General features: G+C 40.9%; 3 protein-coding genes, 2 long non-coding RNA genes and 2 other non-coding genes across 44 annotated transcripts; 2 read left to right on the top strand and 5 right to left on the bottom strand.

Moving 5' to 3' along the window:
• Positions 1 to 57,333: 57,333 nt before the first annotated feature.
• On the top strand, positions 57,334 to 253,652 carry SH3D19 (SH3 domain containing 19). Of its 38 annotated transcripts, none has more exons than XM_074040582.1 (23): positions 151,712 to 151,823; positions 152,046 to 152,085; positions 188,515 to 188,555; positions 193,986 to 194,026; positions 196,928 to 196,970; positions 199,393 to 199,531; positions 199,661 to 199,811; positions 200,981 to 201,985; positions 210,486 to 210,593; positions 216,464 to 216,576; positions 224,236 to 224,297; positions 225,625 to 225,889; positions 229,527 to 229,595; positions 229,757 to 229,897; positions 234,594 to 234,666; positions 236,247 to 236,377; positions 239,006 to 239,064; positions 240,875 to 241,077; positions 241,740 to 241,792; positions 245,782 to 245,968; positions 246,456 to 246,553; positions 248,037 to 248,148; positions 251,734 to 253,652. In XM_074040582.1, the coding sequence occupies exons 4-22, from the start codon at positions 194,011 to 194,013 to the stop codon at positions 248,106 to 248,108; spliced, it is 2,988 nt and encodes a 995-aa protein (XP_073896683.1). In that variant the 5' UTR covers positions 151,712 to 151,823; positions 152,046 to 152,085; positions 188,515 to 188,555; positions 193,986 to 194,010; the 3' UTR covers positions 248,109 to 248,148; positions 251,734 to 253,652. The 38 variants fall into 38 exon arrangements, with proteins under 38 accessions (XP_073896679.1, XP_065401640.1, XP_065401645.1 ...); XM_074040581.1 differs by having other exon boundaries at positions 151,712 to 151,964; XM_074040578.1 differs by lacking the exons at positions 151,712 to 151,823; positions 193,986 to 194,026 and adding an exon at positions 57,334 to 57,706.
• On the bottom strand, positions 88,586 to 104,574 carry PRSS48 (serine protease 48). The gene is made up of 5 exons (XM_045392942.3): positions 104,523 to 104,574; positions 101,705 to 101,867; positions 99,252 to 99,517; positions 98,355 to 98,524; positions 88,586 to 90,027 (listed from the first exon to the last, which is right to left on the bottom strand). The coding sequence occupies exons 1-5, from the start codon at positions 104,572 to 104,574 to the stop codon at positions 89,638 to 89,640; spliced, it is 1,041 nt and encodes a 346-aa protein (XP_045248877.2). The 3' UTR covers positions 88,586 to 89,637.
• Positions 233,701 to 238,710, bottom strand: LOC135971019 (uncharacterized). The gene is made up of 2 exons (XR_010587039.2): positions 238,565 to 238,710; positions 233,701 to 234,885 (listed from the first exon to the last, which is right to left on the bottom strand). It is a non-coding gene; the product is annotated as an uncharacterized lncRNA (long non-coding RNA).
• Positions 253,653 to 271,079: 17,427 nt separating the features above from the next.
• Positions 271,080 to 276,057, bottom strand: RPS3A (40S ribosomal protein S3a). The gene is made up of 6 exons (XM_045392937.2): positions 275,972 to 276,057; positions 275,076 to 275,179; positions 274,508 to 274,695; positions 272,586 to 272,794; positions 271,418 to 271,527; positions 271,080 to 271,245 (listed from the first exon to the last, which is right to left on the bottom strand). The coding sequence occupies exons 1-6, from the start codon at positions 276,031 to 276,033 to the stop codon at positions 271,124 to 271,126; spliced, it is 795 nt and encodes a 264-aa protein (XP_045248872.1). The 5' UTR covers positions 276,034 to 276,057; the 3' UTR covers positions 271,080 to 271,123.
• Positions 271,809 to 271,874, bottom strand: LOC123573776 (small nucleolar RNA SNORD73). Its single transcript, XR_006698510.1, has one exon. It is a non-coding gene; the product is annotated as a small nucleolar RNA SNORD73 (small nucleolar RNA).
• On the bottom strand, positions 273,540 to 273,607 carry LOC123573774 (small nucleolar RNA SNORD73). Its single transcript, XR_006698508.1, has one exon. It is a non-coding gene; the product is annotated as a small nucleolar RNA SNORD73 (small nucleolar RNA).
• A 6,579-nt stretch (positions 276,058 to 282,636) lies between the features above and the next one.
• LOC135971018 (uncharacterized) lies at positions 282,637 to 285,814 on the top strand. The gene is made up of 2 exons (XR_010587037.2): positions 282,637 to 282,716; positions 285,719 to 285,814. It is a non-coding gene; the product is annotated as an uncharacterized lncRNA (long non-coding RNA).
• Positions 285,815 to 288,358: the final 2,544 nt, after the last annotated feature.

Here is a 288,358-nt window from a genome sequence, read left to right as displayed (position 1 = left end):
TTGATTTTTGTATATGGTGAAAGATAGGGATCCAGTTTCATTCTTCTGCATATGGCAATCCAATTTTCCCAGCATCATATATTGAAAAAGGTGTCTTTTGCCAGTGTATCTTCTTGTCAACTTTGTCAAAGATCAATTGTAGATATGTAGCTTGATTTCTGGGTTCTCTATTCTCTTCTATTGATCTATTTTTGTACCAATGCCATGCTGTTTGAGTTACTATACCCTTGTAGTATAATTTGAAGTCAGGTAATGTGATACCTCCAGCTTTTTTTTTTTTTTTTTTTTTTTTTTGCTCTTCAGAGTTTTGTTCTTCTTGCCCAGGCTGGAGTGCAATGGCATGATCTCTGCTCACTGCAACCTCCGCCTCTTGGATGCAAGCGATTCTCCTGCCTCAGTCTCCCGAGTAGCTGGGATTACAGGCACCTGCCACCACATCAGGATAATTTTTTGTGTATTTAGCAGAGATGGGGTTTCACCATGTTGGCCAGGCTGATATCGAACTCCTGACCTCAGGTGATCCACCCGCCTTGGCCTCCCAAAGTGCTAGGATTACAGGTGTGAGCCACCATGCCTGGCCTACCTCCAGCTTTGTTCTTTTTACTTAGGATTGCTTCAGTTATTTGGGCTCTTTTTTGGTGCCATGTGAATTTTAGGATTTTTTTTTTTTTCTAATTCTGTGAAAAAAATGACATTGGTTTTTTATGGAGACTGCACAGAATCTGTAGATTGTTCTGGGCAGTGGGTCATTTTAATGATATTAATTCTTCTGATCCATGAGCATGGGATGTTTTTTCATTTGTTTGTGTCACCTACAATTTTACCAGTGTTTTATAGTTTTCTTTGTGGAGGTATTTCGCCTCCTTAAATATATTTCTAGGTACTTTTTGTAGTTATTGTAAATGGGATTGCCTTTTGGATTTGGCTCTCGGCTTGAACATTATTGGTGTATAGAAATGCTATTGATTTTGGTGCACTGATTTTGTATCTTGAAACTTTATTGAATCCATTTATCAAATCTACCAGTTTTTTGGTGATGTCTTCAGGGTTTTCTCGATCATATCATCAGTGAACAGAGATAATTCAACTTCCTCTTTTCCAATCTTTATACCTCTTATTTATTTCTTTTGACTGATTGCTGTGGCTGGGACTTCCAGTACTGTGTTGAGTAGGAGTGGTAAAAGCAGGCATCCTTGTCTTGTTCCAGTCTTAGAGATAATGCTTTCAACTTTTCTTTGTTGAGCATGTTGTTGGCTGTGCGTTCATTGTACATAGCCTTTTCTATTTTGAGGTATGTTTCTTCCATGCCTAGTTGGTTGACTGTTTTTATCATGAAGGAATGTTGGCTTTTATAAAATTATTTTTCTGCATATACTGAGGTGATCATATGCGTTTAGCCATTCATTCCATTTATATGATAAATCAAAATTGTTTATTTGTGTATGTTGACCCATCCTTGCATCCCAGGTATAAAACCCACTTGATCATGGTGTATTACCTTCTTGTTGTGCTATTGGATTTGGTTTTCTAGTATTTTGTTGAGGATTTTTGTATCTATGTACATCAGGGTAATTGAGCTGTAGTATTTTGTGTTGTGTCCTTGTCTGGTTTTGGTATCAGGGTGATACTGGCTTTGTAGAATGAATTGGGGATAATTCCCTCCTCCTCAGATTTTGGAACAGTTTCAGAAAGATTGGTACCAGTTCTTCTTTGTACATTTGGTAGAATTTGACTATGAATTCATTTGGTCCTGGATTTTTTTTTCTTGGGAGATTTTTTATTACTGATTCAATTTTTCTACTCATCATTAGTCTGTTAGGATTACTGTTTCTTCCTGGTTCAATCTTGGTAGGTTGTTTCCAGGAATTTATCAATTTCCTCTAGGTTTTCTAGGGCATGAGTGTATGGTTCTTAATAGTCTCTGATGATCTTTTGTATTTCTGTGGTGTCAGTCGTAATATCTCCTTTTTCATTTCTGATTTTGTTTATTTGAATCTTCTCTCTTCTTTTTCTGGTTAGTCTAGCTAGTGGTTTATCAATTTTGCTTATCTTTTCAAAAAGCCAACTTTTTGTTTTATTGATACTTTGTATTGTTTGGGGGTCTCTATTTCACTTAGTTCTACTCTGATCTTTGTTATTTCTTTTCTTCTGCTAACTTTGGGTTTGATTTGTTCTTATTTTTTCTAGTTCTTGAGGTGTAATGTTAGATTGTTAATTTGTGATCTGTGGATGGTTTGATATAGGTATTTAATTCTACAAACTACTCTCTTAGCACTGCTCTTGCTGTTTCTCAAAGGTTTTGGTATGTTGTTTCATTTTCATTCATTTCAAAAACTTAAAAAATTTCTGTCTTAATTTATTTCTTTTTTTCCATCTTAATTTCTTCACTGACTCAGTGATTGTTCAGAAGCATGTGGTTTAATTTCCACATATTTTTATAGTTGCTGAAGTTCCTCTTGGTATGGATTTCTAGTTTTATTCACCTGTGATCTGAAAAGATACATGATATTATTTCAATTTTTTAAAATTTGTTGAGACTTGTATTGTGGCCTAATATATGGTTTATCTTGGAGAATATCCCATGTGCTGATGACGAGAATGTATATTCTGTAGTTGTTGGATAAAATGTTCTGTAAATGTCACTTAGGTCCATTTGGTGTAGAGTATAATTTAAGTTAAATGTTTCTTTGTTGATTTCCTGTCTCATGATCTGTCTTTTGCTGTGAGTGGGGTGTTGATGTCTCCAACTTTTATTGTATTGCTGCCTGTCTCTTTTTTAGATCTAGTAATATTTGTTTTATAAATCTGGGTACTCTGATTTTGCATGCATATATATTTAAGATTGTTATATCCTCTTGTTGAATTGATCCCTTTATCTTTGTATAATGACCTTTTTTTTTTTAACTGTTTTTGATTTAACATCTGTTTTATCTGATATAAGTATAGCTACTCCTGCTTGCTTTTGGTTTCCATTTGTATAAGATATCTTTTTCCGCTCTTTTACTTTCATTCTAAATGTGTCTTTAGAGGGAAGGCGAGTGTTTTGTAAGCAGCATATAGTTCAATCATGCTTTCTAAGCCATTCTACCAGTCTGTGTCTTTTAAATGGAGCACATTTCTGCAAAATGAAGCTGACATTCAATGAGATGAAGAATCAAATGGGAGAATCAAATGTGATTTTAATCACAATTGGAACTGCATTACAAAATGCTTAGCATCTCTAGTCTGATCATTATTGTGCATGCCTTATGATGTATATATGGAAGAGTTTCCCTAGGGAAATAGTTTTCAACCAAGTGGCCCCACCCTGCTTCTCAAACTTTAATATGTTTTCAAATCACCTGAGATTTTGTTAAAATGCAGTTTCTGATTCTCTAGGTCTGGGGTGGGGACCTACCTTTTATATTTCCTTTTATTTCCCCTTTGAGACAGGGTCTCATCCTGTTGTGCAGTGGAGCGATCACAACTCACTGCAGCCTCAGCCTTCCAGGCTCAAGTGATCCTCCCACCTCAGCTCCCCCAGTAGCTGGGCCTATAGGTCACCACCATGACTGGCTAATTTTTTTTTTCATTTTTTGTAGAGATAAGGTTTTGCCATGTTTCCCAGGCTGCTCTCCAACTCCTGAGCTCAAGTGACCCACAAGCCTGAGCCTCCCTAAGTGCTGGGATTCCAGGTGTGAGCCACCACACCCAGCCTACCTTTTACATTTCTAACAAGCTCCCAGGTGACACTGATGCTGCTGGTCCAAGGACCACATTTTGAATATCAAGACATTAGGGCACCGTAAGACTGGGGGCGATGGCTCATGCCTGTCATCCCAGCACTTTGAGAGGCCAAAGGGGGTGGGTAACTGGAGGCCAGAAGTTTGGGACCAGCCAACATGGTTGGCCAACATGGTGAAACCTTGTCTCTACTAAAAATAACAAAATTAGCTAGGTGTGGTGGTGTGCACCTGTAATCCCTTCTACTCCAGAGGCTGAAGCATGAGAATCGCTTGAACCCAGGAGGCAGAGGTTGCACTGAGCCGAGACCATGCCACTGCACTCCAGCCTGGGTGACAGAGTGAGACCATCTTACAAAAAAAAAAAAAAAGAAAGAAAGAAAGAAAAGAAAAGAAAGTAGCGCATGTTAAAATTTGTGGGAGGATTTTTTCATTGTTACAATGTCAGGGAACACTCCTGGCAACCAGTGGTAAAGAGCCTAGCTGTTAAACTTCCCACAGTGTGCTGGAAAGTTCTACATAATGAAGAATTGTACCACCCAAAAATACCAATAGCTTATTTCTTAAGAGATACTACCATTATTCCTAGTGGCATCCAAAAATGTGAGGGCACTGAGAAGTAAAAAGGAAGTAGCTATCCAGAGGCACATCAGCAAGAACACAAGAGACTGGAGAAGCAGAGAGCGGAGTTGGCGGGCAGAGAGGACAGCCAGTGTGTTGGTGATTGGTTATATTGAGCAAATGAGTAAATCAATTAAGTGAATAAGTAAATACATTGAAAAAGTTGGAGAAAGTACTTAAAAACATGGAAAGAGGGAACCCTAGAAAGAAGCCTATTAGATTAAAACTGCAGGGATCATATAAACTCATGTTTTTACATGTATATAGAAAGATTTAGAAATAGTTATAGGTGTGTGTGTATATGTGTGTTTGTGTGTGCGTACACATACATATATTTACTAGCTTTGTCCACTAAGAAGGCCTAAAAGCAAGGCCCCTCTCCATCTCCCAGTGGCAATGAGCACACCAAGACCCAGTTCTTGGTTTCCAAATACCATCTTTCACTGAAAGAAACTTAGGGCTTCCTGGAGAAATGGATGATTCTAGGCTGGGGCAGGAAAGGCACAGGATGAGCCTAGAATATCTTGTGCTCAAAAAATAATTGGAATATATCAAGAAGACACAGGAGCCAGCTTGAAGGTGTTCCCACTCAGTAAATTTGGTACAGTTTGAATATCAAAGACAAAAACAAGATAAGGAACAAATACATTTTTAAAAATGGAAACAAGTGAGTCCATACATATCATAAATAAATAGGTGGAAAGCTCTTCCTTACAATAGAATGCTAAATGATAAATATACAAGGAATGGTGGAGATGTAAAATCACTATTTGGCAACCATCACAGTGGTAGTTGATTCAGGTAAGAGTTGTTGAAAGATGCTAATGCTGGTGGGTAGAGGTTTGATAAAGAATAAGGTATTGACATAATCTCAGAATATCTACCCATAAAATACTAATCAATTAGAAAGGAGAAAATGATGATGTTACAGGTGAGAAACCTAGCAGACACCAACATGAGTAGGTCATCAAGGTTAACACAATGGGTTGACATTATGTGCCTCCTGAGGTGATACACTGTAAAGAGAACAGCATCAGTTTTACGGTATTTCTGCCAAGAAAACATGACCTGATACTCATCATGCATGAGGAAACACTGGACACAGGTTGAGGATCATCTATGGAATGTGAGGTCTGTACTTTTTAAAACTGTCGAGGACATGAAAGGGAGGGAAAGACTGAAGAACTATTGCAGATTATAGGAGACAAAAGAGACATGACTAAATGCAATGCATGTTTTTGGATGAGATTCTGGACCAGAAAGTAAAATGAGATATTTTATGGATAGTTGGTGAAATTTGAATGCGGTTTGGAGAATGGATGGTAGTATAAAATCAATATTGATATCCTGACCTGGAGAATTAGAGAATGGTTATGTTTTAAAGAAACATATACTGGAGAGTTTAGAAATGATGGGGTTTTATGTCCATGCTTTGCTCTCAAATGGTTCATAAAAATATAAACTAATGATAATGGGTATATATACCTAAACACACACACATACATACATACATATATAATGGAGAAAATGGGTGATAGAGCAAAGAGAGCATCTGGGTGAAGATAATATGGAGGTTCTTTTAATATAGGGCTACAGGAATGTAGAGAAGCAAGAGAAGGAAGTATCAGGACTGGATGGAAATTCCTCAAGAAGGAGATTGACTTAAACTTGAGTAATGGATAATATTTAGAAAAAAGGAAAGGAAAAGAAATAATATCCTAGTGGAGACAGACAACATGAGCAAAGGCTTAGTCTTGAAGTCTGGGACAAACATGGCATGATCAGGAAACAATGAAGAGACTGACTTGGGCAAGATATTCATGGAGGGCTTCATATTAGGGAGAAGTCGGAGACTGATAGGGTTTGGAAATTTGACCCTCCAAATCTCATGTTGAAATGTGATCCCCAATGTTTGGAGCTAGGCCTAGTGGGAAGTGTTTGGGTCTTGGATGGGCAGATCCCTTGTAAATGACTTAGTGCTGTCCTGGTGGAAATGAGTGAGTTATCGCTCTCTTAGTTCACACAAGAGCTGATTGTTAAAAAGGAACCTGGCACCTGTTCCCCTATTTCTTGCTTCCTCTCTCACCATGTGACATACCTGCCCTCCCTTCACCTTCCCCCATGAGTGAAAGCTTCCTGAGACCTCACCAGAAGCCAAACAGATGCTGTGCCATACTTGTACAGCCCACAGAACCGTGAGCCAAATAAACCTCTTTTCTTTATAAATTACTCAGTCTCGGGTATTCCTTTATAGCAGTGCAAAATGGAGTAACTCAGAAATAACATTGATATTAAGGTAAAGTAGATTGCTGTCATTTTTGAGTGTCTATGACCCCTATTTTCCTTGAGGAACTGCATGTTCTCTATTCCATGTGGTCACTGAAGTAAGTACAAGATCTATACCTGGCCTATCATAGCAGCTTATCTTTTTGGTAAAAGTGATTAGGCCAGGGACAGTCACATGTCCTGAACAGGAAAAATCAGAATACGTCCCTGGATTGCCATAAGGATGCTAGAAGCAGACATGAATCTTTCTCCTGGGACTACTAGGTTGGAAGAATGAAAATCTGAAGCTGCCAATTGTTTTGCCCATCACTGAGAGTACTGTTAGTTTTTAAAACTTCAGTGTTACTTGTCCAGGAGCGGTGGCTCATGCCTGTAATCCCAGCAATTTGGGAGGCTGAGGCGGGTGGATCACCTGAGGTCAGGAGTTTGAGAACAGCCTGGCCAACATGGCAAAACCCCATCTTTACTAAAAATACAAAAAAAAATTAGCCCGGCTTGTGGTACGCACCTGTATTCCCAGCTTACTCTGGAGGCTGAGGCATGAGAATCACTTGAACCCAGGTGGCAGAGGTTGGCAGTGAGCCAAGATCGCATCATTGCACTCCAGCCTGGGCGACAGAGTGAGATTCCATCTCCAAAAAAAAAAAAAAAAATTCAAACTTACATAAAGTACCTTCCTTCTTTCATAGTACTATCCATTCTTCTCACTTAATGCAAATTGACCTCTTTCACAAAAATTTCCAGTCAATTTGGATATTTTCTCTCTCCTCTGAGTTTCTATAGCCTTTGCTCTCTTTGTATCTGCTACATTTTAAGCTTAACCCCTTAAGGTTAAGCTTGGTATCTGCTACATTTTAACTTGACCTCTTAAGGTTACCTGGACTTGTATTGCTATTTAACTGCTTTGCATGTGTATGCTTTATCCTCCTAACAACGTTGTAGATTTCTAGAAAGTGATCAGAAAATATCTCTGGATGGAAGTCACTAAAGCTTTCATACCACATGAAAATATAAAGTGACACTCAAGAAAAATTAAAACCACAGTAAATGTTTAAAGGCCATTAAGTTTTTTTATTTTTTGTTTTTTTAATACCATTAAAGTTTTAGCATCTATTTTTCATGTGCTTAAATGAAAACTTAACCTGATTCCAAATCCTGTATTTAATCTTTTTAAAAATATATATAGTGTTGAGTAGCCAGATTCTTTCTCCAAATTTCATGTAAAGTTTCATGTCTTGGTGATATAAATATAAGTGCCTGTGTATATGACTGGAACAGGTGCTTTGAGGCGTTTTAGAGAAAATGTGAATTCTGCGCTTGGTAGAAGCATGCCAAATTTAGATTGGACTCCAACTTCTGCACCCTTTCTCTCTTTCTCTCATTTCCACTTTTTTTTTTTTTTTGAGACAGAGTCTTAGGCTCTGTCACCTAGGCTGGAGTGCAGTGGCGCAATCTTGGCTCGCTGCAACCTCTGCCTCCTGGGTTCAAGTGATTCTCCTGCCTCAGCCTCCTGAGTAGCTGGGATTACAGGCACACACCACCACACCTGGCTAATTTTTGTATTTTTAGAGGTAGGGTTTCACCATGTTGGCCAGGCTGGTCTTGAACTCCTGACCTCAAGTGATCCACCTGTCTCAGCCTCCCAAAGTGCTGGGATTACAGGCGTGAGCCACCATGCCCAGCCTCCACATCATTTTTTTGTTAGACATTTGGATGCATAATCCATTATACTAGGTTCTGAACATTAAGCCTATAATATGGTACGGTCTGTGTTTCTGGGAGTTTGTGTAATGTTAAAGAAACAGGCTCTAGTCCCAAACAGTCTGGGTTCAGATCTTGGCTCAGTCAGACACTTATTAGTTGTGTAACATTGAACAAATTACTTTACTACTTAGTTTCTCATCTGTGAAATTGGATAGTACTGGCATCTACTTCCTGGGGTTGTTACGGGTAATTAATAGATGAAAAACCTAGAATAATGCCAGGGAAATAGTAAGCATTCCAACAGATGTTTATTATTGCTAAAACGTCCATTTTAATGTTTTAAGGGGTATGTTGTACGGTGTAGTGTAGGAGGACAAAGGAGCGTCATAGCATAAAGAACATCTTCTTACATGATACATGTGAAATCGTCAATAAGACAAATGCAGTGCAGTGTTTCCATACAATTGAAAACAATTCCATAGTTTAGCTCAGTGGTTCTCACTTTAGTGTGCACCAGAATCACCTGGAGGGTTTGTAGACCTTAGATTTCTGTGCTCTCCCCCGTAAACTCTGATTCATTGGGTGAGGGACAGAGCCAAAGAATTTGCATTCTAACAAGTTCTGAGGGGATGCTGATGCTGCTGGCCAGGACCACATTTTGAGAATCACTTGTTTAGATCAGGGTTTCTCAACTTTGGCGTTACTGACATTTTGGACCAGACCATTCTTTGTTGCAGGGAGCTATCCTCTGCATTGTAGGATGTTATCACTGGCCTCTCTACCCACTAGATGCCAATAGCACCTCCCTCCCCACCACCCATTGTGACAACCAAAAATATCTCCAGATATTGCCAGAGGTCCACTGAGGAGGCAAAACTGTTGGCCAGCACGGTGGCTCATGCCTATAATCCAGCACTTTGGGAGGTTGAGGCAGGTGGATCACCTGAGGTCAGGAGTTCAAGACAAGCCTGGCTAACATGGTGAAATCTGTCTCTCTCTACTAAAAATACAAAATTAGCCAGGCATAGTGACAGGTGCTATAATCCCAGCTACTCAGGAGGCTGAGGCAGGAGAATCACTTGAACCTAGGAGGTGGAGGTTGCAGTGAGCCAAGATTGTGCCACTGCACTCCAGCCTGGGTGACAGAGCAAGACTCCGTTTCAAAAAAAAAGAAAAAAACTGTCAAGAGACACTGGCTTAGAGGAATGAACTAGTAACATGAATCAATCTTTAAAAGTATAGTTTTAGGCCAGGTGCAGTGGCTCATGCATGTAATCCCCAAATTTGGGAAGATGAGGCAGGAGGATTGCTTGAGCTCAGGAGTTCTAGACTAGTCTGGGCAATATAGCAAGATATCATCTCTAGTAAACATTTTAAAAATCAGCTGGGCATAGTAGTGTGTGCCTGTAGTCCCAGCTACTAGGAAGGCTGAGGTGGGAGGATTGCTTGAGCCCAGGAGATCAAGGCTGCAGAGAGCCGTGATTGTGCCACTGCACTCCAGCCTGGGTGATAGAGTAAGACCCTATCTTACACACAGACACACACACACACACACACAGACACACACACACACACAATATAGCTTTTTTAAAAAGCAAGCTACAAAAAAAGAGATACAGACAGCATACATCCGTTAATGTAAATTTTAGAAACACACAAAACAATGTACTTTTTATGAATAATATGTATGTATTAAAATTATCAAAAATGTGGACTGAAAGGACACACAGCACAATCATGAATGTGAAAGAGGTTGGAAAAGAAGAAGGGCAATGGGCCTGGGGCAGGGCACTCTTATCTGTCATGTTTCAGTGTAGTGTTTTATTACTTAAATATTTGGGCTCATTGACTACATGATAATCTTTGTTAATTCTGAGTGATGGGTATGTGGATGTTTATTATACTATCCTCTGTATTTTTCCATATTCAGAGTATTTTTTCCAAAGTAAAAAAAACCACACATACAAATATTTAATGAGTAAAGGAACTACCCACATTACTATTTATGTTATTCATGTTTCTGTTGAAAGTGTTTTCTTTAGAACTTTGTCTTGAATATTGTCTTTATTTTGGTTTTGTATGTATGCTTCTGCCTAAACCTTATTGTCCAATTCCCACAGGCAACATTCTGAAATTTCTAGGTCAAGCCACTGGCCACTAACTACTCTGACCAGATAATTTGGGCACCATTGCCCTCTTGGCTCAAGTGAAAAATATAGCTTTCTTAATACATTCTGATAATCTTTTCTAATATAGCCTGCAGTTTCTTTCTAAGGGCAATTACTTTCTCCTCTTAAATAAAGTAGCATAAGAAATGTCAAACTAGGCCACACACGGTGGCTCATGCCTGTAATCCCGATACTTTGGGAGGCCAAGGCAGGTGGATCACTTGAGGCCAGGAGTTCAAGACCAGCCTCGCCAACATAGCAAAACCCCATTTCAACTAAAAATACAAAAACTAGCCAGGTGTAGTGGCACACGCTTGTAATCCCAGCCACTTGGGAGGCTGAGGCACAAAAATCACTTGCGCCCAGGAGGCAGAGGCTACAGTGAGCTGAGATTACACCACTGCACTGCACTCCAGCATGGGTGACAGAGTGAGACTCTGTCTCAAAAAAAAAAAAAAGAAAGAAAAAGAAATGTCAAACTAATCACCAACATTCTCTCTCCAGCTTCACAGTCGCAAAAAGAGGCCATGTTATAAAATAAATTATCTCTCACACACACAAACATACATTTGTATGCAACAAAATAACTTTGAAAATTATAAAGTAAAACTAGCAATGGCTAACTATGTAGAATTTTTATTTCTTTTTTATTATCTGTACTGTATTTTCTATAATGGACATGTACTTTATAATTTTATAATAAGAAATTTTATAATTTTATAATTAAAGGAATAATAAGTGCTATTATAAGTTTTTGTTTTTTGTTCTTTAAGGTGCTAAAGTATATATAAGATAAAATTTACAATTTTAACGATTTCTTATTGTACAGTTCTGTGGTATTAAGTACATTCACATTGTTGTACAACTATCACCACCTCCATCTCTAGAACTTCTTCAACTTCCCCAGTGGAAATTTTATACCAGTGAAGCCCCAACTCCCTTTTCCTCTTTCCCCTCAGGCCCTGGCAAACACCATGCAATTTTCTGTCTCTATGAATATGACTATTCTAGGAACCTCGTATAAATGGAATATACAATTTTTGTCCTTTTGTGGCTCGTTTACTTCATTTAGCATAGTGTCTTCAAGGTTCACCTATGAAGATGCTATGTTGTAGCATGTGGCAGAGCTATTATGATTGTTTTTTAATAAGGAAAGAATTGACTTTTCCCTCCTAAAAAAAAAAAAAAAATTCACAGTGGCCTGCAGCCTCATATTTACAGTAGGATGTATTTGTATGAAAGAAGCAGAGGAATTCCACATCTCAGGTAATGCGTTTCCCATAGGGGAATATACCTTGCGTGTTTTCATTGAAACCAAGGGTATCCAAATTGATACAATAGTAAGTAATCATTTTTTCTTACAAGAAACTCAGTCTGATAGTTCTGTTCAAGTCAAGGAGAAATTTCCTAATAGTTTCAGTGAAGGTAGCTGTAAAAATTGCTTAACTAGAAAGCTGTTGGGTGTCCAATTTATCCTGCTCACTGGTTTCTGTATTTGATAGGACATGGTAACTGTATGATTCAAAACGGAATGGCTCAAATTACAGAATAGGGTTTCATTCAGAATCTGAGCTCCCTTACTCTATTTGATTGATTTTGCTTGTGACAAGTGACAACCTTACCCTTTTAAAATATGTATTAAATTTGCACTCATCAGAAAACCAGTTTTATTTCCTCTTTCATCATTAAGAAAATAGAATTTTCTCAAGTAAGGATTCAGTTATTTCATTTATCTCTAGAGCCTTGGAGACACAGCACTGTGAATACTAATGAGGTGGTCTTGAAAGAATTGGTTGTGGCTGGATGAAGTGGCTCACGCCTGTAATCCCAGCACTTTGCGTGGCTGAGGTGGGTGGATCGCTTGAGGTCGGCAGTTCGAGACCAGCCTGGCCAACATGGTGAAACCTCATCTCTACTAAAAATACAAAAAAATCAGCCAGGCATGGTGGCACGTGCCTGTAATCCCAGTTACTCAGAAGGCTGAGGCAGGAGAATCATTTGAACCTCGGGGGCAGAGATTGCTGTGAGCCAAGATCACGCCACTGCAATCCAGCCTGGGTGACAGAGCAAGACTCCATCTCAAAGAAAAAAAAAAAAATGGTTGGATGTTTTGTTTTGTTTGTCTGATTGGTTGGTTGGTTGTTACTCTGCCATACGGTGCAGAATGAGGAAATCCATATCTCTGGAAAAAGAAATTGTTCCCATCCCTTCAGACTGTCTTATGTTTACTCTTCTTCCTATTTATATGCTACATTATTATATCTATCATGGATGAAAAAATATTTAAGACATAGCTTACTAAACTATTTACTAAGTTATTACCAATTATTTTTAAAAATCATCTGAACAGAATTCAATGCTCTAAAAGCACTTACTGCAATTCCCACCATCTTTTTTTGAAAACTTACAATTGTCTTATCATTTATAAAATCATTGAACTTGATATATTTCAGTGTGCAGTAGAGCATATTCAAGTCAAACCATGATAAGAGATACAGTTTAACATTTGCAGCTTTGAGTGGGTATTTTAATTTTCGTCCTTAATATTCATTAATTACTAAATTTTTGCTACTTTTCCTTTCACCTAAACATTTCCTAAAGTTCTAGATAAAGTCAAGATGTTGAGAGAAAGCCTTCTCTAATATAAACTTTTAAAATAGCCCTATCCAGGTTATTTGTATTTAACGACTCATTAAACTAGACATTTTAACTTATTGAATATAATTGATAAACCAAAATTAAGCATTTCATATACTGTTTCTCCAACTTTCATTAGTCAGCCTCTTCTAAATATTATGTGAAAGTAGGAACACATTGTAAGCCTAAAGTATATATAAAGCTTTTGTACAACATGGAAAACACAACAAAAATAATATTTAATAATTGCATAGAGCTTTACAGTTTAGTGTTTTCAGAGTAAATAATGAGGACTTGTCAGAAATTCTCAAAGTAATTACTAAATTCTTTGCTCTTCAAAGCTATGTAGCATTTTCCAAATGTATAATTTTTGAACTGATAAAAAGAAAAATTTTACTCTGAAAATATGGAAACATGTAAAGCACTTCTGTTTCCACACAACATGGAATAACAAAAACCAGATTTATTGTCCTTTCTGAAGCAGCCAAAAAAGGAAAAAGACCAAACATAAGAAACCATAGTTTTCAAGGCAACAGACATCAGGCAATGTAGAAGAATGAGGTCTGGAAGATAGGACACAAGCGAGGGGAGCCTTATTACTATTAACAAAATTAAATGTGTAGTTAAAAACCTTCCCACAAAGAAAACTCCAGGGCCAGATGGCTTTACTGGTGAATTCCAGCAAACATTTGAGAAAAAAATTGTACAAATTATCAACAAATTTTCCTAAAAATTCAAAGGGAGCAATACTTTTCAGTTCACTCAAGGCAAGCATTTTCCTGACATCAAAACCAATGATGGACTAATATATAGACTAATTATCATCAATTAACATAGATCCAAAATTCCATAGACTAATTATCATCCATTAACATAGATCGAAAATTCTAAAGAAAATCTCCCATATATAGAAAGGATAATACATCATGACCAAGTGGAATTTATCCCAGGAATGAAAAGTTGGCTTAAAATTAGAAAACGAATCAATATGGAGCTGGAAGCCATTATAATAATAATAATAATTATTATTATTATTATTATTGAGATGGAGTTTCTCTCTGTCACCCAGGCTGGAGTGTAATGGTACAATCTCAGTTCACTTCAACCTCCACCTCCTGGGTTCAAGTGATTCTCTCACCTCAGCCTCCTGAGTAGCTGGGATTACAGGTGTGCACCACCATGCCCAGCTCATTTTTGTATTTTTAGTAGAGATGGGGTTTCAGCCAGGCTGGTCTCAAACTCTGGACCTCAAGTGATCCACCCACCTCGGCCTCCCAAAGTGCTGGGATTACAGGCATGAGCCACCGCGTCCAGCCTGGAAGCCATTGTTCTAGTGCAGTAAATCAAATACTGCATATTTTCACTTCTAAGTGGGAGCTAAGCTATGGATGTGCAAAGTCACACAGAGTGGTATAACGAATATTGCAGACTCAGAATGGGGGAGGGTGGGAAGGGATCGGTGATGAAAAGCTACATATTGAGTCCAATGTACACTACTTGGGACTGGTATGCTGAAATCTCAAACTTCAACACTATACACTTCATCTTTGTAACCAAAAGCCACTTGTACTCCAAAAGCTATTGAAATTAAAATATATGTGTATTTTTGTGTGTGCATGTATATGTGTATGTATATAGTAAATCAATATAATTCATCATCTTAACAAACTGAAAAAGAAAAGCACAAGATCATCTCAGTAGATGGAGAAAAGGCATTTGACAAAATCCAAATCCGTTTTCTCAACAAGCTAAGGAATTCATCAATGTGATAAAGGGCATCCATAAAAACCTACACCTAATACTTAATTGTGAAAGATTTAATGGGTTACCCCTAAAATCAGGAGCAAGTCGCGGATGTCTTTCCTCTCTCAATACTTCTTTTCAACTTTGTACTGAAAGCTCTGGAAAGAAAGAAGTAAAACTGTTCTTATTTGTGGACAATATGACCATCTATGTCGAAAATCAAATGGAACCTGCAAAAAGCCACTCCAACAACTGAGTTTCGCAAGGTTGTAGGATATGAGATCAATATACAAAAATAAATAATAAGAACCTAACCTATGATATTGTAATGGTGGACATATGACATTACATCATTTGTCAAACCCCACAGAATGTACAACACAAAGATGAGCCATGAATATTGGTATAACAAACATACTGCAATAATTCAAGATTTAAATAACAGGGAAAACTGAGAGGTGACGAGCCTATGTGGGAACTCTGTACTTTCTGATCAGTTTTTCTGCCAACCTAACACTGCTCTAAATAAAAACCTGTATTTTTTTTTTTTTTTTTTTTTTGAGACAGAGTCTCACTCTGTTGCCCAGGCTGGAGTATAGTGGCGCAATCTCGGCTCACTGAAACCTCCGCCTCCCAGGTTAAAGCGATTTTCCTGCCTCAGCCTCCCAAGTAGCTGGGATTACAGGTGCATACCACCGTGCCTGGCTAATTTTTATATTTTTAGTAGAGACAGAGTTTCACCATGTTGGCCAGGCTGGTCTTGAACTCCTGACCTCAAGTGATCCACCAGCCTCAGCCTACCAAACTGCTGAGATTACAGGCATGAGCCACTGTGCCTGGCCAATTTTTAAGAATAAATCAATTCTCCCCAAATTGATTTCTAGTTTCATTGATATCCCAGTCCAAATTTAGTTTTGTTTTTGTATTTTCTTAGAAACAGGCTGGCCTCAAACTCCTAAACCCAAGAGATCCTCCTGCCTCAACCTCCCAAGTAGCTGGGACTACAGGTGCACACAATGGCACCCGGCTAAAATTTCACACATTTTTTTGTAGAAACTGAAGGTGATTCTAAAAGTCATATGGAAATATAAAAGACCTAGAATAGCCAAAACAACTTTGGAAAATAAGAACAAAGTTGAATGACTAACCCTACCGTGTTTCAAAACTTATCATAATGCTATGATATTCCAAAAGATACTACTGAGGAGAGTGTAAATTGCAGCACCCTTTCACTTGGCAAATGGATGAAATGTGTTTGATCCAAAAATTCAGTTCTAACAATTAATACTAAGAAAATATCAAAGAGACGCAAAAGCAAACGGATATTAACCTCATTCTTACCAGCTAAAAACTAGGCAATAAAAGAGATATTTAACAATAGGAGATTGGCTGAATAAGTTATAGTTCACACTTATATTAAAATAAGTATTCAGCCCAGTCATAAAACGTCATGTACTTAGTGACATGGGAAAAGTTCAGGATATATAGTTATGTGAATTTAGCAAGTCAGAAAACAATAGGTTTCTATTTTGTTACAAATATCTGTTCTGCGGAAGCAAGAGGACCACTTGAGGCCAGGAATTAGAGACCAGCCAGGGAAGCAAAGCAAGACTCTCATCTCTATAAAAGTAAAACTAAAAATAATTAGCGAGTTGTGGTGGTGGTCGCCCCTAGTCCTAGATACTTGGGAGGCTGAGACGGGAGAATCATTTGAGCCCAGGAGTTCGAGACCAGCTTGGGCAACATAGAGAGACCCTGTCTCAAGCAAGCAAGCAAGCAAGCAGTCTGGGATCTCACTGCATATTGTTCGGATTATGCTTTTTTTTTTCCACTTTTTTCTCTTTATCATTTTCTCTATCTTTAAATAATCTGCAGAACAGATATTTTTTAATGGAGGCATTGTATTTCTTTGTATAAACATACCACAAGTCATTTAGTCATAGTCAGCCTCTGATCATTGGAGCTTTTCATTATTTCCATTTTTTTTTTTTTTTTTTTTTTTTTTTTTTACAAAGAAAGCCCACTGTTTACTGAGATGGGGGGGGGGCATGTAGCAAGTCCTGTAGGGTTCATTGTTTTACAAATGTGTTTGTACTCCGCATGAATTTATGTTAGACTTGATAGATGTGGGGATGGATGATAGAGGAAGGAAGTGTGGAGGCGTAGAAATGGGGCTAATGTGTTCCACCTAGTTCAAGGACAGCTGTATTTGCTGCTTTGGGGAGGGATTCCCTGGAACCCCGCCCCTCAACTGTTCTACTTTCCGCTACCCACTGTCGGCTGAGCTGCACTGCTCCCCTGTGGCCGAGTGGTGGCAGTGCAGCCCAAGAACGCCAAATCATAGTGGCCTGATGGAAGCCATTTGGGTTCTTTACTGATTTTTTTAAACCCAACTTAAAACTGTAATATTTTTCTTCAGTCCACAAATAGAAATGTACATGTTCAAAACTGACAGAATGTGTGAGATTTCTGTCTGGAATAAACACTCCTTTAAAGCCCTGAGCATTTAAATAAAGATAAACATACCACTTAAGTCCTGGGCTCTTTCCTCAGCTTCAGCCCTGCTCACCTCGCCGTTAGGCACTGTCCTCTAGCAATAACTGAAGCAAGTCTTCACATGGGCCGGCTTTCTTGCTTACTGTACTTTAACCATGCTCAGCACACCCAATACACCCTCTCTCTGCCTGACTTTTTTTTTTTTTTTTTTTTTTTTTTTTTTTGAGACAGAGTCTCGCTCTGTCGCCCAGGCTGGAGTGCAGTGGCCGGATCTCAGCTCACTGCAAGCTCCGCCTCCGGGGTTTAGGCCATTCTCCTGCCTCAGCCTCCAGAGTAGCTGGGACTACAGGCGCCCGCCACCTCGCCCGGCTAGTTTTTTGTATTTTTTAGTAGAGACAGGGTTTCACCGTGTTAGACAGGCTGGTCTCGATCTCCTGACCTCGTGATCCGCCCGCTTTGACCTCCCAAAGTGCTGGTATTACAGGCGTGAGCCACCGCGCCCTGCCCTGACTTCTAAATCTCACTTAAGACTTCGACGACTTTGGATTCTTTAAGATGGGGTTAGCTGTGCCTTCCATGTGCTCACCAAATTCCAGTCATTCCGGGAAACTCACCTCTTTTCCCCCGCTGGATCGGAGGGTCCTTGAGCACATGGCTCCTCACTTTGTCCATCACTTTTCTCACTTTGTCGACAGTAAGTCCCAAACCGAAAGTAGGAATCTAGTATGTTCAAAGGAGGAAAACACAGGAACACGGAAAATATAGTATATTCTCTCATCTCAGTTCCGTTATACTCAGTTCTGCCAATATTTATGGGATGCCTACTCCGTGACAGTCCTCACTGATAGCGTTGGAGGTGAAAAGAGAGGAAAGAGAAGATATGGGATGAAAAACTGATAACTCTGCTACTAATTTTGCACAATTTGTTGTTCCTTTCAAATTGTTGTTCCTTTCAAAATGCACTGCATCGACAAAGTTTGGGGTGTCCACTGGACCCCACTTGAGAGGTTAGGCTCAGTCATCCGTATATTTTTGAAACCTTTTCTGGCTACCCACGTGACTCTAATATACAGCCAACATTGAGAACATTTGCCCCAGAGTAGCCAATTTACTGTAGGAAACTCCTGAGACCCAAAGTCTTAAAGAAATAGTTCTGACAGTGAGAATTTCAGGTAAGTTGGTGAACACTGTTTGAGGATAGTAATTTTAGATATCTAGGGTTTTGCCTGCCCAGCATCCATTCTTCTTTCTTCTACTGGAAGCACCTTAATTTTCTGTCTGAAGACCATTTCTTCCCCCCTTTAAGTTCTTGAAATTGAGGTAGGGCTTTGTCTCATCTCCCCCGCTCCCACCCCCAACACACACACACACACACACACACACACGCACGCACACACACACTCTCAGCCCATCTGAACTCTGCATTTGCTCTTTTCCAACTAGAATTGTGCTTGAATTCAGTCACATCTGAACCTTTAGACTGAACTTCCACTCTTAGTCTGTTCAATTATTGAGCAATCAATCCCCCACCACTATTTTTCCTAAATGAGTTTGAAGTGGGTCTTGCCATTTGCAACCAAAACATTTCTAACTAGAGGAAATTTATGAGACTTTCAAATGGGATAAGCAACTCCATATTCTGTCTTTTTAGAGAAAGGGGATAGATTAATTGATGTGTCCTAATATTTTGTTTCTTGTTCTATAATAAAAATTTCCTTCATTGTTCTTAGCAGGGCTTTAAGTTTATTAAACATAAAAGCCCATTTATTTGGTCTAGTTTAGCCCTGTTTAATGTATCTGTTTGGAGCATAGATTTTTAAAAGCTGCCCACACATATAAAATGGAGATAATGAGACTTACTTCCCTGAGCTGTTGAAGGTAAAATGAAATAACATATGTGAAATCATTTCATGCTATATAAATGTTCCGTATTATTACTATGGGTATCATCATAATTGTCATCACCTTTCATTTTCTGTCACAAAGTTCCTAGGTAGTTATTTATTGTTAGTATTGATAGTTGTACAAATGCAAAACTGTAATTGAGGAACTAAATGATCAAAACAAGAAATGTGATTCCTTTTAGATCATAATCATCCCAGGAATGTAATAAAAGATCTGTTGAAATAATGTATTCTAAGGTACTTTAAAAACCAAAGTGCTGTATGACTGTAAGGCACTCTAATCCCAGTCCTGCAGGTCACTGAATCTTTGATGTTCATTTGCATATATATGTTTTATTTCAGAGTCTATTAGTATCATATACTTTTTATTTATTTTTAAAACAAAAAACCCACAGACTCCCTTATAGAGTGCAGTTTTATACAATGAATGGCTTTCTCTTGGTTTTCATTCTCTTCAGCCTCTCTGTGGCATTTAACCACCCTGACAACCCACTCCTTGAAATTCCTTCCTCCCTTAGATTCAGTAACACTACATTCTCCTTCTTCTTGACCTTTCAGCTACTTTTGACTCCCTTCCTCTCCCAGGTCCTAACTCTCTGGGTGCCCCCGCTAAGGCTCTGATTTCTCTACCTATTCAGCTCCTGGAGAATTCATCCAGCCTCATCTATCCTGCATCAGTCCATAGTTCCATCTTCCTAGTATTTATTTCAGTGTGTATGTCCTGCCATGAGCTCACTTTCAGTATCTTTTAAAAAATTCATAATCTCTGCTACTGTAGTTTGGCTGCCTTTACAAGTGCCCTATTTCAGTTGGTGGCAGCCCTACTGTTTCCACCTTCCTGCCCTCCTTATTGCTTCCCTCTCTTCCAACCCTCCTTTTGCAGGCTGCAAGCACTTCGGTACCTACAGGTTCACTCTTCTCTGCTCTCACAAGACCTCTACATTAGCCCAGGCTGTCATTTTCTCACTGGCCATCCTCATAGCTGGTCTCTTTAGCTCTCAACTCACCCCATTCCTGTCTATCCTGTGGACTTCAGCCAAATCGATTTCCTAAAATGCCTCTTTGTGAGCTCCATAAGAGCAAGAACCGTACACTGGTCATCTTGGTGCCCTTAGCAACTGGCACAGTGCCCAGCACATATTATGGCCCTTGAATGGCTGTCATTCCCTTATTCGAGAGAGTTGCTTCTGTGTGTGTGTGTTTGTGTGTGTGTGTGTGTGTGATCAATTTCAGACTTTCTAGCTTGACTGGCTCCATGATATGAATTATTCATCCCATCTTATTTCTGACTACTTTACAGAGTAAACCATTTATTCAAGCCAATCTGGTTTTTCCTTTTATAAACTAACATTACACTGATAATGAAGACCAAACTATTTAACACTCATTAATTCTCTACTATCAATGTAATTTGTCTTCCTAACTAGATTGTGATATCCTTGAAGCCTGAAACTCTATTAACCGGCTGCCATAGAGTAATCTTTTGATTTACTCCCTATCAAAACACTCCTTCACCACAAATACTGTCTCTGACTCAGTAAAAACATTTGATATGTTTTCTTTCTATATTTATATTTGCTTTTAAATTTATAGATCAATAGCATGTATTTACATGTCTCATTGAACCTAACGCTGGTGGTCCTGAGTAACAGTGATCACTCATTAAATATTTGCTGATTAATATATAATATATAAAAACATATATTATATAATATATAATATAAGACTGAGTAGCATTTTACTTTGAATCACTCCATGACCTCTAAGACCAACATAAAATAGCATCTTGGTGGTCTGACATGGTGCATATCTTTCTTTGGAGATACGAGAACTTAACTTGTCAAAGAGCAAGTGTCTTTTGATACTGACGTCATAGAACCCCAAATATTTCTTTTAGCTAAAAACAAGATTAGATGGAAAAGCAACAAGAACAGCAGTTGATGAACAGAACTGAATAAAATATGGGACTTATGTTGAAAGGCTGCCTCTGAGTTGCTGCCACATAAATAAGGAGGTGGTAGGGTGGACCGAGGGACATTTACTAGTCCAGGCTGTGTCATTTCTGATTTTTTTTCTTTTTTTCCCCCCACAACAGGAATGATCAAATGTTCACCTGGTACCCCAAAAGAATTAATGGGTGTCTTTTAAATTCCCAACTCAAAGCAAGGGAGGTATTTTGAGTTCTTGGTAGAATCTAACACATTGTGTCGATGCAGGAAGGAGCCTCAGAAATAGTCTTCAAGGCTGTAAAATTCTGCATGTATTTGAATAATTAAAATGTATGTATCCCCTCCCCCCAGCCATCCTTTTATTCCTAGCACACTGCAGACATTAATAACGTGAAGCAATAGTGCACTCGCACACTTTCAGAAACAATTGCGCTAATTGTGAACTTGCCAACTCCTAACAAGAATGCTAGTGTGCATTACTCTGCAGTTGTGCCCAGTTCTACGAAGAGATAGCAGCACTTTTGTCTCCAGTAGCCAAGGCTCACAGATGGGTCACTTGGCTGAGGCAGAATTGGGCTGAGCTCTTGACAGATGGATTGGAAAGTTGGCTGACTTGTTTAGAAACCTGACATCCTGATCATCTCGTCTCCACAGACAGACTCTTCGGACATGCTGTTCACCTCTGTACCTCCCTTGCCCATTCACATTTTCCTTGGAAAAGTCCTGTTTTTACTGTAGATCACTTTCAGTCTGTTTCTTTTATGGCTATGCTTTTGCATATACATATATATATGGAGAGAGAGAGAGAGAGAGAGAGAGAGAGAGAGAGAGAGAGAGAGAATAGTCCTTCACAGTCTTTCTCAGCCTCAGCATTCTTAACATTTGGGGCTGGATAACTCTTTGTTGTAAGAGTGTAAGGGGCTGTCCTATCATGACAAGCAAAAATGTCTCCAGACGTTGACAAATGTATTCAAGGGGGAGAAATCATTCCTGGTTGAGAACCAGTGATATAGAGTCATTTTGGGCAAATTATCTGAATTCAGGTCTTGACTGACTATATATACATAGGCATAATCCACTATAAAGTACAACTGTATAAAAATTCACTAGAACAAAAATATTTCCAACTGAAAGTCATTTTATTTCAAGAAATATCAAGTATAATGTAATTAGAGTATTAAAAATTGACTATACCCTTAGATTTGATGCAACTTGTCTTTCTTTCTTTCTTTTTTTTTTTTTTTTTTCTGAGACAGAGTCTCACCCTGCCCGGGCTGGAGTGTGGTGGTGCAATCATGGCTCACTGTAGCCTCTACCTCCTGGACTCAAGTGATTCTCCCACCTCAGCTCCCTGAGTGGGTGGGACTGCAGGCACACACCACCATGCTAATTTTTGTATTTTTTGTAGAAATGGGGTTTTGCCATGTTGCCTTGCCTTGTCTTGAACTCCTGGGCTCAAGTGATTCTACAGCCTCAGCCTCCAAAAGTGCTGGTATGATAGGCATGAGCCATGGTGCCTGGCTAACTTGTCCTTCTTAATCAGGATATTTAGTATACTAGGCTTTTATTCAAGACATCTGAATGAGGAAGAAAACTGTTTCTGTGGATTGCCACCTCTCCTATTCTGCCCTACTACAAGTGTTTACTATATTCTCAGATCCTGTGCTAAATGCTTATTTTAAGGGCTGGGCACAGTGGCTCATGCCTGTAATCCCAGCACTTTGGGAGGCCAAGGCAGGCCGAGGCAATTTTTAATACTCTAACTGAGTATTTAACACCTGAGGTCAGGAGTTCAAGACCAGCCTGACCAATATGGTGAAACTCCGTCTCTACTAAAAATACAAAAATTAGCCAGGCGTGGTGGCGTGCACCTGTAGTCCCAGCTATTTGGGAGGCTGAGACAGGAGAATCGCTTGTACCTGGAAGGCAGAGGTTGCAGTGAGCTGAGATCACGCCACTGCACCCGAGCCTGGGTGACAGAGTGAGACTTCATCTACAAAAAAAAAAAAAAAAATGTAAGGACTGGGTACCATAGCTGACTCCTGTAATCTCAGCACTTTGGGAGGCTGAGGTGGGAGGATTGCTTGAGGCCAGAAGTTTGAGACCAGCCTGGGCAACCTAGCGAGATTCTGTCTCTATGAAACATAAAATAAAAAAGAGTAAGCGATTCCTTTGGCTGTTTTGCTGAGGCCCTCTCTTCCCTTCCCTCTTCAGCTTTGACCCAGCAGGCACAGTACCAGTGCTCCCACTGCAGGTTCAGACACTGGAAGGGTTATTACAGATTAGCAGCTGGTGAATCATGACCAGGTCACTGCCTGGTCCCTAGGGGACACAACTCACAAAAGCTACTATGAGTGTCTTTTAATGCATACACTTGGCTTTTAGACATAGAAAATTCCATGTCTAAGCTAAGAAAATTAAAAGATGTCTTTCAAGATAGAGATTGAAGGTAAAAAGAAATATCTTTTAAATTAAACAATTTGAAGGACTTAAGCCATGTGTCAGTGACTCTGAAGTAATTAAGACATACACTGAAGTATGGGGACATCATTGATTCATACTCGGTTGAGTGGAGCCCAGTCATAAATTTTTAAGTCTTTGGAACTTGAATCAGGAAATCCTCGGAGTTCCAGCCGAAGTCAGCTGAGCACCTACATGGGACTTCTTGCCTTTGTATAGTAATTGTTGTCTTTGTGTACCTGCTTTCTTCCCCCACTTCTCTGACAGAGTCCCAGACTCCCTAACCACAGGGGAGGGCATATAATCCATGCTGAGTCGATCGTGGTGCTCTGTCCCCATCACCCCACCCACCCCACTTCAGTGTGAGGGCAGGAGGCACACAGATCAAACAAAGGAATTCCAAGCCTTTATCCAGAATTGTCTACTGGAGCTATAGAGAGGAGGCTCATTCTTGCCTCTTAGGTCATGATGCAGGAAGGATGTGAATCTGGGGATGCCGGAAGTCCTGCTCCCCACTAGCAGAGGGAATGGTAAATAGACAATCTGGGCAGCCTTGGCCCAGCTATCATCTCCAAGCCCCCAGAGCTGCCTACTTCTGGCTTTTCTTTCAGTTCTGTGAGCTACTTCAGTATCTCTCCAATAAATCTAATTCTAGGAATAAGTGGTTTTGGCTGTCACTTACAACCAATGGAATCCTGAAAAATACACTTGTATTCTGTTCTAAGACTACAGGACATGAAATGTTTTTCCCATATGTAAGTACAGTCATATCTGGGCTAACAGTAACAGAGGTTTAATATGTGCCAAGTACTGAGAAACTGAAAGTTTTCATAGTACATTTCCTAGAGGCTTCACTGACCCCATGATCAAGGGTGTCATAATTAGGCGGGGGAGAACCTACCATGTTCTAGGTCTATGGTTATCTGTCTCAGCTGAGGTCTGCCTTCAAACACTACGCAATGATAATGACAGTATCTGGTGCCATGAAAGGGCAACCTGAGAAGAATGAGTTTTTATATAAAAACCTCAGAAACTACCTCAGCATTTGACACTTAATTATACAGTGAAAAAAATTCAAAACCTTAGGTAAGCCTGTCAAAAAGATTTACCTCGCCTTTGTACCCAGGGCTGGGCTGACAGCAATCAATGCCTATAGTAATTAGCCCTACCCAAACCTGCAGCAAGTCACCACATGCTCCCCAGCTCCTCCTGGAAGAAGTGCACTCAGCTCAGCCTGACAAACACCCTGCAAGGCTCACCTAACCTCCTGTTACATCTTTTTTCTTTGTTTGTTTATTTGTTTGTTTTGAGACAGGGTCTTGCTCTGTCTCAGCTCTGTCACTGCTGGAATGCAGTGACATGATCACGGCTCACTGCAGCCTCCAACTCCTGGCTCAAGTGATCCTCCCACCTCAGCCTCATCAGTAGTGGGACTACAGGCATGCACCACCATAACCAGCTAATTTTTGAAACATTTTTGTAGAGACAGAATCTCACTATGTTGTCCAGGCTGGTCTCCTACTTCTGGGCTCAAGCAATCCTCTTGCCTTGGCCTCAAAAGTATTGGGATTGGATAGACTGGATAAAGAAAATGTGGCACATGGGCCGGGCGCGGTGGCTCACGCCTGTAATCCCAGCACTTTGGGAGGCCGAGGCGGGCGGATCACAAGGTCAGGAGATCGAGACCACGGTGAAACCCCGTCTCTACTAAAAAAATACAAAAAAATTAGCCGGGCGCAGTTGTGGGCGCCTGTAGTCCCAGCTACTCGGGAGGCTGAGGCAGGAGAATGGCGTGAACCCGGGAGGCGGAGCTTGCAGTGAGCCGAGATCGCGCCACTGCGCTCCAGCCTGGGCGACAGAGCCAGACTCCGTCTCAAAAAAAAAAAAAAAAAAAAAAAAAAAAAAAAAAAAAAAAGAAAATGTGGCACATACACACCGTGGAATACTATGCAGCCATGAAAAAAATATTAGTTTATATCCTTCGCAGGGACATGGATGAAGCTGGAAACCATCATCCTCAGCAAACTAACACAGGCACAGAAAACCAAACACCACATGTTCTCACTTATAAGTGGGAGCTGAACAGTAAGAACACATGGACACAGGGAGGGGAATATCACACACCAGGGCCTGTTGGGGATGGGGGGCAAGGGAAGGGAGAGCATTAGGACAAATACCTAATGCAAGCGGGGCTTAAAACCTAGATGACAGGTTGAGAGGTGCAGCAAACCACCTTGGCATGTGTATACCTATGTAACAAACCTGCACAGTCAGCACATGTATCCCAGAACTTAAAGTAAAAAAAAAAAAAAAACGTATTGGTATTACAGGCATGAACCACTTCTCCTTACATTTTTATCTTCTTTATCTTCTATCTTGCCCCTCTGATTCCTGAATTGCTTTAGCCATGGGGCGCCATTCTCAGCCTCCCTATATTCCTTGCACAATCCCACCTCTGCTACCCTGCTGATGCCATGCCTTCTGCTGGTCCTCTTACCCTTGAAGTCCAGCTCCAATGCTTCTCTGTCAGCACAACCAAAAGTGACTTATTGATCCCTGAACCTCCATGGCCCCTTAGTTGTGCCTCTCTGACTACCCTTGCCACCATCTGCCTTTGAATGTAGCTGTAGTGAGGGCATCCTCTCCTCCTCAGTTCCATACTCCCTAAGGATAGAGGCACAACCTAAAAAAGTTAACAGCATATTTTGGGAGAATGAATGAATAAACAAAGGAACGTTTATTGGCACTCAAGGCGTTTCATTACCTGGCCTAAACTCTATTAATCCACTATCTTTTGATTCTTTTCACACAGGCTTCGTGCAGGTCATTGTTAGCATTGTTCCTGGGTACAGTGTTGACTTGAACTCTTTGCTCACATTAATTTTCCATGTACCCTTTTATTTATTTGATCATTTATCGTTCATTCATTTATTCACTCATTCACTCACTCATCCAGTCATTCAAATATTGACTGAGCATCTGCTGAGTGCCAAGCACTGTGCAGGGGCACCAAGAACACAAAAATGTCTAGGATTTGCTCCTTGTCTTCCAATATGGTAGGAGAGACAGATGTGTAAACCAAGCATTACAAATACTGTGTGCTATTGAGAGGTGAAGCTGGCTGGGCTTCTGGGTCAGGTAGGGACTTGGAGAACTTTTCTGTCTAGCTAAAGGATTGTAAACACACCAATCAGCACTCTGTGTCTAGCTAAAAGTTTGTAAATGCACCAATCAGTACTCTGTAAAAATGCACCAATCAGCACTCTGTGTCTAGCTAAAGGTTTGTAAACGCACCAATCAGCACTCTGTAAAAACGGACCAATCAGCACTCCGTAAAATGGACCAATCAGCAGGATGTGGGCAGAGCCAAATAAGGGAATAAACCCCTTGGCCACCCGAACCAGCAGTGGCAACCAGCTGTTGTCCCCTTCCATGCTGTGGAAGCTTTGTTCTTTTGCTCTTCACAATAAATCTTGCTGCTGCTCACTCTTTGGGTCTACACTAACTTTATGAGCTGTAACACTTACTGCAAAGGTCTGCAGCTTCACTCCTGAAGCCAGAGAGACCATGAACCCACTGGGAGGAACAAACAACTCCAGACGCACCACCTTTAAGAGCTGTAACACTCACTGGGAAGGTCTGGGGCTTCACTCCTGAAGTCAAGTGAGACCACAAACCCACCAGAAGGAAGAAACTTTGGACACATCTGAACATCTGAAGGAACAAACTCCAGACACACCATCTACAAGAACAGTAACACTCACCGTGAGGGTCTGTGGCTTCATTCTTGAAGTCAGCCAGACCAAGAACCCACCGGAAGGAACCAATTCCGGACACAGTATGGTTGATCCATAAGAGAGGTATGTGCACAATAAATGTGGAGACAGAGAAGGGAGTGGTTAATGCTACCCAGGAGGTGGAAATGCTACCCAGGAAAACTTCGCAGAGATGTTACCTGCAACACCAGATCACGCAGAAGGTTGTTACTAAGAGTGGGCTCACAGCAGAGGATGGCAGGCAGTCCTGACTGTGGCACCTGCAGGCCCCTGTGAGGCCATCTCCACAACTGGGAAACTTCTCTGAAGCCAGTGTTTAGGTCTTTCCTCAGAATGGGATGAGGAATCCAAGAGACCCTCAGACTTGCTTTTTGGTCCTAACTTGCAACTAGTTGGTCCCCCCCAACTGGTGACCAAACTTTTTTTCTGTGTGAGACGGACCCTTGCTCTGTCACCAGGCTGGAGTAGTGGTGAGATCTCGGCTCACTGTGACCTCCGCCTCCTGGGTTCAAGCAATTCTGCCTCGGCCTACCGAGTAGCTGGGACTACAGGTGGGTGCCACCACAGGTGGCTAATTTTTGTGTTCTTAATAGAGATGGGGTTTCACCATGTTGGGCAGGCTGGTCTCGAACTCCTGGCCTCAAGGGATCTGTCTGCCTTGGCCTCCCAAAATGCTGGTATTACAAGTGTGAGTCACGCACCTGGCCCAAACTCTTCATGTAGATAAGTTAACATCTCCCAATTCTGCTCTGAACAAATCATGTGTTTGGCCTGAGAGTTGTTTGGTCCCTTTAAAATACCTGTATCTGACAGTATCTGTATCCAGTATAATCTGATTTGCCTTTATTTTACTAGTCCAGTTCTCAGAGTTTACCAGTGACTCACTGGCACTTTCTAAATTTAACTGCTTCATGCAAGAGGTTCTTCCCTCTGCACTAAGCTGTAAACTCCCTGAATGCTGAGTCTATTTTCTTACTCTGTATATGTCCACATCACCAAATCTGCTTGGTCCATGGTGAGGGGGGTCAGTGTCTCCTGAAAAACAGCATACCTCAGAGATTGTGGGTTTAGTTCCAGATCACCACAATAAAGCATGTCACACAATTTTTTGGGCTTCTCAGCACATATAAAAGTCATGTTTAGGCTGGGCGCAGTGGCTCAAGCCTGTAATCCCAGCACTTTGGGCGGCCGAGATGGGCGGATCACCAGGTCAGGAGATCGAGACCATCCTGGCTAACATGGTGAAACCCCGTCTCTGCTAAAAAATACAAAAAACTAGCCGGGTGTGGTGGCAGGCGCCTGTAATCCCAGCTACTTGGGAGGCTGAGGCAGGAGAATAGCGTAAACCCAGGAGGCGGAGCTTGCAGTGAGCTGAGATAGCACCACTGCACTCCAGCCTGGGCAAGAGCGAGACTCTGTCTCAAAAAAAAAAAAAAAAAAAAAAAGTCATGTTTATAGCACATTGTAGTCTACTAACTGTGCAATAACATTATGGCTGAAAAAATCTACATACCTTAATTTTAAAATACTTTATTGTTAAAATATGCTAATGATCACCTGATACTTCAGTGAGACATACTCTTTTCACAGGTGTAAGGTCTTGCCTTTAGATTGATGGCTGTTGACAGGTCAGGATGATGATTGCAGAAGGTTTGGGTGGCTGTGGCGATTACTTAAGATAACCACAAAGTTTGCCACATCGACTGACTCTTTCACAAAAGAATTCTCTGTAGTATACAACGCTGTTTGGTAGCATCTTCCCCACAGTAGAACTTCTTTCAGAATTGGAGTTAATCCTATCAAACTCTGCCACTGCTTTATCAACTGAATTTATGTAATATTCTCAATACTTTGTTATCATTTCAACAATATTCACGTTATTTTTACCAGGAGTAAATTTCATCTCAAAAAACTACTTTCTTCGCTTATGCAGAAGAAACAATTCCTCATCCATTCAAGTTTTATCCTGAGATTCCAGTAATTCAGTCACATCTTTGGATGCCACTTATTCTAATCTTCTTACTATTTCCACCGTATTTGCAATGACTTCCTTCACTGAAGTCTTGAACCCCTCAAAGTCATCCATGAGGGTTGGAATCAAATTCTTCCAAACTCAGTGTTGATATGGTGACCTCATCCTTTGAATCATGAATATTCTTAATGGCATCTAGAATGGCAAATCATTTCCAGAAGGTTTTCCATTTACTTTGCCCAGATTTGTCAGAGGAATTACTATCTATGGCAGTAATAGCCTTACAAAATGTATTTCTCAGGTAATAAGACTTGAAAGTCGAAATGACCCTTTGATCCATGGGCTGCAGAATGGATGTTGTGTTAGCGGGCATGAAAACAGCATGAATCTCCTTGTACGTCTCCATCAGAGCTCTTGGGTGACTAGGTGCATTGTAAATGAGCAGTAATATTTTGAAAGGAATCTTTTTTTCTGAGCAGTACATTTTAATAGTAGAGTTAAAATATTCAGTAAACCATACAGTAAACAGATATGCTATCATCCAGGCTTTATTGTTCCATTGACAGAGCACAGGCCAAGCAGATTTAGCATAATTCTTTCTTTCTTTTTTTTTTTTTGTTTGTTTGAGTCTCACTCTGTTGCCCAGGCTGCAGTGCAGTGGTGCAATCGCAGCCCCAGGCTCAATCAATTCTCTCAGCTCAGCCTCCCGAGTAGCTTGGACTACAGGTGCATGCCACCATGCCCAGCTAATTTATTTTTAGTTTTATTTTTGTGAAGACAGGGTTTTGCAATGTTGCGCGATCCACTTGCCTCGGCCTCCCAACGTGCTGGGATTACAGATGTGAGCCACTGTGCTCAGCTGCATAATTCTTAAGGGGCCTAGAATTCTAGAAATGGTAAATGATTATTGGTTTCAACTTAAAGTTACCAGCTGCTTTAGCCCCTTACAAGGCAGTCAGCCTGTCCTTTGGAGCCAGATATTGACTTCTTTCTAGCTAGTAAAGTCCTAGATGGCATCTTCTTCCAATATAAGACTGTCTTATCTACAATGAAAATCTGTTGCCTGGGCGCAGTGGCTCACGCCTGTAATCCCAGCACTTTGGGAGGCCAAGGTGGGCGGATCACAAGGTCAAGAGATAGAGACCATCCTGGCCAACTTGGTGAAACCCCGTCTCTACTAAAAATACAAAAATTAGCTGGGCATGGTGGCGGGCGCCTGTAATACCAGCTACTCAGGAGGCTGAGGCAGGAGAATGTCTTCAACCTGGGAGGCGGAGGTTGCAATGAGCCGAAATCCTGCCACTACACTCCAACCTGGCGAGAGCACGAGACTCCGTCTCAAGAAAGAAAGAAAGAGAGAGAGAGAGAGAGAGAGAGAGAGAGAGAGAGAGAAAGAAAGAAAGAGAAAGAAAGAAAGAAAGAAAGAAAGAAAGAGAAAGAAAGAGAGAGAGAGACAGAAAGAAAGAAAGAAAGAAAGAAAGAAAGAAAGAAAGAAAGAAAGAAAGAAAGAAAGAAAGAAAGAGAGAAAGAAAGAAAGAAAATCTGTTGTTTAGTGTAGCCAGCTTCATCTTATCTTAGGTGGATCTTCTGGATAACTTGCTGCAGCTTTTCCGTTAGCACTTGGTTTGCTTTGCACTTCTATATTACAGAGATGGCGTCTTTCCTTAAATCTCATGAACCAACCTCTGCTAGCTTCCTACTTTTTTCCTGCAGCTTCCTTACCTCTCTCAGCCTTCACAGAATTAAAGACAGATAGGACCTTGCTCTGGATTAGGCTTTGGCTTAAAGGAATGTTGTGACTGGTTTGATCTTCTATCAGACTCTCTCCAAGTCAGTAATACGGCTGTTTCACTTTCTTTATCCTTTGTGTGTTCACTGGAGTAGCACATTTAATTTCCTTCAAGAACTTTTCCTTTAAATTCACAACTTGACTGGTGCAAGAAGCCTAGCTTTTGGCGTATCTTAGCTTTTTTTTTTTTTTTTTTTGAGATAGAGTTTCACTCTGTCACCCTGGCTGGAGTGCAGTAGCGCAGTCACAGCACCTTGCAACCCCAACCCCCTGGCCCAAGTAATCCTCCCACCTCAGCCTCTCATGTAGCTGGAACCACAGGTAACAGGCACATACCACCATGCCTGGCTAATTAAAAAACATTTTTTTTTTTTAGAGACAGGGTCTCACTATATTGCCCAGTCTTGTCGTGAACTCCTGTCTTCAAGTGATCCTCCAGCCTTGCTCCCTCCCGAAGTGCTGGGATTATAGGCATGAGCAACCGCGCCCAGCCTATCTTTTGACATGCTTTCCTTAATAAGCATAATCATTTATAGCTTTTTATTTAAAGTGAGAGACATAATCCCTGTACTTTGGGAGGTCAAGGTGGGAGGGTTGCTTAAGACCAGGAGTTTTAGATCAGCCGGGACAGCATAATAGACCCCCATCTCTACAAAAATAAACGAGCAAATAAATAAATAAATAAAGTGAGAGACATGCAACTTTTCCTTTCACTTGAACACTTAGAGACCATTGTAGGGGTTTGTTGTTATTGTTGTTGTTTGTTTGTTTCGGGGACAGGGTCTCACTTTGTCAGCCAGGCTGGAGTGCAGTGGTGTGAACATGGCTCACTGCGACCTTGACCTCCTCAGCTCAAGTGATCCTTCCACCTCAGCTTCCCAAGTAGCTGGGACTACAGGTGCTCACCACAAAGCCCAGCCCATTTTCTTTTTTTTCAGATGGAGTTTCGCTCTTGTTGCCCACACTGGAGTGCAGTGGTGCAATCTCAGCTCACTGCAAGTGATTCTCTTGCCTCCTGGGTTCAAGCGATTCTCTTGCCTCAGCCTTCTGAGTAGCTGGAATTGCAGGTACCCACCACCACGCCCAGCTAAGTTTTGTATTTTTAGTAGAGACAAGGTTTCACTATGTTGGTCAGGCTTATCTCAAACTCCTGACCTCAGGTGATCTGCCCACCTCAGCCTCCCAAAGTACTGGGATTACAGGCGTGAGCCATCGTGCCCGACCTAGCCCAGTTAATATTTTTAAATGTTTTCTAGAGACAGGGTCTCACTATGTCGCCCTATATTATTGTCGGGTTATTCATTGGTCTAATTTCAATATCGTTGTGTCTTGGGGAACAGGGAGGACTGAGACGAGGGAAAGAGATGTGGGAATGGCTGCTCGGTGGAGCAGCCAGAACACACACAATATTTATGAATTAAGTTTGCCATCTTTTGTGGGCATGGTTTATGGAGTAGCAACAAAGATTGCTGACCACAGATCATCCTAACAGATACACAAACCGGGAACAAGTTTGAAATATTGCGAGAATAGCAAAACGTGACACAGAGACACAAAGTGAGTATGTGCTGTTGGGGAAATGGCATGGATAGACTTTCTCCAACCTTCCATTTGTAAAAAAATATAGTATCTGCGAAGTGCAATAAAGAAAAGCTCAATAAAACAAGTGTGCCTCTAAACTTTCCACTTTTCTCTCCCTAAGGCAGTTCCCATTTCTTTCCCATCCTCTTCTCCTTTTCTAATTCCTTATTATCCACTGCCCCCAATTCTCCTTCCTACTCCTGTGAACCCACTGGCTTAGAGGGACAATCCACTATCTAGGAAACGCAAAATGCTTTTAGGAGCGTTCAGAGCCTTCCCCTGGGGAGGAATATTTGAATGTAGAACAGGATTTAGGTAGAGGATTGACCTCCAGCGTTTCTTCCGTCACTGAGATTTTATGTTTCTGTCTTAAGGTACTGCTTCTAAGGCTCAAACAGCTTATTTGCTACAATTCCTTGTTCTAATGATTTTTGAGGGGGTTCTATTACGGGGGTGCGGAATTTCCCACATAAACCATACCGTTAAATTGAGACTGGAAAATCATTAGTTGATATTCACTGTGTTAGTCTTTAATGATTTTACATATAATCTTTGACTCACACAGTTATAAATCAAAGAATACCAAGTTCAAGGATATTGATAGGGACTAGTTTGAAAATATTGCTTTGTAACCTTCACAAAAATAAAATGTAATTATTAATGTCATTATTACTGATAGTTGCTCCAAATGTGTGATTTTCCTGACTCAGGTAAAAGAGGAAGAACTCCAGAGATCTTTCAGTTCTTTGCCAATGTAAGATACCAGTAACAAGAGATAATTTTCTCTTTGCCAATTCATCATAGACTCTGATCAATAGTCAAGGCCAGAAATTTAAAATGACACAATCCATTAAAAAACAAAACAAAACAAAACTGTGCATCCTCTCAATATCAGGACAAAGTCTGAAGGCCAAAAGAACGTTTTCTCAAAGTAAAACCTTATCACCGTGGACACTGGTGTTTCAGGCAAAAGATGGCAGCCACTGTAGCTCATGGAGGTTGGTCCTGATGGGAGCCTGCCTGGCATCTTTCTGTTCCATGGGTGCACCAAACCTGCCACCAGAGCAACTGGGCCATGCTGCTAGGTGTATGCGGTTTATCTGTTGGAAATATAAAAACAGGGTAGAGTAGGGTTGTCAACGTGTCTGAGGGCACACCCTCATATGCATGTGATTTGTATAAATATACAACCCAAAAGGAAAAAAAAATCCCCAAAGATAGTGATAAGGGGTAATATGTCTGTTTGGCATCAAGAGATTTTATACAATAGAATACAAAAACGTAGAATTGGAGTTTGAATTCTGAGTGAGGAGAACATTGAAAAGAAAGTGACAAATGCTTGAACTATTGGCTTTGTTCCAGGAGAGTTTTGCTATGCTTATGAATTTATTAAGGGATAGTGTTAAATGAGTTACTAATTATGAAGTATCAAGGCCACTGCTTGACACATAGTTGGCACTCAATAAATGTTAAACCTCCCTCCTGTTATCATTGTGATTGCCAAACTTTGAAGACAAGATCTAGAATAAATTGTCACCAGGAACAGAGACACAATCGAGAGTATATAAAAATTTTGTTAAGACAGCTGCATACTCACCCTTCAGTCAGAGCTTGAAGTGTTTGATCTTGCTTATGCAGTGTTCAGAATGAATGGCCTTTAAGATAAGTTGGCATATGCTATTGGAATTAGGTATTAGGCCAGTGCACTCACTGACACTCAGAAATACATCCAGGGTGGACGAGTGGGTGGGTGATATCAGAAATGATCCAAATCTTCTAGATGTTGTTTAAAATCAGTATCAGTTATGAAGCAGCCCTAGCCCAAAACAACCCCAGCATTTACCAATCTTCACAAAATAGAATTTCAGGGTGGTAGCAAGGAAAGGCATATTTTTCTTTTCAAAACACTATGTTAGAGCATCAGTTATCACTATGAAGATAAATCATAGTTCATCTCCTGCATTTATCAAAGTGCCAGAAACATCACAGACACTCAGTATGTAGTAGATAAATAAATCTCAGTTTTTTTGGAATGTTTGACAGTTGATTCCAGGTAGAGATGATGGATTAAACAACTGCATCTAATTTGATTCCCTCCAGAACCCCACTAAAACCCTCAAGAACGAGAAGAGAGTGAGATGAAGCAATAGCAACAGAATTTTGTAGGCCAGAGAATAGTGATAAAGGACTTAGCAGACCTGAGAAAACCAAATGCTAAGTTAGAGGCATTGCCAAATCATCAGGATACAGAGTGAAGATGAAGAAGGAATAAAATAAGGGAACTAGTTGGAGGCTGGAAACTACTTTAAAAGTAGCAGTACTTATATTCGCGCTCTCTACTCCTTTCTACTGGGTGATCGCCCCTCCTCCGTCCTAACAGATGCAGCGGTTTGTCCACTTTTTAGCCATAGCTGAAGCGGCTAGGGACTCTAGAGAGAAAACTGGGATTAATTAATTAACGCAGGCATGCTAAATGCTCAGATCCTCTCCACTTCCTAAAATGCTGGAAGTCAAGCCTTACCTTCCAAGTGGAAAATTGGAAAAGCCTTCTTAAAGGAATGTGACCAGCCCAAACGGAAAAAAAAAGAATCCCCAAAGATAGTGATAAGGGGTAATATGAAGTAGATAGGGTGTGGGTAGAATTCCCCAACAAAGAGCCTACCCATTTCATCTTACAATAAAGTTCCTGGCCAACAGGTCTTCCCCAAAGCACAGGGCTTCTACTATGAAGCTTTTTGCTGTCTCACCCTTGAATACAAGCAGACAATCAGGATTCCCAAACACCTTAGGAAATCCTCTAACATGAAAGACAACAGAAAGACCTAAATTGCCAGATTGAAAGGACCCACTAAGTGCTCAGCTCAGTGATGGGAAGCAGACCCGTGCAAAGCATGTTATCCTGAAACTTTAGAATGCCAGGCACAAAGGCAAAACACCCAAAACTTCTGAAAAGGAAAAGCACAAAGAAGTAGACATCCAGATGGCATCAGGCTTCTCAACAACAACCCTGAAGCTAGAGACAGTGGAGCAACGCCTCCAAATTTCTAAAGGAAAATTATTTTCAGGATAGAATTCTACACCCAGCCAAATGGTTCATCAAGAATAAAGGTAGAAGCCAGGCATGCTGGCACGCAGCAGCTGTCCTAGCCACTTGGGAGGCTGAGGTGGAATTCAAGGCTCAGTGAGCTATGGCTGCATAACTGTGCTTCAGCGTGGGCAATAGAGCAAGACCCTGTATCTAAAAAAAAGGTTTTTAAAAAAGAATAAAGGTAAAATATACATAAATTCAAGGCAGAGTCCAGGCATTCAAGGCTGCACTGAGCTATGACTGCACAACTGTGCTTCAGCCTGGACAATAGAGAAAGACCCTGTCTCTAAAAAAAAGTTTTTTAAAAAAGAATAAAGGTAAAATATACATAAATTCTCAAGAATCTTTTCCTTTCTTAAGAAGCTAAGGTAGGATGTGCTAAATTAAAAAGACAGAGAAAAGAAGAAAGAAGGTATGCACTACAGAAAAACAGAAGATCCCGCTAAGGAAATAGAAGGCAGTCCTGAGGATGATGGTCTACTAGCTGTATATCAGATGTAGAGAGCAACAACTCCAAATTAGAACAATGCAATGCCAAAAAGAAGATGCACCGGCAGAGGCTATCACTAAGATGTCAACCGCCATTTTAGTACTTTTTAAAACCTGCAGATCGAATGCCTGGATGAGCCTAATCCAGGTTGCTGTTTGTATTTGATTTGCCTTATTCATGTTTTGATGGCGTTTCTGTTCGCCTACCCATCTGTCCCCGACTATGACCTACTGCCTGGATAAGCTGAGGACACTCATTAAACCCCACAGAAGTTGTCTTCTTCGCTCTACTCCAGAAGCGGAGATGGGCTTTGGTGAACTTAGAAGCAGAAAATATACAGCAACCCTCTCCCTGACCATAGTCTTGCCAGATGTCCTGCACCCAGGCCGCCTTCCCATTGCTCCAACCTTCGTTAAGTTCTGTTTCCCAGATCTCACCCATGACCTTGCCCACTGATTTCCCCAGAAGTGGCTCTTACACACTTTCATGGAAGTTGAAGCCAGTTTATGGCCCAGAAGTTCTATTCCATTTATCTTCTACAAGATCTTGCTTAATAGTACTTTCATGTCTTTTTTGTATGCATCTGGCTTTGTGCTTGCTGTTCAGTTTCTATATTAATAACCACATACAGTGGTTGATAAAATATTTGAGAAGAAAAGAATAATTTATGGTGATATTCCTTACATATTTCAGTTATGTCCTCTCCTGGAACTGTGGAGATGGCATCCTCAGGGTTGAGCCAATGAGTCGTGGATTGACATGGAAAGAGTCTGTGTTGTAGAAAAGCAGCCTCTATGGGCCATGAGCAGCCAGAGAAAGCATCCATATTCTCTGCCTCTATTTCATGCCCAACTCCATCCCCATTTGGCTGCCAAAATCTCCAATCCAAATTTTCATAGACTGCCAGCTCCTAGACATTTTCCAAGGAAATAAATGACCAAGTGATAGCAGCAATGCTGCCAGACATGGGGGTTTGATAAAGAGAGAAAGATGAATTCAAAATACTGGCCTTGGCCAGGCGCAGTGGCTCACGCCTGTAACCCCAGCACTTTAGGAGGCCGAGGCGGGTGGGTCACTTGAGTCCACAGCCTGGCCAACCATCGCGAAACCCCGTCTCTACTAAAAAATGCAAAAATTAACAAGGTGTGGTGGCGAGTGCCTGTAGTACCAGCTACTCCGGAGGCTGAGGCACAAATATTGCTTGAACCTGGGAGGTGGAGGTTGCAGTGAGCTAAGATTGCACCACTGCACTCCAGCCTGGGTGACAGAGTGAGACTGTCTCAAGAAAACAAAACAAAACAAAACAAACAAAAAAGTACTAGCCTTTCTCATTGCTCTTCCTGGCTACCCGTTGACTCTGCTGCTTAAAACCCTTCCATGGAAAGCCGGGCATGGTGGCTCACACCTGTAATCCCAGCACTTTGGGAGGCTGAGGTGGGCGGATCACAAGGTCACAAGTTTGAGACCAGCCTGACCAACATGGTGAAACCTCGTCTCTACTACAAATACAAAAATTAGCCGGGCGTCGTGGCAAGTACCTATAATCTCAGCTACTCAGGAGGCTGAAGCAGGAGAATCTCTTGAACCCAGGAGGCAGAGGTTGCAGTGAGCCAAGACTGCACCACGGCACTCCAGCCTAGGCCACAGAGCAAGACTGTGTCTCAAAAAAACCAAAACAACAACAACAACAAAAACCCCCGAAAAACCCTTCCATGGATCTCTATGCTGCATCAATGGGTCTCTCAGCGTGGTACTCACACAGGCTCTTCATAATTTCACACCTGCTTATCTCACCAGCTTCACCTGTTGCCCATACAATCCTTTTCTCTTGGCCACAGCAACATTCCACTATTTGTAAGTCTCTGAATACTGTGTTCATAACTCTCCATTTTGATCATGGCTAGAAATCTCTTCTTAGACCCTCCTCTCTTCTTCGCCTGGTTAATGCCTGCTTGTTTTTAAGACTCAGTTCAGGCAGAACCTCCTCCAGCAAGAATTCCCTGCCCTACCCACAACTCCTTCTCAGCCTGGATTAGATGTGCTTCCTCTGTGCACACCTGAGCCTGTCACACTGTGCTGGAAATTCTCTCTTTATCTCTGTTTCGCATAAGACTTAAATCCCCTGAAAAGACCAGGTCTTCCATTTACATGAATCCAGTAGCTGGCACCAAGCCTAGCACAGAACAGATAGTCAATAAATATTTGCTGAATGTAATTATTATAGAGCCTGTCATCTACTCTAAAGCTATTATGTTTATATTATTCTAATTTTTTATTTAAAAATAATGTATAGGCTTTATGTATTCTTTATTTATTTATTTATTTATTTATTTATATTTCTGAGACAGGGTCTTGCTCTGTTGCCCAGGCTGAAGTGCAGTGGCACCAACATGGCTCACTGCAGCTTTGACCTCCTGGGCTCAAGTGATCCTCCTGACTCAGCCTCCCAGTTAGCTGGGATCACAGGCATGCAATGCTGTGCCCAGTTAATTTGTAAAATTTTTTTATTTTGAGCCAAGCACGGTGGCTCACACCTGTAATCCCAACACTTTGGGAGGCCGAGGCAGGTGGATCACGAGGTCAGGAGTTCAAGACCAGCCTGGCCAACATGGTGAAACCCTGTCTCTACTAAAAATACAAAAAATAGCTGGTCGTGGTGGCATGCGCCTATAATCCCAACTACTCGGGAGGCTGAAGCAGGAGAATTGTTTGAACCAGGAGGCAGAGGTTGCAGTGAGCCGAGATCACACCATTGCACCCCAGCCTGGGCAACAGAGCAAAACTCTGTCTCAAAAAAAATTTTCTTTTATACTGTAGAGACAAGGTCTCGCCATGTTGCCCAGGCTGGCCTCAAACTCCTGGACTCAAGCGATCCTACTGCCTTGGCCTCCCAAAGTGCTGGAGTTACAGGTATAAGCCATCACATCAAGTGGACTTTATTTTTTAGAGCAATTTTAGTAAAAGTGAGCAGAAAGTTCAAAGTTCCCGTACACCTGCTGACTTTGCCCCCATAGTTTCCTTTATTACCAACACCATGCATTAATATAGTAAATTTGTTACAACTGATCAGCCAATACTCATATTATTAATAGCTAAAGTCCACAGTTTACTGTAGGGTTCACCTTTTGTATTGTACATTCTGTGGATTTTAACAAATAGTTACCTTTGTATCACACAGAATAGTGCCCTAAAACTCCACTGTACTCCCCCTCCTGCACCCCCAACCCCTGGAAACCACTGATCTTTTTACTATACCCCTAATTTTGCCTTTTTCAGAATGTCATATAGTTGGAATCGTACAGTATGTAGCCTTATCAGACTGACTTCTTTCACTTAGCAATATGCATTTACATGTTCTCCATGTATCTTTGTGTCACAGTATTACTTTATTTTAATTTTATTTTATTTTATTTATTTATTTATTTAGAGATGGCATCTAGCTCTGCCACTCAGGCTGGAGTGCAGTGGCACAATCTCAACTTACTGCAGCCTCCACCTCCCAGGTTCAAGTGATTCTCCTGCCTTAGCCTTCCGAGTAGCTGGGATTACAAGCATCCCCATGATGCCCGGCTAATATTTATAGTTTTAGTAGAGAGCGGGTTTTGCCATGTTGGCCAGGCTGGTCTTGAACTCCTGATTTCATGTGATCTGCCCACCTTGGCCTCCCAAAGTGTTGGGATTACAAGCATGAGCCACTGAGCCTGGCCCACACTATTATTTTAAATCTTCAAAATAACTATGCAAGGTAAGTATTTTTACTAAAGGAATACCTGAGATTTGGTGAAGGGAAGTGACAGTGTAGAGGTGGCCAAACTATCAGCAATGTTATACTATCAATCCATTAAATAAGCATTTATTGGGCCCCTCCTTGGTGTCAGGCATAGTGTTTGCCTGGTTTAAAGATCAGTAAGAAGATAATTTCCAGCAGGGCGTGGTGGCTCGCTCCTGTAATCCCAGCACTTGGGAGGCCAAGGCGGGTGGATCACTTGAGGTCAAGAGTTCGAGACCAGCCTGGCCAACATGGTGAAACCCTTTCTCTACTGAAATATAAAAATTAGTTGGGCATGGTGGTGTATGCCTACAGTCCCAGCTGCTTGTGGGGCTAAGCCAGGAGAATGGCTTGAACCTGGGAGGTGGAGGTTGCAGTGAGCCAAGATGGCACCATTGCACTCCAGCCTGGGCAACAGAGCCAGACTCCATTTCAAAAAAAAGAATTCCAAATATTGGGCATTTGGTACAATCATCGAATATAGTAAGTGCCCATTAAATGCTAACCATTATTACTTCACTTAGTCCTTACAACAGCTCTGAATGCTAGATGTTGCAATCTTTTTTTTTTTTTTTTTTTTCTGAGACTGAGGTTCTCTCTTTTTGCCCAGGCTGGAGTGCAATGGCGCGATCTCAGCTCACTGCCACCTCTGCCTCCTGGATTCAAGTGATTCTCCATGTCAGCCTCCGGAGTAGCTGGGATTACAGGCGCACGCCACCACACCTGGCTAATTTTTTGTATTTTTAGTAGAAACAGGGTTTCACCATGTTAGCCAGGTTAGTCTCAAACTCCTGACCTCAGGTGATCTGTCCACCTCAGCCTCACAAAGTGCTGGGATTACAGGTGTGAGCCACCACGCCTGACCTGGATATTGCTATCTCTTACTTTACTGATCAATAAACAGTTCAGAGCAGTTAATTAACTTACTGAAAAATCACAGGATGAGGAAGTGAACCTGAGTTTGTCCAAAGTCCATCTTTTCTCTTCATTCCTGCTGTCTTAGCCCAGGTGGAGACATTAAAGAGAAGGCTGTGTTGAGGACAGTGACCAGCAGAGAGTGGGGAGGGGACCAGTGGGCAGTGGATGCTGGTCATGGCCAGGCTATGAGGGGCCTGCAAGTACTAACATTCGTAAAATGTGTCAGTCCCACTAATTTGCTCATGATATTTAGCTCTAAGAATTGCTGAAGCTGAACATTCCCTTTGGAATGCACAGAATAAGACAAGTTCTGTGTAAGACATTTTTGGTCTTGCTAAGGTCAATGTGGTGGGTTTGTTGCTGAGGAAGAGTTCTGACAATTACTATGGAGACACTACATAAGCAGAGGTAAGCAAAAATGTTTGTCTTTCAGAAGCAAAATTAGAGGGAAGCACAGTAATCAAGATTCCATACATAATAAGTTTTGTGAATAAACACCAATTCAAACAGAAGGTTCAGAAAATAATGTTGAAATTGAACAAGTCCTTAAAGAAGACCCACTCACTCTTTTCCCCCAGATTGTTGGACTGCTTACAAATGAGGACATTTCCTTTCATCATCCTATGGCCTCTTTATTTTGAGAAATATAAATAAATAGAACATTTATCTTTGATCTCTATTACACCCTTGAAAACATCATATGATTTAAAGTGAAGGAGCAGTATGCTATTTGTACTCTACTAGGGGAAGAAGAATATTATTTCCAGCTAGCTTTTTAAATAATACATTTGGTATTGATTTTAATATAACAGAAAATGCATTAGCATTGAGTTTCAATTAAGAACAATTCAAGAACATTATCAATACCTATTTAATCTGATATATTTTAAAGTATAACTTTGATTAAAGCAAACCAAAAGAGGCCTTTTTTTTTTTTTTTTTTTTTAGACAGAGTCTTGCTCTGTCACCCAGGTTGGATTGCAGTGACAGGATCTTGGCTCACTGCAACCTCCGACTCCTGGGTTCAAGCCATTCTCCTGCCTCAGGCTCCTGAGTAGCTGGGAATACAGGTGCACACCACCACGCCCGGCTAATTTTTGCATTTTTAGTAGAGACAGAGTTTCACCATTTTGGCAAGGCTAGTCTCGAACTCCTGACCTCAAGTGATCCACCCGCCTCGGCCTCTCAAAGTGCTGGGATTACAGGCATGAGTCACCGTGCCCAGGTCATTTTAATAGCATATCTTCTTGTTCCCATAATAAAAACTTACATATTTTCTGCCAATATTATTTACTTACTTAACCAGTTTTTATTGAGGACCTACTCTGTGCCTAGTTTGGTGTCAGGCACGAAGAATGCAGTCATGATAAAGGCAAACACAGTCCCTGCACTGGTGGAGTTTACAGTCTGGTAATAGCAGAAAATTATACCAAAGGGTTCAAGTTAGACGTTTTTATTATTACGTTGCAATAGGTTTGCACTGGTGAGTGCATAGAACACTGCCTCTCAAAGTTTACTGTGCATGTGAATCACCTGGGGATCTTATTAAAATGTAGAGTCTGATGCAATGGGTCTGGGGTGGAGCTGATATTCTGTGTTTAAATAAGCTGCTAGGTAATGCTGACGCTGCTGGTCCATGGACCACATTTTGTAGCAAGGGCATACAATATTAATATGAAAGATGGTAAGAAGTAATACTAAGATGTAAGGCATAGAGTAAGATTAGTAATTTTTCTTTTCTGGAGGTATAGAGCACTTGGTAATATTTTGGTGAATGACATGCATCTATGGACAATTACACCAGACAAGTGTGAAATGTTCACAAGGGGAGGTAGAAAGTGGCATAGGGGCTAAAGAGAGGAGAAACAGGAGTTAGGTTGGGGAGAGGAGGGGGTTCGGGAGATGCTTCCTAAGGAAGGCAGAGTCTCTAGTTGAGCCAGGAAGATGTGGAGGATGTTTACCAGTGGAGCAGAGCAGGATAGTGTTGCAGGCTGAGGGCTGAGCATTGGTGTTGGTGTTTTTTGGTTTTGTTTGTTTTTATTTTTGGGGGGTTTTTTTGTTGTTGTTTTTTGCTTTTTGAGATGGAGTCTCACTCTGTCACCAGGCTAGAGTGCAGTGGCAAGATCTTGGCTCACTGCAACCTCTGCCTCCTGGGTTCAAGCGATTCTCCTGCCTCAGCCTTCTGAGTAGCTGGGATTACAGGCGTGTGCCACCATGCCCAGTTAATTTTTGTATTTTTAGTAGAGACAGGGTTTCACTATGTTGGCCAGGATGGTCTTGATCTCCTGACCTCATGATCTGCCTGCCTTGGCCTCCCAAAGTGCTAGGATTACAGGCGTAAGCCACCGCGCCCCGCTGGTGTTGGAGTTTTTGTAGGTCAGCATAGAGACCAGCTAGTGGTCCTGTTTGGCAGCTCTTCCATTCAGGGAAGCAGGAAAGATAAGGCCATAAAATAGAGAACCCCCAGCAAGGCCAACCTCAGCATTCCTACGCATGGACCCAAAGACCCCTCATTTTCTCTGAATACGTAACACGCAATACCTTGCTTTATTGCTCAGTGCTCTGTGTGGTGTCCAGTTCAGGCATCTCTGTGTTCCAGCTCCTCTGGCTACTGTCTGATACCTGCGGGCCCCTATTATTTCCCAGTACAGCGCTTTTCTCTTTTTCTCTGTCATGGCACTTTTGGGGCAGTATATCTGCTAATAGATTTATTTGCATTGGCCCCAAGAATCCTTTTGTGACCTGTTGCTTTGGGTACTCTGTTGAGTTCTGCTGTCATCACCAGAATACCTGTCAAGACTGGTCCCAGGCCAGGTGTGGTGGCTGACACCTGTAATCCCAATACCTTGGGAGACAGAGGTAGGAGGATCACTTGAGCCCAGGAGGTCAAGTCTGCAGTGAGCTGTGATCATGCCACTGCCCTCCAACCTGAGCAACAAAGCAAGACCCTGTCTCAAGAAAGAAAGAAAGAAAGAAAGAAAGAAAGAAAGAAAGAAAGAAAGAAAGAGAGAGAGAGAGAGAGAGAGAGAGAGAGAGAGAGAGAGAGAAAGAAAGAAAGAAAGAAAGAAAGAAAGAAAGAAAGAAAGAAAGAAAGAAAGAAGGAAAGAAAGAGAAAGAAAGGAAGGAAGGAAGGAAGGAAGGAAGGGAAAGAAAGAAAGAAAAAAAGAAAGAAAGAAAGAAAGAAAGAAAGAAAGAAAGAAAGAAAGAAAGAAAGAAAGAAAGAAAGAAAGAAAGAGAGAGAGAGAGAGAGAGAGAGAGAGAGAGAGAGAGAGAGAAAGAAAGAAAGAAAGAAAGAAAGAAAGAAAGAAAGAAAGAAAGAAAGAAAGAAAAAGAAAGAAGGAAAGAAAGAGAAAGAAAGGAAGGAAGGAAGGAAGGAAGGAAGGGAAAGAAAGAAAGAAAAAAAAAAAGAAAGAAAGAAAGAAAGAAAGAAAGAAAGAAAGAAAGAAAGAAAGAAGGAAAGAAAGAAGGAAAGAAAGAAAGAAAGAAAGAAAGAAAGAAAGAAAGAAAGAAAGAAAGAAAGAAAGAAAGAAAGAAAGAGAGAAAGAAAGAAGGAAAATTGAAAAGAAAAGACTGGTTCCACATTCCTACAGCAACTGACTTGCTGCTGCCCCTCTCAAATGGGCGTTGGCTCTCCCATTCACCTGATCTTCCCAGCTCCTCATTGTCTTGCTCAGTTATATTATCTTGATCCTTGAAGGCATTTGAGGTTGCAGTCTGATTCAAATGGGGGACAAAACAAACAAGGAGTCAAAGATAGAGTAGTAAGGAGGAGCCATTAGGAGCTATGTCTGCCTTATTCACTTCCGTATCCTCAATGCCTCAGATAGTACCTAATTCATAACAGGAGTTCAACAAATCTCAGCTGGCTTTTAAATACAGATTTTGTATAATTGTATTTCACTGATTTTTAAGACATTATGAATTCAGAAAAGCACTCTGTTTAGGAAATGTGTTAGGTTGAAGAACTTTCTCAACTGACAAATTTTGAAGGTAGATGAGATAATGTTTGTGGTAGATGGATTTCTAAAATGATCCCCAACAATCCTCATCCTTCTGACTGTGGGTGGAACCTGAGAATATAATGAGACAGCACTACTACAATTATGCTATGTTGTGTGAAGATTATTTGGGATGGGCCTAACATAGACATATGAACCCTTTAAAAGCAGAGAATTTTCTCTAGATGGTTGCAGAAGATGAAGCCGGGATTTAAAGCACAAGAAGGATTCAGTGTACCATTACTGACTTGAAGATGGAGGTGCCACGTAGAAAGAACCCGAGAGTGGCTGCTGGGAGCCGAGAGCCAGCAAGAAAATGGTAACTTCAGTCCCACAACCATGAGGAAGTGAATTCTGCCAGCCACTTGAATGAGCGTGGAAACAGATTATTCTAGTCCAGATAAGAGCCTGCCTTAGGCCACACCTTGATTTTGGCTTTGTGAGACTCTAACCAGAAACCTATTTGACCCAGCCTAGGCAGAACTGTGAGCTAATGAGTGGATGCTGTATTAAGCTGCTAAATTTGTAGTAATTTTGTATAAGGCAATAGAAAACTAATATAATGCTTTATACCTCAAGGAAGCTTACAGTGTATATGTACACATGTATACATATGTATTTATCATGTATTCACATGGTATGTGCATTTAACTTGTCTGTATTCTACTATATGTACTAGAGAAAAAGAAAGGAGAGAACAATAATTTAAACAACATGAACAATAACCCTACCTCAATTATCCCATTCTATAAGCTATCAGCAATATCAGACAGAACGCACTCTCTTCTTGTAACACATTCTTCACATTGCCTAATGAAAAGCCTCCTTTTTTGGTTCTCCTCCCACCTCACTGGACACTTCTTTTCACGCCTTTGCAGATTTCTCTTTATCTTTCCTAATTCTAAACATTCCTACATACACTACACATACACATTACCTGACGTGGTAGCATAAACAATGTATATATACAGTTCTTTATAGGCAATTGAAAACTATCCAAGGAACCAGGTTCAGTGGCTCATGCCTGTAATCTCAGAACCTTGAGAGGCTGAGGCGGACAGACCACTTGAGGTCCAGAATTTGAGATCACAGCCTGGTCAACATGATGAAACCCCGTATCTACTAAAAATCCAAAAATTAGCCAGGCGTAGTAGCACACACCTATAATCCCAGCTACTCAGGAGGCTGAGGCAGGAGAATCCCTTGAACCCAGGAGGTGGAGGTTGCAGTGAGCCAAGATAGCACCAGTGCACTCCGGCCTGGGAAACAGAGCAAGACTCTATCTCAAAAAATAAATAAAAAAGCTATTCAAAGGTAATTTTTTGACTATTCCTTGCTTAAGAAGAAACTTCGCTTTATCAGTTTTTCTCATCTAAAATTGGGAGGCACCCAGCTATTTCAGTATGAAATCAAGAGGAGTAGTGAATTAACCTTGCCTTCGCATTGGATTTCTGCATTAACTCTGAACCTGTGCTGTCCAATCAGTCACATGTAGGGATTTAAATTTAAATTTTAATTAATTAAAAATAAATAAAATTTAAAATTTAGTACTTCAGCTGCACTAGCCACATTTCAAGTGTCCAATAGTCAATGTGCTCCTTGCTGCCACATTAGAAAACACAGATATAGAGCATTGCCATCATCACAGGAAGTTCTATTGGACCATGAAAAGACCTATACCTTTAATTGCCATTTGGTCTGCTCCACTTAAAGATCCTAAACTCATTGCTCTCCCCCAGAGGAGATTTTGCAAAGAAGTGATGTGAAAAGTGCCTTCTTTGGGATCAAATTGTCTGAGTTTGAATCCAACTCTATTGTTTGCAGGCTCTGTGATCTTAGGAGGGTTATTTATCTGTGCCTCAGTTTCCTTTTCTGCACCTCAGTTTCCTTTTCTGCAAAGTGGGAATAATCACAGAAACTATCCCTTAAAGTTGTTGTGAAGATTAAATGATATAATTTATATAATGTACTTAAAATAGTACCTAACTCTTAAGTATTGAATAAATTTAGCTATTGTGTTTTGTATTAGTATTATTTTAGAGACCAAATTGGGATTCATCACACTTCATTTATCTGAAGATTCATGACATTTATTATTTCGGGACAATTTTCAGTCATTATCTTTTCAAATGTTGCCTTTCCTCAGTTCTTTTCTCTTTTCCGTTCTAGAATTCTGGTTGGACAGTCATTGTACCTTATCATTATATCTCTATAACTCTTATGTCAGTTTCCTTTTCTGTAAGATGACGATACAAACACTATCTACCTCATGGAGTTTGTGTTAGGATTAAGTGAGTTGAGCTATGTAAAACACTTAGAATGGCATCATATGTGTGCCAACTATTATTGACACTCTGGTTTAGCTCCTTATTTATTTTTGGCCCTTGGAGATTTCCCTCAATTCATTAGAGATATTTTGTAATAATTTAGTCCACTCTATAAGATCAAAAGTTATTCCAGACTCTCTTTCTTTTTTTAGACGGAGTCTTGCTCTGTCGCCAGGCTGGAGAGCAGTGGCGCGATCTCGTCTCACTGCAACCTCCGCCTCCTAGGTTCAAGCGATTCTCCTGCCTCAGTCTCCCATGTAGCTGGGACTACAGGTGCACGCCACCATTCCCGGCTAATTTTTTGTATTTTAGTAGAGATGGGGTTTCACCAGGTTGGCCAGGATGGTCTCGATCTCCTGACCTCGTGATCTGCCCGCGTTGTCCTCCCAAAGTACTGGGATTACAGGCATGAGCCACCCTGCCCGGCCCAGATTCTCTTTTTGTTGCAAGCATGACATACACAGTTTCTATTGTTTGATACACTTTCTTTCCCTCTTAGCTCCCTTCATGACTGTTTAAGACACAATTTAATGTCTGTATTAGTTTGAAATATATTAAGTATGTAACACAAAACCCAAAATAAGCATATCTTTAAAAAGTAGAAGTTTCTTTTTTTCCCCCATAAATGAAGTCTAGAAGTATGAGGCCCATAGCAGATATGCCTTCTCCCAAGAGTCCAGTCTTTTTTCAGTTTCTCAAAATTTGGCCTTCTTGTGATCCAAGATAACTGTTCTAGTTCCAGCTATTACATCCAAATTCTAGTCAACAGAGGAAAGGGCTAAAGAAGAAATGCCTCTTCCCTTTAATACATTCCTGTAAAGTCATTCGTACCATTTCCTACGGCCAGAACATAATCACATGGCCGTGCGTAACGCCATGGGACACTGGAGAATGTCGTCTCTATTCTTGACCACCCACCAAATGCCAAGGAGATAACAGATATTGGGGGAAACGAGCACTTTTTGCCACAATGCCTCTTCTATGTTCCCTCTAAGAGTGTGTATCCTCCCTATCTTGTTCACCTCTGGGGTGAATGACTTGGCCTGGTTTACCTGGGGCTTTTATGGAGTTAGCACTGAAAGTCTTGTGTCTCAAAACCTCCCAAACACACATCAGTCCTGGGCAAACTGGGATGATTGGCCACCCTGCATCACCTCTACCATGGATCGTATCACACCATGAGCTCCTTAAGGACAAATCTGTGTCTATTCACTGTCATAGCTTTAGTATCTCACACAGGGCTGCACGTACAGGATGTATTCAATAAATAGCAAATATGTGGTGCTTCTATATGCCAGGAGCTGTTCTAAGGGTTTTATGTATATATCATGAGTTGAATTTTGTTCCCCCAACATTCCTATGTTAATGTGCCAGTACCTCAGAAGGTGACCCTATTTAGTATAGGGTTGCTGCCAATGTGACTGTTTAGTATAAAGTCATACTGAAATAGGGTGGGGCCCTAGTCCCATATGACTGGTGTCTATATAAACGGGAAATTTGGACGCAGAGACAAGCATGCAGGGAGAACGTCATTTGAAGATTTGAGTTAAAAAGCCAAGATTAAAAAGATTTGAGTTAAAAGCAAAGGACCTACCAGAAGCTAGAAGAGAAGCCTGGACCAGATCCTTCCCCAGAGCCTTCAGAGGGAACAGGACCCTCCCAGCACATTGATCTTGGACGTGTAGTCTCCAGAACTATGAGAAAATAAATATCAGTTGTTTAAGCCACTCAATTAGTGGTACTTTGTTACGGCAGCCTCAGCAAACCAATGCAACATATTAACTCATTTTAATCTTTACAGCTTTCTTGTGAGATAGCTATTATTATCCTCATTTTACAGTTGAAGAAATTGAGGCACACAGCAGTTAAGAAAACCAAAGAGTGCCAAGGAGGCATCAAGAGACAGTGATAAAGGCAAACTGACAGAGAGAAGGGAAGAAGAAAGGGGAAAAACTTAAAAAACTTAAAAGATGGACAGGAATCAAGAGAAAGAAAGAAAGAAAAATAGTGAAGGAAAAGGATTAAAACTTGACCTGCCACGACCTTCTAAGAACATTAGAAGCTCTAGGTCACTATATAAACCATTAACATTTTCTTTTTCAGATGTGTCACTAACATTTTTCTTTTTAGATGAGTCTGAAGAACTCTTCGAAATGAAGGAGTAAGGAAATGCTCCCTCGTTTTTGACACTTGCAGGTGTTTTATTATATTTCAAACCTGAAGCTACAGCTCTTAAGAGCCATGGTCTTGATTTTGCAATATAGGCTTCATTTTTATTTGAGAGAAAGGACTAATAACAACATGTTTTATGAATGTAACTTTGAGAAGTTTAGAATTTATGTTCACATGCTTTATAGATTTGTTTTTGATGGGTGAAATAACACTTTAAAAAGTTTTGGCTGGGTGTGGTGGGTCATGCCTGTAATCCCAGCTCTTTGGGAAGCCAAGGCAGGCGGATCATGAGGTCAGGAGTTCAAGAGCAGCCTGGCCAACATGGTGAAACTCCGTCTCTACTAAAAATACAAAAAACAGCAGGGTGTGGTGGCATGTGCCTGTAGTCCCAGCTACTCAGGAGGCTGAGGCAGGAGAATCGCTTGAACCTGGGAAGTGGAGGTTGCAGTGAGCCAAGATCGTGCCACTGCACTCCAGCCTGGGCAACAGAGCGAGATTCCATCTCAAAAAAAAAAATGTTTTATTTGTTATACTTCTTACCTCTAGTTTATATATGTGTATTCCTGCTGAAGGCATAAATGAAGTGCAAAATCAGAGGCAATACCCTGAGAATATGGAGTTTAATCTTCCAGAATGCAGTATACACATTGTATCAGAGACCTTTACATGGTGCTGTATCTCCAGTCAGAATCTGTAAATCTGGTATCTGAGGGGTGGACCCAGGATTGGCTGCAGTTACAATCACTCCCAGTGGCCTACTGGGGACGTTTTGCTTCCGGGGCTCCATAGGGTTAGAGGTCCTGTTGCCAGCAGGGGCGCATGCTCACCAGAGGACGCAGCAAAGGTCCCATTGATTACAAACTATGGATGCCATCTGGGTACTGAGTTTCTTGTGACTGGGGCCAGCAGGTAAGAAGACTAACCATCTTGGCAAAAATAATAACTCTGATCAACAGTGGGAGGTAAGACTGATCTTACACAATGGGAAGAGGAGACATATGCATGGAACTCAAGATGACCCATTTGGGTGCTTCTTGGTTGTTGGTTCTCCCTTGATAGATCATAACTGTGAACAGGTAAGTGAAGCAACTCCCACCTGAGAAGGATATGATCACTAGGGGCTAAGAAAACTCAATAATGAAGGTTTGAGTCATACCACTAGATAAGCCGCCAAGACCAGCAGAGGTGGTGGCTGGGAGCAAGAGGAATTTAGATGGAGGGTGGAGAAGGGAGACTATACTGGAGGCCCTGAGACCAACTGCAGTGATGGAGGGTAACCTGAGCTATTCCCTGAACATGTATGGGAAAGAATATTTGCATGATACAAGGAATAGATCTGCATGAAAGCTGAGGCAGACACTGAAGCTAGGAACTGTCAGCATACTGATATAGCATACCATATTCAGCATACCTGGGCAGCAAGGCTTTGTTGGAGGGAGATTTGAGTGGTACATCTCTTTATGTCTCCAACAGTGTCTGTCTCAGCTTTCATGCAGTCAAAGTCAATGACTGAGCAAGGTGGTGATTCAAGGGTCCACCTATTTACATTAAAAGTGGAATTCTGATCTTTATTCTAGAGCTTCCTGTTGGACTAGCAGAGGCTTTGTCAGGTCTGCATAGGGGTATGACAGTTCCCCTTGACCAATCTTTCTGTCTCCCTTGCTCCTTTCACAGGTGTTACCCTCTAAACTTTTGTACTAGAACTCTCTTTCAGCCCACTGGTTCCTGGAGAATCCCAAACCAGCACATGCTGCATAGCAAACAATCACAAAGCCTCACTGACATAAAACAGTAAGCACTTCTTACCACATACGCGTTTACAGGCCAGGCGGCAGTGGTTTGAGTCTTAGCTGGATCACTCAGGTGTCTGTGGTCATTTGTTGGTTAGATAAGCATTTCTGTTGATCTTAACTGGGTTCTTTCACATGTGTGGGAGTTGGTTGGCTACATGCTGGTCTAAAAAGCCTCAACTGGGACAGCTGACCTTTCCTTCACATAGTGTTGCATTCTTTAGCTGGCTCACGTTGGCTTGATCACATGGTGGTGGAAGGCATCTGATACGGTTTGGCTCTGTGTCCCACCCAAATCTCGTGTTAAATTGTAATTCCCAATGTTGGGGGAAGGACCTGGTGGGAGGTGATTGGATCATGGGGGCAGATTTCCCCCTTGCTGTTCTCATGATAGTGAGTTCTCATGAGATTTGGTTGTTTGAAAGTGTGAGCACTTCCCCCTTCATCCATCTCTCTCTCTCTCTCTCTCTCTCTCTCTCTCTCTCTCTCTCTCTCTGTCTCCCCCTCTCCCTCTCGCTCTCCCTCTCCCTCTCCTGCTGGCCATGTGAAGATATACTTACTTCCCCTTCACCTTCTGCCCATGATTTTAAGTTTCCTGGGGCCTCCCCAGCCATGCTTCCTGTACAGCCTGCAGAACTGTGAGTCAATTAAACCTCTTTTCTTATAAATTATCCAGTCTCAGTAGTTCCTTATAGCAATGTGAGAGAACAGACTAATACATCATCCAAGAGAACAAACTGAAGCAAACAAGGCCTCTTCAGGTCTAGACTTGGAATTCACATACTGTCTTTTCTGCCATATTCTATTTGGCCAAAGCAAATCTAAGGGCCAGCTCAGCTTCGTGGAGACAGGGAACCCCATTTTTTTTGTGTTTACTTTTTAGAGTCAGGGTTTCACTCAGCTACCTAGGCTAGAGTGCAGTGGTACAATCATAGCTCACTGCAGCCTCAAACTCCTGGGCTCAAGTGATCCTCTTGCCTCAGCCTCCTGAGTAGCTGGAATTTGGAACCACTTCTTGATGAAGAAGATGCAAATGTACATTAGAAATGTATGAATAAAGGGGGGCATAAAGATTTTGGAACAGTTTTGCAATAATCTGCCACAGGGAGAATTTGCTAAAGTGGACAAACAGAATTATAGTGGACAAACAGAAATTATGGACAAACAGCACTGGACAAACAGAAACTATAGCTATCTCAATCTATTATACTGTACTTTTAGCTTTTCATTTATTTTTATTTTTATTTTTAATATGGGTTCTCCCTGTGTCACTCAGGCTGGAGTGCAGTGGCAAAATTATAGCTCACTGCAGCCTCCAACTTCTGGGCTCAGTCAGTCAGTCTCCCAACTCAGCCTCCTGAGTAGTTGGGACTACAAGCACATGTCATCAGGCCCAACTAATTTTTTCTTTTTTAAATAGAGATGGCATCTCACTATATTGCCCAGTCTGGCCTTGAACTCCTGCCCTTAAGCAATCCTTCCACCTTGTCCTCCCAAAGCATCGGGATTACAGGTGTGAGCCATGGAACCCAACCTGCTTTTATTTTTTTAATGAAAAATTAAAGGCAAATAGAAAATATGGAGAATAATATAATAACCACTCATGGACTCACTCTCCTACTTTAATCTTAAAATTCTGTCACGTGAAGAGCTAAAACTTTGGACATGCTGTAGTTTTAAAATCCATTGTATATCCCTGGCCTTCCTTCTTTTTTCTCCATTGAAGTCTGCAACTGTAAACTTTTAACTCCAGATAGTTACTTTTTAAGTTAAAAGCCTTGAGACTCATGCCTTCTAGTGATTCAGCAAGAAAAAATTGGAATTATGTTCATTCAGTCATTAAACAAATATTTATTGTGCTTCTATATGCTAAGCACTGTACCACATATATATTTATATAGTATATTCTTACTTTTTATAGTGTTCTATTTGCAGACCATTTTGCTTCAGGTAAGATTATATATCTAAAGTGAGAAACCAAGAACATTGCCCTTTAAAATGGGGGCCCTTTTTCAATATCTCTTACAAAAAAATTCTTATACCTTCAAGCTTTGAGGGTGAATCTTGTTTTACTCTTAGGATGTAAATTTTCTTTCCAAGTTTCTTATCACTTTCCTTCTATGGGTTTGGCTCTTGTTGTGTCAGTTGGGTGGGTAGGATGTTTGAGCATGTTTATTTAGTTACTAGTTGGCCACACCTTTAGTTTGATTTCATATGATTACATTGTTCTGGCTTGTAACTTCTATCTGGTTTCTCTTCCTCAGTATGATGACTTCAGAGTGCAGTCCTCTCCCTGGTTTGTTTTCTGTGCTTTTGCAGGGAACTAGTTATATCTTTTTAAAAAACAGCTTTATTTAGATATAATTCATGCACCCAAAATGTATCCCTTAGTATATTTACAAAATTGTGCAACCACCACCACTTCTGATTTTAGGATATTCTGATCACCTCAAAAAGAAACCTTATACCCATTGGCCATCACTCCCCATTCTCCCCTCCCCTGCAACCACCAACCTACATTTTGTCTCTATGGATTAGCCTATTCTGGACATTTCACATAAACAAGATCATAGGAATCTTTTGTCTCTGGCTTCTTTAACTTGGCATAATGTTTTCAAAGTTCATCCTTTTTTTTTTTTTTTTTTTTTTTTTTTTTTTTGAGACAGAGTTTCACTCTTGTTGCCCAGGCTGGAGTGCAATGGTGGGATCTCAGCTCACTGCAACCTCCACCTCCTGGTTTCAAGTGATTCTCGTACCTCAGTCTCCCGAGTAGCTGGGATTACAGGCATGTGTCACCGTGCCTGATTAATTTTTGTATTTTCACTATAGAGATGGGATTTCACCATGTTGGCCATGGTTGGCCAGGCTGGTCTGGAACTCCTGACCTCAGGTGATCCACCCACCTCATCCTCCCAAAGTGCTAGAATTACAGATGTGAGCCACTGCACCTGGCCTAATTGGGTTTTTAAACAACTATTGTTGAGTTGTTTTTTATATGTTCTGAATATAAGGTCCTTATTAGATATATGATTTGAAAATATGTTCTCCCCTTCTGTCTTTTCACTTTATTAATCGTGTCCTTTGAAACACGAAAGTTTTAAATTTTGCTAAGTCCAATTTATTTTTTCCTCTGATATTTTTGTATTTTGGTATCATATCTAAAAAATTATTTTTTAAACCATGGTCACAGAGATCTAATCCTATGTTTTCTTTGAAGAGTTTTATAGTTCTAGTTCTTATGTTTAGGTCTATGATCCATTTTGAGTTAATTTTTGCACATGGGATGAGATAGGGGCTCAAATTCATTCGTATGCATGTGGATATCCAGTTGTAAAGACAATTCCTTCCCTGTTGAATTATGTTGGCACCCTGTCCAAAGTTATATCTTTATTGAAGGACTTACCAAGTTTTGTCTCATTTTGTGGTAAACTGGATAGACCTTCCTCTCTCATTGGAGGACAGGGAATCTGTTTTGTTCTTTTGTAATGAGAAGACATATGTGAAAAGCACCTACCGTAGGATCTGATAATGGATATTTCTTTCCTTCTTTTGAGTCTCCCAACAGCACCTAGCATGGTGCTTGGCACACAACAGTTACCATAAATGTTTGTTAATTGTAGAGTGGGCTTGGGCATGCACCACCCACCCACCACAAAAATGTGGATTCCCAAAGCTCTAATTGGCTGGGAAACCCAGAACAACTTTCAGGCCTTTCCAAATTAAGACTCAATGGCCGGGCGCAGTGGCTTATGCCTGTAATCCCAGCCCTTTGGGAGGCTGAGGTGGGTGGATCACTTGAGGTCAGGAGTTTGAGAACAGCCTGGCCAACATGATAAAACCCCATCTCTACTAAAAATAGAAAAATTAGCTGGGCATGGTGGTGCATGCCTGTAAACCCAACTACTCAGGAGCCTGAGGCGGGAGAATCCCTTGAACCCGGGAGACGTAGGTTGCAGTGAGCCGAGATCCCGCCACTGCACTCCAGCCTTGGCAATAGAGTGAGGCTCTAGTCTCAAAAAAAAAAAAAAAAAAAAAAGACTCAATGATAGTAGAAACTGACTCCAATGGCTTAATGAAATGGTACCGTTGGTTAAGGTAGGGGCTTCTAAATTATTCATCCCTGAAGGGAAGTGACAAATAAGGTTTCACTTACCAAACACTTAAAACAACCCTAAAGGTCCAGAACCTTTGTTTTGTTGTTGTTGGCTTAATTTCCAGTTCTCTAAGTGTCTACTTATTTAATCGCTTATGCAGTAATAAAGTTTTAACTTGTGGATTTGACCTCAATTCCACAGAATCGATTGTGGTTCTTATCTTCTTAAAAGCGGAAAGATTTTCTCAGGCGGCAACAGCCACTACTGAAAAGGCAAAGAAACGGCACTCAGGTGTGGCAGGCAATTCTATTTTCAGTGACCCTTTTCTCTCTTTCTTTTTCTCTCCTACCTGCTGAACATTAGGAGCTGTCATACTGTCTCAGAAATAGAGCAAGACGCCAAAGATAAAGGCCTGTTCATCGCACTCAGGAGTTTCCTAAGGTTTCATGTCCAGGTAATATTTCTGCCTGCTACTTGGGTATCTTCTGGTGAAATTCCAGAATCTGTTCCTCTCTGTGTGAAAGGAGGTACGTGTACCTACTGAACCTAAGATGTGTATTACACAGGTACACACAATTTTTGTTACACGGTTCTTTCCAGCTTTGAAAAACTTTCTTAGGGGCAGCTCACACAGCTAAGTGCTTCAAATGACAGTTTCTTACTCCAGAGCCAGTGCTCTCTCCACTTCTCCTAATTGCCTGTCTACAAACAATCACATATGGGTCTCCTTAACACATTTTCTTCCTGTTCTTCTGAGAATTGTAGCCATATCCTAGCCCTAAACGAACTGGAATACAGTGAGGCTTGATTTATTATTAAACATTTTTATTAGACTTTTTTTTTTTTTTTTTTTTTTTTTTTTTTTTTTGAGACGGAGTCTCGCTCTGTCTCCCAGGCTGGAGTGCAGTGGCACTATCTCAGCTCACCGCAAGCTTCAGTCTCCTGCCTCAGCCTCCAAAGTAGCTGGCACTACAGGCACCCGCCACCACGCCCGGCTAATTTTTTTTTTGTATTTTTAGTAAAGACGGGGTTTCACCGTGTTAGCCAGGATGGTCTCTATCTCCTTACCTCGTGATCTGCCCGCCTCGGCCTCCCAAAGTGCTGGGATTACAGGGGTGAGCCACCGCGCCGGTCTTATTAGACTATTTTTAAGAACAGTTTTAGGTTCACAGCAAAGCTGAGCTAAAGGTACGGAGATTTCCCATGTACCCTCCCTGCTCCCACACATGCATAGCCTTCCCCATTATCAACACCCCCACCAGAATGCCACAGTTGCTACAACTGATGAACCCACATTGACACCTCATAATCACCCAAAGTCGATAGTTTACATTGGGGTTCACTCTTGGTTTTGTACATTCTATGAGCTTGGACAAAGGCATCCGCCATCACAGAATCATACGCATAGTAGTTTCACTGCCCTAAAAATCCTCTGTGCTCCAGCAAGGCTAGATTTTTAAGGGCGAAAAGAGAGGGAAAGAAAAAAGTTTGCATCGCAAAAGCTCGACCCAACACCAAGCCAAGTTTGCTCCAAAGTTCAGCAGCTCCCAGCTGTGCCATCTCTCCCCGTTCGGCCCCGGTCCTCTTTTTGTTTAAGTGTCAAACAAATGGGTTTCCTGTTGACACTGGAATATCGTGAAAAAGCAGGAAGACGCCAGGCCACCTCCTCTTTCCCCTCTTCCTATCCCGTTTATTTATTTTGCATACGTTTGTTTGGGTCGAGCGGGTGTTTCTAGCGTGTGTGGCCATGGGGCGGCCTTAGGGGCCGGTAACCCCTCCCTGAGGAGGCGAGGCCAGGCCCGAACCCGCCCGATCCGCGGTGGAGCTCTGCGGGGCGGGGAAGGGAAAGAGGAAGGGGGAAGAGAGCGGGAGTGGGAGTGGGAAAGGCCAGGGATTGAGAGGCCGCCGGGACGCCGCAAGGAGGCGGGGAATCGGCTCGGCCCGCGCCCGGCCGCTGCCGGGCCGGCTGCAGGTGGAGTTCGCGGAGGTGGCCATTTCCACAGCCGCCGCCGACGCCTCCTCTCCGGGAGCCGCCTTCCCCCCGGCCCGAGGGCGGTGGCGTGGGGCCGGGTGCCCGCGTTCTGGGGCGCCGGGGCCGCAGCTCGCCGGCCATCCCGCGGCTGCGCCCCGCGCCTCGCCCATGGCTGAGGGCCGGCGGCGGGAGGACGAGGAGGAAGAGCTACGCGAGCGCCGCGAGCTTGGTGGCCAGCGCCGCGCCCGGGGCCGTGCGCTCTTGGGCCACTCGGCCGCAGGTGAGAGGCGCGGGCGCGGGGAACGGGGCGGCGGGGACCCGGAGCAGCGCGCTCTGGGGCCGCTCGGGTCCGCCCCACACAGCGGCTGCTCCTTCACGCGCCGGGATGGGACCGGCTTTAACTCTCGGAGGCCAGACTCGGGAAGGGTGGCCTTTCCATCGCCATCCACACTTTCCGGCCGAGCCCGAGGAAATTCAGACCCGTCTCTGACTGCTAGTGGTCGTGCAGCTGAAACTCCAGATTTTCCGTGCACACTAAATCCAGGAGCTGCTGGCTTGGGACTTGTGGCCTAGGTGATGACTTATCTCTGGATGAGTCAGAGGCCAGTGGCCGTCTCGGTGGTCAGCGACCCCTCCCGAGGGGTTTGCATGCGACGCCCCAGCCAGGTCAGAGCACGTGCTCATAAGTGAGTCAAGTCCTGTTTCGGCGTCCCTTGAACTTCGGACCTGTGACCCTCTCCCTCCCTCCTCCAGCCGCCGAGCTCACCAGTTTTCTGTAGGACTTGTTTTCGTTATTTGTGAGACCCTCCCCCACGCAAAGAGAAGTCCAGAATATAGCATCCCAAAAGGCCATTCATTTGGGCTGAGAATCATTTTCGGGCCTATAATTACTTTTATGATAGTGTGTTTTGGGTACACAAAAGCGGCACGGATCAAATAGTTTGGCGCATTAGTGAAAGAGTGAATACGTGTAGATCCACACCCCTTCCCTCTTCCCGGGCGGCTTTTCAATCAAACATAATAGAGAGGAAATTCTTTGGCCTTTGGTTCCAACTGGGTAATCCGAGTTATCTGAAAACAAGAGGGAAGAACAAACCTGGGGGGACTGACAACAAAAGGGAGATAGGGAAGTGAGAGAGTCGGAGGAGAACGATTCACTGAGAGCCTCGTTAGAAAGTGGAATATAGTGAATATTCCATGAAGTGGAGAACCTTTTCTGTGTGACTGCCTTAACCACTAAGAGAAAGTTGGAGAAATAGGGAAGATATTGTATCTGTGCGGAACAAATGGAGGGTAGAAAGTAGGTGAAAGGAAAACTTGAGAAGAACATCTTGAAGAAATAGTCAATTTAATGCCCTTGGTAGAATCTTGGAACCATAAAAATAATTCTCCATGCTCATTACTACAACTTTTCATCAAAATAAGGCATTTGGCTGTCTATGTGAACACCAGTTTTGAACATAATTGGTAATTTTGTTCAGTGTAAACCCAGAGCTAGTGAAATAATGAATAGTTGCTGGATATAAGTGAATATTTCTTGCAAGAGTACAATGAAAAAAGCTTTACAAAGATATACCGCCATGTCTGACCTGTGGATTTAAACAGGGTGGGCCACCTTAGATTCCTGTTACCTTCAGCAGAAAGCTTCACTCTCACTTACAAGACTGTACAGTGAAGACCTCTTTTGGAGTTCAGACTAGATGTGATCCAGATGTGTGTTTATCATTTAGTTGCAATATGTGTACTTATTCCAATGTGGAAATGACATTTTGTAGTTAGTTTTCACCAGTTCCCTAATTTCCCAAGGCTGGCAAAGGCTTTTCTAGATTATTTGATAATATTTTGCTGAGACATGACATTGTGTAGTTTTTGCATTCAGTAATTGGTGTTTGTAGTTTTCTAACCATTTATATGCCCTTTTTTCATTAAAGGGTATCAGGACGATGTTATGGAATGAGTAAGAGGGTTAAACTTGCAATTTTTGGATTTATTTCTTTTAGAAGAAATTATTTGATAGTTTACATTGCTTTACAAGCTGAGCTCCACTTTCCCCTTATTAGTTAACATGTTTTTCAGACACTAACACATTCCTTACCAAGCTTGGGCATTTGTTAGTTATGTCTGTGCTAGATGTTGCTCTCCTCCAAGTGAGAGGGTGTGAACTGACGCAGAAGCTTCATGTTTTTTCTGCATCACCTTTTCAGTTTTTCACTTTTCCTGTTCTCAGTGCTCCCTCCTACCCTTACCATTTTACAATCTAAAGAGTTTACTTTTCTCTGATCTCACATAGCTTGATAACCATAAACCTGGGGTTTATGAACTTAAGGTAGTCTGTGAACTCTTCCTTCTCTCCCTGCTGAATTTTGGAGTGGTTGTGTAAGTGCATTTATTTATTTTTGCAACATACATACAGAAGAGCATGTAAAATTTGTAAATTATAAAGTAAAAACTCTTGTGACTCATGCTCAAGTCAAGAAATAGGATATAGTCAGTTCCTTAAAAATGGATTCCCATCCCTTCCAGACTTAGCCTCCTCTCTCCCCTACAGGTAACCCTTTTTTTTAACCTTTGTGATTATTATTTCCTTTTTATTCTGTATAGTTTTACCATACACATATGCATCTCTATAAAATATTGTTTAGTTTTACCTTTTTAAAATCATAATAAGTGGAATCATCCTGTATTTTATCTACCCAGCAGAAAGCAAGTAATGACTTGAGATTATGAAATGTCTGGAATGGGTTCTTTTCATTCAAAGGCCAAGAGCCCCAGGCAGGTTCTGAGCACAGGACAGTCCTTGTAGGGCATCCTTGGAAATAAATGTGTGTGTGTTTTTAAAATATTGTTAAGAAAATTGGGTTTGGCCGGGTGCGGTGGCTCAAGCCTGTAATCCCAGCACGTTGGGAGGCCGGGGCGGGCAGATCATGAGGTCAGGAGATCGAGACCATCCTGGTTAATACAGTGAAACCCCATCTCTACTAAAAAAAAAAAAAATTTACCCGGGTGTGGTGGCAGGCACCTGTAGTCCCAGCTACTCAGGAGGCTGAGGCAGAAGAATGGTGTGAACCTGGGAGGTGGAGCTTGCAGTGAGCAGAGATGGAGCCACTGCACTCCATCCTGGGCGACAGAGCAAGACTCCGTCTCAAAAAAAAAAACTGGGTTTGATTAATCACAATTTCATCTTACAACAAAGAATGATAGTTGATCTTGTGCTCACCTTCTTTATAAAATGTATTTGTTATGTTTTCCAGCTTTTAAAGTAATAAAATACATGATTCTAAAATTAAAAGTTCAGTTGATTATTATTTTTTATTTTTTATTTTTGCAGAATTATAGGCAATCAAGTACTGAGGTCAATTCAGTGAAGGTTTATTTTTTATTTATTTTTATTTTTTTGAGGCAGTCTCGCTCTGTCGCCCAAGCTGGAGTGTAATGGCGTGGTCACCGCTCACTACAACTTTCATCTCCCAGGTTCAAGCGATTCTCATGCCTCAGCCTCCAGAGTAGCTGGGATTACAAGTGTGCACCACCATGCCTGGCTAATTTTTGTATTTTTAGTGGAGACGAGGTTTCACCATGTTGGCCAAGATGGTCTTGAACTCCTCCCACCTCAGCCTCACAAAGTGCTGGGATTACAGGGACCACTGCACCCGGCCAGTGAAAGTTAATTCTGTAGCAGTTCATGATGCATGAAATTAATAAGCAGATGCAGGAAAGTAAATAGGGAGCAGAGAGTATTCCCTTGTTTGGGTTTCATGTGCTGAGGCTAAGGTATCGTACATCTGGCACTATGTGAAATATTTACTGTTGATGGTGGTATCCAAGATCCTTAATTGCCTGACCTGAGAGAGAGTGGTAATATGAAAACTAGACACAACACCTGAATTCTTGGGGGTGTCTTACTAATCCACCGAATGCCCATCACAAAAAAGGAAGAGAGGATGTGGGTATAGTAATCCAGTGGTTCTCAAACTTTTGCCACATGTATCAGAATTGCCTGAAGGCCTTGTACACACTCAGTATCTGATCACTTGGTCTGGGATAGGGCCTGAGAATTTTCATTTTGACACATTCCCAGATAATATTCATGTTGCTGGTTCAAAAGGATGATGCACTTTGCAAACTCCACATAATTAGGAGAGAAATCACACCCCAACACTGATTGTTAAATTCTAAGAAATAGTTCCTTTGGCTAACTTGTCCTTTTTAGTAGATCAGATGAAAACCCATGAGACAAACATGGAGATTTCCACAGACTAACATATGGGACTTAGTTTCCATTGTGGATTTCCTCAGTAGCTTAAAGGATTTCATGGTTGATTTATACAGCCTGGCAATTATGATCAACTTCATTTTTGTTTCTTGTTTTTTTTCTTTGTTATTGATTGCATATTCTTCATCTCTATCTGCACAACTAAGATTGGTGTATTAGTGCCACTGCGTTAGTGCTAGTTAGTGCTAGCCAAGGGCAAGAAGTGGAGGGTGGGGGGAATAGGCAGACAAGATTGGGTGACCAACTCTTCCCAGTTTCCCAGGACTGTTCCAGCTTTTAAAACTGAAAGTGCCCCATTTATGGAAACTCCTCAGTCCCAGGCAAATCAAGGATAGTCACCATAGTGGAAAGGTAGCTTGGGTGGGGGAAGAAGTGAGGATAAAGGCTACTGATAATGTTATTTATACTAACATCCCTCTTTTAGTCCAGGTCCTTTTTTCACTCAACATTAAGTTTGTAAGATTTATTTGTATTGTTACGTGTAGCTGTGGGTTTTTGTTTGTTTGTTTTGAGACAGAGTCTTACTCTGTTGCCCAGGCTGGAGTGCTGTGGTGTGATCTCGGCTCACTGCAACTTCTGCCTCCCAGATTCAAGTGATTCTCCTGCCTCAGCCTCCCAAGTAGATGGGAGTACAGGTGCATGCCACCATGCCCAGCTAAGTTTTGTATTTTTCGTAGAGACGGGGTTTTGCCATGTTGCCCAGGCTGATCTCGAACTCCTGACCTCAGGTGATCCACTTGCCTTGGCCTCCCAAAGTGCTGGGATTACAGGCGTGAGCCATCATGCCTGGTCGGTTTTTTCTTTGTTTTGTTTTCATTGTATAAATATATACCACAGCATTTTGCCTATTATTTTTTATTGATTTATTGGAGTTCTTTGTTTACCCAGGAATCTCAACTTTTGTTCGTTATGTGTGTTACAAATATCTTCTTCAACTCTGGCTTACTTTTTCATTTTCTCTATGGTTTCTTTTGATGTGGAAATTCTTCATTTCAGTATAGATGAATTTATGAATCTTTTCCTTTATAATTTGTCTCTTCCCCCCTCACCCTCATTAAGAACATGATTTCTATCCAAGGTCATGAAAATATTCTCCTATATCTCTTTTATTGTCCCCTAAAAGCTTTGTAGCTTTCCTTGGGGAGAAATGCCATAGCATTCATCAGATTCTCAAAAAGATTTGAGAATCTCTGCCTGACATACAACATTTTAATATTATTTCTCCAAAGGGAAGATATGCAAGATTGTGGATCCTCCTTCCAATATCTGGAAGAGTAGTAGGCACATAATAGGGCTTATTAAATACGAAATAAATTTACTCTTTCTATATTTTGATGTGTTTATGGTAAACCCTGGAAGGACTGATATAACTGTTGTCTGTTCTGCTTTGAGTAAAATAACTTTAATGTCATCAGTACGAGGGCACAGAAGAACATTCACTGTGTTCACTGTGTACCAGGTGCTTCTTAATGTTATCACCTGTGAGGTAGATATTATTTTCTTCATTTTATCATTGAAAAGACTGATGCTCACAAACATTTAAGCAACTTATCCACAGTCCCTCAGCTAATAAATACTGGAATGGTGATTTGAATGCAGGTTTTTTTTGAAGTGGAAGTCCGTGTTTTTTCAGGTGATCACAATGACTGCTAATACAAGTCAATTACTATTGATGCTCCGCACATTTATACCTGCATGCTGCTTGCTGTATTTTAGAAGTACTTTACATTTATGTGGTGCTTTTCTACTTATGAAGGGCTTTCACAACTGCAATTAATTGGATTCTTACAACAAACTGAGAGGGAAGAGGGTAAGTTTTATTGTTTCCATTTTAAAGATGAGTAAACTGAGACTCAGAAATGTTAGAAGGTTTTATCTAAAATTACGCAACTAGGTATAGCTGAACCTCAGTCGCCTCTGTTGTGTGTTGCAAGTCGTAGAGTTTTGTTTAATTGATTCATATAACATGTCAAGTCGTATCCTTTCAGAGTCTGTGGCTTTGTCTAGTTAGATAGTGTTGAAAACTGCATTAGTTCTCGGGACCACCAGCTTACTGTGTTTTGTTATTTGAATTCCAAAGTTGTCTAATTTATTTTGAGAAAGTTATTTTAAGTTCCATGGAAACTATATTTACATGTTGTTTAAAAATCCTGTACTTATCACATTCTCTAAGAAGAACTGGGCCAGGTACAGTGGCTCACGCCTGTAATCCCAGCACTTTGGGAGGCCAGTGCAGGTGGATCACCTGAGGTCAGGAGTTTGAGACCAGCCTGCCAACATGACAATACCCCATCTCTACCAAAAATACAAAAAATTAGCCAGACGTGGTGGCAGGCACCTGTAATCCCAGCTACTCGGGAGGCTGAGGCAGGAGAATTGCTTGAACTAGGGAGGTGGAGGTTGCAGTGAACTGAGATCGTACCACTGCACTCCAGCCTGGACAACAAGAGTGAAACTCTATCTCAAAAAGAAAAAAACACCTGTCTAGTTATCCCCATCAATATAATGTGTGCAAAATGGTGCCTAAAATACTGGCAATATAAAGAGATATATAAAATAGGCTCTCTGCTTTTAAAGACTATGCCATAGAATTAGGGAAGGTAAGACTATTACACTTTAAAGAAGGTAATTAAGAATATAAAGAAGTCCATGGTGGATATCAGTTTGATATGAGAGAATCAGACTGCCTTGGTTCATTTTTTGGCTCACCAGTGGCTAACTGTGTGACTTTGGACAAGTTATCTAACCTCTCTTCTATTCTTTATTTATATTTCTAAATTTGGATAATAGTAAATCCTATTGCATTGGGTTTGAAGACTAAATGAGTTAATGTATATAGTGCCCTTAGAACATGGCCAAGCCCATAGTAAATACCTATAAAATTATTAGCACTTATTTTATGTCTCCTTTTTCTCATTATTGATAAAATATTTCACAGTTGAGTCTGCATTTTTCTTCACTTGGGAATAGTTATGAATTTCATGTTGGCAGAGGAAAAAGGTAAATCTGCAGTGTCATCATTTAATAATCAAATGTAGTTGCTTTTCTTTGGAGTTCATGTATCTCTTAGAAATATCTTAATTCTAGGGGACTCCCAAAGACTGAGGCTAGTTCTTCCTTTGATATTTCTTAAGCCATATGAATTACTTTAACATGCCCTGGTAATAATGCTCAACTTTTCTATTCTTTTTTTTTTTTTTTTTTGAGTCAAGAGTCTTCCTCTGTCGCTTAGGCTGGAGTGCAGTGGCGCGATCTCGGCTCACTGCAACCTCTGCCTCCTGGGTTCAAGCAATTCTCCTGCCTCAGTCTCCCAAGGAGCTGGGACTACAGGCGTGTGCCACCATGCCCGGCTAAATTTTTTTTGTATTTTTATTAGAGACAGGGTTTCATCATATTGGCCAGGTTGGTCTTGAACCCCTGACCTTCTGACCTGCCCACCTCGGCCTCCCAAAGTGCTGGGAGTACAGGCGTGAGCCACTGCACCCGGCCCATCTTTTTTTTTTTTTTTTTTTTAAGATAGAGTCTCGCTCTGTTGCCCAGGCTGGAGTGCAGTGGCACAATCTCAGCTCGCTACAACCTCCACCTCCCAGGTTCGAGTGATTCTCCTGCCTCAGCCTCCCAAGTAGTCTCAGCCTCCCGAGTAGTCTCAGCCTCCCAAGCAGCTGGGATTACAGGTGCCTGTGACCATGTTGGCTGATTTTTACATATTGTTAGTAGAGACAGGGTTTTGCTGAGTTGGCCTGGCTGGTCTCGAACTCCTGACCTCAGGTGATATGCCTGCCTCAGCTTCCCATAGTGCTGGGATTATAGGTGCGAGCCACTGTGCCCAGCCAACGTTCAACTTTTCTTTAATTGTCCATTGAAAGCTCATTATTGTGACATAAGCAATTATGTTCAAAGTGATTAGAGCAAATCAGAGGTGAGTTGATCATCCTATGACCTATTTTTAACCAGAGTGCATCCCTTCGTTCTGTTTTTTTTTTCCCTCTCTGACCCTATTCATCCAGCGGTTCTATAACTTCACTGCCATATTATATTCTGAGGACAACGCATTCACTGTTTTCCCTTAGGTCATTTCAGCTTTTCATCCAATGGTGCTTAGAGACTAATCCTTTGAACACTTGGTTCTAATCCCATCTGTCAATTAGCTTTGTAGCATCCAGCAATTTATAGCATCTTTCTGGGCCTTAGCTTTTGCTTTATTGATTGAAAGGATGAGGCTTCCAACTTTACATTTTACGATATTAGGAGATAAGCAGAAAGATAACTTCCAACATAATTTACAGAAGTTTGCCCATGTGCTAAGTTAGATCTTGGAGAGTTTCTCCCAGGCTCCTTGTGAACTGCTCCACTGGTGTGGGAGAAGCCAAAGGGGCAAAATTCAAGACAGTGTCTCTCTGGTGAGGGCAGTTACATTGGCATAAGTAGTCTAGCGTAACTTGTCATGCAGACCCCTTTTCAAGATAGCAGCTTCATGCACTGATAATGTGGCAGTGTTCCCCTTCATCAATGGAAGACATGGGATGTGTTCTAGGGGAATTTATAGTACTTGACACGTGTATGAGGGAAATGCTGCTATCAATTAAGTACAAGAGGAAAATACGTGTCTGGTAGTTTCAGGGCATAGGGCAGGGTAAAGGTTGAGGAGGAAGCTTGGATAGCCTGACACAGGGCAGTAAGGAGAAGGCTCTGGCGGAGGCCTGGCCCCTTGTTTAGAAGCAACTGGAACAAGTCCGTGCTCCTCAGCAGCTGTCGGCCTCACCTTCAGGAAACTGTAAGCTTGTCCTTGTGGTGGGGATGGGCTCATGGGGGTGGAGGTAGGAGCTGTGGACCATTCTTTTCTTTCTTTTTTCTTTTTAAAAACAAAATTTGTTCCAAGTTATACCAAGGACAAAAAATGAATTAAGAAAAAGTAAATTTAAAAAATAAAATTTGTTTTTTAGAATATGTTTTGAGTTACAGAAAAATGGTGAGGATAGTACAAAGAGCTCCCATATACCCTACACCCTGATTATTAGCATCTTACATTAGTATGGTAGATTCGTCACAATTAATAAACTTACCTTGATATATGATTAAACTCCATGCTTGATTCAGATTTTCTTAGTTTTTGCTTAAGGTCCTTTTTTGTGTTGCAGTATCCCATATAGGAGACTGTATTACATTTAGTTGTCATGTCTCCTGAGGCTCCCTTTGGCTATGACAGTTTCTCAGATTTTCCTTGTTTTTGATGACACTTGACAGTTTTGAAAAGTACTGGTCACATGTTTTGTATGTTGTTCCCCTGTTGAGATTTCTCTGATGTTTTTCTCATGATCAGACTGGCTTATGGGTGTTTGAGAAGAAGATCACAGAGGTAAAGTGCCATTTTTATCACAATTCAAGGGTATATATTATTATCATGACTTTTCCATTGATACTGACCTTGATTACCTGGCAGAGGTAGTGTTTGTGAAGTTTCTCTGCTTTACAGTTACTCTTTTTGGCATTGGCGTCCACTCTCCCTCCCCAGCTGCAAGACCCCATTGCAGTAGTTCTTAAAAAGAAATTTTTTTAAAAAGTTCGGCCTTTTTCCTCTCTTTCCATACTGTAGGAAGTGAAGGAAGTCACTATGGAGTAAGAGTTATGCTACACTTAAGGAGTAAAGAATTATGCTATACCTCTTCAAGGGTAGAGTATCTACATACTTTTTTTTTTGGAATTATTTTGCATGAGAGAGACCTTTTTTTGTAGAAATGGGGTCTTGCTATGTTGTTCAGGCTCGACAAACTTCTGGGCTCAAGGGATCTTCCTGCCTCTGCCTCCCAAGTAGAGGGGATTACAGCCACACACCACTGTGCCAGCCTAAATTCTTTAATATTCCCTTTGTTTGGTCTCTCCAAAGATCTGGTTAGGATTGTCTCTAGGCCCCACCTGTTGGAGAATGTAAGCTCAATTTCTTCATCCAATTCTGTCCAAAATATCTGATCTGTGTGGATGTCTGGGAGATAATTTCATTGTATAATTAGAAAGGAAAGGCATGAAATGCATTTGTCTGATTGAGGTGACCTGTGACTGAGATTCATTTACACTAGAGTCCTCTGTCAGCAGGTACAAATAACTAATGTAAATTCCTTTCCAATTTTGGAAATGGAGGGGAAGCTAGAGTAGGAAAGGAATTTGGAAATGCACTGGGCTAAGATAATCAAATAACAAGTTAATATTTATTGTGCATTGGGTGCCGAGACAATTCCAGTTGTTTTCGGTGTGTTTTTCTCATTTAGTCCTGGTACCAATCCTATGCAGTAGGTGTGATTGTTTCCTTCATTTAACAGATGAGGAACCTGAGACCTAGAAAGAGTGAATAATCTCCTCAAGGTCACACAGCAAGTGAGTGACAGAATAGGATTCTGTAGCATGGACTCCTGGTTGCCTCCTTTTTTCCTCATTTCCTCCTTTTTTGGTCAACGGAACCCCTGTATTTCTGGATGCAGCAATGTACCCGCCTATGAAGCTACTTCTTCCAGCCTGTTAATGAGATACAAGTAAAAGTTGTTGAATGGGGTTGCCAGGAAAGTTCTTTAAAGGGGGTTCACACTCAACTGCACAGAATACCTTTTTCCCCTTACCACCTTCCTCCCACCTGCTACCAGGAGCAAGGCTGTGTAGCTCACGGTAGCCACCCTGGGCCATGAGGTTACTTTGAGGTTGGAACCCAAGCACTGAGAATAGTGGAGCAGAAAAATAGATGGCCCTGCAGTCACTGCTGATAAAAGAGTCACCAAATGAGTTTTGATTGCCTGCCTCCTCCTTTATTTAGAAGGAAGGAATAAGAAACTCTACCTTGTTTAAGCCACTGTTATTGTAGGCCTCAACTGGCAGCTGAAGGCAATTCCTAACTGATAGATTCTAACTTGATTTTATTGTTTCCCTCCTCTTGCCACCAAGCTGTAATACATTTTGTTATAATGAAGTTACCCTAAGATTCCTAGATTCTTGTTGCTATTTTGTACTTTACTGTAGTGTGACCTTGGACACGTTGGTTAGGTTTTATGAGGCCCCGCTCCACTGTATTTTTTACATCTTTGGAATAGGAATTATTCATGCTCTAACTACTCTGCAGGCTCATTATGGGGAACATGCTTGTAAACTTCAAGTGTTCATGTATGATGTGTGGTTTTTGAAGTGGTTGTGGCCATCCTTGGGCAAGTTGAAGGGTACCAAAAAGGAAGCCTTTAGAATCTGAATGTAGTTTTCTGGTTTTGTTATTTTGCTTAGTGCCAACTTAATTCAGAATAAATAAATAGAAGCTGTGAAGGGAGGTGATGTTGTCCCTGCTCTGATGCATATGAGCAGATTAACAATTGCATTGCTGATGAGCCCTAGAATGCATGCCAGGGCTGCTGCATGGGACTGAGAGTTCATTTGTTTTCAATATGGCTGCCTTCATTATATTGGAGCTTTGTTTCCAGAAGATATATTAATCAAGGAATCATTATACTGGATGACAGTTAACCGCTTTTTCTCTGAGAGCTGGCCAAGAACAAAGGGCTCAGAAGAAAATGTTTGTACAAGATGTGGAGAATTAGTTTTTCTGGCAATAAATGTCACCATTTCCAAATAGTCCTCTGAAACTAGTGCAGAGGTGTTCACATAACACTCCAAGGCCCCCAGCATAGGGTCACCCATGTAAATGATCCTGTCTTATCTTGCCACCACACGCTTTGTTTCTTCATTCCTTCACAAGGATTCCCCTCAACATACACACTAGCTCAGTGGACAGTACTGAAGCTACCTGGAGATTACAAGGTAGATTCATTTCTCTCAGTGAAAGTGTAACTATTGCCAGTGGAGGGGGCATCTGGAAGTGGGATTCATTTGGAATAAGGAATGTTATTGCAAGTTTTAAAATGTGCACAGCCTGGGCAACAAAGCAAGACCCTGTCTTTATAAAAAATAAATTAGCTGGGCGCAGTGGTGTGTGCCTGTAGTCCCAGCTACTCAGGAGGCTGAGGGAGGAGGATTGCTTGAGCCCAGGTGTTTGAGGCTGCAGTGAGTCATGATTGCGCCACTGCACTCCAGCCTGGGTGACAGTGAGACCTTATCTCTAAAATAAATAAAGTATGCAGACTTCTATTTGAATATTACTCCTAATTAGATGCTGCATAACGTGACATTCCTTTATATCACAAGTAACATTTTATCTCCCACCTTGTTCCATTCCTGTTTCTCCTTCATAGAAAGTTTCATGAGGTATTCAACTTTGTAATGTGGTTCGGTATTTCTTACACCTCTGTAGCAATGGGAACTCTATAAAGAGTGCTTCTCAGACTTTGATCTGTCTACAGATCACCTGGAGATCTTGTTCAAATGCAGATATGATGTAGTAGGTTTTGGGTAGAGCTGAGACTCTGTATTTCTTTTTTTTTTTTTTTTTTTTGAGACAGTCCCCCTGGTTGCCCAAGCTGGAGTGTAGTGACATGATCCCGGCTCACTGCAACCTCCGCCTCCCAAGTTCAAGCGATTCCCATGCCTCAGCCTCCCAAGTAGCTGGGATTATAGGTGCTCACCACTACACCCGGCTAATTTTTTGTTTGTTTGTTTTTTGTTTTTGAGGTGGAGTCTTGCCCTGTCGCCCAGGCTGGAGTGCAGTGGTGCGATCTAGGCTCACTGCAGCTTCCGCCTCCTGGGTTCACGCCATTCTCCTGCCTCAGTCTCCCGGGTAACTGGGACTACAGGCGCCCGCCACCACGCCCGGCTAATTTTTTGTATTTTTAGTAGAAACGGGGTTCCTCCATGTTGGCCAGGCTGATCTCAAACTGCTGACATCATGTGATCCGCCCGCCTGGGCCTCCCAAAGTGCTGGGTTTACAGGTGTGCGCCACCATGCCTGGCCGACTCTGCATTTCTTTTTCTTTTTTTCCTTATTTTTGAGGCGGAGTCTCGCTCTGTCCCCCAGGCTGGAGTGCAGTGGCGCGATCTCCCCTCACTGCAAGCTCCGCCTCCCGGGTTCACCCCATTCTCCTGCCTCAGCCTCCCAAGTAGCTGGGACTATAGGCACCCGCCACCGCGCCCGGCTAATTTTTTGTATTTTTGGTGGAGACGGGGTTTCACCGTGTTAGCCAGGATGGTCTTGATCTCCTGACCTCGTGATCCGCCCGTCTCGGCCTCCCAAAGTGCAGGGATTACAGGCGTGAACCACCGCGCCCGGCGACTCTGCATTTCTCACAGGGCACTGATGCTGCTGCTGCTGGTGGTCCCTGGGCCACATTTTGAGTAACAAGGCCCTCAGTTATCTCTACTGTAGGGCCAGGGTTCTCAACTCTTGGCAGGACATCAGAATCAACTTTGAAACTTTAAAAAAGACATGTGCTCATGACCCCACCCTCAGATTTCCAGATTCATTACTTCTATAATAGGTGCTGAGGAGCTGGATTTTTAAAGTTGTACTTAAGGTGAGAATCACTGCCTTAGTATCGTATTTAAAAATATGATGTTGGCCGGGCGCAGTGGTTCACGCCTGTAATCCCAGCACTTTGGGAGGCCCAGGCGGGTGGATCACGAGGTCAGGAGATCGAGATCATCCTGGCTAATACAGTGAAACCTCGTCTGTACTAAAAAAATACAAAAATTTTGCCAGTCATAGTGGTGGGCGCCTGTAGCCCCAGCTACTCGGGAGGATGAGGCAGGAGAATGGCGTGAACCTGGGAGGCGGAGCTTGCAGTGAGCCGAGATCTCGCCACTGCACTCCAGCCTGGGTGACAGAGCGAGACTCTGTCTCAAAAAAAAAAAATGATGTTATGATGTTGATTGGTTTCAGTGTGATTTCTTATAATTTGAACTGTTAGTTTTTCCATCTTAAATAATTCATGTTGTGATAACTTTTATTCAAACAGAATAAACAGAATCCACCATGCATTTTTCTTTTTTCCCCCTTTTTCAGCTTTGTTGAGATATAATTCACTAATGAAAATTGAATATATTCAAGATGTACAACATGATGTTTTTATATATGTATGTATTGTGAAATGATTGCCACAGTCAAGCTAACTTGAGTATCCATCACCTCACATAGCTACCTTTTTTTTTTTGTTTCTTATAGTGAGAATACTTAAGTTCTACTCCCATAGCAATTTTTAAATATAATACATTATTATTAATTATAGTCACCATGCTATTACTTGGTCTCCAGAACTTATTAATCTTATGACTAAAAGTTTAGACCTTTGAACAACACCTCCCCATTTCCCCTACCCTCACAACTCCTGGTAAGCACCCTTCTGCTCTCTGGTTCTTTTTTTTTTTTTTTTTTCCAGACAGGGTCTCACTCTGTTGCCCAGGCCGTAATGCAGTGGTGCAATCATGGCTCACTGAAGCCTTGACCTCCGAGGCTCATATGGTCTTCCCACCTCAGCCTCCTGAGTAGCTGGGACTACAGGGACATGCCCTGCTAATTTTTTATTTTAAAAAACTTTTTGTAGAGATAAGGTCTTGCTCTTTTGCCCAGGCTGGCCTCGAATTCCTGGTCTCAAGTGATCCTCCCACTTTGGCCTCCAAAGTGCTGAGATTACAGACGTGAGTCACTGTGCCTAGCCTATTCTCTGCTTCTATGAGTTTGACTTTTTTAGATTCCACATATAAGTGAGATCATGCATTCTGTGTCTGGCTTATTTCACTTAGCATAATGTCCTCCAGGTTCATCCATGTTGTCACAAGTGGCATGATTTGCTCCTTTTTTTTCTCTAAACAGGATCTTGCTGTGTCACCCAGGCTGGAGTGCAGTGGCATGATCATGGCTCACTGCATCCTTGACCTCCCGGGCTCAAGCGATCCTCCTATCTTAGCATCTCAAGAAGCTGGGACTATAGGCGCTCACCACCATGCCAAGCTAATTATTATTATAGTAATTTTTTGTAGAGATGCAGTCTCACTGTGTTGCCCAGGCTGGATTTCCTTCTTTTTAAAGACTGAATAAAATTCCATTGTGTGTGTATATACGTATGTATACAGTGGAATAAAATTCCACTGTGTGTGTGTATACATATATACATTTATATATATGTATATACACATACACCACATTTTGTTTATCCATTCATTCATCATCAGACTTAGGTTGTTTATGTATCTTGGCTATTGTGAATAATGCTGCAGTGAACATGGGAGTGCAGACATCTCTTTGAGATAGGGATTTATTGGTCAGGTGTAGTGAATCATACCTATAATCCCAGCACTTTGGGAGGACAAGGTGGGTGGATCTCTTACGGTCAGGAGTTCGAGACCAGCCTGGTCAACATGGTGAAACCCTGTCTCTACTAAAAATACAAAAATTAGCCAGGTATTGTGGTGTGCACTTGTACTCCTAGCTACTTAGCAGGCCGAGGCTTGAGAATCACTTGAACCTGGGAGGTGGAGGTTGCAGTGAACCAAGATCCCACTACTGCACTCCAGCCTGGGCAACAGAGTGAGAGTCTTAAAAAAGAAAAAAAAAAAAAGGGAGAGTGATGTATTTCCTTTGGATATATACCCAGAAGTGGCATTGCTGAATGGTAGTTCTATTTTTCATTTTTTTGAGGAACCTCCGTACTGTTTTCTATAATGGCTATACCAATGCACCCATCAACAACATATAAGAGTTCCCTTTTCTTCACATCCTCGCCAACACATATCTTTTGATTTTTTTTTTTCTTTGTTTGGTGCAACAGGGTCTTGCTGTGTTGCCCAGCCTGGAGTGTGGTGGTGTGATCATAGCTCACTGTAGCCTTAAGCCACTGGGCTCAAGCAATCCTCTTGCTTCAGCCTCCCAAGTAGCTGGGACTACAGATGTGCACTACCAGTCTTTTTTTCTTTCTTTTTTTTTTTTTTGTAAAGACAGGGTTTCGCTATGTTGACCAGGCTGGTCTTGAACTCTGGCCTCAAGTTATCCTCCTGCCTCAGCCTCCCAAAGTGCTGGGATTACAGACATGAGCCACCATGCCCCGCTGACTTTCTTTTTGAGACAGGGTCTTGCTCTGTCACCCAGGCTGAAGTGCAGCGGTGTCATCTCTGCTCACTATAGCCTTGACCTCCCGGGCTCAAGAAATCCTCCCACCTCAGCCTTCCAGGTAGCTGGGACTACAGGTATGTGCCACCATACCCAGCTAATTTTTAAATTTTTTGTAGAGACTGGGTCTCAGTGTGTTGCCCAGGCTGGCCTAGAACATCTGGGCTCAAGTGATCCTCCTGCCTCGGCCTCCCCAACTGCTGGGATTACAGGAGTGAGCCATCATGCCCAGCCAGCCTCTGGCTGATTTTTTGATAATACCCATCCTAACAAGTGTGAGATGATATCTAATTGTGGTTTTGATTTACATTTCACTGGTTGTTAGTAATGAGTACCTTTTCATATACCCATTGGGCATTTATATACCTTCTTTGAAAAAATGTCTATTCAGATCCTTTGCCCATTTTAAAATCTGGGGTTTCTTTTGCTGTTGAGTGATATTAGTTCCTTATATATTTTGGATATTAACCCTTTATCAGATATATGGGTTGCAAATATTTTTCCTCATTCCTTGGGTTTCCTTTTATGGTTTCCTTTGCTTTGCAGAAACTTTTTAGTCCCGCCATGAATTTTATACATGAATTTTAGTCAACTCCTATATTATTTTATAGTCTAAGTAGGCTCCACATAAAGAATGGTGTAGTGAGTTATCATTGAAGTAACTGGAAAGCACTGTATGTGTTCATGATGTTCTTTCAGCTTGCAAGAAACAGGCATGCTCACTTTAGCTGATGGAGGCTTATTGGAAGGATACACATGTAATTTGAAAGACACAGAAAATATGGCCAGGCACGATGGCTCACACCTCTTATCCCAGCACTTTGGGAGGCCGAGGAGGGTGAATCACTTGAGGTCAGGAGTTCAAGACCAGCCTGGCCAACATGGCGAAACCCCATCTCTACTAAAAAATACAAAAATTAGCTGGGCATGGTGGTGTGCACTTGTAATCCCAGCTACTCGGGAGGCTGAAGTATGAGAATTGCTTGAACCCAGGAGGTGGGGGCTGTAGTGAGCCGAGATTGCGCCACTGCACTCTAGCCCCAGCGGGTGACAGAGCAAGACGTCTAAAAAAATAAAAAAGACGCAGGAAGCAGTTTCAGAAAGTATTTGAAAATGAGAGTAACTCTAAAAAACTGACAGCAAATAGCTACTCTGGAGAACAGTTTTTAATAGTTGGAACGACGTTGTTGCTCCTTATGGTTAGTGACACTACAGTTTATTGATGTCTGCTTCCATGGCTTCTAAGGTACTAAATAATTGGCTGTCTTTTATTTTTCTCACAGGCAGCCTCCCCAAGAAACAGTCTCTATGTAGGTTGGTCAGCCACAGTTCTGCACAGGATGGCCTTTTGCAGCAGGGTTCTTATGCCCATTTACAATGGAGGTCTATGGCAAACCCATAGAGGGCTGCCTTTTCAGATCCGTCCCAGGTCCCTTTGGGGCAAGATGGCAGAGTCTTGTGGTACCCACATGCTCACTTACATACTAGAAATGCCTGCAATTGCTTCTGTCTGATGGGACCTAGAGCCTGTGGGGGGTACCTTGAGGTTTCTCAGAATGGAAAGAGGGTAAAGTTGGTAGGCTCCAGGAATAAACTGACCACTCTGACTTTCAGCAATGTGAGTTTCCTGAGGGAAGAGGCTTACTTTGTTCATATCCTTCGTAACTCAGACCAGTGCTTGACACATGTGCTCAGTACATAGCTGTCAAATAGGACAGTCTTGAGGTTTTTAAAAGATGTTTTAGGCTGGGCACGGTGGCTCATGCCTGTAATCCCAGCACTTTGGGAGGTTGAGGTGGGTGGATCACTTGAGGTCAGGAGTTCAAGACCAGCCTGGCCAACATGGTGAAACCCCATCTCTACTAAAAATACAAAAATTAGCTGGGTGTGGTGGTGCATGCCTGTAATCCCAGCTATTCAGGAGGCTGAGGCAGGAAAATCACTTGAACCTGGGAGGTGGAGGTTGCAGTGAGATCGTGCCATTGCACTCCAGCCTGGGCAATAAGAGCAAAACACTGTCTAAATGATGATGATGATGATGATAATAATAATAATAATAATAATAATAATAAATAAAGATGGTTTAATGTAGTCTTTATTTTTAGTTCGATTACATTTCATTCTAACTGGAACTCTTATGTACACAAGGTTGGAAGGCAAATCCCTCCTCTGTTCATGGCTCGCCCTGTGGAGGGGAAACCATGCATGCTAATATGCAAAACTTCACGTTTTCCTGTTTCTTTGTTACTCCTGAGCGCTTTAGATGTTTGCCATTTGGTGTCCATACAACCGACCCAGGCTTTGGGCTGCTGCACAGTTCATGGATGTCAAATCCAGTGCCCAGAGGCCTTCCCGACTGTCCTCAAAGTCAGCAAAGGGGCCTCGCAGGGCCTCGAACTCCTGAACACGATGCCCTTCCTCAGGCCCCGCGGGCGCACACCTGCCGGACGGGTCTAGCGCCAGGAACTCTGGGAAAGCAGAGCCTAAGTGTTGGCGCCCGTATGCGAGTGGCTTGTTGGGCTCATGAGGGCGGCGCCACCTTGGGTCCTGATTAAATTGGATTTTGAAGCTTAAATGTAGTTTTGGATATTTGGCCAAAGAAGGTTCATGTTTAGGTAAGGAGGGAGACACTAAAAAGATAGAAGTCGTCATCAGGAGTGATTGCAGCAGCTGCTGGTTTTTAAAACCCCAAACCCTGAAAATTGTAAGGAGTGATGCGGGAGAGTGGATGATAAAGATATTTGAGAAGGAATCTACTGGGTTAGTGACATGGGATGCAGGGCCTCAACATGAGGGACAAGTCCAGTGTTGCTAACGTTTTGTGACTTGGAAAAAGGTGGTTACCATTTGACAGCCTCTTCAGGAAAGGGACAGTGACACTGAACATTTATTATTAAACCTTAATTACAGCACGTTTGCTATTAGTGTTCAATTTAATGACGATTACTTATGTAGCATTTAGAACAAACCTTCCAGTAGTTCCTTGAGCACGTGGGTTTTGCCAGCCTTGTAGAATGTAATTTGGTATTGCTCACCTCATAGGTTTCCAATGGATGTTTAATGAAGTTAATGAAGAATTGGGGTTTTACTTCCAATATTCTTTTTTCCCCTCTGTTTTAGTTGAGTCCCCAGTTTTCTTACTTATTCCTGCAGTAGACTTTTAAAGTACCAACTTTTTAGCATATCTGAACAAAATATTTACCAATCATTTATTTATACTAAATATATGTCAGGAACTCATGTAATTTTCCTAACAGTCCTGGAAGGCAGGTTCTTTTGTCATCCTGTTCTTAAAAGGAGAAAAATGATGTAAAGAGAAGTTAAGTGCAGCTGAGATTTGAATCCCTGTAGTCTTTTCTTCTTTAATTTTTAAATGTACATACAGTAAACTTGACTTCTTTTTGGTGAACAGTTCTATGAATTTTATTACACATATAGTTTCTTGTGACAACTACCGTAGTCACCATACAGAACAGTTCCTTCACCTGGAAATTCCCTTTGCTGCCCTTTGTAGTCAGACCTTCTCTACACGCCTTTCCATTGGCAACCAATGATCTGCTCTCTGTCTCTATAATTTTGTCTTTTCTAGAATATTAAGTAAATGAATTCATAAAGTATTAATATATAACCTCTGAGACTGGTTTCTTTTACTCAGGAGAATGCCTTGGACATTCACTCATTATGTTACTGTATCAATAGTTTGATCCATTTTACTGCTGAGTAGTAGTCTATTGTGTGAGTGTACCAGTTTATTTATGCATTTTCCTGATAAAGGATATTTAGATTGTTTTCAGTGTTTAGTGATTATGAATAAGCTGCTATAAACATTTGTGTACAGGTTTGCTGGGTCATATGGTAAATATACGTTTAACTTTATAATAAATTTCCGAACTGTTTTCCAGAGTGACTATCCTGTTACGTGTTTTCACCAGTAATGTATGAGAGTTCTCATTGCTCTGTGTTCTCACCAGCCCTTGATGCTGCTCGATTTTTCTAGTTTTTGTTTGTTTGTTTGTTTGTTTTTAGCCATTTTAATAGAGGTATAGTCATATTTCATTGTAATTTTAATTTGCATTTTCCTTTTGGCTAATGATATTGACCATCTTTTCATATGGCTAATTGCCATCCATATGTCATCTTTGGGGAAGAATGTTCAAATCTTTGCACATTTAAAAATTGGGTTATTTAAATATGTTCAAAGAGCTAAAGACACTGTTAAATAGAATAAAAAGATAAGCTACAGAATAGGAGAAAATATTTTCAAATCATATATCCAACAAAAGATTTGAATGTAGAATACATAAAGAGCTCCCAAAATAACAATACAGAAGTATAAAGTCTTTGTCTAGTAAATCCAGTGTCTGGGCTTCTTCAGAAAGAACAGTTTGTATTGATTACTTTTTTTTCTGTGTATGGGCCATATTTCTTATTTCTTTGCATACCTCGTATTTAAAAGTTGAAAATTGAACATTTTGAATATTATAATGTAACAGCTTTGGAAATCGGATTCTTCTCCCTCCCCAGGGTTTGTTATTGCTGCTTGTTATGGTGGTTGTTGTTTGTTTAGTGACTTCTCTAAACTAATTTGTAAATCATATATTCTTTGTCATGCATGACACTGAAGTTTCAATTTCATTAGCTTAGTAGGCAGCTAGTGATTGGACAGAGGTTTTTGTTTTGTTTTGTTTTGTTTTATGCCCAGAACCAAAAAGGACCTCCCAGCTTATGCAGATGGGCTCTGTTGTGTTTTGACACACCTTCAATACTCAGGCAGTTTACAACTCTGCGTTGCCTTTACTTCTTTGTGCATATTCTGACGGTTAGCCAGAAATGGCAGCTTAAGGCCTTCTCAGGTCTTTTCTGAGCATATGCCCACCCTGGTAATGCAGTTGGCCTTCTAGATTCCCAGGAATATGTGGGAGCTATTCGAAGCCTGTATTCCTCAAAGCATCTCATTCTCTAGCCTATCTTCCCAACCTTTTTGGTTAGTTTATTGTTTGCCCCAACTCCTATCCTCGTGCAGCAGCAACTAATATATTTGCTTGTCAGTGTTTTCAGCAAGTGCCCTCTAGCTAGCCACTTTTGCACTGATAGTTCCAAATTAGGTAAGATAGAAGAAAGTCCTCTCCAGGGAGAAACCAGACGGGTCAAGACAAATGATTACAGTTCTTTGCGAATAAGGTTCATTTTGCTCCCTCTGGTCCTGATATTGGTAGCAGGAATGCAGGCTAACATTTTTAAGGTTCCCACTGAGCTGGGGAAGAGGGAGGGGACCAGGGTAAGTTAAAATGCCACAAAGCTTGATATTCTAACCAAAATCCAGCTAGTTTTTCTGGATTCAGTGTTTCACTAGTCGCTACAAGCTTTTGGTTAGTTTCTAGAGTTCTGAAAAGTTGATTCTACCATTTTCTATCAGGTTTTTATTGCTTTTATGGAGGGATAGACTTTTGGAGGTCTTAACTCTGCCATTTTTTCTGATGTCACTCAGATATGTCAAATATGGCTTAAAGAAAAAAACTGATTAAGATAATCAGAGTTGTGTTGGATAGTATGTGCCTCTAGTCCCAGCTACACAGGATGCTGAAGTGGGAAGATTGCTTGAGCCCACGAGTTTGAATCCAGCCTGGGCAACAGAGTGAGACCCTCTCTCTTAAAAAAAAAAAAAAAAAAATCAGTGTTTTTATGCAAGTTAAAAAAAAAAAAAAAGAAAGAGAGCGAGAGGAGGTAGGGATACTCAACCCATTTTTGAAGTTTTTCTACATTCTACAGTAGAATTATCAAGGTGTTTTTATAAAGAGGAACCTCACTCAGCTGGTTACAGTGCTGGACTCAAACCCCTCGTTCATGTTCAGACTCTGAATGGGCAGCTTGCTTTTCTCATTTCTATGCCATGTACCACCCCAAACCTCTTTGTAACTTTTCAAAACATGATATCCATGGGATATCTGGCCAGGGGAACTCTATATTCCTCTTTGTCGTTAAAGTGGCTCAGAGGAAATAGCTTTACTGCACCGTTCTGAACAAATCAGTCATGTTAAAAAATAATGTATGGCTAATACTCTGAGGAGTGGAATTGAGGAGGGCCTGGAATGTGTCACTTTATACTTCTGAGTTGTTTCAGTTACTTACAATGAATGTTTATTACTTTCAAAATTAAAGAAAAATAAATTCAAAATACTGGGAGAAATAACTGGCTGCTGGTCCAGTATATTTGTTGTTCATATTATGGTATTTTAAAAACCTATTTTTCCCTAAAATGAATTACTATAATGATCATAGCAAATGCCATCCTGTTAATAAAAGAAATGATTGATAAACTATTCAAGAAAATGGTAGTAGGAAGGAGTATATAATTGTGTTTCCTCTGAAGATTGTTTTTCAAAACACTGGCTAATTTATCATTTGTTTACCTGTTTGGTGTCATGACATTTACTTCTTTTCATGAAAACTATAATCACTCAAAAAGCAAATCCTCATTTATATATAAACTGTTGAAAGCTGTTTAACATAATCAAAACCCCAAATCCTCATTTATAACCAAACTGTTGAAAGCTGTTTAACATAATCAAAACCTATCTTTAGCATTCCCTGCTTTATTCATTGTGTGCATTTCATCTCCATCTTGTGACCCAACAGAACCTGCTCTAGAGGACTAGATTCAGAAGACATGCTTTCTAATGCTCAGCCTCCTACTAGCCCGCTGCATGACCTTGATTTAATCTCTCAGATTCTTCATTGACAGTATGAAAGATTTAGACCCAGAGCCCAGGCTCACTGACTGCTTTTGTGAATAAAGTTTTATTGTCTATAGTTGCTTTTGTCATACATCTGCAGAGTTGAGTCATTGCAACAAAGTCCATGTGGTCTGCAAGCCTAAAATACTTACTATCTAACTCTTTACAGAAGAAGTTTCCTAACTCCTGTCAAGTTTCTTTTCAGGTTCAAAATTCTTTGTTCTAGTTTTGGAATACTTGGGCCAAGTATTTTTTTTCATCAGGTCTTCTTAGCAAACCACTAGAAAAATTTGACTTGAAGAGGGGAAACACTAATAAGTCATACATTCTTATTTGTTAGCCACCAGTACCTGTCATATTTTGTTGTTAATGCTGTGGTTACAAACAGCCTCAGTTGTTGCCCAGGCTGGAGTGCAATAGCATGATGTTGGCTCACCACAACCTCCGCCTCCTGGGTTCAAGTGATTCTCCTGCCTCAGCCTCCCGAGTAGCTGGGATTACAGGCATGCGCTACCATGCCCGGCTAATTTTGTATTTTTAGTAGACACGGGGTTTTCTCCATGTTGGTCAGGCTGGTCTCAAACTCCTGACCTCAGGTGATCTGCCTGCCTCAGCCTCCCAAAGTGCTTGGATTACAGGCATGAGCCACCACGCCCAGCCGACATTAGTTTTATTTCTTTCTCTGCAACCTGTTTTTTAGAAGTTTAAAATAGGCCTATTTTGGAACTAGTTGTTTATTAGACCTCTTTAAATGGGTTAAACATATTTTTCCTTGTATGACACTTAGCAGCTTCTGGATAAAAAAAATGTGAGACACAAGTGCATTTTTTTTCTTGTTTATGCCACTGTCTCCTTGAGGTCTTTCATATTAGCCTGCTGTTTCAGAAATAAAAATAACTTCATTGAACTCATAAGGGAATAGATTTGTCCTAAAATCCAAATACTTGGCTTTGAAGATGCTACAGTGATTTTAATTTTTTTTTTTTTTTTTTGAGATGCAGTTTCGCTCTTGTTGCCCAGGCTGGAGTGCAGTGGTGCAATCTCGAATCACCGTAACCTCCGCCTCCCAGGTTCAAGCAATTCTCCTGTCTCAGCCTTCCCAGTAGCTGGGATTACAGGCATGCACCACCACCCCGGCTAATTTTGTATTTTTAGTGGAGACGGGGTTTCTCTATGTTGGTCAGGCTGGTCTCAAACTCTTGACCTCAGGTGATCCACCCACCTCGGCCTCCCAAAGTGCTGGGATTATAGGTGTGAGCCACCGCGCCCAGCCATGATTTTAATTTTTTATGGCCACAATGTTTTCATTTTTTAAAATTTGTTGACACAGATTTCTTTGATCAACCAACTGCTATTTTTTATTTTTATCTAGCCTAGTACTATGGAATTTTTAATACAATTTATCAAATCTCTGAACTCTGAAACTTTGCAGTTGTTGCAACCACAGCTTTCTGTTACTGTAAACTAATTTTAAAAAGCAAGCTTTATTTAAAAAAGCAAGATTTTAAACATTTAAAAAGGAATCAGTGGCATATTGACCATGACCAAATCCTTAAGTATGAGGAGAAAGGTTAGAGGGTGATGGTGAGGAACACTACGGTTATGTGGGGGATTTGAACTTTTTATGTAAGGTATTTCTGTGACATTTTGTTTTAATAAGTAGAAGTGGAAAAGGGGTTTTTAAGTTTGTTGTTTTTTTGTTTTTTTCCTGAGACAGAGTCTTGCTCTGTCGCCCAGGCTGGAGTGCAGTGGCCGGATCTCAGCTCACTGCAAGCTCCGCCTCCCGAGTAGCTGGGACTATAGGCGCCCGCCACCTCCCCCTGCTAGTTTTTTGTATTTTTTCGTAGAGGCGGGGTTTCACCATGTTAGCCAGGATGGTCTCAATCTCCTGACCTCGTAATCCGCTCGTCTCAGCCTCCCAAAGTGCTGGGATTACAGGCTTGAGCCACCGCGCCCGGCCGGGGTTTTTAAGTTTTTTTAAGTGAAACAATATTCGATTTCCTCCTCCACAGGGAGGCAGCAATCTTATTAGGGTTAGAATAGGCTGCTTTGTCATTATACGTAATGTTCTGGGAGTTCTATGAATATAGGGTATTCTTGAACATCTTGAAATTATATGAAAAAATATTGTAAATGTGCATGAGGGCTTTCTTGGATGCAGTGTTAAGGTGATATGGAGAAGAGGGTCCATGATGCAAACAGAGTCTTAGGCTTTTATTTCTGTAGTCCTGCCCTCTCTTCTGAACCCTAAACTTCCTATTCAGCATCTCTACTTGGATATCTAATAGGCCTCTCAACTCTAAAATGTCTGCATTTAGTTTCCTATTGCAGTTATAACAAATTAGCTACAAATTTAGTGGCTTAAAACAAGATGAATTTGGCCGGGCGTGGTGGCTCACGCCTGTAATCCCAGCACTTTGGGAGGCCGAGGCGGGCGGATCACGAGATCAGGAGATTGAGACCATCCTGGCCAACATGGTGAAACTCTTCTCTACTAAAAATACAAAAATTAGCTGGGCATGGTGGTGGGCACCTGTAGTCTCAGCTACTCGGGAGGCTGAGGGAGGAGAATTGCTTGAACCCGGGAGGCGGAGGTTGCAGTATGCTGAGCTGCACTCCAGCCTGGCGACAGAGTGAGACTCCGTCTCAAACAACAAAAAAGAATTTATTATCCTGTAATTCTGGAGGTCTAAAGGCTGAAAGCAGTTTCACTGAGCTAAAATCAAGGTACTGGAAGGGCTGCATTCCATCAGTAGACTTTAGGGGAGAATCCTGTTTTTGCCTTTTCTAGCTCCTAGAGGCCACCTGTATTCCCTGGCTCATGGCCCCTTGCTCTATCTTCAAAGCCAACAGTGTAGCATCTTCATTCCTCTCTTCTTTCTGCCTCCATCCTTCTGTCTTCTGCATACTCTCACTAGTATCCCTGACCCTGATCCTCCTATCTTACTCTTATAAGAAGCCGTGTGATTGATTACATTGGTCCCACCAGATAATATAGATAATGTCCCCATCTCGGGATACTTAATCATATGTGCAAAATCCCCTTTACTAGATGTAGTAACATATTCACAGATTCTGGGGATTAGGACATGGACATCCTTAGAGGGGCCATTGTTTAGCCCACCATTTGATTTCTTAGCTTGGCAAATCTATTCTTCCTCTAGCCTTCCTCATTTTATTTAATGGTACAACATTCTCAGGCCAGTAACCTATGGTCATTCTTGATTTCTCTTTTTATTTTTTCCTTCTACCATCTACATCCAATTCATTAAATTACATCCAAATCCAATCAATATGTTATCTTGCTTCTACTACCCAACTGTCTCTAGATTTGTCTTCCTCTCACTAATTTTCACTAAAAGCAGAGTAGAATTAGCATTCTGGAGCCACAGGCCCTCATCCTATCCTATTCTTTTCACTCCTTGGTGTTCAGAGATAATTATAGTACAAGGCTATGTGGGCTGAGTGTCATGAGAATGGTACACAAAATGCCACAGGACTAGATTCCAATTACTTTATCCAACTACATGGAGATGGAAAGTGAAGGCTTACATAGTAGTAGACAGTGGAGAGGATTTAGGTTGGTAGAGGATAATTATCCTGGAAGGCAAATAGAATTTCCATTAAAGATTTCTATTTTTTTTATTCTTCAGACAGTGAATGTTTCTTCTCAATTATCAATAGCAGAGAATGAAGTAATCTGATTTCTGATTATTTTGAATGACTCCTCCCCTTCCTCCATTTCCTGAAACAATAAATTTTAAAAAGTTCTCAGGGAGCTGATTTCTAGTGTGTGGATAAACTATACACAGTTGGGCGGAGAGGATGAAGTCAGACATCTGAAAAGATATAACATTCACTGTCGAAATATTATCAAAATACAGCTTCGACATTTTATTATTCTGAATCCTTTTTCCGTTATGTCCTCACATTTTTGGGGTAACATTACAGTTTAGTGGAATATAGGAAAAAAATGGGTCATACTTGAAGTAGTCCATTGTGAAAAGATCAGGAAATAACTGAACTTACAAATTTTCCCCACGTTTAGGAAAAAGATTGCTCATAGGATTTTTAGCAACCTTTATTTGTTAAAATCTCACCTTAATTAAAATTCCTCAAGATGTGTGAAATGAAAATTGAAGCATATTAAAATCAGATATTCCACGGAATAAAATATTCTGCAAATTTATATTCATTTTTAAGGCAGAAATGCTGTATTGAGTCCCATAAAAGTAAAGATGTCCCTTTTATTTCCTCCTCATTTGTGGTGTTACTGATTAAATTAGTTACCAGTAAGTACTTGATAATTTTGTTTTGTGAATGCAAATGTTTATTTTTGTTTTATTTTATTTTTTTGAGACAGAGTCTCACTTTATCGCCCAGGCTGGAATGCAGTGGCGTGATCTTGGCTCACTGCAAGCTCCACCTCCTGGGTTCACACCATTCTCCTGCCTCAGCCTCCTGAGTAGCTGAGACTACAGATGCCCGCCACCATGCCTGGCTAATTTTTTGTGTTTTTTAAAATAGAGATAGAGTTTCACCATGTTAACCAGGATGGTCTCGATTTCCTGACTTCGTGATCTGCCCACCTGGCCTCCCAAAGTGCTGGGATTACAGGCGTGAACCACCACACCCAGCCTAAAAACCATTTTCTAGGGTTCTTCTAATGTGTTTTTTAGATGTCCACTGCCTCCTTTTTCTACTCAATGGGCAGAAATAAGTGGGTTGAGGTATCAAAAGAAAGGTATTCCAGGTGTAGAGGACAGAGGAAATAAAGCCTTGAGGTGGAAATGGGATGAAGAAATGAGAACACTTGTCTGGATAAGAAGAAAACAAACAGGAAGTGAGTTAGCTGTCTTGGTGATGAATTCCGAAGTCAATGCTAGAAAACTTGGGCTGTACCTTTCTCAAGTCACTTGGTAAATGGGGCCTTACTCCAAGGACAGTGCAGATAAAGAATAGGGGAAGATGATAAGATAGCACATAGCCTCATGTGGAAACTCACTGATGTTCAGGTTATAGCAGTCCTTGTTTTACTCAGCTCTACTTCAGTGCCTTGGTGTCTGATTCTTTCTCTCAGCTTTTTGTTCTGACTCTGCTACCATCTGACTGCCCTCTTTGCCATCCTGGCCCCTTCCTGGCCTCTGCATATTCCCATGAGCAGTGGTGTGGGATTCGTTTCTGTTCTTTAATCATTCCCTTGCTCTCACTTCACCAGTGGCTTCTCATGTCACTAAGAATGAAATTCGGAGTCCTTACTGAGGCCTAGTAGCTTCTGCAGGACCTAGCCCCTGCTCCCTTTCTTTCTGGTCTCAGTTCATACACCTTTCCACCTTTGCTCACAGTGTCCTAGCCACGCTGACCGGCCTGTTCTTCCTCACACCCACCTAACCTCAGAACCTTTGTACTCGCTGTTCACTCGGCCGCACCTTCCCTCCTTCGTTTAGTCCTTGCTTCCCTCCTTTGTTTAGGCCTCTATCAAATGTCACCTCCTCAGAGAACCTTCCCTGACCACCCTGTCTAAGGTGGAATTTCCCATCCTGATACTCTTATCTGCTTCTTCTATTTTATTATCAGCCTTTCTTGTACATGACATTATAATATGAATTTATTTTGCATTTGGTTATTGTCTGTCTTCCACTGCAATGTAAACTACTTGAAGCCCGGCTTGACGTGTTATATTTACTGTAGTGTCCTCCATGCCTAGAATGGTACCTGGTACATGGAGGGCACTTAATACTGTTGAGTGCACGTAGACATACTATATGGCTCACATTTGAACTTCTCCAGAGGAGGGTCTGTTGTGTTGTCCAATACTGAGTGCATCTATGATGCTGGGCTAACTGCCCCACCACCCCCTGGGCAACTGTTATGTTAGGTGCATACCCTTGGTGCATCCACCCAGTAGTGATCAAGATAGTGAGATCTTATGTCCTATTCTCTTGATACTCCTTTCTTTCCACTTGCATGGCCGGGTCCCTCCAAGTTTCTACTCCTTGTTGATGAGAAAAATGTTGCCAGATCCTACGCTGTGGAACAGTTGCTTCCAGTTTCAAACTCAACAGTGATAGGATTGATAGGAATCCTGGCTTTCTTGATCTTTATGTCCCCTTGCTGTGTCATCCTGGCCCACATACTTGTGTGCTTTCTCTTTGTTCCTCTCTGGTTCTTGATGATAGTCTCTTTTCTCTTTGAAGTCTGTCTTTACCCCTCCTTTCTTTGTCTCTTGTTCTTTCCTCTCAGCTGCCATTTTGCTTTGCCCTCTGCATCATTCCAGATCCTGGTTAGCTTGAGTTCTTGCCACTGAGAAACCTTTCAATTTACCTACCTTTCAATTTACCTACTTTGTATAATTTTTTCCATCCTTTGTTCCTTATGGCCAGAGAGGCCTGAGGAAGAGAATTGCATTGGAACATTCTTTTCATCCTTCATCCTTGTATTTAACTGATATTTGAAACCTACTTTGTGCAAAACATTGTTTCAGGTACTGGGCTACCTCCATAAGCAATATCCAGGTTCTCACAGGGTAGTTAGGGAGACAAATAAGCTGAATTGATGTTTATTACTCATTCATTTTTTTCAACAAATATTTATTGAGACTAGGATACAGTGGTGGATAAAAACAAAAATTCTTTTTTGTGGACTTACAATTTGATAAGGTAGACATATGTTAATTAGACAACAAATAATGAATGTTCAATTATAGCTATGTTGGGTTCTGTAAAGGAGGGCTCCATAGTGCTATGAGAATTAGGAGGACCTGTCCTGGTTAGGAGAGACAGGGATGGCTTCCTTGAGGAAGTGAAGGATAAATTGAGATCCGAAGGCACAGTAAGAATTAACGAGACAAGGGCAGCAGGAGAGAGGCAATAGCAGATGCAAAAGTCTGGTGCTGAAAGGGTGCTTAGAACGTTCAAAGAAGTTTAAGCATAGAGAATAGGCTGGAAAGTGAGCCAAATGAGGCTGAAGAGACAGGCTGGGGTCAGATTGGCTGGGCTTTGTAGGCCACAATAAGGGTTTTGGTTCTTATTCTGTGAGCAACAGGAGGATGCCTTTGAAGTGCTGTAAGCAGGGGAAAAGGGGAGAGGTATAAAAATTATTTTTATTTTTAAAACACTAATCTGAATGCTGTGGAGGAGAATAAATGGAGTTGGGTGTAAATGGAAGGCATAAGAAAGGATGTGGAAATGCTAGTTAGGAGGCTATAAAGGCAATCCAGATGCTACTAACCCAGGTGGGGTTAACTGTTAGCAAGAATTTTAAGTTCCCAAATCTACCGTTACTGTCTATTAAATGTATGTCCATTAAATGTACTTTATTTTATTCTATTTTATTTTGAGACAGAGTCTTGCTCTCTCGCCTAGGCTGGAATGCAGTGACGGGATCTTGACTCACTGCAACCTCCAACTCCCGAGTTCAAGCGATTCTCCTGCCTCAGCCTCCCAAGTAGCTGGGATTTCAGGCACCCGCCACCATGCCTGGCTAATTTTTGTATTTTTAGTAGAGACAGGGTTTCACCATGTTGGTCAGGCTGGTCTCGAACTCCTGACCTCAAGTGATCTACCCTCCTTGGCCTCCCAAGGTTCTGGGATTACTGGTGTGAGCCACCTGTAGCTTAAAGCTTAAAGTAAGCCAAAGTGTACTTACTTTCAAAAACTTTCAAATTTTTTTTTATAAAAGGAGCCATATCTTGTAAAAGATACAGATGCAATAAAACTTAAGTTCATTTAAATGAGAAATAAAGGATGACTTAAAGAAATATGAATGGGCCGGGCGCGGTGGCTCACGCCTGTAATCCCAGCACTTTGGGAGGCCGAGGCGGGCGGATCACAAGGTCAGGAGATCGAGACCACGGTGAAACCCCGTCTCTACTAAAAATACAAAAAATTAGCCGGGCGCGGTTGTGGGCGCCTGTAGTCCCAGCTACTCGGGAGGCTGAGGCAGGAGAATGGCGTGAACCCGGGAGGTGGAGCTTGCAGTGAGCTGAGATCCGGCCACTGCACTCCAGCCTGGGCAACAGAGCGAGACTCCGTCTCAAAAAAAAAAAAAAAAAAAAAAAAAAAAGAAAGAAATATGAATGAAATTATACCAGAAAAATCTATGGTGAAGATAATGATTGTAGTTGAGTTCAAAAGTTAGCTCTTGAGTTTCTGGCGGCCTAGGTATAGAAGGGAATAGGATACGTCATGTGATTGTTTAACAAAGGAAGCATGGGATATAATGCTCTTTTCTATAATTTCCTTTGTTCTAAATATTTAAAGTATTTTTTTAATAGATGTGAAGTTAAACCACTTAGATAGGTCCAGATTAGCTGTTAACATCATAGCATTAATCCATTGTTGGTAGTAGGTCACACTGGTATTTTAAAAAGTGAAGACTTCAGAAAAATACAGAGCTGAACTACATATATGCATTTCCTTCCTTCTTTTCTTTTTCTTTTTCTTTTTCTTTTTCTTTTTTTTTAAAGACAGGGTCTTGATCTGTCACCCAGACTGGAGTACAGTGATGTGATCATAGCTCACTGCATTGTCAAACTTCTGGTCTCAAGCTATCCTTCCACCTCAGCTTCCCAAGTGCCTGAGACCACAGGCACAAGCCACTATTCTTGACTAATTTCTTATTTCTTTTATAGAGACAGGGGCTGTGTTGCCCAGGCTGGTCTCCATCACCTGGCCTCAAGTGATGATCCTTGGCCTCCCAAAGTGTTGGGATTACAGGTGTGAGCCAACATGCCTGACCCATGTTTGCATCTCTCTTTTTTTCTTCTTTTTTTACTGCTGCTTATGGAGCAGGGCTAGCTAATCCCTAGGCAGTGTGCCCAGAGTTGGCTTTATATGAATTCTTTATTAGCCCTCTTGTTACAGTTGAGGGGTAAAGCAGGGGTTAGAAGGGAAGTTAAAGATAGTAGAGGAGGTGAGAAATAATAGACTAAAATCCCATGATGCAACCCATGGGCACGAGGTGGACCCTTATTATATTTTCTTGTGTCATCACAGATACTTGCCTGCCTCTGTAGTAGCTATTTAATTTGTGTCTACAAATACTTATTCATAAAGGACATCCTTCCTGCCTTGGAAGACTCATTAGTCAGGGACATAGAATGTACAAAGTGGCAGCTTTATTTCTTAACTCTTCACATTCCAACCCCAAAACTTACAAAATCAAGAACCTTAAAAACAAAATCATTTCAAATTGTGAATAAAGTCATCCAGGGTTACCAGTGGTTCTCCTGTGAGTTCTCTGCCCCTGGGACTAAATCTCCATGTATTCTCTTCCCAGCCCTGTACATAAGCAACAGCTTCAGCTACAGTGCCTACTCTGTGTATAATGTTAGGTCCAAAGGCACAGGAGGGTTGCAGGAGAGCCAGAGAGAGTAGTACAATAGGGAAGAAGAAGCCAGAGAAGTCTAGATTGTTGGCTCTTGAAATAGTGGCATTAATCCATTTTTGGTAGTAGATTACATTGGTGTAGACTCCCGGAAGAGATTTACCACATTCTAATCCCCAGCTTACTACTCCTATCTGGATCCATACACCATCAATGTGACACGACAGAGGCCCTCCAGAATCACCCTAAGGAAGAAATAAAGGTAATGAGCATAGTGTAAAGAGGCATGAAGAAGAGAGTAGTAATAAGGGGTGGAGAATTCTTTAAAACCTGGCCATGAGACCCATGCAGCTGTGGAACTCTACAGGGAGCTAGACTAATCACTGCTTTAGGGAGAGATCACAGGAATTTTAGAATCATAGAATTGAAATTGTCAGGGACCTTAGTGAAATAGATGAGTAATTTCAAAATATTTATCTGTGATAAAAAGAGAAATAAAACTAATGGGATGATTTTTTCACTAAAGATAAATTTATTCAAATGAATGAACTGCCTTAATTTCCTGTTCTTACTGTTCTTTTTTAGTGCTAAGTAATCAGTTCTTACCTAAAATGATAGTGATAGAAGTTGGTAGTAGTCTTCCAGTCTTGTTCTCTTTCTTTTTTATAACAGCTTTACTGTCATATAATTTACATACTACACAATTCAGTGGTTTTTAGTATATTTACAGTGTTGTACAACCATCATCACAACCCATTTTAGGACATTTTTATCACCCTAAAAAGAAACCTCATACCCATTCATAATTACCCCCATTTCTTCCCAGCCCTCCCAGCTGGGCCAACCAGTAGTCCACTCTCTGCCTCTATGGTTTTGCCTATTTCAGACATTTCATATAAATGGAATCATGTAATATGTGGCCTTTTGTGTCTGGCTTGTTTTGGTTAGCACATTCTTTTCAAGGTTTATTCATGTTGTATCAGTACTCCACTCCTTTTTATGGCTGAATAATATTCCGTTGTATGGATGTACCACTTGGTGTTTCTGCATTCATCACCTGATGGACATTGTGATTGCTTCCGTTATTTGGGCTATTATATTATAAATAAGGCGTCTATGGCCCAGCATGATGGTTCATGTCTGTAATCCTAGTGTCTTGGGAGGCCAAGGCAGGAGGATCAGGCCAGGCATTTGAGACCAACCTGGGCAACCTAGTGGAACCCTGTCTCTACAAAACAAACTAATAAATAAATAAATAAATAACTGCTGTGGTGGCATATGCCTGTCATCGCAACCACTCGGGAAGCTGAGGCAGAAATATTGCTTGAGCCAAGTTTACAATGAACTATGATCCTGCCACTACATTCCAGCCTGGGTGACAGAGCAAGACCCTGTTTCTAAAATAATAATCATGCTGCTGTGAACACTTTTGTACCAGTTTTTTCTTTGTTTGTTTATTTAGAGACAGGGTCTCCCTGTTTTGCCCAGGCTGGTCTTGAACTTGTGGACTGAAGCGATCCTCCTGCCACAGACTTCTGAGTAGCTGAGATTACAGGTGGAAGCCACTGTGCCCAGCTCATGTGCAAGTTTTTGTATGGACATATTTTTATCTTTCTTGGTCATATTCCTAGGAGTGGAATTTCTGGGTCATATGGTAATTCTATATTTAACCTTTGAGGAACTGCCAAACGGTTTTTCAAAGAGGCTGCACCATTTTATATTACCACCGACAGTGTTTGAAGGCTCCAATTTCTCTACGTTTGCATATCTTTATGACAATTGGACATTTGTATATCTTTAGAAAAATATCTATTCAAATTCTTTGCTCTTTTAAAAATTGTGTTCTTTTTATGATCAAGTTACAAGTGTTCTTTTTTCTAGATACAGATCCCTTACATATATGATTTGCAAATACTTTCTTCCATTTCATAGGCTACCTTTTTACTTTGTTGATGGTGTCCAATGAAGCATAAGTTTTGAATTTTGAAGAACTCTAATCTTTTTTTGTTGTTGCTTATGCTTTTGATAACATATCTAAGAAAATGTAGCCTAATCAAGGTCACAAAGACCTACCTATATGTTTTTTCCTAAAGGTGCTATAGTTTAGCTCTTATATTTAGGTCATAGATCCATTTTGAGTTAATTTGGTATATGGCGAGGTCAGGGTCCAAGTTCATTCTTTTGCATGTGGATATCTATTTGTCCCAGCATCACTTGTTGAAATGACTATTATTTGTTCATTGAATTGATTCAATACCAATGTTTAAAATTAATTGACCATAAGTATAAGGGTTTATTTCTATACACTCAATCCTATTTCATCGATCTATATATGTCTCTCTTTATGCTAATACCACACTGTCTTGATTACTGTTAGTTTTGAAATATGAAAAATGTGAGTCCTTCAACTTGTTTCTTGTTTTTCAAGATTGTTTCGCGCCCCTTGAATTTCCATATGCATCTTAGGATCAGCTTGCCAGTTTCTGCAAAGAAACCAGCTGGGTTTTCATAGGGATTACATTGAATCTGTAGATCCATTTGGATAATACTGCAATTTAAACAATATTAACTTTATTCCTCTTTTACTTTTTTTTTTTTTTTTTTTGAGACGGAGTCTTGCTCTGTCGCCCAGGCTGGAGTGCAGTGGCCAGATCTCAGCTCACTGCAAGTTCCACCCACCGGGTTCACACTATTCTCCTGCCTCAGCCTCCCGAGTAGCTGGGACTACAGGCGCCCGCCACCTCGCCCGGCTAGTTTTTTGTATTTTTTAGTAGAGACGGGGTTTCACCGTGTTAGCCAGGATGGTCTCGATCTCCTGACCTCGTGATCCACCCATCTCGGCCTCCCAAAGTGCTGGGATTACAGGCTTGAGCCACCGCGCCCGGCCTCTTTTACTCTGTTTAAAACTATTATAAATGGAATAATGTTTTCTTACATGTTTCCTTAGATTATTCATTGCAACTACATAGAAATACAGTTGCCTTTTTTTTTTTTTTTTTGAGACACAGTCTCGCTTTGTTGCCCCGCCCAGGCTGGAGTGCAGTGGCGAGATCTCAGCTCACTGCAACCTCTACCTCCCGGGTTCAGGTGTTTCTCCTGCCTCAGTCTCATGAGTAGCTGGGATTACAGGCACCCCGCCACCACGCCCAGCAAGTTTTTGTATTTTTAGTAGAGTCAGGGTTTCACCATGTTGGTCAGGCTGGTCTCAAACTCCTGAACTCAAGCAATCCACCTGCCTTGGCCTCCCAAAGTGCTGGGATTACAGGCGTGAGCCACCACACCCAGCCTACAGTTGCTTTTTGTATATTGTCCCTATATCCTTCAGTTTTGATGAATGTGTTTATTAGTTCTAATTTTTGGGAGGTGGCATTCCTTTAGATTTTCTATTTATAAAATCATGTCATCTTTGAATAGAGATAGTTTTACTCCTTCTTTGCAATCTGGATGTCTTTTTTTTGTCTCTTGCTTAATTCTGGCTGGAACCTCCAGTACAATGTTGAATAGAAATGGCAAGAGTAGACATTCTTGTCTTTTTCCTGACCTTATGGCAAAAGCATTTAGGTTTTTACCACAAAGTATTTTAGCTGGGGTTTTTTTGTAGTTGCACTTGATCGAGTAGAAAAACTGCACTCATCTCATTGTTGAGTGTTTTTTTGTTTGTTTTGTTTTTTAACGTGAAGGGTTGTTGGATTTTTATCAAATGTTTTTTCCATATTTATTGACATGACCATATGTTTTTGCTCTTTATTCTAAGAACATGGTATATTAACATTAATTGATTTCTGGATTTTAAACCAACCTAAGTTTCCTGGGATAAATCCCAGTTGTTTATGGTATATCCTTTTTATTTTTATTTTTTTGAAAAATAAAAAAAGAGAGAAATAGGGTCTCACTTTGTCTCCCAGGCTAGAATGTGGTGGCACAAACACTGCTCACTGTGGCCTCGACTTCCCAGTCTCAAGTGATCATCCCACCACAGCCTACCAAGTAGCTGGGACTGCAGGTGTATGCCACTACACCTGGCTAATTTTTAAAAATCTTTGGTAGAAACGAGGTCTCACTGTGTTGCTCAGGCTAGTCTTGAACTCCTGACCTCAAGTGATCCTCCCGTCTTGGCCTCTCAAAGTGCTGGATTACAAGGCTTGAGTCACCACATCCTAAAAAGAATCCACATACCCATTTGTAATTACCCGCAGTTGGATTTTGAGGTCAGCCAACTTGACTTCCTGTTGAAACAGGAAATTGGCATTCAGGTATATATAATCCTTTTAATATGTTGTTGGATTTGGTTCATTGAGGATTTTTGCACCTCTATTCATAAGAGATACTGGTCTATAGCTTCCTTGTGATGCCTTTATCAGGTTTTGGTCTCGGTAATACTGATCACAGAATGAGTTGGGAAGTGTTCCTTTTTTTTCTTTCTTTTTTTTTTTTTTTTGTGGAGACAGAGTCTTGTTCTGTCACCCAGGCTGGAGTGCAGTGGCATGATCTTGGCTTACTGCAACATCTGCCTCCCAGGTTCAAGTGATTCTCCTGCCTTAGCTTCCTGAGTAGCTGGGATTACAGGCATGCGCCACCACACCTGGCTAATTTTTGTATTTTTAATAGAGATGAGGTTTTACCATGTAGGCCAGGCTGGTCTCAAACTTTTGACCTCAGGTGATCCGCCCACCTCAGCCTCCCAAAGTGCTGGGATTACAGGTGTGAGCCACTGTGCCCAGTTCCTTCTTTTATTTTTCAAAAGAACTTGTGTAGAATTGGTATTAATTGTTATTATTATTTTTTAAAATTTATTTATTTGTTTTTTTTGAGACAGAATCTCACTCTGTCACCCAGGCTGGAGTGCAGTGGCGTGACCTCGGCTCACTGCAACCTCTGCCTTCCAGATTCAAGCAGTTCTCATGCTTCAGTCTCCCGAGTAGCTGGGAATACAAGCACATGCCAGCATGCCCGGCTAGTTTTTGTATTTTTTGTAGAGACGGGTTATGCCATGTTTGCTAGGCTCGTCTCGAACTCCTGGCCTGAAGTGACCTGCCCGCCTTGGCTTCCTAAAGTGCTGGGATTACAGGTATGAGCCACTGCATGTGGCCAGAATTGGTATTAATTCTTTAAATGTTTGGTAGAATTTATCTACCTGGACCTGGTCTTTTATTTGTTGGTAGTTTTTTTTGTTTGTTTTTTTGTTTTCAATCACAAATGCAGTCTCTTTACTTTTTATTAGGTTTATTCAGACCATCTATTTCTTTTTAGGTAAATTATGGTAGTTTATGTGTTTCTAGGAATTTGTCCATATCATCTTAGTTATCTAATTTTTTGGCATACTGTTATTCATAGTAGTGTCTTACAAATTATTTTTATTTCTGTAAGGTTAGTAGTAATGTCCCAGTTTTATTCTTTAGTAATTTGAGTCTTTTTTTTTTCTTGCTCAGTTTAGCTAAAGTTTTTTTCAATTTTATTGATCTTTTTAAAAACCATCTTTTGCTTTTGTTTATTTTCTGTATTGTATTTCTGTTCTCTATTTCAGTAATTTCCACTATATCCCTTATTTCCTTCTTTGTATTTTCTTTAGGTTTAGTTTTTTTATTTCCCTCCCCCCCTCCCCGCCCCTTTAAGACAGGGTCTCACTGTGTCACCCAGCCTGGAGCACAGTGGTGCAAATATAGCTCACTGCAGCCTTGAACTCCTGGGCTCTAATGATCCTCCCAAGTAGCTGGGACTACAAGTGTACCACCATGCCTGGCTGAATTTTTTTTTTTTTTTTTTTTTTTTTTTTGTGGAGACAGGGTCTCACTATATTGCCCAGGCTGGTCTCGAACTCCTGGGCTGAAAAAAAAAATCTCCCACCTTATCCTCACAGAGTGCTGTGATTACAGGTATGAGCTATCACACCCAGACTTTTAAAATTTTATTTATGTATTTATTTTTTTAAGAGACAGAGCCACAGAGTCTTGCTATGTTGTCCAGGCTGGAGTGCAGTGGTGTGATCATAGCTCACTACATATGTGAACTTTTGGTCTCAAGGGATCCTCCTGCCCCAGACTCCTAAGTAGCTGGGACTACAGGCTTGTGCGACCAAACCCAGCTAATTTTTTTAATTTTTAATTTTTAGTAGAGACAATGTCTCACTATGTTGCCCAGGCTGATCTTGAACTTCTTTTTCCAGTGTCTTATATGGAAGATTAGGTTACTGACTTGAGATTTATTGTTTAATGTAGGCATTTACATGTATAAATGTTTCTCTAAGCACTGCTGTAGCTGTATCCATAGGATTTGGTATGTTGTTTCTTTATTTTTATTCATCTCAAAATATTTCTTAATTTTTTTCTATGATTCTTTTTTTCTTTGACTCATTGGTTATTTAGCAGTGTGTCACCTTCCACATACTTGTGAATTTCCATATTTCTCTCTTATTTATTTCTAATTTCATTCCATTGTGATTAGAAAATATACTTTGTATAATTTTAATCCTTCCAACTTTATTGAGGCTTGTTTTACAGCTTAGCATATGGTTTATTCTGGAGAATGTTCCATGGGCACTTAAGAAGAAAGTATATTCTGCGCTTCTTAGGACTCTTTCTGTTTTTAAAATTTCTTATGGGAGTGACTTGTCTCTGACAAACTGCTTCGGATAACAGTTATAAATTGTGGACGGCATATAAAAGGCTACTCTCTGAAGGCAGTGAAGATTGGCTGATAGGCAGAAACTAGAGTCAATCCTTGGAAGAAAAGGATGACATTCTTTTTTTAAAAAAATGATTTTTCCCTTAAAGCAGGCCCCAGTTATTATCATGCATAGTAACTGGAACTTAGACAGAAACCCACAGTCTTACTGACTTGAGGAATCAGAGGATAGAGTTTAAAGTTACCTTAGCAGTCAGAAAATGAAGGGAAATATACCAGAAAAGAGAGAGCCACAGAGAGAGAGAGTCCCAAGTTCTGCATATAAACTCTGCTCAAATTTCTGAATAAACCCTGAACTACACACATGTGTAGGTTAGACTCCAAGCAGTTCATCTAAGGCTAAAATAACTGCTGATGCCTATCACAGGAGAGATCGAGTTTGGATTTTGAGGTCAGCCAAGTTGACTTCCCGTTGAAACAGGAAATCAACATTCTTTAGAGAAGCATAACAATCTGTACTCCTTACACCATGCTACTGACATTGTCCAGGATATATTCCAAAATGATTAGGTATTAAAATAAACAAACAAAACAACAGGAAAATATTTTCCAAGATAAACTGGAAAATGCTACTCATGAGAAAAAGCAATTGTTGGAGAATATCCCTGAGATAACTCAGATTGATTTTGGAATTAGCAGGAAGGATTTAAAGCAACTATTATAACTGTGATCAACACATGTATAGGAAAATATTTATAATATACAGATAGAAAATCTTGGCAGAGATCTAGAAAGTATGTGTGGATGAGAGAAGGAGAGAATAAAACCAAATGGTCATTCTACAACTAAAAAATAAAAAATCTGAAATAAAAATTTCACTAGACGGACTTAAAGTAAAATGTAAGTGACAGCAGAAAGAGGCAGTGATCTTCAATATAGATCAATTTAAAAGTATCCAATTTGAAGAACAGAGAGAAAAACATAAAAATAAAATGGACCTGTGTGAAAATACCAAAAGGTATAACTTAACAAGTTTATGGTTTCATCTAGAAGGGGAGGAGAGAGAAATGAGGCAGAATAGTTTTCAAAGAAATCATTACTGAAAAATTTCCAAGTGTTGGTGAAAGGTGTTAAAGAATAGATTTAAAAAACCAAAAACTCAGTGAACCCCAAATAGGATAAATGCAAAGAAAACCACACTTAGTACATCATGTTCAAACTGCTGACAATCAAAGGTAAAGAAAAAAATACTGAAAGCAGCCAGAGCAAAACAACACATTACTCTCAATGGAATGAAGATGCAAATAATGGCTGATTTTTCATCAGTTATGACCAGGAGACAATAGAACGACATCTTTTAGGCATAGAATGAAATGTTCTTACTGGAAAAAATTTAAAAGTTGGCAATTCTGCTTCAACCTCATAATATACTTATGAAAATATACAAGTCTATAAAAGTCCAGCAATCCAAGGAGGAAGGATTGCTTGAGGCCAGGAATTTGGGATCAGCCTGGGCAACATAGTGAAACCTCATCTCTACAGAAAAATGAAAAAAGTATGTGGGCCTGGTGAGGTGTGAGCTTGTAGTCCCAGCTACTCAGGAGGCTGAGGTGGGAGGATGACTGATTGAACCCAGGAGCTGGAGGCTGTAGTAAGCTATGATCATGCCACTGCACTCCAGCCTGGGTGACAGAGCAAGGCTCTGTCTAATTTAAAAAAAAAAAAAAAGTCCAGTGACCACTGGTTAACATTGGTCTAGATCAATAGTCTTATAGTTGAAGAAATTGATTTCACAGATGCAAGTTAAGTGATTTGTCCAGGGTAACATAAGAGTTATTCTTAGAACCTTCATCTCCTGACCCCCAATCCACTGTTATTTACAGATAGGAAAACCTGGTCCGAATTAAGATCTCATGTTTAAAAGAAAAAATTCTCAAGAGCACACCCTGACCTTGCAACTATCCTTCGTGTTTTGAGTATCACCAGCACAAATCTTGTCCTCCTTGATGACTGGCTCCAGTGCTGGCAGGAAGATACCGATGGGGTTGTAGAGTTGTTCGCAAGCCTGGCGGTCAATAATGGGTACTTCTGCTTCCTGAAGGGTGGAATGGTAATCACTATCTGTGGAGGAAGACAGGAACAAAAGATTAAAGCAACCTGGAAAAGTACAGGGGCAGCACTCAGTCATGATGTGCAGAGGTCTCTGAATGGGAATCAAAAAGCAGCTTACAATCCCTTTCCCATCATATTTGCTTATGGTTGGATCTTTTGGTACACTTACATCTAAAACTCAGTAATTCTAAATTATTTCTGCTGCTTTGAGGTTTTTTAAATTGAGTCATTGTTCTAAATAACGAGTACTGCTGACAAATTCTGAATGAGTAAAGGTATGAGTATTCTAAAGGATTCTAAAACTTCTTCCTTTCCCTTTTTTTTTTTTTTTTTTTTTTTTTTTTTTTTTTTTGCTTCTAGATCAGTTCCTGTCTTGTCTCTACTCCAACCTGGAAAAGAGTTGACACAAAACTTTAAAAACAGTTAAAAAACACTAAACTGTCTCCAAACTTTAAATCAGGCTTGTTAACCTCTGTTTGAGAGAGGTAGTTATTTGTTTAAATTCTTAGTATCTGCTCTTCCAGCTATAGCCAGACTCTGCAAGATGTAAGAGTAAAAACACAAAAATATAAATGTCAAAAAAGATATTTTATTTAAAAACTTTTAGATAATATCATTAGATTGATCTGGTTTTGTTGAAAAATATTTGCCATGGTAAGGATATGCCTAGAATAGGAATGTTCTGGAGTACAAGAGGGTGACATATAAAACAACCCTTCTCTCTGCCCATTCTCACCTGAACTTTCCTTAACTTTTCCCCATCCGGTCACCCAACAAAAGGCTGGAATTGCCAACTGCTTTGTGATATTGGGCAAGCAAATAGGCAGGATGGCAGAAGTGAAGGTGACTTGAGAGGACAGTTTCAACAAGGCAACGTCTGCTGTTGTATCTTGGTGCTTGGGATGGATGACGATTTTGGACACGTAGTACTTCACACTTTTACTTGAATCACCTACTTTAATTGATCCCAGCCACACGGTATATGAAAAAGTAGTCCAGGTCCTATGGAGAAAAGAAAGGAGGCCTGCTTCTGGCCTGCAGCTGGGTCAGAACAAGCTGCCTATATGTAGCACTAAGTATCTAGTCAAGAAAGGAGGGTAGCCAACTGAGAATTAACCGTGGTGCTTCCAACCTCAACTAGGGTTGATTTGTCTCCTTCTCTCCTCTCTTTCTCTCTCCCTGTCCTTCCCTGACCACTCTTTCTGTGGTCTCTTCCTAGAGGTTTGTGGCTTGAGTTTTGTCCTGTATTTTCTCTCCGGTTCTCTCATTTACCTCTCCCATTCTCCATGGTTTCAACTATCACCTGTATGCTTAATAGACATTGCTGTTTATTGTCCATACTGATTCCTGTTCTGAGCACTAGACCTTCATTTCTGAATAAAATTTTAAAGTAAAATGTAACCACAGTTAATACATATACACAGTTAAATAGTGTATTTATTTGTATGTAGTTTGATAAGATGTACAAAATAAATAAATAAATAATGAATAACAAGTTATCTGCCCCACCACCCTCAGTTCAAACTATTTAGAGGCAATGACTTTCAACTCTTTTAGCTCTTAGTAATTTTCAAGTGTTTTCAAGAAACCCTGTGTATACCTGTTTCTTGATTTTTCTTTTTCAGTTTTAGAATCCTGAGTTCCTAGTGTGGAAGGTGAGGACTGAGCTTTCTTACACATCGCTTTCTACCCCCCCCGCCCCATTTCCATTCCACCCTTCCTACTAGCCAGTGTTATCATAACTTTTTGTTAGATCATTAATGTGTTTGTTCTTGTGACTATGTAAACATTATTCACTACTGGGTCCTATTGGGTGATTACATTTCTTGTAAAACCTTTTGCTTCTCCTGGAGTTGGTAAGTGGGCTCCCTTTGGTTTTTTGTTTTTATCTTTATACCCATCACCAGTCTCATTCCCCAGACTCTCTACCAGAAGTGTAAATCTCCTCTCATTTTGTTCAAACTTGTCAGGCATTCTATCAATACTACCTTTTTTTGGAGCCCTCTGCCCTCTTGTTCTAAGCCGGGCTGCGACACAGCCATCATCTTGGCACTTTCTTTATCCTTTATGACTTTCTTAGGGATTCTCTTCTGTGTTTCATTTGCCTTTTGTCTGGATTCTGTGTTTTCCTGTTTTTCCTATTTTCCCCCTTTAGTTTGGTGGAACAGATTCTCCTATGACTTCTTGAGAAAATGTGTATGAGAGGTAACATTTTTGCTGCTTTGTATATTTGAATATGTTTTACTTCTATCCCACATTTGATTGATAGTTTGCATATGGGTAGAATTCTAAGTTGGAAATAATTTTCTTTTAGCATTTTGAAGTTATTACTCTATTTTTTTTGAGTTTTTTAAAAACTTAATTTTTTTTTTTTAGAGACAGGGTCTCACTCTGTCACCCAGGCTGGAATGTGTGGCGCAATCGTAGCTCACTGCAGCCTTGAACTCCAGGGCTCAAGTGATCCTTCCACCTCAACCTCATGAGTAACTGGGATTACAGGTGCAAGCCACCACACCTGGCTTATTTTATTGGAACTTTCGGTGTTGTTATTGAAGAGTCCTGGAATTTCAATTTCTGTATGTATTAGTTATCAATTGTTGCATAGTTATCATAAAGCTTAGTGGCTTAAAACAACAAAGATTTATCTCATAGTTTTTATGGGTCAGGAATCAGGTGTGACTTAGTTGAGTACCATTGACTCAAGGTCTCTCATGTGGCTGCAATCAAGGTGAGCTGCAGTCATCTTATTGGGGCGATCTGGGTCCAAAGTCACTTATGTTGGTAGGCTTTGGGTCTTCTCACTGTTGACTAGAAATGTGGGTTCCACATGGGCCTCTCCATAGGGACACTGACCACATCACAAGTTGCTTATCTCACAGCAGTGGCTCTTAGAGCTCAGATTGTGTTTATGACCCCAAAAAACTTAGGACAGAAATCTCCTGAGTGGTATTTAGAAGGTGATTTGGCAAAAAATGAGAAAAGTCTTTAATATAGTGCCTGTCTCCAACTTTCCTTTTTCTGCTTCTATGCACTGTCTCTAGATGTTCCGGGTTTGATAGTCTGACATGACTTGGGTTTCCTTCCGCCCTACCTATCTTACCACTTCCATTTGTCAGTTGGTTCATCCATGAAGTGTTGCAAATATTCACTGACAACCTGTCTGTGTGCTGGCTGCCAGCTAGAACTCACGGTTGTATGCAGTGTGCTGCTGTCAGTATCCACCTCTCACTGACGAGGGAACCTCCACAGATAAAGTTGTGGTCCAAGTGTAGGCTGACCTGCCAAGGCCAGCGCCCTGCAGCAGCATCCTGGCCACCTACAATGCGGCTTGAGTATACAGGTCGCCCACACACTAGAGAAAGAGAAGAAAGGGAAATGTGGAAACCTAGGAGTCCTTTTTCTCTGGTCCCCACCTTATCATCATTCCCAAACTCCCATCTATTCCTAGGACCTGAACCCTCCCTAGACACCATACTCTATCCTATTCTGGTTCCACACCCAGCAGTCTTGGGCTCAAAATGGAGACCACTCACCTGATTGCAGCTCTTTCTTTTTGGGAAAAGAGCATGAGCAAGACCCTAAGGAAGAAATAGGGTATCATTAATACATAATAACACATCTAATATCTAGATTCACTGAATAGAGAACCTTCCTTTATATTTAAATTTTCCAGATTGGTGTTAAAGGCCAACATTTTCAAATGGCTTCTACCTATTAGTGGGAACCTTCACAAACATATTTAGCTGCCTTTAGCAGCATACATGAAACACAATTTAACTTAACATTTATTATTATTTTTTAAACCAGGGATAGTGACTCATGCCTGTAATCCTGGTGCTTTGGGAGGATGAGGTGGGAGAAGTGCTTGAGGCCAGGAGTTTATGACCAGCCTGGGCAACATAGTGAAACCAGGTCTCTAAAAAAAATTGAAAAAAAAAAAGATTTCCACATTTCCCTCTCTCTGCTTTCTCCAGTGTGCTGGTGACCTGTATATTCAAGCCGTGTTGTAGGTGGCCAGGATGCTGCTGCAGGGCGCTGGCCTTGGCAGGTCAGCCTACACTTGGACCACAGCTTTATCTGTGGAGGTTCCCTCATCGATGAGAAGTGGATACTGACAACAGCACACTGCATACAAGTGTGAGCTCTAGCTGGTATCTAGCACACGACAGGTTCTCAGTGAATATTTGCATGACTACATAAATGAACCAACAGACAAATGAAAGTGGTAAGATTGACTGGGCACCATGGCTTACACCTATAATCCCAGCACTTTGGGAGACTGAGGCGGGTGGATTGCTCAAGTCCAGGAGTTCAAAACCAGCCTGGGCAACATGGCCAAACACCGTCTCTACAAAAAAATATAAAGAAATTAGCCTGGTGTGATGGTGTATGCCTGTAGTCCCAGCTACTTGGGAGGCTGAGACAGGAGGATTGCTTGTGCCCGGGAGGTGGAGGATGCAGTGAGTTGGGATCATGCCACTGCACTCCAGTCTGGGCGAGAGAGCAAGACCCTGTCTGGAAAAAAAAAAAAAGGAAAAAATGGTGGTGAGATAGGCAGGGCAGAAGGAAACCCTAGGTCACATCGGACTCCCAAACTAGGGATGACCAGAGACAGGGCATAGAAGTAGAAAAAGGAATGTTGGAGACAGGTGCTATATTAGAGACTTTTCTTATATTTCGCAAATCACTTCCTAAATACCAGTCAGGGTTTTTTTTCTTTTGTCTTCAGCTCTTTTGGGCCACAAACACAACAGGTGTGGTCGCAAGCCTGTAGTCCCAGCCATTAGGGAGGCTGAGGTGAGAGGATTGCTTGAACCCAGGAATTTGAGGTTGCAGTGGGCTATGATTGTGCCACTGCACTCTAGCCTGGGTGACAGAATGAGATTCTGTCTCTTAAAAATATATATATATATGCTCTGTGAAGATTCAAATTTAACTTTTACTTGATTCAAAGTCACCATCAGGAATATGAAGTGTGTTAGTTTATAAATACAATGATGCCCTCAGATGCAGTTGAGGTTTGCAAGCTGTTTACTTTTGTGCTATTTGGTTTAACTGAATTGGCATTTTGCAGTATTTGTGTATCTTTCTTCTTTGCCACCTGTTAAGTTTTTTGCTCTCTCGACATACCCTTTTTGTTTTTTGTTTTTTGTGGGGACAGGGTCTTACTCTGTCGCCTAGGCTGGAGTGCAGTGGCGCTATCTCGGCTTACTGAAGCCTCCACTTCCCAGGCTCAAGCACTTCTCCTGCCTCAGCCTCTTGAGTAGCTGGGACTACAGGTGCCTGCCACCACACCCCGCTAATTTTTTTATTTTTTGTAGAGATGGGGGTTTCGACATGTTGCCCAGGCTGGTCTTGAATTCCTGATCTCAGGTGATCTGCCCACCTTGGCCTCCCAAAGGGCTGGGATTACAGGCGTGAGCGACTGTGCCTGGCCAGTATACCCTTCTTATAAATCCCTGTGGACCAGAAAAATAAATGAACAAGCGTATACCTGAAATCGTTGAACTGTGTTTGCTCAAGTGTATACCTGAAATCATTGAACTGTGTTTGCTCTTCCAGTTCCCTCTGCTTGAGATGCTCTTCTCCTGGATCCTCTTAGCTAATTTACTTATCTCCTTCGGTTCTGCTCAAATGACTTCTTAGTGAGGCCTTCTTTACCCTTCTAAAGATTGCAACACTCCTGCCCCTGTACTTCAGATGCTCCTTTCCTTTCATAGTACTTATTACCTTCTAACATGCCTTATAATTTATACATTTAATATGTGCATTGATTAGACCCACAAAGATAGGGATCCTGTGTGTGTGTGTGTGTGTGTGTGTGTACTGCTATTTCCAATCAGGAGCATTGGAACGGTGCTGGGTATATAGTAGCCTCTCAGGACCTTCTCAGGCCATACTACTCATAAGTAACATCCCATGGGTGAAGTGTCACATTGTTGTATATGATGCCTTCTTGAGTAAAAATCCTCTGCCTCTTCCTTCCCAACCCCACCCTGGCACTCACCTGAGATCCCCAGCAGAAGGAGCAGCCTGAAGGCACAGCCAGTAGGGCCCATGTCTCTGCCCTCAGAGCCAGCGCTTCCTGCTTCCTGGACTCAGGCTCCCAGGAAGAGGCCAGTGGGGAGCCACCAGAACTAGTTTCTCCTCCTAAACGGATTCCTCTGCTTCACCTCCTCCTCTCCTTTGGTCTTCACCCTCTGCCAGATCCTGAAGGGACCAGACTTCAGAAGTGCAGCTGCAGGATCCAGGGGAGGAACTGGGGTCTGCGGCGCCCCCTGCTGTCCCGGAGGAACTGGGATCTGCGGTACCCCCTGCTGTCCCCCTGCTGTCTGGGGTTTCTGCCTGTGGTGTTGAGGAGTGGCTGCTTGAGGGCACTGGAAGGAACAGGACCCTGTCTCTAGCAAGGAGATAGAAGGTGGACATGATTCTCTAAAAGCAAGAAATGGAAAAGAGGAAATGAACCCAGTATCTGGTGAATTTTTCTGCATTTTTTTGTTTGTTCGTTTTCATTTCTGTTATAGTGTTAGCTGCACTGCAAGTCAGGTTTCCTGGGAAATAGACTCTAAGACCGAGATTTGTGTGCAGGAAATTTATTTTAGAGTGGTCTCAGGATCAGCACCTCTTGGGTGGGTAGTAGGATTGGTTAGAGGGAGAGTTGAACTGTGATGCATTTGCAACAGAGGCCTCAGCCTATCTCACAAGTTTCTCTGAAGCTGAGGTGGCCCTCAGAGATTTTCTGTTCTGAGCTAAGAAGGATGGGCTCTTAGAAGTCTGCACAATTGGATGCAGGCCACTTCCTAGGAGGGGGCATTACGTTGGGTGAGGTGGCTCTGTTGGCAGTTCTTGGGATAGGACTTATCTGTGAACTGTCAGCAGCCAACACTCCTAGCTGCTAGGGGAATGAATGCTTCAGCTACAAAGGGTGGTCTGGGTGGTACACCACAACATCTGCCTCGGAAATCTTCACTGTGCCTTTTGCTTTCTGTGCCAATTGTTTATAGGGTGCTAAGTCTGTAGAGGCAGAATTCAATGAACTATTAAAACGTTACTGCTGTCTTGCAACTTAAAATATTGAGATGCTTGAAAGAAACATTAAATAGTTTAAAAGTAATAAGCTGGGCGCGGTGGCTCGTACCTGTAATCCCAGCACTTTGGGAGGCCGAGGCGGGTGGATCACCTGAGGTCAGGAGTTTGAGACCATCCTGGCCTGGTGAAATCCCGTCTCTACTAAAAATACAAAAATTAGCTGGGCATGGTGGTGCACGCCTGTAGTCCTAGCTGCTTGGAAGGCTGAGGCAGGAGAATTGCTTGAACCTGGGAGGCGGAGGTTGCAGTGAGCCAAGATGGCGCCACTGCACTCCAGCGTGGTGACAGAGCAAGACTCCATCTCAAAAAAAAAAAAAGAAAAAATTAAAAGTAAAAAAATAATAACAGTAATAGAGGTGGTTGGGTGTGGTAGCTCACGCCTGTTATCCTAGCACTTTGAAAGGCTGAGCTGGGAGGATCCCTTGAGGCCAGGAGTTTGAGACCAGCCTGGGCAATACCTATGTCTACAGAAATTTAAAAATTAGCCTGTGTGGTGACGTGCACCTGAAGTCCCCAGCCACTTGGGAGGCTGAGGCAGGAGGATCACTTGAACTCAGTAGTTCAAGGCTACATGAGCTATGATTGTACCACTGTGCTCCAGCTTGGGTGACAGAAAGAACCTGTCTCAAATAATAATGGAAGACCAGAAAATGTAGCTATTTTGGTAAGAACTATTCAGTTACAGGCCACTGAAGCTCACTTAAGCTAGCTTAAATCAAGAGGAGATTATTTTAAAGCTATTGTTTTGAACTGAATTATGTCTCCTCAAAAATGTATCTTGAAGTCCTAACTGTACTCCCATACCTCAGAGTATGACAATATTTGGAGATAAGGTCTTTAAAGAGGTAATTATATTAAAAAAAGGTCATTAGGTTGGGTTCTAATCTGATCTGAGTGATGTCCTTCGAAGAGGAAATGTCATATATGTTACATGTACAGAGGGAGAAGACAGCTATTTACAAGCGTAGGATGCCTGAAACAAATCCTTCCCTCATGGCCCTCAGAAAGAACCAGTCATGCTGATACCTTGATCTTGGACTTCCATGCTTCAGAACTGTGAGAAAATAAATTTCTGTTTGTTAAGTTCATCTAGTCTGTGGTACTTTGTTACAGCAGCCCTAGCAAACTTATGTAGATGTCTATGGAACAATAAGAACAGGATAACAAGGACACCTGGAGCTGCCATAGGACAACCCTGAAGACCAGAGCTGAAAGGAGCTCTGGATTCTTGATAGCTTAAGAGCTCATAGCAGGATCTTCTCTCTGGTTCTCTGCTATTAATATGGCTCAACCACATTCCGTGTCGTTTCTTTCTGTCCTACTATAAACTGCTCAAGTTGTTCCCTGTTTTCAGTTCAGACTCCCAAGACGTCTTATTTCGTACAGATTATCTTTTCTAACTAGGCTATAGGTTCATGGCCATAGATTAACTGTCCTTGGGGTAAGTACCCTTATATGGGAAGGTGAGAAGATGGAGATGCAGAAATATGGCCATCTTAGAAGCAGGTGCTATTGTGGCAGGGCAGATGCCAGGTTTGCTATATCTCAGTAAAGTAGCATAAAGATGTTTATCTCTTTAAATACATTTTAAAAGATTTTAGAAGTGAACACATGAAAAGAAATCTCTTCATTTGCTTTTTTAAGCAAACACTGCTACACCATGAATTTTTACCAAATGTATGTTTTTCAGATTCACTTGTTTTCATTTGTGTCTGCTTGACTGGGATGAAAATCTCCTACTACTATTACATTTGTGATGGTTTCTGTATACATTTTTAATGGTTCTTGTTTTGTATATCCAATTTTTTTTTTGGTTTATGTATTCACTCTGGTTTTCTGCCACTAACTGTGATTTTTTCATTATATAATGACTCTTAGTATTTTTCACCTTAATTTTTTCTGAAATTAACATTACAACCGGCAGTTTTCTCCAGCTCATTTCATTGAAGAAAAAGATTTCTTATTCATAGCACAACCATCTATGTGAGTATTCCAATTAATTTATGGTATTCACAGACAATTTTAGCTGTTGAGTTAACTCACTTAAATATAGTTTTTTTAAAAAGTCAGACCTCAGTTTGAGATTTGCCTTCTGATCATGTTTAGAGTAAGGGTAGCTTATTATTCATTTTGCAGAGACCTGAAAGCTTTGGACAGATCTTTCTGTTGACTTACCACAGGAGCAAAAATCTTGAGCGGACAGTCCTTTCCCTCTGAGGATTTTGTGGTTGTCCCAGGTCTTTGGACTTCTTTTTTTTTTTTTTTTTTTTTTTTTTGAGATGGAGTCTTGCTCTGTTGCCCAGGCTGGAGTGCAGTGGTCTAATCTCGGCTCACTGCAACCTCCCCATCTTGGGTTCAAGCGATTCACCGGCCTCAGCCTCCCAAGTAGCTGGGATTACAGGTGCGTGCCACCAGCCTGGCTAATTTTTTGTACTTTTAGTAGACATGGGGTTTCACCATATTAGCCAGGATGGTCTCGATCCTCTGACCTTGTGATCCGCCCACCTCGGCCTCCCAAAGTGCTGGGATTACAGGCGTGAGCTACTGTGCCCGGCGGGACTTTTATTAATACATCATTGGACAAATCTGAAGTACTGGCTTATACCTTTTATATGTTAGTTGGATTGCTCACAGAATCTCTCCTCTCTTTTGTTTAAATGTTTTGTAAATATATATTTCAGTTTTGGTGTCTGTTAAATTTAGTTGGAAATAATAAGGCACCAGTACTTTATTTTGAAAATTGGAAGGTAAAAGGAAATAATTAAATAGTTATCCTACTTTTCCTGTATAAACTGTCATTCAGAGTATCAAAATAGGTTTAGTTGGTGAGGGAAAAATTCCAACTAATAAATGTAGTTGGACCAGTAGCATTAGAAAATCACCACTTACAGCCCCTCGTGAAATAATTGATTCAAAGAATGATTATCAAATCTTTAGATGAAAAGTTGATAGAGAGCTTAGGCTGTTACCATTTGAACCCTCTGATCAATCTTAGCATCACTAAAAGTGGGACAAGGCAGACATGTGCCTCCTGATGTTACCCCCTATGAAGTATCCTTGTTAAAAAAAAGAAAAAAAGAAAAGTGAAACCTGAATCTCTAAGGCTCCTTTCCCTTGCAGCAAATATAAGGGATAAAGGAGTAAGTCAAATTACAGCTTAAGGAAGTAAATAGTCAAATCCGGAATGTAGGACATTTTACAAAGCAGCTGACCCAGTTACTGTTGTAAGTCCATGTTATGAGGGTAAAAAGGGAGAGAGGCTGATTTAAATTATAAGAAACTTTGTGTTTGGATCCTGATTTAACAAACCAACTTATTGTTAATCTTGGCAGGTGTCATAATGGCATTTAGCTTTTTAAGAAACTATCTATTCCTAAAGAGAAAGGTGGGACCCTCTTAACCGTTTCTAAATCTAAGCTAAAATGATTTATCATTTTGGAGAAAGTTCTTCTGGTTGCAGCCAGGTGCGGTGGCTCACGCCTGTAATCCCAGCACTTTGGGAGGCTGAGGCGGGTGGATCACCTGAGGTCGGGAGTTCAAGACCAGCCTGACCAACATGGATAAACCCCGTCTCTACTAAAAATACAAAATTAGCCGGGCATGGTGGTACATGCCTGTAATCCCAGCTACTCGGGAAGGCTGAGGCAGGAGAATCGCTTGAACCTGGGAGGTGGACGTTGCAGTGAGTCGAGATCGCGCCATCGTACACCACCCTGTGCAACAAGAGTGAAACTCCATCTCAAAAAAAAAGAAAAGTTCTTCTGTTTTTCAGCCCACAGTGCTATTCTTTTATTTTCGTGGGTATGGTTGTATTACCTTAAGCAAGTCACCTTTTCCCTAAGGCTTGTATTTTCCCATTGTACCATGAAGGCGCTGGAATCAGTTCATGATCTCAAAGATTAAATTATGCATTGCTTGTTTGTCACCATGTTTTATCTATTTATCTTTGCCTTTTGCCTACATTATCTGTCTATAAATATTCCTTTTCATTCAGTAATCAAGAAACATGTTGGATCTGCCATTTTACTGCTTCATTGACTCTTATAAGGAAGTGCCAAAGAGTTGGAAGCAAGAGAGTGGGTGCTTAATGCCCACCCCAGGGACTTCCCTGAACAGAGCTCTTACAGTTCCTGCCTCTCTCATCATGCCGTGTCTTCAGGTCTTAGATTCTCTGTCCCCAGATTATTACCCTATGCTATCATTAAAGTTATCTTTAAATACCTCTGCTGTACACAATAACTATAATAATAATAATCTCTGCAAAATGGGAATAATAATATCCCACAAGAGCTTCATAAGAATTAAATGAGATACTATAGAGCTAATACTTAGCTTGGGTTTGGCCTATTTAGCATATGCTAATTAATGGCAGCTGCTATTTTTATTATTATTGTTGTTGAACTCATTTCTTAGCTTTAAGTATTTGATTCTGCCCAAACAGTTTATCGTATGATGGCTTGGATTGATGGTGGTGGTACCTATTGACCAGGGCTTCTTAACCCTGACACTATTGACATTTTGGGCCAGATGATTCTTTGTTGTGGGGTAGCTAGCCTGTTCACTGTAGGATATTAAGCAGCATCCCTAACCTCTACCTATTAAATGCCAGTCATACCTACTACACCTAGTTGTGACAACCAAAAATGTCTCCAAACATTGACAGATGTCCCCTGGGAGAACCACTGCTGTAAAGCAAAGATGCTACTTCAAGAATTCAGTCTTCTTTTGAGCACCCTGAGGATAAAACAGGGAAAACAATAGATTTGCAAGCTTTGTAGCTTTTTATCTATATTAACAGAAAGGGCAAATGGACACCATTGTCTATTTTCTAATTCAACCCATCAATCAATCTATTATATTGGAAAATGAATAGATCTCCTTATAAAACAGTCTCCTAAAGAATAATTGAGGCCACGCATAGTGGCTCACACCTATAATCCTAGACTTTTGGGGGGCCGAGGCGAAAGGATTGCTTGAGCTTAGGAGTTCAAGACCAGCCTGGACAACATAGTGAGACCCCGTCTCTACAGAAAAATTAAAAAATTAGCCAAGTGGGGGCTGCATGTTTGTAGTCCCAGTTACTCAAGACGCTGAGGTGGGAGGATTGCTTGAACTTGAGAGTTTGAGATTGCAGTGGGCTGTGATTGGGACACTACACTCCAGCCTGGGTGACAGAGTAAGACCCTGTCTCAAAAAAAAAGAATAATTGACTTCTCTAGTATATGTATATCAGGCCTTGGCTTTTGCCTTTGTGTTCCCTCTACTAAAAGGTCCAGTCTAGTTTTAGTTTTTGAACTTGGACAAGAAATTTTTTGTGAAACTTTTCTTTCACAAATCAGTAAGTGCTAGAATTAGTCCATATACAGTCATGTGCTTCATAATGACATTTCAGACCACATATACTAGGGTGGTTCTATAAGATTATAATGGAGCTGACAAATTCCTATTGCCTAGTGACATTAGAGTTGTAGGGCAATGCATTACTCAAATGTTCAGGGTGGTGCTGTTATAAACAAACCTACTGACTGCCAGTTGTATAAAAGCATAACATATGCAATTACATACAGTACATATGTGGCAGGCTGTTCTTCTATTGCTGTAAAGAAATACCTGAGACTGAGTAATTTATAAAGAAAGAGCTTTAATTGGCTTATGGTTCTGCAGGCTGTACAGGAGGCATAGCGGCATCCGCTTCTGAGAACGCCTCAAGAAGCTTCCAATCATGGTAGAAGGCAAAGGGGGAGCAGGAGGCACATCACATGGTGAAAGCAAGAGAGAGAGTGGGGGAGGTGCCACACACTTTTAATGACCAGAACTCACACACTGTTTTGAGGATAGTACCGAGAGGATGGTAATAAACCATTCAGGAGAAACTCACCCTTGTGATCCAATCACCTCCCACGAGGCCCCACCTCCAACACTGGGGATTATAATTCAACATGAGATTTGGGTGGGGGTCAGCATCCAAACTATATCAACATAATGCTTGATAATCATAATAAATGAGTATGTTACTGGTTTATGTATTTTTTATGCTATACTTTTAATCATTATTTTACAGTGTACTCTGTCTACTTTAAAAAAAAAAAGTTAACTGCAAAACAGCTTCAGGCAGGTCTGGCAGAAAGTATTCTGGAAAAGGCATTGTTATCATAGTAGATGACAACTCCATGCATGTTATTGCCCTTGAACACCTCCCAGTGGGACAAGACGTGGAGGTGGAAGACAATGATACTGATGATCCTGACCCTGTGCAGGCCTAGGCTAATGTGTGTGCTTGCGTCTTAGTTTTTTTTTTTTTTTAAAGAGAAGCTTAAAAAGTAAAAGTAACAAAATTTTACAAAGAGAAAAAGGCATATAGAATAAGGATACAAGGAAAGAAAATATTTTTGTACAACTATACAATGTGTTTGTGTTTTAAGCTAAGAGTTATTAGAAGAGTCAAAAGTTCTTAAAAATCAAAATTTTATAAAGTTATACTAAGCAAAGATTAATGTATTAAAGAAAAATTTTTTTAAATACACTTAGTGTAGCCTAAGTGTACAGTGTTTATAAAGTCTACAGTAGTGTACTATCATGTCCTAAGCCTTCACATTCACTCACTACTCACTCACTGACTCATCCAGAGCAACTTCTAGTCCTGCAAGCTTCGTTCACAGTAAGTTGCTCTATATAGATGTACCAGTTTTTATCTTTTATAATATATTTTTACTGTACCTTTTCTATGTTTAGATACATAAATACTTCCCATTGTGTTACAGTTGCCTACAGTATTCAGTACAGTCACTTGCTGCACAGGTTTGTAGCCTGTGAGCGACAGGCTATAGCATGTAACCTAAGTGTGTAGCAGGCTGTATCACTGAGTTTTGTGTCAATTCACTCTAAGATGTTCGCACAATGACAAAATCACCTAATGACACATTTCTTAGAACGTATCTCCATCATTAAGCAACATGTCATGTACTTAGCATCTGTTATGTCAGGGCCAAGCCCTGGACAACCTTTCAGAGATAATCTTCTTTCTCTCCCCAACTCTTTGCCTTATTGACCAGTCTACAGGTTTCCCTGGACTGCACTCATCTCCTCGACAGGGACTAATCTTGCTCTGAGCACCATCCTACTTGCTTGGAACACTAATGCCGTTTAAAACCAGTCCCCCCTTTACAGGGAGGACTGGTTATTTTGATCACCAACTAATGCACCTGTTCTTTTGATCACTAACAAAATACATTTCCCTTTTTATGTTTATTCACTTCTACTCATACTAAAGGAATTCTTCCCTATAATTTTGACAGCTGGCTTTCTATAGTCTATAGTTCTCATTTTGTTAATTGAAAAAACAAGATTCAATACTTTGTTTGCAGGATACTACATGTTGTTAGAAGGTCAGAAAGATGAATAGGACATTAGTTTATTTTCTCAAGTCTGTTTTTATCTATTCAGAAGGAAAAGTAAAAGCTATGTGCACCCAAGGAACTACAAATAGAGACAAGAAATACAAGAGGTACAAATAACTAGGGCCAAAGGCCAAGTGTTATTTTGGCGTAATATAAGGAAAAATCTTACAGCTTTCCAACAATGAACGGAGGTAATTTGGTATAGTGGAAAGAGCCTTTTTTTTTTTTTTCTTTGAGATAGGGTCTTGCTCTGTCACCCAGGCTAGAGTGTAGTGTGTCGCCCAGGCTAGAGTGTAGTGGCACAATCACAGCTCACTGCAACCTTGACCTTCCAGGCTTAATCGATCCTCCCACCTCAGCCTCATGAGTAGCTGGGACTACGGGCGCATACCACTATGCTGGACCAACTTTGTTTTGTTTTGTTTTGTTTTGTTTTTTGTTTTTGAGAGAGGGAGGGTCTCACCGTGTTGCCCAGGATTGTTGCAAACTCCTGGCCTCAAACCATCCTTCCACCTCGAGTTCCAGAAGTGCTGGGATTACAGGCATGAGCCACCACACGCGGCTGAAAAAGCCGTATTTTTGAAGTCTGACAGCCCTGGATAGATCTGTTAAATTAAATATTGGCTGTTTAGTCTTAGGCAGATTACTTAGCCTCTTTGAACCTCAGTTTTGTGTGTTTTTATTTCATTTGTAAATGGGGCTAAATAATACCTTCTTGAGTTGTTAAAACTAAATAAGATAATATTTAAAGTGACCAGCATAGTACTTAACACAGAGGAGTCATAAAGTAAATATGAGTTCCTGCCATTATTAAGAGATGAGATATGTCATGTTATCCAGAGAATTCACTTAGGCAGCTCTTCCACAAGCAACATGACTTGACTCAAGTAATCTCAATCTAGTTTCTGGGTTCTTAGCTTTTTAGCTTCTGGACTTCAGGCCTTGTCAGAGCACCTAGAAGAGATCAAATTCAAGGGACTGACTCACTAAACTCTGAGGCTTATGTATGAACCAGAATATTTATTCTCACTAAGGGCTATTCATTTCCATTATTTGGAATTTTCAGTTTTCCCTACCAGGGCACCTCTTCTTCACATGAGTCAAGAAGCCAAATGTGTTGTGGTTTAAAGAGGTTTAAAATGAGAATAAATGGAGGTGGCTCATCTCCAGGAGCATTTCACTTACTAAGATGAAATATCTCATGTCTACAAAAACTGAAAGACCACTTTTCTAAAACAGAACATGTTTTTCTAAGTAAATGTAAAGTTTATATTCATTAGACTCAGGGTTTTTCTCCCTTAACAGCCTAGAATCTGATGAACATATATAGTTAACGGACTTTTCCCTTCTTAGATTCCATGCTATCTCCCGTCTTAATCCTGGTTTTCTTCAACCAGTGCATAATACTATTGATTAGATTTAAAGTTTCATTGGTACGATCTTATTCCTAGTACGTAGCCTTAAGATTATACCCAAGTCTCCAAGATTACCATCTTCCTAAAACATGAGGTATGTATTTACTTCAGGGTATACCCAAGTCTCCAAGATTACCTTCTTCCTAAAACATGAGGTATGTATTTACTTCAGGGTTTGTCCTACATGTAACTATCTCATCCATTATGTGTGTTATTTTACTTGTTAAGTTTCAGTTTTAGAGGATTCTTGTGGGCAAGGGGTGGACAATACTGTGTAGTGAAAATAGTTCCCATTCCCTCATTCCCAACAATGAATAATTTTCCAAAGCTCTTGTAATAAGTAGTATAAGGGGGCCAGGCACTGTGGCTCACACCTGTAATCCCAGTACTTTGGGAGGCTGAGGCGGGTGGATGGCTTGAGGTCAGGAGTTCATGACCATCCTGGGGAAGGGCAACATGGGGTAACTCCATGTCTCTACAAAAAATATAAAAATTAGCCGGGTGTGGTGGTGCACTCTTGTAATCCTAGCTACTCAGGAGGCTGAGGCAGGAGAACTGCGTGAACCCGGGAGGTGGAGGTTGCAGTGAGCCGAGATTGCGCCACTGTGCTCCAGCCTGGGTAACAGAGCAAGACTCTGTCTTTAAAAAAAATAAATAAATAAAATAAAAAGAAAAGAAAAGAAATAGAAGAAATATAAAGATTAATTGATCATTCTATTAAAAAGTAAACTTATGCCTTGAGCTTGGAGTAGTATCGAATAATTTGTGAAGTGCCTTCCAACTGTTATATTTTGTGATTTTATAACCACCTTTTATCTCCTATTTTTTGGCTCCACTATGTAGATCCATCATCTTCTCTCACATTCTATCCGGTTTTTTTTTTTTTCAACTGATTTAGCATCCCATGTGGGTAGTGAGTTTACATTTTCTTTTGCTGAAGCATTTTCCACAGTGTCAAGTATGCCTTGTTTGAAATTCTGTGGTGGTGTCATCTACAAAAATTCTAACAAGCTGTTACTGACACAAACAGTATCCCTTTGAGAATAAATTGTAATCGTTCTTTATCCTGCTTATAATTTGATAATTTTTGCATTTGGGAATTTGTTTTCTTCTGAATTCTTTTTTTATATGTATGGAAAGCTTTTTCATGGCCCACATTTAATTAACTTATTATTATGTAATTACCTTATTTTTGTGATTATTTATGAAAATTATTTTCAAACAATGATTTTATTAGTACTCAGAGTGAGGAATATTCACTTTGCAGTTGTTCGTTCCACTGTCTTGCCAAAACTCCTTCCTTATTTTTTACTCTTTATTCATCAAGTAATGTAGAGCATTGTGTCTATTATTATATTTTAATCTGCATACTGTGAAATCCAGCTCAGCTCTGGTCAGTGTCAGATCCCATGTTTTTAACCATTCGTTGTATATCAGAAAAAAAAAGGAAAAAAAGAAAATAAGGCAGCCATATATTCTTCATATGAAACATATTCTTAGACTACTCTGGTTACAGGATGTTACATTTTGGAAATATCCCTAGTAAATACCTTCATTAACGCCAACACTCCTGAGAACACAACTATAACATTTAATCCATGACTACTAAGCACAGTCAGCCTTAGCTTCTCAGGCTCTCATTCCAGACTCTTCCCGTACTCTACTTGTGAAGGCAGCCTTCAAGACGGCCTCCAATGACCTTCAACTCCTGATAGTCACACCTTGTTGGCTTACTACTAAAGAATAGAATGCTATAAGAAGTAATGAGATGTTAGGGTTTTATTATTATTATTATTATTATTTTGAGACAGTCTTGCTCTGTCGCCCAGGCTGGAGAGCAGTGATGGGATGTTGGCTCACCGCCAGCTCCCAGGTTCAAGCGATTCTCCTCCTACCTCAGCCTCCTGGGTGGCTTGGATTACAGATGCCCACCACCAAGCCCGACTAATTTTTGTATTTTTAATAGAGACGACATTTCACCATGTTAGCCAGGCTGGTTTTGAACTCCTGACCTCAGGTGATCTGCCCGCCTCAGCCTCCCAAAGCTGGGATTACAGATGTGAGCCACCACGCCTGGCCAAGATGTCAGTTTTGAGATTAGGTTATAAAAAGACTGTGGCTGGCCAGGCATGGGTGCCCATGCCTGTAATCTCAGTACTTTGGGAGACCAAGGCAGGAGGATCGCTTCAGCTCAGGAGTTTAAGACCACCCTGGGCAACGTGACAAGACTTTATCTCTACAAAAATTTTAAAATAGCTGGGAGTGGTGGTGTGTACCTGTGGTCTCAGCTACTCAGAAGGCTGAAGTGGGGTGGATCACTTGAGCCCAGGTGATCGAGGCTGCAGTGAGCTGTGTTTTTACCACCACACTCCAGCCTGGGCCACAGAATGAGACCTTGTCCATAAAAAAAAAAAAAAAAAAAAAAAAAAAAAAAAAAAAAAAAAAGACTGTAGCTTCCATCTTGGGTGCTCTTTATTGCTCTGTCTTGGATCATTCACTCTCAGAGAAGCCAGCTGCCAAAGGCATTCCTTCAGAGAGGCCCACATGAATGGTAACAGGCACAAGTGAGCTTGGAAGCTGATCCTTTCGTAGTTGAGCCTTGATGACTGTAGCTGTGGCTGACACAACAGCAGCTTTTTGAAAGATCCTAAACCATAACTAACCAGCTAAGTCTTCCAGATTACTGTCCTACAGAAACTATGAGATAATAAATCTTCATTGTTTTAACTACCGAGTTTTGGGGTAATTTGTTGTATTACAATAGATAACTAATATACTGCCTGGGTTCCTCCTCCAGCCTGGCCTGTTTTATTTGAAACCTTCTAATCTTCCAAGTCCCTACTTTTTCCTCAGAATCCAGTCTAATTCCAGGATTGGATGGTTTTCATCTTGGATTAAGCCAGTGGCAAACTAACCTCTGGACCCCAGTGTCTTCACCTGTAGAATGTGGGGATTTGTTGGGCTAAGTGATGTCCAGATTCCTTTTAGCCCTCAAGTTCTCTGCTTCTGCATTTCCCCAGGCACTGTCTTCAATTTCATCAAAAGAATGAATATGAGAAATAATTGTTAGAATCAACCAAATTTTATTCACTCTGGGGATCTTGTTTACTAGACTGACTTGTACGGGGGAAAGGCAACAAGCAAATTAGGCTTATGGGACAGCAGAACTGCATCTGTCTTGCTGACTCTTCAAAATCTGTCTTCAGAATCTCAGCTCTGGAATTTCCTTTTCTCATTCTCAATTGCCACTTTACCCAGGGCATACTGACCTCAGCCAGTTAAGGTGGCCCCAGGAAAATCAGAGGCAGAAGCACAATAGGGAGGAGCCTAGAGAGGCCCAGACTGAGGGTAGCAGAAAACTCAGCAAGCGAGATGGCAGACTTCTCAATCCAAGACTTGTGGAAATGGATGTTTGTGTATATTCCAGGCCCATTGGTTTGGATGCAGTTTGATCCCCGGCTCACCACTCCTGCCAGGACCCAGAAATCTTCAACTTGACACATCAGGGGGTCTCCTCTACTGCCTAAAGAGAGAGAGAGAGGAAAGTTGGCCAGACAGTGCATAGGGCAAAGGGAAGGAGGTGAAACTCTTCAAGAGTTTAGCCAAGAACTGTGCGGTTAGGCCTGTCCAGACACTCCTGGGTTCACCCAGGGTCTCCGAAGCTATGAGATGTGGAGGAAGCACAGTGGGGAAGGCAAGGCCTGTGAAAGGTGCCTGAGGGGTGGATTCTTACAGTACACTGATCCATCTGCCCCACTGGGAGCTTGGAGCAGATCATAGCTTCACTGATGATGAGCTCAACTCCGTGCAGCAAGCTTTCATTTTGATAGTAGTCACCGCATGTCTGGAGATCAGTGAGGGACACTTTCACCTCCATCAGTGTATAAGAAGGCTTGATATCTGTAGGGCCAAAAAGAGTCAAAGCTGTCTTAATTAAAAAGTGATTTCTAGCTATGGATACAGATTTTGTGCCTTTGATTTTCAGAGAAAGCTCTAATTTCAAATATTCTGCCCTGTGTTAGATACCATCCTGATTTCTGGTTTGGGAAACAACCTAAAGGCTGAGCTCCCCGGCCCTGGACGAGGCTGTGGGCAGTTGGCTCCTGTTCATATAGCACAAATTAATAACAGAAAAATCTTGTAATTTAGGAAAACCCAAAACAGTGAATGTAGAATTAAATTGTCTTCAGAATATAGATTTATTTTTCCATAGAAATAAGGGGTAGATCTAGTAAGAAGAATTACCCAGAAATGAAGCTGTACTTTCCTAGCTAGTTTGACTCAGGAACCTTTGCTGAGTGGCCTTCCTTTCCTGAGCACATCTTCATGTCTCCTTTCCCTATCCACCTACCCACACACACTCCACCCAGGTACAGAGGGAGAACTATATTACTTAGACTGCACAGAACTACCCTATCTCTAAATTCATTGTTCTGTCCTTTTTACTTTTAAGGTCTCAGCACTATTGCTAAACAAGAACAAAAGCTGGTATCAATAAGCAAAGAGATTATAGCAGAAGAAATATGGAAGAGGCAAAGGGTCACAGAGAATTTGAAGTCTGAAGCACCTCAGATTACTGCAGTATATCTGGTGCTCTAGGGCTAGGATAGAGAGCAGGCGGAGAGAAAGTCAGTCGAAGAAGTAGAACACAGAAAATCTATGTATCTTCACGTCAGAATACTCCAGTATAGCCCCATCCAGTCACCCAGCAGGAGGTTGTATTCTTCTTCAGGTGGACTTCAGACGAGGGAAGGCAGATGAGCAGGACAACAGGGCTAACAGAAACTGGGGAGGGCAGTTTTACTACAGCAATGGCACTAGATGTGTTTGCTTGGAAATCAGGGTTGGGGGATAATCTGGGACACATGTACTATCGTTTTGGAGTCTGCGCAACCAAAGATCTACCACCACTACGCTGTATTTCCTGGCATCCTTAGACCTGAGAAGAGAAGCAGAAGAGATACCATGGGTTTCTTGTGACTCTGCCCTGGGTCATCATAGCAGAGCCCATTGTTCTGGATATGGCATTTTTCCTCTAGTTCTTCTGAGGCTTTCATTCCTTCAACAAGTATTGAGCATCTCCTGATAAATGAAATTAAAATAGACATGATCTGGCCCTCAGGGGGCTATAATTTTAAGGGGTGTGTGTGTGTGTGTGTGTTTGTGTGTGTGTTTGTGTGTATGTGTGTTGGGGCAGAGCAAGAGAAACAACAAACAAATACAAAATTTACAATTGTGATAAATGTTATGAAGAAAACAAACAGAATTTTAAAGTAGAGGGTAAAGGAATCGGGGAGAGTCTTTGGATTGGATGGTTAGGAAAGGTCTTGTTGAAGAGGTAACCTTTCAACTGAGTCCCAAAAGGAAAAAGTCAGCCGTAAGAGTGATAAAAGCATTCCAGACAGGGAATAGAGTATGCAAGGCCTTGAGGGTGAGAAAGAGCTTGGCAGTCTCCAGGAATTGAAAGAAAAACTGGAGAATGGGATGAGGTTGGAAAAGTGGGCACACACCTGGTGATTCATGGCTTGTAGGCCACAATGTGGCATTTGGGTTTTATTATAGGTGCCTGGGCAACCACTGGAGGATTCGAAGCAGGGAGTGATATTATTTCACCCCTAACTTTAAAAAGTCACTTTTTGATCTGTATTGAAGGTAGTAAAACCTATTATACTGTTGCAGTGGTCCAGGGGTAGCTATGTTAGAGTCAAAGTATATTTTGGAAGTAAAACTGACAAGAATGGTACGTGCATTGGATGTGCAAGGTGAGAAAAAGAGAGATACAATATTTGTCTTGAGTAACTGGTTATATTGTTGAATGAAATGAGGAAGAGAGAGAGAAAAAGACTGGGGGACAGTGATGGTGGTAAAATTACCTTTTCTGACCATGTGACCTTTGAGATGCCAAATGGAAGTGCATCAGGACTGGTGTTTGGGGCTAGAGATACAAGTATGAGTGTTATCAGCAAATATATGACATTTAAACCAAGGGAAATGGATGAGGGTAGATAATGAGAAATTACTTAATGGGTACAATGTACATTATTTGGGTGATGGATACCCTAAGAGCTCTGATGTCACCGCTATGCAGTCTAGGCATATAACAGAAATTACAGTTGTACTCCATAAATGCATACAAATAAAATAAAAATATTTTAAACTAAGAGGCACACTTTCTTTCAAAAAGAAAAAAAAAGATGGATGAGTTAACTTAGGGATAGTGAAGAGGGCTCAGGATTGTGCATCTGAAGAGTGGTATGAGGTGCAGGCATGCTGTAAGGGAAGGAGCCCTTCCTGGGGGATGTCTCCTGGGTAGAGGCTTCAATTTGAGGAATGGGGTAGGAGAATGTAACTATTTTTAGGTAGTCAATCAAGATGATGTTACATTTGAAGAAGCCTAAAGTCTGAGAGTAGTTGTACTGAACTGAGAGCTGGAGTAGGAAATATTTGAACCCACTAATAACGCACAACAAGTGTATTGGGCAGTGCACGATAAGCCCCGCCCAGCCTCAGCTCAGGCGCTTCAGTCACCCAGGTGCCTTCATAGGTCTCCCCACAGCAGGGCCAGCACTCACCAGAAGCAGATCGCCACTGTCAGCACCCACTCCTCTGAGATGAGGGTGGCTGAGCAGACATGAATCAAGCCCTGGCAGATGCTGACCTGCCAGGGCCACTGTCCCACACTAGCCTCCCAGCCTGAGTCAATGCCAGATGAGACTGGGCCAAGAAAACTTGGAGGGATGCAGCCTGGAATCCTGCCCCTCTGCCCTCCCTCACCCCTCCATGGTCATTTCCCAAACTCAGGTCCTCTTTCCTCTGTACACAGATTCCCTTCCCTCAGTCCATCCAGGCATGCTGCCCCTGCCTGAGGTGTCTTACTTGACTTCAAGAGATTCTCTGTTTCATCCTTATCTGTCAGTTTTGGAAGTAGAACTGACAAGAATGGTATATACATTGGATGTGGAAGGTGAGCGGAAGTGAGATACAATATTTGTCTTGAGTAACTGGTTATATCGTTGAATGAAATGGGGAAGACCTTGTCTCACTCTGTTACCTGGGCTAGAAGTACAGTGGGATGATCATAGCATACTGCAGCCTAGACCTCCTAGTGGGAGAATGGGGAATGTGGGAGGCACTCTTGATGAATTCTTGTTGCTACAGAGGGCGCTCACCCATGCCCTGTGCAGCCTTTCCTGGTCTGAAGCCCCTGTCCCTACCTAGAGCTTAACTCGCTCTGGGAGCTCACCCGAAATCCCCAGCAGAAGGAATAGCGTGAATGCACAGCCAGCAGCGCCATGTCTCTGTTCTCAGGGCCAGCACTCCCTGCCCCCTGGACTCAGGATCCCAGGGAGAGGCCAGTGGAGAGCACCCAGAGAAGGGGGGGCAGGACCATCTCCTCTTAGATGGATTCCTCTGCTTCACCCCCTCCTCTCCTGTGGTCTTCACCCCCTGCCAGATCCTGAAGGGACCAGACTTCAGAAGTGCAGCTGCAGGACCCAAGGGAGGAACGGGGGGGGGGGGGGGGGGGGTCTGCGGCGCCCCCTGCTGTCCTGGAAGAGCAGGGTGTCTGGGATTCAGCCTGAGGGTGGGTGATGGGAGGTAAGAAGGGAAGGTTGGAGGTGGGCATTGGAAGGAGCAGGGCTCGCTCAGTGCTTAGTGACCCGGGTGTTGAACAAATCTAAGTTAACACACTTCCCTCTGCCTAACCTGCAACATCTCAGGGACCTGCCCTGGTGCGCCCATTTAATTCCACCTTGACCAAAGGTGAACCAATGGAGGGCAGATCCCTGAGTTGGGATCTCAAACGGCTGTGCCGACTGGCCACCCCAGGTCCTTGGCCTCTAGAATGGTTCTGACAGGACTGACAGGAGAAAATAAAGGGAAAATGAACCAGTCAGTTCTCTGACCAGTGTTTTCTGTTTTCTCTCTTTCCCTTTGTGCCTCAATCGTTACCTGCTCTTAACCTTCTTTAGGTAGCAAATATGTCTTAGGTCTTTGTTGTGTTAAAGGATATTGTGTTAAAATGTGGAACGGGATCTATAGGGAACTGCCTGTCTTCCAGGAGTTTACATCTAGTGGGAGAGAGGTGGAATAAGGAAATAACTCAGGAGGTTTTTACTTATAATTTATATCCTGTTCATTTGAAAAGGGGGACAAGGGGCTATGGAAACTAAACAAGGGACTGTGACATGGGACTATGACAGAGCATTTGTATATGTGGTACAGACTGTTCAGCCTCATTCCTGGCTCTCCCCAAGGACTGGCTTTGTTGTTGTTGTTGCTTTTGTTTTTTTTTTTTTGTTGTTTTTTGTTTGTTTTTGAGACAGAGTCTCACTCTGTTACATAGGCTAGAAGTACAGTGGGATGATCATAGCATACTGCAGCCTAGACCTCCCAGCCTCAAGTGATCCTCCCTCCCCAGTCTATGGAGGAGCTGGGACTACAGGCGTGCGCCACCATACCTGGCTTATTTTTTGTAGAGATAGGGTGTTAATATGTTGCCCAGGCTGTTCTCAAACTCCAGGACTCAAGCAATCCTCCCTCCCCAACCTCCCAAAGCATTAGGATTACAGCCATGAGCCACCGCACCCAGCCACGGTTACTATTCTTAATAGCATGATGATGATGATGATGATTAATAACATAATGATGAAGAAGAAGAAATAGTTGTTGAGACAGTTTAATATTCCAAGCCCAGTGCCTGGCACAGGACGGCATCATGTGTATAGTAAAAATGAGCAGAGTTAGAAAGGCCATAGAAAAAATGGGGAAGATTATACTTCCAAAAATCAAGGCTGGGATTATTATAATTATTACAATTAAAAGTTAACTGCTGGGCACAGTGGCTCACGCCTGTAATCCCAGAACTTTGGGAGGCCAAGGCAGGTGGATCACCTGAGGTCAGGAGTTTGAGACCAGCCTGGCCAACATAGTGAAACCCCGCCTCTACTAAAAATACAAAAATTAGCCAGGCATGGTGACCCGGTCCTGTAGTCCCAGCTACTTGGGAGGCTGAGGCAGGAGAATTGCTTGAATTCAGGAGGTGGAGGTTGCAGTGAGCCAAGATCATGCCATTGCAGTCCAGCCTGGATGACAGAGCAAGACTTCATCTCAAAAAAAAAAAAAAAGAAAGAAAAGAAATTAACTAGATTAACTAGGCCAGCCTGACTCTGTGACTCATGCCTGTAATCTCAACACTTTGGGAGGCTGAGGCAGGCGGATCATTTGAAGCCATGAATTCGAGACCAGCCTCGCCAAAATGGCAAAACCCTGTCTCTACTAAGAAAACAAAAATTAGCCGGGGATGGTGGCACATGCCTGTAACCCCAGCTACTTGGGGGCCGAGGCAGGAGAATCGCTTGAACCCAGGAGGTAGAGGTTGCAGTGAGCTGAGATCAGCACCACGACACTCCAGCCTGGGCAATAGAGCAAGACTGTATCAAAATAATAATAATAATAATAATTAACTTAACTTGAAGCTTTCTAGAGGCCAAGTTAAAAAAAAAAAGTGTGCCATACACCTTATGTCATCGGATAATAAGAACAATACTCTTTAGTCAGGGGAAGAATTTTTCATCTTTGTAAAAAGCACATTGGTTAACATAATATACAGTTCTATAGGGGACTGAGAAACATTCCTCATTTTTTATATTGTCTCTCAGTGAATGCGAACACTATCATTTTGAATCATGATTAAGGCATTTCTGTGAAGAGTTAAACTAATTTAATTGAAGTATTTATATTTCTTGTTATGTAACTTGAAACAAAAGTGGAACCTAATAGAAGATGCTTCTTTCCTCTTTCAAATACAACTACCTCCAGCTGTGCTTTGGCAAGGCCCATGTTCTCTCAATGGCCTTTGGCCTTTCTCGACATTTTACATAAACTTTGGAATCTGACTTGTATTTCTGCACCTGTGGGAAGGATAGTTCCAGAGCCAAATAAAAGTATCAAAGATCTCAAGATGACAAGTCTCATATCCCCCTGTTTAGAAGAGAATGGATAAGGCCTCAGGGCAGAAAACAAAAATAATGTTAGCCATAATGCCCAGAAGTTTATGATATTAAAGCATACAATTTATATAGAGACAATTACAAACTCTAGAGAGGGAAAGACAGTTTGAAATCTTTATTATAATTCAAGGTATCCTTTTGGTTTACAAAGTGACTGAATCTTCTAAGCATAAACTATTGTCTAAAAAAATGTTAATTCTAAATAGTTTAACATATGTGATCAGTTACAGAAGCCTGATGGTGTTTTACATTTGCCTGACATTTTCTTTTTTTTTTTTTTTTTTTTGAGATGGAGTCTCGCTCTGTCGCCCAGGCTGGAGTGCAGTGGCCGGATCTCAGCTCACTGCAAGCTCCGCCTCCCGGGTTTACGCCATTCTCCTGCCTCAGCCTCCCGAGTAGCTGGGACTACAGGCTCCCGCCACCTCGCCCGGCTAGTTTTTGTATTTTTTAGTAGAGACGGGGTTTCACCGTGTTCGCCAGGATGGTCTCGATCTCCTGACCTCGTGATCCACCCGTCTCGGCCTCCCAAAGTGCTGGGATTACAGGCTTGAGCCACCGCGCCCGGCCTGCCTGACATTTTCATTCACACAGAGGGTAAAGCATGTTTTCATTCCCTTTATAGATGAGGAAACTGAGGCCCTTGGAGGTTAAATGGCTTAACTAATTATACTGTGCAGTAACAAAGATGGGCGTTACTTCTGTTTTCTTGTCTGTAATCATATTCAAACCCAGATCTTCTGAGTCATCATCTGGTTATCTTGCTACAGCAGCCTCCGAAGTCCAGGAAACCTCATTCGTTCATCCAGCAATCATTTATTCAATACCCATGCCAGGGACTGTTTTCTAGAATAGAGGTGTGACAACATAGAAAAAACCCCCGTCCTCGTAGAGGTTGTATTGTAGTTGTAAGTCAGATCATGACAAGTGCTTTGGTTTTTGTTTGTTTTTGAGATGGAGTCTCGCTCTGTCACCCAGGCCAGAGTGCAGTGGCGCGATATCAGCTCCCTGTAAGCTCCGCCTCCCGGATTCATGCCATTCTCCTGCCTCAGCCTCCCGAGTAGCTGGGACTATAGGTGCCCGCCACCACGCCCGGTTAATTTATTTGTATTTTTAGTAGAGATGGGGTTTCACCGTTTTAGCCAGGGTGGTCTTGGTCTCCTGACCTCATGATCCGCCCACCTCAGCCTCCCAAAGTGCTGAGATCACAGGCGTGAGCCACTGCGCCCAGTCAACAAGTGCTTTGTTTAATAACAGGCTTAGTTACATAGGGATGCTGGAGTAGGGCATAACTTTTAAATAGGGTGGTCAGACAAGGCATCACTGAGGTGATTTCTGAGCAGAGACATGAGAGGTCAGAGAGGAAATGAGCCAGGTGGATAACTGAGGGGAGAGGGGTTGAAGCATGGAGAAGAGCAGTACAAAGTCCCTGAGGCACGGGTGTGCTTGGGACGTTTAGGAAACATTTTGACCAGAGCAAAGGAGTGAGTGAGGGGCTCCAGTGGTGAGAAATAGGTCAGCCAGGGAATGGAGACCAAATGATGTAGGCTTTTGCAGACTATTGTGAGGACTTTGGTTTTTATTCTTAGTAGTATGGGAAGATAGTTGATCTGACTTAAATTTTAAATGAATCAAACTGGCAAGTAGATTGATAATGGTCAGGGATAAAAGCAGGGAAACCAGGCAGAAAACTATTGCAGTAATCTGGGCAGGAGGTAGTGGTGGATTTGGAGACCAGAGATATAGAGAAGTGGTAAGAAGTGGCAGATTCCAGTTGCATTGTGAAGGTGGAACACACAGGACTTGCTGATAGATTGGATGTGATTGTGAGAAGAAGACAGGAGTCAAGGATGACTCCAAGGTTTTTGGCCTGAGCCATTGGAAGAGTGGCAGTACTGTTTACTGAAATGGAGCACACTGTAGGAGGAGAAGGTTTCCGGAGGGTAAAGTGTTCATTGGTAGCATAAGTTTAAGATACTTGATCGATATCCAGCTGGAGATGTCCAGTAGGCAGTTGAATATATAAATCTGGAATTTGGAGACTTGGCCCAAACTAGGGCTAGATAAGAGTGTCATCAGCATGTCATAGTATTTAAAGCCATGAGATGAGATAAGGTCCCCTAGGGAGTGAGTATAAATAAAGCGCACTGTGAATGCTAAGGATTGAGCCCACCTAAGTTTCATGAGATGAGTAAGAACCAATAAGAGACTGAGAGGATAGCAGTGAGGTAGGCTGAGAACTGAGAGTAGCATCCTGGAAGCCGAATAGAGAGAGTGTTTCGAGGAGGAAAGTGATAGGCTGCCAAATGCTGCAAATGGCTGAGAACTGACCATTGGATTTAGCATCATGGAACAGGCACAAGAGAGAATAAAAGGGGAGAGCTTTGAGATAGAAAAAGTAGTTTTGCTATAAAGGGAACAGAGAAACAGCTGGCAGAAGAGGCTGGGTGGCACAGTCTTTGTTCTTTTTGTTTTGTTTTAAGATGAGAGAAATTACATTTGTGTGCAAATTGAATGATCCAGCAAAGAGGAGGAAATTGATGACACAGGAAAGAAAGCAAATAGTGCTGCAGAGGTGTCCTTGAGCAGGGGACAGATCCCAACTCGCCAACTGGAAGGTGAGAATGCTTAGATTGGAACACAGGTGGATTTTCCTAAACAGGAGCAAAGGCAATGGGCACAGATGTGACTTGGCAGCAGGTGTGGTGGTGGAATTCCTCTGCTTATTGTTTCCTCAGTGAAGCATAGAAATTATCCATTGAGAACGAGGATGGGTATGGAGGTATTGAGGACTTATGGAGAAGTGTGCTAGTCATGTAGCAGTGTGGGAGATGAATGAACTAAGAAAATAATAGCGTGACTGCTGGGCAGCTGAAAGGATCCACTTGAATTTCAAGTGAAATTGGCATAGTTGTGTGTTCACCAGTGCTGCTCAGCAACATGGGTAGAGACATGGAGAGAGCAGAGGGTTGTCTGCAAGCAGGGTGAGGTTTTCAGAGGTAGGTATGATGAAGGGGGGACAGGAGAGTGATTACAATGAGAAATCGTGAACTTAAGCTGGAAAGGAGGAAAGTAAGGAATGAAGGGGGTGTAGAGAGTAAAGCGAGATAAAGTTAGTAGATGATAAATCCTGATGGAGTAGAAAAGTATTGGAACTGGACTTCTTGCTGTAAGGAGTTCAAGAAAGAACAAATGGACCAGGTGCAATGGCTCACACCTGTAATCCCAGCACTTTGGGAGGGCAAGGCTGGTAGATTGCTTGAGATCAGGAGTTCGAGACCAGTGTGACCAACATGGTGAACCCCCTGCCTCTACTAAAAATACAAAAATTAGCTGGGCATGGTGGTATGCACCTGTAATCCCAGCTATTCGGGAGGCTGAGGCAGGAGAATCGCTGTAACCCTGGAAGAAGAGGTTGCAGTAAGCCAAGATCACACCATTGTACTCCAGCCTGGATGACAGAGTAAGACTCCTTCTCAGAGAGAGAGAGAGAGAGAGAGAGAGGAGAGAGGAGGGGAGGGGAGGGGAGGGGAGCGGAGGGGAGGGGAGGAGAGGAGAGAAGAGAAAAGAGAAGAGAAAAGAAGAGAAAGGAGAGGAAGGAGAGGAAAGGAAAGGAAGGGTTGGCAAGGTGGGATGCTTAAAATTGAGATTCTGGAAAGGGTGCAGCTATTGGTGATAACAAGGTCAGGAAGACAATGGAAGTAGTGCCTAAGGTCTGGTGAAAGATCATTTAATCCTAAAGGCAGGTTATGATGAAAAGGCAGTGAATGGAGGAGGGATAGGCGAGGGCTTCTCAGGAGTGTTCTGGGGTCTGTGCCCTCCCTCCCGCCAGAGCCCCTGAAACTTGAGACTGGAATGGATCCATCGGCGAACAGTCTTTGTTGACTGATCCTCAACCAACAATGTATCCAGCTAAACTGTGCTCCTTTTTGGGCCACAGGTTTCCATTTGATTCACGAAACCGTGCTGGGAGACCTTGTGTTAGGAATTGTGTACTGACAACCAAAGCAGAATGCTCTTTCTCTCCAGCAGACTGATGGAAAGAAATCTGAGAATTAATAACTGTTATTAAAATATTAATAGATCTGACTCCCTCTTCTTCTGGTGCCTACTGGGCATAATATTTGGTTGGGTTTTTTCTTTACAATTACTAAAAAAATTTCAACAGCAGAGAAATGTATAAGGTAAAATATACTTACTTACCATCTCCACTTCTAGCACTCATGGGTTGTTTGTGAGTATCATTCCAGATCGATCTCTCTCTCTCTCTCTCTCTCACTTTCTTTTTCTTCTCTTGCTGCCTAGATCCATATATATTTGTGTGGGGTCCATATACACATGTCTGTGTATACACACACATATATATAAGTAAAATATGTATTTTCATCACAGGAAAACATGTGAATATTCTATATATCATTCTACATGCAACTTAACTTTTTTCAAAGTCCTTCCATGCTAGTATGTACCGACCTGATTACTGTTCTTTAAAATAGTTGCATAACATTCCACATACGGAAGTAACCTAACATTAAAATCATGCCTGTGTTGATGGACACTTATTTTTCTTTATTTTTTGCTATTATAAATTATGCTGCAGTATATATATATTCTTTACCCCTCTTTTTGAGTACTTGTGCAATTGCTTTGACAAGAATTGCTTTGACGTGGAAGTATTAAAGAAAAGATAATGTGCATTTAAAAATCTGACCTCTATTGCCACATTATCCTCCAAACAGCTGGCATCTGTTCACATTGATGGAGAACATCCCTTTTCCCATGTGCTCATTCACACTGATTATCTCTTCCCCCAACCCCTACATTTTGGCCAATTTGATGGGACCATCAGGAGAAAATATTTTCACCAGAGCATACGGCACCAATTTGGGAAGAATAACTGAAATTCAGGAATTAGAAAATAGGAATATATTTTATTCTTTTTTATATAGAGGATTGAATATTAATATTTCTCCAAAATTTAATTTAAGACTTGACTTGAGTAGATCTGGCCTTAACTAATTTCTTAAAGAGGAAAGTGATCAGGGGAAGAGATGGAGAGTAATGAAAGTCATCAAAGCATTAAAAAAGGTCAGATCTGATTTCTGTTCCTTTGTTCCTGAAAATTTTGTTTCTAAATCTTTTTTTTTTTTTTTTTTTTTGCAGGAAGTTTACAAAAATTGCAAATTTTGTCCTAAACCCTTATGAGGTATTGATTTCAGATTTCATATGAGTTTAATTCTAAGTTTATAGTGATTAAGTTGGAAAGAAGTTTTATGTCAATATTCAGATTTTTGGGATCCTTAAACTTTAACCTATTTTGGAAAGAAGGACCTGTAATAGTATATGTTTAATATATAATAGTACAGATTTAGAGTTAATAGCATTTTTCATTTGCTCGTGCTTATTCTATACAGAATCTTTTATTTATGATCTCCATCCAATTAAAATTCACATTTCTTATTGGTCACTTGATAACTTTCTAATACTTCTTTCACAGAAACATTTGAAAACAAGTCTTAAGTATGAAATTAGAAGAGCCAATTATAATTCTTTTATTTAACTAAGAAAATATTTTTAAATATTGTGACTTTTATAGATGTAATCAATATATACCTAACATGAAGTGTATGGACAGACTCTGAATACCTGTGAGAGTATATGTGTGTTTTGAATACCTTTATTGTGAATTTATACTTGTCAGCACAATAATTACATACCCTTGAGTGTTTGATAGTTGGGCATTCATGTAAGTACACATCTGTTTAAATCTCAAAACAATCTTGCAATATGCACTTAAATGTTTTTGAGGCTCACTTTATGTCTTTGAGTAGAAGATGATAGAAAAGTAACAGATGGCCAACAAGGATATTGAGTTGACAAGAGAAGAACTTAACTTAGTTACTTTAGTTCCTGAATTTAAAAAAATTTAATCAGTGTAAATTCACTTTAAAGAAATCTTGGGAGTATGTTTCCATTGAAGTGTGCTGTTTGCATTTTGTTTTGTTTTGTTCTGTTTTTACAAGGGTATGCCAGGCAGGGAGGAGGGAAAGAAAGAGGCAAGAGGAAGAATAGGGACACCTATCTAGTGGTTGGTGGACCTGAAATTTGAACCCATGTCAATGGCTTCAAAGTCCATGTTCCTTCCACCTCTCCAAGAGTTTGCTTTCTGTTGACCTTTATCAGTGGAAGAATTTCTCAATGCTGAGAGCAATTTTTTCCAATACTTTTAGATCTAAAAATGCTACTGATTGGATTATTCATGTTTGAACATGTAAAAATATTTTCTTGTTAAATTAAGTTTAATCTTATACTTAAAGTTCCCTGTTTTATGGAGAGAACTTTGAAGCAAGAATCAGAAATCAAATGACCCTAATGCTTCCTAATTAGAGAAATCTCTGTTCAGTGCAAACTAAAAATATATTGGCTGGTGTTCTAATCAGCTGTGCTTAATTCTAAGCCCTAAATTCTGAACACTATGGGTAAAACACTTTGTTCATTTCAGAAATAGCTAGACTTTTCCTAAACTCTCATTAGGAAAAATAGAAGAAATTAAGAAAATAAAGCCGGGCACGGTGGCTTACACTTGTAATCCCAGCTTCTCAGGAGGTTGAGGCAGGAGGGTTGCTTGGGGCCAGGAATTCAAGACTAATCTGGGCAACATAGCAAGACCCCATCTCTAAAAACAACAAAAAAGAAAAAGTAAAACATTTAAAAAATATCTTATACTTTGAAAATATGGTCAACATGAAGTAAAGAAAAATGGCAATTTCATCTGTAGGCAGGGTGGTTGTTGTGATCATATTTTGGTATTTGCTTCCTGTTACTTGCTGCCAATGGAGCTGTAAGGAATATGTGTTTATGGAAGTCTCAGCACTGATCATAGGAAAATGAAAACAGTCATATACTGTTTGTTTTTTCCCTAAGTACCAGGTAGCTTTAATGAGCTATAAGAAAATTGTACTATTTGCGCAGAGTACCACATTCAATTCTTAAAGTTAAATATTTTTTATGTAGTATAGTCACATTATATACAATACATCCAAGATTTGCCTCCACTATCTTATTTAATCCACATAAAATAAACACGTCTGTTTATATACATTAAAGTTATAGAGCTGAACTATTAAAATGGAGGAGCTGGTGATGGCAGCGGGGAATTGACTGCAATTAGGTACAAGCGATCTTTCTAGGGTAATGGGAATGTTCTAAAATGATCTCATGATGATTGCACAACTCTGTAAATTTACTAAAAATTATCCAATTGTATACTTCAAGCAGGTAAATTTTATGGAATATAAACTATATCTCAATAAATCTGTTTAATTTTTTAAATAAATAGAAAATATGACTGTATCTGACTCCAGAACTCTTAGAAAATCTGAAAGAACAGTTATTGTTGATGTAACAAAGAAGTTGTCATAGAGCTACCCTCTTTTCCCTGTCCTTCAGAGTTTGCAAAGAAATTCTACCAAACTTTTACAAAATAGATTATTCTAATGCTATTTTAAACTGTCCTAGAACATAGAAAATGAAGGAAGGCCTCCTGTTCGTTCCTTTTTATGAAGGCGAAATAACATTGATATTGAAACATGGAAAATACGTTTCTCCTAAAAGAAGACCAGAGACCAATTTTGTGTGTGAATATTGAAACAAAAATCTGTGAGAGAAAAATTATAAACATTTTATCATTTTATAGAATTCAGGATCACATTTGAAAAATAATACACAAAAGAAAAGTAAGAAAAGTAATACATAAAGCAGCAATATGGTGTAATGCTAAAGAGTTTCAGCTCTGGAGCTGGACTGCTGGTTTGGAATCCCAGCACCATCACTTCCTAGCTCCATGACCTTGGGCAAGTTTAAACATGGATCAGTCCTACATAAATCTTGTGCTGTTCAGTATTAACTGAAGGTCCTATAGGGGCCGAAAAGGAATTATTTGTATCAGCAATGTCATTACTTCTTTACTTATGATAAGCAGAATAAATAAAACAATGAACCCATCCATTATAGGGCATAAGATATTCAGTGTTCATTTTTCCCTTCTTTCTTTTCTCATCAATAAAATGGGAACTCTAAGTAAGAGAATGTACTTCATAGGGCTCTTGAGAAGGCCAAGTGAGTAAAGCAGTTAGGTAAGTGCCTGACACTTAATGTCAAATATGATAATAACTGTATAGTATATTTAGGTTTACCTTTTCAGATTCAAATTTTATGTGGTGTTAGGGTATTTGCCTTTTGTAACTTTAGCTATTTAATCTGATGGAGAATTTTTCCTGAAAACGTAAATTGAAAAATAACGTACCAAAACAAATGCCACTGGGGAAAACTTTATATTTCAGCCTTACTTTTTTTTTTTGTATGTCTTCAATGGGGTTATAAAGTCATATGTCTTTCCAATCTTACTTATTTTTCCCACTCCAGTTAACTTCATCCCAATCTTTAAACTCTTTGGGAAGTGAGAATGGGTCAAGTCCCAGTGAAAGATTCATAAACCCGGGCCGGGTGCGGTGGCTCATGCCTGTAAATCTTAGCAGTTTGGGAGGCCGAGGCAGGCGGTCACTTGAGTTCAGGAGTTCGAGACAGCCTGGCCAACATGGTGAAACCTTGTCTCTACTGAAAATACAAAATTAGCTGGGCATGTTGGCGCACGCCTGTAATCCCAGCTACTCGGGAGGCTGGGGCAGGAGAATCACTTGAACCTGGGAGGCGGAGGTTGCAGTGAGCCAGGATCGTGCTACTGCACTCCAGCCTGGTGACAGAGTGAGACTCCATCTCAAAAAGAAGAAAGAAAAAAAAAAAAAACTTGTAAGACCACACTGGACCAATGCAAAGCCATCCAATAAATTTGAGTTTAGATGACTTTTCAGCTACAGTAAACCAGGAATGTTTATGGTCTTTTACAGGGAACAGGTGTAAGGAATATCGAGAAGCTCTGGGCACAGTTGCTATTAAAGTCTGGAAAGTAGAAAGAACCCATCTCTATCCGGGCTTCACGCTGCTAAGGGAGGAGTACCTTTTCCTTAATCAAGCATTGATGTGTAAATCTTGCCAAACAGTGTCTCCTCACTTTTTCCCCTAAAAAAAAAAAAAAAAATTAACAGGGAACTGAATCAGGGAACTGAGTAGTTAGTTATACTACTTAATTAAGACTTGAACAAAATATTAATATATTAGTGATTTTTAAAGGCTTTAACTAAGAAAGGTCAGTAGTGATAAAACTCCTAAGCAACTTAATTATTATTATTATTGCTATTATTATTATTATTGAGACCAAGTTTTGCTCTGTTGCCCAGGCTGGAGTGTAGTGGTGTGATCTCAGCTCACTGCAGCCTCCACCTCCCAGGTTCAAATGATTCTCCTGTCTCAGTCTCCCGAATAGCTGGGACTACAGGTGTGTGCCACCACGCCCGGCTAATTTTTTTTGTATTAGTAGAGACGAGATTTCACTGTGTTAGCAGGATGGTCTCTTATCTCCTGACCTCGCGATCCGCCCACCTCGGCCTCCCAAACTGCTGGGATTATAGGCCTGAGCCACTGCACTCAATTATTTTTATATATATTTGAATTCTCTACAATGGAGAAATATTTTTACCTGTCATTTTTGCTATGGCTATGTTTTAGAGACAGCTACACCCAGTGACACTTGGTTAACATTTCAATTCAATATTGGAAACATGTTTTATGTACAGATGAACTGTTTTAAATAGTTGGCACGATTAAAGGACTACCACACTTCCGAGGTACATTGGCACCTCAGGCAGTCTCAGAATGTACATTTCACTTGACTGTTCTGTGTGGTCTCTCACTATAACATGGTTTGGTCGGGCCCCATAAAAATAGACCTGGATTTACATTTAAATCTCAGTTTGAATAATCTTTATTGTTTGTTTTTATTTACAAGATAATTCTGAGAAAAAGTCATTCTTTTGTGATCCTCAGATGTAAGAAGAAACAACTTAGAAGCAAGTATTAGAATCTTCCTTTGCTGACTTTGTTGCAGATTCTCTTTTCCTTGGGTTAAATTGAACGTTAAGCTTTCCTTCTATGCCCTATCAACGTTGGAACAATTTCTCTAAAATCTAAAGGCTTGTTCTCCAGACTCATGTACTAAGATATCTTTGAACCAAAACAAAACAAAACAAAACAAAAAACCCTTAAGAAGGGTTGGGTTTTTTTGGTGTATTTTTGATGTTGTTGTTGTTGTTATTGTTGTTTGAGATGTAGGAAGATTCTGTGGTATTACAGTAAGATGTCTGTGTCTTGTTTACTATAGACCCTTAAGGGTCAAATAAACTTTTATTCCCTAGTTATTAAATTCAGAGGCTAAGAGCCAGCTGTTTTATCAAGTCACAGAAATAACTCAGCCTCCCTTCCAATCAACACCTGATAATGCTTTGAACAAATGTACGTAAGGCTTTGGAAATTCCACAGTGAGTCTTCAAGATCCACGGAATTTTTTACTCTTTGAAGAAGGTATGATATTTGGAGATGTCCTCCTTGTTCAGTTCTTGGTATAGCAAGAGTTTGAAAATCTCTGTTTATGTTTTGTCTCCTGTTTAGCTGCAATTCTCACACTGCAGTATTCAGTCTTCTCTGAGCTTATATCAAAGAATAGCAGTTTTCCTCAATACTCAAGAAAAATAAGTAGTTTTTTTGGAATGTCCAGCTTTTATCCCAACAATTGTAATGCTTTGACTTAGGAAATAGCCCTGGAGACGTATGATACAGATCTAGTATCTCATGGTCTGTTTCAGTTTTCAAAATAATAACACTAATAATTAGTCATTTGTGTTATGAAGGACCTTCATACCCATTATCTTGCTTAATCTCTGGTCCATATGGGACTTAATTTCTGCCACTTGGCAACATAATATAAATACTTAAAACAGTTAAGAGTTTCCATATTGTCAGTGGCATCCTGACATGTAAGAGACAGGGATCACTTACATTCACTCTCATTTTGTTTTGAGGGCCCATGTCAACAACTTATACAATTTCACTCCCACGTCTTAACGGTATTTACAGAGGGAAATAGAAAGCAAGTGACATTTCTTTTTCTACTTTATCATATAAAAGCTTAAATTTTCATTTGTTGTTTATTATACTTTTTATTGCTCATAACAGAGTACTCTCAACTTAGATATTAAATTATTTTTCTTACAAATATTTGGACACAGATTACTTAGGAAGTATACAGATTCTTTATCCGCTCCAAGCTGATTAGCATCATAAAGATTGAGGACAGATAGCCAGGGATAGGTCTTTCTTTCTTATTGTGCTATTTGTTTCTAGGGAAATGGAAGACAAGTTTGGGAATGTTCTCTTCCCTGTAAATCTTTTTGCAATTTTTCTAATAGAATTACCTGATAGAATTATCAGTGCACCTGTCACCTGGAGTTGTTATTGGGAAATTTCTTCTGCATATTCTCTTTTCCCTCTTGATTCATACAGCTTGGTTGTACTATCAATGCCGAATCTGTGTTCAGCTTCCTATGTATATCTGGGAGATTTTCTTACAGGTTTTTATTGAAAGATCATTTATCTTTTTTATTTCCCATGTATCATATTTAGAGGCTTAGAATCTTATATCCCTCATTAAATATAACCCCCTTTATTATCAAAGCTCTCATAACCAGACGCTTTATGTCTTAGAATATTATCATTAATTTCTTAATCAACTGTCACCCAAGGGTATAAAGAATTATATAAAATCATATAAAAGCTATGCTTCTAAATATACTTTCTCCTTTTCATTCCATTTCAGTTTTTCCTTTTTATAAGCAAAACTCCTACTTATTAATAAAAATGTGATGTTTTTACTTTCTTTCACTATCTGTTTTTAAAGATATGTCAGGAATGTGCTGCCTGAAAAGGCATTTGGATCATGGGATTGCAGTCAGGCTGAGTGGGGTTCCAGTCCCAGATCTGCCCTTTGCTGGTTTTGTGACTCTGGGCATGTTATTTATCCCCTATTTTGTGACTCTGGGCATGTTATTTAGAATGTGGAAACTTCAGTTTCCACATTCTAAAATAGGACTAATTGTAGGACAGTGAGGATTAGAGTTGATGCACATGGCCCACAGAATGGAAGTCAATAAACACAGGCCTAATTATTAGCATTACTTTTCAGGTTGGCATAGATCTTGTTGGCCAAGCCAATGTATGAAATTTGTAAGTCATTTTCATAAAGAACCAGAAATCCACTTCTAGAATGTTGTTAATTGAAAATACAAACTTTTTTTTTGTTTTGAGACAGGGTCTCACTCTGTTGCCCAGGCTGGAGTGCAGTGGTACGCTCCACTGGAGACTTGACCTTCCAAGCTCAAGCAGTTCTCCTGGCTCAGCCTCTTGAGTTGCTGAGACTGCAGGCATGCACCACCATGCCTGCCAAATTTTTTATTTTTTGTAGAGACAGGTTCTCACTTGTTGTCCAGGCTGGTCTCAAACTCCTGGGCTCAAGCAGTCCTCACACCACAGCCTCCCAAAATGCTAGGATTACAGGCATGAGCCACCAACACTGGCCGAAATGTGAACTTTAAATTTTTAATATCATACCAAATTGTATCCATTGAAAATATATTTAAGAGTTCTAATTCATATAGTTGTATACTTCTATAAGTATTAAAATGAACAGTTCAACCATTCACTCATTTAATCAGGCTTATTCTTTTTTTGGTAACAGCTTTATTAGATATAATTCATATACCATAGAATTCATCCATTTAAAGTGTACAATTTAGCTGGGCGCAGTGGCTTACACCTGTAATCCTAACACTTTGGGAGGACAAGCTGGGCAGATCACTTGAGCCCAGGAGTTCAAGACCAGCCTGGGCAACATAGTCCCTGTCTTAAATAAATTAAATAAATAAATAAATAAATAAATAAATAAATAGTGGTTTTTAGTGTATTCACAGAGTTGTGCAGTCATCACCATAATCAATTTTAGAACATTTTCATAATCCATGAAGAAACCTGAATGTTTGAGCCTTCACTCCTTATGCCCTTCAACTCTAGACAACCACTAATTTATAATACTTTCTGTCTTTATAAATAGACCTATTTATTCTACACATTTCATATAAATGGAATTATATAACATGTGGTCTCTTGTGACTAGCTTGCTTACTTATTTATTTATTTACTTATTTATTTATAGAGATAGGGTCTCGCTTTGTAACCCAGGCTGGAGTGCAGTGGCACAATCATAGCTCACTGCGGCCCTGAATTCCTGGGCTCAAGGAATCCTCGCGCCTCAGCCTCCCGAGTAGCTGGGACTACAGGCATGTGCCACCACAGCTGGCTAGTTTTTTAATTTTTCTTTTTTGTAGAGATCGGGTCTCGCCACCTTACCCAGGCTGGTCTCAAACTCCTGGGCTAAGGCAATCCTCCCACCTCAGCCTCCCAAAGTGTTGGGATTACACCTGGCTGGTTTCTTTTACTTAATGTTTTCAAGGGTTATCCATGTGTGGCATGGACCAGTACTTTATTCCTTTTTCTTGCTAAATGACCTTCCATTGTATGGCTATACCACATTTTATCCATCACCAGTTGATGGATTTTGGAGTTGTTTCACTTTTTGGCTATTATAAATAATGCTATTATGAACATTTGTGTACAGGATTTTGTGTAGACATGTTTGTATTTCTCTTTGATATAAATCTGAGTAGAATTTATGAGTCATATAATAATTCCATGTTTAACCTTTTGACAATTGCTGGACTGTTTTCCAAAGCAACTGTACCATTTTACATTCCTACCAGGAGTGTATGAGGGTTCTGATTTATCTACATCTTTGCCAACACTTGTTATTAATATTATCTGCCTTTTTCATTATACCCATCCTAGTGGGTGTGAAGTGGCATCTTACTGTGTATTCTTAGTAACTTCTTAAAATTAAATATATACAAATTATATTGCTCATGCTTTGGTGACAACTGGTCAACGGTGAGAATGACTGAGAAATTAAGCCTCATCTGCAGAATCTTCTGCTTATGAAACACGTAGTGAAGAAAACCTCCCTTGACTTTGTTTTTTTTTTTTTTTTTAAGAGACATATTCTTCCTTTGTCACTCAGGCTGGAGTGCAGTAGTGCAATCATAGCTCACTGCAGCCTTGAATTCCTGGGCTTAAGGGATCCTCCTGCCTCAGCCTCCCAGGTAGCTGAGACTACAGGTTTATGCCACCATACCTGGCTAATATTTTAATTTTAATTTTTTGTAAAGACCAGATCTCGCCATCTTACCCAAGCTGGTCTCAAACTCCTGGATTCAAATGATCCTCCCACCTCAGCCTCCTGAGTAGCTGGGACGAGAGGCCCATACCATAATAAAAAAAATTTTTTTTATTATGGTAATAATAAAAAAAAAATTTTTTTTTTGTAGCAATAGGGTCTCCCTATGTTGCCCAAGCTAGTCTTAAACTCCTAGCCTCAAGCAATCCTCCTGCCTCAGCTTCCCAAAGCACTGGGATCACAGGTGTGAACCATGGCACCTGGCCCAAGAGTTTTTTTCATAACATAATTTTAGAGCATGTTCTAAAGATAAATCTCCTGGTCATTTATCCACTAAAGTCTCAGGGTAGCTTATTTCCTATTTATAACTTTTCAGCTGCCATACCTTTGAACATGTTACCCCCTCTATTAGCTCTATTATCTAATCTTATGCTGAATTAGCATTTCAGGAGAAGTGTAAAAGAATGAATGATATGGACCTCCTGAATCTATTTTTCTTGGCTCTTAATTTTTATGTCTTCTATCTCTGTGTTTTTGACTTGTGTTCTTTAAAAATCTGTCAACGTATTTTTTAGATTACATTTATCTATATCTAGTCCACAGAAGGGAATCCTTCGTGTAGCTTCCTATGCTTCCTTGTCATGATTGCATTGCTTCCCACCCCTCCCAAAATAGTACATTTTTCATTACATGAATATTATGTTTTTAGTAATTCTGCAATTCTGAAGTAGCACTTCAAAATGAGTTCTTTCCAAATAAAAAATTTTTGAAGCCTTGTGGTAAGCACAGTATTTCTTCTCTATGAATTAATAACATCCACCCCTAAAAGAAACAAAAACAAACAACACAGAGGCTTTTTAGCTCAGCTGATCTCCAGCTTGCAGAGGTGTGGAGAGGACTCATACCAGTATCTTCAACAGCAGACACTTATGTTGTACCTATTTTGTGTAAGGTGCTCTGCCATCCATTTCAAGGGATATAAAGGCTCTGACTTAAAGAACCTTATCTTAGTAGAAGCAATAAGCCATAAGGAGGATTATAATGTGAGTCAAAATGTGGTAAGTGCCCATAGGTGCTAAGCACTGAATATATAGATGCCAAGGTGGAGGGCATTATTTCTGCCTGTGGAAGATCAAATAAGGCTTCAAAGTAAAGGTGACAGATGTCTCCAGGTGTCTCTTCTCACTCAAGAATTCTGTGAATCTTTAGAACTGTGAAAAATCAGAATTGAACACTTACTTTAGAAGCATTCTACACAGTGAATAATAGAATGAAACAATTGGACATTCTCCTTGTTTGTATTTCTGTATCATTTTGAAAGTGTTGTATGGATGGAAGTTAATGAAGTGGAGAGGAATGACAGGAGTGGGCTTGAATTTGCAACAGATGTTGTATTGCACAGAGAATATATTCCCTATCCTCAGGTAGTTTGTCAAGGCCTGGCTGTGGCTTTACCTCTTCTTGATTAAAAGAAAAAGATTATTTTTTTTATCCCTCTAGATTAGAGACCAAGACTGCCCCACTGTGGATAAAAATCTTAGTTTGAAGACACAGGTCAGAAGAATCCTCATCCAAGTAGCAAAGGTTGCCAGAGCTGAGTGTTCTTATACCAGAGGGAGGTGCCTGGTCTTTGGAGCCCGTGAAGGAGTCTCTTGGTTACAGCAGTTTCTGATATTTGTTCATTTTGCAAGGTCAGCTACACGAAGGTATAACTTTATGTTATGAGCTCTGTGGCACAAACAAAACTAATGGAAGAAAAGATGGTAAAAAGTGGGACTTTTGCCCTTTAAAGAAAATAAAATCTTTATTTTTACCCTTAACAGCTGAAAACCAATGTACAGAGATGGTATTCATCCTTTGGCACCTGAAATAATACTTTTAATTTTTGTTTTCTGTATTATTGTCTAAGGATTCCATACTACTATGAAATATCAGAGATTCTGGTAATTTCATAAATAGATAAAAAATTTACATTTAATCTATCCAGTTCCTTGCTTTATGCCACTCATTCATCCTATTCGGAAAATTCATTTGGGGACTCTTCTCTTAAGTCTTAAAAAGTGACAGTGAGGACTAAAACCCACATGAGGAACTAGGAATGAGGGAAGACATTAGGGAGAATGGAAGGGATGGTGATCTCTGGTCGGCACAGTTTATCTGTCTGCCTTTTAGCTCTCTTTCTCCCTCTTCTGCTTACTTTTAGGGCTTATTTATTATTCTGCCGGAGGCTACAGTGGGAAAATGAGAATCCGATTTATTAATTTTCGTAATAGCCCCTGGTTCAGAAGGGCTGGGAAGGGAAAGAAGAGAAGGAAAAATAGGCTGAATCATTGAATAAGGGAAGGTTTAAAAATTACTTTTAGTACATTGCTGTCCTCCTGACCAGTAATAAGAAAGAAAAATCCTACAGATTAAGAAATCCCTATTAGACAAAGAAAAATTACCCTTTTAGGTAATTCTCCCCACAATATTATGAACTTGCTAAATATTCTGTATTCCTGATACTATCATCATAATAGCAGATGTTTATTGAGCACTTATTCATAGCAAATATACTACCCTTTATATAACTTTATTCATTTAATCCTCATTCAGTTTGATGAGATGGGTATTACTATTATTCCCCCTTTTACAGATGTGGACCCTGAAGCTTAGAGACGTCAGTTTGTTGCGGTCCTTCAGGTAATAAATAAGTAGTGAAGCAAGAACTCAAAACAAGGCCTGTCTGATGTAGAGTTCCTGCTTTTAACATCTATGTAGATTGTCATACTGAAATATTTATTGACTTTCCACTGCAGGCACACCCCAGTAGTAGATACCTGGAGATGGTAAGCAATTGGTGCTGACCTTCTTTGTGAAACCTGTAATTCTGAGATGTACAAATTAACCTAAGCAATGCAAAATCAAAGATATGTAAGTGATAGAATTAAAGAAAATGTATAATTAATATAATCTTAAAAGATCTTAAAAGGTTTGTGACCTGATTGCCTGATTGGATTGGAGGGGAGACTGATTTATCTTTGCTTCCCACTCCCTTTGGCACTTGGAGCCTGTACCTGACCCTATAGCAGTTGGAGTTCAATTCATTTGAGAAGTGGTAGCTGTGGGTCAGGCCTGGTGCTGGACATGGAGATGACTAAGACTCAGCTCTGTATAAGGGACTTTGGTTTCCTGGGAGAGCGGATGGTGATAATGAGATAATATTGTCTATGCTTAGGTACCAGATACTAAGTCTGATCCAAACTGATTTTGTAAGAAATTTTTTTTTTTTTTTTTTTTTTTTTTTTTTTGAGACAGTGTCTTGCTCTTTCACCCAGGCTGGAGTGCAATGGCTTGATCTCAGCTCACTGCAACCTCCGCCTCCCAGGTTCAAGCAATTCTCATGCCTCAGCCTCCCAGGTAGCTGGGATTACAGACATGCACCACCACATTCAGCTAATTTTTGTATTTTTAGTAGAGACGGGGTTTCACCATGTTGGCCAGGCTAGGTCTTGAACTCCCGGCCTCATGTGATTCACCTCCCAACCTCCCAAAGTGCTGGGATTACAGGTGCGAGCCACCACACCCAGCCTGTAAGAAATGTTTTATCCTCAGATTAGTTAGGGGAATGTGTTAAACAAAGTTAAATAAATTTTTTTAATTGCAGGATTTTGAGAGGTTATTGTAATGTGAGAAACACTGAAAGCAATCTGTTATTAGGTCACTTTTTCAGATTGCCTTTCTTATAGCATATCTTTTTCCAGGTTAAATTTATGATCCTTATTAAAAACCCACAGAAAACTAAATACCACATGTTCTCACTTAAAAGTGACAGCTAATCATTGAGTACACTTGGACACAAAGAAGGAACAATGGACACTAGGGCCTACTTGAGGGTGGAGGGTGGGAGGAAGGGGAGGATTGAAAAACGACCTGTTGGGTGCTGTGCTCATTACCTGGGTGACAAAATAATCTGTACACCAAATCCCTTTGACGCATGTAACCTGCGCATGTACCCCTGAACCTAAAATAAAAGTTGGCCAGGGGTGGTGACTCATGCCTGTAATCTCAGCAGTTTGGGAGGCTGAGGTAGGAGGATCACTTGAGCCCAGGAGTTCGAGACCAGCCTGGGCAACAAAGTAAGATTCCATGTCTACAGGAAAAAAAGTTTTTTTAATTACCCGGGTATGGTGGCACACACCTGTAGTCCCAGCTACTGGGGAGGCTGAGGTGGGATCTCCGGAGCCCAGGAGGTCGAGGCTGCAGTGAGCCAAGATTGCACCACTGCACTCCAGCCTGAGTGACAGAGTGAGCCCCTGTCTCAAAAAAAAAAAAAACTTGGAAAGAAAACAAAAACCAAAAAACAGAAAGAAAAACCCTTAGGAATGGCCCAATATTTTGAATTTGATAGAGAACTAAAAGGTCCTTTTATCCCTCCTTAAATCACAAATTTTGCTTACTGAAAAATATTTTATAACAAAAAGAGGTATGAAAGTAACAAAAAGAGGTAAGAAAGTAAGGCAAGGGAATCATTAAGGAGCTTGAGGAGGGAGCAGCAGGAAGGGTTGATGACCCCCTGTCTCTAAGCCAGCTTCCCTTGCTGCTCCCCTCCCTGCCTTCCCAGGACCCAGGTGACACTGATTAAATGTTCATTTTCCTAAAGTCTCTACCAAATTCACCCTGGGGTAAAAAGGGGCAATACAGATGGTGGCTTTGATTTTTCATCTCTGAAACAACTAACATAAGAACCCCAAATCATTAAAAGCCTGATTCAATAGTCAGTTGAATTCAACAATCAAAATGATTCATTTGAACCATTTCGAAGAAGAACTATTAAAAAGAATTAGCAGCCTGTCACCAAATAGCTGGTTTCTCTTCCAGTTCAAATGTGCCGTAGTGTTTTCCTGTTCGTTTTTTGTTTTGGCGAGGACTATGTTCAGCAGAAGAATAGACCAAATGTGAATTGTTTTAGGAGAAAGTTGACACTAAAATCACTATTGTATTTCTAAAAAGTCAAAAATGTATGGTAATTCTTAAGAAGACACATCATTTGCAGCAATATTGGATATATCCATGAACCAACTATAGCATAAAGGATGCAGGGCAGAAAAGGAAATGGGAGGGCATTGGATAGTACCATTATGAACAAACATTTACAGAGTACTGACTGTGAAGCAGAGTCTAACACAGAGACCCTGCCTGCATCAGACACTGCTTAGATAAAGGGGACAGACACATGCCCAAAACCTTAAACAGCAGTGCACACTATCATGCTTAGTGTGAAGTGAGTGCTATAGACGGACAGTCTGAGAGTTCAGATAGGGTGTGGTTAGGCAGAATGATGCTATCCCCCGCCCCACAAAGATGTCCACATCGTAATCCCTGGAACCTGCAAATGTGTCACATTTCATGGCAAAGGAGTATTAAGGTTGTGAATCAACTTGACATAGGGAGATTATTCTGGATTATCCTGGTGTACTCAGTGTCATCATAAGAGTCCTTTAAAGTAGAAGAGGGGGGTAGATGAGGAAACCAGAGTCATAAAGAGATTTTTTTTTTTTTTTTTTTTTTTTTTTTTTTTTTGAGACGGAGTCTCACTCTGTCGCCCAGGCTGGAGTGCAGTGGCCGGATCTCAGCTCACTGCAAGCTCCGCCTCCCGGGTTCACACCATTCTCCTGCCTCAGCCTCCCTAGTAGCTGGGACTACATTAGCTAGGACTACAGGCGCCCGCCACCTCGCCCGGCTAGTTTTTTTCTGTTTTTTTTTTTGTTTTTTTTTTGTATTTTTTAGTAGAGACGGGGTTTCACCGTGTTAGCCAGGATGGTCTTGATCTCCTGACCTCGTGATCCACCCGTCTCGGCCTCCCAAAGTGCTGGAATTACAGGCTTGAGCCACTGCGCCCAGCCGAGTCATAAAGAGATTTTTAAATGCTACACTATTGGAGGAAAGGACAACAAGCCAAGGAATGCAAGTGACCTCAGGAAACTGTGAAAGGCAAGGAAATGGATTCTCTCCCAGAGCATCCAAAGGGATTATAGCCTAGCAAACACCTTAATGCAGTGATCCCCAACCTTTTTGGCACCAGGGGCTGGTCTCATGGAAGACAATTTTTCCATGGACCAGGTGCAGAGGGCTGGTTTCAGGATCATTCCAGCATATTACATTTATTGTGTACTTTATATTATTATCACATTGTAATATATAATGAAATAATTATACAACTCACCATAATGTAGAATCAGTGGGAGCCCTGAGCTGGTGGTCCCATCTGGGGGTGATGGGAGACAGTGACAGATCATCAGACATTAGATTCTCTTAAGGAGCATAAACCCTAGATCCCTCCCATGTGCAGTTCACAATAGGGTTCACTCTCCTGTGAGAATCTAATGTGGATGCTTATCTGACAGTAGGCGGAGCTCCAGCAGTAATTCTTGCTTGCTTCCTGCCCTGCGGCCCAGTTCCTAACGGGCCATGGACTGGTACTAGTCCATGGCAGAGGGGTTGAGGACCCCCACATTAATGGGTCTAGTGATACTCATTTTGACTTCTGGCCTCTAGAACTTTAAGATAATACATTTTTGTTATCTTAAGCTGCTAAATTTGTGGTAATTTGGTACAGCAGCAATAAGAAATGAATACAAGGATGCTGAAGAGAGAGAGGAATCAGGGACAGCTTCATGGAGAAGGTGGTTCTTGAGCCATGCATTAAAGATACTAAGAGTGGTAGTCACAGAATGAGAGTCCTAGAATTGATAGTCTAGATATTGAGCTAAACCTGTCATACCCTTTAATTCATTTATCCTCATAAAAGCTCCATAAGGATAGTATTTTCCCATTTTGTAGATGAGAAAACTGAGGCTTAAGGAGGTTAAGTAACTTGTACAGTCACTATGATGCAGTATCATTTGCTACAACTAGTTAATAGCTGGCCTTTTAACAACATGATGGCAGCTGACGTTTGTGGTATGCTTAAGTGTACAGACAGGGTGCTAAGAATGTCACTGGCATTATCTCATTTAATCCTCTCAAGATCTAAGTGATTTATACTTTTTCTGAGGCCTAGATTTATTTGACCAGCAATATGATTGGGTTGAAGGGGAAGAAACTGGGGCCAGAAAATCCAGTCAGGACCTAAGAGTCCAGACAGTGCTGATGAGAACCTAAAATGAGGGTAAAAACAGTAGGGATGGGAAGGAGAAAACATTCCAGAGATAGTCTGCTTCTTTGTTGAAACATAAATTCTTTTTTTTTTTTTTTTTTAAGACAGAGTCTTGCTCCATCCCCTAGGCTGGAGTGCAGTGGCGTGACTTCAGCTCACTGCAACCTCCACCTCTGGGGTTCAAGCGATTCTCCTGCCTCAGCCACCTAAGCAGCTGGGATTACAGATGTGCACCACCATGTCCAGCAAATTTTTGTAGTTTTAGTAGAGACAGGGTTTCGCCATGTTGGCCAGGCTGGTCTTGAACTTCTGACCTCAAGTGATCCGCCCACCTCAGCCTCCCAAAGTGCTGGGATTACAGGCATGAGCCACCACACCCAGCCAAGACATAAATTCTTGTTTGAAAAAACTTCCTTTCCATCTCCAATCAATTCTTCCCTTCCTGGGTGATTAGGTTACTGCATTTTAATGAATTGTAATGAATTTAGGCACCTTAATTAATGAATGGTGTCAGCACTGATAGTGCTGTAGACCAGACTTTCCCATTTATCCATAGAAGTGTGGGCAGCAGCAGCCATGTAAACTTCTCTGTCACATGTCTTATTTCTCCCCTGCAGTGGTAACTGACAGAGACCCTCTTTAATTTCTTAGCTTTTTTAACCAAGAGAGTAGGAACTTTCTGACTTAAGTTCAACAATGTGTTAGTTCAGCAACAACAAATACATATTTATTGAAAAGCTCTCATTTAAAGAATAGGCCATCACTGTGGGAATCTCAAATATAAATAAAAATCAGTTTGGAGACACACCTAAACAAGGCTGTCAAATAGAAAGCAGAGGTAGATTCATATTAGTTGGTGTCAGTAACTTTGTAGAATGAGCACTGCCTTCTTTTCTAGTATGTGTGTGTGTGTATATATATATATCTGCTTGAAGTATATACTTGAAATATATATTTATATATATATATATTTGCAGTTTTCTCTCTCTAAATATAAGAACCATTTAAAGTGTTTAGAAAAGTATTTGAAATTTTGATATCTGATAAGTAAAATCCCATCCATGTTCTATTTGTTTGGAATCAATTATGCAATCTTCTAAAGAATCACCAGAGTAAGATGTATGAACACTGGGTATCTTTTGTCTTATAATGGATGAATTCATTGTTTTATTTATTCTGCTTGTCATAAGTAAAGATGTAATGACATTGCTGCTGCAAATAATTCCTTTTCAGCCCCAAGGAGCCTTTAGTTAATTCTGAATGGCACAAAGGGTTTATGTAGGGTTCATCCATATTTTAAAAATGATATCTACTATATATACTCCCAAGCTGGAACTTAACAGTAATGCTTGGGAGTATGCTGCAGAATCACTTCATTGGTAATGCTCCTGCTAAAGATATTTTGATATGCCAAGATGAGATATAAGAGATTCACTTTGGTCGGGCGCGGTGGCTCACACCTTTAATCCCAGCACTTTGGGAGGCCGGGATCATGAGATCAGGAGTTCAAGACCAGCCTGGCCAGTATGGTGAAACCCCGTCTCTACTAAAAATACAAAAATTAGCTGGGTGTGGTGGCATGCACTTGTAGTCCCAGGTGAGGCAGAAGAATCGCTTGAACCTGGAAGGCAGAGGTTGCAGTGAGCCGATTGCACTCCAGCCTGGGCGACAGTGTGAGACTCTGTCTCAATTAAAGAAAAAAAAAAAAAAAGATAGACTCACTTTAAACCACTTCTTACTCCATTGTGAGTATATCTGTGTATATTCATTCATATAGACTGAGCCTCCCCCCTAATTTCAAAGAATGATTTCAGGTCTTTCATTTCCAACTTAAGTTAGTAAAGTAAGTCCCTACCCAATGGGGTTTGATTTTTCTCTCCAGTTAAGTGATCAAAGCTAAATCATCAAAGCCTGAATGTCTTACAACAGATTCTAATAAGCTCCGAGTTGGCTATTCTTCTTAGTTTTAATCAAAGCAAAGATGGCATTTGCATTTTTGTCATTTCCATTTCAAAGTGTTGTTAGAGTCAGAATCACCCTGAATGGTTCCACATCAGTAGGATCTGCATAGCCGTACCCAAAAGCTGTCCCTGCCAGAACAGGGGCCCATTTCTGCATAAGTGGTATAACACCTAAATACATAAACATTGGAATCATGTGTCTAGATTACATGGAACCAAGTTGACATGAAAAGAAAACATGGATAATCTGGAGTTCTTACACAGAGTCCTTAACCCATGATAACATCCTACCACTCTCCTAACTGTTCTTCAGTCCCCTTGACAAACCATGGGTTCCCCCACTGCATCCCTCACATCTTCCTCACAGCATTTATACATATACAACCAACAGTCTTTGTGCCAGCTCTGCCTTGTTTTGTGTTTTTTTGGTTTTTTTTTGAGACAGAGTCTCACTCCGTCACCCAGGCTGGAATGCATTGGCGTGATTTTGGCTCGCTGCAAACTTTGTCTCCTGGGCTCAAGTGATCCTCCCACCTCAGCCCCCTGAGTAGCTGAGATTACAGGCATGCATCACCACGCCCAGCTAATTTTTTTGTTTTTTTGGTAGAAATGGGGTTTTGCCATGTTGGCCAGGCTGGTCCCAAACTCCTGACCTCAGGTGATCCACCCACCTCAGCCTCCCAAAGTGCTGGGATTACAGGTGTGAACCATGGCGCCCAGCCTCTGCCTTATTTTCTGGCTTTGTTCTACTTACAGAGTACTCTTCTATTTCTCAGTTAGCGTTGTTAACCATGAGGCATGGATGAGAGGGACAAGGAATACAAGAGGGGTGTGTGTGTGTGTGTGTGTATGTGTGTGTCTGTCATACATATCTACAAAACCATTACATGGTTACCCAGCCATGGCTACCCTCACACTGAGAATGTCCTGCTGGTCTTTGAGTGACCTAAACCATCATGCTCTGCTGGGTGGGCCCCTGGAATAAGTATATCATCCATAGCAAATGTGTAGCATTTGGCAAATTTTAGAGTTAAGGCATTTTATTTTTAATAACTCTTTTTTTCATAGAAATGGTGAGACTTTGGGCCAGAAAGTTATTCATATGATTTCTAAATATGCAGAAGTTCAGAAAAGCTTTAGAAATATTCTTCCCCAATTATTTGAAAATTGGAAACTCTAAAAAATTGGAAGGCTGAGTATGGTGGCTCATACCTGCAATCCCAACAATTTGGGAGGCCAAGGCAGGAGGATCGCTTGAGTCCTGAAGTTTGAGACTAGCCTGGGCAAAATAGGGAGACCCTGTCTCTACAAAAAAAAAATTAATTTGCTGGGCATGGTGGCATGTACCTGTAATCCTAACTACTTCAACTACTTGGGAGGCTGAGATAGGAGGATCACTTGAGCTCAGGAGCTCAAGGCTGCAGTGAGCCGTGATTGCACCACTGCACTCCAGCCTGGAGTACAGAGCGAAACCTTGTCTCAAAAAAAAAAAAAAAAAAAAAAAAAAAAAAAGAAAGAAAGAAAGAAAAGAAAAGAAAAAAGAAAAAATTCGGAGAATGTGCTGAAGAGTATTTGGTTTGAAAGAAAACCCATACACTTAAAGCACTCTATATAGCCAAATTAAATTTCCATGTTTGCTGTAGATCTGTTCTCATTCTTAAGGGGATTTTATCCAAATGTTTTGTTATTGTTGGCAAGAAAGCAGATTCTGAATCCACCCTCGTGATTTGTTTTGTTCAGTCTTGGCTTTTGGAACAAAATAATAACCACTTACTATTTTGCCAAAAATTTATTTCTGCTAATATATTTCTTGACAATTGCACAATAATCTTGACTGTCATGAAAATTACTTTGTTTAAAATGTAAGTATATGAAAAAGTATAAGTAGATAAGACACACAGATACGCAACACACACACACCATTATTTATATGTATTAAGCTAAAATATGGCTCTATGGCAAAATGTGAAATCAAAATATTTGTATACTTTGAGGGAAAAGATCAAGCCAAGAACATGTGTTTCAATTTGTTTTTCATTGTCAAGAGGTGAGGGATGGGAAATATTGTGAGTAATGGATAATTTACCCTTACCCTCAGATTATCAACTATATGAGTTCTTAGGAGTAACATTTTATAAGTACTGTGTATCTATATTTACACAGGAATGTAACACAGATAACACTAATAGTGAATTTGTGTTATCAAGTCTTTTCTTGAATTTTAATTACTGGTTCAATAGAGAAGTGCTATGAGAAGGCATTCGTATTTTCTTAGAGCAGAAAGTGTAAAAATGACTGTAGAATTTCCTGTTTTAACCAAGAATGAAGGAGAGCTGTGAGCCATTTGCTTCCTGAGTGGCCACATTCCAGCTGTGCAGACTGGTCATAGCACATCTGCCAATCAGAACAGGCCCTGGAGGGAAGCCCTTGGATACTGAGTCTTGTTTACATGCATCGTGACTCTGTTTCTCCCTTCCTCTTGTGTGTTGTACCACTAGGAAGATTAGTGGGGAAATTTGCTATTACATGCCTAAATAAACTATGAAGCTAGGATCACAGCCACAGCAAATGATGTTCTGGACAGAGTTTTAGCTCGACTTTAGCCACAGGTAAGAGTTGTTGCTTTGTTATATGAGGATAGCTAATCTGTATTCAGTTTCTGGCTTTACTTTGAGACATTATACTTCATTTTTGTAGCGAAGTTAGCAGGCTAAAAACTGGAGAAGAATGATTGAAAGAAATGACTTAAATGTGCCCTGCGTTACTATGACTTTAAAATCTTAATGCTCATCAAATGAAAAACATGATATTTTCATTTAAGGGAGGAGTAAAACCAAGTTAAATTAAAACAGAAAAGTTTTAAAAGCTGCAGTAATACTAAGTCACAGTGTAGAGAAATTGGAACCAGAAATGTGCTAACACTCTGTGTTTGGAAAGCATTATATCTAAGCAGACATGCTTTATTGTGGATCTTTTTACTTACTAGTCTTTCAGAGAACAGTGTTTTCGTGAGTACTAACTCTTTGGCTTTGACAAACATTTCTTTTTTATTATGAACTCATTCAGAAAGAATTGTTACATATGTTTAACTGTATAAATCCTATTCCTTTTCTTCCATATTTCTTTCTAGAAGTTTTAGAGTATGTTTCATAATCCTCTTATTCTGTTCCACCAGCAATAAAATTAAGGAAAAACTAAAAGAATTCCTGTCTAATCTTTACGTTGCCATTAAATTCTATCTTGTTAGCATTAATTCAGAAGATACTATAGAAAACTGTATTTTGATAATATTCCATAGGATTTTTTCTTAAAGTCATTGCTTAGGATATGTTGTGGTTTGTATATTGTTTTACATTGTTTATTTTTGCATAACACTGTGGCCTTTTACTTCATTTATTTTTAAATCTTAAGCATATAGTGGAGGAAAAATTGTTATTCAGATTCAAAAAAGACAACCTGTGGGTTTTATGATTATTTCTCTTATATATGATAGTCTCAAGGTTGATTAATAGCATTTTACAGCAGTCTAGAGAGGCACTTTTGAAAAGTTCAAGCATCTGTGCTCTTATTTCTTACCCTATAGCAGGGTTTCTTGACCTCTGCACTACTGACATTTTGGATGAGATAATTCTTTTGGTGAAAGGGACTGCCCTATGCATTGTAGGACCTTTAGCAACATTCCTGCTTTCTACCCATGAAGAGCTCCCTTCTTCCCAGTTGTGACAATCAAAAATTTTATATGGAGGGCACATTATATCTCATTACTGGAGAAACATTGAAATCCAACTTCTGAAACATTCTGGGTGATAGATAGTTAAGGGTGAAGCTGTATTGGTCTTAGTATTTGCAGATGTTGTAGCTGACTGTTCATTTTTTCCCCCTCCCCATTCTGTTAGAAGCTTCTGCCAACCATGATTCATGGAATGATTTTTTTGAGCTGAGTAATCTGTGGCTTTGCAGTTTCCTTGCTTTCTTTCCTTAGCTAAATCTCTTCTAGTGTTAGCAAAGTATTTAGCACGGGAAAGATCTTTTAAAATGAAATAATACATGTAACGATACGTTTTCCAGGTAGATGATTTTAACAAACCATAAGCTTTTACGCCTGTCCTTCGTTGTGTCTTTTCCGCCTCTGTCAGGCGAACTGTAATGAAGAGCCTTATAGTTAGGAAGACACAACTGCCTCTGAACAGTCCTTTGTGAAATCTAATGGTGTGGCAGCTGGTATTTAAAAACTTCTTTCCAGAGCTTTTAAAGAACATTTTCACATGTAACCATCTTCTTTCTCTACAGATCGCAACGAACGAAATAAACCAGAACACCGTTCTTCAAGGTATGAATTTACAGTATCTAATAATTCTGTATAAAGCTTCTTATTTGAAAAGTATTGTTGGGAGGCAATGTAAGTGTCCTCTTTAGAGTTACTGTCTATTGGAATCTTCTGTGGCATTCAGAGAAGCTTCATAAGGGAAATCTTGTTCGTTCTCTGAATAAAAATTTCATATAAAACTATTGACTACCTGGAAAACATGTTTTATTTTAAGAATTCCTATCAGTGACAGATATATTTTCATAAAAATTATTTTACTCTCATTTCTTTATTTTTGTGACTTATTTTCCTCCCCTCCCTGTAACCAGTATTTTTATAAGTGTGTATTGCTGTTTTCCTAATCATAACATGAATATAGGCTCACTGTAGAAATTTAAAAGATATTTTAAAAATACAGAGCATGAAAAAAGCAGAACAAAACAAAACCCAGACTGCCTTCCATCAGCCAGCGATGGCTGGCTATTGCTAAAATTTTGGTACGTTTCTTTCTAGACTTTTAGATTATATGTGTGTATATATATTCAAATGGATTATTTTATATTTTTGTTAGGTATTTCAAGTGGCGGGGAAGGTTGTATCACTTAAGCTCTCAACCACACTGAGTGTATTTCACTAGAATTCTCTGACACTGAAGAGTACATTAAAAAATCCTTGTCAAAGTTAGAGATGAAATATTGTCTGACTTCTCATAGGCAGGACTGACAGGCTATATTTAATATTTTTAACCCAGTACTATGAAAGATTATAATTTTCTAATATTTATTTCTTTTTATTCCACATTCCACCACCTTTTAAAAATATTTTATGTTGTGGGAATTGTTAATGTACTCATTGGGTTGACTGCTTTGGTAAACCAAATCCTCACTGACCTCAATCAATAAAAATATAAAATCTATAAACATTTCATTACTTAGAATAGCAATGCATTTTGCAGAAATTGTCAATCAAAATAAGTTAGTGAGACCTAATCTGAGAGAAGAATATAGCTGGATATTTAGAATATTGACTGATTTTTGTTTTCCAGGTACAATTTACATATGTTAAAATTCATTCTTTTTTGTGTATAATCTTATTAGTTTTGACAGGCATGTACAATTATGTATCTACCACCATAATCATTAAACAGTTCATAAGATTCTTTTATTTTAGATACCTAAAGAAAAATAGCAGCCAGGCATGGTGGTTCACACCTGTAATCACAGCTACTTGGGAGGCTGAGGCAGGAGGATCGCTTGAGCCCAGGAGCTCACAACTAGCCTGGGCAACATAGCAAAACACTGTCTCATCTCTGTTAAAAATAAAAATAAGGCAATGTTAGAGAAAGGACTTTGACAGCATGCTTAACTGTGAGTGACATAAAGTTGGAAGGGTAAAAAATACTTAGGATGGTAAAAACAGGATCCCTAAGAACTTTGACATTCTGAAGATTGGACTGAACTGAGCAATATGAATTTTAATAGGTGCAAATGCAAATCCTTAGAATGAAACACCAGTGGAACATAAAAAGATAAGGGAGATGTGACTTAGCAATATTTTTGAAAAAGTCTGAAGGACTTAGTTCTTCATAAATTCACCATGAATCAAAAATCTTATGTCATTACGTCTACCTTCCCCCAAAAAAGTCTGCACTGATTTGATTACACTGAAAGAAGTTTAGTGTTCAGTCTAAAAGTGGTAGCTCTAGATCATACTTTTTTTTTGTCTTTGAGACGGAGTCTCGCTCTGTATTTCAGGCTGGAGTGCAGTGGCGCAATATCGGCTCACTGCAAGCTCCACCTCCCAGGTTTACACCGTTCTCCTGCCTCAGCCTCCCAAGTAGCTGGGACTACAGGCGCCCACCACCACACCTGGTTAATTTTTTGTGTGTTTAGTAGAGATGGGGTTTCACCCGTGTTAGCCAGGATGGTCTCGATCTTCTGACCTCATGATCCACCCGCCTCGGCTTCCCAAAGTGCTGGGATTATAGGCATGAGCCACTGCACCCGGCCTAGATCATGTTTTTGATATTCTATTCAATTCGGGGTCCATAAGACCTTGAAAATTTTAAGTATGCAGTGGATTGGCTATATAGATACCACATGGGGACCTTAAAAAACAAAACAGAATCCCATGCCCCACCCCAGAGATTCTGTTTAATAAGTCTCGAATGAATCCTCAAAATCTGTATATTAAACAGTGATTCTGATGCGTAGTCAGGTTGGGGACCACTGGTCTAGAATATAGCAGCGGAGTTGGGACAGGGAAGATGAAAAAGAAGAGTAAGATAAAAGTCAAAGCTAAACCATAGGAAGACTGGTGTGAGGAATTGGGAGAACTTAACCCAGATGTAGAAGTTTGGGGAAGTGCATGGGATGGAAATGATAACTGACTTCAAACACCCAGAGGCTGATACGTGGAGGAAACTAGCAGAATTCTTCCTAATAAATACTGTTCCGTACTAAGAGGAACCCTGGCCGCTGGAGGAATGGCAGATTCTGGGTCTGGGCTAAGGGAAAATCAAGATGATCCTGGACATCTAGTTGTGGTAGAAAGCTAGGAAGTGCTCAACTAATGGGGCCATGTTGAAAAGAGAGATGGTAGCATCAAGGGATTTTCACTGGCCAAATTTTGGGGTAATTTCAGTATCCAAAAAAATGATGATAATGGATCCCATGTAGAAGAAATGACAGAACTTAGAAAATCATCATTTTGTAATTCTCAAAGTAATAGTTGATGCAGGCAAAGATCATCAGTGGCAGCTAAAACTTCTGTAAAAAGTTGTTGGGAAACCAAAAGATACCAGCTGCTGTTTAAAAAAAAAAAAAAGAAGAAGAAGAAGAAAAGGTTATTGGGAAAAGTTGTTAAAATATCACCCCATAGATCAATTTTTAATTGCAAAGGGGGAAAATTTACCATTTCAATGGAGAGACCTAGTGGTCACCATCTAAATCAAGTGGTCAACATGTATATTAGCACTAGTGAGATAAGTAGTACACTTATGTAGTAGTCCTAGGGAAAAAAAAAATGCTGGGAGAATATTCCAGATAACAAGAGACCAAAGAGGCCGGGCGCGGTGGCTCACGCCTGTAATCCCAACACTTTGGGAGGCCAAGGCACGTGAATCGTTTGAGATCAGGAGTTCAAGACCAGACTGGCCAACGCGATGGCCAACTCCGTCTCTACTAACAATTAGCTGGGCATGATGGTCCACACCTGTAATCCTAGCTGCTTGTGAGGCCAAGGCGGGGGTTGCAATGAGCCAAGATCACACCACTGCACTCTAGGCTGGGCAACAGAGTGAGACTCTGTCTTAGAGAGAGAGAGAGAGAGAGAGAGAGAGAGAGACCAAAGATATATTGACAACCAAATCTAATATGTGAATTAAAAAAAAAAAATCTAGGACTAAAAAGTCCCAACTTTAAAAAAGGTTGGGGAGGAGAGAATTTAAACATGGATGTTATTTTAAATAATATTTTATTAAACATTACTTTTTAAGGTGTAGAATAGAAATGTCATTATGCAGGAGAATGTGATTCTTAGGAGATATATACCAAAGTATTAATATAAGGGTGATAGAGTTTTATGTTAGCAACTAAATCTCAATTCAGGGGGAAAAAACCCAGGATGAGCAATAAAGAAGCAGATATTGGAAACTATTAATAATTGGTGAATAGATGAAAGGCATATCGGTGTTACTTATACTGTTTCTTCAGCTTTTTTGTAGACATGAAAATTTCAAAATAGAAAGAAACAGTGGAGAGAACTGTTGTGTGTGTTCCTGGGAGTCCCGGAGGACGGAATGCACCTCTGTGGGTGGAACTTGGAGGGAGATATATTTCTACACAAAATGAGGAAGAATTTCCTGACAGAGCTGGTCAAAAATGGAATGGGCTACTCTGTGAAGTAATACTGTCAAAGAAAAGCTAAACAAGCTAGCGCTGGAAATAAAAATAGAGAAGATTGACGCATGGCTAAGTCATTATTCTAGATGGCTCCAGCTCCTTGTACACTAATAGCCAATAAATATCTCTTGTGAGTCTCTATTCTGGCTGAGGATACAATAGAATATAAGAAGAAGTCTCCAGGTTGATGTAGGGTCCATTATTGTGGACTTACACTCCCAATCTCTGAGAATCTATTGACCCTAAAGTGAAGTTCCCAGTCTTTACAGTTATATTTTAGGCAATGCTGTGGTACTTTTGAGGGTATTCGGAAAGTATTCTCTGTATTTTTAATCTCTTATTTATACTTTAGTATAAACAAGTTCTTTAGTACTGTGTTACTGGTCTTGGTAACCCTGGCACTTAGTAGATTGCCTGGCCCACAATAAACAATAAATAACTGTTGAATAAATAAATGCCAAAGGTATTTTGAGGAGAGAAAGGGAAATGGCAGTATTTTTCCCTTGCAAATCAGGAAGAACCTGACTCTCAAAAGCTCGCCCACAACTATTATTGGATATGTGTGTTACAACAGCAAGAAGTAATGCCCTATAAGAAAGGGGAAGTGTTTTTTTCAGGAAAGGCCTTCGTTTTCTGTCCAGGGTATCTACTGACATTGGCGGTGACCTGTTCTTCTCCTGCCATCCTCAGCTGAGCAGGGCTACCCTGCCAGGCCAGCAGTGCATCAAGCAGATTAATACCTGCTGCATCAACAGAGCAGAAAGAAGAAAATATAAACAAAAAGTCATTTAATTTTGGTATGTTTTTCGGTTCTCAGGCCACTCAGCAACAAGAATGATGGGCTCAAAGCCCCGCAGGGATAACAGAAATGCATTTCTCTTGTTTGTGTTTTTAGAGACCACGCACTCCTATAGCTTTCATAGTAAGAGGTGAATAAATCTGGGACGTCTGCCTGTTCTTTCACTTCAGTGCTAGACTAAGAAGGAAAACATAATTCTTGTCAAGTTAAAGGAAAAGTTTTATCACATGTAGGCCAACACCAAGACCCCAAGCCAAAGGCATCCTGGGTGTTTTTTGATTACTTTGTTTTGATGTTGATTTGCTTGCTGCCGATTGATTGATATACATGTGAGAAATCTCTAAGTTGTTCTTGTCTCAACCTTATTAGTTTAAACACACCATTTCCCAAATTGATGTCCCACAGAACTCTCTTCTGTAGATTATTAATCAGTATGTCAAGAAATAAGTGTTAATATGCAGAAAAGCTTATGAAATGGCGAGTTAAAGAAAATTAGACATATTTCTTTACTGTGATGCTCCTCAGAGTCTTTGATACACTCAAGTACATTATAAAACTCCAAGTGAGAGCTATACTACACACCCATTTGAAAATTTAGTTGAATTTATAACTTCTTTTCCCAGACATATTAATAACATCTAGAAAAAAGTACCATGGAATGGCAGTTTGGGAAACTAATTAGAGGGAAGTAGGAGCTAAAGATAATAAGAATGTTAAGCCCTATGGCAGTCAGTGCCACGAACAGAAAATTAAGAGCTCTTTTTACCACCCCACCAGCTCTAAATAATAGATCTTGATGACTTAGGGGTCTGAATTACCACCTAATTCATCTCAAATGTTTTACCTACTACAAGGAAATATTTTACAGAAGCAAAAAAAGAAGGCGGCAAAACAAAGAACCTTAACTCTATTTCTCAAAAATTGTCATTTGAATCTTGGCCTCCCTAAAGCCTTCTTACAGTCAGCTGTCATAATCCCCTTTGATATCCATTAATAAAATTAAATGAAATTTCATTAAAAATCATAGAAGCCTATTATGGGGAGGGGGGAGGGGGGGTGGTATTGGGAGTTATACCTGATGTAAATGGTGAGTTGATGGGTGCTGACCAGTTGATGGGTGCAGCACACCAACATGGCGCAAGTATACATATGTAACAAACCTGCACGTTGTGCACATGTACCCTAGAACTTAAAGGATAATAATAATAAAATAAAATTTAAAAAACATCATAGAAGAAAATGGAAATTCAGCAAAGTGATTCTAAAATGTGTAAGGAAGAGCAAGACTAACCAAGGCAATTTTGAAGATCAAAGAGGAGAGGTGGACTCTTGTAAGTAATTAAGACAGTTTTTTGTCAGCAAACATAGAAATAGGTTGCTGAAGCAGACTAAAGAGCCTGCAGACATAGATGAATACATAGAGTTCTGTGTCACGTGATATGATAGAGGCAACATTACAGATCAGTGAGGGAAAGCAGATGTCAACAGATGGTGCTTGAATAACTGATTATCCATATTTTTAATCTACACAGAATTTGATTTATCTTACGACATGAGATAAAAATCTAAAGAAATGAAAGAAGTAAAATGGAAACATTTTAAAGAAATGTATAAGAATATCTTTATGAGGTAGAGTTCTTAAGGTTCAGCAAATACAAACCATGAAGAAAAAGATTGATAAATCTGACTATGTGAAAATTTAAAATGTATGTACATGAATACATCAGAAGCACGTGAAGAGGGGAGTAATGACTGTGCAGTACACGTAGGCGACAAAAGTTAGTATCCAGGATAAAGAAAAACTATGTATAAGGAAGAAAAAGACAAGTAAATATGGGTAGGGGACACATAAAAGATGAAACCTAAGTAACCAGTTAATATAGGAAAAGATTCTTCACCTTGCTAGGATTAAGATGTGCGCTAACGTGATAATGAGATACCATTTCACTTCCATGGAATTGGCACAGAAATCTCAAAGACTGAAAATACCAAGTACATATGAGAGTATGTAATTTGGTACAACTGTAAGGAAGACTTTATTCAGGACCATCATGATAGGTATAGGGACAACTGCAATGAGGTTTTGCAATGGGGGAGATAGGTCGGGCTCAACTCATGAGCAAGTGGGAATTTATAGTAAAGGAGCAGGGTGTGGGGGTCAGTGGATAGAAAATTACTGAGAGGAAACATCGGGGATCAAGGGGATTAAGGCTAAGCTGACATAATAGGATTCTTGTTGAAGTCAGACCAGGGTAATTAGACATCACCAGGAGGATGGTGGGGGATTGAACCTGATCAGGTGTTAAGAGTAATCTGATATTGAAGATGAGGATTCTTGCTAAACTGACTTACTGCCAAAACTGGATTTTACAAGGAAGTACACAGATGGGACTGGGAAGAGATTCAGAATCTTTGTCAGTTCAGAGTAGCCCTGTTTGAAGTAAGGATATGTAGTATGTGAGAACATGGATAAATCTCATAAACATAATTTTGGATGACAGAAGCAAGCTGTAGAAGGATAGATACAGTATAATACCATTTATATAAAGCAGAGGTCAGCAAATGGGTCAAATCTGGCCTGCCACCATTTTGTAATTAAAATTTTATAGGAACTCAGCCATGCCCATTTGCATATCATCTTGGGCTGCTTTCACATTACAACAGGACAGTTGTTACCAACAAGGACCACATGGCAAAACACAAACAATACATTGTTTGTTGTATATTTTTATGACTACATATAGGTACTAAAAGTATGAAAAGATGTGCGGAAGTCATAAATAGTGAAATTAGAATATTGATTATCAAATGGATGGGCCGGGAAAGGATCCACAGGGAGCTTCAAGTGTATCTTTACTGCTTTATTTCTTAAGCTAAGTGATAGGATTTGCAGTATTATCTATACTTTTTTAAACTCCTAGAAATTAGCTGGGCATGGTGGCTCATGCCTATAGTCCTAGCTGCTTGGGAGGCTAAGGTAGGAGGATTGCTTGAGCCCAGGAGTTTGAGACTGTGGTGAACTATGATCACACCACTGTATCCCAGCCTGTGTGACAGACTGAGGCCCTGTCTCTTAACAAAGGAAAAAAAAAAAAAAAAAAACTCTGCATATTTTCATAATTTTTTTTAAAAAATGCCATCAGGAGACCTTGAATCCTATAACAGTGAAGAAGATGTTTTTATAGGGCATGAGTATAAAATTGAGTGAATTCTTTTTAAAGAGAAAAATTAAATAGAGGAAATAGTCAGGAATGTTCAGAAAACAATTGATTAAACACTGTTCAGATTTTACCTCTACTTATAGTCCTGCTCCCATGTCTCCTTTTACCAGAAGCATCTTGTATTTCTCTGAGAATTTTTGTCTCCTTTTTGTCACTTAAGAGTTCTACGAGTATCTCATGAAAACATTTTTTAGTGGTACAGAAACGTGTGGTGTCTGCCTTTATCCCATGGGTGACTTAGGAGTGGTGGTTCAGTGTCTATCATAGTCTGCTTTCTATGTGTATATATAGCATATATTTAAATAATATTTAGAAAAAAATGGGGCTATATGTGTGTATGTGTAGTATGTGTGCTTATATGTATGTTTGTATATCTGTATATATACATATATATGTATTTCTGTCAATTTGCCTTTTTCACTTATTTAGAAAGTATTACCATGTCAGTTTCTACTTCATTATTTTTTTAACTACTGCATAAAAATTTCCAGTGTAACCTTATTATAATTCATTTAACCAGCCCTTTATTGATAGCATTTAGGTTGTTTCCAATTCATTGCAGTTAGAAATGATGTTGCAATAAGCATCTTTATGTTCATATCTTTGTGTATAGATATGTAGGAAAACCTTTATTGTTCTTCCAAGATAGATTTTTTTAAGTTCTTGTTTTCATTCACAATTACTTTAAGTTTTTAAATACTGTATACCGTACATGTCTGTTTTCTTCCCAAATCTCAGATAGCTTCCTGGTGTTTGGTACTGTTCCAAGTTCTCTAGAGCCCATTACAACTTCCCTCCCCATAGTGTGACCTGCAATGTCACCCAGCACCGGGAGAGACTGAAACAACATGCAGAATGTTTGTAGCGCATAGTTTAGTACACTCCTAGTTAATAGTTGGTGATGTTAAAACTTATAGCAATCATTATATCATTAAGAATTTGAAAGGGTCTTTGTTCTCTGCATTGGTATCCTGTTGTTGATCTTATGAAGATGTTGTTGAAGATTTTATTTTGACACTTAACTGTCATCACATTGTGGTTTAAATAGATTAGCTAAAAGCAAAAGATTTAATTTATTTTAGCTGTTCTCTTTTCTAAGTATATCTATCAAAATACCATGCTCTGCTGAGGTTAGTTTAATACTGTAATTCTGTAGCATTTCCCTGACCATATGTTTTGATGCCTGTACCTCTATAAACTATGGCTGTGTATAATTACTTTCTGGCATTATGTTTTCTAAGCTATAAGAGAAACATTACTTTTGCTGCAGCATCTGTAATGCCATAAACAATGTGAAACATTTCAATGTATACAGGTTTTGTGGGCGGGAAATTCTTTTGCAAAGGAAGATGTGAAAGGACCATTAACATTTTTTTGTCGTCCTGCAGAGAATACACACACACACACACACACACACACACACACACAGTGTTGTTTTGTTGTGGTTTTCAGAAATGTAACTTTAGCATTTCTCCCTAGTGTGATGGGAATGAAAATGAAGCATTTATATGGTGTATCAGTTGGGTAATTGAAAAGTTTTATTGGCTGGTCTACCACTGCCATGGTACTTAGTGTGGGGCTTTTCTGAAGTTGTTTCAAATTAAACTATCAGCAGGCAGTTAACTTTGGAACAGCAGCTGGTCCTGTGTTTATTGCTTTTTCTCAAGATGGGCATGTTGGCCACCCATTTCTTAGCAGTCTAGGGCGCATGGAACTCCTGGACCTTAAACTTTTTTCATCCTAATTCTTTCCTCTCTTCCCTTGGGTTATATTTTATATTAGTTATTTACCTTTCTGCAGTGTAATTTAGAAGTAGTTGTTTATACAGTTCTACAGAATCTCGGTTAAACAGCCTGTAGTCAAGTGAAATTTGTATACACCTTTGTGGCCCTCAGTCTGTCCTTAGGTTATGGTTTTACTCCAACTAATAAATATTCTTGTGCAAGTGGACTTTAAATTTTTATTCAAATATTTCCCTTTATTAAACACAGCATACATTACGTTCTTCAAATGTATTGATTATGACTGTATGCCACAGAAGTGTACCAGGTAATTCCTGGAAAAATCTTAGGACAGAATTGCTGAACAGTCGTTCATTAGCTCAGTCACCTCCTGTCTCATCAAAAGTAAACTGCTGTTGATCGGAATTCAGTCTTGTCCTTAAAGGTAACACCCTGGCCAGGTGCGGTGGCTCACGCCTGTAATCCCAGCACTTTGGGAGGCAGAGGTGGGCGGATCACGAGGTCAGGAGTTCGAGACCAGCCTGACCAGCATGGTGAAACCCCCGTCTCTACTAAAAATACAAAAATTAACCGAGCATGGTGGCATAATCCTGTAATCCCAGCTACTCAGGAGGCTTGAGGCAGGAAAATCACTTGAACCCAGGAAGCGGAGGTTGCAGTGAACCGAGAGTGTGCCACTGCACTCCAGCCTGGGCAACAGAGCAAGACTCCGTCAAAAAAAAGGTAAAACCCTTTCCTGAAACCAGAAATCAGGCCTGGTCCCAAGAATTCAATTTCAAGGTTAGAAGTATCTTTGTTGATTAGCAGCTCCTCTGCATAATAAATCCGAGCATTCATTTCTGCCCTCGTAATAAGTTTTTGCCACTTCTAATCTCATTTTAGTTGTAGGCCATGTTTCCAGAAATGCAGAGTGAGCAAACCGGCTCTTTTGCAACACTTCTAAATGCAGCAAAATTTAAGGCAGGAATCTGAAAGGACTCGTTGGTGACCTTCCTTCCTTTTGGACAGGAGGATTGAGAATCAGTATCCTTTGTTAATTAAAAAAATAAAAAATGAAAGTATCGATTGTTTGAAGCCTTCAGAGTAACATTGTGTCTACAATACAAACGGTCCCTCAACTATAAACCTGTTTCCTCAAGATAATGTTTTTCCTTGGCACACTGCCTTCTGCAGGCAGTTCAGGGATGCTATCAAGGAATGACAGGCAGGACTTAAAGTTTATCACTATCTATTGCCCAGTAGTTTCTCTTGGTTACGGATTCTGAAGAGAAACTCAAGGTAGAAGAAGCCTTGTAGACTGAACTACGGTCTTCAAAATATTTTCATGAGGCTGGGTGTGGTGGCTCACGCCTGTATTCCCAACACTTTGGGAGGCCAAGGCAGGAGGATTGCTTGAGGCCAGGGGTTTGAGACCAGCTTGGGCAACAGAAAATTTAAAAATTAGCCAGGCACGGTGGCATGCACCTGTAGTCCCAGATACTCAGGAGGCTGAGGCAGGAGGATTAAGCCCTGAGCCCAGGAGTTCGAGGCTACAGTGAGCTAGGATTGTACCACCACACACCTGGGCAACAGAACAAGACTCTGTCAAATAAATAAATAAATTCATATTATTAATTCCTGTCTCCCCCCCACCCCCACCCAAGACAGGATCTTGATCTGTCACCCAGGCTGGAATGCTGTGGTGCAATCATGGCTTGCTGCAGCCTTGACCTCCTGGGCTCAAGCAATTTTCCCACCTCAGCTCCCTAAGTAGCTGGGACTACAGGTGTATGCCTCCATGCCTGACTAATTTTCGTATTTTTTTTGTGGAGACAGAGTTCTACCATGTTGCCCAGGCTGGTCTTGAACTCCTGGGCTCAAGTTATCTACCCACCTCTACCTCCCAAAATACTGGGATTACAGGGGTGAGCAACCACTCCTGGTCCCAGTATCTTAAAATAAGACAGCCATGAAGTTTGCCACGTCGATTGACTCTTCCTTTCACAAACAATTTATCTGTAGCATGCAATGCTGTTTGATACCATTTTACCTACAGTAGAACTTCTTTCAAAATTGGAGCCAATCCTGTTAGATCCTACCACTGCTTTATCAACTAAATTTATTCTAAATCCTTTGTTGTCATTTCAGCAATGTTTACAGCATCTTCACCGGGAATAAATTCCACTTTCTTTGCTCATCCAGAAGAAGGAACTCCTCATCCACTGAAGCTTTATCATCGGATACATCAATTTGGTCACATCTTTAGGGTCCACTTCTAATTCTAGTTCTCTTGCTATTTCCACTACATCTGCAGTTACTTTCTCCATGGGGGTCTTGAACCCCTCAAAGTCATCCATGAGGGTTGGAATCAACTTCTTCGAAACTCCTGTTAATGTTGTTACGTTGGCCTCCTTCCGTGAATCACAGATATTCTTAATGGCATCTACAATAGTGAATCCTTTCCAGGTTTTCCATTTACTTTGCCCCAGTTCATCAGAGGAATTACTATCTATGGCAACTATGGCCTTACAAAATATATTTCTTTAATAATAAGACTTCAAAGTCAAAATGACTCTTGATCCATGGGTTGCAGATTGGATGTTGTATCAGTGGGCATGAAAACAATATGAATCTCCCTGTACATCTGCATCAGAGCTCTTGGGTGACCAGGTGCATTGTCAATGAGCAGTAATATTTTGAAAGGAATCTTTTTTCCTGAGCAATAGGTCTCAAGAATGGGCTTAAAAATACTTAGTAAACAATGCTATAAACAGATATGCTGTCATCTAGGCTTTGTTATTCCATTTATGGAGCACTGGCAGAATAGATTTATCATAATTCTTAAGGGCCCTAGGACTTTCAACATGGTAAATGAGGCCAGATGCCCCTCACACGTATAATCCCAGCACTTCAGGCAGCCAAGGCAGGAGGATTGCTTGAGGGCAGGAGTTTGAGACCAGCCTGGGCAACATAGCAAGACCCTGTCTCTACAAAAAATAACAGTTAGCGAGGTATGTTGGCATGTGCCTGTAGTCCCAGGGAGGCTGAGGCAGGAGGATTGCCATGAACCTTGATCACAGCACTGTTCTCTGGCCTAAATGACAGAGTGAGACCTTGTCGCTAAAAAATAAAAAATTATTTAATGGTAAATGAGCATTGGCTTCAACTTAAAGTCATCAGCTGCATTAGCCTCTAACAAGGGTCAGCCTGTCCTTTGAAGTTTTTAAGCCAGGCATGAACTTCTGTCTAGCTAGGAAAGTCCTAGATGGAATCTTCTTCCAATATAAGGCTACTTCATCTACACTGAAAATCTGTTGTTCAGTGTAGCCACCTTCACCGATCATGTTAGCTAGATCTCCTGGATAACTTGCTGCAGCTTTTCCATCAGCACTTGCAACTTCACCTTGCACTTTTATGTCCTGAAGACAGCTTCTTTCCTTAAATTGCATGAACCAACCTCTACTAGCTTCCCACTTTTTTTGTGCAGTTTCCTCACCTATCTCAGCCTTCATAGAATTGAAGAGAGTTAGGACCTTGTTTTAAATTAGGTTTTGGCTTAAGGGAGTGTTGTGGCTGGGTTGATCTTCTATCCAGACCACTAAAACTTTATATCAGCAACAAGGCTGTTTCAGTTTCTTATCATTCACGTGGTCTGTGGGATAGCACATTTAATTTCCTTCAAGAATCTTTTTTTTTTTTTTTTTTTTTTTAATTACAGCTTTGCTAAATGTGTGGTGCAAGAGGCCTAGCTTCTGGCCTATCTCAGTTTTCGACCTGCCTTCCTCACTAAACTTAATCATTTCTAGCTTTCAACTTAAAATGAAGGAAGTGCAATTCTTCCTTTCACTTGAACACTTAGAGGCCACTGTAGGATTATGAATTGCCCTAATTTCAATATTGTTTCAAGGAATAAGGAGACCCAAGGAGAGGGGAAAAGATGGGGGAACTGCCAGGGGAACAATCAGAACACACACAACATTTATCCATTAAGTTCACTATTTTTTTTATTTTTTTTTTTGAAACAGAGTTTTGCTCTTGTTGTCCAGGCTGGAGTGCAATGGTGCAATCTCGGCTCACTGCAACTTCTGCCTCCTGGGTTCAAGTGATTCTCCTGCCTCAGCCTCCCGAGTAGCTGGGATTACAGGCATGTGCCACCATGCCCGGCTAATTTTGTATTTTTAGTAGAGATAGTCAGGCTTTTCTCGAACTCCTGACAGCTGAGATGAGAGGGTGGGTTGAGCCTGGGAGGTCACAAGGCTGCAGTAAGCTATGATCTATACTCCAGCCTGGGTGACAGAGCAAGACCCAGTTTCAGAAGAAAAAACAACAGCAGCAGCAACAAACAATTAAATTTTGTTACTACAAAATACAAAATAAAACATGCCTATTATAGAAAGTTTGTAAAAATACAAAAAAGGGGAAAAAATCACTAATAGTCAATGATAATTGCTATTTGTATATTGGTGGTTCAGTCTTTCTTTTGTGCATCCCTGGTGTACTTTAAAAAAAAAAATTGGGTGGCCAGACACGGTGGCTCACGCCTGTAATCCCAGCACTTTGGGAGGCGGAGGCGGGCGGATCACGAGGTCAGGAGATCGAGACCATCCTGGCTAACACGGTGAAACCCCGTCTCTACTAAAAATACAAAAAATTAGCCGGGCGTGGTGGCGGGCACCTGTAATCCCAGCTACTCGGGAGGCTGAGGAAGGACAATGGCATGAACCCGGGAGGCGGAGCTTGCAGTGAGCCAAGATGCATGCCACCGTACTCCAGCCTGGGCGACAGAGTGAGACTTGTCTCAAAAAAAAAAAAAAAAAACCAAAACAAAACAAAACAAAAAAAACTCGGGATGGGATGTATAAACTTATTTTCATAAAACAATAGTTTATATAAACATTTTCCCATAACATGATTTTCATGGCATTTCATCATGCAGTATACCAAACTTTATTTTTCTATTATCAGACGTTTAGGTTATTTCAAGATTTTACTATTATAAATAATCCTGTAATCAGATTCTTATGCCTGTATTTTTATGGACCATCACTGATTGTCTCCTTGTGATAAATTCCTAGCAGTAGAATTAATGGAACAAAAAATATATAAACATTTTAAGGCTTTTCATATATACTACCAAATTGTCTTAATGAAGGGTTGCATTCTTACCTCTGTAACATTCTTTGAGGTTCTTCCCTTTCCCTGTGTTGTTTATGTATGAACCAGAAGAAAATGGTCCTATGCCATTTGGCCATAGCTAATAGAACTCTGTTCTAGAAGGTGTCCAATAAGACTAGTGTTTCTTCCAGTGTAACTCATATTTTTATGTTAGAATGCTCAGATTTTTTTAACCCATTTCTGTTATTTTTATTTCTGATCCCAAAAGAGTGCTTTCCAAAAGGGGTCTTGTGCTAATCCACAGCCTCTGGAAATCTGTATGCTCGGAGCTTTTCAGAGGCCTTTCTGAAGCCATTCAGGAGTCAGATCACCTGGATTCAAGGCATAGACACCAGTGCATAACCTTTAAGCCTGTATTTGAAATCTGGACTGTCTGTGCTCAAATTTGGGGAACTTTTAGGGTGATCTAAAATGAATTTTAAAAATACTCTCAGGTCATGTCCAAGTTTGGAGGCTTTTTAGGGCAATCCAAAATGATTTTTAAGAAATCCTTTTTTAGGCTGGGTGCGGTGGCCCATGCCTGTAATCCCAGCACTTTGGGAGGCCAAGGTGGGCAGATCACTTGAGGTCAGGAGTTCGGGACCAGCCTGGCCAACATGGTGAAACCCCATGTCTACTAAAAATACCAAAAAATTAGCTGGGTGTGGTGGTGAGCACCTGTAATCCCAGCTATTCAGGAGGCTGAGGCAGGAGAATCACTTGAACCCGGGAGGCAGAAGTTGCAGTGAGCCAAGATTGCGCCACTGCACTCCAGCTTAGGTGACAGAGTGAGGCTTTCTCTCAAAAAAAAAAAAAAAAAAAGAAATACTTTTTCAGCTGTTTGGTTTCTGCCTGCATTGGTAGAACTACTCAGAGAAGCTGTGGAACAGTGTGTGAAGTACTTAGGTCCAGGCATCAGGCTGACTGGGTTAGAATCCCAGTTTCACCACTTGGGAGCTGGGTTCCCTGGGCAAGTTTCTTCATCTTTCTTTACCTCAGTTTCCTCATCTATAAATGGAGCTAATTAAAGTACCGATCTCTTGGGGTTATTATAATTATTTAGTTGCTTTATCAGTCAGGGTTCAACCAGAGAAACAGAACCAGTAGGAGATGTATGTTAAGAGATTTACTGGGGCCGGGAGCAGTGGTGCATGCCTGTAATCCAAGCACTTTGGGATGCCAAAGTGGGTGGATCACCTGAGGTCAGGAATTGGAGACCAGCCTGATAAACATGGTGAAACCTCGTCTCTACTAAATACAAAAAATTAGCCAGGTGTGGTGCCACATGCCTGTAATCCCAGCTACCTGGGAGGTTGAGGCAGGAGAGTCGCTTGAACCCGGGAGGCAGAGGTTGCAGTGAGCCAGGATTGCACCATTGCACTCCAACCTGGGCAACAAGAGCAAAACTCCATCTTTTAAAAAAAAGAGAGAGAGAAAGATTTATTGCAGGGAAATATTTATGTGATTGTTGGAGCTGATTTAAGCAAGTCAGCATTTCGTAAGGCAGGCCCCCAGGAAGGGCAGGCTGGAACTCTCATCCATGGATGGACGCCGCCATCCACAGGTGAAATTTCTTTTCGTTAGGGAAGCCTCAGCTCTGCTCTTCAGGCTTTTCAACTGATTAAATCAGGCCCACAGAGATTTGGTAGGACAATCTCCCATACCCTGATAAAGCCCTATCAACTGATAGACTTTCATCACACTGACATAATGCCTTTGTAGCGACATGTAAATTAATGCTTCATTAAATAATTGGAGACTGTAGCTCAGCCAAGTTGACACATAACATTGATTATCATAGTTGCTTTGGACCTCAGTTAAGCAGACTAAACCCACTTGGAAATGATTTTCAGTGTTATCTCTGCTTTTCAAGGTCGGGGCTCTTCAAGTCTCTGTAACCCAGAAGTTCTTTCTGACATATCAGTTTGATGTTTGTTAGTTTTGTCATAAGAAACTACAATTGCATTATTATTGTCCTCAAGGATTCTCAACTCAAGCCAGGGTGTGTGGTCATGATGGGATTCTGTGAAGGAACATAAGCCAGCATCTGCATAAACACCTTGATCCAGGCGCTATTTGCTCTTATACATTTGTGCCATCCCTTCGTGCTTGGATAAGCACACTGTTACACATGCCTGCTTTATATGCACTGGTAAAGTCTGGAGTTGATAGGAACTGTTGAGAGTCCCGCAGGCCTCTGACATAGTGGCAAAATATTACCTTTGGCTACCTGAAGAAAAGATACAGATTTGGTCCTCTCTTTTCACTAGTGCTAATTTTTCCACACAGTGATCAACTTCCTTTTGGGAAGCTCATTGCATTTCTTTGAGCATAACCTAACCTCCTCTCATTCTGAATGTAGGATGTCGTCTTTGCCCTCTCACTCAACGTAGGAAAAGATAGACCACTCAGAAGTAAAACAGCTAATGGAAAAAGCATGATAAACTGTTAGGCTACTTCCCGGTGGCCTTGGGTTTCAAAGCTTTTACCAGTCACTCAGGAAACAACCCCTGTAATTGCTCCTCTTGTAGATTCTCTAGGCCTGCATTTCAGTGTTAGTTTTTTTCCATAGTTTTGAACGATAAGATGGTGATGCACTACTACTAAATCGTATCTCATGCAGTAGTGGTGGTTGCACTGCATCCCTGAGAACTGCCTCCCAAGCCTCCAATCTCAGCTGAAGGAAAGGCACCTGTGGCCAGGTTTCCACATGGTCCTACCCCATTTGGCCATAGTTGATAGAACTCTATCCTATAGGGTGTGCTAATCAAGTTTTTTCTCTTGAAAGTTTAAACTAAAAGACAGTTTAAACTAAAAGACAGCCATGGTTTCTGGAGCTTTAAAATTATTTAGATTTGGGGTTGGTAGGATATGCATGCTGATGAACACCGGCCAGGGATGCCAGTGAATGAACAGGGAGTTCAAGTGAAGAAGACTGCGAAAACTGAAGCAGAGATGATGTGGTCCCAGAGAGGAAGTGAGGAAGAATGAGAGCGTGCACGAGAAGCTGCCTTGTTTCCCAGCACTGCCCAAAGTTTAGCTGTACTTCCTGTTCATACCCATTCCCAGGATACCTTTGTGTGCTCATAATAAAAACTCCTTTAATTTAATTCAAGTTTAAAGGGGTTTTGGTTGTTTTAACCTCACAAGGCAATGCAATACCATTAGAAGAAATAATGATAAAATTACTGTAATTGAAAGTCACATACCTAACATACTCACATTGGTTTTAGGACTACCAAAACTATAGCCTTGATTCTAGAATTTATTTCCATATAGATTAGGATGCCATGAATATATTGAGAAAATAGAGTAGGGTAGTACTTTACAGTATTTATGGAGAAACAAAAGCCATGCCATATAATATGTTGTGTGAAGAGGGAAGTGTATTGCTTGTCTTATGAACAATGACATCAGATCTATGCCAGTGAGCAATAGAAGACTTTATTGTTTTGTCTTTTTTCATCAACAAAAGGCAAAACACACACACAGACACAAACACACACACACACACACAAAACCCTTCTTTAATGTAGGATTTTCTAAAACAACACAAAATACAGCCAGACCTGTAAATATCCAATCATTTATTTGTATATACTCCCTGACATGTTATATTTTATGAATAAATCCCAGGAGTGATAAAAGTTTTAGATCATTTTCTGACACTATTGAAGATTCTGTCCCCTTTCCTCCACCATTGCCTCTGATTTAAATCTTCCAGCCATGGGATGTTCAGTGAAAGAAGACAGTACTTAAGATTCTTTGGTAATTAAATCACAACTCTCACTTAATGTGTTGTGTGTGTGTGTGTGTCTGTGTGTGTTTTCCTCTCAGCATTCAACTGTATGTGAACTTTTTGTGAGATAGTAAAGCACAGTGGCAAAGAACTCTGGCCCTGCCTGGAGCCAGACTGTCCAAGTCCCAATCCTGACTTCACCATTTACCAGCTGTGAGTCCTTTGACATTTAAATTATGTAAACTCTTTTCTCATCTCTAAAACTGGGATAATAACAGTACCTTCTTGTAAGGGTGGATATGTGGATTAAGTGAGTTAAGAGATGTAAAACCATTAGCATAGGTCAATTAGATTAGTTATTTCTTTATTACTATTGGAATGGATTAAATATCAAGTCCAGCTCCCTTTACTGCAGTTGGATTAAGTAATTGGTTCTTATTAAATGAATTTAAATTGGAATCTTGGAGTGTTTTAAGTTTCATATTTTAAAAATTTTAGACCTAGTAGGTAGAATAGAGATCATCCAATCCAATAATGTCATGTTACAGATAAGGAAACTGACATGTGATTATACTCATGGAGTGAGTAAAGGCAGAGCTGAAATTGGGCTTGTCAGACCCCCAGACTCCTCACACAGTCATGCTGTGTCTGACAACCATCACGGGGATGGTCCTACATTCTCTGTGTCTCCAAGAATTCACTGATAGCCTAAAACAAACAGATGGTTTATGTACAAAGACAGGAATGCCAGCAAACAATCAAGAAGAGTTCAAGTGTAGCAGAAGATGTGAAGACTGAAGCAGAAATTATGTGTTTTCAGAGAGAAAGTGAGGAAGAATGAGAGCTTGCATGAAAAGCTGCCGTGTTTCCCAGCACTGCACAAAGTTAAGCTGTACTTCCTGTTTGTACAAATTCCCAGGATACCTTTATATGCTCACCTCTTCCCTCTTCTCTTTGGCCTTCGGTTTGCATAAAGAACAGACTTGGCCGGGTGGCCTCAGTAACTCATGCCTGTAATCCCAGTACTTAGGGAGGCTGAGGTGGGCAGATCACCTGAAGTCAGGAGTTCGAGACCAGCCTGGCCAACATGGTGAAACCCCGTCTCTATTAAAAATGTAAAAATTAGCCAGGTGTGGTGGTGCGCACCTGTAATCCCAGCTACTTGAGAGACTGAGGCAGGAGAATCACTTGAACCCAGGAGGCACAGGTTGCAGTGAGCGGAGATCACACTACTGCACTCCAGCTTGGGCGACAAAGTGAGACTCTGTCTCAAAAAATAAAAATAAAAAAAGAACAGACTTGATCTCAGTATTTAAATAAGGTACTGCTATATTTCTTTAGATAATGATTGTTAAAAATACCACCTTTGAGTTTCCCATAGATTTGTTCTGCTTAAGCCTGAGGCAAAACCGCAACTTAATTTATGTAAGCCTGATGTGGGAAAGATCATGATTTTAAAAATAACATCTCCATGAAACATTGATGAATCTGTATTTGACATCAAACAGCAGATATACTGGAGTTTCTGTGCTATGATATGTTTTGAAAGTGAGATTCACTTATATTCAAAAGATATTTATCATGTGTGAATAGCATTTTGCTAGGCACTGAGGTAGTTTATACTAAATGTAAAGACTTGGAACCCTAAAAAATAAATCTACAGAAATTTTCGCTTCACCCTGATTTACTATATAAACCCTATTAAGGGTTAGCAGTCTTCCTGCCTCCTGATTTTTTTCTTCCTTTTACTAGTACTTCTTTGTAAAATACCAACCCAGATAGTCTATCTTTGTATGGAGCTAGCTAGTCAAAGTGGTGAGTCCTGTGAATGGGCCTACTTGACCTCACTCCTCAATTTGGACATGACTTTACCTTAAGAAAATATTTAGGTTTTGACATCATTTTTGCTAACAATACTGTCACTCAGTGTTATGCTAATTCGTGTAGGACTTTTTTCTATTACTTTCTATAAACCTCTTACAGATAAAACATGGAAAAGTAGAATTTATACCAGACTAGTTTAAAAACATATTGTGACAAATGTAACATATTAATGTAAGATGAGAATAGTAGGGAAAACAGTGTGGGGTATATGAGAACTTTCTTCACAACTATTCTGGAAATCTAAAACTAATTTACAATTAAAAGTTTATTTTAAAAAAATCCTCCCCCAAAAACATACACACAAAATTACTACGATGAAATAAATTGCAGCAATTTAGTATTAGTATGGTGACCAGCTTTTATTCTGTTTCCCCAAATAATATAAAATAAAATGATCAAGGCTGAATTATTTCAGTAAGAGAAAGGTCATTATTCTTTAGAAAGTCCTCATTTGAAAACAAACATCTCTAACAGCAGGATAGAATTAGAAGGGAATACAAGTACAAAGTCTTGGTGTTAAAATTTTAAAACTAGGATTAAAATTATTATTTGAAACATTTTGATGCCTCAGGGTCAAAAACAAACCAAGGACAGTTCCTTGGCATACTTTTATCTAGAGCACAAATGACCGTCATAAGTTGGTGGGGCTCGCATCCCCACCTGAGGGCAGTGGTTCATCTTTGTATCTCCAGCCGTGGTCCGACACCATGAGGTTATCAGCGATCAGTGAATGTTTCCTGAACTGAGTGGAGAGGAAACATTTTCACATGAAATAAAAACAACAGAGAATCTGAGGACCTCTAGAAGTTTATTCCTTTTTGAAGCTACTTGCAAAAATAAATAAGCTAAAGAAAACCTGTCTGGTTAGGATCTGTGCATTGGTGATCTTCACACTGTTTGTCTTCTCAGGCTGCTGAAGTCATCCAGTAGCCCCGATCCCCACTGCCAAGGATTGTTCCGCGTCAGCTGACTCTTCCTGGAAAAGGGCTGGTGGCGATGACGGGGCCAGTGGCACTGACGCTGCGATTGCTTGGGGTCCTGTCATGGGAATTCCACCTGTCTTTTTCAGGCCTTTGGTGTTAGGGCTGTGGCCTGTGGGAATGAGGTGGGATTAGGAGTAAAGCTTGGAAGTGAGTCTTAGATCCTAACCCCACCACCAACAGTCATGTTTCTCTTTACTCATTTGTCTCCATCTCCTCTCCCCCTTCAACCCCCCAGCATTCTTGAAATTTTAGGCAGAATTCCAAATAGCCTCTGACATAGTTCAACTTAGACCGAAACAGTTTTATAATCTCTCCTGGGAAAATTGAAGCCCCGGTTTTAATGGTCAGAGTATTTGGAAGCAAAACGTACAACTTTATCACACTAGTTTTGGGTGTTTAGAAGGGCCCTCATGCTCTGTTACTCCATTAATAAAACATAAATACTTGATACCTAAATAGATGGAACCTAAAGGTAGTGGAAATTACTAACGACTGTATCTTGTGTTTTGAAAGTAAGGTGGTTGCCGGGCGCGGTGGCTCACGCCTGTAATCCCAGCACTTTGGGAGGCCGAGGCGGGCGGATCACAAGGTCAGGAGATTGAGACCACGGTGAAACCCCGTCTCTACTAAAAATACAAAAAATTAGCCGGGCGCGGTGGCGGGCGCCTGTAGTCCCAGCTACTCAGGAGGCTGAGGCAGGAGAATGGCGGGAACCCGGGAGGCGGAGCTTGCAGTGAGCCGAGATCGCGCCACTGCACTCCAGCCTGGGCGACAGAGCGAGACTCCGTCTCAAAAAACAAAACAAAAAAAAAAAAAAAAAAAGAAAGTAAGGTGGTTAAAAAGAAGTCTTTCCGTCTGCCTACGTACCTGTCCCTCCATCTATCCATTCACACCTTTATTTCGGTTGATTTCTATCATTAGGAATTTTTCCAACATGAAGGGCCATGACACAAGAGACAGTTGGCATATCTTATAGACATTCTTATGGTGACACAGATATTGGTTACAGGTGTGAGGAGGATCATCTTTAGTACAACTAAAAGTTGGAATTAGTACTGGACTGTAGTGCCACGTCAATTCTAAAAATGCCAGCACTGGACTAGCTGGGAGTTTGAGGAGCAACTCTGGCTTTGGCTGCTATAGAGAAGCAGATGTTACTATTCATGTATGCATAGTCTTGCCACTAAGAATCTATTTTATTATTATTATTATTATTTTGAGATGGAGTCTTGCTCTATCGCCTAGGCTGGAGTGCAGTGTCACTGTGAGGTGCCTCACAGCAACCTCCACCTCCTGGGTTCAAGCAATTCTCCTGCCTCAGCTTCCCAAGTAGCTAGGACTACAGGCGCCCACCACCACACCCCACTAATTTTTTGTATTTGTAGTAGAGATGGGGTTTCACTATGTTAGCCAGGATGGTCTCAATCTCCTGACCTCATTATCCACCCACCTCGGCCTCCCAAAGTGCTGGGATTACAGGCATGAACCATAGCGCCCGGCCTTATTGTTATCTTTTTTTGTTTTGTTTTGTTTTTTTTGAGTTGGAGTTTTGCTCTTATAGCCCAGGCTGGAGTGCAATGGGGTAGTCTCAGCTTACTGTAACCTCTGCCTCCCCATTAGCTGGGATTACAGGTGGCCGCTACCATGCCCAGCCGATTTTTGTATTTTTAGTAGAGATGGGATTTCGCCATGTTGGCCCAGGCTGGTCAGGAACTCCTGACCTCAGGTGATCCTCCTGCCTTGGCCTCCCAAAGTGCTGAGATTATAGGCATGAGCCACCACGCCCAGCCTAATTTATTATTTTTTAAAGTTTGATTATACTTTACCCTCTCCTTTAATTGTATTTCATTGAAATTGGCATTCATGGTTAGTTCTATATTTGTGATACTATTTTTTAAACACTCCAGATATTCCTAGGTGGTTCCACATTTTCTAATCTGTATTAAAATTACCTGTTTAAAAAAAATTGTTTACTTCTCTGTCTTCTGTACTTAAGTGTAATCTCATTGAATAGAGGGACTCATCTTGTTTTACTTTTGTTCTCAGCACCTAGGAAAATTGCTGGAACATAGAAAACACTTGGGAAATAATATCTAAATTGATGCTTTTAAATTTCTAAATGTCTATATGGATTTAATTGGATTATTAACGCCCTGTATTTTTATTGTATGTTAGAGCGTTAGGGGTATGGGAAATACAGAGATTTGAAGTTGTGTGCAGGCTCTAATTCATTTTTGTTATTCACATCAGGATTCTGGGGGATTTTCAGCCCTATAATGGCATCTACATGTGACTTTGAACTCAGCCTGCTATTTCCAGAAAGTGATTGATTGGCTGGTGGTTTGGCTGTAATCTTCATTATTTAGAGGTCATGAATTTGACATGAACCAGTGAATTTATTTTGCTTTGTTTTTTGCTATAGCAATTTTTAAAAATAGCATACAAATTATTAAAGTAATTATAAAGCTTGAAAAATTCAGAGACACAGGTAGATGACAAATCATTCCTAATTCTCTACCTCTTAGAATCAACTATTGTTAACATCTGGGGCCTGTGCGGTGGTATGGTGATAAATGTGAGCAACTTGCTCTGTGAGTGTAATTCCAGTATGAATGTTAGTTGATATGTTTGTTTATATTAATGAGTAAGATAAATGTGAAACAAAATATGTGTCAACAAAAACCAAAACCAAAATATAAGTCAAGGTTTCTATTCATTTGTCAATTGCATTAGCAACCTCTTTTCTGTCTCAGATGATAGTTTTCAAATACTGGAAGAATGTCTCCTCAGTTTTTTTGTTCTTGTCATAATGTAACAGCGCCACATATTTTAGGTTGAACGTGCATTATTATTACTCACATTTTCTTTGTCACTTTCTTAAATTTAGACAGTCAATAAAATGATAAATTAAGCCCTAATTTGCCAGTTTTGTGGTATAAATATTACCACCATGGCCAATTTAAAGCTACCAATATGATACCGCTGGTGATGGATTGGGACGAGATCCACAGTAGCACATCATTAGCAGTAGTAAAGTTTAAGAAAATAAGTAGGAAATGATGAACCTTTAATATTAGCTTTGTTTTAATTGTAAGTATATATAACTTAATTTTTCATAATGGTTATATTTAACAACTGGTTTGCAAAATTTCTGAAAATTCAATTGTCAGCTCACATGAGCCAGTATGAGCTGGCTCCAGCACATCACTGAGTAGATGCATTCTCACTTTTTTTGTATAAATGTAATTATACAAGTATGTGTGGGGGGGGTGTGTGTGCATGTGTGTGCGTGTGTGTGTGTGTGTGTGTATGTGTGTATGTATGTGTTAGTCCATTCGGGCTGCTGTAACAAAATACTATAGACCAGGTGGCTTATAAATGACAAACAAAAAAATCCAGACTTCTGGAGGCTGGGAAGTTCCAGATAAGACACCAGCAGACTCCCTCCCTGTCTAATGAGGTCTTGCAGTCTGGTTCATAGACAGTATCTTCTTACTGTTTCCTCTTGTGGCAGAAAGGGCAAGGGATCTCTCTGGGGCCTCTTTTATGACAACATTAATCCCATTCATGAGGGCTCTACCCTTGTGACCTAATCACCTCCCAAAGGTCACATCTCCTAGTACCAAAACCTTGGGGGTTAGGATTTCAATATATGAATTTGATGGGTACACAAACATTCAGACCACAGCAAAAGAAATATATATTTTTTAAAGTAAGATTTTACAAATAATATTGGGATTATACTGTTTCGTAGTTTGGGGACTTGTTTATCTACCTTGTAGACATGGATTCCGGTGTTATTTGGTCATGCATACTCTTGTGCTTTGGCACAGTCTGCACTTCAGGCCATTTCACAGTGGTTGGAGCTGGTCACAAGGGGAGGCTAGATGAGAATAGCTGAATGAAATGCTTCCAGTGTGGCAGGAAAGAAGAGGGAATGAGTGGGGATGGGACAGCATATGCCCCCCTGTGCAGCAGGCCAGTTATTTCAAAGTATGCTGCCAAATGAACTTTGTCATTTCTCAGGCAGAGTCCTTACTTTGAGAATATCTGGAACCTTGCTCTGTCCACCCACAATATTGTGCCCCATCCTTTATTCTGCTGAACTCGATACCTGCCGTTCTCTACTACATTCTCTGCAGTACCTTCTTGCGTCTCTCCTGTCTGCTTCTTTAAACTGAGGCTGATAAAAGGCACATTTCCTCTCTGTGAATCTTTTTAAATATCCTGAAAAGAGAACTGCTTGTTTGGGGACAGATGTACTCAGACTCAGTGTCTATAGTCCTAATGAACAGTCAGTCATTCCCCTTAAATGATGGTATCCTCAGATACATCATATATTAATAATATCCTAAAACATACTTATTTGTGAGCTCCCAAATCTAGAAGTTTACTGTATCTTTCGGGTAATTTCATGTAACTATTGGTATTTATAATTTTAAATCACTTTAAAGTCCTTGGGCTACCAAATATGTTCTTGGTATCTAATGGGAAAGTTCTCCAGTGACTTTGCAAAAAAAAAAAAAAAGAGATACTAGCTAGTGGGAAGGCTGCTAGCCCTGCTTGTGTCATGGAGAAATTGTTGAATATTTAGAGTAAAGGTTTTGTGCCTACCCACTGCTGAAGTTTCTGTTGCAATTTCCAGAGGAGAACAAATCTTTGATTGTTAAGAATGAATTCAGCTGTTTCCACGTTGTGTTTATATTCTTCGTTAAAGCCTTCAGCTTTATAACAGTAACTCCTTAAGAGCTGCCTATTTTTGAAAGACTCAATTAAATGAATGTTTAAAATGTGTTTGTTTTTATTGGTAATTAAATAATTTATGCATTTTTATGAATTTAAGTTTTGCTGTTATGTATATATTTGTTGCTTCATTATTTTCTCAACCATTGATTGAACATATTTTATTTTGGCTTAGACATCACTAGATATTTGGTGAAAAGCTAGAAATGTAATGATGTACGAGCCTCTAAAAGGTCAAAGGAAGGCTTAGCTAACCTAAAACCTTTGATCAAGCGATACAAACTAAGAAATGGGTGACTAGGGCATTCACATTTGAAATATATATATATATATATAATATATATAAAGATAAATATATATATAATATATAACGATAAGTATATAATATATAAAGAAATATGTTATATATATTTATATATAATATATAAAGAAATATATATATTTATATAATATATAAAGAAATATATTATATTTATATAATATATAAAGAAATATATTTATATAATATATAAAGAATTATATATATTTATAATATATAAAGAAATATATTATATATATTTATATAATATATAAAGAAATATATATTATATAATATATAGAGAAATATATTTTATATATATTTATATATTTTTTTTTTGAGACAGAGTCTTGTTCTGTCACCCAGGCGGAGTACAGTGGTATGATCTCAGCTCACTGTTACCTCCACCTCTTGGGTTCAAGTGATTCTTCTGCCTCAGCCTCCCAAGTAGCTGGGACTACAGGCATGTGCCACCAGGCCTGGCTCATTTTTTGTATTTTTAGTAGAGATGGGGTTTCACCTTGTTAGCCAGGATGGTCTCAATCTGCTAACCTCATGATCCACCCACCTCGGCCCCCCAAAGTGCTGGGATTACAGGCATGAGCCACCGCACCTGGCCTGAAAGATATATTTTTTAAAGTTATGTGATGTGGAAAAAATCTTACAGTGTCACAACAATTTAAATAATTTATGCATTTTTATTAATAACATTTAAATTTTGCTTTTTAAAAAAGTATCTGCCTCACTATTTCACATAAAGCCTTGGCTTCAAACTGACCTAATTTCTAAGTTTTTAGAAGTGTCATTTAATTAATGTTTTGATCATTTTCAGATGCTTAAAATATGTATTTGTTTTTACATTTTAAAATGACCACTATTATCCCTTACAGTAGTTTTATTTTAATCTTGTGAAGAATGGAGAGAAACAAAATCGTGGTTCTCACCTTTTTTCGTTCCCTTCTGCCTTCTAAACACACTGATTTTTCATATGTTTTAGAATTAATAGTAGGGTTTTATTTTTTACAGAATATTGCACTGGTTAATTGAGATGAATATGCTCTCATTTGAAAATATCACATGTTAAGGTTAAGACATCTTCCCAAATAGTCACATGCATGCACGCACCCCTTTGTTTGTAACATTTTTTGCTAACCTAGTTCCAAATATTAGCTGCTTCTGGAACATTTGAATTTTCCTGCTGATTTTGATTGCCACACCATCAGTAGATATTAGACACCCAGCCCATGCAACTATCCCTTCTGACGAATTCAAAGTAAATTAGAAGGCTGGGCGTGGTGAATTGTGCTGCTATAAACATGCATGTGCAGTTATCTTTTTGGTATAATGACTTATTTTACTCTAAGGTGCCCAGCACAATGCCCAGAATAGCATAGGCGTTAGATTTCTTGGTTGAAAATTAAGGTTAACTCTTTTTTTTTTTTTTTTTTTTTTTTTGAGATCGTCTCACTCTGTCACCCAGGCTGTGCAGTGCACGATACCTAGGTAGATACCCAGGAGTGGGATTGCTGGATCAAATGGTAGTTCTACTTTTAGTTCTTTAAGGAATCTCCACACTGTTTTCCATAGTGGCTATACTAGTTTACACTCCCACTAGCAGTGTCAAAGTGTTCCCTTTTCACTGCATCCATGCCAATATCTATTATTGTTTTTTGATTTTTTGATTATGGCCATTCTTGCAGAGTAAGGGAGTATCACATTGTGGTTTTTATTTGTATTTCCCTGATAATTAATGTCGTTGGGCATTTTTCATATGTTTTTGGCCATTTGTATATCTTCCTTTGAGAATTGTCTATTCATGCCCTTAGCCGACTTTTTGATGGGATTGTTTGTTTTTTACTTACTGACTTGTTTGAGTTCCTTGTAAATTCTGGATATTAGTCCTTTGTTGGATGTATAGATGGTGAAGAGTTTCTCCCATTCTGTGGGTTGTTTACTCTGCTGATTATTTCTTTTGCTGTGCAGAAGCTTTTTAATTTAATTAAGTCCCATCAAGAAAAATAGATTTTATGTTCTGATGAGAACCAGCATATTGGAGTATTCAGTATATGTTTAATTAAAAAAAAAAAAACTAATACTATAAATAGCAGATTTTTCTAGGTAGTGATAAGCTAGTATCTTTTCTCCTTCCCTTTTCGTCCCTGGACAGAGGGCTTTTACTTTGTGTTTTATGTTTTGTTTGTTTGTTTTTGAGACAGGATCTTTCTCTGCTGCCCAGGCTGGGCTGTGGTGGTGCCATCCTGGCCCACTGCAGCCTCGAATTCCCATGCTCAAGCCTTCCCCTTGCCTCAGCCTCCCAAGTAACTGGGACTACGGGTAGGCACGCACCACCACATCCAGTTAATTTTTTTTTTTTGTAGAGATAGGGGTCTCACTATGTTGCCCAGATTTGTTTCTTATTGTATGTATAGATGTTAAGACTCTAAATATGGACTGTGATGTAGAAAACATCTGCCTTTGATGTTCCTTTTTTGATATGACCAAATGATTCCTGTTTGAATTTCCACCCAGCTTCCTGTGTCCTACTTTCTCTTGCCAGGCAGTGTTCCCTTGCCAGTCTCATGTCTGTGGCAGCAGCTTATACTAGGTTTTCCCCAAACGTTCTAAGGAAGTGTCCAAAGGGATGTGTCACCCCTTTGCATATGTATAGTTTTTGAAACCAGGATGACAGGTTTGAGAAAATTCTTTTTTCTTTTTTTTTTTAAGAACTTCTCTTCACATATTTTAAAGTCATTGTTAAGTAGGGAGTAGGGTGTAACTGGATGAGTCAGTTGTTTTTCAGAAAGTTTTTCTTTACATGTGATCTAAAGTATTTTATGGCACGGAATCTGGGCATGTCAAGAGGACTTCTTAAATTGCCTCAATTTTTTAAAATTTGCTGTAATTATTTTTTTAATTTAGGATTTATGTGCAACATCATTCCAACATGTATATGGCCCGAGAAGGAGATTATATTCTAGTAGAGGAACTAATATGTAAAAATACCTCTCTGATAAAAGATAAAAAACATATATAAATGTTCTAATTTTAAGAAAAGCAGAAATTCAAATCATAAGCTCTTTTCTTATCTACAGGCTTCTCACTAGACCATGAGCACCAATGGGCAGGGTCCATGTCCTAGTTAATCTTCGTTCTTTGGTGCCCAGCACAATGCCCGGAATAGCATAGGCATTAGGTTTCTTGGTTGAAAATTAAGATTAACTCTTTTTTTCTTTTCTGTTTTTTTGAGACAGAGTCTCACTCTGTCGCCCAGGCTGGAGTGCAGTGGCACGATCTGGGCTCACTGCAAGCTCCGCCTGCAGGGTTCACACCATTCTCCTGCCTCAGCCTCCCTAGTAGATGGGACTACAGGCACCCGCCACCACGCCTGGCTAATTTTTTTTTTTTTTTTTAATTTTTAATAGAGACGGAATTTCACCATGTTAGCCAGGATGGTCTCGATCTCCTGACCTCGTGATCCGCCCACCTCAGCCTCCCAAAGTGCTGGGATTATAGGGATTATAGGCGTGAGCCACCGCCATGCCTGGCCTTTTTTTTTTTTTTTTTAAAGACAAACTTCCTCTGTCGCCCAGGCTGGAGTGCAGTGCACGATCTTGGCTCACTGCAACCTCCGCCTCCCAGGTTCAAGTGATTCTCATGCCTCAGCCTCCCGGGTAGCTGGGATTACAGGCATGTGCCACCACGCCTGGCTAATTTTTGTATTTTTAGTTTCACCACATTGGCTAGGCTGGTCTCGAACTCCTGACGTGAGGTGATCCTCCCAAAGTGCTGGGATTAAAGGTGTGAGCCTCCATGCCCAGCTGAAAATTAAAGTTAACTCTTAACAGTTAAATGCACATTACTCGTTTGATGAAAAATAAATAAATCATCAGCTAATAAGACAAAAGTTTAGCCGGGCAGAGTGGCTCATGCCTGTGATCCCAGCACTTTGGGAGGCTGAGGTAGGCGGATCACCTGAGGTCCGGAGTTCGAGACCAGCCTGGCCAACATGGTGAAACCCCATCTCTACTAAATTGACAAAAAATTAGCTGGGCGTTGTGGCAGGTGCCTGTAATCCCAGCTACTTGGGAGACTGAGGCAGGAGAATTGAAAAAGACAAAAGTTTGAAAAATCAGTCTGTAGATGTTGTGGATGCTTCAAACTGAAACTACCATATATTTGTCTATATTTTATCTCTTATTTTTTTCCTGGCATTTAATAGACACCTCTTTAGACCTGTGCTATCCTTTTTATGCCTTTTACCAACAAATAACTCCTAATCATAAAAATTAATCCTACTGGCTGGGGGTGGTGGCTCATGCCTGTAATCCCAGCACTTTGGGAGGCCATGGTGGGTGGATCACTTGAGGTCAGGAGTGTAAGACCAGCCTGGCCAACATGGTGAAACGCCACGTCTACTAAAAATACAAAAAAATTAGCCAGGCATGGTGGTGGGCGCCTGTAATCCAAGCTACTTGGGAGGCTGAGGCAGGAGAATCACTTAAACCCAGGAGGCAGAGGTTGCAGTAAGCCGAGATCATGCCACTGCACTCCAGCCTGGGTGACAGAGCTGAGTGACAAAAAAAAAAAAATTAATCCTACTATACTGCTACACATCTAGAAAAGAGAGGATTAGATTTTAGCCTTTTTTGTCTTTTTAGGTTTTCTGTATAAACTCTTTCTATAGATCACTTAGGTTGACTGTGGAGGAAAGATATAACCCCAGAAAAGGTTTATTCTGGTTATTAATTCCTTGGTTCATTGAACAGGTGTTCATTGAACACAGTTATACATCAGACCCACAGTTCTTAACCTTTCTGTGTTCACATTTGAAAGGGTTAGGTTCTGTGCTCATATGTTGCAGTAAATGCCACATTTGTTAGGTGCTAGGTTGACATGCACCATACCTCTTCCCAAACCAAGTTGTGTCTGTTCCACGTCATGTAACATAACCCACTCAGACAAGTTCCATCTGATTAACATCACTGTATGTTACTGTATATTACACATGGTTTGAAATTTAGCAGCATACCAGTGAAGAGTTTGTGCTGCTTGTTGCTTGGGAACTACCAGAGTGTTAACTTATGAAGAGACAGGTTCTAAAGAAAGTGTACAATGAGAAAACCAAATATGCAGAATTACTTCCAAAATTCTGTTAATTGATACTAAAAGTACAAGATTTATTGCCAATTTAAGTGCCTTGGTGAAGTCTACTGTACCATCTCTAAATAAGGTCAACCTGGCCAGTTTTCCATTAGAAGTGAGTGCTGTTCTTTAGTTAACACCAAATGCTCATCAAGATGACATTTTGTATTTAAAAAACAAACAAACAAACAAAAAACTATTTTAAACATTAGACCAAACACTTTTGATAAGACGTGCATACAGTGAGATGTAACTGGCATTGAGTCCAACAAAACAAAACCAGCAGCAAAATTATCCCTGTGGATTTGCTTATTAAGTGGATTATAGGTGGAATAACTAGTACTATTTAAATTATAATATTTCTTTCTCTCTGTGAGCAGAGTTGAGTTCACATTAGTCCAGTAGTGGGCACATGTTACGTGATACATTCTTTCTCCTTGAGAAGCTTGCAGCCTAATTAGAGAGTCAAGACAGGAATGTGTAATTAAAAAAAAGAAGAAGAATTGAGAAGGACGGGGCAACATATTCTGATTTTTAAACTGGCTGTAGTTATAAATAACATAATTGAAAGTCTTTTCCAAGATCTTTGAACTTTTTTGTGGAATTTCTTTTTGATAGAGTTAAATATGAAACTAAATATACATAGCTACTTGATCAGCATGCCCATTTTCTGGGAAACATCCTGAGAAGGATGACCTAAAGGAACAGAGGTCTGTGTTTTCAATGGGGGAAATATAGTGTTCACAAAAGCTTGTAGGTTTGTTTTGTTCTCTTGGTTTTGTTATTGCTTTGGCTTCATAGGAGATTGGGTATATGAGAAGTATGTGTTGTGAAACTCAGAATGATTGTAAATGGTAAATAATAATTCTGCAGAAATGCAGATCATTTAAATTTATAAGGTAGGGTTATAATAACTATAGGTTAACTCACTGGTGATGGCAGGATAGTCCCAAAAATTTCAGCCATATGTATTGTGAACCACAGAAATGTTTATATTGGAAAATAGGGTAGGAAATTTAACATACCTTGAGACTCTAATATGTGCCCGGTACTATGATATATATTTCACAGAGTTTTCTTATTCAGTCTTAGCAACAAGCCAAAAGATAGGCACTAGTATCCTCATATTACAGACAAGGAAACAATTCCAGCAAGTAAGTAAATTGGCCAGCTCACACAAATAAGAAAACACCTCTAAATGACTACAGATTCTGTACTCTTGCTGGGCGCGATGGCTCACGCCTGTAATCCCAGCACTTTGGGAGGCTGAGGTGTGTGGATCATGAGGTCAGGAGATCGAGACCATCCTGGCTAAATGGTGAAACCCCGTCTCTACTAAAAATACAAAAAAATAACCCGGGCGTGGTGGCAGGCGCCTGTAGTCCCAGCTGCTGGGGAGACTGAGGCAGGAGAATGGCGTGAACCCAGGAGGCAGAGCTTGCAGTGAGCCGAGATCGCACCACTGCGCTCCAGCCTGGGTAACAGAGCGAGACTCCATCTCAAAAATAAATAAATAAATAAATAAATAAAAAAGAACAGATTCCCTGCTCTTCCGACAGTTGTACTGCCACAGTGGATATATCATGCTTTCTACTTATGTGCCTTGTGCAGGAGAACACCTCTTTTTAAAACCAGCAGATCTTCCAGGCTTGTTCACTGTCACGAGAACAGCACAGGAAAGACCCACCCCCATAATTCAATCACCTCCCACCAAGTTCCTCCCATGACACTTGGGAATTGTGGCAGTTAAAATTAAAGATGAGATTTGGGTGGGGACACAGCCAAGCCATATCATGTCACCCCTGGCCCCTCCCAAATGTCATGTCCTCACATTTTAAAACCAATCATGCCTTCGTAAGAGTTCCCCAAAGTCTTAATTCATTTCAGTATTAACTCAGAAGTCCACAGTCCAGTGTCTCATCTGAGACAAGGCATGTCCCTTCCACCTATGAGCCTGTAAAATCAAAAGCAAGTTAGGTACTTCCTAGATACAATGTGGGTACAGGCATTGGGTAAATACAGCCATTCCAAATGGGAGACATTGGCCAAAGCAAAGGGGCTACACGCCCCATGCAAGTCTGAAATCCAGCGAGGCAGGTCAAATGTTAAAGCTCCAAAATGATTTTGAAGCTCCAAAATTATCTCCTTTGACTCACATCCAAGTCATGCTGATGCAAGAGGTGTGTTCCCATGGTCTTGGGCAGCTCCACCCCTGTGGCTTTGCAGGGTATCGCCTCCCTCCCAGCTGCTTTCATGGCTGGCATTGAGTGTCTGCAGCTTTTCCAGGAGCACAGTGCAAGCTGTCAGTGGATCTACTGTTCTGGGATCTGGAGGATGGTGGCCCTCTTCTCCCAGCTCCACTAGGCAGTGTCCCAGTAGGGACTCTGTGTTGGGCTCCGACCCCACATTTCCCTTCCGTGCTGCCCTACCATAGGTTCTCCTTGAGAGCCCCACTTCTGCAGCAAAATTCTGCCTGGACATCCAGGTGTTTCCATAAATCCCCTGAAATCTAAGTGGAGGTTCCCAAACTCAATTATTGACTTCTGTGCACTTGCACGCTCAATACCACATGGAAGCTGCCAAGGCTTGGGGCTTGCACCCTCTGAAGCCACAGCCCAAGCTCTATGTTGGCCCCTTTTAGCCACAGCTGGAGTAGCTGGGAGGCAGGGCACCAAGTCCCTAGACTGCACACAGCAGAGGGACCCTGGGCCCAGCCTATGAAACCATTTTTTTCTCCTAGGTCTCAGGGCCTATGATGGGAGGAGCCCCATGAAGACCTGTGACATGCCCTGGAGACATTCTCCCCATAGTGTCTTGGAGATTAACATTTGACTCTTTGTTACTTATGCAAATTCTGCAGCTGGTTCGAATTTCTCCTCAGAAAACGAGATTTTCTCTTTTATCACATTGTCAGGCTGCAAATTTGCCGAACTTTTATGCTCTGCTTCCCTTATAAAACTGAATGCCTTTAGGCCGGGTGCAGTGGCTCACGCCTGTAATCCCAGCACTTTAGGAGGCCAAGGCAGGCGGATCACGAGGTCAGGAGATCCAGAGCATCCTGGCTAACCCGGTGAAACCCCGTCTCTACTAAAAATACAAAAAATTAGCCAGGCGTGGTGGCGGGCACCTGTAGTCCCAGCTACTCGGGAGGCTGAGGCAGGAGAATGACGTGAACCCGGGAGGTGGAGCTTACAGTGAGCCGAGATCGTGCCACCACACTCCAGTCTGGGTGACAGAGCGAGACTCCATCTCACAGTCTTGGAAGCTTGAAGTCTGAAATCAGGTGTCAGCAGTGCTATGCCCCCTCTGAAACTCATAGGCAAATTCTTCCTTGCTTATTAGCTTATGGAGGTTGACCAGCATGAGGTACAGTCTTTGGTGTACCTTGGTTTGGCTCTTCAGATGGCCATCTTCTGAGGAACCAGTTAAGTTGGATTGGGGCCCATCCAACTCCAGTATGACCTTATCTTAACTATTTACATCTGTAATGACTCTATTTTCAAATAAGATCACATTCTGAAGTCCTACTGGTAAAGACACCAACATTTCTTTTTGAGGGAGGATATGCTTCAACCCGTAACACCTTCCATGTTCCATCCATATCAGTACGTCTTCCTTCTCAACAAAAGAAACAAAGGATGTTTTAAATTCATAATATTATCCCTGCCAAATCAGTGGTAGTGAGCAAGGAGATTGTGATGTATTCACTAAGAGGGCTGTTACCCCTTCCGTATTACAGATTGAGTATCCCTAATCCAAAATCCAGAATGCTTCAAAATTTGAAATTTTTTGAGCAGTAACATAATGTTCAAAGGAAATGCTCATTAGATCATTTCAGATTTCAGATTTTTGGATTAGGGATATTTAACTGGTAAGTATATAATGCAAATATTCCAAAATAAGAAGAAATCTTAAATAATTCTGGTCCCAAGTATTTTGGATGAGGGACATTCCACCTGTACCTTATACCAATTCTTTTTTTCAAGTAGCTGTTTTACAGAAAGTCTTCAGGCACTCTTTAAAAAATCGGTATTACTGTAAACAGTTGTATCTTTATATTACAGTCCTCTATGGTATCAGAGACCTCCTAGAGCTTAATCTTTCCCCCTGTATAGCACAATAGTATTGTTTTAGTCAATTTTGTGCTTCTATAATACCACAAAATGAGTAATTTATAATGAACAGAAATTTATTGGTTCATGGGTATGGAGGCTGGGAATTCCAAGATTGAGAGGCTGGTATCTGGAGAGGGTCTTCTTGTTGCCATGTCATCCTATGGTGAAAGGCGGAAGAGCAAGAGAGGAAGCAGGGTGTTGTATGGGAGGGGAGAAAGGGAGAGAAAGAAGCGGGAGAGAGAAACAGGGAGTCTGGGAGGGAGAGGGGAAAGTCTCACAAGATTATTTTATTTTTAGATGGTGATGTTTTAAATTCTGATCTTAAGAAGAAATGCTGTTGGTCCTTAGGTCAAATTGACTATATAGATTATGTACTTTGATGTGATATGTGAAGACAGGAATTTCAGTGTCAAACACAAAAGAGCTATAAGGAATAAAGTTATTTTGAGCACAATGTAATGCTGTCTAATTACGAGTGGTATCCAGGTTTTCACTGGAAGATATGTAAGCAGCTATGAAAGCAATTTTAAGGCAAAATTTTACTTACACCGCAAATATATTTCCCATAAAACAAATTAAAGGTAATTTTTAAAATTTCCTTAATTTTTGATTTGTAAAGAGGATAGGCCAGTAAATAATGTATCAAACTTGTGGCTTGGCACCATATTGAATCCCAGAAATGACTTGGCCTTATGAATGACTCTTTTCAAAAGGATTAATGAATGTATAATAAGTTTTCTTTCTTTTTCTAGCCAAGGACCCTTGTCATCCATTAGAGCGGTAATCAAGAGATGTAAGTTTGTTTTTTCCTTCTCTGTATTTTCCTCTGTAATAATTTTAAGTGATGATTTAGATTTCCAGCAGGTGATTGTATCTGACAGATCTACAAAGAACCCAAGAGTAGCTTCTCCTAAGAAGTATTAAAGCATTTCAGACAAACAGCTACTTTTTAGCTTGTATTTATTGATAAGCCAGTTTCTCAGAACTGTGTTTTTCTCTTACAGAACAAAGCTGGGTTTTTTTTTTCTTAATCCCAAGTGTGATAGTATAAATCTGTTTTTTTTTTAAATTTGCCTATCTAGTTAGTTTCTGTGATCTAATATAAATTTTATGTAACTATTTTCTAGAGTTAGAGGTATCTGACAGGTTTAAGAAATATTAAACCCTGGCCAGGTGCGGTGGTTCATGCCTGTAATCCCAGCACCTTTTTGGGGGCCAAGGCAGGTGGATCACCTGAGGTCAGGAGTTCAAGACCATCCCAACCAACATGGTGAAACCCTGTCTACTAAAAATACAAAAATTAGCTGGATGTGGTGGCGCATGCCTGTAATCCCAGCTACTCGGAAGGCTGAGGCAGGAGAATCGCTTGAATCCAGGAGGCGGAGGTTGCAGTGAGCCAAGATCGTGCCACTGCACTCACAGCCTGGGCAACAAGAGCGAAACTGTCTCAAAAAAAAAAACAAAAAAGAGAAGAAAAGAAAAAAGAAATATTAATCCTTGTGGTTCATTTGTTTCTACAGGTCCTCTTTACAATTTATTTTTTAACTGTATAAGTGCCTATAAAGATGGGCTTATACTGCCACATCAAGATAGAAGTGCTAAGAGTAGAATTCCCATCAGAAAGGAACATTTCTATTTTCTGTCCTTATCTCTTGGTTAAAACTTCAAAACTTGCTATTAGTGTGGTATTTTAACACTTTTTTAAATAAAAGGCTCTGGAAAGGTCTCTTTAAAAATAGAACATGGATTGCCTGTGTTAGAAAAGGATAAAGATAGGATTTTAGATGTTCTTCACATTATTTGAACTGAGGTTACCGCCCTGAGGAGAATGTGCCCTCTTTTTAGAAGCATAACTTGGTTTTTTTTTTTTTTCTCTTCCCCCGAGACAGAGTCTCTCACTGTCGCCCAGGCTGGACTGCAGTGGCGCGTTCTCGGCTCACTGCAACCTCCACCTCCTAGGCTCAAGCAATTCTCCTGCCTCAGCCTCTTGAGTAGCTGGAATTACAGGCACCCACCACCATGCCCAGCTAATTTTTGTATTTTTAGTAGAGATGGGGTTTCACCACGTTGGTCAGGCTGGTCTCCTGATCTCAAGTGATTTGTCCGCCTTGGCCTCCCAAAGTGCTAGGATTACAGGCGTGAGCCACCATGCCCGGTCCATAGTTTGTAATATTTACTATGAATTTAGGATATTCACAGGTCATGAAGAACATGCATTTGAACAATTCCAGTGAAAATTTTACAAGGTGACAATACAGAAAAATATGCCATGTTTCCCCACTCCGTTTTTTTGCTTCATTGGTGAACTATAAATATGTGGGAATGCTATGGTATAGGATGAAAAGAATTCAGATATAAAAATGAAAAATTCTTGATAGCCTTTCATACCTATAACCCTTGGGTTGGGGGTGGTAGGTGATGACGGGCAGAGAGATAATTTAAATACAAAATTAGGGTCTAGAACTTAGGTAAGAATTTATTGGCTGGAGATATAACTTAGAGTAATCACGGTTATAAGCAAAATCCTGGAAGTAGCCAAACATGTAGGGAGAAAGTACACAGGATAGGAAATATGAGAAGGGATAGAATCTTGGAGACACTGACATCTGAGGACAAGCTATGCCTTCAAGGGGCGTAAGGCAAAAATGCATGACCCAATGACCCCAGCCCTGCTGTGAAAGGCCCCCTTTCACTGAGTCATAGGGCTCCTGCCTTTGTTCCCTGGCTTCTTACCTTAACTCCCTTGGATTTCAGGACTTTTTTGTTAGGGAATCACAACCTGTGCCTGACTTCCCATGGATGTCCTAAGATGGATCTTGCTTACCTAGAGACCCCTATGCTGTGCAAGGCGCAGCTAAGACATGGGCAATAAAAGCTGCAAAGGGATGGTCAGAGTAAGTAAGTAAGTAAATAAATAAATAGATAGATAAATAAATAACAAGAGACAGCTGTGTTTTAGAGGTCAAAGGAGATTTTAAAAGGAACAGGCGAATCACCAGTAGCTCTTAATACTACAGCCAGGCCAAGCAAAAGGTGCTGAGAACAGGTTCTTGTGTCTGGCGCTTAGGAGGTCAGTGCAGACCCATGAGAGAGCAGTTTCAGTAAATATTGAAGTTGGAAGCCACACTTCAGTTTCAACCATGAATAGAATATGTGGAAGTTGGGACGGCTAGGGTAGCCTACTCTTTTGTGAAATTTGGTGGTGAACAGGAAGGATATGGGCTGTAGTTTGAGGAGGAGGCAGAATTAAGGAAAGAGGAGATCTGACCTTGCTTAGGATGAGGAAGCATGAAGACATTTGTAGGCAGCGGGGAAACAGTCAGTGGAGGGATCAGACTGGAGCCATGAAAGAAGAGAAAACGATGAAACAGGGCCCTAGCAGAGAGAGGAAGGAGAATATGAAACAAAGGGAAAACCCTTTCTTTGAAGTAGCTGGTGTTTTTTGGGTTTTAACTCAGTTGTCTTTTAATTCTTCTGTCAGTCACTTTGTAAACACTAAAGTAAACTTGTATTCCTGATGTTTAAGCAGGAAGGCCAAACAGATCCTTTTATGATAACATATAAATACAGAATGAGGAACAATTGCGCCTTTCCCTTTTGTTTTCTTCTTTTTGCCTATTCTGTAAGAAAAAGCTGTAAATAATTTTTATCTCAGCCAGCCCATTAAAATGTATATGTTACTATCCCATACTCAGTCATCTAACCCTGGCAAGCAGAAAGACTTTATCCCATTTTAAAGTGATATTCCTTAACTGGTAGTAGTTCAACTTATTTCATAATCATTCTGGTTCCAGTCAAGCATTGGGGTCCTTTTCTTTGCATGTATTCTTATGAGTCCTGAATATTTTTGGTAAAGTGTTTTGATGTATCCTAATTGGATACATCTAGAATTTTACGTTCTTCCTTTCATTAACTTTTTAAGAGAAAATTGTTTTCTGAAATTCAGACTTAGTTAATATTGCTTACCTACTATAAGTCAGGCACTGTTTCCATACATTATAGAATAGCACTCTGCATGGTAGGTGTTGACCCATTTTACATGTGGTAGTGAAACTGAGTCTCAGAAAGGTTAAGTGGCTTCACAAGGTAGAGCTGAGATATGAACCTGGCTTCCTGACTTCAAGGCCATTCACCTTTCCACTTCACAGATGTTCTTGTTATCATGTCAAATGCATCTAACTCTCATACCCTGTCCCAAACAAATGTAGTCAGTAAGTTTCTTATATTATTGTGATTTGCATTGATCTTTCATTCATAGTTCATTGATCATTCATTCATAGTTCTATGGCAAGGGTATGTGTAATTAATAATCTTTCTATGTGTTTATTTCTTCTGACATCATTTAATTGATAATTTTGAATTATTTAGATCAAGACTAGCTAGCATCCCACTCTCCTGGCTCCACATAGAGTTAAACTGCTTCAAGAAACAAACTGCTCCTAGCCTTGCTCCTAAAGGGCTGTTGGACCTGGGATAATTCATTTAACCCCTCTGTATCTCAGTGTCCTCCTCTGTGAAGTTTGAGTAGGTCGATCGCTGAGGGCCTTTCCAGGCTTGAGATCCTGCTGGAATTCAAGAAGATTCTTTATTGGTGATAATACTGCACATCTACATCTCAACTCTAACATGAATATGTTTTGTATTTAGAATTTAACTACTTGAACTAGAAAAGTTTGACAATAGGCCGAGCACAGTGGCTCATACCTATAATCCCAGCACTTTGGGAGGCTGAGGCGGGCGGATCACCTGAGGTCAGGAATTTGAGACCAGCCTAGCCAACATGGTGAAACCCCATCTCTACTACAAATGCAAAAATTAACCCAGCGCGGTAGTGGACACCTGTAATCCCAGCTACTAGGGAGGATGAGGCAGGAGAATCTCTTGAATCTGGAAGGCGGAGGTTCCAGTGAGCTGAGGTCGCGCCACTGCACTCCAGTGTGGGCGACAGAGTGAGACCCCATTTCAAAAAAAAAAGAAAAGTTTGAAAATAATTCTGTGAAATGATAGGATAACTTTTACTGAAAATACTGTCTTTATTCTGTGGCATTAACCCAAAACGTACAAGACTAGCAGCTTATGGCAGAAAGGTAAAATGGGACATGCTTGTCTAAATGAGCACTCTGGCAAATTCGATTTTCCTGGCAACTACAACAAATTTGTTTAATCTGGGGAAGTGAAAATGAGATATATAACCGGATAGTTGAGAAATTAGCAGAAAGAGCGTAAGACAACACATGAAAATCTGCGGTAAAAACCAAAAGTGTTTATAGCTATTAATCTTGTTCAGCACTGACAGAAGGTGTCAGTTTTTCCAGAAGGATCAAGAGAGAAAAGAAAGATTTCATAGATGAGTGAGTGTGAAAAAAATCAGAGGAGAGGGGAAAGCAGTGATTCTCGAAGGATGTGCAGAAGGAGATCTGTAAGTACGACTGCAAAACCGCTCTGTGTTCCGCAGCAGCAGTGCCACTCTGCCGCCAGGGGGCCTGCTACGAATGACCTCTGGTGTGAACCAGCAGAATCAAGTTAAAATTGCTGATTTGAAACAATGTAAATCGACTACTGAATTACCTTTTTTAAGTACTATTCATACTTTAAAATCAATTCTTATTGAAGTAGCAAACTGATTTTGCAAAATAGTTTTTAGATTTTTTAAAACTGTTGTTAAAAACTGCAGAGAGGCCAGGCACAGTGGCTCATGCCTGTAATCCTAGCACTTTAGGAGGCCAAGGTGGGCGGTCACTTGAGGTCAGGAAGTCAAGACCAGCCTGGACAACATAGCAAAACCCCGTTTCTACAAAAAATAGAAAAAGTAGCCAGGTGTGGTGGTGCATGCCTGAAGTCCCAGCTACTTAGGGGGGCTGAGGAAGGAAGATTGCTTGAGCCAGGGAAGTCGAGGCTGCAGTGAGCCAATATTGCGCCACTGCACTCCAGCCTGGGTGACAGAGCAAGACCTTGTCTCAGAAAAACAAAACAAAGCAAAACAAAACAAAAACCTACCAGCGGGTTATCCTGGTCTGCACAGACAAATCTTTGCAGCAATATTTCTTTACTCTCTGAAACTGTGGATCATCAACTTTCCTTTTCCATTTAAGTGTGCATAGCAGGGGTAAACAGTGGTATGGCAAGACAGTCATGCTCCTGAATTCCTTTTAATGATTAGACAACTAGATTCACTCTTTGCTCTTCCTTTCCTCTTCTATAACCCCTTCTTTTTTTCCCTTAGCACTCATGAATAGTACACAGCAAAAATGCCCCGTGGAAGAGGTATGTTTGTGACGATAACATGAAGTCTTTAGAAGTGTTATCCCTGCTGATTTCAGTGTTAGTGATGGTGGTGATGTGATTGTAGCAAACTTGAGTGGGCCTCTGACTTAATGAAACCATTCTTACCAATCAGACACACCATGCAGATCTCCAGCCTCCCTGTCAGCTTGGTTTAGCTCCTGATAAAAATGTTAATGGGCCGGGTGCGGTGGCTCACGCCTGTAATCCCAGCACTTTGGGAGGCTGAGACGGGCGGATCATGAGGTCAGGAGATCAAGACCATCCTGGTTAACATGGTGAAAGCCCCTCTCTACTAAAAATACAAAAAAAGCCGGGCGCGGTGGCTCACGCCTGTAATCCCAGCACTTTGGGAGGCCGAGGCGGGCGGATCACAAGGTCAGGAGATCGAGACCACGGTGAAACCCCGTCTCTACTAAAAATACAAAAAATTAGCCGGGCGCGGTTGTGGGCGCCTGTAGTCCCAGCTACTCGGGAGGCTGAGGCAGGAGAATGGCGTGAACCCGGGAGGCGGAGCTTGCAGTGAGCCGAGATCGCGCCACTGCACTCCAGCCTGGGCTGGGCGACAGAGCGAGACTCCGTCTCAAAAAAAAAAAAAAAAAAAAAAAAAAAAAAAATACAAAAAAAAATTAGCTGGGCATAGTGGTGGGCGCCTGTAGTCCCAGCTACTCGGGAGGCTGAGGCAGGAGAATGGTGTGAACCCGGGAGGTGGAGCTTGCAGTGAACTGAGATCGCGCCACTGCACTCCAGCCTGGGCGACAGAGCAAGACTCCATCTCAAAAAAAAAAAAAAAGTTAATGGTCAGTCAAACCAGTTGATGGTATGAATATGAGGACATCCTCCAAGTAGACCCGGGGTTTTGGTTTCAGATGTTAGAGGTTTGCTTTGCCAACCCAGCAGAGGTTTACCTGTCACGGCTCCAATCTGGCCTAAATTTCATTCCCACCTTCCACCTCCACCCCTGCCTCCCCCAGTTTTGACAGCCTCCTTTTTCAGAGAGAAGCAGAAGTTAATAGGAGAGGGGAAAGATCTATGCTTCCAATCTTTTCAAATAGGAAGAATTGAACAAGTTGAGTATTACAGAGGTATGAAAGCAAATGGTTAAAATAGTTTATATCTGAAACAAATTTCCTTTGTGCACGAATCTTTTTTTTTTTTTTTTTTTTTTTTTTTTTTTTGGAGACGGAGTCTCGCTGTGTCTCCCAGGCTGGAGTGCAGTGGCATGATCTCGGCTCACTGCAAGCTCCGCCTCCCGGGTTCACGCCATTCTCCCGCCTCAGCCTCCCAAGTAGCTGAGACTACAGGCGCCCGCCACCACGCCCGGCTAGTTTTTTGTATTTTTAGTAGAGACGGGGTTTCACCATGTTAGCCAGGATAGTCTCGATCTCCTGACTTCGTGATCCACCCGCCTCGGCCTCCCAAAGTGCTGGGATTACAGGCTTGAGCCACCGCGCCCGGCCACGAATCTTTACAGTATAGTATTTGAAGATTTTTTTTCCCCAAAGAGATCTTTAGAATATGTTCCTTGAAAAATAGAGGTAATAGTCTCTATTACATAAAAATTGACCCCATATGGGCCGGGCGGGTGGCTCACACCTGTAATCCCAGCACTTTGGGAGGCCGAGGCGGGTGGATCACAAGGTCAGGAGATCAAGACCATCCTGGCTAACATGGTGAAACCCCATATCTACTAAAAATACAAAAAATTAGCCAGGCATGGTAGCAGTTGCCTGTAGTCCCAGCCACTCGGGAGGCTGAGGCAGGAGAATGACATGAACCCGGGAGGCAGAGCTTGCAGTGAGCCGAGATCATGCAACTGCACTCCAGCCTGGTGACAGAGCGAGACTCCGTCTCAAAAAAAAAAAAAAAAGAAAAAAATGACGCCATATGTGATATGTTCCAGATTATCTGATTAAGACTTGGTTTACTTTATGAAGTAAAATTTGGGGAAAAATTTAAACTATGAAGCTTAAGGACTTGAGTTTGAGACTTAAGGAAAAAGTCAGTGCTGCATATATAATAACATATGCTATAAACACGTTTATAAAAGTGATCTGAACACCTTTTACATTTATTATTATATCTTAATTTAAATAATAAAAGGCTAGGCATAGTGGCTCATGCCTGTAATCCCAGCACTTTGGGAAGCCCAGGCAGGAGGATCGCTTGAACCCAGGAGTTTGAGACCAGCAACATGGCGGCACCTCATCTCTACAAAACATACAAAAAATTACCTGGGCATGGTGTCATATGCCTGTAGTCCCAGCTACTTAGGAGACTGAGGCAGGAGGATCACTTGAGTCTGGGAACTTGAGGCTGCATTGAGCCCTGAACATCATGCCACTGCACTCCAGCCTGAGCAACAGAGTGAGACCCTGTCTCAAAATAAATAATAAAACAACTTAAAGGTTATAAAATTTCAGATAAGTTAGACTAAAAATGAAAATTTGACCAGTTTCATTATACAATAGATTTATAAACAAACATCACAAAAGCATAGTCATATAGATTGGAATAGACATTTAAAATTTTTTCTGCCCATTGTTACTTCATGTCATCACTTAATGCTCCAACCATGCAATTTATATTTAATAGGTGTCTTCTTTTCTCTGTTCATTCTTCAAATTATTTTCACAACTACAGAATGTTCTTTGGGGAGTTTTTGAAATCTATATATTATGCAATCTCCAATATATAACCGTAATTAACTTTATGCCAGTAAAATGATTATTTTGATTTACTTTTTTATTTAAGGATATTAAAATTCATACATTCTATATGATGTCAAGTATAAGCTTTTTCCAATTGTGTAATCTGTAAAAATTTAAACCCTTACCAAACGTACTAATTTTGTACTATACCAGTTTATTCCTTCTTCAACAGCTTCTCGGACTTCTATTCAGAGTGAACTTCATCGAGACAGAAGGTATGGTTATATTTATAATGGAGAACATATATTAGGCTAATAACTGAAATAAAAGTGTGTTATCAGGTAGCAAGTTAAATGTTTTGCTTTCATAAGCAATGTATTCTTGTATTCTGCATCATCAGTATATCTCCTGAATTAACTTGTAAGTTTGAAAGATGATTTTGCTTGAGAGAATGAGTGATACAGGCTTGAAAATGTTCTTTTGAGTGTAATTATTTGCTGAAGTTGATTTTTTAAATGTTTGTTAAACAACTGCTACATGTAAAGCATTGTAACTGCTTCAGAGAAATGCTTTGTACCTCATGCTACATAGTAGTACTTGTTGCCTAACCAAATGGATGGATGACAGGATAGAAAATTGAATGAAAGGATAAAGAAAGGAAAAGAGGGGATAGGCACGATGAATAAAGGCTGGACGGCTTTTTGGAAAAAGGAAGGGAAAAGAGAAGGAAGAAGAGATAATATTTGGGTAGATAGGAGGAAGGACCAGTGGACAGATGGACAATAGAATGGATGGAAGGATGGATGGACAAATAAAAGAATGGGAGAAGTGGACAAATGGCTAAATGAATGGATAGATTTTTTTTTTACATTACATCATAATATTCAATCAGATAGAGAGGTTTTTATAAGTCATGGTCCCAGCTGTCAAATTTCTTACAGTATGGTATAGAATAATGAAGGACAAGGACTTTAGAGTCAGAACCAAGTTCAAATCCTGACCACCACTTTCTACCATATGACCTTGGATGACAAGCTGCTTAATCTCGCTAGCTTCTTTGTTCCATCTTTAAAATGGTGCTAATCATACCTACATCATAAGGTTGTCATAAGAATTAATGTACATACGATGCTTAACATTTATTAACTAATAACTCTTACTGTTTAGACAGAAGCTATAAGCAGAGGTTTTTAGGGAGTGCAGTTCAAATTTAATCAATGATCAGCTTCTACTGTTTCACAATGTAGCATGAGTGTGTATGTAATGCATAATTTTGATAATGACAGTGGTTTTTTTGTTTTTATTTTCCATAGAGTGCTAGAGAAAGGCAGAGCAGGTATTATCATCCATATATGTCCCGTGAGAAAACTGAGTTTTCCAATCAAAACTGTTGATTGATTTGTTCAGGGTCACACAGTTGGTGTTTGTTAGGAAATCAGGTTGAAGAGAAAATGTAAACATGCTCCAGGCATAGTGCCTTACACCTTTAATCCCAACACTTTGGAAGGATTGTTTGAGGCCAGGAGTTTGAAACCAGCCTGGGCAAGATAGCGAGCCCTCATCTCTCTACAAAAAATTTTTAAAAATTAACCAGGCATGGTGGCATGTGCCTGTAGTCCCAGCTACTCAGGAAGCTGAGGGGAGGGGAGCTCAAGGCTGCAGTGAGCTGTGATTGCGCCACTGCAGTCCAACCTGGGCAACAGAGCAAGGCCCTGTCTCTGCAAAATTAATTAATTACTTTAAACATGAGAAGGTAGAATCAGATTAAGAAAAAGATAAAAGGAGCCATGCTAAATCACTACAGCTCTCCAGTATTAAAGATTAATCATCAAATCATATACAAAACTGACCATGAACCCAGAGACACATCCCAGAGTCTCGAAGTGAACATGTAAAACCAAAACACTTAAACATAACTGTGAACTGTAACAGAGATGAAGTAAGGCAGAAGAGGATATTCTTTTTAAATAGTAATTTTCATTTCAGAGTATGCGCTTTATAATAACAGAAAACCAAGCTGGGCGTGGTGGCTCACGCCTCTAATCTCAGCACTTTGGGAGGCTGAGGTGGGCAGATTGCTTGAGGTCAGGAGTTCGAGACCAGCCTGGCCAATATGGTGAAACTCCATCTCTACTAAAAATACAAAAATTAGCCGTGTATGGTGGCATACTTCTGTAATCCCAGCTGCTTGGGAGGCTGAGGTACGAGAATTGCTTGAACCTGACAGGTGGAGGTTGCAGGGAGCCAAGATCGAGATCACATCACTGCACTCCAGCCTGGGCAACAGAGTGAGACTCTGTCTCAAATAATAATAATAATAACAACAGAAAAACAATTCCATTTGGTGGGCTTTTATACCTTATGCTATATGTCTGCCCTAAGGCTGGATAGCTCTGGATTGAAGAGATTGTATAGGCCTTACTTAGTTTTTATCAACCAAGACAGAGCCAAGTGTGCCCAGGGTCCAGCTCTAACTTTTTGAGGCCAAAGTCATAGAGGATGATTGTCGTGTGCTCCCTTGAAGCCTGTCTGGGTGTACTGTCAGAGACAGCCCAGGCCGGACAGGTCATTTCTGTGACTGTGTTAGTTCTTATAACTTTTTGGGTGGTGGTGGTTTTCATGAATCTTTGGACATTTACAGATAGACCGTAGCTTGTTACCATCCTGCAAAACCTCACTGAGGCTTCTGTCCACTAGGCGCCCAGAGATCACCATTGTGGCAGCTGAGCCGCTGAGGCCAGCCTCGTGGTTTCCAGGAACCCCACCCCCAGGATTGGGCTTTCCTACATCATCTGCAGCTGGCTCTTGGAGGCCTAATGAGCTGGTTCCTGCTGAGGTGAATAAACATTACATTATCTCTTTGCATTTTATTTTTTAAATGAAATTCGAAGCTAAGAACAGTGAGACTGTCAACACCTTAGCTATTGCCCTTAGATGTCTAAAATCTTCATTCTTTACTTTTCAGCTCCCACCGTCTTATGAACAAGTTATAAAAGAAATCAACCAAGTTCAAGTTAATACTACAAATAATAATAATGCTGCTGCTGCTCCAAGGCACACTATTACTTCTGCAACTCAGACTGACTTTTCAGAAGTAGACAACGATCTGCCTCAAAGTAATGCGAGTAATTTGTCTTCCCTAACTCTGACCTAGTTCTAGGGAAGTAATCTGTAGGCTTCCAGCCTTTAAAATAATTTGCAATTTGCGTATAATTCATTGAGGTCTGCTGCCCAGTCAGTGTGATCACTGTGTGCTTGCTTTTTTTGGGTATGCGGTGATTATTGTAATAGATCATTCTTACAAACTGCAGCCCCAATCTCTTGTGCTTACCCTAGTTTATATCACAAAAACATTATCCGTATAATTCATGGTGGGTATTACCGCTGATTCCATTCATTCCCACTGAGAAGTATCTCATATTTAGCAACTTATACTTGATAGGATGCTAAGGGTGGTTGTCCTGTTAGGCTTTTTTAAAGTGTTGCACAGTGGCTCATGTGGCTCAATCCCAGCACTTTGGGAGACTAAGGTGGGTGGATTCCTTGAGCACAGGAGTTTGAGACTAGCCTGATGGCCGGGCGCAGTGGCTCACGCCTGTAATGCCAGCACTTTGGGAGGCCAAGGCGGGCGGATCATCTGAGGTCGGGAGTTCGAGACCAGCCTGATCAACATGGAGAAACCCTGTCTCTACTAAAAATACAAAATTAGCCGGACATGGTGGCGCACACCTGTAATCGCTGCTACTCAGGAAGGCTGAGGCAGGAGAATCACTTGAACCCAGGAGGTGGAGGTTGAGGTGAGCCGAGATCGCGCCACTGCGCTCTAGCCTAGGCAACAAGAGCGAAACTCAGTCTCAAAAAAAAAAAAAAAAAGAGACCAGCCTGGGCAACATGGTGAAACCCCATCTCTACAAAAAAAAAGGCAAAAATTCGCTGAGTGTGGTGGGGTGTGCCTGTAGTCCCAGCTACTAGGGAAGCTGAAGTGAGTGGATCGCTTGAGCACTGGAGGGTGAGGCTGCAGTGAGCTGTGTTAGAGCCACTGTACGCCAGCCAGGGCAACAGAGCAAGACCCTGTCTCAAAAAAAAAAAAAAATGTGTTATATGAAGAGCACTCCTACAGGAAACAGAATAAACATTTCCATTTTTGAATCACTTTTAACTAATTAAAGAAACCAAAATCTCTTGATATTCCAGGTATGTAATTTTAAATCTGTGTATCTTCTGTGTTTTTTTCTTATAAATTGTTAACATTACGGCTTGTTTTTATTTGTTTTGGTCTCATCAGCACTACAGGCACCTCTCAAGCCTCTTCAGCCTTTCCCGACAGTCTCATCTGGCAATCTTCCAACGAATGTGGCACCTTTAATAGTCTTTGATATTTCTGAAGAACAGAATTGTCCAGAAAACCCCAGTGCTACAAGATGTCCAGTGCCAAAACCAAGATCAAAAAGCAACCTCAGACCAATACCCAGAGATTCTCACAGTAAAGAGCAAAGTCACCAGAAAATCAGCCCAGCAGCCATAGGAGAGGAGTCATCCCCAGGCCAGCCCCAGTCTCTGCTGGACAACGCTAGCACCTCAGACAGTCAGACAGTGATGAACATTATGAACACGGAACAAAGCCAAAATAGTATTGTTTCCAGAATTAAAGTGTTTGAGGGTCAGGCAAATATAGAAACCTCAGGACTGCCCAAGAAACCAGAAATTACTCCACGTTCACTTCCTCCAAAGCCTACTGTTTCCTCAGGGAAACCTTCTGTAGCTCCCAAACCAGCTGCTAGCAGAGCTTCTGGAGAGTGGGACTCTGGGACTGAGAACAGACTCAAGGTGACCTCCAAGGAAGGACTCACCCCATGCCCTCCTCTGCAAGAAGCAGGAAGCCTCCCAGTTACCAAACCTGAATTGCCAAAGAAACCAAACCCTGGCCTTATACGAAGTGTTAATCCTGAGATTCCAGGAAGAGGGCCCCTGGCTGAGAGCTCTGACAGTGGGAAGAAAGTACCAACTCCTGCCCCGCGGCCTTTGCTGCTGAAGAAATCTGTTTCCTCAGAAAATCCCACCGACCCTTCAGCTCCACTGAAACCTGTCACTGTTCCTCCCCGACTCGCAGGGGCATCACAAGCCAAAGCATACAAGTCACTGGGAGAAGGGCCCCCAGCCAACCCCCCAGTTCCAGTTCTGCAGAGCAAGCCCTTGGGGGACATCGATCTCATCAGCTTTGATGATGATGTTTTGCCCACCCCATCGGGGAACCTGGCTGAAGAATCTGTTGGTTCAGAGATGGTTCTAGGTAAGTGAAAAATCAGCAGTGGAAGGGAATCTAAACTCATGATAGGGTATTTTAAATGGCACTTGCTGTTTTAGTTTCTAGTACGTAAGTTACTGAGATGTGTGTATGCAAGTATGTGCACATGCATGTGTGTGTGTAGAAACAGACAGGAATGAACAGAGAGATCACAAAACACAGAGCTAAGTGGGGAATGGAGACAGGGAGGGAAGGGGAAATACAGGATGGGGGTGATGGAGTCAGAAAGGGGGAGACACATGCATCAATTACTATGATATGAGCCAGAAGTAAGCAGACTGGGGCTAGGGGCTAGACTATAATAGCTTGTGGGGCTGGCTTCGCTGACTCTTGACAGTTGGAAGTTCAGGCTTCACATTGAAAGGATCCAGGGAGGTTAGGGAATGTGTAGAAGGATGCAGAGGAGGCTTTTCATAGATGGGAAGTCATGCCCTGGCCCCAGAGGGGCTCCTCAGATGAAATGGGCCTCAGCTGGGAGTGCTGGGTGAGGGGCCAGCTCCAGGGGAGGACTCGAAAATGTACAGAATGAAGACCCAGCCACATGTTGCAAAATTGTTCCTTTAATCTTCATAGAACATCTTCCCTTGAGAGTGAAAAATTTTGTAAATAAAATACAACAGTTGTAAGGTAGCTGCCAAGATCAGTACAATTAAATATCCCAGAAGGTAGAGAGTATGTTTTCTTTCTTCTCACTGCTCCGTTGGAGAGTGTGATGGTAAAGCTTGTCTTTGATTTGTCAAACTAAGCTGCTTTACTTGTCATTGATAAGATTTATTTTACTGCTGTTTACTTATTTGCATGGAATTTGTGAACGTATAAACTTAATAGAATTTTCAAAAGGTTAACTGTCACTGTATAAATGTTTAACATGCATCAAAATAGTACAGGCTCTGTGATTTCAAAACCAAATTCTGCATAACACAGGTGTATTTAAAATGAAAGCAAACATAACACATTATTAAATATTCATCACGCACAGAACATTGTAACTGACACACAACATTTTAGCATATAAACTAAAAGACATACATGGCTTTTGTCCATAAAGGGTGGAAGGAAAAAATTTGAATATATTAAGCTTCTGCAGTGTACCTAATGCTCTCCTAAATACCGAGACATACATTATTTTATTTAATAATTGCAACAACCCTCTGTGAGATATCACTGCCTACGTTTGCAGATGAAGACAGTGAGACGGAGGGAGATCTATGGATCATTTGCCCAGTGTCATAAAACGATTGTCCAAGTCAGGATTCAAACTTAGTGTTTTTATTCTAAGTCTAGTTTATTTTTCACTGTATAATGTTGCTACCCAATATTTTCATGAATCCTTAACCAGGCAACACTTTAAAAACTTTTCAAGTCTTTGATAACCATTTTCTTGTATAAGCCTTTTTGGTATTAACAAGATTCAGAGAAGGACAGGGATAGATAAACCCAACAGCAGCAAGCTGAAGAAATATTACCTTTTGTAGAACTTGCTAGTTTCTATGGGGATGGCAACTTGACTAATAATTGCTGAGAATTTATTTTGTATCATCTAGCAGATGATTATAGTCATCTTCAAAAAGGAAGGTCAACAATATACTTTCAACATAAATACAGTCTCATGCTTCATACTCAGCCTTTTCTGTTTCTTGATTTCTACCACTTCATTGCACAACATTTAATTATTGGGGCGTCTTTTAGCAAAGTGTGTAATTTGCTTGTGCTATCTGACTTTAACCATTGCTCTTGACTATGGAGTTATACTGAGCTGAATACTATCTTCTTTCTAAACCTTTCTTTCTTCCTATATTTTGCAACTCACTAGTGACACCATCACACACACCAGCCTTCCCTGGAGAAACCCAGAGATCATCCTTGAGTCTTCTCACTGTGTCACGCAGTGACTAACTGTTCAGATTTGGAGTCTGCCAGGGTCTACCACATTTGTTATGTGACCTTGGGCAATTTTCTTACCCTCACAGTGCCTCTGTTTCCTCATTTGTAAGATATAATACTACTCCTCACCTAGGATATTGCAAGGGTTAAATGTGATCATATAGGAAAGCGCTATCACATTGTGTGAAATATGATGATCATTAAGTAGTAGTTTTATGATTGCTACTTCTCTGCCTTCACATCTAATTAGTTACCAGCTCCTGCTGGTTTTACCTTCCAAATAGTTCTTGACTCTGCCTCTCCTTTTCGTCCTTCCCTGTTCTGCCCCACTTTAGGCCTTTACACTCTGATGGCTGCAGTGGCCTCCTAAATTGAGCCCACTCAGACAAGCCTATCACACTCCATACTGTGGCTACCCAGGGGGAGTTTCTGTACTGCACACTGGCCCTTGTTGCCTCCCTGCTTACGCCCTCCAGAGGCCTTCAGGATCACCTCTGAATGCCTTGACCTGTGGAGGGGTTTTTGTTTGCTTTTCGATTTGGGGCTTTGTGACTTTTTGGTGGTATTTTGGTAGCATTGTCATTGTAAATAAAGGTTTATGGTCCTGGGAAACCTTGCCTAATCATCCAGACACCAGGCAGAAACTGGGAGAGGAACACAGGAGAAAGAAGAGAAACTTACAAATAAGTCTTCCCTTCCCTTTCTCTTACCTCAAAATTAAAGAAAATCTAATAAAGTAGCATTCATAAAATGAAGTTGCCATATTAATCTCAGGAAATAGAGATCCGCAAATACTGAAGCTATGAAAACATCGTAAAGATTAGAAAAATTATTAAAGGAAAACTCATAAAACAGGCAATTTAATATTGGATTCATTTCTTGGGTAGAATGCCTTCCAGGTTAATGTAATGGAGCCCAGAAGTATGAGCAATTCTTCTTCACACCTTTACAAATCATACCCAGCTGTCAGAAGAAGGAGAATGTTTCTGCCGGCAGCCCCATTACACAGACCAGAATAATAGTTTAGCAGCCAATTTCTGCTGTTAACAGAACTCAAGGGAAAGAAATGACAGAAAAGCAAGCCAGGGATGGTGAAACTAATTGTGATGACAAGCATATTATTAGAGACAGTTAATGGGTGGAAAACTACTTTATCGTCAGTGTTTTTCTCAGTCCGGTAATGAAGACTGTGCGGGTATAGGTGTAAAGAGGCCTCTGCTTGTTCACCAGCAGGTGTGGAATACCTGGTGCTGGTGTGAGGGGTAGAGGGAAGACAGAATAAACACTGCACATATAAGTAGACAAAAATGCCATCACTGCAAATAAAAGTAGACAAAAATGCCATTTTCTTGTCTTAGATTCAGATAGGAGATTCTTCTTGAGATGCTCCGTGTTTTTTGTGTTCTGTTTTTCTGTAGAAGCAAGAGCAGTCTGTGATAGAATTATGGCAGCAAGTTCTTAACCCTTTCCAGACTGCCAAACTCTGAGAATCTGAGGTAGCCTGAGAGGCTTTTCTCGCCTTGAAAATAGCCATTAATTCAATGACTGGAGCTGTGAGGGAAGAAAAAAAAAAAGAAAATAGCCATTAGTCATGTGTACACAATTCAAGGTACAATATCCAGAGCTTCGAGGGCCCATTTGGGCTCTAGAATTAAGGACTTCTACTATAGAATATTGGAAATAAATGTCAATGGACTGCTTAAATAAATTATGGTACATCCATAACAATGGAGTATTGTGTGATAATTAAAAGGGAGAGAGACCTGTTATCCCCTACTTTGGACCAACCTCCAAGATATTATTAGTTGAAAAATGCAAGATACAGGATACTTTTTGTGTTATTTTAGCTATTGTTTGTGTTAAATTTCAAATGCAATGTACAGTGATGTATGAAAAGGTGGTACAAAGGTTGTCTTTTATGAAGGAACTGGATAGGAGAGAACAGGGAATTTGGTTTTCACTGTAAGCATTTTGATCCCTTTTGAATTTCAGACCATGTGGAGGCATTACCTTTAACCAGGTATTTAATCAGTAATCTTTTTAAAATAGCTGAACATAAGCATAATTAGGCCGAAAGAAACTGGGAGAATTATCTCTTGTCGTCTTTGCCACTTCTGAAGAACTGCTTCCCCCACTGACTCTCAGATCCTGATAAGTAGAAATTTTTAAAATAACAAAACAGTGATTTATCTAAATGGTTATATTATTCAAGGTTACAAAATAGAAGCTAATTGTTATGAACTAAATACGTCTAAATTAGATAAATTCAAAATTTTATATCTGCATTATTTCCTTTTAAATTAAATCCAAAAAAAAGAGTTTTTATTTTTCTAGTTGCTTTATGGAAAATTTTATGGCCATTATTGCCTTGAAAAAGCAACGAAAGAAACCAGAAGTTTCCTCTTTTGTTCTCTTATTTTTAAGTGGTTTTGTTCTGGTTTGTTTGGCAGAGGTGTTAACTCAGCTTAGTCTTGTAACTTTTTCCTTATGATTGAATTTATTTTATTGGATTTGTTTCTGTTAGAAAAGTAAAATATATTCATTGTAACAAGTCAAACAATTCAGAGATTTTGGATTTAAAAAAAATGTAATCTCCCCACAGTAACCAGTGCGAACAAAGTATGCAGCCTTCTGTGCCTTTGGGCATGCCAAACCAAAGCTTACACATATATACATAATGGACTTTTTCCAGAAATTTTTACCATCCTACACCTGTTACTCAGCAGAGTGCTTTATTAAACAATGACATTTATCACTTCTCTTCAGGATAATAGGTCTAATTCTAATTCATTGTCTCCTTATACCCACCTGATACCTCATAGTGTATCATAGCTGCTTCAGTATTTCCCCTGTTGATGGACATTCAGGTTGTTTCGTTTGTTTTTTATTTGGTGGGTTGGGGGGGAGGTTATTTTGTTTTGTTCCTTGTTGGTTTTTGCCACTACAAAAAATGCTGTAGTAAATACCCTCATAAGCATGTTCACTTCTGCTGAGGCTTTTATTTCTGAAGAATAAATTTCTGAAAGTGGGACTACTAGTCAAAGGTTATGAACGTTAAACATTTTAACTAGTACTAATGATCCAGTTTCTTACCTGGTGGTGTCTGGAGTACCCCAATATGAAGTGCCAGCCTTGCTTTGTAGGTTGCGCACTTATAACTTCTGTTGGGAAAAAAATAGCCCTCTTATGAAAAGACATAAAAAGTGAACTTATGTTGCTAGAGAGAAGCTTGCACACCATCATAAAATAAAAAACAGGCCTCTGGCTCCACCTTCTCATTGAAGTAATGCTGTTTATCCTCCCCACTAATCTGCACTCCTCGCATGGATCACAGCCCAGACAACATGCAGACAGAGAGGCAGATGCAGAGCTCACTGACTCAGTGAGCACAGCTGGGGGAGATCATTAAACAGACCACTCCTGCCAGACAGCCTGCGGTGATAGAACACGAAGACTTCCTTGCCTCGCTACATGGAGAAAGAATTTTTTTTTTTTTTTCCGGAGACATGTATAGTAGAATGATTACACACGATCTGAGTGTCAATTATTAAAAAACAGCTAACGGTATTAAAAATGAAAAAACGAGAGAGAGTAAGCTAGGACACTTTGAATACTTCATAAGTTATACCTATGCTACTTCAATTTAAATCCTTCAGGTTAAAACAAAAAATGATTGGACCCTTTAACACGATAGGTGAGATCTGCCCACACTGTGTGCAGGATTTGGGTCAGGATTTCCTGAGGCCATTCTTCCCACAGCAAGCACATTTTGGATGCCTCCTGTGTTCAGCCCCTCAGAGGTGCTGATTGTCCTCTTTTCTCCTTTCCCTGCCCGCCCCTACCCCCATCCATGCCCTTACTTGTGAAATGTGAGGTGTAGGTCTTATACTAGCCCAGAATTTAATTTGATTTGGGAAACAATTTAAGTCATTACATGCTCAAGATTTTCTTCCCCCTTCACACCCACCCCAAAAGCATCATTAACTAAAATTTTAAACTAATAACCAACAGGTTATTGGTACCAAAAGCAGCTGTTTAAGAAATAGCACTTCAGGCCAGGCACGGTGGCTCACACCTATAATCCCAGCACTTTGAGAGGCCAAGATGGGAGGATCACTTGAGCCCAAGAGGTCCAGACCAGCCTGGACAACACAGTGAAACCTCATCTCTACAGAAAATGAAAATTAGCCAGGCATGCTGGCACATTTCTGTAGTCCCAGATACGCAGGAGGCTGAGGTGGGAGGATTGCTTGAGCCCAGGAGGTCAAGTCTACAATGAGTCATGATTGCACCACTGCGCTCCAGCCTGGGGGACAGAGTGAGACCGAGTCTCAAAAAAAAAAGAAATACTACTTGAAAGGTAGGACACCGTGAATGATTATTGGAAGAACTATTGAAATATGTAAAATCCAGTTTTTGGAAAGACAATGTCACCTGCCTCACCTACTGCACTCCTGCTTCCTTCTGCAGCCTGTTTCCCTTCTGCCCACACCTGAAGTTCCTCACCTTTTTCATTTTTCAATATACTTCTCACCTTCTAATATACCACGTAAATTCCTTGTCTATTACATGTATTGTTTCTTGTCTCCATCTCCTTGCTGGCATGCAGACTCCATGAAGGCAGAGTTCCGTGCTGTGTTCACTGCTATATTCCCAGTATTTAATGCATAGCAGGCACCCAGTCAATATTGAATGAACAAAAGTGCTACAAAGAAATTGATATAAAAGTGCTAAGAAATTGATATAAAACTATAAAGAAATTGATATAAAATGATCCTGGGTTTGTTTTTCAAAATATTTATATAATAATGATACTTGTAATATTTATAGAAAATACATGGACAGATATGCCAAATTTTAGACGATAATTGATTTTAGAGAGATGAGATTACAAGAGGTTTTCTTTTTCTATTTTATATAATTCTTACTGTTTCTTTTACAACAAATATTACTGTGAAGTAAAAAATGTACTATTATACTTGTTCATATATATTTGTTATAATAAAATTAAATAATTAAGGAATTTGGTTGAATCTGAAAACAGGAGCTTTGTAGTTTTATGGGTGACACAGGTCAAAGTGGAGGAAAGTTATATTATTAATATAGTAGTCTTTTTTTTTAAAGTTTGATGCCATTCTTTTGATAATCTTGAGTTGGTGTTTTTAACGTTAGACTCGCCTCGCTCACTGTGAGCTGGTAAGATTCCACGGAGGAGTCATCTATTTCTTTTTTCCTCAGTGGCATAATAATAATTTTAGCTAGCTTGCCATCTGGGGACCCTTCCTAAGTGGTAGATAAGAAACTTAAACTAGGATTGTACTTTACCATCATATTTCCCCACCCAGCACTGTTACTGGCATAAATATATGAGCAAGTGGCTAGTGAGAGAGTGATGCCTCTGGCAGGGCATCTGATGGTGAGGTTGACTGAAAACTGAGTGGAAGAGAAGGCGAAGTACAGATTGACAAAAGGGCTTTTATTCTTAGCTCAGCCATTCGTGTATCCTGCAAAGAGCTGGTCAGCAAAAGGTGCTTATTGAATTACACCTCATAACAGGCAGAATTTGAACGCTGTTCATCACAGGAGCTATGGAGTGCATAGTTTTATAGAGAGTATCTCCCCACAGGCAAGATCCATAGAACAGGTGCAGAATTACAGCATATACTCATTTCGCCTCTTGTTAAATAAAAGCAAAGACAGCCTCATGCGATCCTGGGTGCTGAGTAGAATATCCATTATAGAGCATTTTCTTTTGTTTTTGCTAATCTTTTTACTTGTAGATTTCCCATTTTTTAAAAAAAGTTATAGTCATTTTTCCAAACCACTAACAAGGACATTTATGTTAAAGACTGTTTCAGTAAAAAGGTTTACAACTATGCTTTTGTTTAAAGTGTTTCTCCTAAGTATATACTATCCATTTAAAATATTGGGTTGGTGCATTACTTTTAATGGCAAAAACTGCAATTACTTAATAAATTGGTTAAGATAGAGGAATGCCGAGTCATATATCCTTGCCCCAAAATTAAATATTTGAAGGGATATGCCTTATTTTATTTCTGGGATAGAATGTTTTTCATTTTCAGGTTACTGAAGTGTAGTTTTACGGAACTACTAAATCTGAGACTGCTAAGCACCTTCCCTGTGCCAGGCACAGCACTGGGTAGGATGAGGGCCCTGGGAGTAAATATTCTGGGACAGGCACGGGGGGTGTACGGGGAAAGAGTCTTTCCTGTCTGTGGCGTCTGGGAGGCTTTAGGATGTGGGAAAGATGGTCTCCTCATCTCAGTTGCCCCTCATTTTCAGGCAGACGTGTATGAAATGATTACACTCCCCTGAAAGATCAGCTTCTACATAATTCAAGATCATCCTCGATTTCTTTCATCAGAGAGGAAGAAAAGCCACATGAATTATTTACAGAACACTAAGTTATTTCCTTTTATGAGTTCCAACTTTGTTTTTGTCTCTGCAAACTGAGATTTTGTTTATCCATGAATAGTTTCCCTAGGGGCATGAAAAGTATGACTTTTAAATTATGAATGAGGTTTTTTGTTTCAGTCCATGTTAACTAAAACATGCAAAATAAAACTATGTTTTTCATTAGATCCCTTTCAGCTCCCTGCAAAAACAGAACCAATGAAAGAACGAGCAGTTCAACCAGCACCCACCAGGAAGCCCACTGTAATTCGAATTCCAGCCAAACCAGGAAAATGTAAGCACTTCTCTGCTTTCTTCAATTTGCTTCTTCAAGAGCCTGGGAGAAATATATGCCAATTTATCAATGTCTGCTTTTGAAATTATGTATAATCTCTCAATCATAGTCAAAGCTATTTAAAAGCAAGTTGTTTTTTCACAATTCTTTGAAGAATTAGTTCAGTAAATTTGGATTACCTTACTCTTTCCCTTTCCCTTCCTTTCCCTTTCCCCTTTTTTTTTGGGAGTCTCACTCTGTCACCCAGGCTGGAGTGCAGTGGCGCGATCTCAGCTCACTGCACCCTCTGCCTCCCGGTTTCAAGCAATTCTGTCTCAGCCTCCCGAGTAGCTGGGACTACAGGCACACACCACCACACCTGGCTAATTTTTGTATTTTTAGTAGAGACGGGGTTTCACCTCATTGGTCAGGCTGGGGATTTCATTTTTCTTTAATGTTGTCTTTAGACAGAGAATAGAGGGAGACTGAATTTAGAACAATTAGTATATCCCATGTTAACACCTCTGGTACAAATTTGGTGGGAAAGTAATCTAAACTAATAGCAAATAAAGGTTGTATATGTCTATCAGTCACGAGTATATTATTCCAATCAGCATAATCTCAAATATGGCTATGTGTGAATTCTGTGAAGAGCAGTAACCAAAAGCTTGAAATAATAGTTTATAAAAATACTTCTTAAATTGGCCAGGCACAGTGGTTCACGCCTGTAATCCCAGCACTTTGGGAGGCCAAGGCAGGCGGATCACGAAGTCAAGAGATCAAGACTATCCTGGCCAACATGGTGAAACCCTGCCTCTACTAAAAATACAAAAATTAGCTGGGCGTGGTGCTGCGCACCTGTAGTCCCAACTACTTGGGAGGCTGTGACAGGAGAATCACTTGAACCTGGGAGGCGGAGGTTGCAGTGAGCCGAGATTGGGCCACTGCATTCCAGCCTGGTGACAGAGTAAGAATCCTTCTCAAAAAAGAAAACTTCTTAAATTAGTGTAACGTTACATTTTGGTTTACTTCCTTACTTTTTTTTTTCCTTACTTGATTTTTTAATAGTATAACATATGAAATTCGGTAGGAGCTTTAATAAGTACTTCAAAAAGAAATCTGATATTTATTATAATGGGAAAGCCACAAGGGCCAGTACTATTTATTTTAGGCACCAGGTTATTATAAAGTGTGATTAAAAGTGTGTATTTGTATGTGTACACACACACACAGTGGGTTCCAGAGCAGTTCATGGCACTGCTTGGAGTGATCACACAGCTTTCTCTGTGGGCCTCTAATTTCATTTATGCCTGCAATGCCTTTATATTATAGCCCACATGCATTCTTGCCTTTGTCTAACAAGAGATTCTGCCCACTTCATTCCTCCTAAAGCAGAACAAGCATCCCACTCTTTCACCTGTAGCACCCGGGATTGTACTGCAGGCATTTTCCCTTTATTTTAGGAGTTTGGTTTTTCCATAAAGCACTACCCAGAAGGATCAGTCTCTTGGTTTCAGTGTCTTCTTGATGATTCTGTTACTAACTGATGGATCTCAGCCAGGTAGCAAGAAAATTGAACTGAGTTGCTATGAAGAATGTGGAGGAGAAAAAAAAATCAGAGGTATCAAATTCTGGTTCTAGTTTCTTAGGAAGTTATATTTTATTTTTTAGAGGTAATATTTTAATGTTAGATTTAAAAACCAGTGGTAGCCAGGCATGGTGGCTCACACCTGTAATCCCTGCACTTTGGGAAGCTGAGGTGGGCGGATCACTTGATGAAACCCCGTCTCTATCAAAAATACGAAAAAGCCAGGCGTGGTGGCACACACCTGTAATCCCAGCTACTTGGGAGGCTGAGGCACAAGAATTGCTTGAACCCGGGAGGCGGAGGTTGCAGTGAGCCGAGATCATGCCACTGCACTCCAACCTGGGCAATAGAGCAAGACTCCATCTCCAAAAAAAAAAAAACAGAAAAGAAAAAACTGGCAGTATGTTTCTTTTGACAGTATTATATAGCCCACAAATCAGTAAAATGATAGCTTATTGGGTTGTCTGCCTGTTTGCTATTACTTTGTTAAATATATTCTGGATTTTAACAGGTATACTAACATATAATGATGAGAAATATTGCCTGGATTTTAAGTAATACAACTTTTACAGAAATTAGTAATAAATACAAATTTTTAAATTTATTCATCTGTTGTGTCATTGTCCCTAAGACCACCCACAGGGTTGATGATTCACTAGGAGGACTCACAGGACTCAACATATAGTTGTATTTATGGCTATTATTTATTATAGCAAAAGTATAAGAGGTACAATCAGCAAAGAGAAAAGGCAAATGTGAAGTCTGGAGGAAACCAGATGCAAGCTTCCAAGAGTCTTCTCCTGGTGGAGTCAGAGGACATACGTAACTCCTCCAGCAATGAGTTGTGACAACACGTGTGAAATGTCAACCAGAGAAGCTCACTACTGATTCAGTGCCCAGGGTTTTTATTAGGGGCTGGTTATGTAGGCACTCCTAGAAATTTTGGCACATAGCAAAATTCCAGATTTCCAGGAGGAAAGCAGATGTTCAGCATAAACCACATATTCTGTTTTATCAGTTTTGAGGATGGTGAGAACTGTCCCAAAGTCCAAGTTCCTATATGCCAGTCAAGGACCAATCCTGTGGCTGGGTATGGTGGCTCATGCCTATAATCCCAGCACTTTGGGAGGCAGAGGCAAGTGGATCACCTGAGGTCAGAAGTTCAAGACCAGCCTGGCCAACATGGTGAAAACCCATCTCTACTAAAAATACAAAAATAAGCCGGGCGTGGTAGTGTGTGCCTGGCTGATGCAGGAGACTTGCCTAAACCTGGCAGGTGGAGGTTGTAGTGGGCTGAGATCATGCCATTGCCCTCCAGCTTGGGCAACAAGAGCGAAACTCATAAAAAGGGACCAATCTTGTAAGTAGTACTTCCTAGGGATGAAGTCTCAGGCCTGCTATGTTTACTTTTTCTGCACACTCGTAAACTGCATTAATAAGCTCTGAAATCCTGAAAAGGATATGCTGAGGAAGCAACTTTAATTATTATCTTGACAAAGCTCCAAGAACTGGTAGAAAATTGAATTCTAGGAGTTCGAGACCAGCCTGGCCAACATGGTGAAACCCCGTCTGTTCTAAAAATATAAAAATTAGCCGGGCTGCAGCCATAAAAAAAGAATGATTTCATGTCCTTTGCAGGGACATGGATGACGCTGGAAGCCATCATTCTCAGCAAACTAACACAGAAACAAAACTAAACACCCCATGTTCTTACTCACAAGTGGGAGCTGAACAATGAGAACACATGGACACAGGGAGGGGAACAATATACACCGGGCCCATTGGGGAGTTAGGGGCTAGGGGAGGGAGAGCGTTAGGACAAATACCTAATGCATGTGGGGCTTAAAACCTGGATGACAGGTTGATAGGTGAAGCAAACCACCATGGCATATGTATACCTATATAACAAACCTGTATGTTTAGCACATGTATCCCAGAACTTAAGGTAAAATTTTTTTAAAAAATTGTTTTAAAAAAATGAATAAATAAAAATAAAGGCTCAATTAAAAAAAAAATTAGCCAGGCATGGTGGCACATGCCTGTAATCCCAGCTACTTGGGAGGCTGAGGCAGGAAAATCACTTGAACCCAGGAGGCAGGGGTTGCAGTGAGCCAAGATCATGCCACCACATTCCAGCCTGGGCAACAAAGCGAGACCTCGTCTAAAAAAAACAAAAAGAAAGTTGAATTCTATACTGCTAAATGTAGGAGAACTGAAATGACAGAATGATTTCTAGAGAGTTATTTCTATTTATGTCAAAAATCAGTTCCTCAGAATTTTGTTAATAAGCAATGCATATATTCTGTGGAGGGAAAAGAATTAAACTTTGGTGTCTGAAGAATTTGGGAAAAAGGGGATAGCTTCATGATGCAAATGTCCTTGATCTTACTTGAACCTGTCAGCTCCTTTCCTCTGGGGCCTGTTTCTTCTGACCAGGTTGTCCTTTTCCCAGATGTCTGCAAGGCTCCCTCCCTCACCAATCCTTCAGATCTTTGCTCAATGCCACTTTTTCTCAGAGACCTTCCCTGACCACATTATTTAAAATTGGAAATCTTCCTCCACATCCCACACATACTCACACCAGATACTCCCTGTGTTCCTCCTTCCAGTAAGCTATCTCCTTTCTACTTTCATATTACTGGCGTATACTCTTAAATATTTGTCACAACAGTATTATATTCTAAATGATCAACTATTTCCTTGTAAGAATACGGAAACCACAGCACAGAAAATATCTTCAAGATGGTGACTGAGTTGGATGTTTTTATTATATATGTCTTAACTCCCAGAGCAGCCTTGCCTCTCACTAAGAATGTTTGCCTCGCTCTAAATCATTGTTTTCCTAGTTGCTGGCCTGGGTATTTTCCTCCCTTTAAGAATGTTTTCCTGTCTGCGGATAAAACAGAAACGTGACAAATCATCTTCTTGTTATAGGTTTATCACATGAAATGGAAGTAGAGAGTGTACATTTGAAAAAAAAAAAAAAGAAAGAAAGAAAAGAGAGAGAATGCTTATCTGCTCATCTCCTTTTAATGCCTAAACCAAACTGTAAAAGGTGGCTTTAGCGTCCTTCAGTATGTTACAGTCATCCACTCTCCAGTTGTTTTTGCGCACTCATTTTAATTAACTGTCACTAATTAAATCTGGTCATCTTTGTTTCCTTCTTTTTAAAATAAGTTGGGGGTAAATTATCACTGATATGGCTGTGGTTTGGATGTAAAGGTATTGTTTAATTGAGGGCAGTTATGTTCATTAATCAGAAGCTAATGAATTAGAAAACACATTGGCCGGGTGCAGTGGCTCACGCCTGTAATCCCAGCACTTTGGGAGGCGGAGGCGGGCAGATCACGAGGTCAGGAGATCGAGACCATCCTGGCTAACACGGTGAAACCCCGTCTCTACTAAAAATACAAAAAAAATTAGCTGGGCGTAGTGGCAGGCACCTGTAGTCACAGCTTCTCTGGAGGCTAAAGCAGGAGAATGGTGTGAACCCGGGAGGCGGAGCTTGCAGTGAACTGAGATCGCACCACTGCACTCTAGCCTGGGTGACAGAGCGAGACTCCATCTCAAAGAAAAAAAAAAGAAAGAAAACACATTGAATTATTTTTGGATGAGAGAGTGTTGAATACACCACCTATTAAGAAGGAGCATGTCTTATCAAAATGAACATGGACTTTTAGGTTCAAAACAATGGATCTGACAATTACTAGCAGTAAGACCTTGGTTAGCGCATTTATTTTCTTAGCTTCAGTTTCTTTATCTGTAAAACAGGTAGGATATTATCTAGTGTAGCACTGTGCAATAGAACTTTTCTGCAAAGATAGAAATGTTCTTTAACTGTGCTAGTAGTCACTAGTCACAGTGGCTAGTATTTGAAATGTGGCTAGTGAAACTAAGGAACTGAAATTTTAATTTAATTTTAATTAAGATTTAAGACAATCATTAGATGTAGCTACTAGCTAGTGGACTGGACAAATCTAGCACATAGATCTTGGTTGGTGAAATGTATGTAAATATAGAGCCTAACTTAATGCCTGTCACATAAAAGGTTCTCAACAATGCTGGCTGCTGTTGTAATTATTTAGTATTATTTTCATTCTCTATAAAACATATAGTGAAATTAACTGATGTTGACTAGCACCTCAATTTTCTGAAGTTTGCTGGGAGCTCTTTCTCATTTTCTTAACTATTTGTGTGTATCTTTTATGATAGCCATTTTTCTAATAAACTAAGCAGCAATCATTTCGTTCTTTGGAATCCTAAAAACTAGAAATTATTGATGAATTACTGCTACTTTTTCCAGGTTTACATGAGGATCCACAAAGCCCACCTCCTCTCCCTGCTGAAAAACCTATTGGAAACACTTTCAGTACAGTATCTGGAAAACCCAGTAATGTTGACAGAACTAAAAACTTGGTAAGTGGTCATTATAGATTGTATTAGATTGAAGACATAGTTATGCATTAATTTTGAATAGTCAGCTAATATCTAAATTATTTTATTACTGGTCAAATTAAAAACAAGAACCCTCTATTAGAGACCAGTCTCTAAGCCCCATGTACTTACATAATGTAGTGTTCAATATGTTAAAAGTCCCTATAGAGAGATTAGGCCAATTCATTGTACTTCACTATAAAATAATTTGTATACCAACTTAATGACCCTGTCTTTTAAATGAAACTAATAATGAGAAGGTTATTAAAATCTCTAAACACCTTTAATATTCAGGGAAATAACTTTATTCAACTTGTTGGTTTTTATTTAAAATATCCAATTAGTGACCAAAATTTAAGATAATTACCATAAGAATTTTTAAATCTGAAATTTAAGAAAAATGTATTTTTTTAATTTAAAAAATAGTGTTTTACTGTGCACTTGTTAAGATGGTGGTCAAAGATTTTTTTCAGTAAATATATATATTTTTCATTTCAACCTCAATATCCTCATACTTTTTTTTTTTTTGGTCTTCCAACTTTTGTGGTTTCTTGGGGAAACAGACATGCAACAAGTAATTAGAGAAGTGATTTAAGAAAAAGAATAAAGTTGGCTGGACGCAATGGCCCCCACATGTAATTCCAGCACTTTGGGAGGCCGAGGCAGGTGGATCACCTGAGGTCAGGAGTTCGACACCAGCCTAGTTAACATGGTGAAACCTCGTTTCTACTAAAAATACAAAAATTAGCTGTACGTGGTGTCGTGTGCCTGTAATCCCAGCTACTCAGCAGGCTGAAGCAGGAGAATCGCTTGAACCCGGGAGGCAGAGGTTGCAGTGATCCAATATCCATTGCACTCCAGCCTCGGGCAAGAGAGAGAGAGAGAGAGAAAGAATAATGGCTTTCAGAGGACTTTATGGGAATCCTGATTATTTCCTCTTTTTTAAATTGACAAATAATAATCGTACATATTCTTGGGGTACATAGTGATGTTTCAGTACATATACTGTATAGGGATCAGATCAGGGTAATTAGCATATCTGTCATCTCAAACATTTTTCACCACTTCTGTTTGGAATGCTCAATATCTTCCTTCCAGTCATTTGAAGCTATATATTATTGTTAACTATAGTCATCCTATAGTGGTATAGAACACTAGAATTTCTTCCTCCTGTCTGGCTGTAATTTTGTATTCTTTAACAAAGCTCCTTCTCTCTCCCTTCTTTCTACCCTTCCCAGCCTCTAGTATCCTCTGTTCTACTTTTTATTTCTATGAGATCAACTTATTTTTAGCTTCCATATATGAATGAGAAGATGCAGTGGTTAACTTTCTGTTTCTGGCTTATTTCACTTAACATAATATCCTCCGGTTCCATTTATGTTGCCACAAATGACAGGATTCCATTCTTTTTTATGACTAGATAGTACTCCATGGTGTACACATGCCACATTTTCTTTATCCATTTATCTGTTGTTGGACACCTAGGTTGATTCTGTATCTTGGCTATTGTGAGTAGTGCTACAGTAAACATGGATGTGCAGATGTCTCTTCAATGTAATTTCCTTTCCTTTGAATAAATTCCCAGTAGTGGGCTTGCTGGATCATATGGTAGTTCTATTTGTAGTTTTCTGAGGAGCTTCCATCCTGTTTTCTACAGTGATTGTACTGGGTTACATTCCCACTAACAGTGTATAAGAATTCCCCTTCCTCTGCATTCTTGCCAGCATTTTTTTTTTTTTTTTATCTTTTAGATAATAGTCATCCCAACTGGGGTGAAATGATACCTCATTGCCATTTTGTTGTGAATTTCCCTGATGATTAGTGAGGTTGAGCATTTTTTAATGTATTTGTTGGCCATTTGTGTGTCTTCTTTTGAGAAATATCCAGATCATTTGCTTTTTTTTTTTTTTTCTTCTTTTTCTTTTTTTGAGATAGGGTCTTACTCTGTCTCCTGGGCTGGAGTGCAGTGATATGATCACAGCTCACTGCAGCCTTGACCTGGGCGCAGGGGATCCTCCCACCTCAGCCTCCTAAGTAGCTGGAACTTTAGGCGCATGCCACCACACTCAGCTAATTTTTTGTGTTTTTTGTAGCGACAAGTTTTGCCACATTGCCCAGGCCGTTCTTGAACTCCTGGATTCAAGCAGTCATCCGGCCTCCACCTCCCAAAGTTTATTTGCCCACTTTAAAATCAGATTGTTTGGGTTTTTTGCTGTTACGATGTTTGAGTTTCTTTTGTATTCTAGATACTAATCCCCTATCAGATGAGTAGTTTGCAAATATTTCTTGCCATTCTGTAGGTTGTCTTTTCACTCTTGATTTTTTCCTTTACTGTGCAAAAGATTTTTGGTTGATATAAACCCATTTGTTTATTTTTACTTTTGTTGCCTGTGCTTTTGAGGTCTTATTCATAAAACCTTTTTTAAGACCAATGTACTGAGGCGTTTTCCCAGCTTTCTTCTAGTCGTTGTATTGTTTCAGGTCTTAGATTTAGGTCTCTGAGTTGAGTGTCTTAGGTCTCTGAGTTGAGTGAGTGGGAGGGTTTAGTTTCATTCGTCTGCATATGAATATCTAGTTTTCCCCAGAGCCTTTATTGAAGAGACTGTGCTTTCCCCAATGACTGACCTTGACACTTTGATCAAAAATCAATTGGCTGTAGATACGTGGATTAATTTTTGGATTCTCTATTCTGTTCCATTGGCCTATGTGTCTGTTATTATGCTAGGTCCATGCTGTTTTTGCTACTACATCTTTGTGCAGTGTATTTTAAAGTTGGTAGTGTGATGCCTCCACCTTTGTTCTTTTGGCTCAGGATTGTTTTGACTATTCAGGGTCTTTTGTGGTTCCGTACAAGTTTTAGGATTTTTTTTTTCTATGTTTGTAAAGATGTCATTTGTATTTTGATAGGGATTGCATTGAATCTGTAGATTTCTTTGGGTAATATTCTCATTTTAACAGTATTAATCCTTCTAATCCATGAGCATAGAATGTCTATTTGTTTGTATCCTTTGTATCTTCCATTTTTTCATCAGTGTTTTGTAGTTTTCCTTGTAGAGGTCTTTCACTTCCTTAGTGAAATTTATTACAAAGTATTTCTTTTTGTAGCTATCGTAAATGGGATTGCCTTCTCAATTTCTTTTTTTAGCTAGTTCTTTGTCATGTATCGAAATGTTACTGATTTTTGTATATTAATTTTGTATCCTGCAACTTTACTGAAATCATTTATCAATTCTAAGAGGGATTTTTTGGTAGAGTCTTTAGGTTTTTCTAGATATGAGATCACACTTTTTTTTTTTTTTTTGAGATGGAGTCTCGCTCTGTCGCCTGGGCTGGAGTGCAGTGACATGATCTCGGCTCACTGCAACCTCTACCTCCTGAATTCAAACAGTTCTCCTGCCTCAGCCTCCCAAGTAGCTGGGACTACAGGCGTGCACCACCATGTCCAGCTAATTTTTTTTGTATTTTTATTAGAGACGGGGTTTTATCGTGTTGGCTAGGCTGATCTTGAGCTCCTGACCTCAAGTGACCCATCCACCTTGGCCTGTCAGAGTTTCAGGATTACAGGCATGAGCAACCACGCTGGACCACACTCATTTTTGTTAGATGTCCATATGGCATATGATCTTTAAGGCTTGTTTTAAGAGAAATTAACTTTTAAAGTCTTTGAACCAAATTTGCAGTTCAAATTTCATAATGGTTTTACATTGTGCATTAACTATGTTTATTATACAGGCAAGCCCACCTAATCATCTGGCAAAGAAAAATTTCTTTGAAGGAGACATTAAATTAAATTAGCCAATATCTAGTTAATGAGATTTTCCTGAAGAATGAATTAAAATTTAGTGATCACTTGTGATTTTCAAAGTAGCTGGTAATAAATTTTTATTAAATCTGGGCCAAGAAAGCCCAAAAGAGGATAGTAGGGTTCCTACCACACTAATGTTAAATAGGAAAATCCCAAATTCCCGTGGAGGAAAAGTTGCCTGAGAAGGTTACTGGCTTCTACTCTGAAATAGTTATAAAAAGGAGTGAGAGGGTGATAAGTAAGTAAAACATCATTCGTTAATATCCATCATGTGTAATGTCCATCATACTTAATGGACTTCGTAAACTATAAAGCTCTATTGAAATAATATTGGGGTGCACGGTGGCTCACACTTGTAATCCCAGCACTTTGGAAGTCCAAAGTGGGTGGATCACTTGAGATCAGGAGTTTGAGATCAGTGTGGCCAACATGGTGTGAAACCTCATCTCTACTTAAAGTACAAAAGCCGGGCATAGTGATGCACACCTGTAATACCATCTACTTGGGAGGCTGAGACAGGAGAATCGTTTGAACTTAGGAGGTGGAGGTTGCAGTGGGCCGAGATTGCACCACTGCACTCTAGCCTGAGCAACAGAGCAAGACTTGTCTCCAAAACAAAAAAAGAAATAGTATTATACAAAAATGAGCCAGGTGTGGTGGCACACACCTATAGTCCCAGCTATTATTATTCCAATGGAATAATATTCCAAAATGTTCCAAGATTATTCCATCTTGAACAAAAAGATGGAATCTGCAGAGACAATACAAGCAGGGAAACCAACTTCACCAGAAACTAAAATGCTTGTCCAAACACATTAAAAGCCAGAGTTCAGGGATATCAGAGCTAGAGAAAAAGTACCAAAAAGCAAATGCAGAGAGCCTTCAGGTTATTTGTGGAATACCCACGAGGAGGAAGTCCCTAATCAGTTATCTTGCAAAGACTCAGCAGAACCTGGACATAAACCCAGACTTGAGCAAACACTAAGACAATGGCTCCTGCAAGAACTGTCTCCTTCTCTCAATATTTGGAGTATGTCAGATACAGAAGTGCCTTTAGGAATGTGCCTAACATCCCTAAAGAATTTGGATGTGGCCGGGTGCGGTGACTCACACCTGTAATCCCAGCACTTTGGGAAGCCGAGGCGGGCAAATCACGAGATCAGGAGATCGAGACCATCCTGGCTAACATAGTGAAACCCCGTCTCTACTAAAAATACAAAAAAAATTAGCCAGGTGTGGTGACGGGTGCCTGTAGTCCCAGCTACTTGGGAGGCTGAGGCAGGAGAATGGCATGAACCCGGGAGGCAGAGCTTGCAGTGAGCCGAGATTGTGCCACTGAACTCCAGCCTGGGCAACAGAGCGAGACTCCGTCTCAAAAAAAAAAGGAATTTGAATGTGCTACTCTTTTTTTCTGATTTAAAATTTTCTTACTGTTGCAAATTAAGAAATTAAAAAGATGTTTAAGATTTCCCATAAAAATACCACCACCGAGGAAAAACTACAGCTAACATTTGGTACAAAATTAGGGTCATATGCTATGCATTTATTACAGTACATCATCTGCATCTTTCCATGTCAAATTTATACATCTATTTTTTAAATTTTCTTTATCAAGGTATCTAATAATTACAGCTTTGATAAAAGCAATTAAAGTTTCTTCCTATCTGCTAGAGTTTGTTTTAATTTTAAAGGTAGCCACAGAAATAAATGCATTTTTCAAGTATCTTAGCAATATTTGTCAGGAAAAATATAGGCAGCAGTGTAATTATAAGGCATGGATTATATTCTGGAATATTGCAGGGTTTATGAGCTGGTTACTTGCCTCACTACATTAACTGAACTCATTAGTGAAACCAAGTTTTAAGGGCAAGCTTAATTTGTTTTTTAAAATGGGATTTTATAGCATTGAAACATGTTTAAATGATCACAGTTATTGGCAATTAATCATTTGGTATTTAAGGAAAAGGTTATAAATATTCAGTATAATTTAAAAATCATGAAAGTGAGTTTTGGCTCATTTATAAGAAGGAGGAAAACAGTCTGAAGTAGCCCAAAGAATCCCAAGCTTTAATTAAACCTCCTTTACAAAAAAAAAAAGTGTAATTTAAAGGGTCAGCATTTTTTTTCTTATGAAGTTTTGGAGAAATATTATTTCCTGAGTGTTAGTGTTGGGGACTTAGAAAGTAGGAAAAGTGGGGTAAAAAAAAGACAAAATTAGAAGAATTTAGTGAGGGACTGGGGGTGGTGGCTCACGCCTGTAATCCCAGCACTTTGGGAGGCCAAGGCAGGTGGATCACTTGAGGTCAGGAGTTCAAGACCATCCTGGCCAACATGGTGAAACCTCATCTCTACTAAAAATACAAAAATTAGCCAGATGTGGTGGTGCACACCTGTAGTCAGCCACTCGGGAGGCTGAGGCAGGAGAATCACTTGAACTTGGGAGGCAGAGGTTGCATTGAGCTGAGATTTCGTCACTGCACTCCAGCCTGGGGGACAGAGCGAGACTCTGTCTCAAAAAAAAAAAAAAAAAAAAAAAGAATTTTATGAAGGCTTTTTCCCCCTCCCAAAAAAACAGAAATTTTGACTTTGAGATCCTTTGGCTTCCCACTCACAGAGAATCTGAAAATATTCTCCATGTATCACCCTCATTTCCCAATCCTTGGGCTATAACATGTTCAGAAAACCTGTTTAAATGGAACAGTTTGAATCCCTTCCCCTACAGAAATCTTCCTATTAATCTCCACACTTCCAATTTCTCTCATCTACCATTAGAATAAAACATTCCACCTGTACCTTTTACTTTTCACATTATTCTCCTTTTCCTTTTTTCTACAAAACTCTTTTACCCCATCCAGCCCCTTCGCTGGAGTGGTACAAGCACACTGCTTTCTTGGACCTTAACTATTTCTCCTCACATGCCTTCCTCTCAGACCATCCTGCAGGCTTCTTTTACGTTCCCACCTCCTTCTAGTTCAAAACCCACTGCAAATTGTTGAAACCAAACAGTGGTGAGATAAGATCTCCCTATTCAAAGCAAAACCAACTAGTAACCACCCCACTTACTGTGTGTTTAAACTTAGGAGCAGTATGTTTCTTATGTGTGATCACGGAATGAATAAAGAGGAATGAATAAAGACCATATATATCTATCTAGATTAGATAGATAGATAGATAGATAGATAGATAGTTTTTTTTTTTTTTTTTTTTTTTTTTTTGAGACGGAGTGTCGCTCTGTTGCCCAGACTGAAGTGCAGTGGCGTGGTCTCGGCTCACTGCAACATTTGCTTCCCGGGTTCATGCCATTCTCCTGCCTCAGCCTCCCGAGTAGCTGGGATTACAGGTGCCCACCACCATGCCTGGCTAATTTTTTGTATTTTTAGTAGAGATGGGGTTTCACCATGTTAGCCAGGATGGTCTTGATCTCCTGACCTCATGATCCACTCGCGTCAGCCTCCCAAAGTGCTGGGATTACAGGCGGAGCCACCACACCTGGCCAAGAACATACATTTTTCAATTCTCTTTAGGGCCTGCTTAAATTTTCCCTTAATATCTCGTGAATCCACTGAGTGCATGACCATACAGTGCAATTGCTCAAGCTGTGGTCCACAATAGGAGACTGGTTTTTTCCTGTCAGTATTTTGACTTGTATTAGGACATGAATAATTTAGGCAGAAGTAAGTTAATATTGTTTAATGCTGAAAACTCTTTTAAGCTACTTTCTATAACTCAACTGCATTTCTGCTTGTAGATCCAGCCAAAAGGTTGTCCAGAATTTCTCTTGACAGATTCTTGTTTCAGATTAACCTTAACTAAAAAGCATTCTCTGCTACTTGCAGGAATCCAACCACCCGGGTCAAACAGGAGGTTTTGTGCGAGGACCCCCAAGGTTGCCACCGAGGTAAGTAAATGTGGGAAAAGTTAGAGAAAAATTAATGATTCAGAGACCCAGCTCTCTTTTTTACCACCACAATTGAGTGTTGTTGGCCTTGGATCTTTTTTTAGCAATGAAATAATCTCACCAGTTCACCCAGGCCCCTAATCCACAGTCTGCTTATAATGGTAGGTGGTGGGAATCTCTGCTCTCTTTTTAACACAGTTCAACTCATAGAGCATTTATTTCCTCAAATAAATGAACAAGACTCATTTCTGAACTTAAAACAGCTCCACTTCTAGAATATACATATACATGCCCACTAACACCCTCCTGGTTAAGAGACTGGTTTTTGGCATTTCCAAAGGGGACTGGCTTTGTGAGCTCAGAGGTGACTGCCTTCTGAGTTCCAGAGCTATTCAAATAAAGGGCTGTAATGCTATCAGAAGACATTATTACTATGTTGAAATTTATTTATTTATTTATTTTTTGAGACGGAGTCTCGCTCTGTCTCCAAGCTGGAGTGCAGTGGCACGATCTCAGCTCACTGCAACCTCTGCCTCCCGGGTTCAAGCAATCCTCCTGCCTCAGCCTCCCGAGTAGGCTACAGGCCTGGGACTACAGGCGTGAGCCATCATGTGCAGCTAATTTTTGTATTTTTAGTAGAGATGGGGTTTCATCATGTTGGCCAGGATGTTCTCGATCTCTTGACCTCGTGATCTGGCTGCTTGGGCCTCCCAAAGTGCTGGGATTACAGGCGTGAGCCACCATGCCCGGATGAAAATTATTTCTATCATAGAGATTAAGGAAAGACTTTCAAAGTAATAGTTGTCCTATCCTTTCAGAACTAGCTTTCTTTATATTAATCTAAATTAAAGTTTTAATAGTAACACCTATAACATGAATATTAGGGGATTTTGATGTTCCTTTTCTAATCATGTACAAGACCCCAGCACACATACATCATATCTTATAGGCTTTTCATCTCAGACTTTGGGGGAAAGTGCCTAGTTTCCAGAAATAGTCATGATGTGTTTAAGAGCAAATGGGACCTTAGAGAGCTCATGATAGTAAATGCTTGTTTGTCTTGAACTAATGAATCTCTAGTGCAAGATAAGAGGAAGCTGGAACATCATGGCATTTCCTCTAATAATATAATGTTTAATGCAGCAGCAGTCGTTTGTTCAAAAATAGCATACACTGCATGTTTCAGTAAATTGTATTCCACTAGCAGAAAGCTGTGTGTGTGTGTGTGTGTGTGTATGTGTGTGTGTGTGTGTGTGTGTAAGACAGGACAGAACAGAATTTAATACTGATCAAAACACTGACTCATGGCTACTACATTGATTTTCAGACCTGTGAATGGAAAAACCATTCCAACTCAACAGCCTCCAACCAAGGTGCCCCCTGAGAGACCACCTCCCCCAAAGCTTTCTGCAACCAGAAGATCTAATAAGAAACTGCCTTTTAATCGATCCTCTTCTGACATGGATCTTCAGAAAAAACAAAGTAACTTGGCAACTGGACTCTCAAAAGCCAAGAGTCAAGTTTTTAAAAATCAAGATCCGGTGCTACCCCCTCGCCCCAAACCAGGACACCCTCTCTACAGTAAATACATGGTAAATTTAGCTTTTAAAAATGTTCGTGGTCAAGAGATGTGCCCTGAAGTATATATAAGATTCATTTATTCCTTAGAAAAAGATGATGGAACAAACGTGGAATTGTCCCTTGACGCCAAGAGTGCTTTAGTTCAGTAGCCATAATAAATTCTAGGTCTTGGGCACGGTGGCTCATGCCTATAATCCCAGCACTTTGGGAAGCCGAGGCTGGTGCATCAACTTGAGGCCAAAAGTTTGAGACCAACTGGCCAACGTGGTGAAACTCCGTCTCTACTAAAATTACAAAAAATTACCCAGGCGTGATGGTACAATCCTGTAATCCTGGCTACTCAGGAGGCTGAGGCATGAGAATTGCTTGAGCCCAGGAGGCAGAGGTTGCAGTGAGCCAAGATCGCGCCACTGCACTCCAGCCTAGGCAACAGAGCAAGACTCTGTCTCAAAACAAACGAAACACCTAGGTCTTAAAGCAGGGTTTCATTATTAGGAGAAACGTAGGGAAAGGGGAGAGAAAGCCGGGCAGGCCAGGCTTATAACTTGCTGCCTGGCTGGACCAAACAGAAATTCTGAAAAACCTGACCCTGTGGGTAATACTAATGGGAGAACTCTGATAGATACTATAGTTTATATCTTTTGTTTTTCCTTTCATTTAAGAGATGGAGTGTCGCCGTATCACCCAGGCTGGAGTGCAGTGATGCAGTCATAGTGCACTGCAGTCTCGACCTCCTGAGCTCAGGGATCCTCCTGCTTCACACTCCTGAGTAGCTGGGGCTATGGGAACATGCCTCCCCTCCAGGCTTATGGTTTATATCTTGATGTAGTTTATATCTAATAACTCCTTTTCCCATTGAGTAAATTTTAAATGAAATAGAAAGTTCTTACTAAGATGGATGGTTTTTCCCTCATTTTCCCCTTTTGTAAGCCTAATAATTATCATGGTCCATTTAATAGTTACCAGTTAGAAGTTTTCATCAATAGTTGAGATACTGATTTTGTTCTCTTTTAATGTTTTTCTCATCAAATGACCTAAACTTTTGTCTGCATTTGCCACAGTTGAAAAACAGAGTTGCTGGGTAGTGGCTCATACCTGTAATCCCAGCACTTTGGGAGGCCAAGGCGGGTGGATCAGTTGAGGTCAGGAGTTCGAGACCAGCCTGGCCAACATGGTGAAACCTCTGTCTCTACTAAAAATACAAAAATTAGCTGGGCGTGTTGGTACATGCCTGTAATCCCAGCTACTCTGGAGGCTGAGGCAGGAGAATCACTTGAACCCAGGAGGCAGAGGTTGCACTGAGCCGAGATTGTGCCACTGTACTCCAGCCTGGGCAACAGTGAGACTCCATCTCAAAAAAACAAAACAACAACAACAACAAAAAGTTGATGTGTTCTCTACATTGATCAGGTTAACCTGAAGGATGTAAAACAAATAAAAATGATAAGGAGGCCAGGAGCAGTAGCTCACACCTATAATCCCAGCACTTTGGGAAGCCAACTGCTTGAACCCAGGAAGTGGAGGTTTCAGTGAGCCAAGATCATGCCACTGCACTCCAGCCTGAGTGACAGAGTGAGACTCTTTTTTTAAAAAAATAAAAAATAAAAATGATCAGGACAGCAGGACTGCTTACACTTTTTACCAATTGAATGACAGAGTAGCTTGTAACAAGAACAGCAATTAATAATTCTATATTGTGTTACTATATTTCCATCATCAAGCCAGGAATTATTTTTTCTTTAAGCTGTTCAGAGTTTTTTAAAAATCCTCTTTAGAGAAGGGTATAGACAAATAAGAAGGAGGCAGTATATTCATATATATTAATATTCATTTAAACTGACAAAACTTTAATTGCTAAAACCCAAGAGTGTTCTTTGGGATAGATTACTTAATTAATAAATAAAAACAGTAGTTGATGTATATTATATTGAGTACTAATTATAAGCCAGGCGCTGTTTGAAGCACTTTATGTGTGTATTAAATAACTCATTTACTCCTCACACCAACCTTGTGAGGTAGATATTATTATTCTTGAACAAGTGAGAAAAATAAGAAACAGAGACATAAAGTAACATGCCCAGGGTTGCAAATCCAGTTAATTAATGGTGGGAGCAAGATTTGAGAACAGGTCAGCTGGCTCTGACACCTGCTCCTAACCATCATGCCAATTGTAGCCTCTACTTGACTTGGCCATTCTGTGTCAAGAGCCCTTTTTCAAGGGGAACCAGATTTCACGTTTGGTTCTTGTCACGCACGTCTGTGTGAAGAGACCACCAAACAGGCTTTGTGTGAGCAACAAGGCTGTTTATTTCACCTGGGTGCAGGCAAGCTGAGTATGAAAAAGGAGTCAGCAAAGGGAGACAGGAGTGGGGCAGTTTTATAGGATTTGGGTAGGTAGTGGAAAATTACAGTTAAAGGGGGTTGTTCTCTTGTGGGCAGGGGCAGGGGTCACAAGGTGCAGGGTAGGGAGATCAGGAGACTCATTTTCCGTGGGAGGAACATAACAAGGTTGATTGATTAGTTGGGGTGGGGCAGAAACAAATCACAATGGTGGAATGTCATCTTTTATGGTTCTTCAGTTGCTCCATACCATCTGGATGTACATGTGCAGGTCACAATGGCTTAACTTGGGCTCAGAGGCCTGACAGTTCTCAGCATAGTCGTATAATGTCAATAAAGCATTTTTAAAAACTCAATACATTCAAAATGATGGTACATCTAGAGCTGAATGTCTCATTACAAAATAATTCTTTAAATCTTTCATTTATTGCCTGCCTATAGTACCATTAAATTGCTAGCCAGGAATCTGGGTACACTGGAAGCCCTAGGAATCTGACAAAGATGCTGGGAAACGGCACCACCAAGCCAGCGGTACACAGCCACATCCTTGCACTGTGGATCTTTGCTCCTGGGTGACCCAAGGCCCAGGCAGCCTTCTTAAACCATGTTGGATATGAGCTTGTGTGGTTACATTTCCGGGGTATGCCTTTTATATAGTACAGACCCTCTGGTGTGCACTCATCAGCTAAAATTTTCCAAAGCAGGGAACAGAGCCCCTTGGACAAGGTCCAGTACAGATGTAAAAACCATTCTAAGATCAGACAGAGTTGAGTGGACCAGGAAGTGGCTGGGATCAGGCCATGAAATGGATTTAAGTAGACACTTGGTATCAGAGAGAGACTCTAGGAGAAGAAGAGCTTCAAGGTCTATGGAAACAAACAAGCAGGCAGGCAGGCAGGCAGTACACGGAGGGCTCCAATCACTGATCAGCCTCGGAGGCCACCATTGTAAGAACCCTGAATTAAAGAACTGGCTGTGAGGTCAAGTGCTGGGTATTTCTCCTTCAAAACCCAGGGGACTTGGTGGATCTTATCCTGTAGAATGGAACTTCCTGGTTATGGTCTTTAAGGGAATGTTAGGCCATGTTCAGCTCTTGTGGTTCTATGGGCCCAACTCCAACTCCCAAGAGCCTCTTAACATCTATGAGAAATGACAGGCCCCGTTGATCTAGAGCATGATGAAGCCGGGTGAGTGTAGCTGCTGGAGAAGGTGCTCTTTAGGCACACACATGCCAAATTCCTAAATGATCAGTAACGTAAGAGGAGGTTATTTGATTGTGAATAAGCCTTTTATTGGTTTACATTTAAGCTGTCTGTGCCTCATGGAATTGCCAGTGAAGATATTGTCTCACAAAACCCTGGAGAACTCTCTTGTAAGGTAAAGTAGAGCTCTTTCTTTACTGGTTAATGTAAAAAAAAAAAATTAATCCTACTATTACACGTTATTAAATGCTTTAGGCTCCAAAGATTAAAATGTGAAAAAGTAATAATGTTTTATTAAATAATAATTGCTTCAGAGAGTGGTATTGTACCTTACAGCGTGGGGATGTACTTGTGATGCTGAAGCAGACGGAAAATAATTACTTGGAGTGCCAAAAGGGAGAAGACACTGGCAGAGTTCACCTGTCTCAAATGAAGATTATCACTCCACTTGATGAACACTTTAGAAGCAGACCACACGTAAGGGATTAATATTGTTACAGCCCTCATATCACACGTAGCAGCACATTTCATGGAACTATTAATTACATCTCATCTTCAGATTTTTATTAGCACATTTATTGTAACCAGAGTAAAAATTACAGCAGCATTCTATTCCACTTTTAGAATAAATTACTACTAAGAGACTTGCCGCTGCCATACTAATCACTTCGATACAGAGTGACTACCCTGTGTTTTGCTTTCTTCATAATGTGCTGACTTACAACAACCAGAATACTCGGTCATTAATTTTCAACTGTAAGAGCTGTTTGTTTTTTAAGTAATGTAAACCTGTTTACCAAAGTGTCAGAGAATCGTTTTCTAGCAGAATGGAAGTCTAACACTAAAAAGCACTTCCCTTTAAGATTTAAGCTTAATATAAACCTAATTTCTCTGATTATAGCTCATAAAACAATGAAATGTAATCCAACAACCTCAAGTCCCGATTTAGTGGAACCTGGAAAGATGCAATGGTTATTGAAAGTCATTTGTTTAGCAAGAAAAGTGATGTTGAACAATTTGTAGGAGTATATTTTTTAAAGAGCTTCTTAAGTTATCCAGGTAAAATTTCACTATCTGTTAACGTAGTAAATATGAAAAATAGGCCAGGCACAGTGGTTCATGCCTGTAATCCCACCACTCTGGGAGGCCAAGGCAGCAGATCGCTTGAGCCCAGAAGTTCAAGACCAGCCTGGGCAACATGGCACAACCATGTCCCTGGTAAAAATACAAAAATTAGTCTGGCATGGTGGTGCATGCCTGTAGTCTCAGCTACTCAGGAGACTGAGGTGGGAGGATCACTTGAGCCCAAGAGATCGAGGCCGCAAGTGAGCCATGATTGTACCACTGCACTCCAGCCTGGGCCATAGAGCAAGACTCTGTCTTGAAAAAAATACAAATAAAAAATGGAGTAAATATGAAAAATAATAGTAATCAAGTAAAATACTTGGTTTGCCATTTATCCCAGTTTTCATAATCTTTTCCAATTTTTTCTTCTTAGAAGGTAGTTTATCTTGTGAAGTTTGCTAAGAAACTAAAAAATTGTATTTGGAGAGCAGAGGAGATATGTGTTAAGGTAGCTTCTGTTGGCATATGAAAATCCTTACTTTAGCTCCCACAGGGAAAGTTCTCCTCTGATTCTTTTTGTCTGTTTTGGTACAGCATTATCCATCTGTCATAGCTGTCCTTCCTCTTTTCAGAACACACTCATGGCAACAGTGGGAGTTATACTGCCAAAAAGCTTTCCTTTGTGAAAAATAGAAGCTAAAAGCAAGTAGATTTTTTGTTTGTTTTTTTGTTTTTGAGACAAGGTCTCACTCCATTGGCAGGCTGAAATAAAGTGGTATGATCACTACAGCCTTGACCTTCCCGGCTCAAGCAATCCTCCCACCTCAGCCTCCTGAGTAGCTGGGACTACAGGCGTGCGCCACCATGCCTGGCTAATTTTAAAAATTTTTTGTAGAGACAGGGTCTCACTATGTTGTCAGGGCTAGTCTGAAACTCCTGGGCTAAGCCATCTGCCTGCATGGGCCTCCCGAAGTGTTTGGATTACAGGTATGGGTCACCATGCCCAGCCAAAAGTTAGTCTTTTATAACAGTGCAAAGTTCTTCCCACCTTAAATACCACCTTCTCATCTTTTACTGTAGACTTGCAGAGAGTTGGCCTCTGATAGGCAGCTATTGGTGATAATGAAATGAATCCTTCTTTATGCTTCTGGGGTAATGGCTATTGTTACATTTTTTAAAAATAAAACTTACCTATTTGAAAGCCTAGTTTTAAGGTAATATCTCCACGAATATGTTGTACTTTCCCCCTAACTTGGCAAACAGAAAATATTGAATGAACATGACCATTTGTGGTTGAATCAGAGAGATCATGGGAACAGTGGAAGGTTGTTGCCTGGTACGTGGTTGAGACCCTAGACCTGGGTTTCAGGGAGGTGGGATTTGGTTCCCCTTCCACCTTCTTCAGTGGTTATTTAACTTCTCTAAACTTTATTTTTTTAATGTGTGAGATAACTGCCCACAGAGTTGTCTTCAGAGTTGACAGACTTTTTGTGTAAAAGTCCCGAATAGATAAATCCCTAGAAACAGAAAGTAGACTACTGGTTTTCCTAGGACTGAGGGGAGGGTAAATGGGGAGTGACACCTAATTAGTAGGAGGTTTCTTTGGGGAGTGATACAAATGTTCTGCACTTGGGTTATGGTGATGGTTGGATAATTCTATGAATATCCTACAGCCATGTTCACTTTCAGTGGGTGAATTTTATCATATGTGGGTTGTATCTCAAAGATGTTTTAACAAATTCATTGAGCTGATGCGTATAAGGTATTTAACACAGTGAGTAGCACATAGTGAATGAGCAGTAAATATTAGTTAAACTTAATATTACAAAACCATTTGCATTAGCAGTTATAGTCCTATTAGAAAGACCTTTGCATTATATTATATTTGTCTACCAGATACCTACCCCAGTGGTGTGGTCTGAATTGTATGGTCCCCTTGTTGTCAACCCTGTCTAGCCTGTTCCTCTTGCCCTTCACCTGCTAGGCTGGGTTGATGAGCAGCATTGCCGGTGATATCCATACATTGAAGGCAGAGAAGGGAAAATGTGTGATCGGGAGGCACAAATTATCCCCTCCCTCCAAGGCTTGGTTTATGTTTAGGCCTCTGGTTCATTTGGAGATTTCATGTTTGTGTTTGGTGTGTGGTAAGTCTCTGACATCATTTTTTCCAAATGGATAGCCATCTAGCCTAATACCACTTATTGAATAGTAATTCCTTTTTCTCCACAGATGTAAATCAGAAGAAAATGAAAATCACACATGCACATGTGTAATACATTATGTAAATAATAATTAATTTTTTAAAGTTTTTTTTTAGAGAGAGTCACTCAGTCATCCAAGTCAGAGTATAGTGGCACAGTCATAGCTCACTGCAGCCTTGAGTTCCTGGGCTCAAGAGATCTTCACACCTCTGCATCTCTAATAGCTGGAACACAGGGATGTATCACCATGCCTGGCTAATTTTTTATTTTTTTGTAGACATGGCATATCGCTATGTTGTCCATGCTGAATAATTATTAAAAGCCACTCCAGGCTGGGCACGGTGGCTCACGCCTGTAATCCCAGCACTTTGGGAGGCCAAGGCAGGTGGATCACCTGAACCCAGGAGTTTGAGACCAGCCTGGCCAACATGGCGAGACCCCATCTCACAGAATATACAGAAATTAGCCAGGCATGGTAGTGCACGCCTGTAGTCGCAGCTACTTGGGGGACTGAAGTGGGAGGATAACTTAAGCCCTGGAGGTCAAGGCTGCAGTGAGCTGTGATTGCGCCACTACACTACAGCCTAGGTGACAGAGCAAGACCCTGTGTCAAAGAAAAAAAAGCCATGTCAGAACTAAAATATCTCAGAATTCATGAAATTTCCACTGTTCATTTATTTAGAGAAAAGCATTAAGCAGTCCATGAAAAAATGTTAGGGTCATCTTGGTAAGCCACTATAGTAAGCTACATTAGCCATTAGAGTCTTGACTTAAATTATATTTCAGTTTACCTAAGTTGAGAGAATGTAAGTTTTGTTTTGCAGGGGCATTTTGGTTGAAAGAGCAGGTGAGATTTAGAAAAGATCCCAGCAAAGGTGCTGCAGGGTTGAAATGGAGTGGACCATCATTCACCGTGCACTCTGATCAGCCTGGTGCATCATGGCCAGGGGAAGGGCAGAGGTATTGAAGTGTCAGGATGTCTCTAAGGGGACAAGAGTTATTAGAGGAGGTGAAGAGACAAGAAAGGGCACAAAAATCTGCCTTTATTTATTTCACGGGCTTGCCAGTGTTGAAGAGTGTTAAGTTATAACTCCAAATAATATCCTTCAGTGGGATTTGATGATGAGGAGGATAAGCCTGTCTCTTCATGTAAAGAAACTAAGAATAACAATTGCTAGTCAATAAGAAGAGGTCACTCTTCAGCTTTGCCTTCTCCTCTGGCCAATCTAGGCAATTGGCTAGATGGATAGAGAATGTTAGATTATTTTTGCTAATTTATTTAGAACTACTGTTGTAATAAATCATTCAGATTAAATACAAAATGCAGACCAGGCATGGGAGGTAGCATTGCTTTCAAAATAGAAAAAGCACTTAGTTAAGGTAATAAATGAAATGGATTTTACTTTTTGTGAATTATACTTTTGTGGAAAGTCATTAGCTCCTTTCATTACAAAAGGCAAGAGCATAAATCATAGAACTTTCTTCCTTTTCCCATCCTAATAAAGACACAACTTTTAAGACTCTGTCTTGATCACAGTTTTAAGGAAAAAGCTACCCTTGAAAGGGAAAGAGGTCAAAAACCACCACTTCAGGGTAGAATAGGCACTGTTTAAAAGTAAACAAACAGTTCCCTTTTGTTTTGCTCTCTCAGTTGAAAAAAGCAAAAACAAAACACACTGGGGGATATTTTAATTGAGATTTTCGTCCTCCCTTGGCAAGGACACATTCTTCTTCAACTTGATAATAATTCACTTGTTTGGCTCAACTGTGTGGTTTGCATCTTGTACTCATAATGTAATTGTGTCAAGAGGACTCTAATGAGAAAAAAAGAAATTGGTCTCAGAGTGAATAATAAATCCACCATCTATCCTGCACACTTCATTCACAGCCCTGTTTTCCCCCCTAAGGATCCAAGCCACGCTCAGAAGCCTGTTGACAGTGGTGCTCCTCATGCTGTCGTTCTTCATGATTTCCCAGCAGGTAAGGATGTAAATAATACAGTAGGAGAACCACAGGATCCAGGAGTAAGTCTTTCTCCCTGCCCTGGGGTTAGCCTCTCAAGGGCATCCTTCTTCATTTTCTGTGCCTGTAGAGTCCTAGACTAGAGAGGTCATCTTATCCGGGACTCCACTTCAAGAAGGGTCGATTGTACCAGCCATTCCAGAAAGCTTAGTTGTATACCCTTGCCTTTGAAGCTCCCTGAGAAAGAGAGAGAGAGAGAGAGAGAGGCTTTCCCTTACAGATGAACATTGCAAATAGCCTACCAGTCACAAACTTTTTAACTCTTTCAAAATAGTGGGTACTAATTAACAATTGCAATATGACTGGGCATGGTGGCTCACACCTGTGATCCCCGCACTTTGTGAGGCCAAGGCAGATGGATCACCTGAGGTCAGGAGTCCAGACCAGTCTGACCAACATGTTGAAACCCCATCTCTATAAATACAAAAAAGCAGCTGGGCGTGGTGATGCATGCCTGTAATCCCAGCTACTTGGGAGGCTGAGTCAGGAGAATCGCTTGAACCTCGGAGGCAGAGGTTGCAGTGAGCTGACATAGTACCATTGCACCCTGGGCAACAAGAGCAAAACCCTGTCTCAAAAAAAAAAAAAAAAAAGAATCGTAATAAAGTTAATTCTAACATAATAACTGAAGTTCTTTTGCCCTCAAAGTTGTCTCAGCTGCTACTTACCTATGAGAGCAAAATATATATATATTTTTTTGAGACGAGATCTTGCTCTGTGGCCCAGGCTGGAGTGCAGTGGTGCAGTCACTGTAACCTTGAACTCCTGGACTCAAGTGATCCTCCTCCCTCAGCTTCCCCAGTAGCTAGGACTACAGGGGTGCCACTACACCTGGCTAATTTTTTTTTTTTTTTTTTTTTTTTTAGGGACATGGTCTCGCTATGTTGCCCAGGCTGGTATTGAACTCCTGGCCTCAAGTGATCCTCCCACCTTAGCTTCTTAAAGTGCTGGGATAACAGGCATGAGCCACCCATGCCCACCCATAATATAAGTACTTTTGTAATAATTTTTAAAATACCCTCATACCCAAGGCTACAAATAAACTCCCGATTTACTTGCAATCTCTTTTTATCCACTTGATAGGCTGATTTTTATTTTGGTATGGGTATACTTATTTGCTATAGAGTTATAGTACTCCCTTAGTTAACATTTGAAATTAAAATGATTTGCAAGCATGATTGAGAATAATAAGAATATTATACCATGTCTATAAACTTTTTTCATTGTTCAGTGTGTACTCAGCATGGGTTTATATTGGCCCAGTAGGAAACATTTGCTAACACAATAGTGTTTTTATTCAACCATTTCCCATCAATCAAAGCATGGTAAATGTAACTAGTTTGGTCTTTAAAAAGGGAGCTCATAACAATATCCAAAAAAAGAATAGCATTTTTTAAGTCAATTTGATTAGTATAATATGTTCTCAGAATCGGTGGAACATAACTGCCTCAGTGGACATAACTAAATGCTACTTTGTGACTTTATCAAATCTGCAACCAGGATAATTCATCATACATAACCATAATTTTATATTACAGAGCAAGTTGATGATTTGAACCTCACTTCTGGAGAAACTGTTTATCTTCTGGAGAAGATAGATACAGACTGGTACAGAGGGAACTGTAGAAACCAGATTGGCATATTTCCTGCCAACTATGTCAAAGTGATTGTAAGTGGGTTGTATTTGCTTTAATTTAGTCATATACTCAGTGGGTTCTATGTGACTTGTAGGTTGGAAAAAATAACTAGAAACCCAGATTCTAGTTCTCTCTTTTTCATTGATTCATTTGGCATTTGGAAAACTCAAAAATAAAGATTTGGTCAACTAGATGATGGTTAATTATTATATTATGGGGTGTTAGAACTTAATGCCTACATGCTATCTGAAATCCTAAAGTGAAAGACCACCACAGGTCAACTGGTGAATCAGCTGTTCTTGGAGGGTTGTTAAGCACTTAAGGATATATGGTAATTCTTTGAGACATTTAGTGAACATGAATTGAATGATACTAGATTATCCTGTAGAGGTGTCCTCTGAGGTTATGGTACCACTTCTTTTCTTTGGAGTACATTTTGGTTTGGGTTTCTTTCATCTTTTCCATTCTTATTTATCTCTGTCTTTTAAAAAAAAATCTATTTGGGAATACAGAAGTATTTGTATTGTAGATAGTGGTTCATTAATGGTTGTGCCCACAAAATAATTTCTAATCTGATTAGAATAATTATATTAAAGCACCAGAATTTTATATACCCTCACAGCCTAACTTGTGAAAGCATTCCTGTGTGTGAGAGCTGTGTGTAAGCCCAGATGGCTGTGAAATATGGGGATAAAATCAGACAGCCCTCACACATTTGTATCATTGGAAGAGGATGACTCCGTCCCTGATATAACTTATGATACTATGAAATATCAAAAAAATCTAGCCTAACTGCATTAACAGCTTATTTGGAAGGAAAAAGTAAAAAATTCCATTACATCACAAAATTAGAAAACAAGACTAACAGAAAATCTGAATTCTTCAAATAGAAATGAATTTGAATCTCTTGGATTATGAAGGGTAGGCATTAAAAATTGTCCAGTTTATCTATGCCTTGATTCTTTGGAGAAGTTCAACTATGTTCTCTAAATTAATATTAAGAATAATGTTTGTTTTAGCACTCTTCCTCATTTTTCTTCTGCCCGATGTAGCAGTACTTTAAAAAGCACAATTACCACACTGAAATCAATCACACAGAATCTGCCACATTATTAGTGTGTTATTTCTAAGCCCACAAGTTTAAAAAATTGTTTTAAAACTTCAAGTCTTTAAAATTCATCAAGAAGGCACTGATTTATTTAATATAAACCTCAAGCTTTAAGTAGTTTTAGATTGCATGCATTATAGCCAAATATTTTATCACAACCCAGCCCTCCTCTACTGAGCCTTGTAAATAAGATATTACATTAAGTGCTTGGCTGGGCACAGTGGCTTATGCCTATAATTCCAACACTTTGGGAGGCTGAGGCGGTAGGATCACTTGAGCTCAGGAGTTCAAGACCAGGCTGGGCAACATAGTGAGACCCTGTCCCCACAAAAAATTGAAAAATTAGCTGAGCATGATGTCAGGTGTCTGCAACTCCAGCTACTTGGGAGGCTGAAGTGGGAGGATGGTGTGAGCATGGGAGGGCAAGGCTGCAGTGAGCCATAATCATGCCACTGCACTCCAGCCTGGGCAACAGAGTGAGACCCTGTCTCAAAAAATAAATAAAATAAAATAAAGTGCTTGCCACTTAATAGATGTTTGCTAAATACAGATTCCTTTCTTCCTCCCCTATTCATGTTGAAGGGGGAAAATGTTCCAGTTATAAATGTGAAGAGAATCCACAAGTTGTTTGCTTTGCTTTGCTTTGCTTTGTTTTGTTTTTTGAGACAGTCTCGCAGTTGTCGCCCGGGCCAGGCTAGTCTCGAACTCCTGATCCACCCACCTCAGCCTCCCAAAGTGCTGGGATTACAGGCTTGAGCCACTGCACCTGGCCCAAGAATCCAAAGTTTTACTGAAATATCTTATCTTGGGGTCAGAGAAGTATTGCGGGGTTCTACCAACACTTGGAGTAGGTGTGGTAGAGCTAATGCGTGGCACTGTGAATGCCTAATGCCTGATTTCTATCTTAAGTCCTTCTCAGCTGCAGTTTTCAACCTGGAGAATATGGGATAGAGCTGGCAGAGTGTGGCAGCTCACGCCTATAATACCAGCACTTTGGGAGGCTAAGGCAGGCAGATTGCTTGAGTCCAAGAGTTCAAGACCAGCCCAGGCAACAATGGTGAAACCGTCTCTGCTAAAAATACAAAAATTAGCCGGGTGTGGTGGTACATACCTGTAGTCCCAGCTACTTGGGGGAGCTAAAGCAGAAGGATCACTTGAGCCTGGGAGGTCGAGGCTGCAGTGAGTTCTGATTGTGCCGCTGCACTCCAGCCTGGGTGACAGAGTTAGACCCTGCCTCAAAAAAAAAAAAAAAAAAAAGCGGGGGGATAAAGAAAATTCAGTCAGAATTAGAGTGATATTAATGTGGTTATTCCAGCAAATAAGAGAATTGATTGGCTACTCAAGGAAGGCTACTTCACATGTTATACTTTTTTTTAATCCAAATTCAGGATTTTTTTTTTTACCAGTTAGCACCTGTAGTTCCTCTTAATCAGATTAACACCTAGCTAAACAAATCCATTTCAATCATGCACTTTCTAATTACTTAACCTTAAATTTATCTTACGAAAATCTGAAAAAAAAATAATTGTTGCCTTGATTTTGTCTTTACTAGATTGATATTCCAGAAGGAGGAAATGGGAAAAGAGAATCTGTTTCACCTCATTGTGTTAAGTAAGTTTTATTTGTGTCCTTTTGCACAAAATACAAAGGAGATAACCATCTATATCGTGAAGAATTATCAAGCTTAAAACACTCCAAGGCCAGGCATGGTGGCTCAGACCTGTATCTCAATACTTTGGGAGGCTGAGGTGGGAGGATTGCTTGAGGCCAGGAGTTCAAGACTAGCCTGGGCCGCATAGCAAGAACCCCTCTCTATTATTTATTTATTCTTTATTTTAAAAGAAAACACTTCACATGGTGATCATTCCGATTCTCACTGTGTCTTTTTAATTACAAAGAAAACTTGTTTAAAAGGTGACAATGGGTTAAAATTCTGATGAAAATACATCATGAACATGCTGATAGAAGCTTACCTAAGCAATTCTCCAACATCAATGCAGAACATAAAGAAAGCAGCAAAGCACAGTCTATGCCAATGCTTCCTGCAGCCTGGCCTTAGCATGAGCAGAGATAGTTTCATCATTTACTGCATTTTATTTTGGCCTTCTGGTGTTATCTACCCAGTTTTTAGAAGGTTCAAGTATTTTTGTCATGAGAAATAATTAAATCCTGTAGAAATATGAATCCTACAATAACTGCTAGACATTTTGTATTTTTTTGTTTTTAAGAGGAGCTAGAAGAAAATGAAGGAAGAGTTAAGTTGAGGACCTTTCCCTGAATTTATATACCCTTTTATGCATCGTTGTAACTCCTTTGTGATTTAAAACACTGCCACAGTGCAACTTTACATTCCAGTTAAAAGAGCAAATTAATAGAATTCATTACCTGCTGAAGACTGTAAACCTGTCTATGAATAGGTCAGACATAAGGAGATGCTCCCAGAGGACTTTAGAAAACAAATGGAAAGGTTATCACAAATAAGAAAACTTCTGATCCACAGCAGTTGAATTCTATTTCAGATTCAGTTTTTCTCTATTTTTAAACAGCATATACTGTGTCTCAGCAGGTTGAATTTGAAGTGGGCTTTTACAGTCATTGACCCATTGATCTGACTTAAATCAGAATTCTGTTAGAGCTAGAATCAACCTTTTCTCTTTAGGCAATTGCTTCTCCTTGGCCTGTTGCTGTTGAAACTTCCTTTCTAAACCCTCAAATTTAGGGATTAGTATTAAAGCACACCTTCTAGAGACACGATTTTATCTCTGCTTTTATCTTATTTTCAGTCAGAATTGCAGATCATGTAAGGATTGTCCCAAATGTCAGAAATGAAGCCCTTTTAAAGGCGATACAAAAATCGTTCTTAAAGGCAACAGGGTTAGGTCCAAGACTGTGTGTTATGATATGCCGAGTTTCTGTTTTCTTTAAACCTTCTCCTAGTTTTTAAGGCCAACTCACTGATTAATTGAGCATCGACTTTGCCCAGCTAATGCCCATTGCATTCTGCCCTGATTAGTAGTCAGGAAATTTGATGACTTGCCCTGAGATTCTCAGGGTTAACACTCCTCAACTCAGTGCATTTATGATTGAAAGGGTTCAGACTGGACCATGGATTGCTGTGGCCCAAGGATACAAACATATGGAGATTGGGGAGTAAGATGATCAAAAGACACAGCAGGGTAAACTAACCACCCAGCTGCGTGCACTCTGTGACCTTGAGCTTTAGCCTTTTTGAGTGAATAGGTTCATATCTGTTAATTAAAAGTGTAACTTACTGTTTTTCATGGAATAATTTCAAATTAGCCTAGTATACCTTATTCCATGGTAAACCAAGAATAAATACTTATTGAAAGACTGAATGAAGGTTTTTAAGCATTTTAAAAGCATTCTCTAGTCTAATCCACAAAACGTGTTCTTCATTCAGAGGCTCAAGATGTGTTGCTCGGTTTGAATATATTGGAGAGCAGAAGGATGAGTTGAGTTTCTCAGAGGGAGAAATTATTATTCTTAAAGAGTACGTGAATGAGGAATGGGCCAGAGGAGAAGTTCGAGGCAGAACTGGCATTTTCCCCCTGAACTTTGTGGAGCCTGTTGAGGATTCTCCCACCTCTGGTGCAAATGTTTTAAGTGAGTATAGAGAATTTTTTTTTATTATGTCATGTCCTAATTCAAATAAACCAAATAATAGCATTATATTTCAGCTGTATAATAATCCATATTGCCATATTTTTAAGGTAGAAGGAAAACTGATTTTAAAATGAGAATTTGTGTGGGATAGACATTATTTGTGGGCATCTCTCAAAGAGCTAGTTTTGGTATTTTAGGTAATTAACAATAACTTCATACAAGAAATGGCAAAGAGGCTGGGTGTGGTGGCTTAGACCTATAATCCCAGCACTTTGAGAGGCAACGGTGGGCGGATCACCTGAGACCAGGAGTTTGAGGCTACAGTGAGCTATGACTGTACCACTGCACTCCAGCCTGGGCAACAGAGCCAGACTCTGTTTCTAATAAATAAATAAATAAATAAATAGCAAAGACTTTTAAACAGAAATGAACTATAGACTGTTACTAATGTATGTAGACTATAAATAATTGTGCTTACTTTACAATTAACTAAACAAGCTCAGTGAGGGTAGTACAGGTTAAGGCAACGTAGGCAATACATGAAGAGCCTGGTGTGGAATCCCAGACTCTTCACTCCCACCCCAACCATTTATTTTTAATACTATATGGCCCTCACATCTAATGTTCTGACTTCCTGTGTGTGTTTTTTTTTTTTAATGTAGGCACAAAGGTACCACTGAAAACCAAAAAAGAAGATTCTGGCTCAAACTCTCAGGTAGGCTGCTTGAACAGGTGACTATAGTGACAGCCAGGTTCAAACTCTGGGAGGACTATTAAAATCATAATTATTAAGAGAATATAGTATGAATTAGTTTTTCAATTCATACAACAAATGTTCATAATAAATTACTTAGATGGTTAATATATTTTATATAGAGAGTTCATACAAAGACATGCAAACCCTGATAGAAAATGAAAACAGATGCTGGGCACAGTCGCTCATGCCTGTAATCCCAACACTTTGGGAAGGCAAGGTGGGTGGATTACCTGAAGTCAGGAGTTCAAGACCAGCCTGGCCAACATGGTGAAACACTGTCTCTACTAAAAATACAAAAATTAACCACGTGTGGTGGCATGCACCTGTAAGTCCCAGCTACTTAGAAGGCTGAAGCAGGAGAATAGCTTGAACCCGGCGGTAGAGGTTGCAGTGAGCCAAGATAGCACCACTGCATTCCAGCCTGGGTGACAGAGCGAGACTTTGTCTCAAAAGAAAAAGAAAGAAAATGAAAAAGAGACATGATTAGAGAATTCATAAAAGAGGTACAATAAGTGGCTAATATTGAAAAAATATTTAACCTTTCTAGTAATCAAGAAAATATATAATAAGACAGCAATAAAATACCATTTAACCTATTCAGTTAACAAAGATTCAGTGCAGCTCAACACTAAACAAGCAATTATATGCATGTGAGTGTCAAAAAAGAGAGAAAGTACACATTATTATCACCCTAAGAAAAGGATAAAAGCTGGGCACGGTGGCTCAAGCCTGTAATCCCAGCACTTTGGGAGGCCGAGACGGGCGGATCACGAGGTCAGGAGATCGAGACCATCCTGGCTAACATGGTGAAACCCCGTCTCTACTAAAAAATACGAAAAACTAGCTGGGCGAGGTGGCGGGCGCCTGTAGTCCCAGCTACTCGGGAGGCTGAGGCAGGAGAATGGCGTAAACCTGGGAGGCGGAGCTTGCAGTGAGCCGAGATCGCGCCACTGCACTCCAGCCTGGGTGACAGAGCGAGACTCCGTCTCAAAAAAAAAAAAAAAAAGAAAAGGATAAAAAATAAGAGTTTGAGTCACAAAGATGAGCGTAGTGCTAATATAATAAGAAAAAATTGGAAATGACTTAATATGACCATTATTGGGAGAATGTACTAAATCTATGAAAAACTAGATTTATAAAGTAAAATCATTTTTTAAATGTCATGAGAGGAAACATATAGGGAAAGGGGATATAAAATTGAATATATAGCATAAAAAGATAGGAAGGAAATTATTCAAGTTATTAGTATTAAATTGCATCTAGGTAGTAAGATTATATACATGGGTAGGTTTTTTTTTCCCCCCCAACTTCTTTTATTTTTTTTGAGATGGAGTCTCACTCTTTTGCCTAGGCTGGAGTGCAGTGGCGTGATCTTGACTCACTGCAACCTCTGCCACCCGGGTTCAAGCGATTCTCCTGCCTCAACCTCCCGAGTAGCTGGGATTACAGGCGCCTGCCACCATGCTTCGCTAGTTTTTGTAGTTTTAGCAGAGACAGGGTTTTACCATCTTGGCCAGGCTGGTCTTGAACTCCTGACCTCGTGATCCACCTCGGCCTCCCAAAGTGCTGGGATTACAGGCATGAACCACTGAGCCCAGCCTCCTCCATTTCTTTATACATTTCTCAACTTACCAAATATTTAGGAAAAATTGTTTCATTTGTATAATGACAAAGAGAAAAATAATGGGTTAAAATTTTTACACTTTGTAACATGACTCCAGAAGTGCTTAAAGGTACTAGGAATGTGGTACCTTCTGTTGTTTTTTAGTTTGTTGTTGTTTTTGTTGTTGTTTGTTTATTTTTGGTTTTGGTTTGTTTTTTTTTGTTTGTTTTGTTTTTTGTTTTTTTTTTGAGACAGTGTCTCACTGTGATGCCTAGGCCAAGTGCAGTGGCAAGGTCTCAGCTCACTGCAACCTCTGCTTCCCAGGCTCAAGCAATCCACCTCAACCTCCTAAGTAGCTGGGATGACAGGCACACACCACCACTCCCAGCTAATTTTTGTCTTTTTTGTAGACAGGGTCTCACTTTGTTACCCAGGCTGGTCTCAAACTCCTGGGCTCAAGTGATCCACCTGCCTCAGCCTCCCAAGGTGCTAGGATTACAGGGGTGATCCACCATATCCGGCCTTCCCTTGTTTTTTTGTGACAAATTTAGAAGAGTTAAGCCTGATGGGATGATTGTGTTTGTGAAAATGTCACTTGTAGTTGGCCTGTGTGTCCCCTTATCCTTTCGTCCCTACCCACTGATACAGTGAAAGAGGAAGGAAACTGACTACAGTTCTCCAAAAGGAAATGTTCACATGGTTGTTGCCTGCATTTCTGAGGAATGATAAGTTCCATCCTTTAGGATTGGTTACTCAGGTGCAGGAGCAAGAGGGCAAGGTTAGTGTTGTTTGCTTGCTTTTTGTTTTTGTTTTGTAAGCCATCAGTTATTGAGCACTTAAGATGTGCCAGGCACTGGGCTAAATGTTAGACATGCATTGTCTCATTTAATGCTCTTAGTAACCCCAAGATGAAGCTGAGCCTCAGCGAAGAGAAGCATCTTGCCCAGTGTCACGAAGTTAAGAAGTGGCAGAACTGGGTCTGGAACCCTTGCCTGGCTAGCTCCCAAGCCTTTGTCCTGGTCGGGCGCTGTGGCTCACTCATGTAATCTCCTTGGGAGCCCGAGCTCCTTGGGAGGCCGAGGCAGGTGTATTGCTTCAGGCCAGGAGTTCAAGACCAGCCTGGCCAACATGGTGAAACCCCGTCTCTACTAAAAGTACAAAAATTAGGTGGGTGTAGTGGTGCCCGCCTGTAGTCCTAGCTAATCAGGAGGCTGAGGCAGGAGAATTGCTTGAATCCGGGAGGCGGAGGTTGCATTGAGCCAAGATTACTCCATTGCCCTTCAGCCTGGGCGACAGAGCAAGACTCCATTTCAGGAAAAAAAAAAAAAAAAAAAAAAGAAAGCCTTCTCATTATCCTCTACTGTCTGCTTGAGCATCTTGAACATAGGGTTCCCATCCCAAATTGGCAGAGCTGCCTCTTCACAGAGCAAAACCTTTCTCTAATGTACCTGGGATAAAAGCATTCTTACACTAGCCCACCACATCTGGGTGTTATCCTGCCAATCTCAGAGTTAACTACACCTCATAAAATTAAAAGTGTGAATTAATGAAGTTCTGTGCTATGGAATCTAATAGTCTCTGAATCAAGTAAAGACCTGGGAATTAATAGACCCACCCATTCTGATCCTTCCTAATTTAAATAAAGAAGAGCTTCACTGATAATTACTTTATCAGAATTTTTTCATAGTGTCAAATACTATGCATAAATATTTTATGCTTTGACCTAATTCTTTAATATAACAATATAATAGGTCATAGTAAGAAAAAAGTTTTTTGGCTGAGTGAGGTGGATCATGCTTATAATCCCAGAACTTTGGGAGGCTGGGAGGATCACTTGAGCCAAGAGTTCAAGACCAGCCTGGGCAATATAGTGAGACCTCATCTCTGCAAAAATAAAATTAAATAGCCGGGTGTGGTGGCCGCACGTGTAGTCCCAGCTACTCGAGAGGCTGAGGAGGGGGGATTGCCTGAGCCCAGGAAGTCAAGGCTGCAGTGTGAGCTATGATTCTGTCACTGCACTCCATCCTGGGTTACTAAGTAAGAACTTGTCTCAGAAAAGAAAAGGAAAAAAGTGTTTGCTTAAGCTTTGTATATCCCTCAAAAGCAGAAAAGCCACAAATTCTATCACACTTGTCATTTAGAGTTATAATTTAAGAAAAAATTATTGGAAACTTTTATTTCTGAAACTTGATAGCAACATAAGGTATTAGATAATTTAAAGAAGTCTTCAGGCTTTGAAATCTTAAGACCCCTTAGCTTTTTTTCCACACTACTCTTTAAGCTTTGTGGAACTCAATTTCAAATAAAATCTTACATTTCTGACCACACTTCTAATTGATAACAGGTTAACAGCCTTTCTGCAGAATGGTGTGAAGCTCTTCACAGTTTTACAGCAGAGACCAGTGATGACTTATCCTTCAAGAGGGGAGACCGGATCCAGATTCTGGAACGTCTAGATTCTGACTGGTGCAGGGGCAGACTGCAGGACAGGGAGGGGATCTTTCCAGCAGTGTTTGTGAGGCCCTGCCCGGGTATGACAACCGCAAGACATGAGTGCTACTCCTCACGGGGAGCCTGAAACCTTCAAAACTATATACATTCCTTTCCCCTCTGGCCATGCTCAGTTTGTCTGTCTATATTTGAAAGAGTTGATACATGAAGTTATGCAAACTACATTCATATACTTTGTTAGAGTTACAGAAAAAAAAGGTAAAAATATCTTCACTAAATAATGGCTAATATTCCATCTAATAAAACAGTTTATATTCCATGTAATAAAAACAGTTTATGTAATTTTTCCCTGCTAAGAGGACATTGTTCATCTTCTTGAAAGTTAAATAAGTTCAAAATTAATTGAACATATTGTTTTTAAAAATGTTTTTTATCCCTAATATCACTACCTCTGAAGAGAAAATACTGTGTTTTTAGAGCGACAAGGGTTTTTTTTTTTTTTTAATGTTAGATTTGTGTTTTAGTCCACTGTGTTTCTATATATTTAAATTTTTTATGTCTTCACAGCTGAGGCAAAAAGTATGTCGGCCATAGTACCGAAGGGGAGGAAGGCCAAAGCCTTATATGATTTCCGAGGGGAGAATGAAGATGAGCTTTCCTTCAAGGTCAGAATGTGTATCTCTTCATAACTACATAAAGCACTATAATTTTTGAAATGTTTTCCATTGAAGGATGGAACATTTGGATGGAATATTGATCATTACTCAAGAATGAAGAGATCTCCGACCCTAATTATAAAAAAAAAAAAAAAAAAAAAAAAAGTTAAAGTAGATATTTTATTTTCTTTCTTTTTTTTTTTTTTTGTTTTTTTTTTTTTTTTTTTTGAGACAGAGTCTTGCTCTGTCACCCAGGCTGGAGTGCAGTGGGGCAATCTCGGCTCACTGCAAGCTCCGTCTCCCGGGTTCATGCCGTTCTCCTGCCTCAGCCTCCTGAGTAGCTGGGACTACAGGCGCCCGCCACCATGCCTGGCTAATTTTTTTGTATTTTCAGTAGAGACAGGGTCTCACCGTGTTAGCCAGGATGGTCTCGATCTCCTGACCTCGTGATCTACCCACTTCGGCCTCCCAAAGTGCTGGGATTACAGGCGTGAGCCACTGCGCCTGGCCAAAAGTAGATATTTTCATGATTCTATTTCCCTAATCCACAACTGGACCATGGTCAGAGGAAAGTACTTTGGGAACAGTGCTAGAAGAAGGAGGGTGGTTTTAGTAGTCACTGCTGTAAAAATAGCCTGTGTCAGACAGTGGTAAATTCTCTAGCATTGAAGATATTCAGTCAGAGACAAGGATGCTGTAGAAAGAATTAAAATATCAAGGAATGATTGGACAAGATGTGGTTTAAAACAGTGGACAGCCAAACAGGGTTTTCACTTGCCTACAACAAGAAGAGAAAAAGGCTGAGCACAGTGGCTCACACCTCTAATCCCAACACTTTTGGGAAGCCAAAGCAGGAGGATCACTTGAGACCAGGAGTTTAAGACTGGCCTGAATGGCCGGACGCAGTGGCTCATGCCTATAATCCCAGCACTTTGGGAGGCTGAGGCAGGCAGATCACAAGGTCAGGAGATCGACACCATCCTGGCTAACACAGTGAAACCCCGTCCCTACTAAAAATACAAAAAAAAAATTAGCCAGGCGTGGTGGCAGGCGCATGTAGTCCCAGCTACTCGGGAGGCTGAGGCAGGAGAATGGTGTAAGTAAACCCAGGAGGTAGAGCTTGGAGTGAGCCGAGATCGCGCCACTGCACTCCAGCCTGGGTGACGACAGAGCGAGACTCCGTCTCAAAAAATAAAAAATAAAAAGACCAGCCTGGTCAACATAGCAAGACCCTATCTCAACAAAGAAAAAGAGAAAAACAAGGCCATACCAGAATCAGGTATGTGCAGCCTTTGTTGGGGTAAGTGGGGGGATACCTTGACTGAAATATGTCAGCATAAGGTTGCTAACTTCCTATTTTGTGATGGAGTTTTACTTTATTCTGAATAATAAAATGTTATTGCATCTTTTTGTATTAAATGTCATTTCTGTTATAATATATTGTTAGCAAATAATAGATATTTTTCTTTCTTTCTTTTTTTTTTTTTTTTAGATGGAGTCTTGCTCTGTCACCCAGGCTGGATTGCAGTGGCACGATCTCAGTCTGCCTCCTGGGTTCAAGTGATTCTTCTGCCTCAGCCTCCCAAGTAGCTGGGACTAAAGATGTGCGCCACCACACCTGACTAATTTTTGTATTTTTAGCAGAGATGGCATTTCACCATATTGGCCAGGCTGGTCTCAAACTCCTGACCTCATGATCTGCCTGCCTCGGCCTCCCAAAGTGCTGGGATTACAGGCATGAGCAACCATGCACGGCCTCTCTTTCTTTCTTTCTTTCCTTTCGTTCCTTTCTTTCTTTCTTCTTCCTTTTTTTTTTTTTTTTTTTTTTTTTTTTTGTTTTGTTTTGTTTTGTTTCGTTTCTGAGACAGGGTCTCACTCTGTTGCCCAGGCTGAAGTGCAGTGGTGCAATCTCAGCTCACTGTGCAGCCTCTGCTTCCTGGGCTCAAGCGATTGTCCAGCCTCAGCTTCCTGAGTAGCTGGGACTACAGGTGCAAGCCGCCAATGCCTGGCTAATTTTTCGTATATTTTGTAGAGACTGGCTCTCGCCCAGGCTGGTCTCAAACTCCTGAGCTCAAAGTGATCCACCCGCCCCAGCCTCCCAAAAAGCTGGGATTACAGGCATAAGCCTCCGCACCCAGCCATAAATGATAGGTATTTCTTATGCTGTAGCTATGCAAAATTAAAAATTCGTAACCTTCTATCAGTTCCCTTTTTTTCCTTTAATGTCTTGATCTTTAAAATAAAATTAAAAAAAAAAAGAAGAAAGAAAACGGTTGCCTTAGTCCTTGAGAGTCAGTGGCTCGAAATGTATTCCTTTTATCTTTACATAAACTTACTGCAAGTGAAAATCTGAATTCAAATTTCTTGGATGTTATTTTGGTCTTCATTTAAACTATGTCAATATAAATAACAGAATGCACAGTATCTTCCAGAAAACAGGTTATCTTCATTTCATTTTACAAATGGTTGTCCATAAAATAGTTCTAGAATTGTTGTTGTTATTGTTATTAAGGGATTCTGCACTGCTTTCAGTTTTATTAAATATCCACAAAATGTTAATAGATAGAACTGATTTTTTTTTTTTTTAAAGAAGGAATCTTGCTCTGCTGCCTAGGCTGTAATACAGTCAGAGGTGCCATCTCAGCTCACTGCAACCTCTGCCTCCTGGATTCTAGCAATTCTCCTGCCTTGGCCTCCTGAGTAGCTGGGACTACAGGCATGTGCCACCATGCCCAGCTAATTTTTTGTATTTTAGTAGAGACGGGGTTTCACTGTGTTGCTGGGCTGGTCTCAAATTCCTGAGCTCAGGCAATCCATCTGCCTCGGCCTCCCAAAGTGCCAGGATTACAGGCGTGAGCCACTGTGCCCAGCCAAAACTCATTTTTAAAAATAGTCCTAGCCTGAGCTTGCAGTGAGCTGAGATCCGGCCACTGCACCCCAGCCTGGGCGACAGAGCAAGACTCTGACTCAAAAAAAAAAAAGAAAAAAAAAATAGTCCTAGCCTGGCTGGGCACAGTGGCTCACGCCTATTATAATCCCAGTACTTTGGGAGGCCAAGGCAGGTGGATCACCTGAGGTTGGGAGTTCAAGACCAGCCTGTCCAACATGAAGAAACCCCGTCTCTACTAAAAAATACAAAATTAGCCGGGCGTGGTGGCTCACGCCTGTAGTCCCAGCTACTCGGGAGGCTGAGGCAGGAGAATCGCTTGAACCTGGGAGGCGGAGGTTACAGAGAGCCAAGATCGCACCATTGCACTCCAGCCTGGGCAACAAGAGCAAAACTTCGTCTCAAAAAAAAAAACAAATAGTCCTAGCCCTCAGGAAACTGACATGGTATGTAGGTTTGGACCAGACCTAAAAAAATAGCTTCAGTTAACTATTAAATTATAATTTAGGAACCAGAAGGAACTTATTTATAACAAAAACTTTGAATTGCCAGAAGTTTTACAGATTTTAGCAGAGCAGAGTAAATTAATAACATCTGATAGCATGTTTCCTTTCCATTTTCCATAAAGAAAACCCTTAAATCAAGCCACTTTTTTTTCCAGAGGGTAACATACTAAGGCTACAAATAAATCCAGTTAGCCTGATAAAGGTATTCTTAACAGTAGCCAGAGTCATCTTGGACTATTGTAGCATCTTAAACACAGATTCTAAGAAATGTTTAGAAACCATAAAGAACAAAATAATTATGTCTTCATCTGCTGAAGGAATTCTAATTTGCACATGAATAAGACACACAGCCCCTTTGACTAACCTGATGAAGATAAATCAGTGTCCTGAGTCAAGGTGAAGCTCTTTAAGATGGGAAAAAATGCAAATTCGATATTGGCAAGAGAATCGCTTGAACCCGGGAGGTGGAGGTTACAGTGAGCCGAGATCGTGCCACCGCACTCCAGCCTGGGCCACAGAGCGAGACTTTGTCTCAAAAAAAAAAAAAAAAAAAAAAAGATACTGGGGCCGTAGGAGGAATGCGATAAACCAAATGGCAGAGGAGAAATGCCATTATGTGCAAGAATAAATGTAAAGTGCAAAATGCTCTGGGTATTGATAAAAGGCAATTATAGTAAAAGCCTTTCTAAGTAAAAAGGACCATTGTAAAATGTGGCGGCCACATAGTCTAGTGGTTAGGAATACAAGCCCTGGAATCGCACTAGATTTGAATCCAGGTTCTACCACTAACTAGACATGTGACACTGGCAAGTTATAATCTATCTGAGTTTTGGTTTCTTTTTCACTAAAATAAGGAAATCTATAAAAATATATCTCAGCCAGGGGCAGTGGCTCACACCTGTAATCCCAGCACTTTGCGAGGCTAAGGCAGGCGGATCACAAGGTCAGGAGTTTGAGACCAGCCTGGCCAACGTGGTAAAACCCCGTCTGTACTAAAAATACAAAAAATAGCTGGATGTGGTGACGGGCACCTGTAATCCCAACTACTTGGGAGGCTAAGGCAGGAGAATTGTTTGAACCTGGGAGGCGGAAGTTGCAGTGAGCCTAGATTGCGCCACTGCACTCCAGCCTGGGTGACAGAGCAAGACTTTGTCTCAAAAAACAAAACAAAACAAAAAAAATCTCTCAAATGAGGATAACACAATACTCATCTCTAGGACTGTGGTGGTGTTTACATAAGTTAGTTCCTGTGAAGTACACAGAATAAGACAAGGCATACAGGAAGCACATGACTCTCTCTCATCTCCAAGTCTTTGCCTTTATGACACCTTCAGTGAGGCCCTCCCTTGATGGCCCTAATGAGTTGGCGATCCCATGCTTTCTGTCCTCTTCTGCCAGCTTATTTGCCTTCCCGTTGTAGAATGAGGGAATATTAATTGTGCCCAGAAAAGTGTCTGACACATAGTGGGTACTCAATAAATAATCGTGTGTGTGTGTGTGGTAACTAGTATTATTTGTTCAAGAGGGATTTTAGATTAGGAGTGGTGAATTTGAGAGGCACAAAATATAAGCAGGAAAATCAAAGTGCAGCAAGGGTGGCAATGGCAAAGGAATGAGATTTAAGGAATAGAGGCATACAAGCAAAGGGCATCATTAGGTATAGATCATCTTTGTCATTTAATCTCTCAGCAATCAAGATAAATGAGTAGAGATTATTCATGCTGCCCTAGGTAGGCCACTATTTACTATGCTTATTCTCAACAGAAACCAATAATTCTAACTCCTTTGTCTTACAGGCTGGAGATATAATAACAGAGCTGGAATCTGTAGATGATGACTGGATGAGTGGAGAACTAATGGGAAAATCTGGAATATTTCCCAAAAACTACATACAGTTTCTACAGATGAGCTAGAGAAGAAGCTTGACTGTGTTCCTTGGCACAAGAACTCACTTGAACTATCACCTTGACTATCAGATATGTTTTTGCACTATTTTTTTTAACTGAAAAAGAAATATCTAAGCCGTACATGGTACACTAGAATTTTCTGAAAGCAGAAAACGTCTAGATTTTGTAGATAGTTTTCATTACAATAGAAGCATGCACATGGAAACCCCTGAGCTAGGGTTCTACCGAGGAAAACATCTAGTGGGATTAGCAAGGCGAAGGGAAAGCATCTGGTGGCATGCATGGCAGCATGGGAGGCTCACACGCAGAAGCTGCACGTGGACGTCTGTTTTAATCAGCACAAGTGAATTAACCATGCTTCTTCATTTTTTTACTTTAGTTTAAAAAGAGAACATTTAATATTCTACATGCTGTAACTATCAGGACATGTTTAGCAATCTAAATTTCATTTTTGATATTCAAATTAATTCTTACAGCTTGAGCATATCAACCTTATTACCAGAGCAAATCCTTCCTTCAGGTGGGAGTTTACCGACTAGTTGGAGCGTTTGTAAGCACATGGCGAAATCAGCCCCTGCCCACCAAAACAATCCTTATGTTACCAAGTGATTCCCATTTGTCTAAGGATTTGAAGGGGGTCTAAATTGGATGTATCTTACTTAGTCTAAAGAACCAAAACCATCCCTGAAATGCCTTGCTAATACAACTAATCCTTGCATATATGTGCCATACTTATTTTTTTCCTCAGTGTATACTTTATGTTAACAGGGTTATTACAAAGCACATTTTCTGAATCTGCAATCATTCCTTTGACAATTACTGGACCCAAAGGAAAATTCATTTTCTTTGCATTATTTCAGTAATATATAAAAACTGTGTCTTGTTATAGTAGTACATTATGAATCACATATAAAATCTTAGAATACAGAACAACCGTTAAGATGGAAAACAGTGCCAAACCTCCACAGCTCATTTCTTTGTGATATAATCAGAATGAAAAATAAGAGGACAGAAGACTGGTAATTTTTTGTTTTATTTTTTCCCTAGCTCATCCCTGCACAATTATTAGAGTAAATGAAAAACCATTTTCCTGCTTTCCATTGTTATAAATTCTAAGCTTAAGACAAAAGTGGTTCTTTACATGACTGAATCAATTACAGTTTATGGACTAGAGCCAAATAGGTTGAAGACAATCTTCCAAACAGATCAATGGAATAGAATTTCATTGGAAATGTGAAACATTTTCCCAACGATGTTCATGACCTTCTTCTGTTTTTGAGAAGAGTTTCATATGCTGGACCACATTTTAGCTTTTATTGTTTTTTTTCCCCATTGTCCAAAAAGTTAGGCAACCAATGACCACACTTTTACATGAATACCACCTGGAGTTCTGCAGAGAAGGTAATATTTACTTGGTGTTTGACTAAAGTTGTCTCCCCATTCTGTGGTTACATTTTATTTTGGACTATGGGGACTTCTAATACGTTTTGGTAAAGAAGAGAGTATAAAGAAAATTCTTGTCAAATTTCACTCAAAAGTAATTTCATGAGAAATCAATTATATAAAGCATTATCCAAATTAAATTATCATTTGCAGCAAACTGTACAACAGCAGGAAGGATATGGACTGGAACATGAGGTGTATATCTTTGCCTTTATAATTTTAACATCTTATATTGAAGATTCTGAAAACCTATCTTTATTAGAGGAAAATCTCCATCTTAAATTTTGGCCTTCTGTCAGCAGAATGATAAGTGCAATAGTTGTAAATCTACTTGACACTGTAATAAACTGAACTGAACTTTCAAAGTCCCTTTCTCATACTAGACTGAGTTTTTTGAGAATGGAGGTGGTAGAGGTGGCATATATATATATATATATATATGTTTTTTGGGGTTTTTTTTGTTTTTGTTTTTGTTTTGTTTGTTTGTTTTAGACAGGGTTTCATGTTTCATTCCCTTTGACCAGGCTGGAGTGCAATGCAATCTTGGCTCACTGCAACCTCTGCCTCCTGGACTCAAGTGATTCTTCTGCCACAGCCTCCTGAGTAGCTGGGACTACAGGCACACATCAGCGTTTTTTTTTTGTTTTTTTTTTTTTTTCTTTTTGTAGAGACAGGGTTTCACCATGTTGCCCAGGCTGGTTTCAAACTCCTGGGCTCAAGCAATCTGCCTGCCTCAGCCTCCCAAAGTGCTGGTATTACTGCACCTGGCCTGTGGTATCTTATTTATCTTTGTATCTCTAGTCTTTTGCACCATTCAGGCTCAATAAAGGTTGGTTGGTGGGTTGGGTAGGTTGGTTGGTTGGAGTGGATGGATGCACGGATGGATGGATGGATGCATGGATGGATGGATGGATGGATGGATGGATGGATGGATGGATGACTTTCACATACAGCGATACCATCTTGGATTCACTCAATATCTTTCCACTTTAATTTTTGACATAAATCTATACTGAAACAAAATTCACAGTTTTATGTCATTTCACTCTCATATTCTATTTTGTGCTTGCCACTCATTACCCACCCAACTGACAGGAAGCAAAAAGCTAATATATGGGCTCTCATAGGTACTTTCTTATTCTGCATATTGATTGAATTCAAGGCAAGACTGACCATGGTTAAGGAGAAACATAATTTTTATACTCAGTGAATTTTATGGGAGAGAAATAGGAATGCATTCTGTTTCCTTTCAGGAATTTTAGGTTAAAATCTAAACCTCCTCAAACTAGAATCTCTTAATCGTTTTTCTTTGATAAGTTAAACCTAGAGAAGCCTTTCCTAGCAAGCAGACTCAGGTGAAAAAAAACCTGGAGAAGCCATTTAATATATTATTCTTATCCTTTGAACACTAAAAGCATTTTTCTTTAAAAGATGCCCTTGTTTACATGGCTGGAAGGGTAATGGAATATATCTGTCATTGTGCTCATAGAAATACAGGTCTTGAATTCAGTCTGTAATATTCAAAATGAAAGAAAGTGTGCTTATCAGAATTTATTAGTAGAACTGGCATTTGAAAAAAAATCATTTTTCTATAGGGTTGTAAATCAGTACTCCTAACAATCATTGCTTAGTTTTTACTCAGTTTCTTAAGCTTACCTAAATATATCTAGAGAAAATAATGATGACTATATGGACTAATTATAAGGTAGTATGTTCACTTTGGTATAATCATTAATGGTTTATTTCTTTTAATTAATGTAAAATGCACATGAGCCATATGATTCATGATTTAATGTCATTTTGAATGCCATTGAATGAATTCTTCATAGTGAATTTTTTTTTTTTTTTTCTAGACAGGGTCTCACTTTGTTGCCCAGGTTGGAGTGCAATGGCATGATCTCAGCTCACTGCAGCCTTAGACTCCTGGCCTCAAGTGTTCCTCCCACCTCAGCCTCCCAAGTAACTGGGACTATAGGCATGTGCCACCATGTCTGGCTTTTTGTTTTTCATTTTATTTTATTTTATTTTATTTTTTGAGATGGAGTCTTGCTCTGTTGCCCAGGCTGGAGTGCAGTGACACGATCTGGGCTCACTGCGACCTCTGCCTCTCAGGTTCAAGTGATTCTTCTGCCTCAGCCTCCTGAATAGCTAGGATTACAGGCACGCACCACCGTGCCTGGCTAATTTTTTTGTACTTTTAGTAGAGACCGGGTTTCATCATGTTGGCCAGACTGATCTTGAACTCCTGACCTCAAGTGACCATCCGCCTCGGCCTCCCAAAGTGCTGGGATTACAGGTGTGAGCCATCGCGTCCAGCCTAATTTTTTATTTTTTGTAAAGACAGAGTTTCACCATGTTGCCCAGGCTGGTGTTGAACTCCTGGACTCGAGCAGTCTTCTCGCCTCGGCATCTCAAAGTGCTGGATTTGCAGGCGTGAGCCACCTTGCCCAGCCAACTGAATTTTTTTTCAGAACTAACGTGAAGTCATTTTCTAACTTGTGCCTTTTTACTTCACTGTAATTATAGGAGGAAAAAAAATAGAAAGCCTGACTCAGAACACCACCACCATCTAGGGGCCTCTCTCTTAATTGCGAGCTCATCCTGTTACACCACAGAAGAGAGCCCTTGGAGACCAGAGCTCAGCTTGCAGAGGTTAAATCATTTGCCTAAGGTCACAGTTACTTGCAGAGCCTAAAGTAAAACCTGTCTCTGCGGATTTCCAATCGAGTTCTTTTTCCATTTATTATGGCAACGTGATACATTTCTCTTTAGCAGTTAAACAAGAAGAATTGATCTGTTTCATTGGCCTGTAATGGTTGCAGCCTCTAATACTTAATGATTAGAAAGAATTACACAGTATATATTAAAGCCTTGAAGTTTTATCCTTCAGGAAGAAAAGTCCTGTCAGCTTCTCGGTTTTATGTGGACAATTTATATTGATGTCACCTAGAAACTGAAACATGAATGGATCCACTAATGGGGATTCCTTTTTCTCTTTAATAGAAAATATTCAAATATTTAGAACATCAGATCTTGTACAGCTGTATTTTGTAGAGCTGTACCCTTGGTAACAGAGCAATCATAAATCTAGATTTTCATTAAAATATAACACAAAATACTGTATAAGTATATTGGAGTCTAATAGATTAACCAAAGCACTGTTAAGCTAACATTTATATTTCAGAGTCTGAGACGTATTCTAATTTTTTAAAGGCATTCTAATTATGTGTATACCACGGATTGTTTATCTTCAAGTACTGTAAATTAGGCAGTAATTGAATATTGTTTAGGAGAAGTAATGTTTTACATTCATAATTCTGGCAGGAATATTACCTCCTGGTTGTCTGTCTGTGTTTCACAAAAATTAACTGACAATACCAAAATATTGGCCTCTGGCCGAGTGCTATGACTCACACCTGTAATCCCAGCACTTTGGGAGGCCAAGGTGGGTGGATCACCTGAGGTCAGGAGTTCAAGACCAGCCTGACCAACATGGGGAAACCCTGTCTCTCCTAAAAATACAAAAATTAGCCGGGCTATGGTGACACGGGCCTGTAATCCCAGCTACTGGGGAGACTGAGGCAGGAGAATTGCGTGAACCTGGGAAATGGAAGTTGCAGTGAGCTGAGATTACACCACTGTACTGCAGCCTGGGCGACAGAGACACTGTCTCAAAAAAAAAAAAGTGTGTTTGTGTATACATATATGTAGGTGTGTGTATATTTATATATGTATGCATGTGTATATGTATATATACATGTATACACGTGTGTTTATATATACATGTACATATACATATGTGTGTATATATACATACACATATGCACATACATATGTATATACATATACGTATACACAAACGTGTGTATACACATACACATATATACATATATATACATATACATATCAAAAAATAATACGTATCAAAAAATAATAGGGCTAGGATGGATGTTATACACTTCGAGGAATTGACACCTGCAATAATTTTTCTACCTTGACTTCTTTTTTTTTTTTTTTTTTTTTTCCTGAGGCAGAGTTTCACCCTTGCTGCCCAGGCTGGAGTCCAGTGGTGTGATCTTGGCTCACTGCAGCCTCTGTCCCCAGGTTCCAGCAACTCTTGTGCCTCAGCCTCCGGAGTAGCTGGGATTAGAGGTGCCTGCCACCATGCCCAGCTGATTTTTTGTATCTGTATTTTTATTTTTGAGATGGAGTTTCGCTCTTGTCAACCCAGGCTGGATTGCAATGGTGTGATCTCGGCTCACTGCAACCTCTGCCTCCTAGGTTCAAGCAATTCTCCTGCCTCAGCCTCCCAAGTAGCTGGGATTACAGGTGCTCACCACCATGCCCAGCTAATTTTTATAATTTTAGTAGAGACAGGATTTCACCATGTTGGTCAGGCTGATCTCAAACTCATGACCTCAGGTGATCCACCCACCTTGGCCTCCCAAACTGCTGGAATTAAAGGCATGAGCCACCGTGCCCAGCCAATTTTTTGTATTTTTAGTAGAGATGGGGTTTCGCCATGTTGGCCAGGCTGTTCTCGATCTCCTGGCCTCAGGTGATCCACCTACCTCACCATCCAAAAGTGCTGGGATTACAGGTGTGAGCCACCGCACCCGGCCCCGCCTTGACTTCTTAAATGATCTTAGCAAATGGCAACCCATTACCCTTCATAGCTGTCACAGTTGCATTGCCTAGCACAGCATTACATCAGAGAATTAATGACTCATTAAATTGGTATGACTGGATATTTAAAGATATTAAAGATTCTTACTGAAATTTGGTGTTGTGTTAATAGGATTGTGGTTACATTTCTTTTTAAATCATTTTAGAGATACATGATGAAATATTTACTTTTAATATGTTCAATTTGCTTCAAATAATTGGGGAGGAGAAATTGACAGGAACTGTGCAGTGTTAGCCATTTTACCCAACTTGTAAGCTAAAAAGTTAGTCTGTCATGGTTTCATGGATGTTAACAGAAGACATAAGACTTCTGGGCCAGGAACAAAAGACTTTATCACTCACAGCAAAAGTGAGAACCAGAGTTTCATGTTCTTATGTGTCAGTTTCCTATACCCCCCCCACATCCCGAGGAGGTGATTCAAAGGGCCCATTATGCAGTGAGTTGTGTGACAGGAGAGGAACACTGAGATCTACTACTTTTATAGCAAGTGAAAGCATGCTTGCTTTTTTCCTGGGGGAGACATTACCTCATCCTTCAAGGTTGCTCACAAGGGTGCAAAAACAGCCCTGAGAAGTGGCCAGGGTAAAGAACAGTCAAGGGATTGTATTCTTGGCACACTCAGCAAGAATGTGCAGACACACTTGGGGTCTACAGTACATTGCCTCTGTCACTATTCACTCCTCAGCCTGACACATTCTTGGCCAAACTTAAATTTTTACACAAGCGTGCTTCTCTGATAACCAACCACTTCGATTAATCTAACCAATAGAAGCCAGAACCAAATCCACTCAATTTGTCTCATATGACGTTTAATTAAGTCTATTATCAAGACTCAAAGCAGCAGATGAAGCCAACCTGCAGTATTGATCTCAGTCTTCCTCTCCAGGGTCCCGACAGCTCACTGTGAATAAATCTCAGGGAGTACCAGTCTGATTTTAGGCAGCCATGAGGTATTCTAGGGCCAGGGTATTTTATTCATTAAGACATGCACGGAGAGTTTAAACTGGTCTGTTAATCTCTGGTGTCATGGCAATAATTAGACAATCAATGGGCCAGAAAGTGACCCCTGTCCTTAATGGGGAGACATCTCATGACCCATTTTTCCCCTACATACAAAAATATAACCCCAAAGGACACAAGCCACTTTGGTTCAGGACTCGTTGCTAAACCTGATTTTTATCATCACATTGGTTAAGTCACAGGGGCAGTGTCACCAAATAGCCATATACAGTATTACCCACGACCACTCAGGCATGGAAAGCATATGATCAGTCAGATTGAATCAAGGTTGTGTTGGTCCTGATGTCTGTATACATTCCAATTTGGGTGCTGTTGATGATATCAGGCACAGCAGAACAGCGCAGGACTGACCATGTCCACAGAGATTTTCTGTTTTCATAGCACATTTCATAGTGGTCTGGACAAACCCAGCAGCAGGGCAGACTGTTAGCTGCAGCTGCCACTTGATTCAGGTAGCGGTTTTGAATCAAGGGCAGTGGTTCCAGCTGGGGGCAGTTTTGCCCCCCCAGGGGACATTTGGCAATGTCTGAGCCATTTTTATTTGTCACAACTAGAGGGAAGGTGCCACTGGCATCTAATGGGTACAGGCCAGTGTAACTGCTAAACAACGAATTACCTGGCCTAAGATATTAATAGTGCCAAGGTTGAGAAACTGACCTAGGGAACAAATTGCATTAATGATTCCCCTTCCAGCTAGGCATGGTGGTTCACACCTGTAATCCCAGCACTCTGGGAGGCCAAGGCAGGAGGATCCTTGAGCCAGGAGTTTTAAGACTAGCCTGGGAAATACAGTGAATACAAAAATAAATACAAAAAATAAAAAATTAGGGCCAGGCGCGGTGGCTCAAGCCTGTAATCCCAGCACTTTGGGAGGCCGAGATGGGCGGATCACGAGGTCAGGAGTTCGAGACCATCCTGGCTAACACAGTGAAACCCCGTCTCTACTAAAAAATACAAAAAACTAGCCGGGCGAGGTGGCGGGCGCCTGTAGTCCCGGCTACTCGGGAGGCTGAGGCAGGAGAATGGAGTAAAAACCCGGGAGGCGGAGCTTGCAGTGAGCTGAGATCCGGCCACTGCACTCCAGCCTGGGCGACACAGCGAGACTCCGTCTCAAAAAAATAAATAAATAAATAAATAAATAAAAATAAATAAATAAATAATTAGCCAGGCGTAGTGGCATGTGCCAGTAGTCCCAGCTACTTAGGAGGCTGAGGTGGGAGGGTCACTTGAGCCCGGGAGGTCAAGGCTGCAGTGAGCTGTGATAGCAGCGTGGCATTCCAGCCTCAGTGACGGAATGAGACCCTGTCTTTACTCCTTAGTGTGGTCTGAGCTGTTTTCTTCCCGGTTGCCAGGGTTGTTGCCTTCCCTCCACTGACACAAAATTAATACCTATAACACATTTTTCTTCAATCGTCCCATCTTTCATCCAGACCTTTTCTTTCACCTTCTTCTTTCAGCCAGACCTTTGTCCTGATTACTATCCAGGAGTCAGTGAAATGGAGATAACCCCTTTCTGGGATTCTAGGACTGTCCTATTCTGTGACCCAAATACTGGATAGTCAGGTATGTGGAACAGGAGGAGGTGACGGTGATATACTCAGTAACCTCTTTAATGCTCAACAATGCCAGTTATCTGCAGATGGTAGGGAGTGTGAAATATTCATCAAATAATCTCTTTGGCTCACTGCTGAGTGGCCTTTGTGACAAAAGGAGCCCTATTGTCAGACTGCAAATAGTTTGATAGACTAAGAATATGACACACTAGTTTCAATAGCTATAATTGTGTGGTCAGAGTCAGTTGATAAGGCTGAAACAGCTACGTTGTAGCCTAAGAATGTCTCAACAGCAGTCAGCCCCTCCATCATGAGTTGCCCTAAGAGGAGGCCAAATGGCCAGTGTAGTCAGTCATTTTGGAGCAAGTAGGCCCATGACCTGTGTAATGTGGCCTTATTTACCTCCAGACAAATGGGATAACTTTAGCAGGGGTCACCAAGACTGGCATGCATGAGAAAGTTCTTTACTGGGTGCCTAGTCCGCCATGGTGGATGTGTTGCCATTGTGAGGACAATCCAGGTGATGCTGACTTCCTCAGCAGCTTGATTCCAAGGTGTTATCAGTCTTAGGTGTTATCAGCCCTTAACCGTAGCCATCTACATGAGTGACCCAGATGTTCCGCTTGGCAGCCACAATTTGTTTTCATAGTTTATAGCCTTTAAAGAGATGTCTTTAGTCTGCCTTTCAAGTGGCAGACCAGATGTCTAGGCCATTAGTAACAGCCCAAGTCAGCAAAAAATAGTGTGGTGGCTCACACCTGTAATCTCAACTTTGGGAGGCTGAGGCAGGAGAATCCCTTGAGTCTAAGAGTTCAAGACCAGCCTGGGCAACATAGCGAGACCTCCCCCCCCATCTCTACAAAAATTTTTAAAAGCAGGTCATGAGACACACACCTGTAGCCCCAGCTACTCAGGAAGTTGAGGTAGGAGGATCCCTTAGTCCAGGAGGTTGAGACTGCAGTGAGCTGCAATCACACCACTGCACTCCAGCCTGGACAACAGCGCAAGACCCTGTCTCTAAAAATAATTTTTAAAATAGGACAAGGTTAATCAAAAGCAATATTGGCTATGAGAACTGAGTTCCGCCCACTGAGCAGGGACTTCATTCACTTTAGTTGCATAGCTATCACTGAAGCTGGATTGCAACAGCAGCACAATGGATAGTATCAGCTTGCCATTCTGCAGAGCCATCAGTGAATCAGGTCCAATCATATAGGAGACTTATGTGAAGTAAGGACCCCATTGAGCCAACAGGCGCAAGTACGCTTCATGCAGTGGAGTGTGAGATAAACAGTTTTCTAGGAGTTTCTACTAGCACTTCATGCAAAACCAAGACAATCCTAAGACAGCTGCATCCCAGAACACACTATTTTTTATCAGCAAGGCTTTTTAAGTGAGGCATGCGGTCTCCAACACCCAAAGCCCTCCAATAAGCCTAGAAGCAGTGAAATGTTAGAGATAGCAGTTTGTCCTCGACTGCCAGAGGGATTAAGCACTGTGAATCCATCCACACAGTCCCAAGAAACTATTTGGTGAACAGGCTCCTGAATTTTTTTGGAGTTTTATCAAACACTCCTGTTGGTGGAGGTGTGGCGAAACCACAAAGTATGAGATTGAGAATTCTGAGTTGTCAAACAACTGGACAGCATCCTCTCTCTCACGTGAAAACTGTGGCCATCAGAGAGTAGAAACACGTGTGTTTAAATTCTAACACTCGCACACACATGGCAAATGGCAGGGGAGTTTGTTCCATTAACACTTTTCTAAATACAGCAGTGCCCTGAATGGGAGATCCTCCTCTGAAACATGAAGTGCACAAGCATGTACACATCAATCTCACATTTAGCAGTGGAAAATAGAACACTGAATTGGCCCAAAGGGACTCACACACTTAAATTTAACAATATTTTTGCCCGGGAACGGTGGCTCACACCTGTAATCTCATCACTTTGGGAGGCCAAGGCGGGCAGATCACCTGAGGTCAGGAGTTCAAGACCAGCCTGACCAGCATGGAGAAACCCCATCTCTACTAAAAATACAAAATCAGCCAGGCGTGGTGGCACATGCCTGTAATCCCAGCTACTGGGGATGCTGAGGGAGGAGAATCACTTGAACCTGGGAGGCAGAGGTTGCGGTGAGCTAAGATCGTGCCATTGCACTCCAGCCTGGGCAACAAGAGTGAAACTCCGTATCAAAAAAAAAAAAAAAAAAATTATTTTATAAATTTAAGAAATCATTTTCTCCACTACAAGTTTTGCCCAAACCTTTTGAGTTGAATTTGGATGCTTTATTTCCTTATTTACAGTAGGCATTGGCAAACTTTTTTCTTGAAAAGCCTGATAAATCATTGTGGCCTTGTGGGCCAAGAAGCAAAACTGGGATGTAGGCATATAACAAGAGGAAACAATTTCCACAAAATTATTAATGAAGTTCAAACTATGATGATAATAATTGAATACTTTTTTTTGTAATACAGATCTACTAATGAGGAAGAAAATGGATTTTTTTTCTTTTGGGATGGGGAATAACATTTCATTAAATTAGGGCTTAGTGATTCCCATTATAAAAATGAGTTGCAAATTTTCATCTGTGAACAGTGATTCGTAACAAGATTTTCTGTATTTCTTTCTTTTTTCCTTTTTTTTTTTTTTTTTTTTTTGAGATGAAGTCTTACTCTGTCGCCCAAGCTGGAGTGCAGTGGCGCCATCTCAGCTCACTGCAGCCTCCACCCACTGCAACCTCTGCCTCCCAGGTTCAAGCAATTCTCCTGCCTCAGCCAAGTAGCTGGGATTACAGGAGCATGCCATCATGCCTAATTTTTGTATTTTTAGTAGAGACGGAATTTCACCATGTTGGCCAGGCTGGTCTTGAACTTCTGACCCCAAGTGATCCACCCACCTTGGCCTCCCAAAGTGGTGGGATTACAGGGATGAGCCACAGCACCTCGCCTGTATTTCATTTGTGAAGATGTGTTTTCACAGGTAAAACGTGGCACTCAAAATGTTTGAGCGCAGGATCACTGCAGTTTGCAGTGTGCACCTCAGTATGAAGTGATGAGTGCACCACCTCAGTGTGAACTGCACCCGCACCACTGCAGTTGTAGCGCAAAAAGCAGCAAGTAGGCCAGGTGCTGTGGCTCATGCCTGTAATTCAGCACTTTGGGAAGCTGAGGAATAGGATTCTTTTGAGTCCAGGAGTTTAAGACCAGCCTGGGCAACACAGTGAGACCCCATGTCTATTTAGAAGTAGATTAAAAATTTTAAAAAGCAGAAACAGACAATACTTAAAGTTGAATGAGTGTGACTGTGTTCCAATACAATTTGATTTGTGGATATTTACATTTATTTTGAATTTCATATAATTTTCACATGTAGTAAAATATTTTTTCAAATCTATAAAAACTGCAATTTAGGAAAACTTTACCTGCAACATTTTTTTTTTTTTTTTTTTTTTTTTTGAGACAGATTCTGGCTCTGGCTCCCACGCTGGAGTGCAGTGGCACAATCTTGGCTCACTGCAACCTCCTCCTCCCACGTTCAAATGATTCTCCTGCCTCAGCCTCCCAGGTAGCTGGGGTTACAGGCCCATGCCACCAAACCTGGCTAATTTTTGTATTTTTAGTAGAGACAGGGTTTTGCCACATTGACCAGGCTGGTCTAGAACTCCTGACCTCAAGTGATTGGCCCAGCTTGGCCTCCCAAAGTGCTGGGATTACCAGCCTGGCCAACATGGTGAAACCCCATCTCTACTAAAAATGCAAAATTAGTCAGGCATGGTGGTCCACGCCTGTAATCCCATCCTCTCAGGAGGCTGGGGCAGGAGAATCACTTGAACCTGGGAGGCAGAGGTTGCAGTGAGCTGAAATCGCGCCATTGCACTCCAGCCTAGGTGTCAAGAGCGAAACTCTGTATCAAAAATTTAAAAAAGAATATACTGCCTACGTAACACTACTTAATCAGAAAAAAAACCCTAGCAAGACATATTCAAGCAAAATTACTGGATTTTAAAGAAACAGAAAGGCTGGGCGCGGTTGGCTCGCGCCTGTAATCCCAGCACTTTGGGAGACCGAGGTGGGCAGATCACAAAGTCAGGAGATCGAGACCATCCTGGCTAGCACAGTGAAACCACGCTTCTACTAAAAATACAAAAAAATTAGCTGGGCGTGGTGGCTGGTGCCTGAAGTCGCAGGTACTCGGGAGGCTGAGGCAGGAGAATGGCGTGAACCCGGGAGGTGGAGCTTGCAGTGAGCCAAGATCGTGCCACTGCACTCCAGCCTGGGCACAGAGTGAGACTTCGTCTCAAAAAAAAAAAAAAAGAAAAAAAATTGGGGGGCCTCTACCCAAAACCAAAGACTTTTAAAAGAAACTTACACTTTTCACTAGCAATGCTTTATGTTATTAAAAACATTTGAATTAGCATATTTAAGATGCTCAGAGTGAGCTAAGGATGCAGCAAAAGTGCTTTTGAGATAGAAAGTACACTGACAGATTATACTCACCATGGAAGAATAAGAACTTCCTAAGGAACCTACCAAAGAACATGCTTCAGACAACCAGAATAACTAGACAGCCATCAATTTAAAGACTGGTGGTGGGCATTAAACATAGTTACTTGTGGCCAGGCATGGTGGCTCATGCCTGTAATCCCAGCACTTTGGGAGGCCAAGGTGGGCAGATCATGTAAGGTCAGGGGTTCGAGACCACCCTGGCCAACATGGTGAAACCCTGTGTCTACTAAAAATACAAAAATGGCCGGGCGCGGTGGCTCAAGCCTGTAATCCCAGCACTTTGGGAGGCCGAGATGGGCGGATCACGAGGTCAGAAGATCGAGACCATCCTGGCTAACACGGTGAAACCCCGTCTCTACTAAAAAATACAAAAAACTAGCTGGGCGAGGTGGCGGGCGCCTGTAGTCCCAGCTACTCAGGAGGCTGAGGCAGGAGAATGACGTAAACCCGGGAGGCGGAACTTGCAGTGAGCTGAGATCCGGCCACTGCACTCCAGCCCGGGCGACAGAGCCAGACTCCGTCTCAAAAAAAAAATAAATAAATAAAATAAATAAATCAAAATAAAAATACAAAAAAATTAGCTGGGCGTGGTGGCAGGCGCCTGTAATCCCAACTACTTGGGAGGCTAAGGCAGGGGAATCTCTCGAACCGGGGAGGTGGACGTTGCAGTGAGCCCTGATCACGTGCTGCGCTCCAGCCTGGGGAACAAGAGCAAGACTTCTTCTCAAAAGAAAAAACAACAACAAAACATAGTTACTTGTAGCACTGAGACTAAATGAAGGCTAAAAGGGAGAGTAGTCAAGTGATGGCTGTACACTCAAGCAGTTCTGACACAGTGCAACTATGAAAACTTCGTGGGGGAAATTGGGACAAGCACATGCCCCCAAAAATTGTAACTGTTTTCAGTAATCATTTGATCTCCCCTTCCATACTCTTCCACACTTAAGAACTGGTGTCATTACATTAGCCTCACCCAGGTAATTCAGGATACTCTCCCTAGCAGTTTTTCTCCCTTTTCACATGAGTATGCACTTTCATTAGTGATACTGCTCAGCTGTTCAAATTAAAGAAGCAAAAGCCCATTTCAAATTGAATATTCAGTTTGCTGCTAACAACAGTGATGCCTTGGCTGGGCACGGTGGCTCAAGCCAGTAATCCCAGCACTTTGGGAGGCAGAGGCGGGCACATCACAAGGTCAGGAGATTGAGACCATCATAGCTAACACGGTGAAACCCCGTCTGTGCTAAAAAATACAAAAAAGTAGCTGGGCGTGGTGGCAGGCACCTATAATCCCAGCTACTCGGGAGGCTCAGGAAGGAGAATGATGTGAACCCAGGAGGTGGAGCTTGCAGTGAGCCATTGCACTCCAGCTAGTCATCTGTTTTTGAATGGTCGTGGATCCCTGATCACAAGTTTTCCTATGAGAAACTAAGGGAAAATAGTTCAAGTAAAATCAATAAAGAAAAGCCATCCAGCCGAGATCATGGCATTGCACACCAGCCTGGGCAACAAGAGTGAAACTCCGTCTCTAAAAAAAAAAAGGAAAGCCATCCAGATACTTAAAATGAGAAATTTGCAATACCCCTTACAGTGTTTTTCAGTAGATAGGTATGTTAACCACCTTTGAGTTGGTCTCTGGGAAGGAAACTGGATTAAATCCATCAAATAAGCCAAACCATTTTTTAAAAATAAAATATGGCCAGGTGTGGTGGCTCATGCCTGTAATTCCAGCACTTTGGGAGGCTGAGGCAGGTGGATCACGAGGTCAGGAGATTGAGACCATCCTGGCTAACATGATGAAACCTTGTCTCTATTAAAAATACAATAAATTAGTCGGGTCTGGTGGCGGGTGCCTGTAGTCCTAGCTTCTTGGGAGGCTGAGGCAGGAGAATCACTTGAACCCGGGAGGCAGAGGTTGCAGTAAGCCGAGATCATGCCACTGCATCCAGCCTGGCAACAGAGCAAGACTCTGTCTCAAAAACAAAAACAAAAACAAAAACAAAAACAAAAAAACATTATTTTTGGAACCTTTTTCAAATGAGCCCTTCTAAAAGTAGAATACTATGCCAACCCCTCTTCCGAGGTGTAGCAGATTAGAGCTTGATTATGGATTATACTATTATCTTACTAAATGATATCCAGCCTCAATGCATCAAGAGGAAAACCACCATTTATGTAATAACTGGTCCCATGACCTCTTTTTCTACCCTGGGGAGGGAGCCCCTACCATTTGGGACCCATATCTATGTCTAAACCAGCCTTTAGTAGAAAATAAGGCATTTGTTTCTTGGCTAAGGAACATTAATAGGGAATATCACTCATTCCTTTATTCAACAAATGGAACACCTGGGCAATGAGGATCTGACAGTGAATCAGTGCCCCACCACCACCAAAAACACTGTCCTCATGGAATTTTTCTCATAGACACAAGTAAACAAAACTGGAAAAAAATCACGAGTGTCAGAGGGCAGCACCAGATTCTACGGAGGAGACAGAACAGACTTCAATTCCTCATTCAGGTTGCTTAAAAATAAACAACAAACAGCAGAGACTTCAAGGAGGTGAAATAAACACTATGGCCACGTAAAGGAGAATATTTCAAGCACAGGAAAGAGCAAGGGGAATAGGAGCTCGAGACAAGTCAGACGCAAGATCACGTGGATCTTTGAATGAATCATCTAAAACAGATTTTCAGGGCCTGGTATAGTGGCTCACACCTGTAATCGGGAAGATCACTTGAGGCCAGGAGGTCCAGACCAGCCTTGGAGCCTTGGGAATATATCAAGACCCCATTTCCGCAAGAAATATTTTGAAATTAGCCAGCCATGGTGGCATACACCTGTAGCTCCAGCTACTCAGGAGGCTAAGGCAGGAGGATCGCTTGAGCCCAGGAATGCAAAGCTGCAGTGAGCTATGATTGTATCACTGCATTCCATTCTGGGCAACAGAGTGAGATCCTGCCTATAAAAAATAAAAGACTTCTACAAAAGAGGACATAGACAAGGTAGGCAGTTAACAATCCAAGTAGTAATGGTGGTTAGTTTCAAATAGCGAAAGGTGGTAATAACTGATTAGACTCCAGATATATATGGTTTGAATCAACTGAATGGTCAAGGATGACCACAGAGGATTTTGGCTTAAGCAACCAAAAGGGTGGGTACAATTGAGATGATACCATTTTAGAACATTGTATGTTAAATGCCTGTCTGACATCCAAGTGGGGATATCAAGTTGGCACTTAGACAAACCTTGATCTCCCAAAGAAAGGTACAGGCTAGAAATATAAAAATCTCCATTAATTTAAAACCAAGAACTTAGGGAGAGTATAGAAACGTCTAAGGACCAAGCCCTAGGGCCTTTTTTTTTTTTTTTTTTGAGACAGAGTCTCACACTGTCACCCCTGCTGGAGTGCAATGGCCCAATCTCAGGTCACTGCAACCTCTGCTTCCCAGGTTCACGCGATTCTCCTGCCTCAGTATCCCGAGTAGCTGGGATTACAAGTGCCCACCACCATACCCGGCTAATTTTGTATATTCAGTAGAGACAGGGTTTCACTGTGTTGCCAACCTGGTCTCTTAACTCCTGACCTCGTGATCTGCCCACCTCGGCCTCCCAAAGTGCTGGGATTACAGGCGTGAGCCACTGCACCCGACCAGCCCTACGGCCTTATAAAACTGACTAAAAGTCTAAAAAATGGAACTAGCAAAGGAGTAGCCAATGATGTAGGAGGAAAAGCTTGAGTCGAGGATCCGGAAGACAGTTAAAATCAGGAAGAAATCAACTGTCAAGAATCACTAATAGGATGAAGTGACAAGCAAAAGTCACTAACAGAGGTCAAAAGACCTCGAGTAAAAGAATGGACCACTGGACTTAGCAACAAAATCACTGCTAATCTTAACAATGAAATTTCTTGGAGTGGTGTTGGAGGGAAAACCTAACTGCAACAAATCCAAGAAAAATAAAAACTAAAAAATGTGGCTGGGCACCATGGCTCACACCTATACTCCCAGCACTTTGGGAGGCTCAGGCAGGAGGATCCCTTGAGGCCAGGAATTTGAGACCAGTCTGGACATAACAGCCAAGACCCTACAAAGAACTTAAAAACTAGCAGGGTGGGCCTGGTGCAGTGGTTCACACCTGTAACCTCAGCAATTTGGGAGGCCAAGGCGGGAGGATCACTTGAGGCCAGGAATTCAAGACGAGCCTGGCCAACATGGCGAAACCCCATCTCCACTAAAAAATGCAAAAAATAGCCCAGCATGGTGGTGGGTGCCTATAATCCTAGCTACTGGGGAAGCTGAGACACAAGCATCGCTGGAACCTGGGAGATGGAGGTTGCAGTGAGCCAAGATCGCACCACTGCACTCCAGCCTGGGTGACAAAGTGAGGCTGTCTTTAAAAGTGGTGGCACAGGCCTGTCCCAACTACTCAGGAGGCCTGAGAGGGAGGGCTGCTTAAGCCCAGGAGTTTGGGGTTACAGCAAGCTATGATCACACCACTCTACTCCATCCTGGGTGAGAGGAAGATCATGTCTCTCAAACATAATTTTTAAACAGTCTCACTTTGTAGCCCAGGCTGGAGTGCAGTGGTGTGTTCTCAGCTCACTGCAACCATCACCTTCCAGGTTCAAGTGATTTTCATGCCTCAGTCTCCCAAAAAGCTGAGATTACAGGCGACCACCACCACACGTGGCTATTTTTTTTTTTTTTAAGAGATGGTGTCTCGGCCAGGTGCGGAGGCTCACACCTGTAATCCCAGCACTTTGGGAGGCCGAGGTGGGCGGATCACGAGGTCAGGAGATGGAGACCACGGTGAAACCCCGTCTCTACTAAAAATACAAAAAATTAGCCGGGCACAGTGGAGGTCGCCTGTAGTCCCAGCTACTCGGGAGGCTGAGGCAGGAGAATGGCGGGAAGCGGAGCTTGCAGTGAGCCGAGATCGCGCCACTGCACTCCAGCCTGGGCGACAGAGCGAGACTCTGCCTCAAGAAAAAAAAAAAAAAAGAGATGGTGTCTCACCATGTTGGCCAGGCTGGTCTTGAACTTCTGACCTCAAGCAATCCACCCACCTCAGCCTCCCAAAGTGCTGGGATTACTGGCATGAGCTACCACACTTGACCTCAAATATATAATTCTTTCTGTTAAAATATGGTAGATATATAAAACATTCCTTTGAGCTTTGCTATCAAGGGGCTGAGTAAGGTGCTCTGGGATTTGTATTACTAGTATTTGTGTGGTGATGGAAGGCACAGCAAGGAATTGATAAAGTTGTGAACTGCTGGAGCCATGAGGCCAATTAGGCAAAAATAAAAAGGCTGTCTTATGTCTTAGCACAATCCATCCAGTGGTATGACAGAAGGTAGTATGATTTAACACATGCATAGGTGGCAAAGTATAGGTAACAGAAATTTGTGAGGTTCTTTTCTCATCTGCTTTACAAGTTTTTTAGTGATTATACAAAGCAAGGTTATCAGCTAAGCAAGAAGTGAGAAAACTGAAGCCTTGAGAAGAGGTAGAAACTGAATGAATGAATGACTGCAGGTGGACAGCACTAAATGCCCACTTGGTAACAGCTTCTCCGCCCCATTTCAGCTTCACAGTAAAAGTGCATAGTAGTAATATCCAATTTGTCTGGGTCAGAAAAGTTTACCAGCTGTCAAATTTACTATCTAATCCACCAAGCTGTCAGATCATTTTTTTTTTTTTTGAGACGGAGTCTCGCTCTGTCGCCCAGGCTGGAGTGCAGTGGCCAGATCTCAGCTCACTGCAAGCTCCGCCTCCCGGGTTCACGCCATTCTCCTGCCTCAGCCTCCCGAGTAGCTGGGACTACAGGCGCCTGCCACCTCGCCCGGCTAAGTTTTTGTATTTTTAGTAGAGACGGGGTTTCACTGTGTTACCCAGGATGGTCTCGATCTCCTGACCTCGTGATCCGCCCGTCTCGGCCTCCCAAAGTGCTGGGATTACAGGCTTGAGCCACCGCGCCCGGCCAGATCATTTTTAAAAAAACAATGTTCAGAAGCAAACCATCACAAATAGCACTTTTTATTTGACACTAATTGAAGTCTGAACTTTAAACAGATTCTTGGACTGGTGGTTCATATCCATCAGCTCGTTCAACTTTAGCACCTGTCTCGTCCCCAGTGGCTTTTCCAGAACTACTGCCTTCACCATGAAGCTCCATGAGCTTTCCCACTAAAAGGCAAAAAAAAAAAAAAAAACTTGTTAGTGTATCTTGAAACAATGGTCATCAGTACTATGCAAGCATGACAGGAAGAAAAAGAAGGCCATGATATAGCCCCAAACTCCTCCTCCACCCAAAAACAATGTATTTGGCCCTACAGGAATCATGTGATTTCTCACTTACATTCAAACTTGGGCTTCTTCAGCATTTTTACTTTTCTAACGAAGACATCATGGAGAGGATAAATAGATTGGCAAGCCTTTTCTATGTCTTTTCCAATGCTGTCTGGAATCCTGCAAACCAGTAACAGTAAATTTTTTTTCTTAAAGTCCTAGTTATGAGATATAAGGGGATAAGTCATTTCCTTTAAATGTAGAGAAGCCTTGGAATAAACTTACACATGTAACACCTACCTCACTTAACCTGCATAAATCCTCCTGTAAGCTAAGCTATTATTTTCCTTTCACATGTAAAGGATAGATGATCTATCTGAATTACACTTAGTAGAGTCTTCTGAGTCCAAGTCTTATGCTTTTTCCATTACACCCTCTTAGCTAACTGTATATTGCATGGGAACATCAGAAAAATGTAAGTTATCACTGGCCATCATCTGGGACCGAAACTTTTTTCATCACTTATTCCCATGTGTTATTAATCATGAAAGGTTTTGTCTGTTCAGTATATTTTCTCTGTGTGTGTGTATATATATATGTATGTTTATTATTTTTTGGAACAGGGTCTTCCTATATTGCCCAGGCTGGCCTCAAACAATCCTACCACCTCAGCCTCCTAAGTAGCCAGGACTCCAGGCACATCCCACTGCACCCAGCTTATTCAGTCTATTTTCCACGTAGGGGAAAAACATTTCCTGTCCTTCAACTCCATCTACTGTGAGACAGCTTCATTAAAAAAAAAAAAAAAAAAATTACCATTTACGGAGTACTAGCAGATCAACTGAAGTCAGGAGTTCAAGACCGGCCTGGCCAACATAGTGAAACCCCATCTCTACTAAAAATCAAAAAAAAAAAATTAGCTGGGCATGGTGGCAGTCCCCTGTATTCCCAGCTACTCAGGAGGCTGAGGCTCGAGAACTGCTTGAACCCAGGAAGCAGTGGTTGCCATGAGCCAAGGAGGATCGCACCACTGCACTCCAACCTGGGCAACAGAGCAAGACTCTGACTCAAATAATAATATTTACTGAGTACTTACTCTTTCACGTAAAGGGATATAGCTAGAAGGATTCACAGACAGGATTTCAACAGACCTTTACCTTGTCTCATATGCTTTCCCTTATCTGAGGAATAATCAATACTCAAGGTTCTGTTGTGTGAGGAAGCAAAGAAACACTTACAATTTATTGACCACTTCTTTCAAGTCATTTGTCTGCACCTCTCGGGTCATGATTTCCATCATCTTCTTCCGGATTTGACGGACCTGTTGGTGCTGAGCATAAGAGGTCTTCCGTATCTGATTGTTGCGTTTTTTAGTAAAACCAACACAGAACAGACGAAGCAAGTAACCATCGGTAGTCTTGACATCAACATGAGCTTCAATCATTGTCTGGAGAAAAAAGATACTGTCAGGTTTAACAGGTTTTACGTTATCCATTTATCCCTGAAGTTCTAATTTTAAAAAGCTGGACTGTCACATTCATTATTAAATATAAAGTATCCTCATATAAATAACATCTCTTAAGTTTACAGAATTAACTTCCTTGAACCTACTGTTACCCCCAAATTCTTACCCAATTAAATAACCAGGTCCTCTCAACTGCCCTCCCTCCTCCTTTCTACCCTCTATCACTACTACTATGACGGCACCCAAACCCGCATCCACTGCATATACATACACCCCTTTAAACAGCTCATCCCCCTTCAAGTATATAACTACGCCAGAGGAAAACAGATTCTGAGAGGATCCATGGTATTTTATGATATGAACTTCTACAGTGATTATGTCATTTTTCAAAAAACTGTGTTGTGAATGGGTGACTGCTATAATAACTCTAAATGTACACCTTGGAAGATGTCTTTTATGTTCCAAACTAAAGCCATGTTGATGATTAAATACCCAATTTCAGAGCTAAAATATAATTAAAAACCCCTAATTAGTGGTCATATTATTGCCTACATTGAAAAAACAAAAACCATCTTGGGTAGTGATGAAAACTGATTTACCTTGTTTGCGTTTTGTAAATTTTATACCTTAGTATTAAAACAAAAAACAAAAAAAACTCATCAAATACAATTTACAGATAAGGGACCTTAAAATATTTCCAGAAATGTAAACCATGAAGCCTTAGAGGAATGTCAGGATAAAACGGTATAATCAGTATGTATCATTTGGGACCGAAACATTTTGTCATCATTCATTCCCACATACAAAATATTCAAACTATGCCAGGTGCAGTGGCTCACACCTGTAATCCCAGCACTTTTGAGAGGCTGAGGCGGGCGGATCACTTTAAGTCAGGAGTTCAAGACCAGCCTGGCCAATATGGTGAAACCCTATCTCTACTAAAAATACAAAAATTAGCTGGGCATGGTGGCGGGTGCCTGTAATCCCAGCTACTCAGGAGGCTGAGGCACGAGAATCGCTTGAACCCAGGAGGAGGAGGTTGCAGTGAGTAGAGATGGTGCCGCTGCACTCCAGCCTGGAGCCTCAATCTCCCAAAAACAAAAAACTCCCACAAAATATTCCAACTGGATAGTTAGCCAAAAATATCTGAAATATTTTCATTTCATCCTCACAATTCAATAAAATGATACTCTCACCTGCACTTCACAAATAAAGAAACTGAGGCTTAGAAAACAAGTTACTTTCCAAAGAGAACACAATAGGGAAATGGAGCCAACATTTTAACCTCACACCAGAGGCTCTGCCACAATTATGCTCTATTGCCACAGTTAATCAACACTCACTCAATTCTGAGGTCAAAAAATATCCTGAAGACAGGCAAAACCGTCCACCTGCACCTAAACGTTCCTCAAAAAACCACTGATCTATGCAGCAAGAAAATCTGACTTTGATTATACACCACTATTAAATCTTAGATTTAAATATTAAGTAAAGTATCATGGTGTGGCAACCCCAGAGTTAGCACTCAATAACGGCAAGAAAACAAAATTTTAAATGAACTTTGTGGACATTTCACTGGTCTCAGTCAATCAATCAATAAATAAAATGAACTTGCTCCTTCCTGTCATATCAAACCATGCTATCCTTGGTCAAACACCCGTAGCACAACACACTCTAAGGAACTCTGGGTCTCACCTGCCACTTTTTGACCATGGAACACATTTTGTCACGGGTAAGATCCATGCCATGGAAGTTAGTCAGGCAGTTTTTGCCCTGAACATCTTCAGTAATCAGCTTGAATTTTCTAAATGCAACTTCATCATTCTGCAAATCAGCAAGACTCACTTCAAACACACGACCCTTGAGACCATCAGATGCAATTTCTACAAAAGAAAAAACAAGTATCTTAACATTTAGGAACCATATAAGCAAAAGTCAAGCCTGTAAACTGAGGGTAGAAATTAAGTTAATGGTAAATTGTAAAGACCTTAACCTTTGTGGTCAAATCCAGACACCAGAGACTTATCGACAGTACTTATTAGAAGCTCAGAACTACCTATGGCACATTTTCTTAATTCAAAAAGCACCATCTTGCTTCTCCAAGTGCTGTACTAAAAACAAGCACCACAGGAGCCAAGGCTGCAACCGAGAGCTGACATTCCCTGAAAGTCTCCCACCACAGGACCAACAACAGACCAAGATGCCTGCTACAATATACAAGCGCCAACTTAAGGAAAATACAAACCAAAAATAAACTACTTACTGGTTCCTTGGGTCCTGGTGACGAGCGTCTTTCCAATATTTCTTATATTGAACATAGCAGGTGCTTTCACATCATACCAATCTTTCTTAGAAAATGGATCAACCCTGGATTTTAAGAAAATGCTTAAGTTCCATTGCAGATCATTCTTACTGTGTTTATTCTGTGCTTTCTTCACTCTAGTATCACTGTTAATGTTATTTCCCATCAATATTTTAAAAAGCTAACCGGCAATTTGATACTAAAGTGTATCACACAGTGAGGTGAGGGGCACAAACATAAACCTAACTCTTCCCACTCTATGTTTCACTGCATGCATCAGACTTCGAAAGGTTATGTCCACTTCCCACCCTCATCGGTCCTTCCACTACACAGACACGAGGAACATCCATCGGTCCTTCCACTACACAGGTACGAGTAACATGCAATCTCATTAACTTTGCTGGTACGTAATGGCATGTACTGCTAACTAAGACCCTGCATGGCCTCAAAGCTTAGTAGGAGCTCGCAGATTCCAGCGGGACCAAGCAAAGGCAGGATTGCCAGGTCCTGAATGGATAGGAGGATGCTTTCCTCAACTCCTGCCGTCGCAGTGCCATCAAACACCCGCGGAATTGAGGCAGCACGTGAGCCCACAAAACAAACATTCCAGCCGAGTCGCGGCGGCAAGCCGGCTCAAATGCGAAGTGCGCAAGGACCAGAAGGCCTGGGAAAGGCAGCCGACCTGCCGCTACTCAACACCCAGACCCGCCAGGCCGCGTTCCTGGGTGCACCAACCCGCCAGGGCCCGCACAATCCGACTGGAATCCTCGCCATCCGGCCTACGCCGCGATCTAGGACCAGCCTGCCGATTCCAGCAGACATCCAAAAAGCAGGACGCCACGACAGTCGCCACTTACACTTTCTTCTTGGCTCCCTTTTTGCCGCCTTTCGTAAGGCGCTTGTTCTTGCCAACCGCCATGGTGCTGATCAGAGAGCCGAAAAGGCGGAAATGGAAGTCGCGCGAGAACTTAGGCGTACGGGGCGGGGCGCGCCGTCTACGTGACCTTTGCGCTCTCATTCTTCCGGCCTCAAGAATTCCGCGACAGTAGAGAGCGCCACTCCTGCTACTGTCGTTGCGACAGCGCCTTCGTGTGTGGGGAGGTCGCGCGGCATGCCGCGGCACTGGAAGCTGCGCTGTGTAGACCAAGGCGTTGGTGGCCTGACGTGCAGGCGTCTGGTTACCTGTGGTTTCTGTGGCTGTGACGTCTGGAAGTAAGTTTCTGTAAAACGAGATAAAACGAGACGCCCACTCAACATCGTTCAAAGCTGAACTCACGGTCTAACCCCCAAACCGGCTTCTTCTCGGGAGTCAGTCAGCGGATCTGATTCAAATGTCGGTTTCAACAGGGCTTTGCTTGAGACCGACCTCTCCACGCTTGTTTCCTGATGCGTAAAATGAGGGTGATAAAACGGTCGGCTTCATGAGGTTTCGCAGGGTTAAATGAGTATCACTCCAGAGATGCTAGCAACGTTCTGCTTGTTCATGTGGGTGCTGGTTCATCTCAGGTGTTGTTGCTTTGTGTTGTTGCTTTGTGAACATTCACTGAGCTCTACGCTTATTTGTGTCCTTTTCTATATGTCTGTTATATATTGATTAAAAGGTTTGTTAAAAGTGGAGTGAGACCGAACTCGGTGGCTCACACCTGTAATCCCAGCACTTTGAGAGGCTGAGGCAGGGGAATCAGTTGAAGCCAGGAATTGGAGACTAGCCTGGACCACACAGCCAGACCCCGTCACTACAAGAAAATTATAAAATTAGCAGGGCGTTGGCTGGGCGCGGTGACTCACGCATGTAATCCAAGCACTTTGGGAGGCTGAGGTGGGCGGATCGCCTGAGTTCAGGAGTTCGAGACCAGCCTGGCCAACATGGTGAAACCCCATCTCTACCAAAAATACAAAAAATTAGCCGGGCGTGGTGGTGGGTGCCTGTAATCCCAGCTACTCGGGAGGCTGAGGCACGAGAATCTGAGCTCGGGAGGCGGAGGTTTCAGTGAGCGGAGATCACGCCATTGCCTAGGCAACAAGAGTGAAAGTCCGTCAAAAAAAAAAAAAAAAGTGAAATCTCCAAATTTTTCCATTTTTGCAATTAATCCGACCTCTCCCTTCCTCATTTTTTTAACTGTAAGGGTTAACAGAGCACATCTTGGCAAGATGTGGCTGACTAGCTCAAGTGTGCAGCCCTCGGAAAGCGTCTGGCCCATACAGGCTTGGTACTCAGCCAGTGGTGTGTTGAGTTCCTTTCTCTAACTTCCTGTCTGGCAGAAAACCCTGTGACCAAGCCAAAAACCAACCCTCACTTACAAGGCCCGCTGCAAGCTTTTAAACTTACAATCCCTTCCAGTCCTGCTGGCCTCCATCACCTACCTCCCACTACGCCCACCCCTAAGACAACCCTCCTAAACCTCTAGTAGGGTCCTGAAATCTTTCAGTAATTCCATAAATCTCCGTTGCCTGGAGGATAAATTCAAAGTCTTAGTTTCATAATAGTATGAATGTACTTAACACTACTGAACTGTAGACTTGAAAAAGGTTAAGGTAGCCTTGCCAGGTTCCTTGGACCTGCAGTTCCAGGTATTCAGAAGGCTGAGGTAGGAGGATCACCTGAGGCTAGGAGTTGGACTCCAGCCTGGGCAACATAGTGAGACCCCATCTCTTTTTTAAAAAGATGGTTAAGATGGTAAATTTGGCCAGGTGTGGTGGCTCACACCTGTAATCCCAGCGCTTTAAGAGGCCAAGGCAGGAGGTTTGCTTGAGCTCAGGAGTTTGATACCAGCCTGGGCAACATTACAAGAGCTCATCACAACTAAAAATAAAAAAAAATTAGCCCGGCATGATGGCTTATGCCTGTAGTCCCAGCTACTCGGAAGGCTGAGGTAGGAGGATCCCAGCACTTTGGGAGGCCGAAGCAGATGGATCACTTGAGGCCAGGAGTTCGAGACCAGCCTGGACAACATGGTGAAACTCCATCTCTACTAAAAATGCAAAAATTAGCTGGTGGTGCACACCTGTAGTCCCAGCTACTCGGGAGGCTGAGGCACGAGAATTGCTTGAACCTGGGAGGTGGAGGCTGCAGTGAGCCGAAATCACGCCACTGCACTCCAGTCTGGGCTGGACAGAGTGAAACTCCGTCTCCAAAAAAAAAAAAAAAAGTGTGTGTGTATAGATAGATAGATAGATAGATAGATAGATAGATAGATAGATAGATAGATAGATAAAATGGGCCTCCAGTCTGCTTACTGCAGCATAAAAACCAAACTTACCTTCTTGCTGGTCTGATTCCTCTTTCTTCCTAAAAGTGAAAGCCACAGGGAGAGGCCTTAATGAAGTCAGCTGCATCTGATTTATTTTAGCAGCACCAACACCTAAGAGATTTGTCAGAGGTCTGTATTTAAATCCTCAACTCTGTTTTGTAGTAAACGCTTTAAAAAATTTCTAATTAATATTTTCCTGACCCTGTTACATTAAATGGTGCAATAAGCAGTTTTAATGTAAGTGTGTTGAATACAATTTAGGGGGTGTGAAATCAGTTTATTGGGTCTCAACCATCATTTAATATTTTCAGATGGAATAAAATGGAACAGGCCAGGCACGGTGGTTCACACGTCCACGTCTAGGGAGGCTGAAACGGGTGAATCTTTTGAGCTCAGGAGTTGGAGACCAGCCTGGACAACATGGCAAAACCCTGTCTCTACAAAAAATACAAAAATTAGTCAGGTGTGGTGGTGACTTGTGGTCCCAGCTACTTAGGAAGCTAGGTGGGAGGATTGCCTGAGCCCAGGAGGTTGAGGCAGCAGTGAGCCATAATGGCACCACTACCTGAGACCCTGTCTCTGAAAAAAAAAGAAGAAAATGGAACAGAAAAATGTCAGAATACATCAAACCTAGTAAGCTGTCAATGTTGTTTCATTGGCTGGGCATGGTGGCTCACACCTGTAATCCCAACACTTTGGGAGGCCGAGACGGGTGGGTCACCTGAGGTCAGGAGTTAGAGACCAGCCTGGCCAACGTGGTGAGACCCCATCTCTACTAAAAATACAAAAATGATCCAGGCATGGTGATGGACGCCTGTAATCCCAGCTACTTGGGAGGCTAAGGCAGGAGAATCACTGGAACCTGGGAGGCGGAGGTTACAGTGAACCGAGATTGCGCCACTGCACTCCAGCCTGGGTGACAGAGCGAGATTCCATCTAAAATTAAAAAAAAAAAAAAGTACAGTATTATAATCTTATGGGATACTGGTATTGACTGGAAGTCATTATGTGGCACATAACTGTAGTAGACATTCAGTAACTTTAACTTTTCTTTTCTCTGTTCCCTAAAATAAATAATCCGATTTGTTATCTAGCTTTCTCTCCCTGCCCACTGACATTTATATCAGCATCTCCCTGTCCTCAGCCCTGTGATAACTTTACGTCGAGTGTTGCTCTTGTTGGAGTCATCTCCCATCCCTGCCTCCCCCGCAGAGTTTGTTGTGATTACCAGGTAGGAAGAAAGAACTCGTTCCAGGATATAAAGCAAGAGAATTGAGAACAAAAGCTGAGATTAAATCTGTACATGGTGATATTCGTGTCATTATAAAAGTCCAGAGGTGCAACCAGACTGGATTCCTTCTTCACACTATTGCTGTTCCTAAGAGCAGCACACGTCCAGGGCAGGGGCACTCCTTTTGGTTCACTATCCACACTGCCATTGTTGCTGTTTTAACGTGGGAATTGAAACCAGTGCACTCCTGTGTGGGTGACAGAGAGACTCTGTCTCAGAAAAAAATAAATAAATAAATAAAAAACACTTTGCTCATACTCTAAAAGCACAAGTGCTGGAACTTTCCTTCTGGTCAGCAACATTTCACAAAGTAAAAATCTAGGGCTAGAATCTAGAATCTTGTACAGTAACTATTTGGTATCATGTAGGTCTAGGTTCAATCCCACCTTATCACATAGTAGTTTTTCTTGTTGTCATTTTTGTTTTTAAACATTTACTTTAGGTTCAGGGGTACATGGGCAGGTTTGTTATATAGGTAAACCCATGTCATGGGGGTTTGTTGTGATTATTTTATCACCCAGGTACTAAGCCTAGTACCCACTAGTTATTTTTTCTGATCCTCTCCTTCCTTCTACCCTCCATTCTCAAGCAGGCCTCAGTATCTGTGTTCTCCTCTTTGTGCCCATGTGTTCTCATTATTTAGCTCCCACTTATACACTTTATAAGTGAGAACGTGGTATTTGGTTTTCTGTTCCTGTATTAGTTTGCTTTGGATAATGGCCTCAAGCTCAATTCATGTTCCTGCAAAAGACGTTTTCTTGTTCTTTTTGTATGGCTGCATAGTAGTCCATGGTGTGTATATACTACATTTTCCTTATCCAGTCTGCCATTGATGGGCATTTAGGTTGATTCCATGTCTTTGCTATTATCACGTAGCAGTTTGACTTCAGAAAAATTTTTAATCTTTCTGAACTTGTTTTCTCATTGCCATATTAGTTCAGGTCAAGGCTGCCATGTTGGACAACTCCAGGAGAGCCACTCACATAGATTGCACAGGGATTTACACAACAACTTGGTTCAGAAGCTGTAACAGAGACTTAAATAACAGTGGCATCAACAAAGTAGAAGTTGGCCGGGTACGGTTGCTCACGCCTGTTATCTCAGCACTTTGGGAGGCCGAGGCAGGCAGATCATGAGGTCAGGAATTTGAGACCAGCCTGGCCAACGTGGTGAAACCCCATCTCTACTGAAAATACAAAAATTGCCTGGGCGTGGTGGTGGGCACCTGTAGTCCCAGCTACTCGGGAGGCTGAGGCAAGAGAATCTTTTGAACCTGGGAGGTGGAGGTTGCAGTGAGCCGAGATCATGCCATTGCACACCAGCCTGGGTGACAGGGCGAGACTCTGGCTCAGAAAAAAAAAAACAAGGTAGAAGTTATTTCTCACTTATGTGGCAGTCCAAGTGGATGCTGCCCAGGGCTGATGTGTAGGCACCATAGTGTTAGTTACCTAGGTGACAGTGATTTCATCAGTCTTATTACTCTGCTATTCATGCTGTGCTCTCATCCATGTGGTCTGGAATGAAAAGTCAACATTTAGGCTGGGTGTGGAGTGGCCCATACCTGCAATTCTAGCACTTTGGGAGGCCAAAGCAGGAGGATTGCCTGAGCCCCAGAGTTCAAGGCTGGAGGGAGCTGTGATATTACCACTGCACTCCAGCCTGGTTGACTTGTCTCTAAAAAAATAGAAAGAAAAGTCGACATTTAGTTCAACAGGGAGAGGGAGAAGCAAAGAGGAGGGCACATTCCTTTCCTTACACAATACCATCCACAAGTTATACACATCCATTCTGCTCATGTCACTTCCCTGTGTCCCTAGCTATGAGACAGGCTGATAAACGTAATCATAGAACTTAGCAGCAGAACCATGTGCCCACCAAAAATTCTGTTACTTTCCGAGAAGGGAAGAACCGATATTTAGGAACAATTATTATCTGTCTCCCTTACTTATAAGGTTTTTGTGAAAATTAAATGCATAGTAAAATATCTGGCACAAAGTAGATGCTCAAAAAAAGTTGCTTCCTTTCATTTTTTTTCCCATTCTTCTTACCCTTACCCTTTTACCAAAAAAGGCAACTTATTTCCAGTAGTTGCTGATTAACAATCCATTTACAACAGATCAATAACAATTGTATGGAGTGAATTTTTTTCTTTTTCTTTTTCTTTTATTTTATTGAGACAGTGTCTCACTCTGTTGCCCAGGCTGGAGTGCAGTGCCACGGTCTTGGCTTACTACAACCTCTGCCTACTGCAACCTCCGCCGCCCGGGTTTAAGTGGTTCTCATGCCTCAGGCTCCCAAGTATCTGAGACTACAGGCATGCGCCACCATGCCCAGATAAGTTTTTTGTATTTTTAGTAGAGACGTGTGGGGAAAAGAAAGAGATCAGCCTGTTACTGTGTCTATATAGAAAGAAGTAGACATAAGAGACTCCATTTTGTTCTGTATTTGAGATGCTGTTAATCTGTGACCCTACCCCCAACCTTGTCCTTGCAAGAGACATGTGCTGTGGTAACTCAAGGTTTAATGGATTTTGGGCGTGCAGGGTGTGTCTTTGTTCCTAGAAAAGCTAGGTATTGTCCAAGGTTTATCCCCATGTGATAGGATGAAACAATGTTGCTAAAAGGTTTATCTCAAGGCACAGGATTTTCCTTTAAACTTATTCATGTCACAGATCCTTGTTCTTATGTCTTACTGCTAATTTCCTCCCTAAAAATGATCCTATTGTCCTGCCACTCCCTTATCTTTAAGATGGTAAAGATAATTATCTATAAATACTAAGGGAACTCAGAGGCCGGTGCCGGCGTGGGTCCTCTGTAAGCTGAGCGCCGGTCCCCTGGGCCCCCGCTTTTCTTTCTCTATACTTTGTCTCTGTGTCTTATTTCTTTTCTCAAGTCTCTCGTTCCACCTAACGAGAAACACCCACAGGTGTGGAGGGGCAGGCCACCCCTTCATCTGGTGCCCAACGTGGAGGCTTTTCTCTAAGGTGAAGGTACGCTGGAGCGTGGTCATTGAGGACAAGTCGACGAGAGACTCCCGAGTACGTCTACAGACAGCCTTGCGGTAAGCTTGTGCGCTCGGAAGAACCTAGGGTAACAATGGGGCAAACTAAGAGTAAATATGCCTCTTATCGCAGCTTTATTAAAATTCTCTTAAAAAGAGGGGGAGTTAAAGTCTCTACCAAAAATCTAATTACGCTGTTTCAAACAATAGAGCAGTTTTGTCCATGGTTTCCGGAACAGGGAACTTTAGATCTAAAAGATTGGGAAAAAATTGGCAAAGAATTAAAACAAGCAAGTAGGGAAGGTAAAAACATTCCGCTCACAGTATGGAATGATTGGGTCATTATTAAAGTAGCTTTAGAACCATTTCAAACAGAAGAAGATAGCGTTCCAATTTCTGATGTCCCTAAAAGCTGTGCAGTAGATTGTGAAAAAGAGGCAGGGATAGAATCCCAGAAAGGAAAAGAAAGTTCACACTGTGAATGTGTATCAGAGCCGGCTATGGCTCGGTCAACGCAAAATGTTGACAATAATCAATTACAGGAGGTAGTATATCCTGAAACGTTAAAATTAGAAGAAAAAAATCCAGAATTAGCAGAGCCATCAGAGTCTAAACCACGATGGCCAACTGCTCTTCCAGCAGCTCAAATGCCTGTAACTTTACAACCTCAAATGCAGGTTAAACAAGTACAAACTCCAAAAGAAGATCAAATAGAAAAAGATAGAGTTTCTGTCATGGCAATGCCATTCCAAATACAGTGTCCACAATATCAGCCGGTAGAAAATAAGACCCAGCCGCCAGTAGCCTATCAATACTGGCCGCCAGCCGAACTGCAGTATCGGTTGCCCCCAGAAAATCCGTGTGGACAGCCAGGAACATTTCTAGCGCCACAGGGCAGGGCGCCATATCCTCAGCCGCCCACCATGAGACTTAATCCTACAGCACCGCCTAGTACACAGGGTAGTGCGTTACATAAAATTATTGATGAGGCAAGAAAACAAGGAGATATTGAGGCATGGCAATTCCCAGTAATATTAGAAACAAGACCACCTGGAGAAGGGGCCCAAGAGGGAGAGCTTCCCGTAGCTGAAGCCAGATATAAGTCTTTTTCTATAAAAATGCTAAAAGAAATGAAAGAGGGAGTAAAACAGTATGGACCCAACTCTCCTTACATGAGAACATTATTAGATTCCATTGCTCATGGACATAGACTCATTCCTTATGATTGGGAGATTCTGGCAAAATCCTCACTCTCACCCTCTCAGTTTTTACAATTTAAGACTTGGTGGATTGATGGGGCACAAGTACAGGTCCGAAAAAATAGGACTGCCAATCCTCCAATTGACATAGATGCAGATCAACTATTAGGAATAGGTCAAAATTGGAGCACTGTTGACCAACAAGTAATAATGCCAAATGAGGCCATTGAGCAAATCAGGGCTATCTGCCTTAGGGCCTGGGAGAAAATCCAAGACCCAGGAACCGCCTGCCCCTCCTTTAATACAATAAGACAAGGCTCTAAAGAGCCCTACCCTGATTTTGTAGCAAGACTTCAAGATGCTGCTCAAAAGTCAATTACCGATGAGAATGCCCGTAAGGTCATAGTGGAGTTGATGGCATATGAAAACGCCAATCCTGATTGTCAATCAGCCATTAAGCCATTAAAAGGAAAGGTTCCCGCAGGATCAGATGTAATCTCAGAGTACGTTAAGGCCTGCGATGGAATTGGAGGAGCTATGCATAAAGCTATGCTTATGGCTCAAGCAATCACAGGAGTTGCTTTAGGAGGACAGGTTAGAACATTTGGGGGAAGACGTTATAATTGTGGTCAAATTGGTCATAAAAAAAAGAATTGCCTAGTCTCAAATAAACAAAATGTAACTACTCAAACTACTACAAGAACAGATAAAGAGCCACCTGGCCTATGTCCAAGATGTAAAAAGGGAAAACATTGGGGTAATCAATGTCGTTCTAAATTTGATAAAAATGGGCAACCACTGTCGGGAAACGAGAGGAGGGGCCAGCCTCAGGCCCCGCAACAAACTGGGGCATTCCAAATTCAGCCCTTTGTTCCTCAGGGTTTTCAGGAACAACAACCCCCACTGCCACAAGTGTCTCAGGGAATAAACCAGTTATCACAATACAGCAATTATCCCCCGCCACAAACGGCAGTGCAGCAGTAGATTTATGCACCATACACAAGCAGTCTCTCTGCTTCCAGGGGAGCCTCCTCGAAAAATCCCCACAGGGGTATATGGCCCATTGCCTGAGGGGACTGTAGGACTAATCTTAGGAAGATCAAGTTTAAATCTAAAAGGAGTTCAAATTCATACTGGTGTGGTTGATTCAGACTATAAAGGCGAAATTCAATTGGTTATTAGTTCCTCAATTCCTTGGAGTGCCAGTCCAGGAGACAGGATTGCTCAATTATTACTCCTACCTTATATTAAAGTTGGAAACAGTGAGATAAAAAGAACAGGAGGGTTCGGAAGCACTGATCCGGCAGGAAAGGCTGCATATTGGGCAAATCTGGTCTCTGAGAGCAGACCTGTGTGTAAGGCCATCATTCAAGGAAAACAGTTTGAAGGGTTGGTAGACACTGGAGCAGATATCTCTGTCATTGCTTTAAATCAATGGCCAAAAAATTGGCCTAAACAAAAGGCTGTTACAAGACTTGTCGGCGTAGGCACAGCTTCAGAAGTGTACGAAAGTACAATGATTTTACATTGTTTAGGACCAGATAATCAAGAAAGTACTTCCCATGTTAAAAAACATTTATTATCTTGTTTTGCTGTAATGGAAGTTCCAGAAAAAATTAAAACTGACAATGGGCCAGGTTATTGTAGTAAAGCTTTCCAAAAATTCTTAAATCAGTGGAATATTACACATACAACAGGAATTCCTTATAATTCCCAAGGACAGGCCATAGTTGAAAGAACTAATAGAACACTCGAAACTCAGTTAGTTAAACAAAAAAAAGGGGGAGACAGTAAGGAGTGTACCACTCCTCAGATGCAGCTTAATCTAGCACTCTATACTTTAAATTTTTTAAACATTTATAGAAATCAGACTACTACTTCTGCAGAACAACATCTTACTGGTAAAAAGAACAGTCCACATGAAGGAAAACTGATTTGGTGGAAAGACAACAAAAATAAGACATGGGAAATAGGGAAGGTGATAACCTGGGGAAGAGGTTTTGCTTGTGTTTCACCAGGAGAAAATCAGCTTCCTGTTTGGATACCCACTAAACATTTGAAGTTCTACAGTGAACCCATCGGAGATGCAAAGAAAAGCACCTCCACGGAGACGGAAACACTGCAATCGAGCATCATTGACTAACGAACAAGCCTTCATCACCATGGCACATTTATATAGAGGAAAAGGGAGAGAGAACGTTGCGGGAAGTCAGGGACCTTGAACGCAGGGACTGGCTGAAGCCACGGCAGAAAAACATAAAATGTGAAGATTTCATGGACATTTATTAGTTCTCCAAAATTAATACTTTTGTAATTTCTTATGTCTGTCTTTACTTTAATCTCTTAATTCTATCATCTTCTTTGTAAACTGAGGAGGATATATGTCACCTCAGGACCCTGTGATGATTGCCTTAACTGCACAAATTGTTTGTGGAGCACGTGTGTTTGAACAATATGAAATCTGGGCATCTTGGAAAAAGAATAAGATAACAGCAATGTTCAGGGAACAAGGGAGGCAACCTTGAACTGGCCGCCGGTGAGCCGGACGGAACAGAGCCATATTTCTTCTCTTTTCATTATGCAAATAGGAGAAATATCGCTGAATTCTTTTTCTCAGCAAGGAACATCCCTGAGAAAGAGAATGCGCTCTGAGGGTAGGCCTATAAACGACCCCCTTGGAGGCGTGCCGCCTTTTACGGTTGAAGCCGAAGGGATGAAATAAGCCCCGGCCTCCTGTAGCGCTCCCAGGCTTATTAGGACGAGGAAATTCCCACCTAATAAATTTTGGTCAGACAGGTTGTCTGCTCTCAAACCCTGTTTTCTGATAAGATGTTATCCATGACTATGCATGCCCAAAAATTTTAATTTTAACACCATCCTGTGATCTCATCCTGCCTCCACTTGCTTTGTGATATTCTATTACTTTGTGTCATGATGACAATGGTGGTTTTGTTCAAAAGAAAAGGGGGAAATGTGGGGAAAAGAAAGAGATCAGCCTGTTACTGTGTCTATATAGAAAGAAGTAGACATAAGAGACTCCATTTTGTTCTGTATTTGAGATGCTGTTAATCTGTGACCCTACCCCCAACCTTGTCCTTGCAAGAGACATGTGCTGTGGTAACTCAAGGTTTAATGGATTTTGGGCGTGCAGGGTGTGTCTTTGTTCCTAGAAAAGCTAGGTATTGTCCAAGGTTTATCCCCATGTGATAGGATGAAACAATGTTGCTAAAAGGTTTATCTCAAGGCACAGGATTTTCCTTTAAACTTATTCATGTCACAGATCCTTGTTCTTATGTCTTACTGCTAATTTCCTCCCTAAAAATGATCCTATTGTCCTGCCACTCCCTTATCTTTAAGATGGTAAAGATAATTATCTATAAATACTAAGGGAACTCAGAGGCCGGTGCCGGCGTGGGTCCTCTGTAAGCTGAGCGCCGGTCCCCTGGGCCCCCGCTTTTCTTTCTCTATACTTTGTCTCTGTGTCTTATTTCTTTTCTCAAGTCTCTCGTTCCACCTAACGAGAAACACCCACAGGTGTGGAGGGGCAGGCCACCCCTTCAAGACGGAGTTTTGCCATGTTGGCCAGGCTGGTCTTGAACTCCTGACCTCAGGTGATCTGCCCACTTCAGCCTCCCAAAGTGCTGGGATTACAGGTGTGAGCCACCGCGCCTGGGCTGTACATCTTACATGTATTGATTGATGTCCTGTGTCCCCCTAAAATGTATAAAACCAAGCTGTAGCCTGACTGCGTTGGGCACAGGTTCTCAGGATCTCCAGGGCTGTGTCATGGCCCATGGTCACTCATATTTGGCTCAGAATAAATCTCTTTAAATATTTTGCAGAGTTTGACTCTTTTTATTGACATGCAGAAATTAAAGGCTTGGAAAATAGAACAAGCAGTAAGAACCTTGAATGTGCTGATTTCGATCAGAAGCTTAGGCTATAAAAACTGAGTAAGATACATTCCAGCACTTTGGGAGGCTGAGGCGGGTGAATCACGAGGTCAGGAGATCAAGACCAGCTTGACCAACATGGTAAAACCCTGTCTCTACTAAAAATACAAAAATGAGCTGGGTGTGGTGGTGCGTGCCTGTAATCCCAGCTACTCGGGAGGCTGAGGCACGAGAATCGCTTGAACCCAGGAGGCAGAGGTTGCAGTGAGCTAAGATCACGCCACTGTACTCCAGCCTGGTTACAGAGCAAGACCCTGTCTGAAAACACACACACACACACACACACACACACACACAAACTGAGTAAGATAATGGAAATGGTAATGAGCAAATATATGTGAGCAGTCCAGAAGACCCCAACATAGTCCGGGGCGAAATGACTGTGAGAGTCACTTTGAATCTGTCATTTATCTTCCCCTAGATTAAAGGGAAGAATGGATTTTGTTTCTGGAGGGAATTCAGTCTCGTCCTGGAGTGGAAATATTTTTGACTAAGGACAGAATAGCGGCCCAAAGGGTCAGAAGTAGAGAAAGGTACTTTTGACAAGATG

Source organism: Macaca fascicularis, chromosome 5 (genome assembly GCF_037993035.2).
Source record: "Macaca fascicularis isolate 582-1 chromosome 5, T2T-MFA8v1.1".
Lineage (NCBI taxonomy): Eukaryota > Metazoa > Chordata > Mammalia > Primates > Cercopithecidae > Macaca > Macaca fascicularis.
Note: the sequence above shows the minus strand (reverse complement) of the source record. Positions and strands in the feature narration are given on the sequence as shown.

What these genes read in the sequence shown, in the direction of transcription:
- PRSS48 (XM_045392942.3), bottom strand. Translation starts at nt 104,574, where the DNA reads ATGGGCCCTACTGGCTGTGCCTTCAGGCTGCTCCTTCTGCTGGGGATC. An exon ending in AAAAGTTAAGGAAAGTTCAG is followed by an intron (nt 98,525 to 99,251) that starts GTGAGAATGGGC and finishes CTTCCTCCACAG; the next exon opens with ATAGTGATTACCATTCCACC. An exon ending in ACACGAAGGATAGTTGCAAG is followed by an intron (nt 90,028 to 98,354) that starts GTCAGGGTGTGC and finishes TTTCTTCCTTAG; the next exon opens with GGTGATTCTGGAGGGCCTCT.
- SH3D19 (XM_015450906.4), top strand. Translation starts at nt 57,595, where the DNA reads ATGGCTGAGGGCCGGCGGCGGGAGGACGAGGAGGAAGAGCTACGCGAG. An exon ending in TCTTCATGATTTCCCAGCAG is followed by an intron (nt 234,667 to 236,246) that starts GTAAGGATGTAA and finishes TTTATATTACAG; the next exon opens with AGCAAGTTGATGATTTGAAC. An exon ending in AAGATGAGCTTTCCTTCAAG is followed by an intron (nt 246,554 to 251,733) that starts GTCAGAATGTGT and finishes TTTGTCTTACAG; the next exon opens with GCTGGAGATATAATAACAGA.
- RPS3A (XM_045392937.2), bottom strand. Translation starts at nt 276,033, where the DNA reads ATGGCGGTTGGCAAGAACAAGCGCCTTACGAAAGGCGGCAAAAAGGGA. An exon ending in CACCAGGACCCAAGGAACCA is followed by an intron (nt 274,696 to 275,075) that starts GTAAGTAGTTTA and finishes TTTCTTTTGTAG; the next exon opens with AAATTGCATCTGATGGTCTC. An exon ending in AAAGAAGTGGTCAATAAATT is followed by an intron (nt 271,528 to 272,585) that starts GTAAGTGTTTCT and finishes ACTGGTTTGCAG; the next exon opens with GATTCCAGACAGCATTGGAA.